Consider the following 225,383-nt stretch of genomic DNA (forward strand, 5'->3'; position numbering starts at 1 on the left):
CAGTGCTTCAAGAACCACCACGCACAGACGTATGCAAGACATGGGTTTCAGCTGTCGCATTCCTTGTGTCAAGCCACTCTTGAACAAGACACAGCGTCAGAAGCATCTCACCTGGGCTAAAGACAAAAAGGACTGGACTGCTGCTGAGTTGTTCTCTGATGAAAGTAAATTTTGCATTTCCTTTGGAAATCAAGGTCCCAGAGTCTGGAGGAAGAGAGATGCACAGAATCCACGTTGCTTGAAGTCCAGTGTAAAGTTTCCACAGTCAGTGATGGTGCCATGTCATCTGCTGGTGTTGGTCCACTGTGTTTTCTGAGGTCCAAGGTCAACGCAGCCGTCTACCAGGAAGTTTTAGAGCACTTCATGCTTCCTGCTGCTGACCAACTTTATGGAGATGCAGATTTCATTTTCCAACAGGACTTGGCAGCTGCACACAGTGCCAAAGCTACCAGTACCTGATTTAAGGACCATGGTATCCCTGTTCTTAATTGGCCAGCAAACCTGAGCAGTGCCACAGACTGATTGACTCCATGCTACGCCGCATTGCTGCAGTAATTCAGGCAAAAGGAGCCCCAACTAAGTATTGAGTGCTGTACATGCTCATACTTTTCAGTTGGCCAACATTTCTAAAAATAATTTTTTTGTATTGGTCTTAAGTAATATTCTAATTTTAGAGATACTGAATTTGGGATTTTCATTAGTTGTCAGTTATAATCATCACAATTAAAAGAAATAAACATCTGAAATATATAAGTCTGTGTGTAATGAATGAATATAATATACAAGTTTCACTTTTTGAATGGAATTACTGAAATAAATCAAGTTTTTGATGATATTCTAATTTTATGACCAGCGTTGACAACTGCCGATTTTGTACAACCACAATAAACAATGGCAACAGAGGAGGTGGCGCTGTTATTAATATATGGAAGAAAACGACGCCAATGAGGATTGTGAAATAGACCAGTAAACGTATTCATTGTGTTCTACTCAACGTTTCAGTCTCGCAGAACCTCAGAGGATCTTAGGTAAACTGCCCCTGGATTTGTTATTGCACCTGCTTATGCGTACACACAAGGCCTAGGGAGACGTTCATCAAGTACGAAACACCGGTACGCAGCATACGTGTGGCAGCCATCCTGCATATCCGTACACGTACTTAGCGTGAAGTATATTTGGCCCTTTATACAGGAACCAGACACTGGGGTTCTTGTAGGTGCTTGGTCAGGCTAAATAGATATACAAAGCAGCCCTAGACAGTGGAGGTTATTTAACTATTACTACGTAGATGTCGTGTGCCATGTCACAAGAAGTGCATTATACAGGATGACGCTGTGTTATTCGGTGCATTTGATGAATTAAAACAACTTAAGAATTGTTCTTTTATTTACAGCAACAATATTAAGAGCAATTAGGTTTAGGTCAGAACACATACAGTCAATTAGGTGGGGGATTAGAACCAGGGATTTCTGGACACCAGTCAGATGCCCTAAACACTAGACCACCTAACTGCCATAACAACTTGTGATCTGTTTGTGAAAAACTGATCTCTGGTCCCTACCATTGTTTACGTGCATCTTCAATTAAACCGTTAGCCAGAAAACCACCACACGTTGTCCTGTGAGGCTGGTGTCCAGGCTATCTAAAACAACCACTGCAATTCTCCCCTATTTTGTATGGTCCTTTAAATCTACAATCCTACAAATCTACTAAATTTTCCAGGGCACCTCGCTTACATCAAGCAGGCAGCACTGGTCCAAAACGAATGTATGCCTTTTAGTCTGCTTCTAACTCTATGCACAGAAAATATACCCAGGAAATAGTCAAATAATCTCAAGGGGAGATAATACATGGATAATATAAATGTCCATAAAGTACATGCATTGCACAGTATCACAGTCTGTAGACCTAATCTTCATTATTGTGAAATAAAGTAACTACTTCTGCATGTTAGGACAAACAATATAGGACGATGTTATGCCCAAACCAAATGGATAAAAATACTTCAATCAGTGCAAATAAACAACAAAAACATGATTCTTGTGAATGTTACAATGCTGAATTGATTAATCATAATGAATAACAATAATAATAGTGCAAATAAATTTGATTAAAACAAATAACAGTAGCTGCCAAAATGAAGGAAAAACATCCTGAGGTAAGTAATTAACATCCCATCATGTTTAGGATGATCTCGTGAGGCCATACCTCCAAATCATGTCACGCCTCCTTGGAGCGCAGCATGGCCTGGTCTAAGATGCTTTATTTAGGCCAATACATAAAATTCTAGGCAGGCCCAGTTACCCATTACTTTGGCTACCATGGCTAGAACGGGATAGCTGCCTCTTCTCACAGTGGCTTTCATTTGGAAGCCACTGTGACAGTGACCCAAAGCAGGATCATGACTATAAAAAAAATGTAGCCCCATGTATCAATTCTTGCTTCCTTTTCATCACATGTACATTCTTAAACCAGTCTAGATATCTAACATTATCTAGATAATGTTAATGGCTGAGTCAGATTCTTCACATAGGAAACAGACAGGCTGAATTATGATTATCTTCTTCACTTGCTCAGTTGATTTAAACTCAGTTATGAAAACACTGGACATCATGATGGAAATCAAGTCAACTACTTGCAAATAATAAAACTGATTTGCAAATATTCCCTCATCTTGTCATGTGATCCTGGTGAATCGTGGACAAATTCAGCTCAATGAACCATGTAGAGCCACTGAATGGACGTAAAAGTGATGTTAGAAGGCATAGCAATGCACATTTCACTTGTGATCCATGGGAAGAGACATCTTTTTGTGATTACCCAGTGTATATTTGGCAAGTTAACTACACAAATGTAACCTGGAATTGAGCCACAGTACAGGAAGAGACAGCCCACTTGAAGACACCTCCCCAGTCTCTTGTTATCATGAATGGCTTTGTCCAAATTTTACATAAAATGGAGTTGACAGTGATTTCGAAAGCTGAGATTGTTGGGGCACATTGGGTTGGAGGTTTAGTACGGAAAACTGCTAAACATGCTGATGTATCACCAACAGTTGCAGAGCTGAGGAATATGTTTCAGATACATACAGACAACATAACAAATGATAATGTTTTAACAGCATAATATTGTAATATGATAATTACTTCTGAAAAATAAAAAATAAGATTAATGGATTACATCTATAGTAAGCAAGTATGTTCGTGAAAAGAATACAGACACTTTTTTGTTTCCTCACGTTCAAATCATCTTTCAAAAATGTGCAGTTAAGTTTGTTTTTGGACCACTATGATGGTCTCAAAAATATTTAAATATTTCCCCCCCTAATCAAAATGTAACTGAAAATAATCAGATTTCATTTCAGAGCTTAGGAAATCCAGATGTTATGTTACCGATTCAATTATGAGGCAGCAAACAAGTAACTGTAATGTTTTTTCAATTGAGAATATAACCTAATCAAATCTGAATAGTGATTAAGTTGATGCTGGCACGTTAGTTTGGGTGAAGAAATCTGCTATGGATAGGTTTCAGAACATTAACCATCTATTACACCTAACATCTAGCAGAAGAATGATGTCACATCCCTCCAATATTTCCTGATAGAATCTATGCCAAGGCGCATTGAAGCTGGCTGCCGAATGCCGTATTCAGACGCTTTACTTTTCCTTTGTTTTGGCAGTTACCTGTATGTCACAATACTGCATGCAGGACATTTCAAGCTTTTGTTTAATAAAGAAAGGCAATAAAAGTGAGACAGGTGTGTTTGGAGTAAATGTGCCTTCCTCTGGAGGATGCTACATCTTCTGAATCATGACCTGAAATTTACCTGTGAAGAAATAAATAACATCAGAAGGCATCTGTATGGCTGGCTGATATTTTCTTTTGTTGAATTAGACTAGAAGTAATGTTAAATAATTAATGGTGCATGATTATGCCTTACAATCATTATAGCTCTGGATACATGTAACATGTTACTCATGAAATAAATGTAACCTTAGTCTCTTTGGGGTATTGTGAGTGTGGTTAAATGTTTAAATAGGTTTCCCAATTCACCAATGATAATGTATTTTCTTACAGGCAGGCATAACAGACACTTCCGCAGTGACAATACTCTTCACTCCCAGGTTGGAAAGCCCTCCTCTAACTAGGCCACATGTGAATGCCAGATACTGCAATGAGAGGGGGTACAACCATTAATGTGGTGTAAATTATAAAGGTATAACTAGTCTACTGCTTAACAAGTGAGTTTCTCAATTATGCTTCTTTACCTTTGGGGCATGCTCCAAATACTGTTTACCGGCAGAGAGCTGAGTGAGTAACCGGAACTTGTTATCCTGCAGCACATAAATGCCCTGAAAAAAAATCCACAGATGCAATAACAGCACATTCTGTCAGAACACTTGAATGCAAATTTTGATTAGCAGTGGCAGTGATTGAAGGCAGTATGAAAGTTGAGCCTTACTTGGTGATTTGTTCTTAGGTTGTCAATTTGCTTTTTGAACACACTGGTCCAGAAGTCTTTGCAGATGAATTTCATGACATCAAGCTCATCTTTAAACCTGGCTGTGTCTTTTGTGAACCTAAAGGAAAAGAGTATGTTCACCGTTGTTCCATTGTCGTTGACAAATTATGTACAATAATATAAACGTTGAAGTTGTGGGTTTGATAATGTAAGTGTGGAGCTGATCTCAGTTGTAAAAATGTATTCCCTTTTTGACGTCAAAAGTAAAGTGTTTTAACAAACCTTTCTATTAGTCCTTGGCCCACACGGAATCCCATATTTTCCAGTTTGGTAATGCATCTCCCATTTTCCTGGAAGATACGGGAATGAAATCACAATTGGTTATTAAACACAAAACATTCGTTGTTTTCCAGTAGTCCACCACACCCAACAAAAAACAGGTCTCACCATTTCCCCATGTTCAGATGATTTGTAAATATACTGTATCACCTCGTTGTGTAAAAACTGAAACAGGGCTTCGTCCGCCATTCTTGGTGATTACCAATACTATCACACTTGGCTAGTATACGAGTGGCACCACCTAATGTTTTCGATATTTCAGTCGTCTTTGATTTAGGGAACTGCTTTCTCAGTTCCTCAATAACGTAGAGCAAAAACACAAGCTAATCGAAAGTGCAAAGTGTCCAAAGGTATGAACCTGCCGGCATGTATACCGACATTGTAGTTACATGTCAATCAAATGATAATACAAAAACCAAAAGAGATGTGAGAACAAGGATTTCATTTAAAACAGCGAAACATCTGACAGAGGTCCTATCGTCTCACCCCCTTACAAGACAAGCCAAAGCAGTCGTCAAGCAGTCGGCCAAACAAATGCCTGCTTTGTAGAGAAAAAGTCTGGCAAAATCTGCTATAATATATGAATTAATCAGCTTGCATTTATTAATTATAAAATTATGAAAAACATTGTTGCAGTGCAGGGCTATATAGGAAACTATCTAGAAATCAATGCAGTAAAGAGCTACCAGAGTGAGTGCTATTTTAGATCCTTTGCGCGTCCCTATGTTGCGCATGCGTTTTATATCGCCCAATCAGTAACCGGCAGGTCGTTTGTGAGCTTTGCGGTGTTTCAACAGTTTATTCAAATTGTTTATGAGGTAGTTTACGCTTCCGCGGCGTAGTTAGTTTATAGCTGGATGTCTTATCATGTACATAAACAGTTAAAGGCGTTGTGCTCTAAACTGACACGGTCACAGTTATGATTCATGAAGTTGAACGAAAATAGATGCATATTTTCTCGAAATTGATGCATATTGCTACTAGACTGATTCATATATGTTATATGGCATTTAGATTTTTTTTTTTTAAAGTGTTACACATAGAAGGTATGACAAAACACCAACACTATGAAGAGAATGCAGGCAAAATTCAAACATACAAGAGGTTAAATCACTGAACTGGAAAAATGTAATACACATTTTCCTGTCCGGATTTGTCTTAGAAGGCTTGCCTGACATGATCAAAACAGCGATAGCGATTGGGGGATATCCAACGCATGCGCAAATTGGGAACGCGCCAAGGATCCAGAATAGCACTCACCGGCTACCAGACACTGAAGAGGAAGCCGAGACGTTGGACTCGTTGAATATTCCAAATAGGGGCGGGGATGCATTTATGTAGTCCCCCCACACCAGGAACATGAATATTTTGTTCGCTTGCTTGTATATTATTCATATTATTATTATTTGTGCTGATGCACAGTTGCTATACCCTCACATGCTTTCCTCACCTAGGACAACTTCAAAGATAAAACCTTTCTACAGGCTGTTGATAACCAAATCAACTATTACCACAGGTTGTTGAACATAGCACTAAACCCATTTCTTGTAGTTTCATTGGCTAAGGGACCATGGGCCAGTGCTGTGGACACAAATGGTAATGGTAAGAAATATAGTGTTTTTGACTTCAACCAACACATTAACCAGCAATGAAAAAATGACACAAAATGACACAAAATTATTGTTTACAGTTACATAACATGTAAAAAACATACATTAAGTATATTTGAATATTATTTCTGTAACTAACCAAATATATTAGAATGTGTTTATTATCTGAAAAACAGTAAAGCCTATCACAGTGGTTTTCTGTATACAGTTAGTTTTAATTGAGCCCAATATCCAGTATCTACCGTACAGTATCTCATAAAGAAAGGGGAAGAACTGCAAGTAGAATAGTCTTGGCACATCATTTCTTTTTACATAGAGGAAAACAAAAATCTACTATCTTTCTACTTCTATATACTAGTCTACACACAGATTATCGTTTTCTTTACAGTACATAATATAATTGTACAGCTCACTGAAACATTTTAGAAAATTATTAATATTTTTAACTCATATTCTGGTTATACAACTACAATATTTGTTTTGTATTTTATTTACAGAAAGTGTCAAAAACTACAGAAAAAGTCACTATACCTAAAGCAGTTACTAGGGGTGTACACACACACAAACAATTGCACAAACACACACAAACACAAACGACCTGAAACCTACACTGAATTGGTCAAACAAAAGCAGAATGCAAATATTTCAATAAAAAATGGCTAGCTTCAGCCGACTGACAGATATCAGCTGCAAAAACTTCTGAAAATCAGAGGACACTGCAAAAATCCATATGTTCAAGGAGTGTATAACATTTACTATTATAAATGTATAAATATACACATTATTTGGTGATGTCATTGTACTACTTCATAACATTGATTCATAGTCTCCAGGTTATAGATGAAATGACAATATCATAATCACATTACATTTCCTGCCCAATATTTCATTTGAAAAACATACCCCTGTGAACAGCCTTTTGTATTTCTACATATCAGGGTGGTAAATATATTAAAATGACAAAACACAGTTCAATACAGTTCAATTACATATTGAAGTAGTTGACGTTATCTCATTTTGTAATTTTCAAGTTTCTACCAGTGTTTATTTCTTTGCTATACATTAATAATAACATGTCTAAAAAGACAATGGTGCTTGAAAAAAATCACATTTCATTTCAATTCAAATGGACAGAATTATTGCGCCAAATGGTTGAGAAAATGTGAGGTTATTTTCAGAGAAAGGTGTGCTCTGTTATTACTAGACCCATATTGTCAGGTCTTTGCAATGATCAAGAGCATTGGAAAACGTAAATGAAAGCTTGCAAATTATTCAAATTATTATCATGATATTAGTATTGCGTTGATCTTGGTATGCCATTATATACAAGCATTAGGTAGTCCCGCTAGTCCTTATTGTTAGGGTGAATAAACACTTAACATAACAAACAAAATAATTTTGTGCAATATATTTGAAAACAGCCATGAACAGTGTTATTTGTAATGAAGATTTTTTTTCATTTAGGAGTGAACAAAATGCTTAACCAAGATTGTTCATTGCTCCTCAGTAACAGAAGAGTATATCATATGCCAAGCATATACTCCTATGAAATAGCAAGAAATACAAGATTAAAAGTGTTTGAAATGAGACGATCCATCCCCACTCATGCGCTAACAGAAGATGAAGAAAGAGGGTGGAGGACAGACTTTTCAGCCAAATGAGAAAAGGCCATGGACATCTGCCAATATTACCCATGGGGCCACAAGAGGAGCCTCTACCTCCTGTGAACACTCTCAGCGTCCCTCACGGAACCCTGGTCTCATAGCAGTCAAACGTTAACATCTGAGAGCAGGGGAGGTAAGCCTATAGGAGAGGCCCTCGTGCCTATATTAGAAATGCCCAATGAAATCTTGCCCACCCATTCTTTCAGGAACAGGTAGGTAGGTTGGTAGGTGTTAGGGTGCTTAGAGCTGGGAGTCAGCTCCACCCAGGCTATTCATCTCGTCAGGCGCATACTTGTCCCCTGCCTGTCCAGCCTCATGGCGGAATCCGGCTGAGATCTCATCGAACGACCGTCCCTTGGTTTCAGGAACTTTGAAGTAGGTGAATATGAAGAAGCCCAGCAACAGCACAGTGAAGATGATAAAGACGTAGGGACCACACAGTTGCTACAGAGAAGACAGAAAAGTAACATTCCTTTCAAATGTTGATCTTAGTACTATTATAAAACAGTAATATATATAATATATGCATATGTATTAAAGAAAAATGCATACCTTCTGTAAAAAAAGCAATACCATGAGTTACATTTTCTTGTCTCCTTACCTCAACGTATTGGAAGGTCATGCCCACTATGAAGTTAGCCGACCAGTTGGAGAATCCAGCCACAGCAAAGGCAGACGGCCGAGGGCCTTGGCTGAAGAGCTCAGCCACAATGAACCAGGGGATGGGTCCAGGGCCAATCTCAAAGAAGGCCACGAAGCTGAAGATGGCCACAATGCTGACGTAGGACATCCATGGCAGCTGGTCCTGAGGAAAAAACATGAGGGCAGTGAAGAAAGCTGTCTAAAGGAGGAGGCTGTCTAATGGAGGAGGCTGGCTAATGGAGGAGGCTGTCTAATGGAGGAGGCTGGCTAAAGGAGGAGGCTGTCTAAAGGAGGAGGCTGGCTAATGGAGGAGGCTGGCTAATGGAGGAGGCTGTCTAAAGGAGGAGGCTGTCTAATGGAGGAGACTGTCTCATGGAGGAGACTGTCTACTGTCTAAATGCCTGTACATGAAAGATGATATATGCATATCTGATACATAAATGGTGATATATGCATATTGAGTTATGTTTTTGATGAAGTTTTTATGACACCATTATACATACCAGAAGTGACATGGCGACAGTCATGAGAACCGCTGAGAAGGCCATTCCGAGTAAGCCAGTAAGGTGAAGGGATCTTCGCCCTGCACGCTCTACAATAAATAGCTATACATAAAACCAAAAGCAAGAGAAGAAGGGCAGTGTTATTGGGGGTTGGTTATAATGATATTGTCTCCATTTGATGATAATTCATTCCAAAACAATAATCTTGACACACTGAGTCTGTTGAGACTGAGACTTGACTACATTTAATGCATGGTATACAGAGTTTCTGTGACTTACGGACACAACAGTGAAGGCTGTATTGACTACTCCAGCTCCAATGGTAGCGTAGACTGGCTGAGAGACCCCTGCCTTCTCAAAGATCCTAGTTGAGTAGTAAAAAACCTGCACACAAAGTTAATGCTTGAGTGGATCATACCCAGCAAACAAAATAAGGTGTCCCCAATACAACACAAAATGGTCCCCTGAAGTCTCCATGATGTTTTCTCTGAAATCTTTCTTTAGTTCCTTGTTAAGTCCCAGTGATATCCCCAATTACATTTTTTTGTTTTATAGATTGTTCTACAGTCACAGGAGATGTGATCTAGTATCCAGTTCTGTCTAGTATCTGGCTTGTTTAACTGTTGTGCTTGGATGCATCTGAATTCCTTGGATGTTGTGCACCCCAAAGTGTTCCACACTCACAGCGTTGATGCCAGACAGCTGCTGAGAGAGCTGGAGCATGATGGCGATGAAGATGGGTTGGCGGTAGATGGGCGAGCGAAACAGCTCTAAGATGGTCACCTTCTTCTCCCTCATCATCTGCCGGCTCTCTTCCTTCATCTCATTAATGTCAGTGCCTACCTCCTCTGTGCCTCGCAACTTCTCAAGCACTGCAGGGAAATACACAACACACTCAGGACTCAACTCTGTTCATCTGGTACCAATGAAACATGAGGTGGAGCCTCCTCCTGAAGAGCTAAGCCTCAAATATGAGGGGAACTATAGACTTTGTGATCAAGTTTGTAGTTATAGTGACAACCAGCTTCATAGGGGGTGATGCGGTGTGCCCAGGGTTACTCTGATAGTCAAGCTACGTGTCCAGTGTTCCCTCTGATGGTCAAGCTACGTGTCCAGTGTGTTCCCTCTGATGGTCAAGCTACATGTCTAGTGTTCCCCCTGATGGTCAAGCTACATGTCCAGTGTTCCCCCTGATGGTCAAGCTACATGTCCAGTGTTCCCTCTGATGGTCAAGCTACATGTCCAGTGTTCCCTCTGATGGTCAAGCTACGTGTCCAGTGTTCCCCCTGATGGTCAAGCTACGTGTCCAGTGTTCCCTCTGATGGTCAAGCTACGTGTCCAGTGTTCCCCCTGATGGTCAAGCTACGTGTCCAGTGTTCCCCCTGATGGTCAAGCTATATGTCCAGTGTTACCACTGATGGTCAAGCTACATGTCCAGTGTTACCACTGACGGTCAAGCTACATGTCCAGTGTTACCACTGACGGTCAAGCTACATGTCCAGTGTTACCACTGATGGTCAAGCTACATTTCCAGTGTTACCACTGAGGGTCAAGCTACGTGTCTCCTCTTTCCTACTTCTGTGAGAAGTACTTTTGGGGGCAATACACCTCAAATTAGGTAGGTCTACATTATATTCACTATGTTAATGCAAGACTTTTGGGACAAAAAATTAATCATTAAGATGGTAACTAAGGAAACTATCACATTCATGATCTAGCCAAATAAGTTACACCATGAAGATAGGTAACCTCATGCTAAAGCCTACTTATTCATAACCACTATGTTGCATCAGTTGAGCTACATGAGAGAATGCTAATGCAAATAGTATATCTGATAATATGGGTCATAAATAGGCAATACAAATCATTTTACCAATAGGTGTGAGGTCGTTCTCCAATTCTGGCCCCAGACAACGCCATGGTGCCCCTGAACGGATCTCTCTCCTCAGGTCACAATCACCTGGACAACGCCATGGTGCCCCTGAACGGAACTCTCTCCTCAGGTCAAAATCACCTGGACAACGTCATGGTGCCCCTGAATGGAACTCTCTCCTCAGGTCACAATCACCTGGACAACGTCATGGTGCCCCTGAACGGAACTCCCTCCTCAGGTCACAATCACCTGGACAACGTCATGGTGCCCCTGAACGGAACTCCCTCCTCAGGTCACAATTACCTGGACAACGTCATGGTGCCCCTGAACGGAACTGTCTCCTCAGGTCGCAATCACCTGAATTTTAACCACCTTTGTTTTTTCTGTGTTCCCTATTTAGTTCATGTGTGAATCTCATTTCAGTTGTGAGGTATTGTTTGTTAAATGTACAACTATACTAACCCTGTGGTTTCCTTGTCATAGAGAGTCTGAAAAGCTTCCTAGTGTCCTGACCTGTGCCTGCCCTTCCTGATCACTGTTTTCTGGATTATCCCTTTGGTACTTCTGCTCCTGTATATTCGGTTCCTGTGTACTGACTGCATGCCCAATGACTACATGCCAGGCTACTCCTTGGTTTTTGGTTGGATTTCCAATAAAACATTCTGCGCTCGGATCCAACCACCTTTCTGTCTCCGAGTCCATTCATTACAGAAGGCTATGTTATTGGGCTAATTTGGGAAGTGGAAATTACATTTCTTAATAATTCTATTTAGTTTGAAGTAGAAAGTCATATAAAAAACTGAGCTTCTACATGCATACGAATTCTCCCAGCAGCAACATATTGTTCCAAAAGTAACACTAGATATTCTACTAATTAGCTGCTAATCTGGATCTTGATTATTTTGGAGCTGAGCAGGAACAAAAGCATTCATACCAGGAGCTCTCATGCTCTCTTGATTGGAATATGTCCTCAACCAGGGGTGTAGCTGTAGCTGGTCAGAGCCTTACCTTCCCTAGCCTTGATCTCTTCGTTGCGGTTAATAAGGAGGAAACGAGGGCTCTCGGGGCAGAAAGGGAGCAGCATGCACTGCAGGGTCGCCGGGATCAAAGTGAAGCCCAGCAGGAAGGGCCACATAGTGGAGTTCCCCATGATTGATTCGATCCCAAACACCTGTAAATTCAAACATTTACCTAGGTTGTAATTACACTGTCAACAAATGTTAAACTACCACAGATATTTAACGTTGTGAGTTTGTGAAGTTATGTGAACTGTATTCTTGTGATTGGTAATTTTGACTAGTTTTCCTTTGAAACATTTTGACTGCCCTCTCTAGTAATCGCTGCCTTGAAAATGAATGTCACTCGACGGACGGTGCCAACCTGTGCCATGAGGATTCCAATGACGATGCCCAGCTGGTGCAGAGTGCCCAGAGCACCCCGGAGAGGGGTGGGAGAGATCTCCCCAACATACATTGGCACAAAGCCAGTGGACAGGCCGGAGTAAAGACCCACAATGAAGCGCCCTATGATCAGTAATTCCCATGACTCTGCCATCTTGGAGAAGCCCATGAAACCCGCTGCAATGAATGCTAGAACGTTTGCAATGAACATTGAGTTCCTCCTGAAAATCATTCAGAGAGCTCAGCTTAAATACATGGCAAACATCATCACTTTCTAAAGGCAAACACATGTGATGTTGAGGGACACTGTACACAAATGAACCAAGGTGACCCATTAATACAAGATGTCCTGCAGAAATATCAACCTAAGATTCATTTACCTGCCCAGGCGGTTGACGAAGAGGCTGACGGAAAAGGAGCCAAAGATGCCTCCGACGGAGAAGATGGCCACGGAGACAGACCACAGGGTGGTTAGGGAAGCGGCTGGGATGGGCTCAGAATACCTGTGGTTCCATGTGTCATTCAAGAACGTCTCGATGACCTAAGGTACAATACAATGTTCATCACTGGAGGTTGATGGAGACATTAGAGGGCTTGTTGCCCTTTTTCCCATCATCCATCTTGTTTTGGAGGATGATCTGCAGAAATTATGGCAAATATTATATGGTAGACAACGATTAGGGCAGAGTTTTACGTCTGAACTCTGAGGTCCCTCAACTGAAGTTTATGCGCTCTGATAACCACAGGAATGTTTACATTGACCATTTGGCATGGAGGTTACTGTCTTGGAAACCTGATCTTTGCTAGGTAGACACACACTTCAATGTATATATCAGATTGTAACCAGCATTACAGTGAGAAGAGACAAGATGAGATTGAGTGAGATGAGCTAGAGTTTGTAAGGTCGAGTATCGAGCCTGTAACATCATGAACAATAGACAATCAAATGCTGTAATAAATAATTGAATTACTCTCTCCCTTGCCGACCGGGAACGCAATCATTATTTCAACCACTATACGAAACGGGTGATTTCTAATAGAGCATGCAGCCCGTTTGAATGCATGATCAACATTGAGGCAACCAATCACAATGTTGAAATTGCAGATTCTGCATACTAACCATTAGATTTGGATCGGTGTCATGTTGATATCCATCCACAGTTTCTGGAATAATATATAATATAGTCTAGTCTAGCCTACGGTTGTGTAATTTTAAAGGATAGCCAAAATCTGTGTGGAAGAGCTCACTTCCAAAACGGTATACAACGGTACTCATCTCCATTTAAAAAAAAAAAAAAATATTTACTAAATAAAAATTGATAAAGATCTATTTCTTTTAATTAAATATGGAAAAGTGCAAAAAAAGAAATGTACCCTTTACAATAAGGTGACCTTAGCTAAGGGCCCATTGAAGAGTTTGTCATTTTATTATGATTTATGTAGTAACTAGTCTGTGTTTACCAAATTATAAGCTTATTATAACCTCTTGCATTTACAAATGTCTCACGTTTGCGTGTGATTCACTGGTGCTCTTTCCAGAAAAGGTCATACACTGCTGTCCAAGCCAAATGTACATATAGCAAACTTTTCAATAATATAACTTCCATATTAACTCTTTCTAGAATATACCAAAACTTCCATGTTCCCACTTGCCTTGTGGTCCAGGATATGGTGGGGAGGACAGGGGAATATCCGACCTGGCTAAACTTTCTTGAAACTCTAGCTGGTTGTAGCAGGTTGGGTGTCTTTGAAATCAATAGTGGTTCTTTGCCGCAAAATGTGTTCTTCTCTTGCACGTGTGCACTAGCCAGGTACCCTATATACCCGGTTGGTATTTGACTATTACTAAGTTTATATAGCTGGCTTGACTAACTATCAATCAAAAACTGTGCTAGTTGTCAGTGTTAGTTGTGTAATTGAGTGACTGTCAGTGACTGGTATAATAAGAGAAAAACTGCTGATGCCAAGTAAAATATTTAAATTGCACCTGATGTGTTCTATTACGTCACCCACGATAGTAAGCTGGTGGATCCCTAGGCGTCTGTCTGTTGGTCGCATGCGGAAACTGGTCCTAGTAGTAAACAATATGTGGAGAACGGTCAGTTCATTATCTCTTTGTAACTCATCTGGCCTCCCCTTTAATCTCTCTGAGTTGACAAATTATACGTAATGAAAGTAAAATTATAACAGAGGTAATCCATGATATTGTTAACCTGGGCCAAAATGCACATCTGCCCCAACCAGGATTGGTGGAAAACCTGAGAACTTGTGGAACTTCACTGAAACTCACAAATAATTGGGGACTTTCTACTCCAGACTGTGGCGGTGACAAGTTTTTCATGACACAGTACCAAAGAGGCTTGGATTCACTACCAGCAGCTACGTCACTGGCCTACATACTACACCTTTAGACTGACCAACAGTAATCTTAATCTACTCTACTATTTACAGGGCTCAAGTGTCCTAATGAAGCTCCAGGATTCGCTGATCGCCTTACTCCTTGCAAATTGCACACACACACATCTAACATAGCTAAGGTTTCCTCTCAAAATTATATTTTCACTAACCTTTAGCAGAGGCACATATCCAGACCAACTTATAATAGTGAGAGTGTATGAATTTTCATCCTTTTTTCATACTGGTTTAGTGGATTAAGATTCAACATGTTTCACTCACCTTTTGCGGAGCATTGATGACCCCTGTGTTGTAGCCGAACTGCAGAGAGCCAATCGCAGCTGTTCCCACTGCCAACATCAGCTGGAACGTCACCCCCTGTCAACACAGGAAAAAGAAACATCCCTTTAGAACAGCTCAGATACTTCAGATCTCATGCTTCGTGGCATTAGCCTTCAAGGAATTGTTATTATTTCATATAGGTACTATTTCAAGGGGGTATATTTAGACTAATATTTCATATGAGAACTGTCTGCCTTGGATACCAAGAAAGTAGGGTTTTCACTTGGTTTCAGTGAAAGTAGGGTCCATGAGTATTTTGTGCAATACATATATGTTACAAAACCACTTCAGAAAATAGCATATACATTTTGTTTGCTTGAGATCCCAGAGTGCATGTTTTACTGTGCCTGAAACATTTTGACTTTAGGACTGATAAACACTAACCTACAAAGGGAGGTTGTTGTGGAAATTTTTTAACTGATGTATACTTGGTCCTATACATGTATAATTGTGCAAGATAATTTTGTCTCTGTCCTTACTCCTTTAAAAGTTCTGATCGTTGTAATTCCCATCACAAGGTCTAGCATGTGTAAACCTCCTAACAGAGCAGGTGAACTCACTGATTCTGCATTCCTTTCATTCATTACCACTTTTGCTGCTGGGCAGGTCTCTCATGGTCAGCACTATCAGACAGATGAGACATTTGGTTGCATCTGAGCAGACAAGAGGTTTCTGTACACTTCAGAATTCACCCTGTGGCCGCCGTCAGCAACTAAATCATCAGTGAAGACAAGTGAGCCAGTTCCAGTTGCACATGCAAATACCCAACACGGTATCTGTTAAATATGGTGGAGGTTGTGTTAAGTGGCGTCCTCTCGTCCTCTGGTACATTTTATTTGTTGTTTCATCTCTCCATGATATCTTTTTATAGAACTCTGCATAATGTTTTAGGCTATCCTGTTTTTTGAAGGTAACTAGTGTTTTTGCGTAATGCCGAATAGGATCAGTTGTTTGGCTGGTGAAGTAGATGGCGGCAACCTAAACTTTAGACACTTCTTTGTTCTTCCTGTTGTCAGACAGCAACAACATACTTCAAAAATTCAGTCGCATACACTTACAATGCAAATAAAAAAAAACGGCCTATAAGAAACAGCTCTGTACCATTGGCACCAGAAATTGTGTTGAACAGGAACAAAATCATCCACACCAGGAGCTCTCCTGCTCTCTCGATTGGAATATGTCCTCAACCAGGGGTGTAGCTGGTCAGAGCCTTACCTTCACTAGCCTTGATTTCTTCGTTCGAAAATATTTCTGTATTGTTTTTTATTAATGTATTAATCATTACTACATTCAGAATAGGTCTATAATCATTAAAAAATGTATACATTTTTGTGTGGCCTCGTCTAAAGTGAGGGCTATTTATACTTTGTTTTGAGAGATTAGTGTAATGTCTCCAAAATATTTCATTGGTGGATATTACAGTACCTGATGCACCTCTAAGAGGTAATCCAACCCTAGAATCACAAATCATGAATCTCCTTTTAGGTTGGTGAAAGCTAATGTTCTATCAGCAGGTAAAACAATGTCTAACCTCCACAGGCCCCCGCTAGATGCTGAAGCAACTGCCCTGTAAACTGTTTACAACAAAGATGATCAGTTTTGTTTAAAGAATGAGAATGTATCTGGACGCCTGGAGCACATCCTGGAGATTTACAGGTGCACCACCATGGTAAATATCTATTAACACTGGCTTACAATGGTGGTCCATTTAGTATAATCCCCTTAAGGACTGAAGAACACGCACACAGGACAGCCTGTCAACATGGTCCAAACTGCTCCGAGCCAAAACTAAGACATAGGTAACAAACACATGAGACCACATTGTAGGTTTTAGTAATCCAGGGACACCATCTGATAGACCGAGCCACACAACACGAAGAGATCCCATCCATAGAAATACAACGATCCTCTGGTTGGCTGATTGTGATATTGTCCAACTTTGTCAATACTGATCAATCGGTACACAGAACACCTTAGCTAGGTTTGTCTCAACCAAGATTCACTCATCGAAGAATGTCAACACTATCTTCAAAATTCACTAATTTGGATTATTTCAGCTTGTGTTAATGCTCCTAAAGATCCCCCCCCCCACCAGGGCTTTATCCTTGGAGGAGTGAAGTCTAAAGAGGAATTCATCTCTTCCAAGTTAACCTGACAATCTGACGTGTTTAGTCAGTTCTTTCTCCCATTTTGCTTTGAAAGACTATATGGTAGTTAGATTGATTGATATGTGTCTTCAAGATGAAATATATGTTTACTTTGATGTTGGCAGATCTATAAAAGTTAGAGGATCTAGTATTTTCAATAGAGGTGAGTTGTTAACATGTAGTACCTGTCAAAAGTTTGGACACGCTTACCTATTCACTTCAATGGTGAAGTGTGTCAAAAAGTTTGATTGCTACTGTACATAGTATCTAATCTGCAGTTATCTGAGTAAGTCATTTCTAGGTAGGTCAGAGTACTCCCTCAGTAATTGACAGCATTATCTAGGCTAGTAACCCAATATAAAGGGATTATGACTATAGGAGAAGTGGTCCATTGGTTTTTATTGTTTGTTTACTACAAGATATTTTTAAAGGTGAAAAGGGCCTTACATTATTTGCCTTTAAATAAACAAATGCTGCATTTTCAGTAAGAATGTTTAGCCTTTTGATATCCACACCAATTGTAGACTTTCATACAGTAACTAAGTGAAGATAGTCCACATGCTATAGTTTCCAATGGGATGCTAGTGAATCCAACTGAGCAGAGACAAGGGAAGGAAGTGGGCAATTCAAAGCACAAGTTAACAAGATTATATACTGGGCTTTATAAAAGGTCCACGCAAAATAATAAAGTGTCCCGCACGCCTTACAAATAGCATCCATTTAAAAAAGGTGTCAAAGGTAAAGTCTAAAACATTTAATCCACTCAGTTTGTAACACTGTACTTCTGGGAACAGGAAACGACTGCATATTAAGATGAAGTCTCTCATCAATAAAAAAAATTCAGAATGTCGGACCAGTTCCATTTCAATCTATAGGTTTTGTTAACTTAATGTTAACATTCTGTTAGATGGAGGTATGGTAGCACTAAGAGTAGCTATCTTTAGACCAAATATTTTAATAATTAATCCTCTTACCCGTAAATGAGGATCAAGGTTTCACATGGCAAATACAAAAATCATTGTCTTCATCCTCCTCCAATGCTCATATAAATTAACAACTCTTGGTGCAACTTTCTTCAGCAAGGATCATCCCGTTGGTGTAGTGTACCTTAGCTGGATGAGTGGAAACTAAAATGTCTATTTACAGGTACTCTACAAAGAGCGTAACTCTAAATTGGCGTCATTTCTATTTTGGAAAAACAATGTCCGCTTTAGGCCATAGTTTCCCAATCCTGGTCCTGGGGACCCAAAGGGTTGCATGTTTTTGTTTTTGCCCTAGCACTCAAACAATATATTATTGCAGAATCGATGTTCCAGACTTGACAGGGAACAAATGTAAAACGTTTTAGAGTATATATGTAAAGTATTGGAACTAGCCACGAAATAATGTACAAAATGTTTGTCACACACTTCAGTGTCAAAATATGTGAATAGTTTAATATTCATATATACGTTATATGTTTAGTTACAAAAATAATGGTCTTGATGGCACAGAGACCATAACGTGAACAAATAGAAAGCCACCACCCCCTTTCAAAATGTTCACCTTTTGTTGTTGGGGCTTTGACGAGGCCACCTTTTTGTCCTTCAGTCACTGTACGGTTGCTTTGGAGGTGTTTTTTGGGTCATAGTCATGTTGAAATGTGAACCATATTCCCATGTTCAACATCCTGGCAGAGGGCTGCAGGTTCTCTTAAAGAATCTGTCTGTATTTTGCACTGTCCATTTTCCCATCTATCCTAACAAGTTCTCCAGTCCTTGCTGAAGAGAAACACCCCAAAAACAGGATGCTGCCACTGTGCTTTACTGAAGAACTGGTATTGTTTGTGTGAAAAGATGTACTGCATTTTCGCCAGACCTATCATTTTGCATTCAGGCAACAGCACCATTTGCTCACTTGGTCTCTGAATCTGTGCATTTGGCAAAGCTCAAACGACTTGAAGTTGCATCTTTTGAGGAGTTTTTTTCTTGCCACTCTCCCATAGAGGCAAGATTTGTGGAGCACTTGTGATAGTGTGGTCACATGAACACAATGACCAGTCTTTGCCATAAAGGCCAGTTGCTCCTTCAAAGTTGCCATTGGCTTCTTGGCCGCATCTCTGATAAGTCTCCTCCTTGGCTGGTCTTCCAGTTTGGAGGAAGGCTTGATCTATGCAAAGTCTTGGTGGTGCCATACACCTTCCAATTCTTATTAACGGTCTTATCTGCTTTAATTTTTTATATCCATACCCTGACTTTTGCCTTTCCACAACTTTATCTTGTGGATCTTTTGAAAGTGCCTTTCTGCCAATAGTGGACATTTTGATTTGAACTGCACTACTAAGCAGTAGAGTCCTGTAAGAACAACTGCTTTCATTCTGAACTAATCAAAATCACTACACTTGATCACAGATAAGGGCCAATTAGCTTGATTTGTGATTTGGAAGGTGACTGATTATACCTCAGCCAGGTTGCAATTGCAATTCTAATACACTTATCCAAATACAGTGTTTTTCTCTTTTAATTTTAATTATTTTTCAGACTTTTTTGTTTTCACATGGTTATTGTGGTTGTGTGTAGGTAAAGTGGGAAAAAGTCAGATATTATTTGAGGCTGTAAGGTAACATTTGGAAATGGGATGGTGACTTTCTGTACCCACTGTAGCTAGCATCAACATAACATCTACATCATTCAAAATGTGCAATGAAACAGGGACACTAAATGTTATTTTATCTTGTCTATTAGCCAGGTCTGTTTGTGGTTTAGTCAAATTCTGTATAATTTGCAGAGATGCTTACAATTCCTCCAATCACAGACAGTAATACACAATATGAAAAAAGAATACAAATGTCAAATAATCAAAGAAAAATCTGCAATCAAGCAGTCAAATGCTTGCTTTCTCTGTCTATGTTTCCACACTCTCTCTCTTTGAAAGGTCCTTGGAGCCTGCAGTGCGTCAGATGGCAGAGTGGTTAGAACATCTGACAAGTAATAGAAAGTTGCTAGATTAACCCTAATTTTTCCCAGGGAACCCGGTGTAGCAGCCCCCCGCACCCCTTGAATGTCGAGGGGTTGAGCTAAAAGCTGAAGTAGAATTGGGGTTGCAAAAACACAATTTAATCCTTTAACCTTCCCAAATCTCCCCCTATGTGTTTGAAGAGGCTGGTGAAGAATGGAGGTAACAAAGTGAGACTTCCTCTCTTCTCACCTCTTTCTCCAAACCTATTGCTTTAGAAGGTAAGAGGGATGGATCCTCCTACCATCTTGTCTGATGGGTTTTGAAAAGGAGATTATAGAGAATACAAGAAAATGTATTTACGATTCTACTAAAGTCTGAGGAAGCAAGCAATTTCAGCTTTTACAATTTTACACAGTGCCTGATTGAGTAACATAGCAAGTGAGCTACCATAACAACCAGATACAACAGCTTGTCACTACAGAAATGTTCAATAGTTGAAAAGATTTGAGAGGGATGGTTGGGATGAGACAAGGGGGGAGCACCAGCTAGACAAGCAGGGTTGAATTTTAGCAGTATGGTTTAGTCATTCTCCAAGTGTCTAGGGGGTAGAGGCAAGGGTTTCTTTGATGAAAGCCAGAAATGTATAACCCTTTGGGGAATAGGTTGTACGCCTATTTCATTATTGTACAAACATTAATTTCCAAACATACCCACAGCACCTTATCAGGTTGAATATGCAACACTTTTTGTGTTTGCATGAGAAAACACCAAAAAGTGTTGAATTGACAGTTTTCAAGGTGTTTCCCTTAACACTGTCACAGTGGTCATTTAAGGGTACTAAAATACTACTGGAGACAGTCTGGTCATACATATGTCCAAGGTGGCACAGGATGGATATTTTCATTTCTCAGAGCAGTAACTAATAAACTAATTAACTCACAAACCATGGGTTTAAAGAGTCAGCACCAATCCTGTTTGCAGAGAGAAAAGTAAATCTTGCCATGGAATGAAGGGACATTTTGTAATCATTTTCCCTCATGCAATTCTGCATATTTTTCCATGTCTTATGTACATCCACACGCAACCAGGATTTAAATCCAGCAGGTCCTTTCCACAAGGTGCAAACGGAGCTTGATAATATCACTTTGTGTATAAATATTGAAGAACCATGTTTATATTGCTTAATCTGAGGATAAAGTTACTCTTTAGGTTAGACACTTTCGATTTTGCCATCACATTAATGATGAATGTGTGCCCAGAAAACTAGTTACACCAGGTACCAAATTTGACAATCCTATTATAAAGCATTAGATTATTAAAACTACCAGACTAAATTATGAAAGTTTTTTTTCAATCAAAATGGGAAGCCGTCAAAAAATAAACACACAAACACAGATGTTTTGACACTTGGTCTACCTCAAGTAAAGAGTTCGCAAAATTAATCACAGACATTTACCTGCTTCAGACATCAGAACCTAGTCTAGGCTGATATGCAACTTTGAGGCTTCGATCCCACAGACAAACTGAATTTCGATTTACCCATATTGAACACACCAGATATTGTTTCTGCGCACGTGTGTAAGTGCAGCCCGGGCTATTCCAACCATACCGTACAAGTTGCAAAGCATCTGATAATACATAGGCCTAACCTATGACGTATATGATGATTTAAACCAAGCAGGACTGTCAACCGAATGTAGACAAAATACAGGTTACCAAGACTGTTGGAATCAACTTATCTTGGATAGCCTGATCAAACATTTTTTTTGGTGTCTCTTAGCCATTACCTTGCCCTCTCCTTCCATGTTTGATCAGTGAAGTGGATTGACAGTTGAAAGCTGTTCTGTCCGGAATACTCGCAGTATATCTGCGTATTTGAGCGGCCTACAATTGGAAGTCTTCTATCTTCTTTTGATCTTCAGTGAGGTAACTAAATCCGCAGGCTTTACTATACCGTCTGAAGTTGGTGTTTGTGTTAAAAATCCACTTTGTTTGATTTTCACAATACGGTCTTTCCTTATCCCTTGTAATACAAACGTTATAGCCTCCCATTGACTTGCTGCTAATGGAGTGGACATAAGCCGGTTATAAAAGTTTAAGTAGCTTGCATGATTGACTGTTCGCAGCTTCCAGGAGTCTGCTTCGGAGGTGTGGAAAAGAGGCTGTATGCAAAAATGGCACTGATTGGCTGTGTATAGCTCAGCTGATGACGCATCCTATTGCATAATATAGTAGGCTACCACAAGTTAGTTCATATTATACAATTACTTTAAAATTATATCTATGTGACGACGGTATTAAATCACAACAAATTACATCGTGGCATGTGCTCACATGACTAAGGTTGAGTTCTTTAAGTACAGATTAGATTAATTTAATGTTCAAACACTGGCCATTTATAAATTAGATCATCATTTTGGGTGTGTAAGCATAATTAAAGTTCAGTTCATGATCAAAGCACCATATTTGCCACAGATATGAACTCTCTCAAAATATTTATGACCATTGTAGGTTTTGCTTTCTGTCAGATATCTTACAGCAATGTCCAATGGACACTGGAACTTATATGTTTCATTAAAATATACATTACATTATTCTGCTTATGCCCACAGTAGTTGTTCATCAACGATTTCTGAATGTACTATTTGTTTTAAATGAGATGTCAGAGAGTTGACAGATTTGGACATTTGGACAGATTTGTGCTCATGAAATACTGGTAATGTCGTTGTAATGTGCATATGAACCAGTAATGTAGCTCTAAAACTAATTTGGATTCTGGTATTTTGTAAAAAAAAAAAAAACGTAATGTTCCATGAATGGTCAGTGCACTAGGTGCAAATATATTTGCTGTTTAGCTGTTACATTAATACAAGACTTTCATTGGAGTACAGAAGTTTAAGAAGTTAACCTGTTGAACATCAGGAAGAAAAGTCAGTCTTCACATGAACCATACATTCATGTGAACCATACATTCACAGAGCTTGGAATTATAACGTCCTAGCTGCCATTTTGCTCATAAATATGTTATTCATAAAATAATATTTCACGAGGTGTAGGAAAACCTAATTCAGTTTCAAACGATTCGATCAACACTTGATCAATAAATAAACCGTAATAACTGGAATAGAAGCCATTGTGAATATCTTGCAACATGATCAACAACTGTGAGGTTTACGAATCAAATATAGAGAAACAAGTACAGATACATATTATTTATTCTAAAGCTAAGAGTATCCGATGAATGACAGAATCGGGGGTCAGAATCGACTGATAACAGTCACTTAAAAAACATGGGACGTCCAGATGATATCCAGAGCACTATGACACAACCCTAATCGTCTGTGGATGCCCTGATGACACACTGTGGTTTGCAATGTTAGCAATAAAGCAAATCCAATCCTTACGACTGTCAGACGTCTGCTTTGGTTGTGTTGTAATCGGTTCACAGAAATGTTGACCCTGCCTCAATTCGTGAAGATACAGATAACCCTCGAAGATACAGATACGGGATTATCTCCTGTCATGATAATAACTCGAAGGGATCTAAAGGGTAATGTTAGCCAAACGCTGACTGAACGACCACCCCGGTTTGTCGCCAGTGTGAGTTAATGGATACAACACATTGTGAACAATTAAGGATAATAAATACAAAGAATAAACCCACATTGACCCCATTAACAACAGCATGGCCGAGTGCTCAGGCAAGGAAATGGCAGTGGTATTGTTTGTTTACGTGTTAGTGAAACTTTGGCAGCAAAATTCTGTGTATGTAGTACGCTAGTAATGTATACTTGAGTCATTTTGTCCTGTAAACCGATTAACTACAAGTATTTGATGGATTACTACAGCTCTGTTTTTCTGGGAGTCTTTTGTGACACAGTGTGTCATTTGATTTCTGGTAATTTCGGCCACTACAGGCCATGATGCTAGAATGGAAACAGGATAGCGGAAAGCACATTGGGTATTTGCAATTCAATACCTGCATGGCGTCATCTTCCTCTAAAAGGACATTCACCACACAGAGGCTGCACTTATTTAGTGATCCCATTATGTATGTTAGTTGTGTGATAGCCAAAGCAACAACAAACCGCTTTTTCATGAAAAGACCAACTTCTAAAAGGCTTCATTTAGAATGAAAGAGCCTGTCTGTTTCATTCTAGGGCAACTAACTGATGTTCACAAGAAATAACATGGTCTGCAGAGTCTTATTAATGACCAGAATAATATATTCCAGGATCATTTGATTATTTCTGTCAGTCAGTTTGCCTGTCTATCATTGTCTTTCACCTGCCCTGAAAGTATGGCATTGTTTTGTTCATTAGAGTACAGAGGGCGCTTATCAGGACAGTTCCTGGCACTAACTTTAATCCCCTTAAATAAAGTTTCTATTTTTAGAAAGCTTGTCATGGTTTGATATTGGCACCTCTGACACCATCATGAGGCTGTGACAGGACAAAGGCCTCAGGACCAGATTTGCTAAGCATTTGCTAAGCATTCATCCAAACAATCATTTTTACACTGGAATAATACAATGAAAATAACTTTAGTGAAACCTATTCTAATGTTATAGCTTTGTGTTTCCTTTTATTCACCCTGAAATACAACTGCAAACCTTTTTCAAGACCAAATGAAGGTTTGACATGCTCCCCTTTCTCTTTCAGGTGTTTTGGGTGGTGGGGGCTTAGGCTTGGGGACAGAGGATGGGTAAAATGACACGTACTCCAGGTGGTCACGTGACCTCCCATCAGTTCCCCAGTTTAATGGGAAGAAACCACCAGGGTGACTCACGCTGACATGACGGCAACTTGATCCCCCTGGTCCACCTGCCTGCTTTGATGGGGCCTACCTGATCCTGCTGCCTTATCCAGCAACCAGCCTTCGTTCTGCTCCCAATCTCCAATCCCAGCCAAGACCACAACACAAACATCCAAACTGGCCAATCCAGAGAACGGAGGAGAGACACAATGCTTTCAGAGACACAGCACAATGAATAATTCATGAAAGTAGGCCTAGCAACTGCATGCAAGGCCGAGGATCTGGCATGATGTTAGGGCCCGGCCTATATAGCTCACTTGGTAAGAGTGTGCAGTTCAATTCCCACAAGGGGAATTTTTATTCTAAATGTTTGCACTGATGGCACTTACCGCTCTAAGTTGATCTGGATAAGAGCGTCGGCTGAATTATATAAATGTTATAGCAGAACACAAATATTGATGTTTGTAGAATTTGAGAGTGTTTTAATTTCTCCAGGCCGATCCCCCATCTTTTCACCAAAAAGAGGCGATATGTGCTTGTAATTTTTACAACCCCAGGGTCTAGTTTAAACCAGCAACCAACAATCATACTGAAGCTACAAAATAACTGTTGGCTGTGTGGGCTAGCCTGCCATCAGTTCTCTGCCCTGTCCCGTCAAGCTTCTGTCCCTGTCCTGTGCCCAGTGTGGAGTTGAATGGTGTCTCCCAGTTCACTGCCTTCAAACAGGAAGATCAAGGCCTGATGTAAGGGTAAACAGGGGCAAAACAGAATCACTAGTGTACCCAAAACAAAAACACCCACATTTACTTTCTCACTCGCTCTTGTCCTAGTCATCAACGCTGGCATTTTGCAAATGAGGATGACACTGTGTAAAAGGCTTGGCACAGCCTGAAAGCAGGATGTCAAATTGAAACCATCACCCCCACAAAGATGGTGACATCATATCGGCTGAGTGTATGCCACTTCATGCCCCTCTTAATGTGCTCCCATGGCAAAAAACTGTAAGCCCCTTATTCGCATTGCCCAATTAGGACAGCCTTGCCTCTCTGTATCCTGTCACTGGGTCAACTAGGAGAATAAGCCGTCATTCTGAATGTGACCAGTCATTCTGTTCAGTGATCAGTCATAGCTAGGGACAAATAGGGGTATTTGGTAGAAGCTGGTAAGTATTGACCAATCTAACCAAAGAGTGGACATTTTAATGAGTCATACCATGTCACGGCCAGTAAAATAACTTGTTACCGCCTTCAGGGATCTATCCACAGCAAAAGTCCAGGAGAGTGTAAGTTCTTAACAAGGCTTACTAAGGTCCTTCAAAGGGTTGCTATAGATGACAAGAACAAAAACATTGTTCTAGTCCCTAAAACACAACCATGGAAAGTTGCTGTGATGGTTCATGAGCAAGAGGGGTCACAGGTTGGGTTGTGGTTACGAATGTCTCTAGAGTGGTAAAATGTGTGACAGCAGTGCAGTATTGAGAGAATTTGGAGTTTTATCCCCTTCTTTTAACACTCCTTGCAGGACATTATCCCAAAAGGATTTTACCTCTTGATGACCAGTGTCTATATACAACAAGTTATTGAACATGTTACCTCTTTGCTCAGGTAGCCTTTGAGAGATAAGTATTTTAGAAGTTTTTTTTATGTTCAGGTGACCAGATTTATAATAGGCCACTGGGTCTGTCAGAAAGCAGTACAAATGAACTCAGCACCACCCATGGTTAGTGGAGTGCCTGTCATGCTGCCTTACCTACTGTCCTGAATTGTCTCAATGCACCAGGCTCATATCTGCAGATTGGCCATCACAAAATTGGGCAGAGGAAAAAAAAAGCTCTTTATGAGTACAATTATTACGAAAAGTATTTAAATATTAAATTATATGTGAAAACTATTTAAATATCGCCGAAGTTGTACCATTGACATTGAATGTTGGAAGCTCAGCAATATAATTCCATGTAGCGGGGCAGCTATGTTTTTGGAACGTAACTTTGGTTACAAAGGCACCAACTTGCACACATAGAGAAAGCTAGAGAAGAGTTTGAAAAGATTCATAGATACAGGGCCATCACATGTTTCATGCAACAGAAAATGTATTAACAGAATTGTGGTTATAAGCAATATGTTAATATATAATGACACACACTAGTTGTCATAGTTTAAAATCCATATTGGAAAAATGTGTGAGATGGATAAATTATTTTGTTTTGCTATAACTCAAATTGCAGCACTGCTTTTAGACTTTTTCCAAATCTAGGACAAAAAACATAAAAAATATATGAGATATAGAGATGTGTGACATTTTTAAAAAGTTTTACATATCAGCCATTGGTTTTAAATAACCAGCAGGCACTCTTACTTTTGGCAACATGCATTTTTTACATACAGGAAGTCTGAAATAATGTATTTGAAGGATGTTGATGAACAAAGAAAGCATTGTTTGAATACAGGTTCAATTAGGTTCAATTTGCTTTCAATGTAAGAATTCTTTGCTCTATTTTGTCTTAAGACGTTTAATGCATACCTTTTGCTCTAGAAATCTTCCATAGACTACAGTTGAGCAACCAAATAGCAAGCTCCTCTTGGCAGTACTGTATGCTGCTGCCATCTTGTGGTGAGTAATACTCATAATGTAAAGCACTGGAAAGACAAACCAACCCAATAGAATACAACAGAAACCTGAAATCAGTTGAAAGGCGCCCGAATAGGTCTTGAACATAGATAAAAGAACACCGGAAACATATTTATATTGAACTGTAAAAAACTTGTTCATGATATCAACTTTCCATACAATGTGAAGACAGCCCCTGGCCAAGCTGGAGCCAAAAGGTTTCCCAGACGCACAGTCCTGCACAGGGATAATCAGTTCTAACACTGTACTTACACTGCTCTTTATCATTTCTGAGGATTAGCAATGTAAAAACATGTTTTGTATGAATAAACATCATACAAGGAAACCAGGAAATAGGTTTGTACAACACTAAGTACATTTGGCTGTGTAAGGTCAAGATGAAGACCTTCAAGAATTTAAGGAAGGGGACATAATTCAGAAGAAACGGAGAAAACATATTGACAAAACCTATAGAGGTGGCACTATGACACTGTATGATACTATAAGATACACACGATACCACAGGATTCGGCTTGATCCATATGACACACATGATACCTAATGAAATTGTTTAATAACATATGACACCGTATGATACATATGACACCAACCCACTCTCTTCCCTTTGCGTACATATAACACGGGTTCACACAATGTCGTGCTATGCATACGCCAAAATCCTTTTTTGCGTGCAGTTGAGACGCAATCTACCATTAATAATAATGGTCAATAAAATCGTTTCATGGACACACACCAACTGAAACCTATTTGACGTCACCATCATCGAGGCACGGATTTCCCGAAGATTGACTAATCTTTTAAAAGCCGTAGATTTACTTTTCTCTTGAAAGAACGTCAAAGGGTAAAGGTGAAACTTTAATATTGCATTTATTCACCATAGTTCTTAATGGGAGGAGATCGCGTCTGCACTGCACGCAAAAAAGGACTTTGGCGTATGCATAGCACGAAATTGTGAAGTGTGAACCCGTGTTATATGTACGCAAAGGGAAGAGAGTGGGTTGGTATGACACACATGATACCACAGAATACTGCATGATGCACGATACGGCATGATACACGATACGGCATGATACACGATACGGCATGATACACGATACGGCATGATACACGATACGGCATGATACACGATACTGCATTATACACGATACGGCATGATACACGATACGTAATGATACAAGATACGTCATGATACACGATACAGCATGATACACGATACGTCATGATACACGATACGGCATGATACACGATACGGCATGATACACGATACGGCATGATACACGATACGGCATGATACACGATACGGCATGATACACATAACATCTGATGCTATATTTTACACATGATAATGTATGGTACCAGTAAGACAGAGCACAGAGTAACTGCCTTCTTCGTCCTGTTATCTTTCTGTTATTCCTCTTCCAGATTATGTAGCAAACAATCAGTAAATAAATTAGCATCCTCCCATTACTGTGACGCCATATCAAATACTCCCTTAGCTTTATCACATGTCAAGGCATCAATACACAGATAAAGAAAACACAATTTCTTCCATGTTCCAAAATATTAAAATTGTGTAAAATCTCATTTTTGAACATAGTTCAAATTGGTTATAACAGCTTGCAAAGTAAGTTCTCAAATACAGATTAATATATCATATCATCCAAAATGCTGTCATGATAATTACGTCTGTCAGAGGAGAGACAAAGATGGATGATATTCTAAACCAATCAAGATGTGAATGAGGACAATATCACCCCAAGACTAGTATGAGTCAGTGCCACTAATAGACTCTTCTAGTGGTAGGTAATATATGCCTCAGCACTGACCCTGACTATCAGCCATGTCCTTTATGCAGTAGTAGCTCATAACATTTCTGTATTACTGGATCTATATCTACATCTATATATACACACGCACACACACATATACACATATATAAATATATACACAGTATCCCACAAAAGTGAGTACACCCCTCACATCTTTGGAAATATTTGATTATATATTTTCATGTGACAACACTGAATAAATGACACATTGCTACAATGTAAAGGGTTGGGGTTACCACGATATGGTCTTGGCCACTGTGATGCAGCTCAGTTTCAGGGTCTTCTTATATCCTAGGCCATCTTTATGTAGAGCAACAATTCTCTTTTTCAGATCCTCAGAGTTCTTTGCCATGAGGTGCCATGTTGAACCTCCAGTGACCAGTATGAGGGAGTGTGAGAGCGATAACACCAAATTTAACATACCTGCTCCCCATTCACACCTGAGACCTTGTAACACTAACGAGTCACATGACACCGGGGAGGGAAAATGGCTAACTGGCCCCAATTTTGACATTTTCACTTAGGGGTGTACTCACTTTTGTTGCCAGCGGTTTAGACAGCAATGGCTGTGTGTTGAGTTATTTTGAGCGGACAGCAAATTTACACTGTTATACAAGCTGTACACTCACTACTTTGCATTGTAGCAAAGTGTCATTTCTTCAGTGTTGTCACATGAAAAGATATAACCAAATATTTACAAAAATGTGAGGAGTGTACTCACTTTTGTGAGATACTGTATAATCCTCTGTACAGCCAGGTCCCACACAGGTCATACAGTAACTAATCTGCTACAACTGGATTAGACAGTGTTCACATGCTTCATTTTAATCATCAGTTCAATGTAGGTACAGTAAAATACTGTAATTAGATTGCAACAAAATTCCAGAATGTACTCCTCCATAGCATGTTATAGCAACTAAGACAGCTTGATGTATGGTATATGTGTTGATGAATGGTATATCTATTCATGTACGATATATGTATCGATGTATGGTATATGTGTTGATGTATGGTATATGTGTTGATGTATGGTATATGTATTAATGTACAGTATTTGTATCGATGTATGGTATATGTAGGCTCCATGTTTGGCTCCATCTTCATGTATAAAAAAAACATAGTGTACACACAATCAAACCTGTCACAATACAATATCCCAACTTCAAGACACAAACTACCAACATTCCGCCCACAATAAAGCTCATCAACATAATGTTATATCATTCTGAAAGATCGCAAATAAATTTAACTTCCATGTAAAACCTCTTGTTTTCTCAAGGTTTTTGTGTGACAAATTGGCAGGAGTTGAAACAAAGACCCAGACACTTACCTGATCTTGTTTTGGGCCCCTGACCAGACTAGTGGCCTCTGTAGAGGCAGGGAGAAGGGTCTTGATCCCCTCAGTGGTGAACATGGTCCTGTGGTCCAGGTTATGGAGGGAGTGGAAGAGGCAAAGGCAGCTGTTTGGTCCTAGTTGGATTTCATGTTGTGTGTTTTTGGATGCATGTGTTTGTGTGTGTATGTTTGTGTTTGTGTGTCAGAGCTCCAAATCAACCCCCACTGCCTCTGTCATCACCTGACACTGTGCAAACAGCCCATTGGACATTACTTTTGAAACATTGAACAAATGACATGACCAGCTTCTTTCAAAGTTATATCAAAACAATAAGCCAGGTAACCTCTTTTGAAGGTGTACTAATGTTTAGTTTTCAATGATTAAATATAGATCACACAAAACAGTTCGTAGTTTATTATAATGGACTGTTTTGACATCGATGACTGATTCTGTTCTATGAGGGGCATTTTTTGCAATGGAAACTCACTCTCTCTCTCTCTGTCTCTCGCACTCTCTTTTCGACTATTTCCCTCTTCCTTCCACAGCTGATGCATGTGATTTGAGTTGATAAATAACAATTCTGTCGTCAAGAACATGAGGAATATATTAGCCTCTTACTTCTATAGGTTGAACACAGCAACCACAGATCCTTCAGTCCCCCAGCCACTTCCTGATCACCTGGCTGCCTAATCATCCTGTTGCTGTCTGCACCTGTGGCAGACACAGTTACCTGCACAGTCGCTTAGTAATGTTGAAACCATTTCTAACTTGAGACTTAAAAATAAGACTGTTTAAATCATAGATGACTTTCCATTGCACCATGCTAAAATGAGCCATGAATGCAGGGTCAGACTTTCAAATTCACTTCTGTAACTAGACTCCCTCGCTCTCCCTTTTTCAATATCTATCTCTCTCTCTCACTCTCACTCCCACACACAAACACACACATACACATACACCTTGTTTTATTATCCTTGTGGGGACCAGAAAGATGATTCCGTTTTCCCTGTTCTGTACCCAAATTATCAACTCTTACCCTAACCATAACAAAAAATATTGGGAATGAATCTGCATATTAAAACCAGGATCTCACACACACACACACGTGCATGTTACTCTGTGAATATAGACCCACACACTACAACCAAAGTCCAATTCTGTGGGAAATGGTGTAAGGTCAATCACTATACATGTGCTACCACTGGGAAAATGACAGGCATTCTTTACTATACCCCTGTCATCACCATTCTACAAGAAAACAAGGGAGGAGCCCTGGGGGTGGGAAGGACCACAGGCTACAAGAGGCTAATCATTGGCTCATTTGAATCACATGGCTGCTTTTGGAATTGTAATTCATACCGTATTTTTTTCCACCTCCAGCTCCTCCTCTCTCCTTGGTCTGTTCTGAGACTGGCAGAGCAAGACCCAGATATGGTGTAGAATAACAGGAAAGAAACGAGAAACCTAAACGGCATGGAGGAAGGCCAGTATTGAAGGTATGGAAATGCGCCTTTGTGTATTTTTGAAAGGCATTTTTTATGCCTTGCTGCTGCCTCTGTTACTCTAAACCAGCCTCTGTCAGCACTGGAGCGTATGCTTTTTGTTAGAGTGTGTGTGCATGATCCTATGTGAATGCGTGTATGTGTGTGTGTTGGTATGTGTGGATTCTCTGCAAGTGTTGTTAGTGTAAGTGAGTGTGTGTGTCTGTGTATGTCATAGTGTTTGTGAAATGATTTCACTGTTTGTGTGCCATAATGTTTGTGAACTGTTGTCACTGTTTGTGTGGGTAATATGCTGTTTGCTGTTTGCTGTCACTTCAATATGCTCTTCCATATTTTGTATAGGTTTTTGCATTTTACTTGCATTTCTCAAGTGTATCAAGGACTGATTTCATTAAAATCGTGGAAATCTTGCCAAATGGTCCCTCAAGTTTTGAAAGTACTGGTTGAGAAGAAAACAAATGCCATCTCTAATATGACTGTCTCATGACAGATTTTTGTATCTGCCTTCACAATAACGTAAATCATACCTGCCGCCCTTCCAACTAGTGCACTGAGCAATGCCGAAAAGGTGGGATCCTATTGGATGTTTGAGTTGAAAAATCAGTGAGTGAAGGCCTGTAGAAGTTGAGCACAGACAGACCGCATTTACCTAGATTAAAAACTTGGACCTGTAACGTGTATAAAATTTCCATTTTAATAATTTAGCTGATGCCCTTACAGCGACGTACAGTACTGAGTGCATACATTTCCGACCTGTACTATCATAAAAGATATTGGATAGCTACTGACAGCAGAGGCACTCAGCGGAACTCACTGAGACTCAATGTGTCGTTAGGAAGTCAGCATGGACAGTCTGCAGTGCCTCCAGTTTCCCCCTCTGGGCAATGCAGCTGGTCTGTAACGGGTGTAGAGGTCTAGGAGCACATGAAAGTGATTACCAGACACCCCCCCACTCCTTTTTACTTTCAGGTGTGACCGCCCTGGGTCCTCCTGCTCCCTCCCTATGGTCCCTTAGCTCTCTGTCTCTCTCAGTTTGCAAAAATATTGCCAAACTCACAGGAAAATTAACCAAGCTCAGAAGTGGGAAAATATCTAAGAAGTAAACATCAAATCAAATTTAGACATTTCAAATTATACTACTGATTAGCTGTTTACAGGTGCAAAAAGTATAAACAATATATAAACAATAAGTGAAAATAAATAGATAAATATTTATGCTTACAATGTTTGTTGCTCCACTGGTTGCCTTTTTCTTGTGGCTATCTTGCTGCTGTGATTGCGCATAGTAGTATTTTGTTTTACAGATGGTCGTTTCCGGGGTTTGATTTGTTTAATTATTTGTGGGTCTGTTTGGTCTGTGGGAAATATGTGTCTAATGAGCTTAATCAGTTGACAGGAAGTGCAGCTCTGTTTCCACCTCATTTTGTGGCCAGTATGCAAGTTTTTCCTCGATAGCAAGGACATGCTCACCGAGTCTACGCATTTCCATGCTTTTGCTTACTTATGGGTCAGTCACAAGGGTTTGGTACTGCCACTGTGTACCCTGATCATGGGAAGGTAGCATTATAATTTGCTCAGATATGTTGTAGGTTATTTAGTTTCTCTGAATTAGTTCTCTTTTGGTTTTCTCATGATTTGGTTGGGTCTAACTGTTTCTGTCCAGGGCACCGTCATGACAACTGGGGGTGTTGTAGGTGCTGCAGGCCCCCTGTTGTAGCCCCAGCACGCCCTGACGAGATTTGGAAATTCCTCATACAGTTTGACTGCTACTGATGCATACGTGTAGTTCATCTGTCCGTCGTCGACAAATCACGTCCCTACTGTTGATGGGCGCATGTTATCTGTCCATCATACTGCAGATTGCATACCGACAAGCGCTCGACCACTTTGAACAACCCCACATCAAAACATCGCCCCAGTGCCATTGATCTGGGGCTGTGTGGTCTGTTTGTGAATAGAGCTCCAAGACCAGCTGATAATGACCGGTTTTACACAACAACCGTTTTATTTAGATAAACTAAATTTACAATTCCATTAACTAAACTGTGATGTTTGTATTGGATACCTTTTTATTGTGTATATAAAGGAACATTTTAATTTCTTCCTGTCACCTTCAGAGATAACATACTCCTTACGGTTATTGAGGTTTAAACATGAATGTGTCGCTCAAATTCATTTTAGACATATGGTGAGGTTAGAGGTCAATGGATTAATTATTTGTAATCCTATTCCCCTAAAATCTTTGAGTATCAGTCTAATATTCTGCTTGTGTGCTCGTCTGAAAATGTTCTCAACAATAGGTCCTTTTGATGCTGCCAATAGGAACATTTCTGAAAAGTCATGTTAGCTAACTGAACTCAATAGCTTTTTTGGTAAAACTTTATTTTGAGAGTCAAAAAAACATTTCTGTAGATGCTCTACATATTACCTACTGTCTATCAGTAACATTTGAACTCACTATCTACTAATCCATAGCCTAATCTTAACCTTTATTCTAACCGTAACCTTTCCCCATTATCCTAGACCTTAGGAAGCAGTTGCTTATCAACAGAAGGTTTGTTGATATTATTACTATATTACTATAGAACATCTACAGATGGGAATTGGGTCTCTCAAAATAAAGTGTAGCAGATAGTTGTATTAAATATTCATATTACAAAAATGTATTAGGGAATTTTGTGTGCCATTATAGGTGGGACAACTCATGTTAGGTTTGATTGTTACCAGCCTGCAAACAATGAAACTGCAGTCATTCTCAATATCCTTAGGATTGATTTGAATAAATGTTACTATAGTCACTTGTTTTATTGAGATCAAGCACACACATGCTGGAGGTGAAAGCATTCCCTGGCCAACAACCACTATTGAGCTTGCAGACCTAGAACAAGGAGCATGTAGAACATCCATCCCAGGCAGCGCTGACACCTGTTTGCTGTGCAAGGGATTGTCAGTGTACTGCTACTAGGATTCAGACGCCTGTCCAGTTGCACGGAGAGGCAGCGACTTTGAAGTGTGCAGGTGACATTGGTAATTGAAATAGGCTTCTTCCCTTGGGACCTGTGGTGAGTGATGCATCTTCAGCCCCACCCATAGTCCAAACATATTTTTTCTACTACTCTCTTTATGCTTCCTGAAGGGCTTTATTGGCATGGAAAATAGGTCTCCATTGCAAAAGCCCACGAGAATAAAAATAAAAATGTTAGGATTTTAACATGACACAAAACATTTTGAAAACGCCTCTGTCGCTAACACCTTCTTCAAAGTGTTTGCAGTGAGGCCTCCTCATTTTCAAACTTGCATGACGTGTGGTGTACATTTCATTTGTTATTGCGTTTGTTAGGTCGAATGTTGATTTTAGACATGAAAATATTGAATGGGCAGTGGATATGAGTCCAGGCAAGGCAACAATTTCCTAAATCCCTTAACAGTCCACCCACACACCATACATTTCTTACCTTGAGTAGTAGCTAATTTGTACATTAATAGACCTGTGGAATAGATTACTTTTAGTCTTCACTACTCCCAATGAGTTTCCTCATTTTAATGTGGCTATTGCACATTTTCTATCCTTAGGCACATTGGTACCACACATGACTAAACCGGTCAGTCCTTTATTGCTTTCATATCAGTGCTTGACTTGGGCCGAAACGGTCCAGAACAGCGTTCTGGTACTTGTAATTTGAGGCAAACAATATTCTAGTAAATTTTTTAGGCAAAAGAGCAATCTGTGACATCTGGGATAGGATACTTAAATGGAACAAGCCTTATTAACACATACATTTTGATGAACATAGTCTAATGTAGTATTTGTCAGTTCATGAACATATCTTAGCCAGAGTCAAGCGTTGTTTCAAGTCTCAACAGTTGAATACCTTCGCCTGAATAAATCCTGTATATGATTAATAGGTGCATTGCGACTGATGGTTTATGAATGATGACCCTCCGAAAGGGGAATGTAATATATGACATTGAAGGGAGGAGCAATTCAGATGAGAATGACAATCACCATCCCTCTTCTTGTTTCACATTAGCCAGAGTACAGGGTGCTGCAGTTGCGCTCTCACCAAGCCTCTCCCTCGCTGCATAGCGCCACAATCAATGAAACCAAGACAACTAAGGGTGTATATCACTCTGCCTTTTCTCACACAAAATACCCTCCTCTGGCTGACAAAGCAGGCAGGTTTATTGGGGGGATCTAAAGGAAATGAGGGTCACAAATCTTCCCCTTCCTGCCTGCCACAGAGAGAGAGGGTTTTCCCCTCACACCACTCGGCCTCCTATAAGGGTCGACACTACCTAACAAAGTCCTGAACCACACCTATTTCACTTGAAATCGGATTGGAAAAATAACCGTAGCCTAAACCCTATCCTTAAATGTAAACCAACATGCTTTTCGACTGTTGCCAGACAAAAGTCAGAAAATCTGTATTGTATATCCTAGCGTAGTCACATAATTAGGTCTCTTAAGCTCTAGCTGAGGTCACTGACATAAGTTAACAATATCTATAGTTTACATGGCCCCTTCTAGTGTCGTGGGCTTCATATTTACACTTATTACATTACTTTATTATATCCACTACAGTCTACAGATATTAATGTTGGGATGCTGCAGCTGTACATGCAGCTATACTTTCATGGCCCCTCATTAACCCATGAAGTGGAGGCGGGCAACCATGAACTTCTGAAGGACAGATGCATCTTCTCCAGGACCTTCTGTGCTTCGTTCGTAATACGATATTGAATTTCAAATAACGCGTGTGAAGGACGTTTGCGATACGATACCACATTTAAAATAAGGTTTGGCTGTGCTGCGTGTCCGTTGTTAGTGGAAGGAGGACACCCCACCGTGTTGGAAACTGCCCTGTGCTGACATAGAGACAGGACTGGAGATGTCAGCACTGACACCATTCACCTGCTCACCCCTTCTCTATCTTTTTGCTGTCAGGGGAAACAAGCCCTTATGTCTCATTGTCCTTGGTAGACTTCTGTTTAAAGCATTCATTAGAAAAAGCCTGCCATGTGTTCATTTCACTCATGTCTATAGCCCTTTTAGGGACAGTTTGACATTTTCTTTGGTCAGTATAAAATGAGGGAGGTTGTGAATCTTGTCTGCTCTGGGTGAGGTTGTTCGTTTCTGGCTCAGGGGTAGGTACTGATTGCGATTCCTCTTTTACCTTGGCCATTTTGAAGGTTTTGCTATTGTTTCTTCATCTGCTTGTATATAAATCCTCTATCAAATTGCTTTGTTAATTCCCTCTGATTCTACCAGTCATGTATCCTGTCTTATTATGCCACAGGACAATATAGTCAACCAGCCATCTGTCCTGTCTTACTATACGACAGGAAAATATAATCAACCAGTCATCTATCATGTCTTATTAAACCCTAGGTTAATATAGTATACCAGTCATCTATCTATCCTCTAACTAAACCATCAGTGAATATAGTCTCTTCCAATAAACTATTAATGCTGACCTCTTACTAAATCCTTAGTGCACCAGTCAACTGTGGATTCTGCATATTTTCCACATAGTGGCTACAGTGGTCGATGGATTGTTTGTTAGATCTTCAATAGATTAACAAGCAATCAAAATATATTATACAAATTATTCAAATCAGCACCAACTGCCTATATATACACAAGATATAGATCTTAAAAAGCTCCTCCTATGTTAGCCTATACACCACAAAGCAATTACTAATTGTATAATTGTTTCAAAGGTAGTATACTAGAATTAATCTTTAATGTAGTATTTTTGTGTAAACTGCAGCAGAAAATGTAAATGTGGATGTTTCATTCTATTCAGTTCACCAGTTTGTCTGTAATTCAAGTCTTTGCCCTATCACCTCTCAGAGTGGTCTGGCAGATTGGGGCTAGAGGTCACGTCTGAGGGGGCTACCACGACCATGTTAACAACACTACGCCTGTGTTTTATGAGACAAGCAAAATATTTTCTGGCTTTTTATTGGTTGCTAGCTATGGGTGCAGCCTTGCAGCTTATTTTCAAACTAAAGACAAATCCTCCCACCCCTTTTCTCTGTGTTACGTATAGGAGTATCCAACGGAGCAGTCGCTGTGGATTGTGGGAAGTGGAGGCAAGGGAGCCATGCAGAATGATGCCCATGGCTCGGCGGCCGCCAGCACCAGCACTACAACTCCCACCACTGTTACTGGTACCCAGGTCACTACTAGTAGCACTGGGAGGCCAACTCTGCCCCACATCTCTGTTTATGCTGGGATCCCAGACAGACAGACTGTCCAGGTATGGTAGTAACGATATCTTGTACAGTTGTGTTCTCAATCCTTTCTAGTATGGTGGGTATGGTTGAACACTTTTCAATATAGAAGACTCTTTGTATTCCCTTGTAGCCGTTGTCAAGTGGATTCCTATTGATGATGTGAATACAGACTGGGGGAATACTATTGTCAAAGGAACTGGAGTTATAAAATAGGATTTCAAATGGATTTGATCCTAACTCCTTTCAGTAGATTAGATCCAGGTGAATTTGCCCGGTCTTTACTGCCATCTATTGGCCAGTTTAAGATGCCAGCCGTTAGTCCATCATAAACTGTCAGAGAGGTTCAGTGTTAACATGTGATGTTCAACAGATTTCATATCAGAGTATGAAGGCCGTTCAATGCTTTTCAGACACTCATCAGACCTGTTCATGTACCAGTGTTAAAAGTGTATAAACATGTCAGTATTGCTCATTATGTTAATACCGTCCACTGCTGTAACATACAGTCGGACTTGAAGGACTACATGAATAATAACTCGGTGGTCCTAATATATGGAGGACTGAAAATCTAGAAGGTCATTGGTCAACCCACTCCATCTCAGTCTATTATTGTGCAACTCCACATGGACTGTCAATCAACTTTAAATGCAATGACATCACTGGTGGCATGGGTTCCCTACTTGAGGTGGGAGGGGCTGGTTGCTCCCAAAGACAGAACAGCTCTCTTATGTGCTAGGCTGGTGATTCTTGGTTATTGAGGATTAGGTTGTTTCAGGATCGCACAGCCTCAGAGATGAATTTTGTATTGCAAGCAGTGGTGTCGTTAGCCCTGGGCATTTGGGGCTATAGCCCCGGACCTTTTATGAATAGCCCCGGATCTCAAATTGACCAAAAAGAATAATAATAAAAAAAAATAGCCCCTGATCTATTCATCTATTATTCTGATCTGGCATTATGACAATGTAGGCGTGTAGGCTGCTAGCGTGTACATCGAAATGTTTTGCATGTACATTCAAAACCCTGTACTTTCTGTGCCGAGCGGGGCGGGGGATGGGCTAAGCCCCGAATTTATTGTGATTCTAGCGACGCCTCTGATTGCAAGTGATGCTGAGTTGGTTCTAAATAAAATTAAAGCGATGTATCTTATCTATGTCCATGAAGAGAAAGAGGCAATCCCATGCATTGTTTGTTTTAGAGTTTACTGCAGTATTCTGAAGAATAAAAAGATCCCCAAAGTATGGTACATAATATTTTTGTATCTGAAAAAAAAATATATAGACTAGATATAAAAGGTCTACAAGCCCCTGTTAAAATGCCAGGTTCTTGTGATGTAAAAGAATGAGACAAAGATAAATCATGTCAGAACTTTTTCCACCTTTAATGTGACCTATAATGTGAACAATTCAATTGAAAAACCAACTGAAATCTTTAAGGGAAAATGTTTTAATAAAAAACTCACAATAACCTGGTTGCATAAGTGTGCACACCCTTAAACTAATACTTTGTTGAAGCACCTTTTGATTTTGTTACAGCACTTTTTGGGTAGGAGTCTATTAGCATGGCACATCTTGAGGTGGCAATATTTGCCCACTCTTCTTTGCAAAAGTGCTCCTAATCTGTCAGTTTTCGAGGACATCTCCTGTGCCAGCCTTCTTCAGATCACCTCACAGATGTTCAACTGGATTCAGGTCTGGGCTCTGGCTGGGCCATTCCAAAACGTTAATCTTTGTCCGTTGAAGCCATGCTTTTGTGGATTTGGATGTGTGCTTTGGGTCATTGTCGTGCTGAAAGGTGAACTTCATCTTCATCTTTCTAACATACGCCTGAAGGTTTTGTGCCAAAATTGCCTGGTATTTGGAACTGTTCATAATTCCCTCCTCCCTGACTAAGGCCTTGGTTCCAGCTGAAGAAAAACAGCCCCAAAGCATGATGCTGCCACCACCATGCTTCACTGTGGGTATGGTGTTCTTTGGGTGATGTACAGTGTTGTTTTTTGCGCCAAACATACCTTTTGGAATTATGACCAAAAAGTTCAACCTTGGTTTCATCAGACTGTAACACATTTTCCCACATGCTTTTGGGAGACTTGTTGTTTGTTTTTGCAAACATCAGCTGGGCTTGGATGTTTTTCTTTGTAAGAAAAGGCTTCCATCATGCCACCCTACCCCATAGCCCATTCATATGGAGAATACAGGAGATTGTTGTCACATGTAGCACACAGCCAATACTTACCAAAAATTCCTGCAGTTCCTTTAATCTTGCTCTAGACCTCCTGGAAGCCACCCTGACCAGTTTTCTTCTCCTTTTCATCAATTTTGGAGGGATGTCCAGTTCTTGGTAATGTCTCTGTTGTACCATATTTTCTCCACTTGATGATGACTCTCTTCACTGTGTTCCATGGTATATCTAATGCTTTGGAAATTATTTTGTACCCTTCTCCTGACTGATATCTTTCAACAATGAGATCCCTCTGATGCTTTGGAAGCGCTCTGCAGGCCATGGCTTTTGCTCTGAGATGCGACTAAGAAAATGTCAGGAAAATCCTACTAGAACAGCTGAACTTCATTTGTAATTAATCAGAGTCACTTTAAATGATGACAGGTGTGTAGTGACTTCTATTTAACATAAGTTTGAGTGTGATTGGTTCATTCTGAACACAGCCACATCCCCAGTTATCAGAGGGTGTGCACAATTATGCAACCAGGTTATTCTAAGGTTTTTATTTTTCATGTTTCCCCCTCGAAGATTTCAGTTTGTTTTTCAATTGAATTGTTCACATTATAGGTCACATTAAAAGTGAAAAATGTTCTGACATGATTTATCTTTGTCTCATTCTTTCACATCACAAAAACCTAGCATTTTAACTGGGCTGTGTAGACTTTTTATAGCCACTGTATCACTGGTGTGTTTTAATAAAAATGAAAAATAGAGTAATTTAGAGTGTACTGTAGTGTAATTATTCTTCTGAATAGTCGAAGTAATCCTGATCTTTTCTATAATTTAAACCACAGCTATGAAAAGGACCGGTTTGCATGCTTTTTCCGATGTATGGTTTTGGTCTAGTGTAAACAGAGGCCCTGGTGACCCAACCATTGTGTGTGTGGAGCCAGACAGGCAGTGATAGAGTAGTTCTGGTCCTCTAGGGGTCAGGGAGGGCTGGGGGGTTTGCTGGAGAATGTGGCTTGGCTGTCAGGCGCCTCTGACAGATGAGTTCTGGGTGACTGGGAGCACTGACCATTGGTGTCAGACACTGCCCTTCTGTCCCCCACACTAGGGCCACTTCTCTCTCTCTATGCTCCTTATCTTCTATGTATATCTGGGCATCTGTCCCTTATCTTCTATACATATCTGGGCATCTCTCCCCTATCTTCTATATCTGTCTGGGCATCTCTTCCTAATCAACTATATCTATCTGGGTGTCTTTCCCTTATCTACTATATATATTTGGGTGTCTGTCCCGTATCTGCTATATCTATCTGGGTGTCTTTCCACTATCTTCTATTTATGTCTGTCTCTATCCCTTATCTCCTATATCTATCTGTGTTTATATCTTATCTCCTTCATCTTTTTGTCCGCTTTTTTTTTCTGTATATCTACTATCTATTTCTCTCTACCTCTATCATCTCCGTCTCAAAAGTATTGGTGTCTTCCTCCACCTCTGTCTGTGCAGGTGATTCAACAGGCTCTTCACCGACAACCCAACACGGCAGCCCAGTACCTGCAGCAGATGTACGCAGCCCAGCAGCAACACCTCATGCTTCAGACAGCAGCGCTCCAACAGCGGCAACAGAGCAACACTCGGCTCCAGAGCCTAGTCGCTGTGCAGCAGGTCTGTCTGACTGGTGTATTGTATGTCAGTGTCTGTCTGACTGGTGTACTGTATGTCAGTGTCTGTCTGACTGGTGTATTGTATGTCAGTCCTGTCTGACTGGTGTATTGTATGTCAGTGTCTGTCTGACTAGTGTATTGTATGTCAGTGCTGTCTGACTGGTGTATTGTATGTCAGTGTCTGTCTGACAGGTGTATTGTATGTCAGTCCTGTCTGACTGGTGTATTGTATGTCAGTGTCTGTCTGACTGGTGTATTGTATGTCAGTGCTGTCTGACTGGTGTATTGTATGTCAGTGTCTGTCTGACAGGTGTATTGTATGTCAGTGCTGTCTGACTGGTGTATTGTATGTCAGTGATGTCTGACTGGTGTATTGTATGTCAGTGCTGTCTGACTGGTGTACTGTATGTCAGTGTCTGTCTGACTTGTGTACTGTATGTCAGTGTCTGTCTGACTGGTGTATTGTATGTCAGTGTCTGTCTGACTTGTGTACTGTATGTCAGTGTCTGTCTGACTGGTGTATTGTATGTCAGTGATGTCTGACTGGTGTATTGTATGTCAGTGTCTGTCTGACTGGTGTATTGTTTGTCAGTGCTGTCTGACTGGTGTATTGTATGTCAGTGTCTGTCTGACTGGTGTATTGTATGTCAGTGTCTGTCTGACTGGTGTATTGTATGTCAGTGTCTGTCTGACTGGTGTATTGTATGTCAGTGTCTGTCTGACTGGTGTATTGTATTTTAGTGTCTGTCTGACTGGTGTATTGTATGTAACTGTCTGTCTGATGTCTGATGCTACAAACAGAATGCAATAAAAAAAAATAACGAAGACAAAAAATCCAGGGTGTTTCTGATATAACTATCAGGTTAAATGTCCTACAATACATTATATTGTGGAACTGAAATCAGGTCAATCTTACCAAAGCAGTGGTTTTGCTGAAGTTGACCTTGTACTACACAATGCTGTCCTGATCCCCAAAGAATGCCTCTGTTTTAGACACATTTTGATACATTTATCTCCAATGTCATGCACTCTGTGATTTATCTTTTACTGTGTATTATGATATGTTTGATCTTGAAAATATGATAGCTGGACGTACAGGGGAAGGGCTGATAAGTGTGGACTCCTCAACTGTGTTTTCATCTTAAATTACATAGACAGCACTGGAACTGATTTGCATTGTGGTTTAATTCTTGTTGTTTAGTTCTTTATAAAACATTGAAAAGTGATGATTGTATCACATATGCCCAGTGAGAGTATTATGGGGAATAAGGTGCATATTAAATTATTAATTACAGGGAAAGACAGTTTAGCCAAACAAACCCATTCAAAACCAAATAATGTGACCGAGACCTTATTTTCAAAATGAGTCAATGCAAAGCCGCTGTTTGAGACTCCCCAAAAAAACATCCACATGCTGCAGCTCTTGCCTCCATGTTTACCCATGATGGAGTTGCTTCCTGTGGGCTGATGTAGGGCTGACACAGGGCGGATGTGTGAATAGAAGGAGATCCCTATTTGCCTCTCTCTCTCTATGAGAATATCCCAGGCTTCCTGATCTCTGACAGTGATGAATGTCTGTATACCAATGGGACTCCAAGGCATGTTTTGGGAAATGAGAGAAAGTCCAAAAACAGGAATATAAAGGTTGGTTAACTCCTATATGATAGCTCTCCCAGTATGTCCAAGTAAAATGCCGGCTGAATTAACTTTAAGGCCTTACCAATGTCTTTGTATCTATCCTGGGGTTCATGTTTTGTTTAGACATCAGAAATGGACCTCAACAGGGTGTCATTGAATGGAAAGTATCTCAATAGGCATGTTTAATAGTTAACTTCAGGAAAGAGATAAATGAATCATACATCTGTCCTCTTGACAATGTGAATCAGTAGGACATGACAGCCTGCAGGTATCATCAGCTATAGCTGCAATGGGGCATGTATTAGCTCCATTACAAATATTGCTAAAAAGTACTCGTGGTTGCTCACTATTAGCGAAGTGAATATTGCTGAATAGTTCCCTCACATAACTTGAAAATGTTCTCCTCTTGGGTCCTGGCTGGTCAACATTACTTACTGCTCAGTCCCTCCCTGGAGGCACATCTTACATTCTGAGGGATGTTAAATTCCATTATAGAAGGTTACACTAGAGGGCTAAGTATCTGTCCATTATTATTTGGCCTGTGTTTGCCCTATGTAGTACCAAATTGCAAATCCTTTTAAATAGTAAAGTGGGTAATGTGGCTTTTCCAAGCCAGAACCACTCATTGAGAAGAAGTCTATTTCCTGTTTCTGTGTCCTGAGTCAACTTGATGTTCAAGTACATTCTCTGAACAGGACAAGTCTATTCTATTACAGTGTGTACTTATAACGGACAACATACATTTCAGTATGTTGCAAGGGGGTACTAAGTATCTGTTGATGGTTTTGGTATTGCTATGTTTCTCAGGCTACCATAGGGGCAGGAAGGCAGAGCTTCAACCAGAATAGGAACCATTCTCAGCAGACAGGTTCCACACAGAACACTGTGAGTAGAACTGATTACGCTTGTCCACTTGGACTGTCCTTGTTTTGTCTCCTTGTGTCCTTGTATCCTAGTGCTAGTTCACATCTTGGTGTATGAACCATGCCCATTTTGCCATGTTTGTTTCTGCATCTCTGTGTATTTCTGCATTTGCTTGTGTCTTTGTGAGGGAACAAGCTTACACAACGCTCATTGAAGAAAAATGTCCTGCACAGTTTTGTTTGATATTGTGTGTAGATATGAATGTACACTGTTACCAATGGCATTCTCTACTAGGGAAATCTGGCCACGGCTCCAACAGCAGCCCCACTAATCAGCAGAGCCCAGATTGTTAGCACCGCCCCCACCTGTATCCCCCAGCAGGCCATGCTCCTGGGAAACTCCCCCAGCCCGATCCTTACTGCCAACCAAGCTCAGATGTACCTGCGGGCTCAGATGGTAAGACAATGACACACAGCTCATATTTGTCATATTTACAGTATGTCATGTACATATCTCTACTAAACTAGATGGGGCCTCTTCATCTGTATCAAAAAGGTTGTGGCTGAAATTGTTTTATTAAAAAAATAAAAATAACATAACCACCAAATCGTACTTAATCTACTTCATGCTTTCCAGATTGTCCAATATTTCCTTTATGTCACCAGCATAGATATAGAACTGAGGCACATCAAAGGGCTATTTAAGATGAAGACAAGACTCAAGACTTGAGTCTAAGTCATGTTTTTTACTGCCAGAATTGCAAAAGGTCATCATATGACTTTTGACCTTCTGCCATAATGGGCATTATTTTTCATAGTAACCATTTCCCTTGTGAAAATATCAAGCAACGTGATGTCTTATCCATCTTAGATCAGAGTTTTGCCATGGAAGAAAATGCTGTAGTCGTGTAGTTCAGGGATGGTGTGATCCAGTTGAATTGCATCATTGGAAATATGCATTGCTTTAGTATTTTAGCAACATTACCCCACCCACCTAAGATGCCCTGAGCTGGTTCTGATTTGGTGCAGTGTTAGCAATAATATACCGTATGTTTTGTCCTTCGCCCCCCAGCTCATCTTCACCCCAACTGCTGCTGTTCCCATTGTACAGTCAGAAGCCTTGACACAATCAGCCACCCACCAACAGTCTGTTAGTCCACAGGTAATGTTCACCACACATGTGCACTCACAACCTGATTAACAACACTTCCACAGAAATAGGTGCCCCAATTACCACACCACACACAGTCACCACACAGACAGTTAACACTATGGGAGAAATCACAGTTGGTCCTCGTTCTGTGCAGAGAGGAAATGTGTAAACAAATGTGCTTACATTAAATAGGACTCATCTCCACAATAAGGCATTTGGAAGCCTGAAATAAATGTGAGAATTAAACGTTTTATAATTAAAATGTTTTATAAATCTGGGTGTGCGTTTCTTTTCTGCTGTAACAACATCCAATTCAAAGAGTGCAATGTCAGTTGTCACATGGTTTTCGGGTTAGGGAGCTGAGAGAATACACTTGAGAATCCTTGGTGGGAGGAGGGGTATCAAAGAGGGGGCTTTTCCAAGCAACTTACAAATTGGCATTGTCCCTGGTCACTTATTGGTTTCTGGGTCCCTGATGAGAAGTGGATCAAGGAGTCAAGGAGAAGACAGACTTATTCCCAACTGGGTTTCTCCATATGTTATCTTCTTTAATCTCCTGTTCCCTGCCGGTGCAGAACCTTGCCAGCGGTAGCCAGCAGGGGACTCCCTCCTCTCAGCTCCAGGGCATGTGTCTCAAACCGATGTCTGCAGAGGACCAGCTCAGGAGTCCCAACCAGGTGCCACCAAGAGCCAGGCTGGGGCTCCTTGAGGCCCATTCAGAGGGAGGGCCGGAGGGCGAGGGCCGTTTGGAGCTGAGTGGCCACATGGTGAGCGTAAGCAGCAGTGTGACAGCCGTCAGCAGTAACCACTTCATCAGCCCAGGTAGGTTCCACTCAAAACAACCTGGTCAAGGATTCCATGGCCAAACACATGTGGTTGACATGACATTAAAAGTATAGGTTTAATAGTAATTGTCATATGGGTGGTTGACGTGACATGGCCTTTTTGAGGGTCAAACGCTAATAAATACAATTTCAATTAGCCCCAAAAAAATGTAATACTGTTCAGAACATACTGAACATTCATGCAATTCATCACTTACTTCATGTTCAACCAAACATGAAAAACCTCATATGTGACTGTCCCAAGCATGTTTCACAGTTTAAACTTGAATAAAACTAAGGAAAAAAAATGCAACTCTCCTCAATTAAGTACATAATGATAACACAGATCTATTTGTGAGTTCCAGACATAATATTTTGAATCAGCTCCAATCAAAAGGATTTTGTCCCAGAAATGGATATCACATGGTGTGACACTATTCTGTGATATTTAAATGGCCAGTTGTTTGTTAACCCTTGGGGAGGAGGGGTTCTTGTTCAATCAGGAAGTACTGAAAACACCTCAGTAGGACATAAAAGGGTTACGATGTGAGTTACGATGTGAGTTTTCTCATGTCATTTTTTTCAATAAATCTAATCTATTAGACACTCCCCCTTCAGTATCCTTTCCAAGTGTGACCCTTTGCACATAAAAATTTAAAAGATAAAGGGCTTTTTTTTGTGGTAATTATTACTTTTAAATCAATGTTAACATTCTGGCAGTGTGTATGCTGCATGGATTGTAGCGCATAACCACAAAGCCCAATATTGTGCTAAGTGCAAGAAACCTCATGATATGACACTATATCATATTGTGTAAGAGGTGTTGCTATGATCCATTTGTCACACAATATGATATAAACTGTATTTTCCTACACACAGAATTATTATTAATTTGAACTAACAATGTATTCTTGTATTTTATCCAAGATTAATTATGTTTTGTTCTTTTTACACTTTTTTTTGGTCTATCATCACATAAAAACAAGCGAACTAGACTGAACCATAGTTTTATAGCCAGGCCGGCCTTGAACGCCTTGCTAATCCGAATGTAACCTATTGTTTTACCTTAGCGCATCATTTGTCATACAGTACTTACTCATTACTAACCTAACCTTGTTTATATGACTGATTTTACTTAGGGGTAATGATGAGTAATTAATACGTACCAGTAGTTTATATTCAACAGATTTAACTGTAAACAATTACTTGTGATACTATTTTTTATTAGTGTGTTCCTCACTAGAAATATGGTTCTACTCTAGTCCTATGTCCGATAACCATGTACAATACAATGTTTAGTGGCACAATGTTTCACACCTTTTTGTGACTGTTCTTAAACTGGTTTTGTTTGAATGTTAAATGCATATAATACATGTTTTTGCATTGTCAAATTGTAGTGTGGTGTGGAGTGACACAATATTATTTGGTTTGACATTAAGAATTGAGAGAGAAAAAGGCTTTGTTAGTGATAAATCATAAATCTCTCAATGGAACACATGTAAAACAGTATCAGCAAGAGACATACAAATTAGATTTATAACAGGGTTTGTCGTAATGAATCTAAATTGTATTGAAAGATTGAGAGCAGATGTCTGACTTTGCACAATGATTAAGAATAATAATACAAAATGTAAGGAATTTTCACAAGAAAATGCTGCATCTCAAGATAGTAATGATAAAGAATTATGATTAAGTGAGTTCCTTAAGAAAGGTAAATCCCATGTTCATCTTACATGCAGTAATTTTAGGCTCTAATAATACAAATTGGTGAAGAAATTCAGATTCCATTACAAAATCTTAAAGGCCACATATATTTTTGGATATCTAAGAGTTAGTAATAACACATCTCAATAATTTTCATGCCTAATATTTGAAGTATATATTTTTTCAGGCTTATATGTTAACGACCCGTGTAAACCTGAATGTTGGTGGATGACATTGTCATGAACATGATACCTGTGCTGTAATTTGTCAAGATGAACACATTTGGATAAGTGCAACGAGTGACAACTTAAAAATCCATTTTTTTTTTTTTTTTATTATAGAGACATTACATTTCATAAGTAAAGTAGTTAGGGCATGTGTAAATAGCTGTATTTCAAAAAAATTTAAAATGGTAGTACAGTAAGGTTTGAAAATATTTGTATACTGACACAATTTTCATAATTTGGGCTCTGTACGCCATCACAATGGATTTGAAATTAAACAACCAAGATGCAATTGAAGTGCAATTGAAATTTTGTGTTGCTGAGCTCATCAGTGCGTTCTTTTTTTCTCAGAATGTACCAAACTGTTGATTTGGCTGCTCCTAATGTTTCTGCTATCTCTCTGATGGATTTTTTTTGCAGCCTAAGGATGGCCTGTTTCACTTCTATTGAGAGCTCCTTTGACTGCATGTTGTGGGTTCACAGCAAGAGCTTCCAAATGTGAATGCCACACCTGGAATCAACTCCAGAACTTTAACCTGCTTAATTGATGAAGAAATAACGAAGGAATAGCCCACACCTGTCCATCCAACAGCTATTGAGTCAGTTGTCCAATTACTTTTGGTCCATTGAAAAAGAGGAGGCTGCATATTAAAGAGCTGTAAACCCTTCCTAAACCCTTCCTCCAATTTGGATGTGAATACCCTTAAACTAAAGCAGAGAGAGTGCACTTTAAGCCTATATCCATTATTTAACATTATTTAACTTGAATATATTAAGGTAAACTGCCAAAATAACAAAACTTGTGTCAGTGTCAAATTATTTCAAATTATATACATTGTAAATGTAAAATGTCTGGCCAAAAAGAGCGGAGGTCCAAAATCCTGTTTTCAGGGGGAAATGGACTGGTTGAAGTTGCCTTTATCCTTGAAAAACAGATGTTTCAGATTGAATCTGGAGACTCTGCACAGGGTTATCAAGTGTTACCCCCATTCCTTCCAATTTGTAGCTGGTCTCATCGCAGCAACTACGAGCGGGGTCAGGGGAGGTGAAGATCAGCATGTGTTCTCTCAAACATGAATCACCAAGCCATACCGCTTGGTATCACACTATGTGTTTAACAAGAAAGTCTGCAAAATCAACATATCTGGTTTGACTGTTGACCTCCCTCAGCATGGAAGCGCCAACCCGCCACAAGGAGGTTCTAGTGTCAGATGAGACAAGGAAAGCCCTGCCTGTCCCACCCTCTGGCTGTTCCTGATGTTGTGGGGTCAATTATAAACCGCTTATTGGGGCTGCCGGGTAACACCGCTGTGACTTACTGTAAGATCAAACAATGATGTAGTGGTGCCTCAAACTCAAGGATGTTTTTTTTTTAAATGGTTGAATAGTTCTTTTTGTATTACAGTTAAGTTATATTTCCATAGCACATCAGGGTTGCAGAGGGTCATCAGTATTGCATATTCAAGAGAAGGCTTTACAGACCATCTCTTTATTATAGAGACTACCCAATCCTCATGGACCCATTAACAGAGGAAATATATTGTTATTAGAGGACTAAAGGCTCCATGCATTTAAATATTTACGCATTAGTTATTTTTTCCATGTTCAAATGAACATTAAATCAATAAATATTAATGAGGCAGTGGTGTGGCACAAATACATATAAATCACAAATATTCATATTCTATCAATTTGATACATATCAAGTATATATTTACAGTATCTTGATTTGTTTGACCCAGAGGGATGAAATTTGGCACACATGCACAGGTAAATTAGGCTTGCAAACACTTGTGACATCTTAAACATAATTTGCAGAACTTTGTCTTGGAGAATGATACATAATTTACAAAAACACACTGATTGGCCCAGGAGGGTGGTTCATAATTCATGGGAAAGACATTTATGGGTTGCCTTGTTATATTACGCAGAATTATTTGGATATTTACTATAGTTATAGACTCCTCAACATCCACCTCTACTTCCTGTGTGAATTATGTAACAGTCAGTGAAGTTGTGTGTATTATGTGTAGTCAGTAATCCAAGTCTGTCCATCTATTTATTAACACATTTATAAAGAAATGTGAACATTGTTGTAAGTTGGATGAGAAGGAGAGACTCCACTAAATGTTTTCCTCATGAGGATCTCATTAGCTGGGAAGGGATCTCCCAAACAGCGTCTTACACAGTCAGCTCCTTCCTGCGGCACTAGAGCTTTAAGCCAACGTAAGCAGAACCAGACTGTTCCTGTAGTGAACCTAAAGGTGAAGAGTATAAGGCTGCAGCAGAGGCCATGTCTGAAGGCGTATTCTACAGGTCTGAGCCTAATGAGCAACTACCAGATGGGGGCTGGCTAGGGGTGATCCCATTCAATGTAGTACATCCTCCTGTATCACCATTTGTGCACAGGAAACCCTTCCCCCTGTCTCAAGGCCCCAAATCAATAGGTTAATAGGTCAAAGGCAGGAAGTTCTGTTTCTGATTAGATTGCATGCCATGAGAGGTTGTGGCACTGTTTTGCTGAAACTTGTTTGGTAGTTGTTTTTATTAGGTTATTTTAAAAGGGTGGGTTCAGGCACAGAATGTTGTGTGCTGGGTTAAAAAAAATATATATTGATATGTATAAAAACTAAAAGTAAACTGCAATCTGGACAGAATGTTTCATCACTGAATTGAATGCAAAAGTCATATTGCACAAGAACGCTGCTACAGAAATGTTGCTCCTCATATCCTGTAGAAGCATCCTCTATCACATTCATGTGTGCCTGGATGAATGACTGGAACAGTTTCACCAGCATTTTATTTAATTAATGAGCATACTTTCTGGTTGAGAAGGCAGTTGGATGGTAATGTTTTATTTTATTCAGAGTTTTGTTTGAATTTGGGTTTTGCTTTCCTAAATGTCTTTATTCCCACATAATATAACAGACTTCAGTGCTGGCAATATAGTGATGTGATGTGGTGGCGATGTTTTCAAAAAAGGGCACCTAGTCTTTAAGTATTATCCTACTAATGGCAATCAATGGCTCCATTCCACAGATTATTATTATATCCAGTTCTCATGGTCTGTGTTTGTCATCAGGACACATGTTTGGATCCTAAACACTTCTGTTGTGTGGCAGACACTCATTCCAGGCTTGACTGATGGACACTATACAAGGACATGCCAAGGACTGTCTGTGTATTTGTGGATGTTTTTGATGTGCTATCCACTTTAAGCAGTGGGCTGCTGCATTTTATTTGTCAATCGTTGAAAGGAACGTTGATTATTTTAGTTTTAAGCAAATGCTAATAATGATGTGTGTGTTGTTTTCACAGCGTACGCTCAAATCCAGACACACCAGCTTCTTCAACAGCATAAACAGCAGCAGTTTGTGTTCCAGCAGCAGAACCAGTCCAGGCAGCTTCCTTTGAGGGGCCATACCCCAGCGCTGCACACAGCCTCCATCCAAAGCTGCTCTCAGGGCCAGACGCTACAGAGCCTGGCTATCCATCCAAAGCCCATGCAGGACAGTGTCCCTGTGCTGTCCAAACCCCTGGTCTCTGGCCCTGTTCCCAACCAGCAGGCCACTATCTTCCACTCCACTGTCAGCCCCCAGATCCTTAACCACAACAGGCCATCAGTGATCCCCCAGAGCCTGGCTGCCCATCTGCCCAATGCCAAGCTAGTGCCGCTGGCTGCGGTGAACCTCCAGATTCAGCCGACGGCATTAACTGTGGCCTCTCAGCTGGTTCAGGATGGTGCTGTAAAGCTGCCCACATCTGAGGTAGTCACAAAGAACAGCCCCAGTCTTCTCGTACAGCAGCGGACAGCCCCTCCTACTGTCGAGGCCATCACTTCTGAACATTGCCCATCGGACCCTAGCAACACCGCCACATCCACTGGAGGTAGATATTATAAGGTTGCATCCAAGTCATTGTACTTTTGAACTGCCAGACACTGGCTGTTAAATTTGATACATTACTGTGTTGTCCCATCCACTTGCCCATCAACCAACCCAAGAGGTCCCTTACTCATGTCAATATCTGTAAGCTGGAGCAGCCTGCGCAAAATGTCCGTGTTCACTACAGTGCCTTCCTCAAGTGGAAGACTAAATATGTCAAGCCCCAGTCCATTGTTCTGCCCTGCCTCCTGGCCTAAAGTGCGAGCTTTATCCATAATTAAGGGAAAAGAGCTGAGCTTTGTTATTCCCCTAATGGGATGTGGGGAGAAAGGTGCCCTCCATATCTGGCAGGTGTGTCAAACTGAGGCCAATCAAATCAGACATGAATCATGTAATTAAGGAGGCTGGTACTCAGCAGATCCTGAAGAGTGTTTCCACTTCAACTGGACTGCTCCAAATGATATCAGAACAATCAGGCTGTAAGGCCACAAACAATAGCTATTAGGGGATCATTATTGCAAACTTGATCTAACCAGTCCAGTGATGCATAATTCCAGTGTCAGAAAAACTAACTATGACAAGTCATACAAGCATTTGAGGAACAGAGGCCTCTACACCCCTTGCTCTGGCAAAACGCTACACAGTGGATGTTACATGACGTGATATAGAGAACGGCAGTGTATTCACTAGATTCTATGAGGGGCATGAGACGATTTTATTTGGCCCACTTAGGTGTCATTGAAAAAAGTTTCACTTATTTTGATATTTTGTGTTTTCATCACAAACCAGACCATTAACCAAAGTCAAGTCAAATAATTTTTATTGTCAAATGCACAAAACAACATAGTGTCCTTCTGAGCAGGGAAATTCATATGACATGGCACGAGACATCTACGCAGTAGCATTAAGTAAAATAGAAAGCAAACATTTTTTAAATATACATAATGTAATTATGCGATTACAAAGAGTGTAGAAAAGGGGTCTATGGACAAAATGAAAGAAATATTAAATATTATGAACATAAATGTATAGTGCCTATGAATGGTAAATTAAATATAAATTAATGTCAATTGTGTAAAACTGAAGAGAAAGCGTTATTGACTTGTCAAGGAATGCCCTCTGTTAGGGAAAATGAAAAACAATTTGTATCCGAGTAGTCTCTAAAGCCAGACGGCCACATCCGGAATCTATCTCTGAATGGTTACAGTTAAGACCAATATCAGAGTGGTTGAACTGTGACAAGTTATACTCCATGTGTTGTAATGAGTTGAATAGTATCAGGTTGTTTATGGAGCTAACAAGAGAAGGATAAAAAATTGGAACCAGTGTCATGTGGGACGGGCTGAACAGAATGGTAAGCAATAGATCTAATTATTATTCAAATATTATTTTAAATGTTTGTATTGCCACAGTAAAAACCTGATAATAAGCAAGTTTTGCAGTTTTCAATGTGTAAACCCTCGAATGTCTAAAACGATATCAAATGGATGTAGAGTCAATAATAAACCGTTACATTTGCAGGCCCTTTTCTAGATTTGTACTGACTATAAAATACGTGTGGCCCTCTTGAATTTCTCAGATTTCACATGTACTCAGATTTCAAAGCCACAAAGCTAGATTCCACAGCAAAGTCACAATTGGAAACAATTTAATTGTTTAATTACAATTGAACAGTTTTATTACTTTCTGGTTTTAATTTATGATTACCCTAGTCGAAAAAAAAATTGTTAAAAGTGTGATTAACGATGTATGTTTACAGTCCCATTTTAAAAAGACAAATTGCATAAATATCAAGTTTGACTTAATCTAAATTAGTCAACCGTGCAGCATAATATCTCCGTTTGAGTTATCAGGTAATTCTCTATTTCCCATTGTAATACATTAGTATATTCAATGCACAAGCTTTAACTTCCATCTTGCCAATGTATTTCTGAAATAATGTTGTAAAACTAGATTGTACTAGAAAGCAGTAGGAGGGAAATATAGATTCAACCAATCAGAGAAGGAGTCCGTTTGAGACACTATCCGCCATTGGATTACATTCTAAGTTGCTCAGGCTTTATTTCCTTTTCAGTTCCCGGATACAAAGGGGATTTAAGTGTATAGTAGCTGCTGCAGGGGTAATATTAACGGAACAAACTGAAGAAAAGAACAAGAAGTGTGAATGTGATTGCATTGCTTGTGTAACATCTACTCATGTAACGGGTGCGTATTTCCAAGGAATCTTTGTAAATTTTATAGCACATGATTGTTGCTTCATATTGCCTTGGCGGAGAGTATATGAAAGGAAGGGTTGTTCGAAGCAGTGGAACAAAGGGGTGTGCTTTCGATCCGTATTGACCATTGTTGGGATCGCTTGAATCATAGCGCCTATGTTTGTAATTTCTGTTGTAGTGTGTTTCTCAAGTTTTTGTTAAAAAGTGGCCAAATTAAATTTTTAACCAAATGTTGATGAAAGCTTTGCATTTTCAAAAATCGAAATAGAGTTAATAAACAGCGTTCGGAATGGTTATTAATACAGGACAATTATTTTGATTGCCTGTTTTGTTGACGTTTGTTGAATTTAGTGTTTTGTAGAATGAACTGCCTGATACCGACGTTTCCCTTTTATTTACTCACAAATACGTAATTTTTATGCCTAGCAGGTCAGGAAAACGCTGAGCGGCTGAATGCGCAACCAGGTGCAGGCTCGTTTCCAGTCATGACCTCAGGGAATGGGAACAATGCGCCCACGGTGACAGGCAGCACCCCCCAGAATGGCGAGAACAAACCGCCCCAGGCCATTGTGAAACCCCAGATCCTCACCCACGTTATAGAGGGATTCGTGATCCAGGAGGGAGCGGAGCCTTTTCCTGTATGTACAATACTGAAAAGCTTTCCCACTATGGGCACGTGGCTGCCCTGAAGCACAGTCTCAATCTCATGATAAGCTTTTTCCGTGTCAACTGAACCGTAAAGACAGTGTGGCCATTATTTCGGTTGGAGAGCACGTCCCTCTAGTGGACAAAATAAGACATCATATCATTCGGCTTTGTAAAGCAAGCTTGTGTGATGTCTGCCCTTTCAGGTGGAACGTCCGCTATCGTTACTGATCGAGAACCTGAGGAAACACAAACAGCAGACACAGTTTGATTCAGAGAAGACCACTACCTCCTCCAACAGCACCACTGACTCTGATATGGAGGACCTCTCCCAGCAAGGTAAAAGACCAGGCAAGGAATAATTTCCCGGTTACACAGTATGCAGCCCATTCTGGATTGTGTCAATGGTTATCAGTTTAATTTCCCAATTTTGCTTGAATTTAAGCATTAATGCTTCTGTAAATTTGGCACTTTCTCCTTGAAACAGGCGGTAGAACTATTTAGCCATGGCAATCACTCAATGCCTGTCATGTTACTGCCCACCTTATTAATTATAATTTCAACCTGCTGTTGCTTTGCAGAACTGAAGCAGCAGCAAGAGAAGCCCACTCTGACGTGTGAACTGTGTGGCAGAGTGGACTTTGCGTCTAACTTCAAACGATCCAAAAGGTTCTGCTCCACAGTGTGTGCTAAACGGTAAGGCATTGTGTAAAGTGCTATAGGACTATCTGTGTTGTATTTATTATGCACCAAATGGACTGCAATAGGGAGAGTATTTGCACCTGTCCGATTTCATTTTCTGTTAAGTACCTTTATCAGAGCTGTTGTCTAATGAACACCTACACTTTGAAAATGAAAAGGACATATTCTGCTACAGTAATTACAGTATTAGTACATATGCTTAAATGCAGAAATAAATCAATGTCTTACTCTAAAATGTTGCCTGCAATTTGTTACTCTGCTTCGTCCGTGTTAATCCACAATTTGATAACATGAATGGCTTGTTCGGCCCATGAAATACTTAACTATCCAAACTACTAAATGATCAATTGTTGTTGTTTTTCCTGTCTAATTGTGTGCAGGTACAATGTGGGGTGTACAAAGCGAATGGGCCTCTTTCCCAATCGACAAACCACAATGGAAAAACTGAAGAAGCAGAGAACATCCATCGGGAACCACCAGAACTTGCGCTCAGAAACTAAAAAACAGGTGAAAATGCAATGTACACCGATTATATAGTATGTGACTTTAAAAAAAAAATATATATTTCCATTAAGGCCTTATTTCTGTTAATTTTTTTTTCAGAGTGTAACAACTGGCCAACAGCCTGGTAGTGGATTGAGAGTGTCCAGCCACCCCTCTCACCCTGGCCATGGGGAGTCCAGCCAGTGTTCCGACATGTCCAGCTATGAGGGTCCACCTTCGCCCCCCCTGTCTGCGGCCAGCTCCGGTGCCCCCAGGTCCCAGGTGAGCCGAGGACCGGAGCAACAACAGCCCCTCTCCCAGCACTTCCTGCCCAGCGACCCCGCCAAGTGGAACGTCGAGGATGTCTACGAGTTCATCTGCTCCCTGCCAGGTGGGTACGGCCACCTTGGAAAATTCTGAACGATGTTTAAATAGGAGCAGCACGGTTCATCAACCTTATTACTGGTGATATGCTTTTGTTTTAGCAGAGTAGTGATACCTAAACACACTTGAAAGTGTTTTGCTTAGTTCATAAAGTCCGGGGATTAGTGAACTGACCACTTTCATAAACAGCCAAGTTACACTGGAGGAATATTTAGAAAGTTGCCTGAAGTCTGGTGGTTGTAATTTTTTTAATTACTATTATTATTACTAGTTATAAAGCTAACTGGCGAGTTAACTGGTCACCTTTTTCTTCCCAGGTTGCCTGGAGATTGCAGAGGAGTTCCGCTCACAGGAGATTGATGGCCAGTCCCTGCTGCTGCTGAAAGAGGACCACCTCATGGGCACAATGAACATTAAACTTGGGCCTGCGCTCAAGATCTTTGCCCAGATCAGTATGCTGAGAGACTCATAGCCGCTCCTTTCAGTGGCCACTCTGCACTGCACGAAAAGACATGGACCCTTGAACCCTGAACACTGACCATGTGTAAGCCTGCCACTCTGGCTGGTCGGTGCCAGAATCCTAGGATATTGCTGTTGGAGTTTAGAGCTTTGATTCTGTGGACTGTCCCCTATGCTGTGCAACAGTTGTTAGCTCCTGTGTTGTACTGTGCACAAGTAGCTCCCCCAGCCAGACTCAAGTGTACAGCAAGGTGGTGGTTCAGATAGGACATAACTAGTAGTTAAGTGAGTTTCTAAGAACTGTCAGGTAGTTCCGTGTGGATAACTCTTCCATAGATAATATATTTTTGGTTCTTGACTGGAAATTGGCATTTTTGTCTCGCCTATTACTGTGTTTTGAGTTTAGTTAGAAACACCATCCATTGCACAGGACTATACTCAAAATGTTACAGTTCATGCCTTGAATGGGTGGGATGTGATACTCAAGTATTTTTTTTTTAACATAAATTCCCAAAAGTATCCTAACAAACATTTTTATTGTTTTTGTAAAGAAAATGTTTCTTGTATTGCTTTTAAAAAGAAATTGGGTGTTTTGAGGATTGTCAGTCTGCACCTAATTGATTGTTCTGTGTCAAGATTCATCCTACTTCTCTGAAGGCCCAACTAGCATCTGTTGGGTCTCTGCCTCTGGGAATGTAGGCTCAAGTCATTTAGCTGATGCTCTTATCCAGAGCAACTTACAGTAGAGTGCATACATCTCATCATTCTGGAAATAAACATACTGTTATGAAGTCAGTGGAAAAATATTTTCTGTAATTACAAGTTTTCTGTGTTCTTGTGTGATGTACTACTAGTGGTCTGATTGGTTGGGAACAAGGTGGAGGGATGTTCCCATTCATTTGTGGGTGGAAAACTTCAGTGAAATTTTAATAGATTCTTGTGGGTCTGAATCTCTTCGGGAATTCCTTTTTTTGTATGTTTTGTCAGTATTGAATTAACTAAAGGGAGAGTTCACACAAAAAGCAGATCTTAATAGATGGAAATCACTGAATTTTTGTTTTGTTTTTGGCCATCACTGCACACTGCAACATGTTTAGCTGGCTTTATAGACTTGAGGCCTGTGGTAACACTCGAACCAAAGCGTCATTGGCATAATGTTTGTATCTGATGTTTAGTAATAGAAGCTCATCCTGAATTCTTCCAAGTTCTAAACTTGTAGGTTGAATATTTATGGCACCTCTCTTATACCAGATTTTGTACTTCTAAAAATAAAACCTTTCCAAGGTGTGTGATTTTCTGTACAATTGTCTGCAGGTTTATGAATTGTCATTGATTTAGAATTTGCAGTAGCTACTGATTTAAGCCCATATAGGAACAACTTCCGTGTAAATGGATTGTATTGAAATACATTTTGAGCAGGATCTCCTACACTGTAATATCAGTTAATGACAGCTGAAAGAATGAGCTATTCAGCAGGATGGTACTATTAAAAAAGACAATCACATATGCTGCGCTATTGTATATGACTGACTGCTGTGAAACCTACTAGAAGCTGGTATGGTGAGGAAAAAAATACATTATAGCAAGATAGATTTTCATCTTTGTTCTTATATTGATGAAAATTGATGATAGAAAAGTGAAATAACTGATGTATTTTAGAACTGTTGGCAATTGTCCCTTTCAGCAGCCTGTACAAACAGCAAATGTGCGGATCTCACAGGCATGAAAATTGGAAGCCACAGTTGCTGTTCACAAACAACCAACACAATGACCATAATTCATCTTCCCATATAAAAAATACCCCAAACATATTTTCGGCTGTTCAGGTTTCTCCATCCACACGGGACTCCCTCTACCTCCTTTAAAATTACACTTTGGAGTCTGTCCATGTGTTCATAACTCGATGAACCTTGTGTGGTATTTACCATGTGCGACAGGGAAATAACCAATTGAAAACACCTATAAATAATAATTACTAATGGAATTATTACTTCAATCATACATAGACCCTGACTTCCATATGTTGACCTTTAACAACACCTACTGAATTTGTTTTTCACTCTTTAGTCATTTAGCAAATGTTCTTATCCAGAGCAACTTACAGTTAGTGGATTAGCTTAAGATAACTAGGTAAGACAACCTATCACAACTCCATCAAGGATACTGTGTATCCCTTTGGCAACATATGTATCAGCAAATGTAATGCATGTTGGAAAAAATCAAGGTTCAATGCATTAAAAAACATTTTTCCTTTGTGTTGTACAAGAACTTTCAAATGTTTTTATCTGTGTTATTTTCTTGATACTTGCTGGTTAAAAATACAATATAAAATGTAGAGCTCTTTTTACTACACAATTCTTTTCAAGAAAATAATACACTGCTCAAATAAATTAAGGGAACACTAAAATCACACATCAGATCTCGATGAACAAAATATATTAAAGATCAAAATCTTTACTGTACTTTGTGTAATTCCTTGAGAACAAAATGATGTAAAAACGGTCTATGGAAACCAAAATCACCAAACGATTGAGGGCTGGATTCAAACTCACACCTTAAATCAAAGTAAACAATTGAAATCACAGGTGTGATTTTAATCACGGCAACTCATAATGTGACTCAGTAGTGTGTGTATGGCCCCCATGTGCCTGTATGCACTCATGACAACGTCTGGGCATGCTCCTGATGAGACGGTGGATGGTGTCCTGGGGGATCTCCTCCCAGACCTGGATCAGGGAATCAGTGAGCTCCAGGACAGTCTGTGGTGCTACTTGGCGGTGTCGGATGCACCAATACATAATGTCTCAGAGGTTCTCAATTGGATTCAGGTCTGGGGAACGTGAGGGCCAGTCAATGGCATTAATGCCTTCATCATACAGGAACTGCCTATACACTCTGGCCACATGAGGCCATGCATTGTCCTACATCAGGAGGAACCCAGGGCCCACTGCACCAGCATAAGGTCTGACGATGGATCTGAGGTTTGCATCCCGGTACCCAACAGCAGTCAGGGTACTGTTGGCTAGCACGTGGAGGTCTGTGCGACCCTCCAAGGATATGCCTCCCCAGACCATCACTGACCCACCTCCAAACCAGTCATGCAGGATGATGTTGCAGGTAACATTCCCCACAGCATCTCCAGACTCTTTCACGTCTGTCACAAGAGCTCAATTTGATGAGAACAGGGTGCGCCATTGATGGACCTGCCAATTCTGGTGTTCTCTGGCGAATGACAATTGAGCTGCAGAGTGCTGGGCTGTGAGCACAGGTCCCAGTAGAGGACATCGGCCCCTCATGCCACCCTCGTGGAGTCTATTCCTGACAGTTTGGTCAGAAACATGCACACCAGTAACCCGCTGGAGGTCATTTTGTAGGGCTCTGGCAGTGCTCCTCCTGTTCCTCCTTACACAAAGGAGCAGATACCGGTCCTCCTACCGGGTTGAATCCCTTCTACGGCCCTGTCCAGCTCTCCTCATGTAACGGCTCGTCTCTTGGTATCTCCTCCATGCTCTTGAGACTGTACTGAGAAACACAGCAAACCTTCTTGCAACAGTATGGATGTGCCATCCTGGAGGAGCTGGACTACCTGTGCAACCTGAATGGGCTGCAGGTACCGCCTCATGCTACCAGTAGTGACAAGGAAACAAAACTAGAGATGAATGAGTCAGGAAGGATAAGGAGAGAGCAATTGTCTGTGGCCACCACCTGCAAAACCATTACTTTTTTAGGGTTATCTTGCTGTTACCTCTTCAGTACACCTGTTGTCACTTTCATTTGCACCAAAACAGGTGACATTGATTCACAATCGCTTACGCTTCTTAATTGGCCAGATTGATTTCCCTGAAGCTTAATTGAATTGGGTTATACTGTGATGATACTGGGAAGGTGTTCCGGTCCCGTCCCACCGGGAGGAGACCCCGGGGAAGACCTAGGACACGCTGGAGGGACTATGTCTCCCGGCTGGCCTGGGAACGCCTCGGTGTCCCCCCGGAAGAGCTAGAGGAAGTGTCTGGGGAGAGGGAAGTCTGGGCATCCCTGCTTAGACTGCTGCCCCCGCGACCCGGCCCCGGATAAGATGATGGATGGATGGATGGATGTGATGATACTGTGTTCCATTAATTTCTTCATTTAATTTACTTAATGACAAGATTTAAGTGGTATTTTTATTGTATTGGCCACCCTGCTCTTTTCCCTTTTTTCAAAACATACTCAATTTGTCACTATCAAAGTGAAGTTTGGTTTATAACAAGCCCAAAGTTAGAGAAGGGCAAAGGTATAAAAATTTTCAGTTACAATATATCACTCTAAAGAATAATGTCCAACATTATATTGTTAATACTATTGTTTTTGGTCTTCTAAAATTTCAGGACACAAAAAATAGCAAGTAAGCTAATAATGCAGCAAAAACATTCTCAGTAACAATTACATAAATCATTTTTCATTTTAATTTACCAGACACAAACCTCACCATAATGCCATCAGACTTCTGATACCAATGCAAGGTGAAATGGGGCTGAAAAACTGTGAACTGCTTAAAAATAAACTGTATGTGTTCTACACAGAAGCAGAGAAGCACAGAGGCCATGGGGCAAGCGCCCAAGGACCCACACACCAAGTGTCCCTGCAAGGTGCTCCCTGTTCCAGGATTATTATAATTTTTTAACTAAATGAGATTTTGTTGCATGACTTCAAAATCTAGAATTGGTCTGAGTTGGTGTTGTATATTTCATAATGTTATATGCTTAGTCACTCGATCATCAGATTTTAGATTTGGCAAAATTCTAATTCATGTGCAAAATGTTATAAAGCGAGAGTCACCACTGTGCAGCTGTCTAACAGTGACAGTGCTTACTTTTTCTTCCTGTTTTCACCCTGGGAATCCGGGTTCATACCGGTTCATTCCTGGCCATTAGGTTCAAACAAGTGCAGGCATTATCAGAGACCATAGCCGAAGGGAGTGAACAGCCCTATCTGGACTGGTTTAATGACGCAGGCAGGCACAGGGAAACCTTATTTCTACTCTGGCGGTTATCAATTTCTGAGCAGCTGTTACTGTGTCGCTAAATTAAAAAGACCACTTCAATCTCCAGGAAAGAAGATACTGTACAGGGCTGCTGAAAACTAACAAAAGTAGTGATGTCTGGTTTGGACCGGCTCAGTATTTTTGTGGCAAATTCAGTCAATATTACACTATGTTTGCATTGAGGACAATGTGAAATGTGATAATCACAGTTATTAAGTAAAACAAGAATTTCTCAACGGGATGCTTAACAGCTGAACTGAAGAGTGCTTGTTCAACTGAACAAGTAACAAAGAAGTGGGACCTGTAGAAGTGGGACCTACGTGCGATCTGTGGTTTACAGATGGATTTCTTAAACACTGTACTAACCCGAGATTACATTGAACTGGTGATAACACCCACCAGAGGGCAATGTTATCTTGACAAATGTTGTTTGCCGTAAGGTCTATGACATAAACCTAATATCTATGTTGGTTTCAGAGTGGCCAATGATGGTTGCAATTAAGATAAGCTGTGCAGGTTGATTCAACCGATAGTAGTTCATCTTATGGCCATGTTTCAGTGCTCCTAATGTGATCAATTTATGATAAAATGCCTGCACCTGCAGTTGTTTATTTCTTCCCTTTATTGTGAAACATGTTTGGGCAGAATTTCCTGTTGTCCTCCAGCCCTGACAATAATGCAATAAAATCCTATCAATATCATGCAAAAAAAGTATCTTTATCTCTTAAAATCTCAAATTCAAAGAGAAAATTAGCTTCACTGTCCTTGCACTCATAACGGAAGTTGACCACCGCCTGAGAACCAAAAACAGGCAGAAGTGTACACTGATCTAAAGAAATCATTAAATCATCATCCCACGTTCTAAAACCGGGGTACTCAACTCTTACCCTACGATGGCGTTTCCCAAGGCTGGTCCTGGGGACCCCAAGGTGTCAAGTGTGTATATTGTAGGGTAACATTTGAATCAAGTGTGTATATTGTAGGGCAACATTTGAATCAGGTGTGAGAGTGGTAGGGCTATTTAGTAACATTAGTTTGAGATAAGTTGATACCATGAATATTGCTAACATGATTAACTGTACTCACTGATCTTTTCTATATGGAGGTATTGGTCCTCCATATAACCTCCGATTCCAGCACAGAGATTCCCAATCAGCTCCGAACACCAGCATTATATAGAAATATATTTTTTCCAAGGGAACATTGTACATGTTACACAATATTAGAATGAGTGTACATAATACAACACGTAGCATGAATAAATCCTTACAATAGGTAAAGTCATATGTGGTTGCAAAGAAACGGCATGGGATGTAATGAATATGGCATAGGCTTACAATGGTACCATGTTTGATATTTCGAATGATATTGTGTCAGTTACCATGTGTGATATATTGATAGAAACAATGTCTGTTTAAAACAGTTCTTCTGCCATGGTGGCCTTCATCAGTCTGGGCCTTTGGAAACTAACAGGCTGAAAGACCAAGCAAACATGTTTTTGCAGCTGGGGGGTTGTGTGCAGGGCCGCTGGTGAGCCCCCAACCACTAGAAAAGAGGGGCCCCAAATCAGATTTTACTTAGCACCCCCACAAGGCTAGAGCAGACACTAGTGTGCAAATAACCTGGGTGTATGCTCAGTATAATGTAAGCAACTTAACATTATCAAGTACTAACCCTAAGGAGACCCCATTAAATGGCATATGGAGACATTTTATGATTTCATGTGTGAGCAAGAGGCTTGATGTCCAGAGCTAAGAAGTTGGCGCTCCTCTGTGGAAGTGGCATTCATTTTATGAACTTGCATCCAGTGTTACATTTCTTTAGGATTGCAAACATGAATGGCCATTTTACTAAATCAGGATCAAGTGATTTAACAGCAAAATCCAAATTAAGTAAACTTAGAGAGTGTATCCTATATCAAAGAGATGTCAATATGACACAACCTCTTTTGAATGAACTGTTTAAGACAGACACCAAATAAACTTACTTTCACATTTCCAAATAAAAATTATGAACATATTTAATATAAATGTGCATACATTTGAATAAATGAAGCCAATTATAATAACTTGAACCATTAGTCTCTCTTTTTTGTACAGCCCTGTGTCATAAAAGTATCACTGCGTAAAATGATAATAAAAACAGGATTCAACGATATGCAAATAAGTTATCCCCACACTTAATTGAAAATGTAGAAAGACAACATATCAAATGAAAAATACAAATGCCCATTTTGAATTTGATGCCAGCAACAAGTTGGGACTGGGCATGTTTACCATTGTGTTGCGTCACGTCTTCTTTTCACAAAAGCGTTTGAGACCGGAGTAGACCAATTGCTGTAGTTTTAAAATTGAAATGTTTTCCATTCTTTCTTGATATAGGATTTCAGCTGCTCAACAGTAAGGGGCCTTGTTTGTCATATTTTTCATTTCAAAATGCGGCAAATATTTTTAATGGGTGACAGGTCTGGATTGCAGGCAGGCCAATAGCCCCCGGACTCTTTCACTAAGTAGCCATGCTGTAGTAATACGTGCAAAATGTAGTTTGGCATTGTTATGCTGAAATAAGCAAGGCCTTCCTTGAAAAATACATTGTCTGTATAGCAGCATATGTTGCTCCAATATGTTGTTCTATATATGTTGTTGTATATATGTTGCTGTATATATTGTTCAGCATTAAATGTGCAAGTTACCCATGCCATACTCACTAATATACCCCCATACCATCACAGATGCTGGCTTTTGGGCACAGATTAGAAGTCGGATGTTCCTTCTCTTTATTTGTCAGACCACAGGACAGTTTTCCACTTCGCCTCAATCCATCTTAAATGAGCTTGGGCCCAGAGAAGGCGACAACATTTCTGTTGCATGACAGATTTCTTTGTTGCATGACAGATTTTTAACCTGCATTTGTGGATGCAGCGACATACTATGTCCACAGACAGTGGTTGTCGGAAGTGTTCCTGAGCCCATGCAGTGATGTCCACTACAGAATCATGTCTGTTTTTAATGCAGTGACGCCTGAGGGCCTGAAGATCATAGCCATCCAATATTGGTTTTCAGTCTTGTTCCTTGAATACAGAGATTTCTCCAGATTCTCCGAATCTTTTAATGATATTACGTACCATAGATGATGAGATCCCCAAACTCTTCTCAATTTTACGTTGAGGAAAGTTATTCTTAAATTGTTAAACTATTTGCCTATTCAGTCTTTCACAGAGCTGTGAACCCTTCCCAATTTTTACTTCTGAAAGACTTCTCTTTTTATACCCAATCATGTTACTGACTTGTTGCTGATTAACCTAATTAGTTGTGTGATATTCCAACAGGTTTAGTTTCTTTAGCATTACACAACTTTTCCAGTCTTTTGTTACATCTGTCCCAACTTTTTAGAAACGTACAGCTGGCATCAAATTCAAAGTGGGCATATATTTTTCAAGAAACAACAACATTTCTCAATTTCAACATTTGTTATGTTGTCTTTGTAAAATTTCTTATTGAATAAAGGGTTTAAATGATTTGCACATCATTGCATTCTGTTTTTCTTTACATTTTATGCTGCGTCCCACCTTTTTTGGTTGCAGGCTTGCACTAAAATACACTTTACTGCGCTATGCAGCTTTCAGATAAGCTTGTACAACTTGTGAAGTGTTAGCCAATGCAACCACATTTAGACAAGTTATATTTAGAAAATATAAGACAAATTGAATAAAATTTAAAATGCATAAATAGCTAGTCAGTGGTGGCACACATTGGATAAACCAAAAAGCCTAGTTTTTAAACAAATTGGACACATTCAAATATATAGCAGCATAATGGTTTACATTTGACTTAAGTCAAATTGGTTCAAAGCAGATTTAATGTCAAACTTTAGAAAATATATTCACAGTCTTGTTTCATAAACATTATCCTAGCATGAGGCATGCCAACAGTAAACACTAACAGTATTTACTGTACAGTACAGTAGCAGCAATACCAAGGCAGGGAGTAATGTAAACATGCCATAGCACAGTTTACAAAATGTATTTGCTTAATAATACTCTTATACCAACACGATTCTAACTCTGAAAAGTTAAAGTGTACTCGTGAGGAGGGATAAACAAGTAGTAGTTGTAGGTGTTAATAGAAGACTTTTCTGTGAGTTAATGAACAAAACTGGATATATACTGCAATGAAAGTTTTAATTAACAGAGCCCCTATTAACAGAAGAGGCCTGTACATGAAGTACATATCGTACAGAAGAAAAGGTAAAGCAATATAAGACGCAAATGAAATACACATATTCAATCAATAGCACATGTCATTTAGATCGGAGTCCAGTGCTTGTGCTGCTACTCTTACAAAGGTTATCAAAAAATTGAATAAATAATTAAATATATATATATATAACAGTAAGAAAATAATGGTAGTCCTTATATACATACAGCGTACATTACCTGATATTTCTAATTTTTCCCCAAAAAAATTGCAGTTACTGATTGGTTGGATTGCATTAAAAACAGAATTTTTTGTAAATACCAAAGAATACAAAATAATAACTTTTTTGGAATCTACTGTACATTAATAGGTTTTTGAAACAAACTTCCACTTTTATTTATATTGTATTAACATAATTGCTGTTGTCGGAATGCAAGAAGAAGACTTGAAGCCAGTGTACATTACATTATATTCAACTGAAGACAAAATACAGGACATTCTCTCAGTGAATGATGTATTACATAGCAAAAATATAAATGTTGAACATAGAAAACCTCATACGGTAAACAGAACTACTGTAAATCATTGTCTTAATTCTTTGTTTTTAAAGTGCATTGGGTGTACTGGCCCACTTTTTCACCAAAATGATGGCACTTTCAGTGTTCATCTCATTTTCTTAAGAGATGGTGTCTCAAAAAGATCAAAGGGCATGATGTTTGTACTGTTCAACTTACCTGGTAAGGGCTAAAGAAATAAGTAATAAAAGCAAATGGATTCCTTGAGTTCAGAGGAGTCCTTGTTTGGTGTTTTCACTCTTTTTCACTCTCAGCACTGACTATATGAAGTCTCTACGGTGTTCATGATGCATCTTGCTATTATTTTGCCTTTCTTGACTTGACTCAAGATTCATTATTCTCTTCCGGAAAACAGCCTTATATTGCTCCTCCTACAAACAACAGAGTTTACAGTTTATTACAGAGGTTTGCAGGTTTTCCATGAGGATAGAGATTTGTCCGTGTTTGTTAAACTTTATGGGTGTGCTGGATGAATGAGTGGATGGTGAAATTGGTGGATTGATAAAGGTGTGAACGGATTATTAGATGAATGGGTGGATTGATAAAGGTGTGAATGGATTATTAGATGAATGGGTGGATGGATAAAGGGGTGAATGGATTATTAGATGAATGGGTGGATGGATAAAGGGGTGAACGGATGATTAGATAAATGGGTGGATGGATAAAGGGGTGAACGGATGATTAGATAAATGGGTGGCTGGATAAAGGGGTGAACGGATGATTAGATAAATGGGTGGCTGGATAAAGGGGTGAACGGATGATTAGATAAATGGGTGTATTGATAAAGGGGTGAATGGATGATTAGATAAATGGGTGTATTGATAAAGGGGTGAATTTTATGATTAGATAAATGGGCGTATTGATAAAGGGGTGAATGGATGATTAGATAAATGGGTGAATGGATAATAAATGGATGAATTGATGGAATGATAAATGGATAAACAGATTCATGAAAAAATGGGTGGATGGCTAATTGGATAAATGTGTAGATGAGTAATTGGATTCATGGGTGGATTGATGATTGGATGAATAAATTGATGAATGGGTGGATGGATGGATAAATGTTTGGATGCATAAATGAATGGATAAATAGGTGGGCAGGTAAGTTGGTAGATCGGTTCAGCTTTTCCAAAAAACAATTATAAGCAAAAGCTTTAATATTAATTAGACTTAACATTTCTATGGGTTTGACTTAGCTTGAAGAAGTGAGTTTTCTTACTTTAACTTGCTGAGGTGTGAGAGGAGCACGTCGCCTGCTCCTCTTTGGCTTTGCGCAGTAGCTTTCCAAATGCTGCAGGTCACAGGGCTTCAAGCAACATTGTTCCACAATCCCCTTTCCTTTGACCCTAGTCCCACTTCCTCTAAGACGAGGACTATTCCCTTGGTTGTACCGAAGCCCGTTCGGTGCTATATCAAGAAAAGAAAAAAAGATCATGAAACACCATGCTGTCTTAGAGAGTTACATCTCAACCTGTTTAAGTAATAGCATACTGCTGTTCGGTAAAAATGAATAAAAATAAATTAAAAAATAATAATATACCTATATACACACACACACACACATACAGTGGGGAGAACAAGTATTTGATGCACTGCCGATTTTGCAATGTTTTCCTACTTACAAAGCATGTATAGGTCTGTAATTTTTACCATAGGTACACTTCAACTGTGAGAGACAGAATCTAAAACAAAAATCCAGAAAATCACATTGTAATACTTTTAAGTAATTAATTAGCATTGTATTGCATGACATAAGTATTTGATCACCTACCAACCAGTAAGAATTCCGGCTCTCACAAACCTGTTAGTTTTTCTTTAAGAAGTCCTCCTGTTCTCCACTCATTACCTGTATTAACTGCACCTGTTTGAACTCATTACCTGTATAAAAGACACTTGTCCACACACTCAATCAAACAGACTCCAACCTCTCCACAATGGCCAAGACCAGAAAGCTGTGTAAGGACATCAGCGATAAAATTGTAGACTTGCACAAGGCTGGGATGGGCTACAGGACAATAGGCAAGCAGCTTGGTGAGAAGGCAACAACTGTTGGCTCAATATTTGGAAATGGAAGAAGTTCAAGATGATGGTTAATCTCCCTCGGTCTGGGGCTCCATGCAAGATCTCACCTCGCGGGGCAACAATGATCATGAGGAAGGTGAGGGATCAGCCCAGAACTACACGGCAGGACCTCGTCAATGACCTGAAGAGAGCTGGGACCACAGTCTCAAAGAAAACCATTAGTAACACACTACGCCGTCATGGATTAAAATCCTGCAGCGCACGCAAGGTCCCCCTGTTTAAGCCAGCGCATGTCCAGGCCCGTCTGAAGTTTGCCAAAGACCATCTGGATGATCCAGAGGAGGAATGGGAGATGGTCATGTGGTCTGATTAGACAAAAATAGAGGTTTTTGGTCTAAACTTCACTCGCCATGTTTGGAGGAAGAAGAAGGATGAGTACAACCCCAAGAACACCATCCCAACCGTGAAGCATGGAGGTGAAAACATTCTTTGGGGATGCTTTTCTGCAAAGGGGACAGGACAACTGCACCGTATTGAGGGGAGGATGGATGGGGCCATGTATCGCAAGATCTAGGCCAACAACCTCCTTCCCTCAGTAAGAGCATTGAAGATGGGTCGTGGCTGGGTCTTCCAACATGACAACAACCCGAAACACACAGTCAGGGCAACTAAGGAGTGGCTCCATAAGAAGCATCTCAAGGTCCTGGAGTGGCCTAACCAGTCTCCAGACCTGAACCCAATATAAACTCTTTGGAGGGAGCTGAAAGTCCTTATTGCCCAGCGACAGCCCCGAAACCTGAAGGATCTGGAGAAGGTCTGTGTGGAGGAGTGAGCCAAAATCCCTGCTGCAGTGTGTGCAAAGCTGGTCAAGAACTACAGGAAATGTATGATCTCTGTAATTGCAAACAAAGGTTTCTGTACCAAATAGTAAGTTCTGCTTTTCTGATGTATCAAATACTTATGTCATGCAATAAAATGCTAATTAATTACTTAAAATCATACAATGTGATTTTCTGGATTTTCGTTTTAGATTCCGTCTCTCGCAGTTGAAGTGTACCTATGATAAAAATTACAGACCTCTACATGGTTTGTAAGTGAGAAACACTGCCGATTTAGCAGGTTATCAAATACTTGTTCTCCCCACTATATATATATATATATATATATATATATATATATATATATATATATATATACACACACACACACTTTTCCCATCACATAAAAATACAAATATTCTGTAACATTTTTTAATTCAAACTGTGATAATGATAACGCCGGTAACAATCACTTATGGTGGAAAAATCTTTCTGTAACACTTTTTGAGAAATAAAACATGGTTTCAGGCCGCGAAAGTGGCCTTGATAGAATAAGGGCAAAGGTGGTTATAGTTGGACAGTTCTGATGGAGTGGACCCCTCTGCCCCATCAACAAATGTCTGTTGATTTATTTGCAGCTAAGCACCTTTCCATAGTCTTATACAGAACGTATACCTGCTTAGGGCTTTGTGACACATATTATATCACCATTACTGTAAATTCAAAATAAGGTACAGTATATTAAAAAGCCCCTTGACTTAAAAACCTATAAGGGTTCCCTCTCTGACTTTGGATTCTGGCCGTTCTCAAATTGTAGAACTGACTCCAGTACCAACACACAAGATCGACAACTGGGTTCCCATACCTCGATAAATACCTCGGTCTCCACAAACAAACTCTAAGTGGGCCACAAGTTCCGATCCACAGCGTGCTCTGGCCTCTGCATGCTCCGGTTGAGCTGCCAGGCACAGGATAGAGTACAGGACACAGGCGCTCCAGCAGCACTAGACCGGAGAATACATTTTAGTCATCAACATCTAGCACCACTCACCTGATTGGACACAAACGGTCTTGTCCAACCGGCCACTACATTATAAACAACATCAGTTGACATCACATGACATGTTATCCGCTACATTATTAATATCACATTTATTTCACATAACATGCTTTACATACATTGCCAGCAACACCATGCTCACAATCACCTTTTGTGCTTTTAGGTGTTTTTGAAGGCACATCTTTGATCATACATTACCACAACAATTGGGGCAAAGCTGTATCTGAATGCTGGTATAAAACCTGAAATGTATGAATATTAGGTATTGTATAATGAATCCAATGTTCCCGGTAAAAAAAAAAATAGCCAAGAATTTAGAGCATTAGACCAATCACCAAAAGGTGTCTTGTTTGAGTCTCAGATTTTTAAGTCGGTTTCGCCTGTAGGTCACTTTGGATACAAGTGTCCACAAAATGACTAAAACATATAACTTAAGTAGATAAGCAAGTAAATTCATCACTTTCTATAGATATTTACTAAGATATTATTCAACCAATGCAATTCAAGTAGGCAAAAAGCATGCACAAACGCTGTCAAAACAACTAAAAACCAATACACCACAATGGTTTAAAAAGGCTTATCAAGCCAAGAGCACAGAGGTTACCCCGCATTAACCTTGATACTTGTTTTAGTACAATGAGTTTCAAAATACAGAATCATGATTCAACTACGATAGAAGCATGGATGATAGGAGCCTTGAGATACAACCACTTCCTCCCACGCCATTTCTATTCCTCTGGCCCTGGCAAGGCTACTCTGCCCTCTACAAAGATACAGTAGAAAGTAGAAAATCTGATACTACACAACTGAGACGCATCATTGCACTTCTGTTACTTCTGTCATTTTTTCACACATTATAAGGAAGCACTACACATTTTTTACACAGAAAAAGTGTCAATAGTGTCTACAATGAAAATGTGCACAGTTCCAAAGCAGAATGAAGCCACTGGTTAGTTGACGGTTGAGGTGCAGAAGATGGTAGATTGACTGATAATGGAAAACCGAGTGAAGGGCCTCCAGGTCATAATGACATTCATTATGTAGATTGAACAACGTAATGCGTCACACCAAAGAACAACTCATAGCCATAGTATATCAGCCATATACCACACCCTATCGTGCATTAGTGCTTACATATTCCACAAGCATAAGCAGAATTCAAGATTCAAACCAACCAGATTATTACTTGGTTTTCAGCAAAAAATATAATAAAACCTCATTTATGAAGGTCAACAACCATCTGACTTTTTTTCATTTGAAAGATCTTTACCTTTCCATTTGGTTAAAGATTAAGTTCTTTAAAACTGTAAGATGTACTTACAAATACCTGAATGTTACAGAATTACCTTTGTTTGATTACATTTTATTGATGAGAATCCTTAGGGGTGCCAAGAATTTGGTCAGAAAAGAATACTACCAGGTAAAATAAAAATGGAGCAATTGAATTAGTGAGAAACATAATTTCCCTGTATTTTAATTGCATTTAGATCATCACCTTTGTGGAACATTTCCTAAAAACATGTATTATATCTTATACAAACTTTGGCCAAAGTAACTGAGTTCAAGTGCTTCCTATAGCCATTGAAGAGCTTTCTGTACCTCTATATTGTCTCCCACTAAACAAGCTTCAGTTTGGCCCACTCTCCCTGTGCAAACTATTTCAATTGTCCAAGATTTGAAAGGTGCCTCCCAGCTGCTGTTTCCAGATCTCACCTGTTCCAGGTTTTCAATAGCATTTGGATCTGGACTCATTGCACATCCAGAGTTTTATCGTGAACCATTCATGAGTGTTTATTTAAGTGCCTGTGGTCATTGTCCTGCCGGAAGGGCCATGAACCTCGACAGAGGCCCGGCTTTGACACTGCGCTCCAAAATGCCTGGGTTCTCTCTTTATTTCTTCGATGCCATGCATATGTTCATGGCACTCAGTATTAGACGTAGAAAAGCAACGAAACATAGAGATGTGCGTTACCAGGAAGCTCTAACTAGGACTCATCTTTTCACATATTCTTCCAGAAGGACGGTGGCATGTTCAGCTGTGTCTTAGCCAATTGCACTCAGGATTTCTTATGTCTCTGTCTCTCTCAACAGTAGGTCCCCCTGGGTCTCCTGCAATACAAGCCCCAATCATTGATTTGGCAACAGGTGCAAGTTGAAACCGTAGTACCTTGTGTCTGAAGGTCATCTTAAATCAGAGTGGCCCCCGATAGTTGTTTTTTCCACCATTCAAACAATTTCCGATAAATGTGACGTGTAGCCCTGAGATTGTCGATGCTTTATTCTTGTGTCTGAACTCAACAGAGAATTCTCTAGGTATATTTTCTCCATGCTCATTGCAGTGCACAGTGACACAAAACAAGAGACTAAATCCTTTTCTCTACACAGATTAAATTGGTGATATTCATAGTGCTGGCATTATAATTACAAATTAAAGACAAAATACTCTGCTTTAAATTTTAATATTTCCACATCTAGTATTTAATTATAACTACTTCCAGAAAGTGCCAATAATAGTGTCCTGGACATATTAGTCATTTTTTGTTTTGGTTTTGCTCAGCAGCAAACTAAATAAACACACACCAAAAGATATTTGAATTTCAGGAAGAAACCTTGCATTATTTCGTGAAAGAGTGCCAATATTTTTGGCCACAACAAAGTTAGTCCTAAAATTTAATGATATGTCCATCTTAAAACAATTTCACGTATTAGTAAAAAAAAAAAAGAAGCAAATTAAGGTCAAAGACTAGTAGGTCACGGTCTGGAGAAAAAAAACACTCCAAACGATTTCACAAGTTCTTAAAACAACAAAAGCTAAATGAACAATATTTCTGAATATGGAAAGGCATTCAGAAAAATACAAACTCTTCAGCCTCCAAATGCATGGGGGGAAAATGTCATTCCACATAAATATCAACCACAGAATCATCCTGCTAAACCTTACCTGTCACCATGCAGTTTGATATGCATGCAACTAAAATACCACATTTCAGTGTCAGTAGATTCCCACTTGCAAGAAATGCATTCAGAGTGCAATTAAGTGTCCCAAACTACGACAGTGGACTGCACTTTTACAGCTGTTTCCAAAATGCTATTATTTTGGTACTGCGCATAAGAGCACAAATATCACACTGCAGAATGGGAAACTTCAACCTTTTTCAATTTCTGTGAAAACACATTGGTCACCAGAGAATAGCAGTTTAATCCAAACCTTTCCTTGGGCTGGTTTCCCAAACAGATTAACGTCACTTGGAGTATTTGACTAAAAAGGCATGCTCAGCAAATAATCTCAACACAATCTCCTATAAAAGTTCAGAGTAGAAAGAAATGCCTAGATAAATTAAACAGACGCGCAGAGTTCTCTCCAGTCTCACTTAAATACCTTCAGGGTGCATCCACTTGCAGACGACCGGCGTAGTGAGGGTTTACTGTGCATCCTGAGTGTCTGTTTAGGCTTAGAGGCAGTAAGGCCTTGGGGCTGCCTTCTTATACCAACAACCAAAAAGAGGGAAGGACCTGGAGCTCAGTAGTTCCCTCCCTCCATAAAATGCCTTGCTGGCTGAAGGGGAAATGGCACATTCCACTGAATTTGGAGTTCACATCAATAACCAATGTCTGTCATGCCAACTCCCTATCTGTTATTGTCATGACAAATAAAAGCACCAACGGATCTGGGACAAGGGAAATAGAAAAGGTATTACAGGCTGTCAAATATTGTACCATAGGATGACGATGGCCAGTGTACAGCATAATTTAGATTATTATAGACACCAATTTTACACTATTCGTTAATTGGCTCTCCTCTGTTTCAAATGCTTTGAAAAGGTACTACCTGAACTTAAGAAACACTAACTGCCCTACCTAAGTTGATTAAAAGTCCAATAGAAGGTGCTGGCCTTAAGGGCCAAATCAGGGTTACAAAGAGAGGAAATAGGCTTTCATAACATTTCCTTTTCATTTATATTCCTCACTGCCATCATTTTGGATATGGAAGTTCCTCTTTATCTGCCTTTAAACTGTGCATCTCAGGATTGTCACATATCAACATGGTTCTTGAAATGTTACAACACTTCCTGAGGGGTATAATAGAAAGCAGGCTAGCATGTTAAGCAGTTAACCTGCCAACTCATAATGTACTGGAATAAAAACAATTGAAACAAACTAGAGGGGCATGGTAAGTTGAATCAACCAAAAACACAGCAAAATTGAGCTGACTTACTGAAGCAGAGAATCTGGTTTCTGAAAGTTTATCGAAGCTCATTAATTCATTGGACCTCCTTTGTAGTATACCACTAGTGTTGTAAATCCCAATCTCCACCATCAAATGACAACCTGGGACACAACATAACACATTGTTTGCAGGGACAGAAATATTGACTTCATAGCTTGTGGGCAGCCATACAAATACTAAACTGACAACACTGTACTGTACCTTCGTCATTACTGCATACTGTCTAGGAAAAAGGGTAAACAGATAGCCTGTGTCATTCTGAAGATATGTCACTTGTTAGGAAATACACATCTTGTGTGTGACACACAAAACAAAAACAAGAACAAAACAATGCCTTCATACAGACATTGGTTGCTTTATTGCACAAGGTCGACAGTTATGAGAATGAACAAAACATTATGCAGCCTTCAATATCTCTAGTTCCTTTGCTGCCATTTGGGGTTTTGTGCTTTCACTAATAAATTATGTAACAAGTTGAGTCTAATTTTTTACTAACTTATGGTGGCATCAGATAATCAAATAAAGTATTTCTGCACTTAAAGTAATTAAAGATTTATTTAAAGGGATAGTTCACCCAAATAAAATGGCACATCTGTATGATCACCTTACATATATATCACCTCGACAGGCTTTTGTTGGGTTTTACAATACATTTAAAACACTTTTTGAAATGTATTGTAAAGCTCATTTGGATATGTTGCCCAAAATATGCTAATACAGGTCTCTAGACTTGGATCAGATTTGTGCCAGAAATAGGAATTGGAAGCATTTAGAACAGATGTCAAACCGGTTCCACGAAGGGCCGAGTGTATGCCGGTTGTAGTTTTTTTTTGTTCAGTTGGTGCCCAACAGAGACCAAATAGAACCAGTGAAAGAAGATCTTAATTAATTGGTGACCAAATTAACTAAACAAGCATAAGGTGAGAGCGAAAACCTGCAGACACTCGACCCTCCATGGAACCGGTTAGACATCTCTAATTTAGAAATAGTGCCAGGGAAACTACACCAAGGCATGGATTCCTTGTATACTTTGTCCATTGACTCCTTACAAGGTAAGGACATCAATAAATATTTTTAATATGGGTGAACTATCCTTTTAATGGGTTATTTCTCAGGCAAAATATCTGAGCACATAAGATAATGGATCACACCGGCAAGATAAAGAGCAGACAGGTGTATGGGTTTCCACATTATTATTTACCAGTTTAACTTACATCTGTGAAAGCCCTAAGAAATAAATTCACCCCAGTTTGGAGAATGTCAACTTGGTGGGCGTAAATTGTTAAGAGCAGCCTCCCTCTCTCTCAGTTTGGCCCGGATGCGGTTGATTCTCTCCTTGCGTGCAGACTGCTCAAAGTCAAAGCCGTGGAACTGTATTTGGGTGGAGGAGAGAGACTGTATGACTGGGCACTCAGCCACCTTGTCAGTGGCACAAACCTGAATGTCCATGCTTTCCTCTGCATTGCCGGCCTCTGGTGGAACCGATGTATCAATCAAAGCATCAGTCATATCCGAGGAAAGGCCTCCCACATCTGGCTCTTCCCCATGGGTGGCTTGGCCCTTTTCCCCAACCTCTTTTTCATTCTTACTTTGGTCTTCTGCCTTAACTTGTTGTCGTTTGACACTTTTGAAATTGTGACCACTCTCTTCATCACGATTCTCCTCCTGATCATCATCATCATCATCTACCTCACTGGTAATCCCATCTCCGGACAATAACTCTACACTTGAGCAAGGTTGCTGATCGCTTGTATTTGAATCAATCAGAGACTTGTGTTCCTGGGTCATGAACTCCTCCTGTTCAAGACATCTGCCCGGTATCGCCATTGATAACTTGTTGGCATTCAATAACTTTCGTACCACTTGATTCTGTGGTGGAGGAAGAAAAAAAAAGGTCAGGGTTTTATCAGCCATAAAAACTCCTAAAGTATTTTCGGCCTGCCTAATAATAAAGGGCACAAATTGCATTAAACACTGATTTTTTTTTATAAAAACAAGAATCCATTGATTCATGACATGATTTTGTACTTGATCTGTAACACTGACAAACCACATTAGAAAATAAATCACTAAAGTGCATTATAATTACCATACATATATTCAAACAATGTAGGCTACTGCCAGTACACAATCAAACCTGCCTTTAAAATCTATCACAGCCTTGAAATAGGAACAGCAATTTAAGTACTTCACAGATATGTGGTGTAAAGAACATTTTCTTGGCAGACTCGTTTGAAGCTGTGCAAGAAATTATTAATAGTTTTTTCAGGTCAAATTTGCAGGTATCAGACCAAATTAAATCCTTGTTCGCGGTCTCCTGCTATCAGGGATTGGCAACTACATGGCCATAGCTCGACCACCCAGTGTAGTTGGTGGTGGGACACATAATTGCACAAATTATTGCATCATCAAATGATTAACGCGCATTCTTTACGAGCTGCCAGACATGCAAGAAGCTGACATTAGGTGAACGTATCACGACTAGTTACTATACCATTCTTGATTTCATGTTTAATCAGTGACACTTCGCATTCAATTTAATGTCCTTATCTTAATATGGCAACATGACACATTCTTCTACCGTACTGCTATGATGAATTCACTGACAGAGGCTCCTCCCTTAGCAGCCAATCACTGTGGGCATAGTAAGTAAGCTTGTTCGTGGAACACATCATCATCCGTAGCAACGGGGTCAACGACGCCGATTCTGTTAGCTTAAGACTTCTCCCCGTTCCTTAGTAAAAGCCGGTCTTAGCAGGATTGTGAATAGGTTTTAAGAGGAAACTCTTAGCTAGGAACTTTTAGTGCCTTTTAGTAGGGTTGAGAACAAATAGTCGAATTGTCAACATTTCGGCAAGGATGGCATTTATTGACAAGTTTATCACATTTTCAAATGTTACAAAAAAATATTCTGTACTACCAACTGACTCACTTGGCAGCAGTAATGACTGGTTATTTCTTACAGACTAAACAAATCTGGCTAGCGCCCAAGTACAGGAAATGATCACGGCTAGTGAAAGCATACCTGTGCATCCTGGCAACATCTGTATTGGCTGAAAGGGTTTTCCCGGCTGCGGGCCTGATCTATTAAGCCAAATCGTCTACTCCCGGAGCACGTGGACATGCAAATTTTTCTGAACAAAAATAAATTATCATAATAATATTGCCTAATGATTTTTAACATTTCTGTTAAGATCCTGCATCTTGCGATTCATTACATTTATATAATTTATTCCTATTACGCTTCCTTCCAAGGATATTGTTGTATACACTGGATTTTATCAGTAGGTTTGTTTGATTTAATGCAGACTGTAACGTAACTCTGTTAGGCTATATATAAAGTATAATTTTGTTTGGAAATTAAATTGCTGGCTAGATGGTCTAATACATTTTGTATTTTGCTGTTTCGGCCAGAAAACACTGACACAAAGACGTTAGCTAATGTAAGCCAATTCATACACATCTCTTCGCCAATTAATTTGTTTGATTTAATGCTGACTGTAAAGTAACTCTATTAGTCTATATATTAAGTATAGTCTAATTTGGAAAGTATAGTTTTAAGGGACTGTATATAAAAAAAATAGCTGGCTAGATGGTCTAATATATTTTGTTGTTATGGCCAGAAAACATTGACAAAAAGACATTAGCTAATGTAAGGCAATTCATACGTATCTGCGCAAATGTATGACAATGTGCATCTTTTGACAATGTTTAATGTTCATTTGTAACAATAATTTGAAAAAAATCACTTGTTATAAAATACTAATGAATTGAAAGGCCTATGCACTAGGTTATTTGCTGCTGTTATAGCATTTCTGAATCTCTCCTGAGAAAAAGTATATCTAGCCTAATTGTTTATACAAAAACGTTAATGAAGTTGTTAACTACGTTTTTAAACAAAACGTTGAATTTATTGCATTAAATATTACAATTTACATTCTTTTTCTTTCATTTAGTACCTCTCTTTTTGGCACGAGTGGGTGGGGTCAACTATTCGATGACAAAAGCTGAGGAATTATCAATAGTGAAAATATTAGTCATGCACATCCCTACTGTTTAGGAATCCTCCAAGTGGTAAGATAAAATGTTTTGTGAACACGGCCCCAGTTCAAGTCACGTTTTTCCCCAGTTTTCATTTAAATGTAAGCAGTTCAAGTCAGGTAAATAACCTGAAATTATACAACGATATGCAGTAAACAGACAGAGTTTCAAAAAAGGTTTAGGTCACCAAAAAACAAACCAGTAAAGGAACCAGGCAAGTCTAGTTCAGCTGGCACAGAATTAAAAGTGATAAATGTTGTGCCCTCACTGGATTCAAATCCGGGTCTCCCACATGAGAGGCTGTGTCTTCAACCACTACGCCAGTGATATACATTCACCCAGTCACTAGACACCATTAAGCCCTCACGGGCCAGTGATTGTCTTTGTCTACTGGCCCGACGTTAGGGTTTACCGGCACTGGGCCAGCGGGCCATTGTTAATGTTGAACCTTGCTGTGGGCATGCGTCGGACGGCATTTGTTCTGCGCAACAGACCCGGAGGAGCTTCACAGCTGTGAATTTTGCTCTTTACCATCTCAAATTGCTGTAGATGATCTTATGGGCAATCAGGTCTATGTACATAAATAACATCAAATTTGTGATCAGACTGAGAATATCAAGAGTCAAAGAAAGCTCAAGGAAATCCATCATTAAAAATGTGTTTTGGTGTTAAAAATTAATAATACATTAAGCAATAATCAGCCCGCCCCCCCACACACACACACTTTGTCAATGTCATTTTGTGATTGTGTGATATGTTCTGAAATAAGCACAAGAATGTGCATTGTGAAACAGAGTGATGTGGTCTGATAAATCTCATGTTTAGGGAACAGGAGCTCCAAGTCCAGGAGCTCAAGGTCTACTTACAACCATGTTCTCGGTTGGCCGATACTTAGTAATAAAATGTTTGCAGTTAACATACATTTGTCTTTACACTATTGCTTGTCTATTATTTTTCTGTAATATAAAATGTTTTGTGTAGACTCCAGAAAGACAAGCTGCAGCTTTAATCAGTAACAACTGGGCATTGCAATAATATACATAGACAGTTGCTGCAAAAAAATTCTATAATATATTATGATACTGCTGCTAAAAAATGCAATACCATAGAGATTTATAGCATACTTAAATATGGCATTAGCCTATAATAGTATGGCATAGCTGATAGGATACCCACTTGCTTTGTGATTACAGCTTCTTCTGCAGAGAGACACTGTTCAACTGCCTGCTGTCGCTCAAGGTCCCCCGGAGAGATTCTGGACAACTCCACCTGGACTTGGTGGGTCAGACCAAAGCTCTGCAGCAATTCTTTTTCACCTTGATGCTTTTTAGGAAAATGTGTGAGAGATGCAGAGTGGGATGGAGCAGGTGAGGACAAAAGAATGGGAAAGTTTACCTCACAGAGAGATCTTTAAACAATGCATTTTCAGTTTCACAATTCTCACATAAGAATGCACTTCAAGAGTAATGAATACAGGATTGGGGCAGTATCAAGAGATGGTAGAACCTTACTTTCATTGGTCTCTTTCTGGCAGGAGAAAGGTAAATCATTTCTGCCTGTGTGGTCTGTGGAGGCTCCTCAAAGGGCAATGATTTTTTCAGGTCAGGGCCATGCTGCCTCTTTCCTCTGACAGTTTTTGCCTTTGTGAATGACAGGAAGATCCTCCCATGGTGGATAATGATGGTGTCCTGGGGGGGGGATGGGGGATGGCCTTGAGGAAGGGGGGCGTCCTGAGTGCGAGTACCCTGCCGCAGGTTCTGTCTGGAGGGCAGGAACTCTGTAAGGACCTTGAAGGCAGTGTAGCTGGAGGAGACGAACGGCATCAAGAAGGGACCCTGGGCTTCCTTGGACACCAGAGATGCCAGGTTCTGCTTGACTGTGTTTTCTGTGGGGCTGACGGGTGAAGATCTCTCTCTGAGGACCACTGGAGAGATCCATGTGGCCAAAAGCGAGGACCCTCTTGTTGCTCTGTTACCTTGAGAGCAGGGCACCCCCATCCTTCTCAATACGCTGTTTGGCAGGGTGTGAATGAGGGTGGTTTTCACCTCTGCTTCTTTAGGGATGTAGATCTCAAAGTTCTGCAGAATGACTATATCGTGCATCTTTCCACATTTACTTCCACAGCTAGCTGAAAACTATTGCAAAGACAATTTACACATATGTTGCATATAACGTTGCATTCTCAATGTGTGAGTTCACAATTCAAAAGTAGCAGTTACAGACTGAGTGTCATCTGTGTTCGGATTTAGGTGCAGGAAGTCCACAATACTGTCAGGCTACTATTTTTCTAAAAGGTGCAGAAACTGTAGCAGCGAATATATATAGACAGGTGACAATTTAAAGGAAAAACCAGAATAACTTAGTGGAGAAAAATAACAAATGCAGATGCTTCCTTTCAGGCGTACTACATCATGCTCTGTGACAAGTCAAAATGAAAATGCTTAGCAGGCCCAGTTGACCTTGATTGTGGATCAAGATGGCAAGAGGGAAGGATCTTTGGGAAAAAAATGACTTTGAAAAAGGGTTCATTATTGGGCCTCTTCCAGGACGAAAATGCCCCCATTCGCAGGTCACGAAGGGTCACTAAATGGTTTGATGAGTATGAAAGTGATGTGAATCACATGCTTCAGACTTTGCAGTCACCAAATCTCAACCCAATTGAAACCTACGGTGGATTGTTTTGGACAGCGTCCACCACCACATCGTCAAAACACCAAATGAGGGAATCTTTTGGAAGAATTGTGCTCCATCACTCCAGTAGAGTTTCAGAGACTCAAAGAACTTCAGACTTGTTTAATCTATGCCAAGGTGCATTGAAGCTGTTCTGGCAGCTGGTGGGGGACCAAATCTTTACAGAGACACTACAGCTCCGGAACAAATTGAGACCACTGCACCTTTTCCTTTCCTTTCCAAAAAAGTTGAAAAGGAAAGTTTTGAGCGAGGAACTGAAGAGTTCAATTTTGCAGGAGATGTATGTTGGTTTTTCCTTGAATTTGTCCCCTTGTGTAAGAACTTTTATAAGGTAAACAATATATATCCAAGTTATTGCACTTCACTGCAGACCAACACAGACACTTGCAGCAAAAAGCTACACACATATCAAAGCTTGTGAAGGAGCAGATAATTTGTAAGAAAAGTAAATGTGTATTGTTACGTCTAGAATTGTTAAATACTAAATGTAATATCATATTTTGTGTTGACACGTTTAAGTCACAATGAGTATATTAAAAAGCGCATGGTAAGTGAGGGAATTGGTTAAATCAATAACATATGATATTGTACATTTGAGTGGAGCATTATATTTAAATCTAACTGATCTATTGAAGCAGACAGAATAGGTTAATTTTGAAAACGATTGATGCTTACCTGTGTTGATTTTTACCATCACATACGTCCTATAGGATAGGGACGCTGGCAATCATAAGAAATAACGAAACGTCGTTCTTCGTAAACCGCTCGGGTTTCCTAGAGTGTATATGTAAATAACAAAACAATGAAGTAGATTACAACGTTGATTAAACTGGTTAAGGATTGGATACCAAAATAATATTTAGCGAGCATTTGGGAAATCTTGTCTCACTCATGTATTTAAAGTAATGTATAGAATTATATTGCGATCGACACAAACGTTTAAAAACGTTTCGTATCATGATCTGATCATTTGGCCCTCCTTACTAATCACAATGAAAGTGAAAGGATTATAATATTTGTCATGAGTAGGTAACAAAAAAAAATTAAGCGACGCACAAGCTACACGAGTACAGTACTTGGTTAACGTTAGCTAGCTAGGACTAGGTTGACGTAGCTAGCTAACAATAACATACTAACATTGCCAGGAGGTTATAGCGCTTGCCACTTGTTTTGTAAACTACATTTACTTGAAAGTGAGTTTACCTTGAAATTAGAATATAATGGTTAAGAAAGCATGAAGCCCACTCGAACCCAGATTTAAACACCATTGCCTATTTCTTACAACCAGAATACAAGCATTCCGTGCATTGTGCCAGCAACACTTACGATGGCGTCACAATCATATGGTAATGAGGAAACCTTAAAAATAAATGCGGCCATGTCAATTGCAGAGGAACGTGTATAATTCATTCTTGAGATTGTAAATTGTTTTCTAGCGAATGTAAAGACTCATTAATTTTATAAATAGTTATTTTAAAACGTCTTTTAAGAACAATATTAAAACATACAGACCGGTACAGACAGATTTGTTCACCGTTTTCTCTATAACAAAAAACGACACTATGGTGAAATGGAACATGGCATTCTAGAAAGACTCAATAGTGTAGAATCCATATAAAGCCCAAGCTTAGTCATGAATGTATGTGTGGTAAACACTTTATTACAAATAAGAAATGTAAATAATGTATACACTGCCATCAAAACAGCACCGACCTGCTGAGGTATGGACTCTATATGACTCCTGAAGGTGTCCGGTGGTATCTGGCACCAAGACATTAGCAGCAGATCCTTCAAATCCTGTAAGTTGTGAAGTTGAGCCACAGTGGATCAGACTTGTAGATCCAACACATCCCACAGATGCTCAATCGGATTGACATCTGGGGAATTTGGAGGCCAGAGCAACACCTTGAACATATCATCATGTTCTTCAAACCATTCCCGAACAATGTATGCAGTGTGTGCTGAAAGAGGCCACTGCCATCAGGGAATACCATTGCCAAGAAGGGGTGTACCTGGTCTGAAACAACATTTATGTAGGTCAGGTGGCCCATTGACATCCACATGAATGCCTGGACCCAGGGTTTCCCAGCAGAACATTGCCCAGTGCATCACACTCCCTCCACTTGCTCGTGGTCTTCCCACACTGCATCCTGGTCAATCTGCATCCTGGTCAATCCCCCAGGTAAATGACGCACACATACATGGCTGTGTGGTGTAAAAGAAAACAAGACTCATTGGACCAGGCTATTCTCTTCCTCTGCTCACCAACACTGGTGACTGGGAGCACCCCAGCAGCCTTGACGTTTCAGAGATGCTCTGACCCAGTTGTTGAGCCATAACAATTTGGCTCTTGTCAAAGTTGCACAAGTCTTTACTCCCGCCCATTTCTCCTGCATCCAACACATTAACTACGATAACTAATTGTTAGCTTACCATTTCATCTATCCAGATCTTGACATGGGAGCAGTGGCGGTCGCTACCATTGGGCAAGGTAAGCAGCCACCTATGGCCCCAGAAGGCCTAGGGCCCCGTCAAAATTACAACTGAAATCCTTTTTTTTCCTTTCTTATATTTGTCTTATTGGTATGTAGGATTGTGGCCAAAACTGGTACTGCAATCACTTTAAAAATACTGTAGAACGGTGTATCCCCCCCCCCCCCCCCCCTTAGGCTTCTGTCTCAATTACGTTTCAAATTGCCATAATGGGCGTGCTAATGTTGTTTTCCTCAGCATCTCAGCATAAGGACAGAGAAACGGGCTCTGATAATGCATTGCTAATGTTAGCATACGTCCATATGAGCTAACGTAACGTTACTTTGCACGAACATGCATAACTTTGTTCAACTGTCATGAATATATGAAATGTCCATTGACATCAAGTACAAGTTAGTCAAACATAGATTAATCTTACCGGTCCAGGAGAAAATTAGCAACGTTAGCGTCTGTCTTCAAATTCTTCTCTGTTTTCAGCCGTCTCCATCTTTCAAAGGCATCTCCTATACAAATTCTTGTTTTATTTCAGACGTATTTCGGAATTAAAACAAGGTCTTTTAGATTTCGTAACGTTAGACATTATTTATCCGACTAGAGTTAGAGCAGAGCTGGCAACCCGGATCCTGAAACACTACTGACTTCGTGATTGGTAGATAGGTGGAGGGTGGCGCATCAGGCCAAAACACAACATGACAACGTCAACATCAGTGGAGGGCTGCAACTCTCACTTTTAAATGACAATATCCTGGCCAGACTACTGTTGTCAGTGATATAAGTATTTGAAATGAACATGATTTCTTAATGTCTAGTGACACATCAGGGCCATTTTATGATTAATTGAAATAGATTTCTTACATGCGGTTCCTTTAACATCTGATCATGTTACAAAAATTATACTCAAATTAAATCATGCCTTGTAATACATTATTTGAGACCGAATGCCCTCTCTTACCCAAATTATCTGTCCCATATTGTTTTTCACAGCAGCAGCCCAAAAGACGTCAGGTAGCTCATGCTGCATGTCCACAATATATACAGTGGATAGAACAAGTATTTGATACACTGCCGATTCTGCAGGTTTTCCTACTTACAAAGCATGTAGAAGTCTGTAATTTTTATCATATTTAGTCTTCAACTGTGAGTGACGGAATAAAAAAAATCATGATTTTTAAGTAATTAATTTGCATTTTATTGCATGACATAAGTATTTGATACATCAGAAAAGCAGAACTTAATTTGGTACAGAAACCTTTGTTTGCAATTACAGAGATAATACGTTTCCTGTAGTTCATGGCCAGGTTTGCACACACTGCAGCAGGGATTTTGGCCCACTCCTCCATACAGAAACCCTCCAGATCCTTTAGGTTTCGGGGCTGTCGCTGGGCAATACGGACTATCAGCTCCCTCCAAAGATTTTCTATTGGGTTAAAAAATCCAGAAAATCACATTGGATGATTTTTAAATAATTAATTTGCATTTTATTGCATGACTTAAGTATTTCATCACCTACCAACCAGGAATAAGTTCTGCTTTTCTGATGTATCAAATACTTATGTCATGTAATAAAATGCAAATTAATTTTTCTTTTAGATTCCGTCTCTCACAGTTGAAGTGTACCTATGATAAAAATTACAGACCTCTACATGCTTTGTAAGTAGGAAAACCTGCAAAATCGGCAGTGTATCAAATACTTGTTCTCCCCACTGTGGCGGCTGCAAAACAAAGACCATTTAATGGATTTCATTGCCTGTTTGAAAAAATAAAGCTGTGCAGATGTAAATGAACAAGACTAGGCTTGCCTAGTTCAGCCGAACAACCAATTACAAGGGGACTCAGCGATTTGTAAGGGAACGTTTTGAATGATCTTTTTCAAGGAATGAAAGTGGAGCATTCAAAGGAGTTTGAAGAGGAAACTGAAAAAATTGATTGAAAAATTGGAGGCTCAGGTGGCAAAAGAGAAAACTGAAACCGAGCAATAAGAGGTTCCATGGTGCCAAGAAAGAAAGTTCATCCAAATCACCCCAAGACAGTCAATTCTTTGTTGGGCCATCAAAAAGTGAACTCATCCCTGATTGAAGATATTCAAAGATAAAATGCAGAGAAAGTGGTCATTGGAAATAGTTAGGAAGTACAAGGTCCAAAAGTATGCCCTGACTGTTATTGGCTACTCTAAAAAGAGAAATTGCTTACCAATACAATGAAGAACTTGCATAGGTTTCTCTATAACCATCTTGGCTGCATGTGATATACCTCCTTCTGCCGTCTCAAACCCGTTTGGGTGGTAGTTTCCTCTTCCGCTGACTGTGACACGTCTATGCAAAAAACATGACAACTGGCAATTTATGGCAAATGCCTTGCAGAACCACGGGTTGCTGTCTTAAAGACATTTTGAGGAAATGTCTGAAGCAACCATGTGTGAACCCAAAGCCAAGGTCTATGCTTATGGTGACTGCAGGAATTATAACAAGGTCTTTTAGATTTCGTAACGTTAGACATTATTTATCCGACTAGAGTTAGGGTAGGTTAGAGCAGAGTTGGCAACTCGGATCCTGAAACACTACTGACTTTGTGATAGGTAGATAGGTGGAGGGTGGCGCATCAGGCCAAAACACAACATGACAACATCAACATCAGTGGAGGGCTGCAACTCTCACTTTTAAATGACAATATCCTGGCCAGACTACTGTTGTCAGTGATATAAGTATTTGAAATTAACATGATTTCTTAATGTCTAGTGACACATCAGGGCCATTTTATGATTATTTGAAATAGATTTCTTACATACGGTTGCTTTAACATCTGATCATGTTCCAAAAATTATACTCAAATTAAATCATGCCTTGTAATACATTATTTGAGACCGAATGCCCTCTCTTACCCAAATTATCTGTCCCATATTGTTTTTCACAGCAGCAGCCCAAAAGATGTCAGGTAGCTTATGCTGCATGTCCACAATATATACAGTGGGGAGAACAAGTATTTGATACACTGCTGATTTTGCAGGTTTTCCTACTTACAAAGCATGTAGAAGTCTGTAATTTTTTATCATATTTAGTCTTCAAGTGTGAGTGACGGAATAAAAAAAATCATGATTTTTAAGTAATTAATTTGGATTTTATTGCATGACATAAGTATTTGATACATCAGAAAAGCAGTACTGACAAAAGGGACATTTATTCTACCTCTCAATGGATCTCTACAAGTATGGCTTCAAAGAAATAACGTGGAATTCCTTTGAGGCTAGCCATGGGAAGGGGGCGCCAGACAGCGTGGGTGGAGCCCTCAAGAGGTCAGCAGACTGGATTGTGGCCCATAGAGGGGACGTCCCTGATGTCCAGAGCTTAATGACAAATTGAAAAGCCTCTGTTGAGCTGTTCTTCGTCCCAGAAAACAATATTGAATTAAAGCTTGAGGTAATAGTTAAAGCTACAGACCGTAGGCGCCCCCTAGTTCATCTGCCCCGGTATGTTTTGATTATTGTTTTAGTCAGGAGGGGGGACAGGGACTTGAATTTGATTGGAATTTTATACTCTGCGACAGCCAATCAGATTCATTTGTAAAAAAATGAGGGCCAAATAGTATTGTTTGAAAGTTTGACCACATATCTTCATTTTTAGACTTTATTTAGAAAAGAAAGCGGAACAATAGTATATTTTATATGGACAAATATTTTTCATTATTAGCAAAAGACTTACCAATTAACCTAAATATATTGTTGACAAATGGACTAAATATTTTTCTTTCAGAAAATCTACATTTTATAATCATTATTTAATGAAAATGTATTTACTCTACTTTGAATTTGTCCATGACAGGGTGGACATATTTTGCGGTTTGCTTGTACAATGTCTGCTTGCAGGTAGATTATTAAATGCTGGAGCTTGACCAACACGCATTTCTAAAAGCATAAGGTCTACTTAATTTTTTTTATGATGGTGACAGAGCTACTGATCACAAAATAGAGATGTTTACCCTCCCCTGGCTCCCCAACAAAGCTCTGGCAGTGTAGTGACACAGAATATGATGTCTGTTCTAGGTCTATGTGGCCTTCCCAGCTCACAGATAAGTGAAGGATGTAGCATAGTGAGAAAAGGAAGGTATATGAATGCACTAGATTGATCATGATTAAGAAACTGTACATAAAGTGACTAAGTGCTAACTTATAAGGCAGTGTGTACCATACACATTATTTTTTAACTAATTGATTTACTCTACGGATAGGGGCAGCAATGACATGTCTTTGGAAGTGGCAGTTCCATTGAACAATAAAGAAAAAAGGCAGGCTATGGGGGCCAAGGGTTATTGATGCATGTGGGGAGCGAAGGCTGGCCCGTGTGGTCCGATCCAACAGACAAGCTACTGTAGCTCAAATGCTGAAAAAGTGAATGCTGGTACTGATAGAAAAGTGTCAGAACACACAGTGCATTGCAGTTTGTTACGTATGGGGCTGCGTAGCCACAGACCAGTCAGGGTGCCCATGCTGACCCCTGTCCACTGCCGAAAGCACTTACAATGGGCACTTGAGCAAGTGAGTCAGACCTGGACCATGGAGTCAGAAGAAGGTGCCCTGGTCTGATGAATCACGTTTCCTTTTACATCATGTGGATGGCTGGGTGCATGTGCGTTGCTTACCTGGACACCGGGCACCAGGATGCACTATGGGAAGGAGGCAAGCCGGCGGAGGCAGTGTGATGCTTTCGATAATGTTCTGCTGGAAAACCTTGGGTCCTGCCGTTCATGGGGATGTTAATTTGACACGCACCACATACCTGAGCATTGTTGAAGACCATATGCACCCTCTCACGGCAATGGTACTCCCTGATGGCATTGGCCCTGCCACAAAGTAAAAACGGTTCAGGAATTGTTTGAGGAACGCAAGAGTTCAAGGTGTTGACTTGGCCTCCAAATCCCCCAGATCTGACTCCAATCGAGCATCTGTGGGATGTGCTGGAAAAACAGCTCCGATCCATAGAGGCCCCACCTCAACACTTACAGGACTTAAAGGATCTTGGTGCCAGATACAACAGCACACCTTCAGAGGTTTAGTGGGGTCCATGCCTCGAGGGGCAGGGCTGTTTTGGCGGCAAGAGGGGGACCTACATAATATCAGGCATGTGGCATAATGTTATAGTTGATCAGTGTATATTACACAGGTTAGAGATGTGTTGAACTATTTGTATTTTTTGTTTAACAAAACTTTCCCGTAGTATTACAGTCAACATTTACCTGCATTATTGTAGCCTCTTCAATCGCTATTACCCGTACTAGCACTAGTAAATTAACTAAACGCTACTGTTAACTCAAGTCCGAAATTGTAATCTGTTATAAACGAAAGGTTAGAGTGAAAACAACCATGAATGTACATTAGTTATCTGTCTTAACTAAGACTAGACGTACTGTCATGTTATCACCGTTGATTGGCTAATGTGTTACTGCTTGGTAGTACTGTACATCCATACTAGATCGCCGATTAGAAGCTGCCAATTGCAAATAGTCGATTTTTTTTTGTTTGAGTGAAGATATTGAGTGAAGCTTATTCACTCAATTACCTGAAGATTCAATAAGATACGATAGATGTTTGGATATGAAACCACTGGGTTCTACACTCGGTGGGGTCGTTTATCCAGGAAATCTCCGGCAGGGGGCAGCAGGGAAGCTCCTCAGTATCCAAAATATTTAAATATCTACCTCTGTAGCAGGAAAACTAAGCAGTTCATGGACATATTTTGTTTAATATAAGGCACAATTAAAATAAATAGTTCCGGGTGTTCAATAATTTGGATCCTTTTTTGTTATTTCTTGAATGCGCGCAAATTACTTACCATGGGTTACGAAATAAGCGTGTCCTCCAGTTTGTAAACAGCTGGTGAACACATCGATAATGAATAGGTGTAGCTCCACCTTTTTGGCCATTACTGTTAATTTACACGTGGGATAAAGATGCGCTGTAGCCATTTACGTTTACCATGGAGCATGAAAAGGTAAGACTACAAATTATATGCTATAAGAGGTAGAATAAGCCCAATGCAGCAGTGGTTCTGCTAATGACACAGGTCAATGCACAGCGTCAAAATAAGTCTTTCTAAAAAAAAATTGCTTGAGAAATCCAGAGGTACCTGCCCTCTAACTCTGTCCTGGTCGAATTGCTTCCCATGCTCAGTTTCATTCTATTATTTGCTAACCCCGTCCACTTTTATCTGGTTCTCTCGATTTACTTGCCTTATTTCCTTGTCTGCTTTCCTAGCTTCATAAATACATGGACAGGCCATGCTATAGCTGGAAATACCATACCCTCTCCTACATCATTGCTTACATAACCTTCCTAGTGGACTAGTTAATCAATATGATGACAAACAAATAGGCCTAAACTGCATATCAGCATAACCGTGTATTAGAAGTAGGCAACTGTTCATCAAGATTACTGGTTCTTTTACTCAGACCTCCCACTTACCTAACACATCCAAAGAGAAAATGCATGGATTTATAAAATCGAGGTCTATCAAAACCATATTTAAAGAGATGTGGCTGTTTTCAAAACACTTGTGGATTAAGTTGCCCAAGTATACTCAAAACCTGGATACACAAATGGGATTGATGGGAAAACACTTCCTTTCCGTTTCTTTGAATGCACCAGAATCCCAAATTACTGCAATTTACTGTATTATTATTTTTATTTACAGTATTTTGATTTGTAAACAGAAAAACACATATGCATACCAAACCAAATGTATATATTAAATAAGCCCACTATAAATAAATTACTTTCAAGGGAGTCATCAAGAATCTGCATGCTGTTTGTGGATAGAATTATGTTCCATCTTTGCAGAAACTATAGAAAACCTAGGAGCATAAGTGGGAAAGGCAGAAATACAAAAACACAAACATTTTACAAATATTTTCTAAAAAGATGCTTAGCCAAGGTATCAACATATTTTCAGTGCCCTGGTCTGCTACAAAAAGCCCTCGCCATAAATCTTATTCCTGAAATTGTTGCCTTTTGGAATGTCCTTGCAAGGAATAGACCTTAAATAATGTGAATATTAATCTAAAAAAATCTGCGTACTACAAGCCTGGAGTTTTGCAATACATATTGGAATTTGGAAAGGGACTTAATCCTCTTCAGCTTAGCCCATGTTCTTCCTAATCATGGCGAGAGCAGCCTCCTTCTCCTTCAAGAGCTCTTTCAGTCGTTTGATTTTCTCATATCGCTTGATTTCTTCAGGGTCCATGGGTGCTGCAGAGCAGAAGTAATTCATTGGGATCTCTCCAGCTGTACTACTTCCATGCTTAGTAACAGTTGAAGGAAACTGCACTTCCACAGATGGTGACTCTTTATCTTCTATTTGAAACTTTATGGACTTCCTACCCTTTTGTTTCACTGGTTTAAATGAACCAGGATCCTCATGTGAAGTGGATAATGAGCACATTGCTTTTTCTGGCACTAGTGTTCCAATCACCCCACATGGACACGCTGTGCATCTTCTCCCTTTTCCCCTTCTTCTAGAGTTTGTCTTAATATTATTTGCTGTGCTACAGCAGAGCCCAGGCAGAGAATCCATAGCTTCAATGTTTGTTTCTGTGTGGATAGATGGAACCGGTGTGTTTGAGCTTCTTTTTGAAATATGAACTGGATGGTGATCTGTTAGAGGTTTGGAAGAGACCTCTTTGATTGTGTTGGAAATTAATTCACTGACCGTTGGTTCCTCATAGCCAAATATCTGTTCAGCATCAGATAACATGTCCAACTGGGGACTCATACTGGTGAGGTGCTGCCTCTCCAGCTGTGGAGCTGGATTAGTTAGGACATCCATGTCTTGCTGTGGAGTTGGATTGGTTAGGACATCCATGTCTTGCTGTGGAGTTGGATTGGTTAGGACATCCATGTCTTGCTGAGGAGTTGGATTGATTAGGACATCCATGTCTTGCTGAGTAGTTGGATTGATTAGGACATCCATGTCTTGCTGAGGAGCTGGATTGGTTAGGACATCCATGTCTTGCTGAGGAGCTGGATTGGTTAGGACATCCATGTCTTGCTGAGGAGTTGGGTTGGTTAGGACATCCATGTCTTGCTGAGGAGTTGGGTTGGTTAGGACCTGCAGGTCTAGCTGAGGAGTTGGACTGATGAGGATCTGCATGTCCAGCTGAGGAGTTGGACTAGAGTGGAGCTGCATGTCCAACTGAGGACAATTAAGGGACTTTCCTAAATTTTCAGATGCTTTTTCAACTTTTTCTATTTTCTGTATTTTAGCATCTTTTACAAAACTATCATTGTTCTTAGTTGCATGAAGCTGTGAAAGAACAAGGTATTTTAATTCAGTAACATCTTGGAAAATGTAGTTCAAATGAATTATTAAACATTATTGACTTTGTCTAATTTTAGAATTTGAAAACAAACATTACAAAGATGTAGAAAAGTAAAACGGTTACCTCTGTTTCCTTATGTTCCCTTTTTTTTACCACGATTTTGGATCCCTGTAACAGTTTGCGAATAGCCTCTATGGTACGTTTGTTTGTTGTTCCAATCCAAGGAAACACCTTGGGGATAGCCAAAGGTTTAGCATCAACCCTCTCCAAACATATTTTCACATCGGATTTGATCCCAAACATCTGTTTCAGCAGGCGATCACAGGTTTTCAGGGAGTCCTGGTTCAACATGGATCTTCGCTGCTCGTGGATGAAGTCTGATGAGCTCTGAAATTGGAAAATTAAGATATAAAAAAATCACTGGGCCATGATGAGTTCACCTTACAAGCTAACCTATTGATACTTTTTTCATCTGAGTAGTGAGTGGTCTTACTTTTTCTTTGAGTGCCTCCATTTCTAGCTGAAGAGAGGTATTTCCAGGAATATTTTCTTGTGTGGCAGCACTGTTGTTTCGAATTCCCTGGTCAGTGGCATCACTCTGGACATTCACCATTTCTTGGTTAGAGCCACTGGGCTGACTGCTTCCCCTTTCCAAGCTGGTGGCATCACCTTTAATATTCTTTAGTCCTGTAGCAATTATGTTTTGCTGATGGGAGATTAATTCTTGAACTGCTGCAGTCCTTTGACAGCCTGCAATTTCTTGTGCCTTGCCAACGCTCCGACACCTTTCTGCTGAAACAACGGATACTTTGTTCTGACTGTCCTCTACCAGGTTATTCAAATTACATTGGAACACTTCTTGTTCGGTTTCTAAGTCATCTAGCATATGAGTCACTACTTTGTCCTCCCCTACTTTAGAGACTTTTTTGGGTGGAAGGTATGATACAAATATTACATTGGAGTCTTCATCCTCATCAACTTCAGACCGTGTAAAAGATTGCTCTGTTATGTCCTTTGTTGATACTGCCTGGCATGTGAGATCATCCTGGGGGTCATCGTCACATAAGTCAATTATGTCATCTGGTATGACAATGTGATTTGGGTCTCGTCTGGTTGCACTAGACAATTGTGATCCAAATGAGGAGGTTGGTGGTATGGAGGGTGGTAAGATTTTCTGGTTGAATCCAAGACTTTCAGTTGTATGTGTGGAGGAATCACCCACATTTCTACTGCCCTCCAAAGGTTCTGAGGGTCGGTTACAAAGCTCAGGAGTTTTTTTGGCCACAAAATACACCTTCCCATTGTACATCACCAAGGCATTGTCCTTCGCTTGGCCAATTTTTGTCTCACTCTCTTGGGTAGACAAAGACATTTTTGGTGGGTTTTCACCAGTTTTTTGGGCGTTTTCCATTTTTGCCAGAGTTTTCAGAATTTCTGAGGTCACTGAAGTGGATTTCACAGGAACAAGGCATGGAGCAGGTGAGCCATCCGCCTCCTCAATCACCCACTTAATAGGAGTGACTGGTGGTCTGCTATCCTTGGAAGTCGTTGAACACTGTGTTGAGCATGTAGAAACCGTCTGGCCAGATGACCCTTGGATACGGCTGAGGGAGAGGACTGCCTTCTGTGATGTTGAACACAGTGGAGTACCACCTTGTTTCATGGTTTGGACAGGGGACACATAAAGAACCATTGGTGATTTTGAGACACAGGTCATTGATGAAGTAAATATCTGTCTTTTTATAGCTGGGGGGAGTGCAGATGCTGGGAGGGTTTTGACTTGAGCATTAGGGGGAATTTGAAGATACTGTCCATTTGGAAGCACTGGGGATTTCACAGTGACTGGCAGCTGTTTTTTAAGTGTTACGCCTAATGTCTTCTTGCAGGTCAGCTCAGGTGACGTCAAGGGTCCTGTTTGTTGGGTTAACTTTGATGTTACTATAGGAGTGTGGATGCGCACAGAAGGATATATTCCGGTTGTCAGACTGGGAGGTTTTGGGGAGGTACTAAGGATTTGAGGAGTTGGCGATTTATTCCTAAATTGTCCTCTAGCTGTGGACCCCGAAGTAGGTGTATTACCCTTTGACATTGATGACAGATTTAAGGTCAAATCTCCTTGATGTTCAGTGCCCTTTATGGTATTTGTTGGTAATCGAACAAACTGCCCATTCACTTTTTGGACAGGGATCAGTTTCATAACATTTCTCCCATCAGTTCCCACAGCTGGCATGGCTTGGTAAAAGACACCTGTCCCACTAAAGAAAAGGAAAATAATACATATTAACATTCCGTCTTGGCTGGAATCATTGTTGTTAAGTTATAATCAACATGTCAACACGGTAATGCTGTTATTTTACTATGTCTGGGGTAAATCCAAAAGTGAGTGTGGGTTCAGGAGCAGTTAATGGTGATCCTGGAGTAATTAGGGTTGAGTGCATTTCTTAAGGGCAAACAGATTTGTTTCCCACATTATTAATTTGGGGATTCAAACTAGAAACCTTATGGTTACTGGTACAATTTCTTTAATTTATAGGATACCTGTTGCTATCTTCTTTAAATGGAGCTAATATCACAAGCCCATACAGTCAGAATGTTGTGGACATTAGTACAAAAGAGAAATTATCAGGCTAAACTGGGTCTACAGTGCAACAATTTTACTTGCATATGCAACTACAAATTTTTAACATAGAATATGTATGATGTATTGGCTTGTGTGAGTGTCGATTTCAACCTCAAAACTCCAGCTAAGATGCTGTTTCATACTACTCAGCGCAATTGAAATGAATGGCTCGCTGTTGAAATTAAGCTCTCCCGTTAAGCACACTTCATTGACAAGTCCCAGTTAATATTTTGTCATGTAATGTAGTCTGTGAAATATAGCATGTGAAAAAATTCTGTAGAAAATGCAGTTCACATTTTCCACTGCTAAATCTAAATCAAAGCTGACAACATCAGCCAATGCAAGCCACCTACTATCTAATCAACACATTGTTGAAATGATCCCAAACATGTTTAACTAATATTGGCTTAAAATCTAAACGTAACAAAGTCTGGCAAATAAATTTTCAGCAATTTGCATGCCCTGTCTTTAGTGCAGGCATTTGATCATCAGCTGATAGGCTACTTGAACTCGCACAACCATAACTGGTGCTAATTTAACTGTAGTCTCTATAGCAACTATAGAAGTTCGCAAACCCAGCCAAAAATAGACAATACATAATATTCCAAAATTGCAGCTCATGGTTGGAAATAATACGTAATTCACACCTTCATCAAGAAATCCATTTAAAATGTATTATTTATCAGTTACGGGCAATAACTACCTATTCCTAATCTCAAGAGTGCCACATTCTTTGGGGAGAACCGACAGCTAGTGATTACTATACATTTTATTCTGCTTAGACTACTTTTTAATTTGGGAGTGATTTGTATAGTTTGCCTGTAATTGCTGAATTTTTTTTTATCCGTAGAGAACAATAACCAGAGTATGAGCTGAGCTACACATCATAAATTCTCTCAGACCAGTTCATGTGCACTGCTCCAGGTGCTTAACGTTGTTTTTGCTCCATTTTCACAGGAAAAAAAGTCCTCTCCATATCGCTTCAATTGTTTTGTTAAAAGTGTAACGTAACATACTCAATTTACTGTTGTTCATTTCAAAGCTATTATTTACAATGCTTTGAGTTGTGCCCAATTTGCACAAAAAGAGAGCGATCACCACAAAAAGAGAGCGATCACCAATTTCAGATAGCTGTTGTGTTTTACTACACTGCTCAAAAAAAGTAAGGGAACACTTAAATCACACATCGGATCTCAATGAACGAAATATATTAAAGATCAAAATCTTTACATTGTGTAATTCGTTGAGAAATAAATTACCAACCGAAGAGGGCTGGATTCAAACTCACACCGAAAATCTAAGTAAACAATTGAAATCACAAGCTGTTCCAACTTGTTCCATCACAGCAACTCATTAATGTGACTCAGTAGTGTGTGTATGGCCCCCACATGCCTGTATGCACTCCTGACAACGTCTGGGCATGCTCCTGTTGAGACGGCAGATGGTTTCGTGGGGGATCTCATCCCAGACCTGGATCAGGGCATCACTGAGCTACTGGACAGTCTGTGGCGCTACTTGGCGGCGCCAGCTGGACTGATACATAACGTCCCAAAGGTTCCCAATTGGATTCTGGTCTGGGGAACATGAGGCCCGGTCAATGGCATCAATGCCTTTGTCATCCAGGAACTGCCTACACACTCTGGCCACATGAGACTGGCAATGTCCTGCACCAGGAAGAACCCAGGACCCACTGGACCAGTGTAAGGTCTGACGATGGCTCTGATGATTTCATCTTGGTACCTAAGAGCAGTCAGGGTAGCTATGCGCCCTCCGAGGATATGCCTCCCTAGACCATCACTGACCCACCGCCAACCCGGTCATGCTGGATGATGTAGCAGGCAGCATAACATTAACCATGGTGTAGAATTGTATGAATGTTTATGCTTATGTTTAGATTACAACAGAACAACTGTTTCTTCATATACAGGACAATCAGCGGCAGTAATCAGGAATTGGGCTTACAGTATTGTTGTGTATTCTGGATTGCAACGTCTATAGAGTACAACTGGGAGTTTGTAAGATCGAGTTTGTCATATCATGAACAATAGACTATCAAATGCTGCAATAAATAATTACTCTCTCCCTTGTCTGAACTTCTTAGCTATCTGCTAACTGGCTAACCAAAGGAGTTCTTGGTTTTGAATACAGATGGACTGTGAGTCGTAATATAACAACATATAACAAACCGTTGTCAAGATCTCAAGAGCATTTGGTAGTCGAACAAGACCTAGTTAGTCCCTGACTAGGCCAGAAATAATACCATGCAACTCTCTAGGGGTGGATACATTTGAGAGAAGACCTAGTTCCTCCCTAACTAGGCCAGAAATAATACCATGCAACTCTCTAGGGGTGGATACATTTGAGAGAAGCAATAAACTGCATTTCGTTGACACTGCTATTGTGTTTTAGGCGATTATACAATTACTTTTTCTTTTCCAAGCCTGGTTCAGCCGACCTGCAATTAAAAGTGATAAATGTTGTTGCCCTCACTGAATTCGAACCTGGGCCTCCCATGTGAGTGGCTGTGTCTTTAACCACTACACCACGGTGCTATACGTTGGCCCACTGTTAGTATAGAAAAAAAAAAGTGAGATATGCGCTCCACCAATTAAATAAAACAAGTAGTCAGTAACACTTCGGCAAGAGATCTTTCAAGTCACTTATCTGAGGAAATTTCATTTCATACCTGTTCTGACCTGTGGGTGCATGCACTTCCATGTGCATGATATGTGCCTCATTAGCTAAGGATAGGCCTATTTGATGTGTTGATTCTTCATAATAACTTTATAATTCATTATAACAGCTCCCCGTTATGTTGTGTGCATCATGTATTGTGCAGATTGACAATGTTATTTTGGCCCTCGCAAATGATATTCTATTTGTCTTTTGTCATTTTCAATAGGAAAGCGTTTACAATTAGCCTACAATATATACACAATTATAATTTGAAAATCAAAATAGATGCTTGTATAATAATATATATCCTATTCATATTTTCTACAGTTTGCAGTTTGTTAACAGGTTTTTCTGCAGGCATCTCTCTTAGCTGCATGTCTTCTAGGATAAATATAATTGGTTTGTTTGAGCTGAACATTGTTTCAACTGCTTATTTTCCGCGGTAATAGAATGGACAGGTATTTGCATATAGCGGGAAGTGGAGAAATGAACAGAAGCTTTTTTTGTAGGCTATTAAGTGTAGTGGTTAGACTATCAATCAAATGTATTTATAAAGCCCTTTACATCAGCAGTTGTCACAAAGTACTTTTACAGACTAGTACTGTTGTAAAGGAATTGGAAAAGTTGTTTATTCTTTATCATAACAATACAAACCCAACTCATGACCACATTTAAATTAAATAATAAATTTTATAAAATTGACAATATTATTTTATTCACCCTAGTAGAGCTTCATTGACAATACATTGCAGAGGATGTTTAGAGTCATAGTACAATGTGAGATGAGATATGCGCTCCATAACAAGCAGTCAGGGAAACTTCAGCGACTTGCAGAGCTTTTTCAAGTCACTCCTGAGGATTATCCCGATTTACGATTATCCCGATTATGGAATTTCTCCACGATTTCATAATCGTGAGCATTGCGATTAGTACTAAAACCATCTATTGTCCCATCCCTATTAGCGACATAAACATTTTAGCTTGCATATCATTAATTATCTTTTTATTTTGTTTCGTTGTGAAATGAGGTTACAGAAGTAAAATAAAAGAGGAGACCTGTTTTTTTTGAGGCTATGGAATTTTAAGCTTAATTCAGGTTAGAAGAGGCTGAACAAAGGTTCGTTTCAATTCACTTGCTATGGGGACGCACTAGCGTTCCAGCTCAGCCAGCGTTCTTTTGCCGTTTTTGAGGCTAGGGTGAATTTTTAAGCGTTATATAGTCCTGCCTAATAATACACTAAAAAGGAACACAATGCTAACTAGCTTACACCACAGTAAACTACTTACCCTCGTAGTTGTGCAGATAACTCGATATGTAGAGTTTGAATCCCTTGTTCCGCTTGCTTGGACATCACTAATGCTTATTTTAGGCAGGTCTTGGAGACATCTACTAAAAACTGAAATTTTGGGCGACGCGGCCTTAAGTAAACCGGAAACTGATATGCCGACATCTGGCTAAAGCGAACTTCGTCCATATGCTTGTGCACAGAGCCTATTAGGTGAGTATACAATATAGCCTACTTCCGGTTTTGAAGTGAACTCATGAGTTATGATAAGATGCGTTCTTTTATCATACTCTACTTCAAAACCATGATCTAAGCAAATAGCTGTGGTTTGTATTATATTATGTCTTAAGATAATTCAAGTGTTTAAACGAATAGTATTTATTTCTGTGTTTTCTTTATAAAAACACATCGTAATTATAGCAGTGATAGCAACTGGAAACATTTCGCTTCTAAAATGAAACCTGTTATGTTAGGAGCTGTAACGCCAGAAACATTGTTAACATTATGTGCAATATAAAACATTATGTGCAATAGGTTTTTTTCTGGATTCTTTTTCTGTCTCTCACTGTTCAGATAAACCTACCATTAAAATTATAGACTAATAATTTCTTTGTCAGTGGACAATCGTACAAAATCAGCAGGGGATCAAAAATAATTCCCTCACGGAATGTAGATATTCCATTAAAATCATATGATGATATAGCTTCACATTAAATTAAATACAAGTCGTTTTTATGGCATGCTTTCCTTCACACACGTTTTTGTTTACAGTGGGGCAAAAAAGTCAGCCACCAATTGTGCAAGTTCTCCCTCTTAAAAAGATGAGAGAGGCCTGTAATTTTTATCATAGCTACACTTCAACTATGAGAGACAAAATGAGGAGAAAAAAATCCAGAAAATCATGTTGCAGGATTTTTTATGAATTTATTGGTAAATTCCTCAGTAAAATAAGTATTTGGTCACCTACAAACAAGCAAGATTTCTGTCTCTCACAGACCTGTAACTAACTTGTTTAAGAGGCTACTCTGTCCTCCACTCGTTATCAGTATAAAAGACACCTGTCCACAACCTCAAACAGTCACACTCCAAACTCCACTATGGCCAAGACCAAAGAGCTGTCAAAGGACACCAGAAACAAAATTGTAGACCTGCACCAGGCTGGGAAGACTGAATCTGCAATAGGTAAGCAGCTTGGTGTGAAGAAATTCACTGTGGGAGCAATTATAAGAAAATGGAAGACATACAAGACCACTGATAATCTCCCTCCATCCGGGAGAATTCACCCCGTGGGGTCAAAATTATCACAAGAACGGTGAGCAAAAATCCCAGAACCACACGGGGGGACCTAGTGAATGACCTGCAGAGAGCTGGGACCAAAGTCACAAAGGCTACCATCAGTAACACACCACGCCGCCAGGGACGAAAAACCTGCAGTGCCAGACGTGTCCCCCTGCTTAAGCCAGTACATGTCCAGGCCCGTCTGAGGTTTGCTAGAGAGCATTTGGATGGTCCAGAAGAGGATTGCGAGACTGTCATATGGTCAGATGAAACCAAAATATAACTTTTTAGTAAAAACTCAACTCATCGTGTTTGGAGAAGAAAGAATGCTGAGTTGCATCCAAAGAATACCATATCTACTACGAAGCATGGGGCTGGAAACATCATGCTTTGGGGCTGTTTTTCTGCAAAGGGACCCGGACGACTGATCCGTGTAAAGGAAAGAATGAATGGGGCCATGTATTGTGAGATTTTGAGTGAAAACCTCCTTCCATCAGCAAGGGCATTGAAGATGAAATGTGGCTGGGTCTTTCAGCATGACAATGATGCCAAACACACCGCCCAGGCAACGAAGGAGTGGCTTCGTAAGAAGCATTTCAAGGTCCTGGAGTGGCCTAGCCAGTCATCAGATCTCAACCCCATAGAAAATCTTTGGAGGGAGTTGAAGGTCTGTGTTGTCCAGCGACAGCCCCTAAACATCACTGCTCTAGAGATCTGCATGGAGGAATGGGCCAAAATACCAGCAACAGTGTGTGAAAACCTTGTAAAGACTTACAGAAAACGTTAATCCTCTGTCATTGCCAACAAAGGGTATATAACAAAGTATTGAGATTAACATTGACCAAATACTTATTTTCCACCATAATTTACCAATAAATTCATAATAAATCCTACAATGTGATCTTCTGGATTTTATTTTCTGTGTACCTATAATGAAAATTACAGGCCTCTCTCATCTTTTTAAGTGGGAGAACTTGCACAATTGGTGGCTGACAAAATACTTTTTTGCCCCACTGTACATTCATTCAGTCAGAGTTGTAAAAGGAGGACATTTGGGATGAGGGCGGCCCTGGTAGTGGGATGAGGGCATGGGTAGCAGAGAATGCCTATTTTGATAGTACAATGTTTGACCTTCTGAAATTTTATTTGTGGTCCTTATACTGCCACCTTAGAATTATGTAGAAGCTGCAGTACTAATCATTTTTGGGGCTTAACCTTTTACATTGAAATGACCAAATGCAAATGTGTTGTCTTTACAATATCAGAAATACACATTACATTTTGGAACACTGAGGCTGCCCCATAGTTTCTCCATGGAATACTGCTATGTGGTCTAGTCTACTTCATCAAATATCTTAATGTAAATTTTCGTCAGACACCATTTTGAATCAGGGTGATCTCTTTTTAATCAAATATAAAAAGGCAACTCCTTTTGCAGGGATCAAGTATCCCTCGGAAATCTGGGGCCATATTCACAAAACATTTTCTTTAGGGTTGCATGATACCATGACACCACTACAAGTACTTATATTTGGGTACTTGCCCATACAGCGTACAGATACAACAAATGTTTTCTCCCCTATAAACATGCTATGGACCAGGTTTCCACAATTCTCTAATATTTTCACATGATGAAAAAGTCAGTTATTGTCACCTACACTCACCTAAAGGATTATTAGGAACACCATACTAATACTGTGTTTGACCCCATTTCGCCTTCAGAACTGCCTTAATTCTACGTGGCATTGATTGAAATGTTGGCCCATATTGATAGGATAGCATCAGAAACAATGCTCAGGTAGGCCGTGGCATTTAAACGATGCCCAATTGGCACTAAGGGGCCTAAAGTGTGCCAAGAAAACATACCTCACACCATTACACCACCACCACCAGCCTGCACAGTGGTAACAAAGCTTGATGGATCCATGTTCTCATTCTGTTTACGCCAAATTCTGACTCTACCATCTGAATGTCTCAACAGAAATCGAGACTCATCAGACCAGGCAACATTGAACAGTGAGCTCGTGCAAATTGTAGCCTCTTTTTCCTATTTGTAGTGGAGATGAGTGGTACCCGGTGGGGCCTTCTGCTGTTATAGCCCATCTGACTCAAGGTTGTGCGTGTTGTGGCTTCACAAATGCTTTGCTGCATACCTCGGTTGTAACGAGTGGTTATTTCAGTCAAAGTTGCTCTTCTATCATCTTGAATCAGTCGGCCCATTCTCCTCTGACCTCTAGCATCAACAAGGCATTTTCACCCACAGGACTGCCGCATACTGGATGTTTTTCCTTTTTCACACCATTCTTTGTAAACCCTAGAAATGGTTGTGCGTGAAAATCCCAGTAACTGAGCAGATTGTGAAATACTCAGACCGGCCCGTCTGGCACTAACAACCATGACCATGCTCAAAATTGCTTAAATCGCCTTTCTTTCCCATTCTGACATTCAGTTTGGAGTTCAGGAGATTGTCTTGACCAGGACCACACCCCTAAATGCATTGAAGCAACTGCTATGTGATTGGTTGATTAGATAATTGCATTAATGAGAAATTGAACAGGTGTTCCTAATAATCCTTTAGGTGAGTGTATGTTGATAGTTTTTCTTTACTAACTAGCGTTGTTGTGCCATGAAATTAAGTAGCTTTGTCAGTGTAAAGTTCTTCAGTCTCGATAGCAATTGCTAAATTCTTATGACATTTCCAAGTAGTAAGATACTAGTAGGCCTAGAACCAATAAAGTCTGCCATGATGGATTTTTCCCTACAATGAAAACCCTAATGTATTTCTTACTCAAATGTTTCTACTAAGTGTAACTCAAAGTTAGATAAATGTTCCCAATAACCTAAAACGTTTATGTTTTACTGACTTTTACTCAATTTTTATAAGTTTAAAATGAAAATGTTCCCAGCATCCTCTGCTTCAAGTTGATATTTTGGAAAGGTTTTATTATCCTTTTTTTGCATGTACTTTGACTGATTAATTAATCTTAGCTACACAAACATCATACACATACATTTGTCTAGAGTAATCCAATCATTTAGTCAAACATATATTTTGCACCCACTACTGAAATGATTGTAACAATTACATAAAATATCCATCTTTGTGTCAGATGTTCTGGTTCCAATAGGAATTATGCATTCATTTGCAAGCCAATGCCTGGTGGGTTGTTTTGCGAAGGTCCCAGGATTTCCAGAAGTCTTTTTTTTTTTGCAAATCTGGGAATTTCCTTAAAGTTATGAATGTTTTTTAAACAAGTCTTTCTAGCCACTGTGCTAGGATTTCAGTATGACATTTCACAGCATATTTTGACGGCATCTGAAATGAACAGTCCATGAGCTCATGGTGGGGGGCTTACAAAACTTCAAAATAAGGATTTATGAATATGTTAAGTATTCACAGTTTAATATTTTATAACTGTTGGCAAGGTATTGACAAAAGGAATAAATGTATTCAATAATCATGTCTCAGGCATTAACAAATACAGGCATGGGTGGTACTCTAGAGTTAATTTAAAGGGCAATGCATATTGGGAAATAATTTTCTTCTATATTTTTATGTACAGTTAACTTAACTTAAAAATCTTAACTATTAAGTTCCAATAAATTATAATTACTTACTTAAGAAAATTAAGTTAGTTGACTAAAATATTTTGATATAATCAGTTTCAAGACAAAAGTCTTATTCTTATGACCTGTAAATCCAATTGACTTGTTCTTTGGCATACAGGTGTCTTATACATGCTTCCCTAAAATTGTTTCAGGAATAAGCGAACTTGCAAAATGGTGGACAATATGGCTGATTACTGAACAATATATGCATGCACAATGTGCAAGTGTGCAATTGTTTATTGGAACAATAGTCTATGCATCCAGATACCACTCCCATATAAGGCCATTTGCATTTGTTTGTTGATATCTCAAAATATGGAAAAATTGCAGCTGACAGAATTCTATCCATTTTCATCACAAGCTAATGCTATTACAAGCTTTTGGAACAATTTTTCTCCTAAAACTTACATTGGATTTACTCGCCAGTATATTTCAAGACTCTAGGCCATACTTCTAAACAGGGCTGACAATTAGTTGCTATTTAGTTGCTATGTCAAAATTTCACAAAGTTAGCCCTTTATGCTAACTAATGACCACTAGCGTAAACTATTATTAGGCTGTATCTTTTGAACCATTCGAGCTACAGACACGAAACCAACTTTGTTTCACCAGTTTAGCTATACCCACTTCAAATTATGAAATGTTTATCAATTTTACTTAAGCTAATTAGCGGAAATTAACTATTAAGCTGTATCTTTTTACACTGTTTGAGCGAGACCTGTCATTGGTAACACTTCTATGAGCTTTAACAATCTCATGTATGCTAATTGCCTTCACCAACAGTATCTCTTGAACCTTAAAAAATACAGACTCCAAACCATTCAATAGGTAAACACTTTTGAACTATAAATACTTTTTTAAACAGCTAGCAAGCACACCACATTTTCTTCAGGATACTGCTCTAGTTTCATGTTGCTTTTTTATATTGTTTGTTTGCCAACATCTTACTTTTGGTTAATTACTTACATCCACTGACTTCACCATTTGGGGTTTACTCTACAGATGCCCTGTTTATTCTTCCTGTATTTTTATTTTTTTTACTTTTCTATGGTGTGTACTATATTTTTATTCCTGTTGTATTTATTTTCTTTAAACCATAGATTGTCTTTTTCATACAGTTTCTACGGTGTTCTACTTCCTGTTGTTTTTATTCTGTTTGATTGTTTCATTAATTTTTTACTCTCTATTGTACAGTTTCTACAGTGTTCAACTTCCTGTCTTTTTTGCAGGACCACGTAAGCGGAGACGGCCAAGAAGAGCGAATGTCTCTTACTAGTGAGTGAGTGACAACCCTTTGTAAAATAGCGCAGTGGTTAGAGAAGCGGCCCTGCAAACGATAGGTCCCACGTTCGCATGTCGTCCGTCAAAACCAATTAGGCACTAGGATTTATTCTGGATAGACAAAAGCTTCACTGGCTACAACCTTCAGCGGCTATGTTATAGTAAGCCTACAATAAAACTATTTACAATTATACAATATTGTGACTATTTCTGGTGGATTTAAGTATACAGTACGCATCCGTGCATGCTTTTTTAAAGGCTTTACCAAAACCCCTTGGGCTGTAAAAGAGGAGTTTACTTTGTGAAAAAGTCAGTTATCGTCACCTAAATTGAGTTATTGTATCAGTGTCATTCACAAATGAAAGAAAAACCAATGTTTTTTGCCGTGAAGTGAAATAGCTTTGGCAGTGTCATCAATTGCTCAATTCTTAAGACTATTCCAAGTATTAAGTTAGTAGATACTAGTAAGCCTATTACTTGCTAAAAAGATTTTAAAACGGCTAGTGGAAAAAGCCATTCATTTCATAGATGCTATTTGTGGTGGAGGTAAAGTTAATAAGAAACGTTAGTCAATTTAAAACAATGCTTAATTGTGTCTAGCGAAATATTCAAACTTAGTGTGATGGTAATGCATGACAAAATGATCTAATGTTGAGATGCTATACTGACTCTTGTAGTGGTTAAAGACAGTCTCTCACGTGGGAGACCCGGGTTCGAGTCCACACAGGGAACAACATATCACTTTTAATTGCGGGCAGGCTGAATTAGGCTTGCCTGGTTCCTTTTCTGGTTATTATTTCATTGTTTAATAAATATCTGCTTCCCTTCATGCTCTATGCTTGTAATGTGCCTCATAAATCTACCCATATAGTGTGATCCAGACGAATACACTTCATAAAAAGATCTTTCCCTCAATGTATACCTGACACGGTCTCATTCTGTTACCTTTTGCTCAAAACACCTTTCCCTCGCATACATACACTTGCAACAATAATCCACAGACATAGCACTGCCTTACCACTCTTTCACTCTCAATGCTTGTCTGTCTATTGTCTTAGGCAGTAATCTGTGGCTCAGAGGTCTATATGACTACACACACGTGGACATGTCACTTACCTGAATATTTTCTTATATATACCATATTGACACTATGGCAGTACTTTGTATATACTCAATATGCTTATATGCTGTCTTTCTCTTTGACACATACACAGGCACACCCACATCTTAGACAGTGGACTCTCTGAGGTCTGTATAGGTCTATGACTATGCTAAGATATACAGTGTACCATAGCACCATTTTCCTATACTCCACATATTGGAGGACCCCATCCATTATCGCTATGCAACTATATTTATTTCTGAGTTCACATTTTAGGGAATGGACATTGTGACCATTGATGTGTAAACTACAAATCAATCGTTTTAGTGGTTAAGCTGACAATCCTTTTAAATATGTACCGTATCAACATCAGGAAAGTAAAAATAAACTGTATGCACGTGTAAGCTTACCTGAGACCAGCGCCTTGAGATGCCGTTGTTTTACCTTGATTATTGTATGACACCTGCTTCAAGTTACTCATCGTTATCCAAGGTAGATAAATTTCTAACGTTATCTTGTCTAACCAAACCACTCAAAGTCCGCAGTATGAAGCAGTGAAAGCATATGTCTCTTTGCTGCCTTTTACATTATATCAAGCCTATTAATAAAACCGAAAAGCAGCATTCTCCCTTTGTTTTCTTTTAAATCAAGCATATTCATGGCTAATCCAAATGTCTGGTAACACCGTTGGCTAGCTAGCTAATGTCTTGTAACGTGGTTATACATCGGTAAGATAGCTACCTAACGTTAGCCTAGGTTGGACCATCTAACGTTTGTTTATTAGAGTAACGCTAGCTAGCTACGTTGCATTCGCCCTGTACGTGTAATTTGCTGGCCAACTACCGTTAACTCACCTAACATAAATACCATCCGTCATAGGCAGTAATTTCTGTTGGAATATACTGTAATTTCACTTGCCAAAACTAACTCTTATAAGCAAGCTAGTTGGCTTGTCTTCTACCAATTTCCGTACATTTCTTTCTTTTGCGTTACACTTTCGAGAAACGTTACCAGGGTGAACGTTCAAGAATGGAATTCTATGTAATAGCTTGCTACTTATTTCAAGTTCGTCAATAGATTCAGAATACCTCTAAGCGGAATATAGTAGGCGCCACTGAGACACGTATCAGCATTAAACAGTAGAAATCAATACGTAATCAATGCTTTGGTCTATTTCTCTCATGTTCTTCTAACCCAGAGAGTAAACAGAACAGAACAAAACATTCATAACGTTGGCAAAACGTTGCCACTCTTGAATCTACAATACAATAATAAAACGTCACGTCCGGGGAAAATAAGACACTTCCGATGTAATTTGGGGACATCTTCAGGCTGGTTGAGTACTCTGTGCAGAAACAACTAGTTTAGTTTCCTATATGCACGCAGAACTGGGACTTAATTCCAAGAGACAAACACAGGGTAACATCAGCAAGGTTTAGAGACTGGAAATACATTATCACACACTAGCTTGTGCTTCAAAATGTTTACTTGTATTCTATCTTGAGCTCACACAGGGTAAAGAAAAGACAAGCTCTCAGTGAAGTGCATTACTTTTAGTACCGCTGCATAAAAAAATACCACTTGAATGACTTATTTGGTACCTATACAGGCTCAGTGCTGCCATCATGGTAAAGACTGATATTAATTATTGACCGAAATAGTATGGAAAATGTAACTGAGGTTCTTCTCCATTTTAGACCATTCATTTCTTCCATATGAGATTGTTTTATGTATTTCAAATAAGGTCTGTGCTTTGTATAAGCTTGCCCCGACACTGCATTTTGAAAATCGTGTAAACATCTCTATGACAAGCTGACCTTTTATCAATAACTTTGCCTTTATTTAGCCTAAAATATTAGCTCATGAGACGATAAAGTGACTTATGTCTGCAGATTTACAAGCTTTTACATCATCACAAAATGCAGTGTTTTTCAATATTCTCCCAGCAACGTTTGTCTCTTATGTAATAATCGGTTTGTTAAGCTAACATTAACAAATTACAGTTGCTAAAATACCTAACTATAGCATTTTGTAGTTTCTAATTTAAAATAATGTTGCATAGTTATTTATGTAATTACATTTGCTCAATAAAAATACTCAACTAGCGACCTAGTTAACCGTTACTTAAAGTAAATTATCCATCCATCATCTTCCGCTTATCCAGGGCCAGGTCGCGGGGGCAGCAGTCTAAGCAGAGATGCCCAGACTTCCCTCTCCCCAGACACTTCCTCCAGCTCTTCCGGGGGGACACCGAGGCGTTCCCAGGCCAGCTGGGAGACATAGTCCCTCCAGCGTGTCCTAGGTCTTCCCCGGGGTCTCCTCCCGGTGGGACGGGACTGGAACACCTTCCCAGGAAGGCGTTCCGGAGGCATCCGAAACAGATGCCCAAGCCACCTCAGCTGACCCCTCTCGATGTGGAGGAGCAGCGGCTCTACTCTGAGCTCCTCCCGGGTGACCGAGCTTCTCACCCTATCTCTAAGGGATCGCCCAGCCACCCTGCAGAGAAAGCTCATTTCGGCCGCCTGTATCCGGGATCTTGTCCTTTCGGTCATGACCCAAAGCTCATGACCATAGGTGAGAGTAGGAACGTAGATTGACGGGTAAATCGAGAGCTTCGCCTTGCGGCTCAGCTCTTTCTTCACCACGACAGACCGATACATCGACCGCAATACTGCAGAAGCTGCACCGATCCGTTCCATCCTTCCCTCACTCGTGAACAAGACCCCTAGATACTTAAACTCCTCCACTTGAGGCAGGCACTCTCCACCAACCTGAAGTGGGCAAGCCACCCTTTTCAGACTGAGGACCATGGCCTCGGATTTGGAGGTACTGATTCTCATCCCCACCGCATCACACTCGGCTGCAAACCGTCCCAGTGCATGCTGAAGGTCCTGGCTTGAAGGGGCCAACACGACAACATCATCCGCAAAAAGCAGAGACGAAATCGTGTGGTCCCCAAACCTGACACCCTCCGGCCCCTGGCTGCGCCTAGAAATTCTGTCCATAAAAATTATGAACAGAACCGGCGACAAACCTGCCGCAGTCCAACATGCACTGGGAACAAGTCTGACTTACTGCCGGCAATGCGGACCAAGCTCCTGCTTCAGTCGTACAGGGACCTGACAGCCCTTAGTAAAGGACCCAGGACCCCATATTCCCGAAGCACTCTCCACAGGATGCCGCGAGGGACACAGTCGAATGCCTTCTCCAAATCCACAAAACACATGTGGATTGGTTGGGCAAACTCCCATGAACCCTCCAACACCCCGTAGAGGGTATAGAGCTGGTCCAGTGTTCCACGGCCCGGACGAAAACCACACTGTTCCTCCTGAATCCGAGGTTCTACTATCGGCCGTATTCTCCTCTCCAGTACCCTGGCATAGACTTTCCTGGGGAGGCTGAGAAGTGTGATCCCCCTATAGTTGGAACACACCCTCTGGTCCCCCTTCTTAAAAAGAGGGACCACCACCCCGGTCTGCCATCCCAGAGGCACTGTCCCCGACCGCTATGCGATGTTGCACAGGCGTGTCAACCAAGACAGCCCCACAACATCCAGAGACTTGAGGTACTCAGGGCGGATCTCATCCACCCCCGGTGCCTTGCCACCGAGGAGTTTCTTGACCACCTCTGTGACTTCAGCCCGGGTGATGGACGAGTCCACCTCTGAGTCCTCATCCTCTGCTTCCTCAGTGGAAGACGTGACGGCGGGATTGAGGAGATCCTTGAAGTACTCCTTCCACCGCCTGACGATATCCCCAGTTGAGGTCAACAGCTGCCCACCTCTACTGTAAACAGCGTTGGTAGGGCACTTTCCCTCTCCTGAGGCGCCGGACGGTTTGCCAGAATAGTCCTTCTCCATGGCCTCACCGAACTCCTCCCAGGCCCGAGTTTTTGCCTCCACAACCACCCGGGCTGTAGTCTGCTTGGCCTGTCAGTACCCGTCAGCTGCCTCAGGAGTCCCACAAGCCAACCAGGCCTGATAGGACTCCTCCTTCAGCTTGATGGCATCCCTTACTTCCGGTGTCCACCACCGGGTTCGGGGATTGCCGCCTCGACAGGCACCGGAGACCTTACGGCCACAGCTCCGAGCGGCTGCTTCGACAATGGCGGTGGAGAACATGGTCCACTCGGACTCAATATCTCCAACCTCCCTCGGGATCCAGTCGAAGCTCTGCCGGAGGTGGGAGTTAAAGATCTCTCTGACAGGAGACTCGGCCAGACGTTCCCAGCAGACCCTTACAGTACGCTTGGGCCTGCCGAGTCTGTCCAGCTTCCTCCCCCGCCATCGGGGTTTTGAACTGTTTGCTAAAGTAAATCACTTGAGGACAAATACTAATTTTCAAGTGCATCAATCCCAAAGGCATTCAAATGGAAGAGAAGACAATACATAGAACAACATGAAAAATATAAAATATATAGTATGTATAAATACAAATAGACAACTTTCAAGTAAAATATATACAGTGGGTCAAATGTGCAGATAGGAATAGGGAAATTAACAGGTACAACTGTCTATCCGATTGTTTATTTCATTTTTGAAAGTGTAAAGTGAAATGAACATGTCAACCATAAGGGTCTTTTGCAACTCGTTCCTGTCATTGGCAGCAGCAAACTGAAATTAGTATCGACTAAAGAGTAGGCTTTAGGAGTAACCAGAGATATATCTTCCGGAACGCAGATTACTATTAGAGTAGGAGCTTTAAATAGTGAGATAAGGTAAATAGGGCATTTACTTGAAAGTTGGTACCAGTAGTGGAGGATTGGCAGGTTGGTCATTTTAACAGCGTATTTAAACCATGTAGACTTTCACCTGTTATTTCTGTCAGTTTCAACACTTGTTGTACCAACTAAGAATAACAGCACTTTCAGAGTTGTGTCCCCCATTTCATGTGAGCATTAGTATTGGGACATTTGGCTAGGTGTTTCTAACTGATCAGGTGTTTCCTATTGCATTGAATGATCATTCACACATAAAAGAGCTATGAATGAACAGTCTGTTTCCTTCTTTGCTTTTGCCTTTGGAGTCTGTTTCATGGCAAGAATAATCCAACATGAAGACTAGGTAGTTGTCTATGAAAACAGTAAAATAAGTATCAACGAAATCACCAACAACCTCCACAATGCTGGGGTGACAGTGTCTCAATCTCCTGTTCGCTGAATACTTTAGCAGCAGAATTACAAAGATAACGCTTCAAGATGAAAACTCTGATCTGCACCAAAAACAAAAAAGCCTGATAAGACTGTGCTAAAAGGTACATAGATCAGCCAGTACACATTTGGAAGACCGTTTTACGGATTGGAAGTTGAAAGCGTGGAGAAAAAAAGGATCCAAAAATGATTGAAGGCATACCAACTCATATGTGAAACATGGTGTCATGGTATTGGCATGCATGGCTACTTCTGGAATGGGCTAAATCATCTTTATTGATTATGTAAGGAATGATGGCTGCAGCAGAATTAATTCAGAATTGCACAGGAGCATCTTGGCAGCTAATGTACAAGGAAATACCACTGACTCATAAAATGGCTCTTCGTAATGCAACAGGACAATGACCCAAAACACACTGCCAATGCAGCCAAGGAGTTCAAGTGAAATAAGTGGACGGTTTTAGACTGGCCAAATAAATCTCAGGATTTATTTTATATTGAACATGAATTTCACTTGCCAAAGAGAAATATGAAGTCAGAAACTCTCCAAAACAAGCAACAACTCAAAATGGCTAAAGTAAAGGTTTGGAAAAGCATCTCAAAGGAAGGTAAGCATTTACTGAGGTCAATAGGTAGCAGACTAGGATTTGGATTTGCGACTGAATACTAGCTGTTATACGTTTTACATTCGCTTTAAGTTCAATTATTCCAATAGTTATCCTCCCATGAAATGGGGGATGGAATGCTGGAAGTACTAACTGTATTTCAATGATAGCTTCATGGAAAATAAGTTGTCTATTTACATAGACATTTGTTTCATAAAGTTGAACGATAACTAGCTTTAGGTAGCTCGAAAAATTTGTGGCCTTGTTTTGTTGAACTGAAAGGGTATTTAGTATTTTCCACCCAACCAGCTGTTACCAATGGGCACCTATGGTAGCTAGTTTTGCTAAATATTTTAAGAACAGAAGAAATTATTGGCCATTATCTCCCTGGCAGACATGTCCAACTAAAATCACATATAAAGATGTGCTCAAAAGTTTGCGTACCCTTGGAGAATTAATAGGAGTAATATACACTCACCCAAAGGATTATTAGGAACACCATACTAATACTGTGTTTGACCCTCTTTCGCCTTCAGAACTGCCTTAATTCCACGTGGCATTGATTCAACAAGGTGCTGAAAGCATTCTTTAGAAATGTTGGCCCATATTGATAGGATAGCATCTTGCAGTTGATGGAGATTTGTGGGATGCACATCCAGGGCACGAAGCTCCCGTTCCACCACATCCCAAAGATGCTCTATTGGGTTGAGATCTGGTGACTGTGGGGGCCATTTCAGTACAGTGAACTCATTGTCATGTTCAAGAAACCAATGTGAAATGATTTGAGCTTTGTGACATGGTGCATTATCCTGCTGGAAGTAGCCATCAGAGGATGGGTACATGGTGGTCATAAAAGGATGGACATGGTCAGAAACAATGCTCAGGTAGGCCGTGGCATTTAAACGATGCCCAATTGGCACTTAGGGGCCTAAAGTGTGCCAAGAAAACCTCCGCCACACCATTACACCACCACCACCAGCCTGCACAGTGGTAACAAGGCATGATGGATCCATGTTCTTATTCTGTTTACGCCAAATTCTGACTCTACCATCTGAATGTCTCAACAGAAATCAAGACTCATCAGACCAGGCAACATTCTTCCAGTCTTCAACTGTCCAATTTTGGTGAGCTTGTGCAAATTGTAGCCTCTTTTTCCTATTTGTAGTGTAGATGAGTGGTACCTGGTGGGGTCTTCTGCTGTTGTAGCCCATCCGCCTCAAGGTTGTGCATGTTGTGGCTTCACAAATGCTTTGCTGCATTCCTCGGTTGTGACAAGTGGTTATTTCAGTCAAAGTTGCTCTTCTATCAGCTTGAATCAGTCGGCCCATTCTCCTCTGACCTCTAGCATCAACAAGGCATCAACCGGCCCGTCTGGCACCAACAACCATGCCACTCTCAAAATTGCTTAAATCACCTTTCTTTCCCATTCTGACATTCAGTTTGGAGTTCAGGAGATTGTCTTGACCACGACCACACCCCTAAATGCATTGAAGCAACTGCCATGTGATTGGTTGATTAGATAATTGCATTAATGAGAAATTGAACAGGTGTTCCTAATAATCCTTTAGGTGAGTGTATGTACCAATTGTAAAGAAAACATGAGTGAGCAGGCAAAACACATCTTTTATTTCTTATGGGATTCACACTCAACTGTAGGTCATAACAGAATAGCACAATCATAAAACAAAACATGGCAACAAAGAACAAAATGAACTGACCTGTGTTCAAAAGTCTGCATGCCCTTAGTTCTTAATACTGTGCATAAATGACAGCGTGCAGTTTTTTGTAATAGTTGTCTATGAGGCCCTGAATTCTTGCAGGTGGTATAGCTGCCCATTCGTCTCTGCAAAATGCCTCCATGTCATGCAAAGTCTTTGGTCGTCTTGCATTACCCGCACGTTTGAGATTCCCCCCCCTGATATTAAGGTCAGGAGACTGTGATGGCCACTCCAGAACCTTCACCTTTTTCTGCTGTAACCACTGGAGTGTCAACTTGGCCTTGTGCTTAGTGTCATTGTTGTGCTGGAAAGTCCAAGAGCGTCCCATGCACAGCTTTCGTGCAGAAGAATGCATATTGTCTCCCAATATTTTCTGATAACATGCTGCATTCATCTTGCCATCAATTTTCACAAAATTCCCCATGACTTTAAAGCTCCCGAAAACATCAGTGAGCCACCACCCTGCTTCACAGTGGGGATGGTACTCTGTTCACTGTAGGCCTTGTTGACGCCTCTCCAAACATAGTACTTATGGTTATGACCATAAAGCTCTATTTTGGCCTTTACAGTGTGCCAGAGGCTATGTAACCAGGCTTTTTTGTGGCATTGGCGCAGTAAAGGCTTCTTTCTGGCAACTCGACCATGCAGCTAATTTTTGTTATCATCCTATTGTGCTCCTTAAAACAACCACACCATCTTTTTCCAAATCAGCCTGTATTTCTCCTGAGGTTACCTGTGGGTTTTTCTTTGTATCCCGAACAATTCTTCTGGCCGTTTTGGCTGAACATTTTCTTTGTCTATCTGACCTTGGCTTGGTATCAAGAGATCCCCGAATTTTCCACTTCTTAATAAGTGATTGAACAGACTGGCATTTGCAAGACTTTGGATATCTATTTATATCCTTTTCCATCTTTATAAAGTTCCATTACCTTGTTACGCAGGTCTTTTGACAGTTCTTTTCTGCTCCCCATAGCTGAGTATCTAGCCTGCTCAATGCATCCACATGAGAGCCAACAAACCCATTGACTCTTTATACATAGACACTAATTGCAATTTAATAAGCCACAGCTGTGGGAAATTCATATTTAATTGCCATTTTAACCTGTGTGTCTGTATCAAGGCCAAACATTCAAGGGTATGTAAACCTTTGATCAGGGCCATTTGGGTGATTTCTGTTATCATTATGATTTAAAAAGGAGCCAAACAACTATGTGATAATAAATGGCTTCATATGATCGCTCTCCTTCGCATGATCAGTCATATTTTCAAAATCTGTGCCAGGATTTCACACTTTCTGCCAGGGTATGGAAACATATCTCTTACAACTGTATATCTCCGGTATCACAGGTATATCTCCAAAGATAATTGGTCCATACGTTCTGTTCAAGGATTGCTACAAAAGTTTTGAGTGGATCTGGAAAACACAAACTTTCCTAATCATAAAACATTGGCTGCTCTTACAGTTGAGTAGAGAAGAGGTGAAAACATTTGTCAAATTACTGCTTTTTGTAAATTTTTCCAATAGTTTATACACAAATATTTTAAAAGATTATATGCCAATGGGGTTTATACTAAAAGTGCATTCATGTTATATTTTCCTTAGCTGTGTTACATTACTGCCTGCCTTGCATGCTTTATTATAGAGACACCACAAAGTGTTTCGTCCATTTGCTTTCATCCATCACAAAAACTGTACTCTGTTGCAAAATCACTAATGACCTCAGTGACTCCTTTGAGCAGTTTCTATCCTGTTCTGTAACTAAGTTCAGAATGTGTCTGGTTGGTTTAATATATCATCACCAGTGCAATTAATTTGACCATGCATAAGGAAGTACTACATGCAAGATGTTTTATTTTTACCCACACCAATTACTGCGCTTTTATGAGACTTTCAAAAAAGCTCCCTGGTCTTTATAATTTGATTTGTGATAATCTCTGAAACACTTGTGTAATTTGCTCATGTCTGTGATTTCCATTCTGTCTAGCTGTACACTGCTGAAATACTTGTTTTGAACATTGCAAAAAGGGAATCCAGAGCCTATGCTTGGCTGTTTCTGCTACTGTATATATGCATCTATGTTGTAGCTCCATCAAATTAAAGATGTTGTCCATGATTCTTGGAAAAGCAACGCTGTCAAGCCAAATGTCAAGTTGTGTATGTACTGATCTATGCCCCATGTCAAAGCCATTTCAAAACTTCAAAATTCATAGCTAACTGAGGTATGATAGTGATATATAGTGTATATTTGTATATATATGTGTGTGTGTGTGTGTGTGTGTGTGTGTGTGTGTGTGTGTGTGTGTGTGTGTGTGTGTGTGTGTGTGTGTGTGTGTGTGTGTGTGTGTGTGTGTGTGTGTGTGTGTGTGTGTGTGTGTGTGTGTGTGTGTGTGTGTGTGTGTGTGTGTGTGTGTGTGTGTGAAATGTGTAGACTTTGTGAGATTTTAAAACAAAAAACAACAGTCCTAGTGTATAATTTCAAGTAATAGCTTCGCCTATTTTACTACACTGTCACAACTTTTCAAAAATAAAGTATGCTATTTAGGAATGACAACACAATGTAATTATATTATTTAATGAATTATATAGAATTTAATAAGACTAAAAATGAATTCAGATTGCTATATTCATCTCAAAATGAATTAGACATGAAATATTTACTTACAGCAGGGGGAAAATTTTCACGTGCATCAATATGTTGATTTATATACAGTAGCATACAAATGAATACATTCTATAATTGTTTTTTTTTAAGGGGGGGGACATTTTGGGGTGCTTCTGTGGTCAAAGTGTGAATCTATATTTCAGGCTTTCAACACTCCTGAGCCCCCTTAGTTGACAGCGCGTTCCTGGCTGCCATGTTTCACTGTGTGCAAACTTAGATTAGTTGACAAACAGTTGGCTAACAAAACTTGTTGCATTACTGTCCATATAAAAGTTATATTAAAACAATTTAAATCATGGGTCCCCATTATATAGACCGGCAGGAGACAAATATGTGTCTTATTTACCTATGATTTCATGAATTATGCCCATAGTATTAATACACAGCTGACAAGTTTAACAATAAAAGCTGTGCCATAATTATTTATTTTGCTTTCTCTTTACTACCCTCTTAACATTAAGGCAATCATCTCTTTAAGAATATGCAGTGACCAGTGCAAATGTGAATTCCAAACCTTCACCACAATACCAGGAATTAGACACAATTGTCCAATATACCTCCATGTGAAAAGGTTATTTTATTTTTCCAGTATGGAGTCCAGGATTTTCTCACACATATAGAGGCTCCGAGGAACATGAAAGAAACCTAAGAGAATGTCAGATTGCATGTTAATGTAATCACAATTTCAATGGTAATCCGTTTCCTTCATTTTATGGAAGGAAAACATGTTATTTAAGTCCACCAAGTTAAATCATCAGTGTTTTTAAATAATCCAGTTTATTTGTAATAGACACTGCTCAAAAAATAAGAGAACACGTAATCATCACAGTATAACACCAAGTCAATTAAACTTCAGGGATGTCAATCTGTCCAGTTAGGAATCATAAGCGATTGTGAATCAATGTCACCTGTTTAGGTGCAAATGAAAGTGACAACCGGTGCACTGGAGGGGCAACAGCAAGACAACACCCAAAAAAGGGAATGGTTTTGCAGGTGGTGGCCACAGAAAATTGCCCTCTCCTTATCCTTCCTCACTGATTCTTCTCTAGTTTTGTGTTTTGCTAGTGTCCTTGTCAATACTGGTAGCATGTGGCGGCACCTGCAGCCCATTCAGTTTGAAGAGGAAGTCCAGCTCCTCCAGGAGCTGGACAGGGCCGTAGAAAGGCATCAACCCAGCAGCAGGACCGGTATCTGCTCCTTTGTGCAAGGAGGAACAGGAGGAGCACTGCCAGAGCCCTACAAAATGAACCCCAGCAGGCTACTGTGGATGTTTCTGACCACACTGTCAGAAACAGACTCCATGAGGGAGGCATAAGGGCCCGACGTCCTCTACTGGTGCTCACAGCCAAGCACCATGCAGCTCAATTGGCATTTGTCAGAGAACACCAGAATTGGCAGCTCCACCATTGACGCCCCGCTTTCTTCACAGATGAGCTGGTTCACACTGAGCACATGTGACAGAAGTGAAAGAGTCTGGAGACGCCATGGTGAACGTTATGCTGCCTGCAACATCATCTAGCATGACCCATGTGGCAATGGGTCAGTGATGGTCTGGGGAGGCATATCCTTTGAGGGTTGCACAGACCTCCACGTGCTAGCCAACAGTACCCTGATTGCTATTAGGTACCAGGCTGAAATCCTCAGACTCATCTTCAGACCTTACACTGGTGCAGTGGGCCCTGGGTTCCTCCTGGTGCAGGACAATGCCCAGCCTCAAGTGGCCAGTGTGTGTAGGCAGTTCCTGGATGACAAAGGCAATGATGCCATTGACTGGCCCTCATTTCCCAGACCTGAAACCAATTGAGAACCTCTGGGACATTATATACCTGTGCATTCGACGCCGCTAAGTACTACCACAGACTATCCAGGAGATCACTGATGCCCTGATCCAAGTCTGGGAGGAGATTCCCCAGGACACCATCCTCCGTCTCATCAGGAGCATGCCCAGACATTGTTGGGAGTGCATACAGGCACATGGGGGCCATACACACTACGGAGTCACATTATGAGTTGCCGTGATGAAATTCACGCAAGTAGGAACTGCCTGTGATTTCAATTGTTTACTTTGATTTTCGGTGTGAGTTTGAATCCAGCCCTCAATCGGTTGGTGATTTTGGTTTCCATAGATCGTTGTTACATCATTTTGATCTTAATAAATTACACAATGTACAGTAAAGATTTTAATCTTTAATATATTTTGTTCACCGAGACCCGAAGTCTGATTTAAGTGTTCTCTTAATTTTTTTTAGCAGTGTATAATTGAGTAGGTTATGTGAAAATATAGATTAAAAGGCAAAATATGCAAATATTACAGCATATTTTAGCATATGAAAAAAATACATTTCTACATGGTGTCTAAAATATCAGGAGGTACATTTATTTCTTGTGATCAGTTTCTGACTAGCACTTTACGCAAGGCAATTGAAAAAAAATATTCACTCACCTTTGAAAGGCCCTCCTTTAAAATCCAGAGTCACTTTCCCTTCTTGGGTCAAATATCCAAACCACTCGCCATTCTCAGCATCAGAAAACTGTATAAACACAACAGTAGCAAATTTCAGGATTTAACTCTCTGTAGAGAGTTAAATGAACTAGAGGATACCATTTTTATTTCTGCACATACTTTGAAGGAAATTTGTATCTACAATAGATTAAATATGTACAGCTCCGGAAAAAACGTATGAGACCACTGCACCTTTTTATTTCCTTTCCAAAGATTTACTAATTCCCTACAAGGTTTACACAACTGGATTGTTCAACATGAACCTGTTTTTTTTTAAATTCTGTTAAGGTATTGTGGAAAACTATAACTTGGTCACTCAGTAACATTTACTTTTATAAGCAACTCCAATGTATTAGGCCTTGTGTTTTTGTTATTCATCTGAAAAAAAGTGAATTCCTCTCCCAATTTCTAGTGTAAAGCCGCCTGTAGCAGGATTTCCTTTAGGGTACCTGTGCTAAACTGCATCACATTTCTTTTAATCTGAAAAACGAGCCAGTCTTTGCTGATTTCAAGCATACCTATACCATGATGCATCCACCACATGCTTGCTAATGACGAGGCAGTTACTCAGTGACGTGTTCTGTTGGATTTGTCTCAAACATGAAACTTTGCATCGTGGCCAAAAAGTGTATTCCTTCAAAGTGTTTTTTTGTTGCAATACTTTAGTGCCATGTTTTGTAATATTTTTATTGTGTGTATGTATATGTATATGTATATGTATATGTGTTATTCTTTTCACACTGTAATTATTTTACTACAATGTGGTTAAACCAGCCTAATTTGTACCCAATAAAGCACTTGAACCCTGTTGCTGTTTTAAAGTCATCAATGGCCCCACCGTCACATCCATGAGTTTCCATCCTGTCTCGCAGCTTAGTTCAGAAGGATGACTGTATCTTTGTAGTTTCATACATTATCCGCATCACAATCACTTGCTTTCCTTAAAGATAAACTAAATGTTTGATATAATATTGTTATTTATCACTGCCATGCTTTATGAAGCTTTCAAAAAAGTGCCCTGAAATTATTCAGTACTTGATACTCTAATAGGTACTCTAATACTGTAGGTACAGTAATAATAAGAAAAACTAAGAAATCACAGTCATAATTCACAATCATGAAAACAGCTAATTAAAAACATTGGAATCAGCCTCAAAGTCCTTCATCAATGATTTAAAAAATATGAGGAGGGACATGTTCTTCCAATTTAAAACTATTTTGTAAGGCATTCCAAGCTGAAAGTACATGATCTAAATCCGTTCTGACGTTTGGGATTGTTAGCAAAATAAAGTCATGTGAACAGAGACAGTACCCAACAATAAAAAAAAAAATGTTTGCATGGTGTATAAGTGCTTTGAGTTTCAAATAAATCTCAATGCTCCATTTTAAAAGCTATCAGTTGGTTATTCCTGGACTAATTTTGTTTTTTGTAAACAAAGGGGTTGTTTACTTACATAGCAACTGTAGAACATAATGTTCTCGTGAGATCAATCACAAAAACATTTCAACACTAAAACAAATGTTTTATCCCTTGCTATAACACAACAAAACGTAATCCAAGTACAAGAAGGAATGGATATTTACTCATTCTACTACAGTGTATGTGCATTGTTGACACTAAGGCTAGCATTGGCTCAAGAAACTACCTTGAGCATACCAGATACAGAGACCACAAATTCCAGAGAGTCTGGAAGTAGATAAAGGGCGTCATTTCCAGATGCCAATCAATCCCTCAAATTGTGGAGATTTAGGTTTGAATTTAGAGCCCCATTAGCTGCTTAATAGGAGCAGATTCTCTTCCTTGTGTCCAAATAAAATATATATCATGACAAAATGCAGCGCATCAATAACCAGTACAGTGCGAAGACAAAACTACATACATTTAAAATGTCAATACATAATAGACAAGATCAATGTAGAGACATCTTCATGAGTGTAAGATGATAATACACTGCAATGCAGTGCTCTTCTTCCCAACTCATTGTTCTGTAAACACTGCTTTACTGAAACTGTTTTGTCTTAGCAAACAACTGCAGTGACATTGGAAATGTGCATGATAAAAATAAAATCTGTTTCCCTACAACTCCTGAACTTCCTGAACACATAATATGAAATGCTCCAGTTTGGTTGTAGACCCCATCAAAGTACTGGAACTGCACTTATGATGGTGGTAAATGACCTTTTAACAGCATTAGATTAAGGTTCTGCGTCTGTTCTTGTGCTTCTTGACCATAGTACTGTCTTCACCACCATTTCTCATTCCCCTATTTGAGATTGGAGATCCCTATTGGTCTACACAGATATGTTCTTGCCTAGTTTAGATCCTATCAGAAAGACATCAGTTTGTATGTGTAGATGGTTTGTCCTTAGACAAATCAAAGGTACGCTGACTCCATACCACAACGGCAAAAACATATTTTGGCTGAACAACATGGATTCCGAGTTCAACTCTGTCATTATCGGCATTCATTTTACAGGCATTTGTAGTTGGTTGCCAGGCAACTTAGGTTCAATATGCACTGCTAGAGAGATATTCTACAATGGAAAAACAAGAGTATTGTTTGGCCATGCTCTAATGTTAGTAAATGTTATTGAACACTGCAGGCACTGTAAGTAATCCTAACAGAATGGGTGCTGCTTTACTACTTATTGAATCTACTGTAGCAGTAGCTGACCTGAAATTGCTGTATTTTTCTAAGAAAAGGAAGTTCAAAAACAGTTTGTTGTCAGACATGCTATCCCTTTTACAACCATGCAAACTGCCCAGTGGCAAAAGAAATGCCCAGTGGCAGCAACAAAATATGAAATCACTTATAAATTGCGTATAACACAACACAATGTGGAGAAAGTGAAGGGGTCTGAATACCATTTCCAAAGCCACTCTATCTACCCGAACTAATCTTTAAATGCTAACCAATGAATGCAGCAATCTCCTTGAATCTTTTCTTCAGTTGAGGCTCTTGATCCTGTAATCTCATGTAAACAATTACGTGATGGTATGAAAGCGGCAATCTCCTTGAATCAAAAATGTATTCTGTCTTGCTAATGAAGGAACTGCATTTTTTTTATTCTGTTCATTTACTTATTTAATTATTCTTTATTATTTAGTATAGCCATTTCTATATTTATGTACTCAGTTTTTGCCTCAACCTGTGTGTCAGGTCATATGCTATCATTGGAATGTTAATGTGTTACAGATGTGTATCTCGGGATAAAGGACCAAAGGTTATGCCTTAATTACCCTAGTTTGACCCATGAGTTGTGGACATTTTCTTTTCTTTTTTCTCAGCCTCTCTGCATGCACCTTTGCTCTTTTAACCTCAAATCTCTGGAGAACTGCTATCTTTGATAGGTCAAATGCAATTGTCTTTATTTACTAAATCCAGTTCCACCACTAATAGACCCTAAGTATGAATGCATCAATTACACTTTCCATTTAGATCATGGAGTCTTCCACTGTCTAGTTCGTGCTGGAGATCACTCACATGGCTGAAGGTATAGTCATAGACCTGAGCGAATCGCTCCAACAGGGCTGGTTCTCTGTACTGGCTGTAGGCCATCAGGTATGCAATGAGAGCTTCGCAGTGTGGCCACCACAGTTTCATACTCCACTCCAACTGTGAATACAAAGAACACATATCTGTTATCTTTAGCCTACCTATTTATTGTCAATATATAAAAAGCTTTGAAAGGGTTGGAAAACCATCAGCTAGCATATCTTACATATTACTACCATACCAGTCATTCAACGACATGTGATGGCTGTAATGTTAAGCTGCTCAGTGACTCATTCTATTGTTGATTGAACAATGTAAATAGTTGTAGCAAGCGCCAGGGACATCATGCACCAAAAAACCTCTAAGGGGTCAAATTCGATGTGATGTTTGACAGGGACTGGTCAAAGAATTTTGCATTTTTCAAACACCTGAAACAGCTTTATGATCATGGCAACATTTTACATATTTCTGCATGGCTTATATTAGCATAGCTCTTCAACCGTCTTTTTTATTATTATTATTACTACTGATGGATATTGGTACTCTGGAATAATAGTCAACCTATTTTGATATTGTCTATTTAAGGAGGTAGTCTCAATAGTCTACATAGCTCATTAACGTTCAGTGTTTCTGCTCTACACTTCAACAACAGACCTCAGAAAGAACCACTTAAAAGGTAAATATAAGGGAGCAATATTCTAGTCTGTGTGCCCCATCAAAATACAGTGAACAAATCACATTATAAAAAATTATGATAAACTATGGCCTTAAATATTAAATAAAGTACTGTAATTAATTTAACATCTGAACATTTCAAATCCGGGTATTATGTCTCTGGCAGGCGCTATAGTGTACATACCTGTGTAGGGCAGTAACCATCCACATCCAGGAAGTAGAAGAGCCCCCCGTGTTCTGTGTCCCAGCCTGTCAGAAAAGGGACTTCCATGAACTTGTCCACTGCTGTCCTTTGGAGCTCCTGGTCCCCATTTTTCACACCGTATTGTAGGAGGAACCAGCCTGCCTCTAGGGCATGGCCTATGGCAACAAGTATGACAACATCTTAGATTCCCAAATCTGAGGTATTTAGTCTTTGCAAGAACAGTTTCTAATTTTAATACAATATATCAAGTACAAACAACATATAGGGCTAACAGCGTAATACCCTGTTATTCAGTGCATACCACTAAGATAAATTACTTGACATAAGTATTGTGGAGATTTTCTAATACAGATTTATTGGAAAAGTCTTTGAATTTAGTACAATGGGTATCACCTGGGTTCTGTAATCGACCCTGGCATCCAGGTAGTTCTTTTCCTTCCACGGAGACACTTTCCAAAATGGCTGTACCACCTCTCTGTACAAAGATTGTCAAAAACTAGTAAACATCCATATTACATTTCTTACTTTCTTCAGTTCCAAATGTTTATTGGGTATTTGGAGAGCGTCTATATCCATCTCTAGTCGTATTATCAACAAACTGTTTAGAGTTAGTTTAGATTACTGAAAAGTATTTTCAGTGCTGTTGAATTCATGCCGAACTGTGCTTACTGAGCTTGCCTGATGCAATGGTTCCAAAATATTTTTCCTAAAAGTGCAAAAATTGTTCTTACACTTCAAATTGGCTCAATCAAAGATGCAAAGTACAACCCCATTTCCAAAAAGGTTGGGACGCTGCTTCCAATATTGGTTTTCAGCCTTGTCCCTTGCATTCTGAGATTTCTCCGGATTTTCTGAATCTTTTAATTATATTATGTACCGTAGATGAGATCCCCAAACTCTTTGTAATTTTATGTTGAGAAACTGAGAATTTTATGTTGAGAAACTGAGAATCTGCCTCACAGTCTTTCACAGAGTGGTGAATCCCTCCCCATCCTCACTTCTGACAGACCCGTCCTCTCTGGAATGATCTTTTAATACCCAATCATGTTACTGACCTGTTGCCAGTTGTCTTAATTAGTTGTGTGATATTTCACCAGCCTTTGTTTTTTAGCATTACACAACGTTTCCAATAATTTGTTGCCTCCAACTTTTCTTTAAATGTGTTGCAGGCATCAAATTCAAAATGGGCATACATTTTTCAAGAAACAATAAATGTCTTAGTTTTAACATTTAATATGTTGTCTTTGTACTACTTTTCTATTGAATATAGGGTTTAAATGATTTGCACATCATTGCATTTTTATTTCCATTTTATGTTGCGTCCCAAATTTTTGGAAAATGGGGCTCTCTAAAAAAAAAAAGAATCGTTAAAGCCAGGTCTGGTTGTTTGTTAGCTGTGGGCTTACAGTTTAGTACCTGAAGGTGTTGCAGGATCTGCTTGACGCACCAGCTGCCCACCTCCTGATATTTATCCACCTGTTCCCCACTGCGGCCCTCTGTGAGCTGCTGCACCAGACACAGCAGCATCATGGGAACAGCCATGCTACAGACCGGAGTGTCTCCAGGGAGCTGTGGCCTGCCCAGGCCAGATGAATCCACTCGAACCCAGTGGACCAGCTGGTCCATCATCTGTGCCGCTTCCACCTAGACGTTTTTTAGAAGTAATTTAGCAGCCACTTATCCAGAGCAACTTACAGCTAGAGCATGAATTTCAAGATAACTTGGAGGAACAACCAGGCAACTCAGTAGTACAAAGTAAACCTTACTCAGTTAAGTCAGTACTGGTAAGAAAGAGAACAACTAATAATAAAACAAATTAAATGCATTACTACACAAAGGCAACAGTGATGCGAGGGAAGCACAGTTCGTCAGGCAACATCCCAAAGTTGGTTGTTCTGATGAAAATGCTACATTTATGCTACAGAACAGTATTGACCCCATCATCGAAAATGGAGGGGCCTTAGCATTTGGTCAATCTCAAATGCCTGACTGTGGGACAAACATACACAAATACATATCCACCCGACATTCCTCTGAAAATAGCTAACTCAAAGACGCCAATGGTGCTGACTGACCATCTTTTTTTTAAACATAAACCTATCATGTAACTAGAAATTGACTTTGCCCTTGTCAGTCTCAATTCAACAACCAATCATCCTTTTTCCAGACATTGAAAGATTGAGGTATCTGGACATCAACATTCTCTTTGATCTAGGCTAATACTAAACTAGGGGACAGTGCCCTCCTGACCTCCCATCTCAGGTGGAATCAAGAAATCCCAAATGGAGTGAACCACCTCCCTTTGTGAAAATAATCTCTCTTATCATTGTAAAACTACTAGGATCCCACCAACCCCAGGCAGACCAATACACTGGTACACCAAAGAATCACTCCTAAATAACTTGAGGAAGTAATGCACAGTAATCATTCCTGATTTGTGCAGGCAGATTACAGACATGAGTATGAAACCAGCAGTGAGGTTGTTATAGATTATATTTTGATGTCATGCTAAACAAAAGGGCTTGCCAAGCAGATGTGATATTAGTAATAAAACCAGACTGAAGCTGATTTGGCTGTGATTAACATGTTATGTAGTATTGCTTCGCTAGGTCCAGGCTTAGGGACCAGAGTACCGATTTCAATTAAGCTCTCAGAGTACTGATTTCAAACTGAGTTTCAATCTAGCTCTTTAATCAGGGTTTCTAACCCATGTCCCCTAGCTTGAAGTTGACAAACACTGATTTAAACAGGCTGTTATACCTGCATGTCATTGTCTCCTGTAACCCGAGCCAGCTCATCCATGGCCATGACATAGAAACATTCACTGAAGATTGTCCTCTGCACTTTCAGGGCTTTACCGTCTCTGGTCAAACAAAAGGCACACTTCCAAGGACTTCCACTATTGGAAACACGTGCAAAACTCCGCAAGAATGCCCCTCCTAGGAAAATAATGAAAAAAATATCAACAATGATAACAGCAAAAAAAACATCTAATTTTGAGAGTCCCTAACACTTAACCTTATCCTAACCATAACCTTAACCCTTACCCTAAATCTTGTAAATCTAATCTTAACCCTAACCTTGGCAAGCCAATGCTTATCATTTTAGTTTGTTGAACATTTGTTGATAGTATTACTATTTGTAGAATATCCACAGATGGAAATAGGGATGTTGTTCAAAAATACCTGTAGAGAAAACAAATGGCTACTTATCTTTGGTTTTTAAGCAGCTAAGTAAAAATTGTGTGTAAATGACGAAGATGATTACTCACTGTTAAAAAAAAAACATAAGTTGTAGTCTAAACCCTATTAATTGGTCAAAACAGACATTTTTTGTGTAGCTTAAGTACGGCTTTCACTCAGGTTGTAACAGAGTCCACTTTGCATCAGTTAAATGAGACAGAATTCCGGGACGTCAGGCATTAATCAACTAAATCACTAGCAGAAAACATTTCACCATCTGTTCTCTATGGAAAAAGCTAGGATCTGTATTTTGATACTTAAGGCTAGGTTGTGACTTTTTGTAACATTGCCAATATCATACAACAACCTGATTTATATAATTTTTTAACAAATTGCGCAAAAGCACCAACATATTTAGCAGACACTCTAATCCAGAGCAACTTGCATGAGTGAGTGCATATATTTTCATAGTTTTTGCTAAGAAGAGCGAATCTAACTGACTGACTGACTGACAGACAGTCAGTTATCGTCACCTTTCTTGATAGTTACTGTATCAGTGTCATTCACGAATGAAAGAAAAAAGTACTTTGTTATGCCATGAAAGAAAAAAATACGTTCTTATGCCATGAAATGAAATAGCTTTGGCAGACTTGCTAGCAATTGCTCAATTTCTATGACTATTCCAGTAAGTTAGTAGATACTGGTCAAGCCTATTACTGGCTAATAAGCTGTTCAAACGGCCAGTGGCAAAAGCTTACAGTTCATAGATGCTATTTGTGGTGGAGGTAAACTTAGTAAGAAACATTAGTCAGTTTAACTGTATCAATATAATTTACGAATGGCCAATTAGCTGTTAAAATGGCCAGTGGTGAAAGAGGATTTGTTCATGGACGTGAGGCTATACTGACACCACTTTAAGAGCAGATTTCTGTGGTGTAGTGGTTAGTGACACAGCCTTTCACATGGGCAACCTGGGTTTGAATCTCAAGATGGCAATACTTTCTATTGTGGTCCAGCTGAACTAGGCTTGCCTGGTTTCTTGTTCTCATAGTATCCTAAAGTCAACAAGTGTCTTTGTTCTTCTCATGTTGTGGAATAATTTTTTTAATGCAAGACGCTTACCCATCGTACCACCTTAGTGTATTTTAAGGTTGTATATCAACATGTTTTAACACTCTGAATGGAGTTGATAAAGTCACTGCCTCACATTTAGCTGGTTAGAGACCTGCTCGCAGATTTGCCCAGGGGTCCTACAGAGGGTGGTGCAATTGTCTGGGTTGAATGGTTTGAAGTGGAATCTGTTCAACACCATCTCGTCATGCCCCAGGATTGCTTTTGGCAGCTTGTAAGCTCAATTGACTGGGAAGGCAATAGAATGAGTTCCTCCAGCATGTAGGAATTCCGGTATAAACTTCATGGTTGAGCATAACAACCAGAATGACTTATATTTTTCTCAAAAGGATAAGTGACAAATTTATTGGCACAACTAATTTCAATACTCAGATTTATGGACCGCCCTGTTAAGTTCAAATCACAGTTTTTAAAGGATAGTCCGCAGTTAATTAATTGATATATGCTCACAGTCATTGTCACTGGTAGACCAACCCGTGGCCAGGTTTCAGCCTCCCGGGACAGAAGGCAACCAAGTTTCTGGCTAAAGTATGTGATAGTGAGTAAAGTTAAAGGCCCTTTGACAACTGAAGGCAAAAATAACCACATTACTTTAAAGATCCAACAATATTTTACAGTAAGTATTAGGTACTTTTCTGCATTACATCCTTTTTCCAATGCTAAATCCAACACTGGTGTGAGTAGCCAAAGAGTTCTATTGACATGTTTTCCTACAAATATTGTCAGATTATTATTATTATTACAGAAATGGAGCTTGTTAAAGACACACCCGTCCAAAACCACATACCAGATTTGGCAGCTTGCAAAATCTCAGGCTTGTGGAAACGCTCCATTGTCCTGTATAGTCTGCAATACATCCACACCTACAAAGACAAATGTATCCAAGTGAAAATGTGAAATTACATTGCATAAAAGATTGTTTAGTATTGTAAGTATTACTATAAATGTATTAATCATTAATATGTAGTGGTTATTAAAAATTGGTTATTAAAGTAGCAATTTGTAGAAATAAAGCACAATAAATAGATTTTCAGTGGTACACCAATGGTGGTCATATTGATACAGGGATCATAGTTAATAATAGCAAACAAGATGTAAGTATATTTTACTTCAATACCAGCACTAATACCTTACTTTTATGCAAGGCTGTGCAGAAAGTGGACCAATGTATCTATTTTGCACAAGACTATTGGATTGCATTAAAATGTTTGAATAAACAATGGCAGCAGTGCAAACATTGACACATTAAATGAATATAAGCAACAACAAATAATTAAAATGTGTCATATTTGTTAACCTATGTTTCAAAAGCATATTTTTTACTCAATCTCATTTTTTATTCAGTTAGCACTATGTAGACTATGATTTCTATGAACTAATCTTAGATGTGTGGTTCTCTATTTTGTTTACACCAAAGTTTTATAAAACTGCAATTGATAATCGGAATTGCAACATTTGGCCCAAAATAAATCACAGTTCAATATTTCATCCAAATCGTGCAGCTCTAGCTGGCACCATGGTTGTCAGTAAGTACTGTGTAAGTACAATGAGACATTTTCTTCCATCATGCTAATCCAACCAGCTGATGATAAATTGGGCTAATCAGCATCACTTCAGTTGATCTCAGATCAGGGAAAATGACCTTTCAACTTGATTTGGAATGTGATGGGTAAATTCTGAACACAGTTACAAGACCCTCTATAAAGGGTGTGCACAGTTATTCAACCAAGACATTGACAATTTTTCTGAGAAATTATCCATTGTTTTTCATTTCAATGTTATTTACAAAATCTTATTTCAGATAAAGCACTGACATGATTTGTCTTAATATCAGCGTTTAGAAAAACAGAAGCTACAATATCAATAAGGATGTGTAGATTTGAAATCCACTGTAAATACTGTATGTCCTAAAATCTAACAATATAAAATTGCTAAGTGATTTGTGGCATCTCCACCTTCCATATTAACATAGAGCAAATAGCAAATTAAGGGAAGAAGAAAGGCATAGACTTGAGTTGACTGAACCACTGTCATGTGCCCTGCCCTGTAAATCTTCAGTAAACCCAATCAATCCACTCATCGCCATCCCTGAACATGGGAGCAAAGAAAGTGAAACCAAAAAGCAAATACTGTCCTTTGTTACTCCATTACAATACTGTAACATTATGATTATCCTCACAGGGTAGGTACACATGCCGATACAATCAATCAAGCACTATACCCATCTGAATCTACTATGATATGCACAGCCCTTTGGGTTTGAGCTGTAAGAAAATCACTGAACATTGTGAATGAGTTTACCTGTCTTCCCTGTAACCAAACATATTTCAGGTCGTCATAGATTTTTCCGTCTTTCCCAATACAGTTGAAAAACCCACTGGAAACAAAAGATAGAAGACATGCAGTATTTTAAAATTGCCAATTTATCTAAGATACATTTAGTTTTTTTATTAAATTATTAAATGATGAAAATGCAGATAGACCGAGAAGGCTTTTGGCAATCACCTTAGTCTGAGTGTCAAGCATTTACTAATGTCATAGAGATACTAAAGACATAATTCCGTTTAACACCAGATTTATTTGGGAGGTTTTCTAAATGTCATTATAATCTCTCTCTAAACATCAGAATCAACTTTAAACACTATATAGCCAATTTTATCTGTGTTAAGAAACAGTGATTCAAGAGAGGAATGTGTGTGCATCACTGAGAAACACTACCAACCTAGCATGGTAACCGATAGTTACTACACTGCTCAAAAAAATTAAGGGAACACAAAATCATCACAGTATAACACAAAGTCAATTAAACTTCAGGGATATCAATCTGTCTGGTTAGGAAGCATAAGCAATTGTGAATCAATGTCACTTGTTTCCAGGTGCACTGGAGAGGCAACAGCAAGACAACCTACAAAAAGGGAATGGTTTTGCAGTTGATGGCCACAGACAATTGCACTCTCCTTATCCCTCCTGGCTGATTCTTCTCCAGTTTTGTATTTTTCTAATGTCCTTGTCACTACTGGTAGCATGAGGCAATACCTGCAGCCCATTCAGGTTGCACAGGAAGTCCAGCTCCTCCAGGATGGCACATCCATATGTGCCATTGCAAGAAGGTTTGCCGTGTCTTCCAGTAGTCTCAAGAGCATGGAGGAGATACCAGGAGACGGAATGTTACACGAGGAGAACTGGACAGGGCCGTAGAAGTTTCAAGTTCAAGTTTCAAGGTTTATTTGTCAAATGCACCAAACAACACATCTTGCACAATGAAATTATTTTGACATGCACCCGTAGTGAGAGTTTTATGTAAGCAAAAATATAGCCAGACAAAAATAAAGCAACAATATACATAACTGTACACTAGCAGCAGTTTAAAAAATGAGTACTGTAAACTAGAAACAACCTGGGTAGTACTATTGAACATTACTGATATGGCAAGTGTGGTAGTAATACATTTGGTATATTATTGAAAATTATAGATACATATGAGTGTTATAAGCTTATGAATGGTGGCATAGCAGACTACAACTATGTAGTGAGAATTGAGAATAAAAAACATATACACAGCATAAATATAGCAAGAAGATAAAGCAATAATATAACACTGTACACTAGCAGCAGTTTAAAACGAGTACTGTAAACTAGCAGCAATATTGGTAGTGGTATTGAAATTATAGATATGGGAAGTATGGCAATAATATACATAACAATGGCCTGGGGGAAAAAACTGCATGCTCCGATGCTCCGGTAGCATCTACCAGATGGCAGCAGTGTAAACAGACCATAGTCTGGGTGGCTATGATCTGTGATGGTGTTTTGTGCTTTCCTCAGGCATCGTGTATGGTAGATTCCTTACACGGCAGGGACATTGCAGCCCATAACGAGCTCCGCAGACATTACCACTCTCTGGAGGGACTTGCGGTCTGCAGCAGAGCAGCTGTAGTACCAGGCAGTAATGCAGCCTGAGAGAACGCTTTCAATGGTGCACCTGTAGAAGTTAGTGAGAGTTTTTACAGACATGCCAAATTTCTTGAGTCTCCTCAGGAAGTATACAGGTGCTGGTCATAAAATTTGAAAATCATCAAAAAGTTTATTTCAGTAATTCCATTCAAAAAGTGAAACTTGTATATTATATTCATTCATTACACACAGACTGATATATTTCAAATGTTTACTTATTTTAATTGTGATGATTATAACTGACAACTAATGAAAATCCCAAATTCAGTATCTCAGAGAATTAGAATATTACTTAAGACCAATACAAAAAAAATATTTTTAGAAATGTTGGCCAACTGAAAAGTATGAACATGAAAAGTATGAGCATGTACAGCACTCAATACTTAGTTGGGGCTCCTTTTGCCTGAATTACTGCAGCGTAGCATGGAGTCGATCAGTCTGTGGCACTGCTCAGGTGTTATGAGAGCCCAGGTTGCTCTGATAGTGGCCTTCAGCTCTTCTGCATTGTTGGGTCTGGCGTATAGCATCTTCCTCTTCACAATACCCCATAGATTTTCTATAGGGTTAAGGTCAGGCAAGTTTGCTGGCCAATTAAGAACAGGGATACCATGGTCCTTAAACCAGGTACTGGTAGCTTTGGCACTGTGTGCAGGTGCCAAGTCCTGTTGGAAAATGAAATCTGCATCTCCATAAAGTTGGTCAGCAGCAGGAAGCATGAAGTGCTCTAAAACTTCCTGGTAGACGGCTGCGTTGAACTTGGACCTCAGAAAACACAGTGGACCAACACGAGCAGATGACATGGCACCATCACTGACTGTGGAAACTTTACACTGGACTTCAAGCGACGTGGATTATGTGCCTCTCCTCTCTTCCTCCAGACTCTGGGACCTGGATTTCCAAAGGAAATGAAAAATGTACTTTCATCAGAGAACATAACTCAGCAGCAATCCAGTCCTTTTTGTCTTTAGCCCAGGCGAGACGCTTCTGACGCTGTGTCTTGTTCAAGAGTGGCTTGACACAAGGAATGCGACAGCTGAAACCCATGTCTTGCGTACGTCTGTGCGTGGTGGTTCTTGAAGCACTGAATCCAGCTGCAGTCCACTCTTTGTGAATCTCCCCCACATTTTTGAATGGGTTTTGTTTCACAATCCTCTCCAGGGTGCGGTTATCCCTACTGCTTATACACTTTTTTCTACCACATCTTTTCCTTCCCTTCACCTCTCTATTAAAGTGCTTGGACACAGAGCTCTGTGAACAGCCAGCCTCTTTAGCAATTACCTTTTGTGTCTTGCCCTCCTTGTGCAATGTATCAATGGTTGTCTTTTGGACAGCTGTCAAGTCAGCAGTCTTCCCCATGATTGTGTAGCCTACAGAACTAGACCGAGAGACCATTTAAAGGCCTTTGCAGGTGTTTTGGGTTAATTAGCTGATTAGAGTGTGGCACCAGGTGTCTTCAATATTGAACCTTTTCACAATATTCTAATTTTCTGAGATACTGAATTTGGGGTTTTCATTAGTTGTCAGTTATAATCATCAAAATTTAAAGAAATAAACACTTGAAATATATCAGTCTGTGTGGAATGAATGTATACATTATATAAATGTCACTTTTTGAATAGAATTACTGAAATAAATCAACTTTTTGATGATATTCTAATTTTATGACCAGCACCTGTAGTCATTTTTGGGGAATTTTCACAGCAGAGTTTGCTTGTCTGGACCAGGTAACACACCGAAAAACTTGAATTCGGAGATGCGCTCCACTTCAGCTCCATCGATGTGAATGGGGGCTTCCTGAAGTCCACGATCATCTCCTTAGTCTTGCCGATGTTGAGAGAGGTTGTTGTCCTGGTACAATGTAGCCAGGTTCTTTACCTGGTCTCTGTAAGCAGTCTCATCATTTTTGGAGATGAGACCCAGGATGGTAGTGTCCTCCAAATTTGAGGATGATGTTGGAGCTGTGTATGGCCACGCAGTCATGCGTTATCAGGGATTACAGGAGGGGACTGAGTATGCAGCCCTGGGGGGCTCCAGTGCTCAGGGACAGTGCAGGGCATCAACCCAGCAGCAGGACCGGTATCTGCTACTTTGTGCAAGAAGGAACAGGAAGAGCACTGCCAGAGCCCTACAAAATGACCTCCAGCTGGCTACTGGTGTGCATATTTCTGACCAAACTGTCAGAAATAGACTCCATGAGGGTGGAATGAGGGCCCAACATCCTCCAGTGGGACCTGTGCTCACAGTCCAGCACCGTGCAGCTCACCTGCCAGAGTTGTTACTGGCTGTAATTGTTGTCAAAATGAGAATGCAGTGTTGACTTTGGCTGGTCAAGCTGCCAATCTAGAAACTTCCTGGTTCCTAAATATCTACTGAACGTAGAGTCAATCATTAATAATTAAACTCCACTCCTCAAAAAAATGAAGGGAACACATAATCATCTGAGTTTTACAGCATACTTTTGTCTGCATTTGTCAGAGAACACCAGAATTGGCAGCTCCACCATTGAAGCCCCGCTTTCTTCACAGATGAGCTGGTTCACACTGGGCACATGTGACAGAAGTGAAAGAGTCTGGAGACGCCATGGTGAACGTTATGCTGCCTGCAACATCATCTAGCATGACCCATGTGGCAATGGGTCAGTGATGGTCTGGGGAGGTATATCCTTGGAGGGTTGCACGGCCTCCACGTGCTAGCCAACAGTACCCTGACTGCTATTAGGTACCAGGCTGAAATCCTCAGACTCATCGTCAGACCTTACGCTGGTGCAGTGGGCCCTGGGTTCCTCCTGATGTAGGACAATGCATGGCCTCATGTGGCCAGAGTGTATAGGCAGTTCCTGTATGATGAAGGCATTGATGCCACTGACTGGCCCTCACGTTCCCCAGACCTGAATCCAATTGAGAACCTCTGGGATGTTATGTATCATGCATCCGATGCCACCAAGTAGCGCCACCTACTGTCCAGGAGCTCACTAATGTCCTGATCCAGATCTGGGAGGAGATCCCCCAGGACACCATCCGCCGTCTCATCAGGAGCATTCCTAGACATTGTCGGGAGTGCATACAGGCACATGGGGGCCATACACACTATAGAGTCACATTATGAGTTGCCGTGATGTAAATCACACAGGTTGGAACAGCCTATGATTTCAATTGATAACTTAGATTTTTGGTGTGAGTTTGAATCTAGTCCTAAATCGGTTTGGGATTTTGGTTTCCACTGACAGTTGTTAGGTCACGAATTACACAATGTACAGTAAAGATTTTGATCTTTAATATATTTATTTCATTGAGACCCGATGTGTGATTTAAGTGTTCCCTTAATTTTTTAAAGAATTTTTGAGAAGTGTATATTCACTTTAAATCTGATTGCGCTAGTAAGACAGTTTTCACAACTGGAAATCCTACTCCAGTATATTTACATTAAACATGCAGTCCGTGATTTATGGCCACTGGTTGTAAAAGTGGCGCTGTCAAGCTAAAAAAAGGTCCCTGAAAATGGTGTACACGTTTGTGCCAATTTGTGACCAATGTCCAAACTTGGAATTGAATTAATAACTGATACTTCTAGATTATGTACACAGACAAAATATTATACACCCAGCCAGAAAAAGTTTTCATTTGTTTTTTGTTAATATAAAAAATTCCAGCCTGCATTTTTAAGTAAAAGGGTTATACAGACCCATATGCACTGGTGCCCTGTTAATGGATGGACGAACCAACTAAATTATGGGACGCCTCACTTATTCAAACGCCGGAACAGCAGGTCAGAAAAAAGCACATTTACGATTTGATTCTAACAATGTTCTCCCGCAAAAACTTGTCTGTTTCACTTCAATAACTAGCACAATATCTTATCATCAAATTATTCATAAGAATTCATTTCTCCATTTAGGAATTTTAGAATCGCTTCAAACAACATCGGTTTCGTTTAGACTTGCCCCAGCTCACCGTTTTGATAACCACGTAAACCTCCTCAGGACAAAGGGATATTTCGCAATATTTGCTACGCTTAGTTTTACAAAAAATAATTGCTTACATTTAGCTAATATTTATAAAAGTATATTGATAAAACGTATCATATACATATTTACACGGTTATCAAAATGGCAAAGTGGTGTAAGCCTACACAGAACTTATTTGAAGTGGATCTAAAAATTCCCTATGGAAGAAATGAATGGTGTAAGAATTCAAAGAGGAGCTTTTCCAATTTTCCAGCAAATTATTATGGTGATTACGACACGTCGACTATTTCATAGTTCATGGGTTTGGTGTAGTTCTGTAACAACTACCCACTAGTTCAGACTGGTCCCATGGTAATACGCAAACAATTCTAGAGAAGTCTTGAGAATTATTTACGTAATGTTTGAATGTTATGTGGATCACAGTAAGAGTAATAGTGCATTTTTGGTAGGGAGCGTCACTCCAATGATCACAATTTCGAATCCAGCCAGTGGCGATTTTATTTTCTAAACATGACATAAACCTTACAAGCGTAAAGGTAACAACCGCTAATAACTAATAGACCTATATTATTTTTTTAAACCAACCGAAATCCTAACATTTTTAGGTCAATAAAATTTTTTTGTAACTTCAGAATGCCACTTTAAATATCGCAAAATACAACAGTATTGTTTTCACAGCTAAAAATAACAGGCCTACAATAAACATGTCAAGTACTTCGCTAGTGCGTCCGGTCGAATAGCGCCGTATATTCACAATACATCACTGCGCCTTATTCGCTTCGAACGCTGCTCAGTAGTGATGGCCATTCGAGGCTTCATTACCGTTCTTCTAACAGCAGGATATTGTGCTAGCAGCGTTAACTATTTCAAAATAAAAGCCATCATTGAAATATATAAGGCAATATAGTTAACAATCTAGTTTGTACATTTTATGTTTAATGTCTGTTCCAATGTTATTCTTGGCTGTTCGGTTTCACAGACTAGATTATATTGCCTTATACATTTTAATTATGGCTTTTATTGTGATAAAGAAAATCTGAGTGCTGCCAGCATAATATCGCGCTGCTAAAATAACGCTAATGAAACCTCGAATGGCCATCACTACTGCTCAGTCTCTGGGATTGAAATAACCTGCTTTCAAACAATGAGGTGGATGACCGATACAATTATTTTACCCATATTGTGTGTCATGAGAATATTTGAGCCAGAAATCCAACACTCTGTCCAGCTCAGTGCGCATCCGTTGCCGATATTGAAGTAACTTCTCCGTAGACATCGCTCCTTACCAAAAGCTAGAATGAAAATACAGCCGGATTACAATACATAGGTCTATGCTATTACTAAAATAATATACAGTAACTCTAATATACTGTATGTGAATCTCGTTAAGATATCCTAAAACCTTGCAGAAACACGTAACTGTACATTATATAGTACCTCATATGCTACCTGAGGTTACGATGTAGACTATAGCAAAAAAAAAAGTAGGCAATGTAACTAAACTCAGGTACTGAGGAATATAAAATAACTCATCATGCAACAACAAAAAAATCCTACCTATCCTCTAGAGTTGACTATTTTAAATACCTTTTTCGCAAACGTAGTTTTAGGTTTCACTTTTACAGCGGAGGCTCATTCGATAACTGCAGGTATGTCTTCTTGAAGGATAATGCAACCTCATATCACGGGTTTACAGACAAAACCTGACAGTTACTTGAAGAAGATTTTGTTTGGTCACCGCTTGCTTCGAAGGTCATGTGCTTTCCTAGAGTGGTCATGTGAGAACTAGGGCACGTTCCTAAGATTAGATGGAGGAGAAGGCGGAAGTAGTGTGGTAACGTGTAATGAACGGGGATAATGCATACTAGATCTGAAAGAGATTTAAATTGCACAATGATTCTCTACACTATTCACTGATAGTTTTCAATCTCAAATTGAGTAATCAGGTAATGACAGAGCACGGGATTTCGTTGTTTTTTTGCAAGAGAGCAGGGGTGGTGCTTTTCGCTATATGACCGGTGCGCTTTCTGCTGAACAACAGACATTTAGCATTTTAGGCTGTTTTTTATATGCACCCAACATAAATTCTAGTCAGTAAATGTTGAGAAACAATACCATTGCACTATTAATGCAGATTATGGAAATGTTCTTATGTTACTATGCTAGCATTCTAGATAATGCCTCTTTAAATAGGAAGCTAAGTGACTTTTGGTCAAAACAAAACAAAAACAAAAAAACACTTATCAGTTATACATCATATATCAGTTGTCCCTGACATCAATACATATTCACGAGGCTAGCTATCCAATATAAACAGATCATGCCAACACCCATCATCTAAAACTTATACAAAATATAAATTTAATGAGATGCATTCACAAACCAAAGAGCGGATGGCGAAGTAGTCAATCCCGATATTAGGACGGAGACACAAGCAATCTGAATTTATGATCTGCTGCTTAGGCGAGGCTACGCAATAACTAATCGGGAAAAAACTGTTATGACAACTGTGGGCGAACAATAGTGAACGACAGAGGCCTCTAGTGGCAGTTTTAGCTTGGACAGTGCCATTAAGGTTTTCAACATTAATTGTAGTCAACTAGATTCGATTAAAAAAATTCTCAGATTATGTTATTCGGGTCATCTGGAGGGATCCGTCATAAAGTTAGAAGTCCCATCCACTAGTTTAAATACAATGGTGGTAGTCCTCAATTGCAATGTCATGCTAAAGCTGCCTTTTGGCCACTAGAGGTGTCTGATTCTTAATAAATGATTGTTTTAAATTTTACCTGAGCCTTTTTTTATACCTAGCACTTCACTGTGGGCAATGGGTAAAAGGTGAGACAGTTAATTGAGGAAAATACTTTACTGGTAGACACAGAATGTACAAACAATCAATGGTAGCAATCAAATAATTGACCAAATTATCAGCCGGTTTATCCAATTCATTAGATGAAAGACAAGTCTACTCATTTTCATCTTCCTGCCTTGGGCAGCCATGTGGGTGTTCCTGATTAAATCTCTGAAGCACCATCAATCCGCATGTTCTGCAGATCGTTGTGATGAAGTTCTGGCATCATGAACCCTGCACAGTGGTCCAGCAAAAATGTAAGTGTATTGCTCTCTTTCATCTACAATCCCTTGAAGGAAGATGGAGTAGAAGGACTTTCTGTTCATGTAGTCCTCTCTTATGGGGATGTGGCTCCCATCTACTGCACCAATGACATCACTGAGGCCACAGAGGTGGTAAAACTCCACAGCAGATGCTGCTTTCTCACAATCATTTGGCCAGGAGATGAAGGTTGGTCCCACTGGGCAGGAGATGAAGGTTGGTCCCATTGGCCAGGAGATGAAGGTTGGTCCCATTGGCCAGGAGATGAAGGTTGGTCCCATTGTGAAGATGATGTTGAGCAGTTCTAGGATGATCCTGTGTGCTGATGACTGTGACATCTCAAACTTGTCTGACATCTCCCTAAAGCTGTTCTGGTTGGCCATGTACCACAGGAACTTCAACTTTGTTACATGGACTGGTGGTGTGCCATGAGTGTGTTCAGAGAAAAACAGTATGTAACTAAAGAATATCAGGCATTTAAATATTACTGTCTTAACTACTATTACTGTATCGTTTCTTCTAATTAACCTAAGCAGCTCTGGTTAGACAAAGTTTGTTCAGGATGAGATGAAGTTTTCTTAACTTCTATGAAATCGTAAGCACATTTATTAAAACTGACATTATACATATGCCATTTAGCAAACTGGTATTATAAATTATCTAATATTCTGAAGAGCACTCGCCCGTCCAGGTTACAGGTTAGGCTACCCGTTATGGAATGGCCGATTAAAAAGCGGTCAAAAATAATTTCTACACAATGAAATACAATGAAAGACATTGTATATATTCCGAAAGGGCAAGCACAGCAAAGGGTTTAATGGCGGTGTCCATTTGTTTTCAAATTTTTGACACTGGAACGCAATCCACTTGGGTTAACTCAGGTTGATGTCATTCCCAGTTCCGAGTTCCAACTTCCGAGGTAAATGGAACGCGGCATAACCTGATGGATTCGTGCACACACAGCTTCTAAGGATCAGTTTAAAACAAGTTTTTAAAAAGGATCAGAAGAGAGGCATGGCTGTTTTTGTAGATGTTCCGATTTCCAACTCCGAGTACCAACGTGCTGTTACACCCCTTTCGCACATAGTCAGACTACTTCTTAACGGTAACGAGTAATGTAACACCTTCGTTTTTTTTTGTTTAAGTATAATCCCTCAGAGTTGGTGACTCAAGTCGTAGAGTGGGACTCAAGTCGCACTTGTCACCAATAAATTGACTTGACTTGCGATCTGTTCAAAGGACTTAAGACTTGACTTGGACTTGTAGTCATTGGACTAGGCATTGAATAGCTAAAACTAAAGAAAAAACCTGCCTTCAGGTTTTGTTCGGGTCTGGTAGCTCAAGCAATTACATTTTGAAAGTTAGGTAACGTTATTAGCGATAGTGCATCTGTTCCATTCGTAATAGCATTTGGCGACAAAGATTTTTTACATTCAGTGAGAAGCCAAATGATAGTTCGCTGTTAAGAATTGGGTCCTGTTTCTAATCTTTGCCAGCAAATTAGTTACAGTAGCTAATATCTAGCCAACACATTAAACCATACAGAACACAAAGAGCTGTTAGTTAATGGCCATTCTATGTAAAATAGTCAGACAATTTGGCTAATGCCAAATAGAACAGTAGATAGAATAGTCCGGCCCTAAGTATTATTGTACTAGATTATAAACTGCTGATTTAAAATGGCCCTTAAAATAATCGTCATCCCCAAAAGGTGCACCTTAAATTGAAAGGACTTGCTTTGGACTAATAGAATATAACTATAACCTATAGTGCTTAAAATACTTGAGACTTGACTTGGACTTGCATGCAGTGACTTGAGACTTGACTTAGACTTAAAGACATGTCTGTAATCCCTTACTAGTTTGTTTTTGCCGGACCACGTAAGCGGAGCCGGCCAAGAAGAGCGAATGTCTCTTACTGAGTGTGTGAGTGAGTAGTGGCAAGCCATACATTTCATAAATGCTATTTGTGGTGGAGGTAAACTTAATAAGAAACGTTAGTCAGTTTAACACAATGCTTAATGGTGTCTAGCGAAATATTCAAAGGACACAGCCACTCACCTGGGAGACCCAGGTTCGAATCCAGTGACGGCAACAGTGTTCATCACTTTCAATTGCTGTCCAGCTGAACTAGGCATTTCTGGTTCAAATAAATAACATGTTACTTAATTTCCCTCAGTGTAACCAAGGTAGCTTTATGTAGCGTTTATTTTCTCCAGTAGCAAGTGGCAAAGGTGGCAGTGCCAGCACTCCCTGCTAAAGTTCATCATACACCTACCGTAGCCACATGCACAGCTCCCATTAATTTAAAATCAATATTTAGCATCGATAAGGGATTTGTGCAGGGGTAACCCCGAACTGCGTGATTCAGGCTCGGGAAGCAGTTTACTATTTTGACTATCATTATTGCCTTTGCATATTACTGCATGTTACCAATCACCGAGGCTGCTATTATGTTTTGCTGGAAAACTTTTGCCTTTTTCACAATCAAACTTCAATCCCAAATCATCCTCTGTTGGACAACCAAAGTTGATCGCAAATGAACATCTAAGTACATGTTCTGTTTCTAAACGTGATTATTCTGAATAATTGCAAATCAGACTTAGTAATTATTCACCTCTGAATAAAGTCACAAAGCTATTGTATTATGCACATTATTGCAAAGAGATTTCAAATTGAAATGCCTAACATTTTCTTTTTTGAGAAGATATGTTTATCAGTGTACTGCCATGTGCAGTGCAATGTTTTTGTTCTTCATTGTTCACTGCAATTGATCTATCTAGTATTGAAGTCTGTACATATAGGCTTTTGAATAAGCATGGCCTGAAAATGTGGAGGCACTTGCAATACAAAATAATGTACAGATTTAAGAACTAAACACAAATATTGTTTCTCATTATGGTATATGATTACTTGAGATAATAGGATTGGTCACTCTTGCTGTATAATGATTAATAATGTTATATGCTGGTGACTGACACTGACTATATACCAGACTACAGTGTATGATACACTGCCGAATTTGCAGGTTTTCCTACTTACAAAGCATGTAGAGGTCTGTAATTTCTACCATAGGTACACTGCAACTGTGAGAGACGGAATCTAAACCAAAAATCCATTTCACTTTCAAAACTACAGCAATTAGTCTCTTCAGTTCCCAAATGCTTACAGAGTATTGTTAAAAGAAGAGGTGATACAACACAGTGGTAAACATGCCCAGTCCAAACTTTTTTGAAACATGCTGCTGGCATCAAATTCAAAATTGGCATGTATTTTTCCATAAACAATAACATTTCTGTTTCAACATTTGATATGTTATCTTTGTAATATTTTCAATTAAATACAAGGGTGAATGTTTACATATCATTACATTCTGTTTTTATTTGCATTTCTATGGATTGTCCCAACGTTTTTGGAAACAGCGTTGTATTATAAGGTGCCATTGGTTTCATGTAGGGATATATATACAGTGGGGAGAACAAGTATTTGATACACTGCCAATTTTGCTGATTTTCCTACTTACAAAGCATACAGAGGTCTGTAATGTTTTATCATAGGTACACTTCAACTGTGAGAGACGGAATCTAAAACAAAAATCCTGAAAATCACATTGTATGATTTTTAAATAATTAATTAGCATTTTATTGCATGACATAAGTATTTGATCACCTACCAACCAGTAAGAATTCCAGCTCTCACAGACCTGTTAGTTTTTCTTTAAGAAGCCCTCCTGTTCTCCACTCATTACCTGTATTAACGGCACCTGTTTGAACTCGTTACCTGTCCACACACTCAATCAAACAGACCCCAACCTCTCCACAATGGCCAAGACCAGAGAGCTGTGTAAGGACATCAGGGATAAAATTGTAGACCGGCACAAGGCTGGGATGGGCTACAGGATAATAGGCCAGTAGCTTGGTGAGAAGGCAACAACTGTTGGCACAATTATTAGAAAATGGAAGAAGTTCAAAATGATGGTCAGTCTCCCTTGGTCTGGGGCTCCATGCAAGATCTCACCTGGTGGGGCATCAATGATCATGATGAAGGTGAGGGATCAGCCCAGAACTGCATGGCAGGACCTGGTCAATGACCTGAAGAGAGCTGGGACCACAGTCTCAAAGAAAATCATTAGTAACACACTACTCCGTCATGGATTAAAATCCTGCAGCGCACGCAAGGTCCCCCTGCTCAAGCCAGCGCATGTCCAGGCCTGTCTGAAGTTTGCCAATGACCATCTGGATGATCCAGAGGAGGAATGGGTCTGATGGTCATGTGGTCTGATGAGACAAAAATTGAGCTTTTTGGTCTAAACTCCACTAGCCGTGTTTGGAGGAAGAAGAAGGATGAGTACAATCCCAAGAACACCATCCCAACCGTGAAGCATGGAGGTGGAAACATCATTCTTTGGGGACGCTTTTCTGCAAAGGGGACAGGACGACTGCACCGTATTGAGGGGAGGATGGATGGGGCCATGTATCGCAAGATCTTGGCCAACAACCTCCTTACCTCAGTAAGAGCATTGAAGATGGGTCATAGCTGGGTCTTCCAACATGACAATGACCCGAAACACACAGCCAGGGCAACTAAGGAGTGGCTCCGTAAGAAGCATCTCAAGGTCCTGGAGTGGCCTAGCCAGTCTCCAGACCTGAACCCAATAGAAAATCTTTGGAGGGAGCTGAAAGTCTGTATTGCTCAGCGACAGCCCCGAAACCTAAAGGATCTGGAGAAAGTCTGTACGGAGGAGTGGGCCAAAATCCCTGCTGCAGTGTATGCAAACTTGGTCAAGAACTACAGGAAATGTTTGATCTCTTTAATTGCAAACAGGTTTCTGTACCAATAAAAAAGTTCTGCTTTTCTGATGTATCAAATACTTATGTCATGCAATAAATGTAAGTGGGAAAACCTACAAAAACGGCAGTGTATCAAATACTTGTTCTCCCCACTGTATGTAATTATACAATATCCCATTAAATGTGTGGCCTCTGGGCATAAGTGGCAACACATTTAATGGGATATGAAGATAGAATCACAGGACTTATCTTAAAGTAACTATGTAACTTAACGCCTTACTTTCTACACCAAGAAACCAAGTTATTTTATGGGAACTGTCACTACTAACTGTAATTAGATACTTTTAAAAACATTCCCCAACACTCTTAATTTGTGACTTGCTTTTTGCTAAACAGAGAGTGGCTGTGGATGTTGATATGTTGCTTATATGAGTAATGTATGTTTAACAACTACATTTACTACTGAGTTATGTGTGTTATAATTTAAACATCCTTTTAGATATGGCTACATCCGGAAGTAGAACGTTTTTACCAAGCTAAATAAGAGGCTCTAAATGTAACTTTACAAGCTTCTGCACTCATCTTCTTTTATAGTTTGTCAGCTAGTTAATATCAAATCACATAAAAATACATGCTATGAAGCCAACACATGCAAAACTCCTGGACAAAAACATTAAGTATTCATTGTTTGCTTTCAAAAAGCATAACTAACTACAAAACATAACACAAAACTGTAATAATACGTTTCATTTATGCCCAGACTTTATTACTAGTTATGAAGCCAGTTCTTTATTAGCCATGACTAATGTGGTAGAACGTTTGCCATCAGGAATAAACATTACTTTAAAGCCAGGCCTTGGGACCCAGAGTACTGCTGGTTTTCATTCTGGTCCTCTAAGGTCTAATTAGAGATTGAGACCAGGGATACCAGGCATATGGAATTAACTACCTGGTAATCAGTTCCCAACCATTACCCAAGATTTTTCCAAGTGAAAACCACTGTATGTCTGATTACAAGATCACATTAATTCAATGCGTATGCATCTGAAATGATCATAAAAAAAATATTTTGAGAGATTGAGACAATAATCTCTCTGGAAAATTGCACTGTATGATTTTCTTTCACAGAACTCTAGTTGATTTCCAAAACCCCATTTTCTTCTTTATCTGAGATAGAGACTACAATACTGACAATGGCTATTTTGAGCTCCACAGCAAAAGGACAATAAAAATATATTATATGAATCCTCAAACTCAAAGTACAATATCTGCATGTGACAATAGAGTATCTATAAGTGCATCTTTTTTATACCTCCATTCTAAATTACCTTTTTATATCCACAGTTGACTGAATAGGTTCCAACCCTTTTGACTGATTAATCTACAGCAATATTGTTTCTTCATTTCATCACAGCCAATTCACTGAGAACATTTGTCATTGTATAAGGTAGTGGTATCTTTACATTTCTTATCATTGGTTGCTTTTTGGGGTTTTAGACTGTGTCTCTAAGCATTTTATGACAACTGTTGATGTAAAAAGGCTTTATAAAACAAATGTAACTGATTAATGATTGATTTGTCTATATATGTCCCTGGTTTAAAATATGTTTCTGAATCTGCACTCAAACGCAACATTGTCAATACGTGGGATAATGAAAGTAAAAGGCAGCTGAGAGAAGTTGGCTTTAAGCCACTACTGATTCATGTCTCTTCCCAGGGGATGTAAATGACAAAAGGGTGATTTGCATCGATCAGTTTGTCCAGAGCAAGTCTCTGCAATGATCTCAAGAGTTTGTGGTCTTGTGGAATGCCTGGATCTTCTTCAGGTTCTGCCGGACTCTGACAAACTCCATCAGCTGAGCCTCCTCCCGTACCCTCTCCCCCTCCTGCTTCTCCCTCTATGGAGACAGCACCAGTATAGCTTATCAATTCAAATCTTAAATTGTAGCATTTTACCTACAGATAGAGACAAGATGTGTGTCATCAGCTTTACATTATGAAATCTCTTAGATGTGAATTGGAAACAAAACACTGTTATATTTATTAGTCTTACCACATTATTTTTAAGGTATGACTAGGTAGGACTCTAAAAAATGTATACTACTGTTCAAAGGTTGAGGTCACAATGAAAATGTTTTCATCTTTTTATGTAGTCTTTTTATCTTTGTCTTGTTGTAGGAGGAAATTGACTGCAATCAAACGCTGTTCACAGGGGCATTGCAAAAGTTATAGCCTTCCTTCTTCAAGATCCCTTTTACCGTGTACAAATCTCCCACTTTACCACCACCAAAGCACCCCCAGACCATCACATTGCCTTCACCATGCTTTGTTTTTATTGGCCAGTCTGAGATATGACTTTTTCTTTGCAACTGTGCTAACACAAATGCAAAAGGGTTTTCTAATGATCAATTAGCCTTTTAAAATTATTAACTTGGATTTGCAAACACAACATGCCATTGGAACTCAGGAGATATGGTTGCTGATTATGGTTGCTGATTATGATAATTTACTGTACAATGTTAACAATGTCTACACTGTATTTCTGATCAATCTGAAGCTATTATAATGGGCAAAACATTTTTGCTTTTCTTTTCAAAAACAAGGACCACAAACCTTTGAACGATAGTATATATGCAAATGCAAATACAAAACATTTAACATATTTTGTACTGTGTTTACGTGTAACCAATACCTAGCCTACTGAGAAGAAAATACTTAAGGCATCCTGACAGAGCACAGCCTTTGAACCGGTTGGAGCTGTCACCTTTGGATGGAGTTGCAAGGGTACATCACTAAACTACTACCCAAATCAGGTAATAAATGGAAAATGTAAGTTTGGACTACCTTGTTTAAGGCTGCTATCTTCCATAAACAAGATTCGGATGTGCTACTAAAGCTTTTCCTACTCACCTCTGTGTTTTTCTTCTGTCGTTTCAGAAGCTCCTCCTCCAAGGGAGTCCTGGCTTGTGCACCCTCTGCTTTCCGTGTCTGCTCTTTCCTACGCCTCTCAAGCACCTGCTGCAGCTCGGGCTTACTGCACAGTCCCTTACCCCTGTAGCCACACAGGAGAGGGGGAGGGAGAGATGGAAAGTGACAGGAGAGGAAGAAAGGAGCATATTATATATGCTGCTGAATATGCTGAATTCTGCTGAGAATATATTCTCACAATGACAGACATATCTTGTTCCCATCCCTAATGTGAATAGAACAGTGTAACTACTTAATATCATTAAGATGTCCCAATAATTCTCATTAATTTAGTCTATTAGCTAAGTCACCTTGATCATCTGGCAAGAAAGAACAATGGCAGGCTTAAAACGTTGGAAAATATGGAGAGCAGGAAGAATAATTCATCACTAAACTTGCTTTGGTTTAAATATATGTAGCAATTTATTTTGACTAATGGCAATTAAGGTTTCACTAGCACAAATCGCTCACACCAATGGCACAGTGATTGATTCAAGCTTTACATTATTTGATATCAAGATGTATGCTGTGGGGTCAGGTCAGCCATTGTTTAAGTCAATATCATTTTACTCTGGATCAGGCTCCCAATGCCCGAAAGAGAAACAACAGCGTAGAGAGAGGGTATACTATTGCAGTTTCTGTGATAGTCTGTCATTCATATTTGATGAACTACCCACAGGGAAATGATACTTGAGTTGAATGTACTGTGGCTGCGTTTTCCAGAGGTTACCAAATACCACCATTGACCACCGAGACACTCAATTATTGTTATAAAACTTTTTGATATTTATAAATCTCTCACCATCCTCAGTTTAAGTAGAACAGACCACACCTCCATTCTATTGCTTCATGCTTGCAGTCTGAAGCAAAAATAGGAATTATTTGCGTAATTATGCCCATGCTTCTTTGCAGCGACTCAGGATAGTCGATGTCAAGATGTCTTCTGACGCACATTCAATGGAGTTATGGTTCTTATCATGCTACTGGCTCACCTGTAAGTCTAGACCGGAATCCTTCTCTACCTGAGGAAACACACTCTCAGGACTACATTGATTGAGCTTTTCAGTCATTATTTAACAGACAACCAGCTGCGTTGTAGACTATGACTCAATAATGGCAGCGAAGCAAAACATTTTCCAGGAAAAAACATTGGGATGCCTACAAGGGCCTACTCATCCCTAACAGCAGACTTTCCTTCCCCATGGATGACTTGCGCAAGTCTTTCCAGTGTGTTAACTCATTTAAGAGTTCTGACTTCTAGTCATATCCTCAGGGTATGCCCAAACTCGCTGACTAGAGTATTCTCAACGACCTCAAGATCAATCAACCATCATTTTATTTTCCAACAAAGAAAAGGTAACAGAACTAAACAACTATCCCCCATTGCACTTAGTCATAGTTTTAGAGAGGCTAATCAAATATAATTTGACATCCACCCTACCTGACTCCCTGGGCACACTACAACTCACATATGGCCCAAACAGATTCACGGATGAAGCAATAGCCACTGTACTTCACATCGCCCTTTCCCACCTGGACAGAAAGAAAGCAAACACCTAATTTATATATTCAATACAAGATTTTACTTTTTACAACAGTATTATCAGTAACTAGAAATACAAGCATTTCCCTACACCCTGCCACATGTAACGTAGAAATTGTGCACAAATATTGCATTGTAAAAGCCTAGTATTTCATAGTGCATTTTTTATGGACCACATACAATGCTTTTGGAAATTACTTTATTCAGTACTTTGTTCTTTACTTTGTAGCAGTGCCTTTGGTTGTGATCACATCTTCAAATCTTCTTCAGAATGTCTCAACATGCTTTGCCCACCTGGACTTGGGTATTTTCTTTCGTTCTTCCTTGTTGATCCTCTCAAGCCCTGTCAGACTGGATGGGGAGCGTCAATGAACTGTGATCTTCAGGTCTCCACACAGATGTTCAGTTGGATTCAAGTCCAACTGAACATCTGTTCATTCCCAGTCCTGCTCATTCCCAGTCCCTGCCATTGAGCGTCATCTCCATAGTATGATCCCACCACCACGCTTAACCGCAGGAATGATATTAGCAAGGTGATGAGGGAATATTTTTCCTCTTGCTCTAGTCCTTCAGGTGACATGTCATGTCTTTTTCTTAGGAGTGGTTTCCGTCTAGCTACACCATCAATCAGGCTTTTATGATAGAGTCCTGCAGAGATGGTTGTCCTTCTGTCAGTTTCTCCCAACTTTATAGAAAAACTCTGAAGCTTTGTTAAATTGGCTATTGGGGTCTTATTCACCTCTCTGACCAAGGCCCTTCTTGCCCAGTAACTTAATTTGGCCTGATGGCTAGCTGTAGGAAGAGGAACTTTCAATGCTTTAGACATTTATGTTATAACCTATTCCAGATTTATGCCTCAACAAAATTCAAATCTCAAAGGTCAATAGAGAGTTCCTGGGATGTGAAAGTGGTGCTGTTTGTGCCAGAAATGTACTGTGAAAATATGTGCCAAATTATGCACCACCTCAAAACCACTCGCTTTCAAACTTGACATTTTGTCTGAGGTATGATAGTGATTCTGTTTATAGATTTAAGCACATAAATAAAATATGACAGATTCAGCCCAAAATGAGCATATTCAATAAATATTTAGTAAATTGCAAAAATCACAGACTGCATCTTAAAGTTAAACATATACATCAGGACAGAATATATCAATAAGCTTTGTTTCACTACTGTGCCCTGATGTGTTTGTATGTAATTATAAAAGGCTTATACATACTCCCTACTTTTTATGGGCTAGAAGCAGTTCCTTGTGCAACTCCTGGTGTGTCCTGGATGTTTTGATTGGGTTGACATGTGGCCCAAAAGTCTCCTCAGCTGAGCTGCTGGGTATGAACTCTGCTTTGATGCTATTATCTGCAAAATATAGTACAGACAGTGTCAACATCATTCACTTTTGACTAAATAACAAACATATGTGCTCTTTTAAAGCATTGTTACATGCAGCAAATGGAGTATTTCAGTACATACAAATCTACAGTACAGTAGTAAGATTGTGCACAGGACAGATGTAGGGTTGTGCAAAGGAAAGATGTAGGGTTGTGCAAAGGACAGAAGTACAGTTTTGCAAACTGCAAAATACAATCTGAGTAGACATAAAGCTTTGACTTTGTATAGTACAAACATAAAATAAAAACATTTAGGAAAAAAATATTGGAAAAACTGACCTCTGTCATTGTTGTGGTGGATGTGTGAATGGGCATTGTGGTTCCGCGTCACGGATCTGAGGCCCAGGTTGGGGGTTCTTGGGAGGGCCGGGGGGTGAGGTGGTGTGTTGTGGCTATTGCCAAGAAACATGGCGTTGTTGGACATCTTGGCCATGGCCTGGGGGCTGTGGTGCATATCAGTGGCTTTGAGGGGGTGGTGGGAGTCAGAGCTCACAGCGTGCGGTGTGGCTAGGCAAAAGGCTCTTAGGGAGGGCATAGGCTTGAGGGAGGACAACACCTGAGATTTGGCACGGAGCCACAGCTCCTGCTGCATGCTGAGACCAAGCGGGAGGTCCATTGTTGAACAAGTAGGGTGATGATGGTCAGGTGCAGAGGAGAGACAGATTGAAATGAGAGTGGGAGAAGTGATGGGCTATCTTTACAGTGGAGATCTATAATTCATTTGATCTGGTGGGCAAATACATTTCCAATTCAAATAGATGATTAAGAGAGAAGGAAAAGTGATGGATATGACTACAATATTGGAATCCAACTGATCAGAAAAGAAGAGTGCAAATGGGAGGCTAATATCCCATTTAAGACCAAAGAAACCTAAGGATTTGCATATCCATTTACTCTATTTAACTATTTGTCAATACTTCTTCTCAGTGTTGTCATAATGATCTGCCAATGTCAACAACAATGAAATCAATTCAAACACAGTTAACGTCCATTGTACATCTATGATACAAAGCATTCTACAATATTAAGTTTTCAAATCAGCACATTTTTGTATAGAAAATGTTGGAAACCATTTAAATACACCTTAGCAACACTGTAATCACTCATTAAATGTTTTTTTCTGAACAAGAAGTTATGATAAAGTATTATACACAAATGTTAAAACCCAGCATTTTACGGGTTGAACATAACTACTTTGGGTGAAGTGGAGTTTTTGTAAAAAAATTTAAATACAGATTCCAACACCTAAATAGATCACATTTATTCAGAATATTGTCTGTCATAATTTTAAGGTATTCTTTAGGCACTTCAGATTTTTGTCACATTTGGTAACATCAGTGCTCCAGGTGGGAATGTGCACAGCCCCTAGACTCCATTGTGAAATGCAGGGTTGAGTTAAATCCAATAACACACATTCTTCTCATTCATCGTGGTGCAATACTGCTTTTCCCACACACGCAGTGCAACCATTATAATACATACAATTATCCAACAACAATGAACCAGAATTTGTTTGCGTCTATCCAGGAAGTTATAAAACCTAGAAAGAGGCAGAATTGTTCATTCCTACTTACCTGAACTGTGCCAGTGCTTCATGAAGTTGTAGTCTGAAAACAGACTAAAAGTAAAGAGTAACCATCCCCTCTAACAGACAGCGATACTGTCACCTGAGAACAGTGTACATGCTACTCTCATTTCCAGCAGTTCTCAATCTGCACATTCCTATTGTCGACACAGGAGGGCAGGGTTTCACTAATGTGGGTCAATCCTTTGACTGCAATAAAATAGAAACATTTGTATATCCTGCTGGAAATTCCAGCTTCAGGCAACGCTGGCCACCAGCTTGAGGTAGGTCTTGAGACATGGTAGCTGATGTGTTGCTGGCAGAGTGGTGTAGTAAACTACATGTAGTACAACTAGTAATTGAACTACAAATTTCAGTAGTTTGGTGAAAGCTGAACTATACACAAACATTGGTAATGTTTTAGTAGCTAGCCATGTACAAAAAAGTTGTTAATCCTATGCCACTTGTTTTTTTTAAGTGCAATAGACCAAACAAATGTAGCTATTGTAGCAGGCCAAATCTGTATGATGGCAAATCTTTGGTAACTTAATTGAATTTTGTTTTTGTCATAAAAAATGTTTATGGACCAAGGCTATTTCATGACATTTTTCTTAAGACAAGTTCAGTAAAAAAAAAAGCTCAGATGTGTTTTTGTACAATAGCCAGTCTAATTTGCACATCTAAACTGTGTGGGTTTAATAAGATCACACCTTCTGTTAACATCTGGCTCTATAGCTGTTGGTTTCACAGTTGTTTAAAGAAATGTAATAACCTAATTTATGATAATTGTCCAAGTAGCTTTGAAGTACTTTTTCAAACTAGCTTTAGTTAAGTAAACTATTTTCTTAAGGGTAGCTTGTAGTGTAGTATACTGTAACAACTTCGAGTGAATTAGTTTGTATCTTACTAAACTATATTTTTAGAGTAGCTTCCCCAACACTGGTTGCTGGTTGGACAAGTTAAAACCAGCTCAGACCATCTACCAGTTCAAGCTGATAACACCAGCGATTTGTCCATGCAATTTTGTTCTAGCCCTGCACTGAAACCTGGCTGAATGTCTACATAACTAATTTAATCAGTTTAGTCATTTCAGGGCAACAGAAAGTGTTTTGTCTGGTGGTTTGCCAGGAGAGGGTTTGACACATTGGTCTCAACCTGACATGCAAGATTACCAAAGTTTTACAGCACTCCAAATGTATACACACAGAAAATAGCCACAGGGAGAGATCACAGGGAACAGAAATTATTTAAGGTGGTTAGGAGATTTATAAACATAACAGGAGAAATATAGGGAAAGAAATCTATAAAGAAAAACTCAAATGCTGATGTGCTGTGGAAGGCAAGGCCACTTTGCCTTGGGCTTCCCACAGTTGCTGTCATGGAGGTGTTGGTACAGTCATAGCTCTTCACCTTTCCAGGTTCTTGCATTGCTATGGCAGCGCAGCAACACAGGTGCCGAGCTCCAGCGTTGCACTTACGCTTCCAGCAGTCTGCCCCCAGGTGATGAGGGCAGGCAGCAACACATCCACCATGCTCACACTTAACATGCTCACCTCAGGAGCGCATGTTTAGCCCCCACCTGTACCCCTTGTTCAGCCCCAGCGGAACGGCCATACACAACTTCCTGACGACACAACACTGGTAGGTCCTGATCAGTGATGGTGAGGAGACAACCTACAGGGACCTGGCAGTGTGGTGCCAGGAAAACGATCTTCCAGTCTAAATCAGCTGAATAAAGGAGCGGACTGTGGATTACAGGAAAGGATGAGAACACTCATTTAGCATAAACACTGAAGTGGAGAGGGTAGATAATTCCTTGGGTTATTCCCAAAGTGATTGCATTCCAAGACAACTGGCTTCCAGCTGAAGCTCTCCGACCTCCGGTCTTCTGGAAATCCCTCCCCCTACGGCTCTTAAGATGAACCCACTGTTATTTGCTTCATGTGTGTCAACGAAATTACAATTTAAATCTAATAAAGAGGGCAAAATCTTTTTTATTTTTTTTATTTAATTGCAACATGAATAATCATACATTTTAGTAAGAAATCAATGGTGTCAATAAATGTGTTATAGAGTAGCCTCATTTGATCATCGGCTTACAAGACAACTTTCAAAACAAATGTATTACAGCAAGATGTCAAAGGAGGATCTGGAAAAACTACTTTGAAAAAAGTAGGACAGATTACAGCAAATCAGACATAAATATGGTGAAAACCAGAGCAAAATGTTAAAACAACTTTTGATTGCAAGATCCCTTAGTGAACTTTTCAAACCAAGGTGGAATTTAAACATGACCCTTTAAGACTTAGACATTGAAAGTCAGAGAAACAAAAGTACAATCCTACTGTTACATCACACCTTCAGTGTCACTATTACAGACTAAAAGGAGCTAAAGTACACTTATTATTTTTTTGTACCCTGAGCATCACAGCAGTTCTTCATGCCAAATCAAAATCTAGTCTATTGCCACTAGAATTATTTTGTTGAAAGTAATCTAGACAACATTTCAATCCCCATGACATGAGTGGAATGGGAGATATATTAGACAAAAACATTTGGCACAATTTCCCCTGGGAATGATGAAGACAGAAGAAATGAGGACCTTGGAGAACAAGGAATATGATAGAAAATTACACAACAGACAAGGTCTCCCCACGTGCTTCTCTATGCACTCAACACCAAATCGGTCCTCTACCATTGCACCCCATGGTCCCATATCACAAGGGCATTAGTCCAATTGTGAATATTGTACTGTTTTCACTGGTGTAAGACCCAGCTCATTGCATCCCACTCTTTCCCTCCGTCAGAAATGGATGACGATACATGAGGTGTGAGTGACTTGGTTAAGGAATGCATCTTTTAATCTGTAATCTCCATTTTTCACAGGACAATAGGAAACAGGATGGACAAAACTGCATGTCAAATGGAAAAAGGAAGAAACCTACGGTTACCTTTTATTCAGTCACTTTATCACTGAAAACATTTAACAATCACACCTTGAACAGGGCAAAGCGAAACATTAAGCCTCCCATTTGCTACGCTTCCCAGGTCCTATAAATTGCATCTCAAACGCGGGCCAGATTTTTCCCTTTTCATAACACTGAACTGAATGATTGAGATGGTCTAAAATACAAACAGCAGAACTCAATATTGGCTTGGCTACAAGTTGTGTCCTCATACTAGCATTGCGTGCCAATGTTCGTATTGTTCCATTCTGCCTGACTAACTGGTTGTGATAGTTAGCAACGCAAATGGACAAAAACTACCAATAAACTGGGATTGAATGGAAGACTATGCATCGTGGAATGTGGCTTCAATGAGCAACACATAATTGTCTAGCGGTCAATACCTTTTATGGCCCGAGGTAGCGGATACAGCAGCAACCTAAGCCGCCCGGCGTGGTATTTTCTGCATGGCCAGCGTCAGGAGAGATGGCACCAAACCCAGTGTTCTACTGAGAAATGTTTGTCTAAAACCCCTGTTTCCGGAGGGCAGGGAGAGTTCCAACTCCCATCTGGCCCTGTGCAGACTGAGCGATGAACAATGGTTTTGGATTAAAGTAGTAAGTGAAGAAGTCTAAATGTAATTTGTACAACCTGGGAGAAAGGGCTTCCGGTAGGATTGATTTTTCCATTAGCCTTGTTTAAGGCATTGTGATTGTAGACAAAGGTATAGATAAACATATACGGTTTTCAATATTGACAACATCTGAAAACATTTGACACAGACAACATTTTTAATCACTCACAGATGAACTGGTCAATTTCCCATCACTTTGGTAAGGTATAACCAGTGGATACTTCCCTTTCTTTTTTTAAACCAGGGGACCTGCTTGTGGACGACACTCATATGCAAAACATTTCACATAATCCCATACAAAACTAAAAGCATTTTTTTTAAATGACTATTATCATGAAAAAATATTTTTATATACAACCTCTCAGTTGTAGTGTGCCATGGTGTTCTGCCAGATATCTATTGATACCCTATTTGAACACAATGTTAGAAGCTAGTTCACAAACTATTATACTGAATATGTACTGTACAAACTACTATTTCCCTCATACTCCCAACCTGCTCCAATTTAAAATAGTTCAGTTGAGTGGAGTTAAAAAGCATGACATTTTCTGGAAGGGAACAAAAATGTATGATATGCCAAAATAGTCAACTTTGTACACCCACCCAATAAACCAATGAATACACTGATGAATAAACAAATGGTAATTTAGTCTGCGTTAATAAAAATGTTTAATAAAGCTACAGCTGTGTTTGCATTAAACATGATCAAAGCTGTTAAGTCAGTTCTTTGAACAAGGCCAAATGTGTGCAAACTGAGTGCATATCTCAAATGTTTTGAGTCATTTACTATCTATACTACAGAAAATGACAGTGTCCTACACAAAAAAAAATTATGTTCTAAACTATACTAAAGAGGATAACAGTGACTCACACTGTATATTCCAATGTACACATCACCACAGACAGCGTATCTCCTTACAGTGCTCAAGGGGTTGGGTTCTAGATGACAACATGTGAGTTGAGCAAACAAAGACTTGATGTTAATTGCATGAATTGACAGTCAGATGCAAAGCATTGCCAATATGGTGTGCTTGACACATTAAAGATACTGACTGGTCACATGCAAGGCTAATGCAAAATAATTTTCCAGCTAAATCAGAAGATTGGGCAACCATTGTTCCAGAAACCCTGTCCTCTAGTAAGCCCTGTATTTGTTGGTTCTGCAATCATACAAACTAAAAACACATACACAGACAAAAGGGTCTTGATCACCAGTTGCCCCCCACCCACCAACATTTCAGTCACATTACACCATACTACAGGAAGAACAGAGCTCAACTCCAGTGACACAGCAGCCAGTTCCTCAACTAGTCTCAGCACAAGCCACCTGGTCCCAACCATAATACAGTAAGAGCCTTCTAGATATATCCAGACACTATTTGTGGGGAAGATTCATGTTTTCCTGGTTCTAACTCAGTGCACAGGCAGTATTACAGGGGTTTCAGGAGAAACATTGCAGAGTCAAATCAAATGAGTGAAAGGCTTTTTACAAGGTTTTCAATTGCTGTGGTAGCCTTACCTCTAGTCTGTTTGGCTTACAATCCAGTCCTTGTTCTACAACATGTACCAAGAGTCTGGCCTTCATCTAATAAACGTCACTACTATTGACCTTGAGTAAAACAGGAGTTGATGCTGATTGGATAACCTACCTTCTTTTGAATTATAATTACACAAGTACTAAAACTATTATCATCCTCTCTCCAAAGAACACATTGCTACCTGATTGTTAAGCAACCATTTTATTTGCCCAGACGAAACCAGCTGGTCAAAATGCAGCAATTCAAACCGCAAAATATCAGCTTTCATTCCCATCATTAATATACAAAAACTCATAGAAAGTAGCTGAACACTTGTATTTGACTTTGACCAATTATAATTCAATTTCTGGATTCACAAGTTATGGAAAACAATGTTATTCCAAACAACCAATAACCAACTATTCTACTATCCAGTTGCATATTCATGGGCGGGATTGCCAGAAGGCCAGTCTCTTTGGCGAAGGCAAGGAGGGTCAAGGACTCGACTGTTAGCCTCAAAGACTTGTACTCAGCCTGCGTATGTGACACCCTGCACAGACGTTTTGGCTGTTGTGAGAAATGGTAAACATTTTGTGAAAACCAGAGCCAAACCAGCAGACATATTAGTAAATTATTAGAGGGCCAATTGCCTCTGGTAAGGAGGATTAAAGGTAGTATGCAGTCAGCCAGTAGTCAGACTGGTCAGATCTGGTGGGGGTTTTCATGGCTCAAGTCAGGGAACCACTTTGGGTGTAAATAAGATTGTCAGAAATTCACAGTGCCCATACAAAACACACTTATAAACAACCACCACCATGCATGCAAGAATATCCATCCCCAAAATTAAACCCATAAAACACCACCCAGATAAACATAAAAAATAGAGTGCTATTTTAGGCATTAAACACTGAACTATTCCTCTACATTAAAATGGGATCAACCGTCTGAAAAAAAAAAAAAAAAAAAAAAAAAAAAAAGTGTGCACATAATATTTTCTCACAGCATAGGGAATGCAGCTCTGGTCGTGTGGGTTTCTCTCAAAGCAGCCACAGTGGCACTTGTTTATATTTTATAAAGCGCTTACAAGCTCCTACCGAAAATGACATGGATAAAGCACAACCACTGCTGGTACCATGTAACACAATGGGTTGGATAAGACCTCTTTAAAACCCACATTCACAATGTAGAGTCACTGGAATAAACGGTAATTACTTATGTTAAGTGGACAAATGTTCCAGTATTTAAATAATTTTCAGTTAACCCAAAAATAGATGCATTTTTGTTCACATTCTTAGTTGCATCAAAAAGTTGTTTTCATTAACAACTACTTTAGTGTGGCACAAAACCACAGTCATGATTTAGGAATGATTAAATACATGAGACACAGGCCATGCTTCTCCAGGATGGATCCAATTCAATGCAGCAGTCAGTGTCAGACAGGACCAAACAAACACTTGTCCACTCAGCATTATAAGAACGGAGGAATCTGTATCTGCACAACTCTGAATGTATAATTTAAAAGGTCAAAGCAATGGGTCATCAACAGAATATCACTGTTACTTTTTCATGAACAGGGGCTAAGCGAAAGGAGCTCTAGACAGACTACCAGAGCCTTGCATATCATTACCATGTTTCAAATGAAGGAGAGTGGGATACTGAAGAAACCGGGACAATGGTGGAGCAGTAGGAAGATAAGGTGGTCATTTGAAGGCAGACTGGAGGTTTTTGAAGGCAGCTTGCCTCTGCTTTTTCTCCTCTGCCTGCCTCTTCTTCTCCTCCTGCTCCTGCCGGATCTCTGCCTCAAACTGACTGCTTGCATTGACAGCGGCTACCTGGCAAAGGAGGAAAAAAATGGCAATTAAGTTTTCCAGCTTTATCGTTACAGTTTATGGTGGTCTACCAGTCTAATCAATTAATATTTTAAGTCAATTCAATAACATATTGTATTTTTTCTTGCTTATTGAAAAGCATAGACAAATGAAACTGTATAGATGCAAAATGCTGTGCAAAAGCTGTGAGAAAGAGACACAGAAACAGAAGTGGGACCTCCGGCTCAGAAACAGAAGATAAACTCACTTTGGCTTCAAAGAAGGTCTTGGCTCCTTTTACTCCCTCAGTGGACACATCAATCTCAGAGAGCCGGGCCAGAACACTGAGACCACTGTCCTCTGCTAGCTCACCAGCTGCTGCCTTCCTGAAGATCAGGAGGAACTGGAAGGACAGAGGACCATCAGTGGAGTCAGGCAAGAATCCATATGTATCCACAATTCTTTTTTTTCCCTTTTTTTTTTATCCCTGTACAACCAGCAAATGGATCGCACACAATGAAAAAACAGCTTGCACCACTCTATTATCTCTGACAAATACAGCTGTTTTGAGTTAGAGCTGGAAGGCTGATTGCTCATGCCACGTGGTGTCAGTCTTGTCTCACCTCTCTGAAGCTCAGCTTGTTGTCCAGGTCCTCATCCACCTCCTTGATCATGTTCTTCAGACCCAAATGGGTTTGTGGTGCCCCCAGCTTCTCCATCATCAACTTCAGCTCCATCAGGTCTATGTATCCGTCCTTCCCTGCATCGTACCTGAATGGGCGCAGACAGCAAGACCAATGGGTTAGCCTTACGACAGATAGGGTGGCTTAAGTTAATGCAGTGCATGTTAAAGGACTTTACTTATTTGAAGCATGTGGAAATGTAAATCAATGGTCTCAAATAAGCATTCATGGATTCATGGAACAGAATGCTATGGGTGACCTCTAAGTGGGAGTATTGCATTACATTAACGGACAGCATTCTTCTGAGTAGGCATTTTTACAGTTCCTCCGCAATTCCCAATTTTTCCACACTGTTAAATAAGCTACATGATAACGTCATCCATGCGTGATTTGCCAGACTGTTAAAGGGGCATATGGTGTTCAAACAACAAGAACGTTTTCACCTAGTATCTACTGGCTATTACAGTACATAACTATGGTACATGGGAAAGAACTGCAATATCTTTGTCAATATTTCTGGGAAAATAAGGTTTAATAAACAACTTAAAGCAGCGGTTTGACTTTCCCCCAGAATTTCTTTTTACAATAGTATATTCCCTTCTAATTAATTTATGAAGAAAAGTCAATTCGAGTCAGTAAATTAAATTCTCAGACAGACTTATTAAAACAATGTCTAAACAGTGTTGGGGTAAAGAAATTAGATTAATCTTAATATCATAACTGCAATGTATACAAAACACTGCTGACCTACAAACTAGTATACCAATCAAACATCCTCAAACATGTTTTCAAAGACCTAACATGTTTTCAAAGACCTATCATTGTGCACAGGCCAGCTACTTTACTTCGAACAGTTAAATACAAAAAACATCAATCATTATTCCCGTTTTCATGTGGTGCCAAAGTCAAGATTTAATCATAGCAAATCACAAACGACCCCAAAGCTTATCACATTTCTTGAAAAGTAAACTATTGCAAAAATAAAAATAAGAGCAAGTCTCTCTCATAGTTAAGACCTCTGGCCCACTCCGCAGTTAGATTATGTAGTCAGAAATTTACAGCAAGCAGGATGAAGATGGTGTGGTGATGGTGTCCATCTTAGTCATGCAAATCTATATAAAGGAAACTAGTCAACCCACAAATAGGCCAGCCAATAAATGTGAACGCATCAAAGAAAGCACCTAAGGTTCTAACCTACCCAGTTGATGCTCCATTTTTCATGGCACACGTTGCTCTAGATTGCTTTGTTAATATAAAAATTAAGTTTAGAAGATGTACACCACAACAAGCTCCTTTAAAGATTCTTAGTAGTTTGCCTCAATGTATTGTATTATAAGTACTCTCCCTTTAAAAAGCAGTCAGATTGGTTACAGGGGTATTTTACTGCTGTAGTTGACATTAATGAGGAACTTGCAGTGTGTAATTCTGTTGTAACTGAGTGAGGAGAGGAACTTTTTAGTAGGAAGGATGGTAATGTATAATAAACAACTGACACTGTACATTACCAGGTCAGCCCCAATTTGGATGGGAGCAGCAGCAGTGCACAGTACTGGCTTTAAGTTGCCTGGGGTAGTCATCTGTGGAAACCCACTGTAAGCCACACACCTGTCAGACAATACCGTATTGGGTGAAATTTAGTATTTGAACAGTACTACGTATACTGCAGACTCCCTTGTCCAGTTGTCCTTTTATGGGGTTTAGGTTTGTTCAAAGGCCATTCATTTCCTGACTGTTATAAGTAACATATTGCCATGAGCATCATTAAGCCACGGTCTGAACTGCAGGCCCTTTGAAAGCACAGTCTGTCAAACTACATCAGTGCACACATGAAGACCAAGGACGTAATAATTGCTCCATCTGTACTGTATGATGTTATGACCTCCAAACATAAAAGAAGGTCCGTTTTAAAAATGACTGAAGTTTGAGCGAACAGCAGTGTTTCTTGTAGTATGTTTTCAGCAACAGTGGCAATATTAGGGTTGAAATGGGTATGGCAGATTGAGCATTGTTTGATTATTCCTTTTTGTTGCGGTTTATTCTGAAACTCAAATTGTTAGGCCACAATGTAGGATGTCATTTCATTGCTCCTTCAAGAACATAATTAGATCAAAAGCCACAGAATATTCGGATCAATGCAAAAGAATACAGTGCAGAAGTGTTTTGAGGACCACTCAACCAGAGGAAAATTTGTAAACATACTGAAGGAAGAATAAAGAGTAAAGTCGTCTCATTCTCCTATCCCTCCTCTCTACCCACTGTGCTTCTTACATCCCAGTTTCACTCATGGCAAAAATCTGACCCATCTTCATGGCGTAGGAAACAATATGCACATTCTGTTGTTCCATTAATTGAGTTGCGTGGTCAAAGCTAAACAGGAGACCCACTGCCTGTACTCCACAATACATTTGTGTAGGCAAACTACAGGTTTTTACACTGCTTATCCTCAACTCTGAAAACCCTTAAAGCTGAACAAGATTCTTAAGGTTCCATACATGTCCATGCCTGTCCTCCCTGTACAAAGGCTGCATCTAGCAAATTCTACACAAGTCAAAAGATATGGGCTTAGATTATGCTAAACATAGTCACATTTAATGTGAGTGTAGGTTGGCTCTTCTTACTATGTCGTTTTCTTGAAGAACAAAAAGGTAGAGTGAATTGGTTGCTTGACAAATCTATTTAGTGAAACTAGAGTACTTTCCAACTCCCCAAAGGAAATGGACATCCGTATGTCAGCATGAAGTACCCTATGAACTGTAGCCAAAGCTTTCATGACAAGGAAATCACTCAGACTTCATTGAATAACATTTTGCTTTAAATACATTTTGTACTCTTGCCAGTACAAGCTGAAGGAACCCCAGTAAGACAAATACTATATGCTGATGTTAACAGCAATGAACAGCAGCAATAAATATAAACTTCAACTTGAATCTTAGGCCGTGGCACAAATTGAGGAAGCCAAAACTAATGAGACGTGTCTGAAAAGTTCAGGAAGGAACAAGCTAGTTTGTTCATAACCAAAGAGGAAGTACAAATAGACCCACTTCCTGAATCGCAATGGTTTTGGGCAAAAGTTGATGCATGCGGTAAGAATAGCCATATTTGGTCATAACAAGCTCCCCGCTCATCAGCACTTGCAAATGTCAAAGGTTTAGCCAACTCCACCCTTAGCTTTAGCTTCCAGAGGTACACAAATGACTACAAGCTTACTTGGTACTATGCTAGAGTTGACGGCTTGAGTAGAATTCTTAAACCACCCTATCATACATACGCTTCTTAGTGATCCAAAATCCACTAATGACATTAACAACATTTTTGGGGAGTTTGGACATCTAAGTGAATGTCAACCCAAAACAAAGCAATGAAATATGTAACTCCAGACTAGGCTACATAGTGAAGTATAACAGCATACACATTTCAACTGCATGCTAAATTGGGTCAATAGGCAATAAGGCACCATGCTACCTGAACTCAGCAGAGAGATGTGGTAGACAGTGGGCCCACATCTTGCTGACAAATAACCAACACCCAAAAGTTTCATAAGCATCGGAGCCTACTTACAGTAATCATACGATTTTCTGTAATTCATCATGATTAACCAAGAGTTTTTCCATTTTCTCTGCCCTGAAGGTTTTTCCCCATTGAGTCTTTTCCACCCATTAAGTAATGCAATCATCTACAGGCATGTTATGATTTGACTGTAATGGTCAGAAAGAAAATAAATCTGTTTTATAATGTTCATCAGCATTTTCCCAAAACAAGTCACTGACATACAGCTAGCTATTCACACTCCCAACATATGCATTAAAACAAATTATTTTTAACAAATGTTCTTCAAGTTGATGCAACATCAGGAGGGTTCAGAAATGTTGTTCAATTCCCAAACAGTTGACTAAATTCAAATGGTGGATGCCTTCAAATATTGGTGTCCATTGTAGAACAAGTCCACTAGCCATCTCTATGCAATGGATTTACTCAACAAGGGCATTTTTTAAAACAAGATGTTTTAGTTTTTTTGTTTTAAAGTTCTGAATTCAAATCTGTATCCTTTACGTCATTACTGGCTGAAGCCCACCTTCACATGATTCTTGTACTTCCGGCCACAGAGCTGTGAGGTCGTAAGAGGCTGGGTCAGGGTCATGGGAAATGGAGGAGCACAGTTTGGCTCCGGCCTTCGCTCCACTCTTAGAGCAGCATCTGTGAGCTGAACAAGTGGTTCTCAGTCAGCCACTAGCACAGCATGAGTGAAATGGAGCTGAAAAAACCCACTGAGAAGTGAAATGGCTTTTTTGGTCAGAAGTAAAACAATTACTTCTTGTAGTTTCCCAAATAGCCTATTATGGAATGTGTGTACAGTCATATGGAATACACCACTTTGGTAGCAAATAATTTCTTGCCATTAAGTGGCTACTTGTGCATTTATGAGTCAATTAAAACCTGAGAGTTCCCAACATGGAATTACTCAACTTAATATAAAAAAAATATAAATTGTATTTTTGTATGCTTATTCTTAAGGTGTAACAGAATCAAAAACGTATTGAAAAAGGCCTGTGACCATAATTAAATTTTTTATTCCATTGTCATAATTGGTAGACCCCCCCTCCCCCTTCCTCTGGCAGTCAGTCACTCTTTTCCGTTCTCTGCCACCAACAACTAGAATAAATTGCATAAGACTCACTTTCGTCACACCACACTCCTTTAAAAATCCAACCAGGCTGCCATCTTATGCATCTGCTGAACACAACAGTTAACACGTAATGCAATTTGTTATTTTGTCCTCCCAAAATGAACCCTACAACAAGTACCGACAAGGACTGCTGGCCAAATGTACAGGACCTAACCAAAATATACAACCCCCCTGTCAAAATTCAATAGGGAGAGTCAATGGATAAGACTAGTGGCAAATGTTGCACATGCACCAAATGGCCCGCACAAGCAAGACCTCACAAATGGCGTGTAGAGTTCAACCCAAGGCCAGTCCTTCAGTACTGTGCATTCCTAGACATACACAGAACACAACCAGTGTTGGCCAGGGCCTTTGCAAATCTTCCACTGAGCAAGCTTCAAATCAATAGTGCTACTGGTCAGAAGTCCGGTTTCGGTTTCTGCAAGCTAACAAATTAACCTTCATTCACAATGGACGCCTTTTCTCATGCATATCTTTACATGTCTAAATCAAAAAACCAAAAGGCCACAGAAAAGTGTGAGAAATTATAGCAAGGTGGAAACTAGTGACATTTCTACCATGGCACTGACTTATCCAACAAGTTTTTCCCACAATTGAAATGGTAATTGAAATGGTAGCCTTGTCTTAAATAGGCTGGTGTAGATCAAATTATCAGATTTGCATATTCTGAAGTGCGATTTCAGCACACAACACAGGCTGCGGGCATTCAATGCATGTGGTTTTCTGTGCAGCATTGGACCTCTGCTTGCGCAACAATAAACGTTCTTGCTCGTGTTCTATCTGTGCAGGACATTAAATAAATCAGACACCAAGCTATACAGGAAATGTGTAATATTTGAATGAAATTGAAACGTTAACAATGTTTGCATATTAAATTGCATGTACCACATTAAGTTACAATGGCTGACTAACAGTGAAATTATAAAAGGCTCAGTCACCATTATTCTATGCTGAAAAGTAGTAAAGAGGAAATACAAATACCACAAGAAAAGATTAAAAGATACCACTTACCATAAAACACACTGTGTACAGGACTATTTACAGAGCTAATGAGAGACTGTAGATAATGCAGTCGTCTGGTTATGTGGAGAATCAATGTAAATATTATAGGGTGCATGTCTGGAGTCAGTGTGCATAAGTCTGGACTCAGCCCCCAAAAGACTCAGCCCCCCAAAAGACTCAGCCCCCCAAAAGACTCAGCCCCCCAAAAGACTCAGCCCCCCAAAAGACTCAGCCCCCCCCTTTAACGACAGACACTCCAAATCACAGCTGGAAATCATATGATTTCAGGGCACAGGAAGTGCATATAGGTGAAGTGTTTGGGTAATATGGTGGGAATGGCTTATTCCTCTCTTGTACAGCCACTACAGTCTCATCAGGAGATTAGGGACCAGGTGACTAATTATGTTGATGTTAAGCACACCGATTGGATCAGCTGTGAGAGTGGTTATCTTTAGCATGGTGCTGTGTATGAAAGTGTAAGTAACGCTGGCTTGTGGGGCACTGTGGTATTTTGGATGGTCAGGGCATGACTCTGGACATTGTCGATTGATTGCATCCTCTGAGGCCAACCACCTCCTTCAAGTATGGGAACGCTGTTAGTGTATGAGAGGGGAAAAAAATTATGTTATGCAGAAGTGTAATTTCAAGGTATGAGAAAGATGTAAAGACTGATTTGTACACATTTAAATCCTATAAAACCAAATGCAATCAAAATGGTGTTAAACTATATGTAGAGCATTCTCATATAGCCGGTCCTCTTGTCCAGGTGGTAGAGGACACCGCGGCAGCACAATAAAAACTGCAGCTCTGTCGGGGCTTTGTGATTGGATTGGTTCCAGGGTGTCTGGAATGCCAGGGTTGATGTGTGCCAAGACCAGACTTCCAACACAGTACAGATGTGAGTGGCACCAGGATGACAGGCATTTAGACAGGCTGCCTTTGTTTTCTAAATCACTGGAACTACAGCAGCAGAGGCTTCATTAGCTTTCAATAGGAGGCATTCGCAAAAAGTTTATTTTGATAGGGTTTCCTTTTTGACATTTGTTTTACATGTAATCAATCAAACTCTGCATTAAATTTTTTACTAGAATTTTACTAGAATGCTTTAGTCAATTAAGCATGTAATGAAGAAGCCTACCTCCCAGCAGAAAACCTGCCTATGCTTCGACAAGTTAAAATTAGATTTGGGTTACGTTCTTACATTTTTCAGTTTCAGAGTTTAGTTAAGGTACCAAACCATACATTGTCGTAAATCATCTAGTAACATAAAGGTTTCAATTATCATGTTAGCTACATGTAGTCTTGGGTGTTAGCCTAGGAAAGGGGGATGAAAGTAACCAGTATTAACTAAGGACATAGTAGTCAGTTTGAAACATGTTGGTATTATGGGGCGGGTAAGAGGGATGTTGAAATTGTAAGAGAAAACATCTGCAAGCCGATAAACACATTGATATAACATCTGGCCCTACAGCAGCCCGTGAATATTAACCTGTTTAATTATCTAACTTGTAGAGCCTTCCAAGGGGCACAATGACGTGATCCTAGTCACTGCCTTATATTACAGCCAAGTGCTTGGGACCAGGAGTTAAAATCTTGGTCAAAGAACACCTACAAAACTCTGGGTTTCAAAAAGGGACTATGCAAATTTGCTCAGCAGATCCAGTCACTTAGCCTGATCAGGGAGCCCAATATGCCAGGGTCCCGCTGAAATCAACCAGGGCAATAAGTCACAAGAAAATAACCAATTATGTTGATTTGGAAGAAGCAAAAATCTAACAAAAATAAGACAGCTGAGTGACCACTAACAATGGCAGTACTGTCCTCAGATGTAAAGCAGGCAGGAGTAGAAATTCAGTGGGACCGTTCTAGCCATTGAGAAAGCAGGTGTGAACAGACAACTACATAGTTTTCCTCAAAGTTGCCAAAATGCCACTCATGTCCACATGAGTACAAAGCAGCATTACAAAACAATTAGAGCAAATATTCCTCACAATTTAACACTCAGGTCTAAATACAATAGAATCCCCATTTAGTCTCATCTCCAGGATAGATGTTGGGTAGAGTAAATCCTCTTGCTTCATTGCTTCCTCTCTGGAAGAGGGATTTTGATTAAAAAGCAGTATAAAAGACACAAAAACAGCATTAGGAAGACGACAGAATAGAACTAATCTCAGGGAGTTGGGAGGGACCCCACTTAAATGTGGGGGATAAAGACCATAAGCTCCGTATGTTTCATATGGGGCCACAGCAGGGGATACAGTACAAGACTATTAGACGAATAAGATGGGAACCACAGCTACACTTGTCAAGTCCTACAGCACAAAATGAAATGGTGATCCGATGCTAATGGAATGGATCATTAACAAAGAAGCTTCCCGCTGGGTTTTGTTGACCGTCATCTGTTGTTCATCTGTCTCAAATTGTGGATTTATAAGAGTTTGCCTTTGTGGTTCATTGCACAGAGATGTTCTTTAGTTTGACCAAATTGTACTATTTCTGAGACACTACAGATAGTGAAGTATCCATAGTCTGCAATGCTACACCTAATCCTTTGTTTCATTCAATATCTCACGTTACAAAATCGCTAAGACCTGCTCCTTCAAAAAAAGAATGACTCATCCTACAGTGCCTTTACTGTATATTGGGCCAGCATTCTGACACATCTACCCAGAACATCCATAGTTACAGAACATTAGCTTCTATGGTCTGCCACCTGGTATTCTAACCCGGCTTTACATCTGCATGCTTTTTGCAATACAGAAAGGGGGCTTAATACAATCTATCAATTCAGCAACTAGCTCAGTCTCCTCCATAATCCCTACCAGATATGTGTACAGAACAGCAGCTTAGGGTGTATAAAGGGAAATCATGGAAAAGTATATGGCTGTGGTGCCAGATCTGGCTATTCTTTGACCGATACAGCGGTAAAGAGCCTGAAGCTCCAGCACGTGATCACGTTGAGAACAGATCACGTTCTTAGCACATGTTCAGTCATTGTCCATATACTCCTTACGTAGCGAGGTTTTGCTCATTCACCGTCCCTACACTTCCTCTTATGTATATTCTTATGCATCCCTTCAAAAGCCACTCCTAGTTGGACAGTGGGCACGTTAGGGCTTGTTCACATAAGCAGAGGGAATAAAGTGCTAAACAGACATATCTTGGTTTGCAAAATCATTTCCATAGCGTTCAAATTTACACCGGCATGTTCGCAAGATTGTGGCAGTCATTTGCAAAAAATGTTTTACTAAATCTAGCAATATGAGTGCACACTGCACAGAAACAGGCTACAGTTCGAATGAAATTCTTCACACTTGCAGAACTCCGTGGGAGGCTGTACCGAAAAGGTAGCGCACGCTACCTCGCTAACTGCAAGGTTACACAACTAAATAACCTAGTGTTGCGAATGTTGGAAAAGTAAGCCTAATGTAAACAAGACCTTAGTTTTGTATGGCCTGGTTTGTCAGTCTCTTTGCCAATGATTGCAATGAGAAGTGTTTGGGTAATATGAGAACATTTGTCTCCTGTCTGGTATGTATAGAAACTACTTAGAAAATCTGCCACCTTCCAAATCTACAGTCTTGATGAGCAAAACAGCTTCCGATATTTGACTATTATCTTACTATTCATTGACCATTCTATTAATTGACCAAATATTTCTCAAACAATCACATTAGCCTCCTATGAACACTACAACTATCTGTAAGGTCCCTCAGCTGAGTAGTGAATTTCAGGGACATTCAAAATCACAAAAACCAAGGATGTTTGCAAAGAATGGCAAATATTAGCCGATGGGCAAAAATAAAAAAATTCAGAAGAGGAAGGAATCTGCACAGGGATTGAATCATGAGCCCATTAGTCATTTTTAAATCGAGTTAAATGGTTGTGAGGACTAAATGGAGGACAGAGCAACACATTGTAGTTACTCCACAATACTAAACAAAACCAAGAGAAAAACTGTTTTAAATTAATTCTGTTTTCAACAAGCCACTAAAGTAATACTGCAAAGAATGTGACAAAACAATTAACTTCCTGTCCTGAATACTAAGCATAATGTTAGGCAGAAATCCAATAGAAAGTACCATTCACATTTCAAGCATGGTTGTCTCATGGGTATGCCTGTCATGGGCCAGAATGTTAGGTGTGTGTGTGTGTGTGTGTGTGTGTGTGTGTGTGTGTGTGTGTGTGTGTGTGTGTATGGAAGTAAATGTAAGGGCAAAATCCAAGAGAAAAACCTGTTTAAATATCTCAGAATGGAAAGCAAATTGACATTCCAGCAGGACAATAACCTAACAATAACCTAATAACCTGTCGAGGTGCATTGTCAGGATCCATATAGACCCACTTATGCGATTCCTGGGTCACAGGAAAGGTTGACATGAGACCCTACGTAACCACACACCCTGGAAACTGCTGGCCATTTGCTGCAAATTCCAGATTCAATGATTCATAGTTCACTCTGACCTAAAAGGTCCAGACAACAACCTTGTCTCTAGTAGTCCCTTATCAAAACATTTAACACCGATAACCAGCCGTGTCCTTGAGAGACTGTGACTGATCTAAAAAATCTTTATCTAAAAATATCTCAAAACCTAATCTAAACCATGTCTTTGACTCCAGCAATTATGAGAATCTAAAAAGGGTTTGAAACACCTAGGCTACCTGCAAGGTAGTGAGTCTGCCATAATCAGCCCCAGGACAGACATTTGTAATGCATGTTCCATGCAAATAAAGATAGTTTAGAAAAGCATTTTAACACATCTAATTTTATACGGCATCCAAAAATGTGACACTCAAGAGCATGCGGACTCAATAACAGCAAAAAAGCCAAGGGAGAGAAAAATGCCAGTGCACATAGATTTGATGTTTAAAATTCTTTATATTTCAACAAGTCTTTTTAAGTACCTTCCAGAAACAGCTTACGCATGTGTGTAACTCCTCCCAGATTTTTATCAAAGGCTTTTAGTCAGAAACAAACAGGGGAATGCAGCCAAATGGTGTTGCCAGAGCTTGAAACATGTGGCTGAAAGTTCCCCACTGCATTGTACCTGGCAACGCCTTTCAGTGACAGCATACTCATCAAGGAAGAGTAACGACAGGTGGACAAAGTTTATTGATAACAGAAAATACTACGTCAATAATTAGCACAGTGGGTCTCATGCTATTCAATATACAGCTCTGGAAAGAATTAAGAGACCACCGCACCTTTTTCTTTCCTTTCCAAAAAAGCTGAAATGGAAAGTTGAGTGAGGAACAGAATTGTTCAATTTGCAGTGGTCTCTTAAGTTTAACCTTTCTGTTCCTCACTCAAAACCTTCCTTTTTGACATTTTTGCAAAGGAAAGAAAAAGGTGCAGTTTTCAAAATAATTCCAGAGCTGTATTGTTACAGTGTCCCTTGTATTACAACATCCTCAAAATAATTACTTTATGCTCTGAGATACTGACCAACCTTTAGGTATAGAAACAAAGCTGGAGGACTGTAGTACTAGAGGTCCTTTTATAGCTTGATGCAAGCAAGTGGTGTCTGAAATACAGAATCACACTGGTGCTGCTTCATTATGACTCACTAGATCAGGGCTGCCCAACCCCATTCCAGGTTCTCTCTGACTCCAGTGGTGACTAACCTGATTTAGAGTTTGATCCAGCAAACGATTAGAATCAGGTGTGCTAGTTAAGATTAGGAGAGAACATACAAGACAGAAGCTCACCAGGAAATGGGTTGGGCTTCCCTGCTCTTAACCACAGATAGGACATAGCAGCAGCTTCCAGACCTGAAAAATCCTGTCAATTGTGGCACTGCTTATACACATGCGCGCAATTTAGGCTATGCTGCCCAGCAGCCAATTCTCCCAAACTACCTAGTCTTTGTAAAGGCCAATCTATCATGGGTTGGCAAAGTGGGAAACATCACTTGAACAAGAGACTCTGGGCACCAATCCCAGGATGGTTCTGACCAAAATCCCTCAAAACCACCCAACTCCCTTTCAGCACAAGTCTTGGTTGGACATGGGGTGGGGGGGTCCAATTGGTGTTAGTCAGACATAACTTCTGCAGTCACAACACTTCCCAGCGCAAGGGACCTTGTGTTGGCAGTTGGGTGGATACAATGCAGGAAAGCATGAGTAACCTTTTATCGTAAAAGCAAGAGTATGATACTGTAGAAATATGCAGCATTGGCTTGTTACAGTGTGACAAGGCAGTATTACATTCCTAAGACATGGGCTAACGTTCTCTCTGGCATGTGAATAACGTTACATGAACATCACTGACACACAATGTTAGACAATGTTGTACAGTTGTTTTAATGGTTCAGCACCTCAATTTACTGATATGTTCAGTCCTTTTGATAACAGTGATTTAGACAATCAAGAAATGTGCCAATTAATTGAAAATGTAGTGCCTTTAGCAGTGATCAAAGTTTTGAGCCTTCCTGGGTATGCCAGCTTTGCACACTTTGATTTGGGCAGCTTCTTCCATTCTTCCTTGTAGATCCTCAAGCAGTAAGATTGGATGGGGAGCATCTGTAAACTGCAATTATCAGGACTCTCCACAGATGTTTAATTGGGTTCAAGTACACATTTAGGCTGGGACACTCCAGGACATTGACTTGTCCCAAAGCCACTCCAGCGTTGTGCTGGCTATCTGCTTTAGGTAGTCGTCATGCAGACAGATGAATCTTCACCCCAATCTGACATCCTCAGTGCACTGAATCAGGACCTATATATGCCTTTTGTTCATCCTTCTCTTTATCCTGACCAATCTTCTAGTCCCACCGCGCTTCACCATAGGGACGAAATTTGTTGGGGTTACATAGTTAAAATTAAATGTAATCAATTATAAACGCAGTCTAGAACACCAAAATGTGGAGAAGGTGATGGGGTCTGAATACTTTCCGAAGGCACTCTAGTTTTACACAATCCTATGATGCAACATGCAATGCAGAGATGTGGAAACGGGTTGCAAAATGTAATGTCCAAACACAGGCTATAGATTATTTCAGGGTCTGCAAAATAATACTTCTAATAACAGAAATCATGTTCCTTTAACCCAGTTAATCAATAGAGAATTGCCATCCAAATAAATGATTAATAAATGACCATTTGCATATTGCAGTTATATTAGATTTTTTTTTAAATCTAATTGACTGTGATTAGATAATTGATCAATGAATGCTGTCCAGGTTTAAAAGTAAAAATCAGAGTTGTTCATCGCCGAACTATTGTTTAATAGGCAGTGGTTGACAACCACAATAAAGTTGCAAACATTTGTCCAAAAATTTGCTATATGCAATTATTGAATTCAACAACTGATTAGTAATGTTTCGCTGGTAAATAAATGCGTTAAAATGACGGTCGAAATTGCCCAAGTTGTTGTTTCTTACAATAAAATATTTAGACAAAATAAATTGACACGAATATTGAGTCGTGACTGAGATAAAGGTTAACTTCGGGTGCCGATGCAAGCCCAGTTGAGAACAACAGTTCTATACCTTGGTTTACAAGACAGCCGACTACCCTGGGCTGAATACAGACGTGCAATGGGAATTGCCACTTCTCCAGTTCATTGGTCAGTTACTATCATGCCATTCCTTGCGCTTTAACTATATTGGTGTACAAACTGATTTCAATTCATGTCGTGACTCACCCCTACTTCCGACTAGTCTTGAATATGGCGATGTGTCATTGTGTGATACGAGTCTATATTAACTTCCAACATGCTGCAAAATCACAACGTTTGGAATTCTGTCACAGGCTGTTAGAGAAGGATACATAGGCCTACAATGAATATTGATATTTTCTTAAGCATGAACTCACTCTTTGAACATTCTTTCCATATCTTTGATTTGCTTCCTGGAGAATTCCTTGAACTCGGTGTAGGGATTGAAGACCTTCATGCTCGGCTGCTGGTGTTCACCCACTCCCTCGTTTAACTCCCCGCGCCGCATAAGCTTAGCTCCCAACTCCGAGTCTGCGTTTGCAGTGGCCGCCTTCTCCTCCGCTGCTCCGTTCTCATGTCCCTGATCAGCCTCATCTATGGCTACCGGTACCTCTACACCTTCTTCTATCTGAAGCCGACGGCTAAGCTTCGACGACAGTTCGTCTGTGGCCATTTTAATGTTTATTTCAAAAGCTGCTCTATTTAACAAAAAAAACTAATAGACGGTGAGAACGCGTACACCACGGCAATATCTGCGGTCCATAGACATGCGTCTATGCTCTGTATGTTAACTTCTGTGTAGACTGGAAAAATGAAGGGTTGGAATGCTAATTATTAGGGAAAATATAAGAATCCCCTTCCAGCTAGTATGGTCAGCGCGACTGTACAGCAAGGCGTACGAATATATCCACTGCACGGTCAGCTACGTAGACTTTCAATCCCGTCACCACGCCTTTTAAAGGGACGCACCATGAAACGAGTTCATTGACAGTATCCAACGTCACGAATCCGTGCAAAACAGATTTCACGGATGTGTCAAACGCTCTATCACAGACGGACATGAAGCTAGATACCCTACCGGATGTAGTTATAATGTTTTTCCGAAGGATTGGAGAGGAAAGTTAGTTAATATTGAGTCACTAAACTTGCCTTTCCTAACAAAACGTCAAAGAACGCGCCGATTTTGTCCAATAGGATCTTTTTAGCCCGTATTTGGCATTTCCTAGTTTCTGCCCACTCAGCTTTACTAGCCCTCGTTTGGAAAGAAATCTTATTGGAAATCTGGCTTTATATATGTTTTTGTCATAACAATGTTTATTTCATCATATTGCAGTAGTATTATAACGATGTGTCTACACATATAATTCCAGACCTTAATTTTAAAACGGATCAGTGTTGGTCCTGGAGGCCCAAACACTTGTGTTTTTCAATCTCATGGGATTAATCGGGCAAAGGAGATTTAATGTACAGGCAGGCAAAATCTGGTGAAAAGATCTATTCGTGAAATGGACAGCAGAATTGGGCTGCCTGTATGAGCTCACCTGAATGCAGGATATAGGGTGGCTTGGGGTTAAACGCCTCCTTGGGTTAAACGCCCCCTGTAATTGTCCACCAAACCACCAAATTACTGCTAATTTTATTTCCACACATTCCTTGGTTTCCACTATTCTTGTTCATCTAGAAAATGTTCTTGAATCATCTCTGAGCAAGTAATTCCACTTTTCTTTTTTTACATAAATTGACCATATTTGTTGTCATTTAGAAAACGTTGTCATGTGATGTAATAAAGGTAGACCTCTAAACTTATTTTTGACATGTCAATAGGAAGGCCTTAGGCTAAGTAATCCTTTTTTATAGCAATCGTGTTTTTGTTGTGATTATGTTTGGGGCAAAATTCACCTATTTTATCCCTGAGAATATATTGGTAAAATATGACAAAATTATAAAAAAAAAATGCTGAAATATAAAAAAGTTCAAGATATAGCCTAATATAAGTAGTTTTTAGTTTAATAGTTTACTAAGCATATTAACATCTAATATAATAAGCCTGGCACTGATATTGAATGCTCAATATTATTGATTTAATGTTTTTAACTTAATAATTCTTTACAGTTAACAAAACATATTTAAAAATAGTCAAGTTATTTTAAACTGTAATAATTTTTATACATATATTTTTTATTTTGGATATTGGAATGTGCAATATATGTGTACGGTCGGCATACAGTACAGCTCTAGCCCACAAACACTTCAACAAGATGACTCAGAGTTCCAAGATTCCAGCTCCCACAAATGCACCATTCCTCCCCTCTCAAAATCACTGGAATTCTAAACACCTGTTCCTCATCACCCCTTCTGTATATAGGCCAGGTCCATACACCTTTCTGTGTGAGGTATTGTTTGTAGGTGTACAATGTACTAAGACCAGTCCAAAGTTGTGTGATAGCTTTATAACAGTTATTGACCCTAGCCTGTCCTTTCTTTTTTGAGTTAGCCAAATCCTAGTGTGTCTTTCTGTGTACCAACCTCTGCTTGTATTCCTGACCACGTTTGTTGCCCATCTCTGGATGGTATATTAAAACCTCATCCGCTCACTCTGCAATTGGGACCAAACCTCTGCCCCTGAGTCGTATTCTTACAATATGGTAAAATTGGTTTTGTTAACTCACTTAAATACTGCAATCAAGATTGAATTATTTTCAATGGTATAGATTACATTGCCAGAATAATTTGGCACCTAAATATGGAAAAAATCTTAATTAGAGGTAAAAAAAATAAAAAAATCAACAGGGCATTTTACCCCATTGGGAGGGGCATTTTCCCTGATAGTGGGGTAAAATGTCCCATTTACATAGTTTGGCATTTGATTAAGTTGAAATAAAATATAATTATTCTGCCCAATAACTATGTTCTTCTCCCAAATGTACTTGTCTGACTCTAGTCAATATGTTGATGTAAAAATCTGACCAAGCATTGCTTTTTTTGAGTTAGAAAATACCAATTTACCTTATGGGGGGCATTTTCACCCAAGTTACCCTACTATACAGAAGGGTAGATTTTAGACCCTTGTGAAACATTGTGGTAGAATTATGAGGTATTGCAAAAGGCAACAATACAATTATGAAATACTGGGAAGGATGTGCTGACTTGTTGACATCGAAGACTTGGAGTTGAGACTGGGTTTACTAGTAGATACCGTACAATTCAATGACAGTTAGGTGTCTGTAAATAGTTGTCATTTTTGTGATAAGCCAATAACACACTGCCGGAGTCACTTGAGAGACATTTGAGAATCTAGTGACTATATTCAAGGTGTGACTGTATGTTTATCAAAAATAGCAATGTAATTTTTCCATCAGTTGTTTTTGAGGTTGTTTTTTTCCATCACTCACAGCCAAAGTTATTAACGTTTATTATTCATGCTGTTACATAGACAAGCTGGTGTCTCCTGAACACGCAGGAGGAAAAACAATGGAAATCATACACTCACCCAAAGGATTATTAGGAACACCATACTAATACTGTGTTTGACCTCCTTTCGCCTTCAGAACTGCCTTCATTCTACGTGTCAATGATTCAACAAGGTGCTGAAAGAATTCTTTAGAAATGTTGGCCCATATTGCTAGGATAGCATCTTGCAGTTGATGGAGATTTGTGGGATGCACATCCAGGGCACGAAGCTCCCGTTCCACCACATCCCAAAGATGCTCTATTGGTTTGAGATCTGGTGACTGTGGGGGCCATTTCAGTACAGTGAACTCATTGTCATGTTCAAGAAACCAATTTGAAATGATTCGAACTTTGTGACATGGTGCATTATCCTGCTGGAAGTAGCCATCAGAGGATGGGTACATGGTGGTCATAAAGGGATGGACCTCAGAAACAATGCTCAGGTAGGCCGTGGCATTTAAACGATGCCCAATTGGCACTTAGGGGCCTAAAGTGTGCCAAGAAAATATCCCCCAAACCATTACACCAACACCACCAGCCTGCACAGTGGTAACAAGGCATGATGGATCCATGTTCTCATTCTGTTTACGCCAAAATCGAGACTCATCAGACCAGGCAACATTCTTCTAGTCTTCAACTGTCCAATTTTTGTGAGCTTGTGCAAATTGTAGCCTCTTTTTCCTATTTGTAGTGGAGATGAGTGGTACCCGGTGGGGTCTTCTGCTGTTGTAGCCCATCCACCTCAAGGTTGTGCATGTTGTGGCTTCACAAATGCTTTGCTGCATACCTCGGTTGTAACGAGTGGTTATTTCAGTCAAAGTTGCTCTTCTATCAGCTTGAATCAGTCGGCCCATTCTCCTCTGACCTCTAGCATCAACAAGGCATTTTCGCCCACAGGACTGCCGTATACTGGATGTTTTTCCCTTTTCACACCATTCTTTGTAAACCCCTAGAAATGGTTGTGCATGAAAATCCCAGTAACTGATCAGATTGTGAAATACTCAGACCGGCCCGTCTGGCACCAACAACCATGCCACGCTCAAAATTGCTTAAATCACCTTTCTTTCCCATTCTGACATTCAGTTTGGAGTTCAGGAGATTGTCTTGACCAAGAACACACCCCTAAATGCATTGAAGCAACTGCCATGTGATTGGCTGATTAGATAATTGCATTAATGAGAAATTGAACAGGTGTTCCTAATAATCCTTTAGGTGAGTATATGTCCTCATTTGCCTGTGCAAGCCAAGCTCCTTGAAGGTGCTGGATAAAACTAGGTTGCTCAAATCACTTTTGCTCATGTTGTCATTTGTCAATCGCTTGGACTGGATGTAGCCCAGGATTCAACAGTTTAAGTTAGTAAAACATTTTTAGTTATGATTGTATGTTTTTGTATTTTGTAATGTCATTACTAATACAATGTCAGCTAGCATCTTCATATAGACCCTGTCTGTTTACCTCTTTGTTTAAAATGTTTGTTGTTTAGCAGACACTCATATCCCCTTTGCTGATGTCAGCTGTCACATCATCAATGATTTGGGTCATGGGCACTTTTTCATTCATTCTTTCCTCTATCCATCACTTGGTATAGGTTTCATCTGTCCAAAGGTGTTACTTTCAGAAATCTACATGTTCTTTTCGGATCTTTTGGTTTTACCAAACTGTAATCTAGCTGCTCTGTACTTACTAGTGGTTTGTATGCTGTGGTGTATTCTTTGATGTTCTGCTGATGTATTCTTCTGCTTACAGTAGTCTTTGACAAATGCCAACCTCCTGGAGTGCATTTCCAATCTGTTGGACTGTTGTTAGGTTTTTTTCTTCATATTGACAGTATTCTTCCAACAACCTCCAAATAAAAGCTCTCAGTCAACACTTTAACCCCATAGACACTGTATACATATGTAACAGTGCTGTAATATACTTATGGAGTTCATTGTGTACAAAACAGCTCTTCTGGCTGTCGTGTTTTTTCTCCTCGTTAGAACACTGCAGCCCTCCTGAAACGTTAGATGCCTGAGTGAGGTGAGCCTCCAACCCTCAGCACAAGGCAGGTCAAAATGTGATCATAGTGAATGTATGTACTTGTAGTGTTTGAATTGCATTGACATTGTTTGGTCACAATAGTTCCCTTGTAATGTAATTTCACAAACCATGGGTTAACTCTCTCTCTCTCCTCTAATTAGGCTGAAGATGTCTATGCCCTGTTGATTAACACTTTGACCATAGGCACAGAGAAGAGGAATCCCCTTCTCAGTTAATAAACTGGCCAGTTTCTGGGGAGGATCATATACATTTCTCAATCTGTACTTAATTAAAGCCATTTGCTTTCCTTTGATACATACAAGCTTCAGTAATTTTTTTTGACAAAGGAACAAAAGTTACATAAATGTCCATCTGAAGAAAAAAGTGACAAACTAATTCTAGCCCATCTAAACTAACAGAATACGGCATCCTACTGAACGTCATTATGATTAGTGATGATATGTCTTAAATAGAGTGAGGTCACTTTCACACTGTGAGATACAGTGGGGAGAACAAGAATTTGATACACTGCCGATTTTGCAGGTTTTCCCACTTACAAACCATGTAGAAGTCTGTCATTTTTATCATAGGTACTCTTCAACTGTGACTAAATCCAGAAAATCCAGAAAATCACATTGTATGATTTTTAAGTAATTAATTTGCATTTTATTGCATGACATAAGTATTTGATACATCAGAAAAGCAGAACTTAATATTTGGTACAGAAACCTTTGTTTGCAATTACAGAGATCATACATTTCCTGTAGTTCTTGACCAGGTTTGCACACACTGCAGCAGGGATTTTGGCCCACTCCTCCATACAGACCTTCTCCAGATCCTTTACAGACTTTCAGCTCCCTCCAAAGATTTTCTATTGGGTTCAGGTCTGGAGACTGGCTAGGCCACTCCAGGACCTTGAGATGCTTCTAACGGAGTCACTCCTTAGTTGCCCTGGCTGTGTGTTTCGGGTCGTTGTCATGCTGGAAGACCCAGCCACGACCCATCTTCAATGCTCTTACTGAGGGAAGGAGGTTGTTGGCCAAGATCTCGCGATACATGGCCCCATCCATCCTCCCCTCAATACAGTGCAGTCGTCCTGTCCCCTTTGTAGAAAAGCATCCCCAAAGAATGATGTTTCCACCTCCATGCTTCACAGTTGGGATGGTGTTCTTGGGGTTGTACTCATCCTTCTTCCTCCAAAAACGATGAGTGGAGTTTAGACCAGAAAGCTCTATTTTTGTCTCATCAGACCACATGACCTTCTCCCATTCCTCCTCTGGATCATCCAGATAGTCATTGGCAAACTTCAGACGGGCCTTAGATTCCATCTCTCACAGTTGAAGTGTACCTATGATAAAAATTGCTTTACTGTATTTTTGTAAGAGCTTGGACATTAGAATGTGATGTGACTTTCAAATGAGATTTGGATTTCTTACTAGCTAGAAGATTACATATGGCCTTTTTTGTTTTAGGTCCTGTGTAGTTGGTAGAGGTTTTTGCAAAAGACACCAGACTTGTGGGTTGGATTTCCACAGGGGACACAAATGTACAGAAAGTACAGAGGTTACTTTCCTATACAAGTGTACTTACAAGGGTATAAAATGTAAATTATTAGTACACAGAAAAACATCACCAGTGTAAAATCATGGTACATTTCTGTCTTTCAGACTTAGAAGTGGTTGTTCTGTGAAATACTTTAATAAAAATGTAACTGTATAATACTTTCGCCTTCTGTGTGTACTTTTTGTAAACAGAAAGAAAAGGCTTCATCATTCTAATGCTGGGAAAACCTACCCATACAGATTCAAGACCTACAACACTGGAATGCACCATATGAATGTCCTCACTCCTGCACACTGTACTCCGACAGGCTTAGTGTTTCTTTACATTCTCAGCAGCTTGATTCTGTATGTATATATTATGTAATTGACATGTTGTTTGCAATAAAGAACTAGGAATGTGATTAATGAAATTTGAGATGTTAAAAAGGTAACCGAGTAAACATCAGGGCCATTTCACACAGGCTCTGGGGGGCCTCTCCTGTAGCCCTGGGGTCCAAACCTCAATATATATGCTTACATACAGAGATATGAAAACTAAAAATGAATCACAAACCAATTTTCTTAATAATTTGATTGATTTCAGCCTTAACGTAACAAAAGTTAAATTTTAATAAGGATGTGTGAACTTGTTATGCATTGTACATGATAAAAATCTTGCAGAAATACCTAAGGTAATGGAGGGCATTGTAAAAATTTAAAAGTTACACAATGTAGTTGCACAACGCCAAATAGCTGTTTATGTGCTCTCATAAGGGTTTGACTGAGGAGGAGCAGTAATTACTGAGCTCAACACATACACACACTGTAATTACAACAACTCAATATAGGGCTTTGGACAATTTGTGGAAATCAAAGGCATACCAATTGCCTGAGAGTGAAATACTAAGAACAGTGAGAGATGAATACTCATAGGCATTGATCACCTCTAAGCACACATACACACACTGACGATTAATGAATTGTCTGTCTTCCTACAGTGGTTATGGAAAACGATAGTCTTGAGGCTTAATGTGCAGGAAAGGTATGGTGAAGGAAATAATGGAGGGAGAATGGGAACAAAGGAGAACCAGAAATAGGGGCAATAACATTCCCTTTTCATCCTTGTGCAGTACCCGCAGTTCAGGCAAACATGTCGGTTGTTAGTGCAGCCTGAAATAGTAGCTGAAATGGACGCTTTGGCCATGATACAGCACAGCGACAACAAATAAATACAGTCTAAGCTTAGGTGGGCGGGTTCATTTCAAATAATAAACACTAGGTTCTTATTTTACGAGAGTAAAAGGAAGTTAGAACAAGTTGACTATTAGATAAAAATTAAAGTTTCTGTACTTGGCACAGAACTGAAGAGACAAGATGAGGAAGTTAATACTCATTGTAAATCTAGGGTGCTAACGGTCTGTAGATCATAGAACACTTATAGAACCATGAACACAGGTCAGCTAGTAGAGCCCAGAGTCCAAACTAAACATGGAGAAGCTGCGTTTAGCACTTATGTTTTACAAAACTGGAATAAACTACCAGAAGATCTTAGACGTGCCCCAAATGTATACATTTTTAAATCCAGGTTAAAAACACTCCTCTTCTCACGTGCCTATGACTGAGCACTTAACCACACTGTTTAGCCTCATAGCTTCCTATGTTTTTATCCCATTTGTATCTTTATATGTTTTCTTATTGTATTTTTTATTATTATGATGTATTAATTTGCTTTTGATGTTTGCATTTGAGTATCTGTTTTCATGTTATTGTACTTTCATATATTTGTCTTTGTAAAGCACAGTGAATTGCTTCGATGTATGAATTGTGATATATAAATAAACTTGCTTGCTCTCTTGCTTGCTAGTGTGACAGAGACATGTTGGATGGAACAGTATCCAAATCATTAAACTCAGGGCCTCTCCACACTGGCTCTGGGGGTCCTCAACACATTCAAAATGCAGTGCTTTCACATGTCTGGAATGTGGCAATACAGGCAAGTGAAAAACAAACACAAAATCAGTTGATAGACTATTCATTTGTCAGTTTTTGGTTTCCAGTTAAAGGACGGGATCACCTTGTCATTGGCCTCAGTACAGATACTACTGTCAGTTGATGTCTTTTGTCCACTCTTCTTCTGAACTCTCTTCACACTCACTGCCTGTAGAGGACAGAGAAGACGAGAGGACAGGGAGGTGAGGAGTATAGTGAAATAGATCAGAGGAGAGGGAAGAATGAGGGGGGAGGATAGGAAGAAATCAAGGAGTAGAGAAGGGGGGGGTGAATAGTGAGAAGAGCACACTTCAGCACAAAAATCCAGAGGCCCCCTTATAAATAGCTAATACTACCAGTGTTTGTGAGTGTTTGTGTGTGCGTACATGCAAGGGTGTATTGATTTGTTTATTGGGCAAATGACCAGTTCTGTCCATTCTAACTTGAATCAGCATAGCTTGTCTTAGCATGGGCAAATGACCTGGAAAAGATGTCAGTGTTTATTTGAATCTGTTCTATTTGGAATGAATTACATGATTCATACAGTACCTGGGATTTAACCATACCCAATGTACAGTGTCTTAATACAGCAGTTGTTTTGAGTCACTCCCACGGACCCTTCTTATAGGTTTATACTATGTCTATTATACAGACATGATTTAAAACCTGAAAATATTAACATCAATGAATGCAGAAAAGGGTAGTTACCTAAGTTTTTTAACGTGTCTCAACCTTGCAGCTCTTTGCAGGCCTGGTTCAATCTACTGTACATCAAGGTGAATACAGGTCCAAAAAAAATGTCCCCTGGGTTTCAATGTTTCATCAACACCCCCTCCTACTTCCTATACCTTATGGTTCTTTACTGCCTTGCTGTTCTGGGTGTGAAGTAAGGCCTTGTGGAGCAGGGAGCTCTCCTGGCTCTCTGCCTCCAGTTTGTTCTTCAGGATATCCAGTCTGGCCTGGTGTTCTTGGTCTGCCGCCTGGCTTTCCCTGGGCGTGGGAAGGAAGGGGAGGAGAATTTAACTTAATAAAATGTGACCTCAGTAAGGGCTTGTTTCTGTTATGCTACATTTTCTGAGACATCAAAGAATATGTCAGAAGTAGCGTGTGCCTCATTTTTGATACAGCCCCTCCCCCCCGGAGTTGAAGTGTGAAGACAATTGTGTCAGAACTGTATCGGTTTTCTGCGAAGTGCTTACACATATCGCTCAACTTTCCCACGACTGACAGCCACAACCCTGTCATTGACTCTAATGAAAATGTACACCACAGGGGAATTTCAAGGCCCTGTAGTTCCTGTGATTCCCTACCGGAGAGCAGTCATTTCCCTGTGCTCCTGCTGCAGTAGGTTCTCCAAGCGCTCGGCGTGGCTTTGCTGTAGTGCTACGCGGCTCAGGAGCAGATCCAGGTCCGTGTGACGCAACGAGCCCAGACGGGCCCTCTCCTCCTGGGATAGGTGTTGCAGAGGCATGCACCCCTCCAGCTGACCCTCGCTCAACTCCAGAGCCTTACACAGTGCCCTAGCAAGATCCAGATACTGAGAGCAATGCGGGGTCAAACAAGAGAATTATAAAACAGGTTATAACCTGTCATTGAGTTTTGATAATAACCTACACCTCTCCCCTAAGAGCATCCTTCCACTCACCGTCCTCTCACTGAGGTCCAGAGCATCTGATAGGTCCAGCCTGGAACTGTGGTCCAGGGTTTCCCCCCGAAACTCTCCAGGGTGTGGCCAACCATTCTAGAATGATATTATTATTATGTATCATACACTGGAAAACATCACACTTATGACCACACACCAGATATCATAACCATAATTATTCAGATTCATTTCTCAACAGAATGAGTATTAGGTTCATTAAAGTAAACAAAAGAAAGCTTTTAAAAGAGTTTTGATACGGGAAAAATAAAAAAACATAGTTGGCACGAGTTCAGTTAGTCCCTCTCTGGTTCATTCAGTTTTCTTCCATTTCGTGCCTAATGAACACAATCCCGGAGTATGCTGATGCTGGCTAATAGATGGGTATGTTCGTACTGGTGATGTGGCCAGGTCCTTGAGCAGACTTTTGTCAGGCTCACTATCTTCTTGTAGGGACTCATTCTGTTTTTATTTGCACAGTTTCCCAACTTTTTTGGACACAGGGTTGTATTATTTTACCTTTCAAAAATGATGATGATCATTACTACTCCATTCTGACTGTTTGTAAAGATGGGCATCTATGCTATTCCACTCACCTTGGTTTGTGGTGTTATGTCAGGCTGCCTTGGGTTTGCCCTCTTGTCCTTCATCTCTCTCTCTGCCGTAAGCCTCTTCTCCAGGTCCACCTGACAAAGCCTGGCAGGGCACCACCCATCAATTTCAATTGTCAGAATGGGAATTGGTAACCTTCCTCTTCCTGACGTCTCCTAACCCACTCCTATCTCAGACCAGTCTTGCGTGGCCATACATGTTTATTAGGAGTGCTGCGTGTTAAGCTCAGCCCAAGAAAGGCATTTGATTTGCGTGTTCACCGATAAATATTACATTTTACAGAATACAACAGTACTAACTATATCATTCTAAAATATTCCTTACACCCTCCCACCCAGATTCTTGAGAAGGAATTGGTCACTTTAAAGACTCAATTCACATACATTGTGGTCAAATGTATGCGCTAGAGTAAGAATTTATACTTCTTATAAATGTTGTTCGGTCATTCTTTATTATCTAGCAATAATTCATACAAACCAATATTTAGTTTCCAACAAAGGGAAGCCTGTTCTTTAAGAGACAAATCTCAGACTTACCTTAATTCATCCCTGACTTTCTGAAGCTCCTCCCCTTTCTGCTCTATGAGTTGAGACATCAGCATTAGCTTTTGAGTGAGCATGCTTAATTGGACCCTCTGATCAACCACCAGAGCTTTAAGCTGCTCTAACTCCATCTTCTGTTTCTCACTTAGCTCCCCTGCCAACACACAGACACACAAACACAGTAGGCATTGTGTAACACAAAAACAGGCAGGCACATATGTAGAAACACAGAGAGTTTCAGAAGCTATAGTGTACCTGTCAGGTCTGTTATCCTGGAATTGGCTGAAGCCAGGTCACGACTTAAAGCTTCGATGATGTCACCCTGGCTATGCATTTCCAGCTGAGACTGGGCCAAGTCAGCCCTGAGGAGAGGAGAACAATACTATTAGAGGCATTTTACTGATTTGGCCCAGATAACCAGACTTTCTATGTCACCACTCATTCCACTGAAATAAACATTGAGCGAGACATTGTCATTAGACCTCAGTAGCCCAAGGGAATATCTACTGGACATACGTGTCCCACGTCACCTCTGAAGGCAGACAGAACCTTGCATTCAAATATGGTATTTGCCAAATGAATCAATCACAATCCAAACTGTTGATGTAATGCACAGATTTAATGTGAGAGGTCCCTGCATTTAGTTGAAAGAAACTATAACAAGATAACCTTGAAGTGGTATTAGCCTCCGAGGCCTGTGGGGCCTGCAGAGCCCGGGCCTCCAGAGGACTGGGACTTCTTACAGACGTTCTACTCTTCAACTCCAACGCTGTGGAGAGTTACAAGACATAATGATTCCTAAGAGGTTAAAACAAGTTAGCAACGAATACATCTGCAGGGCTTTACACATCTTAATGTGTCCTCCACACAGCCTAAAACTCCAGGCAACCCTCACCTCTCAGCTGTCCAATCAGCGTGTCCCTCTCCTGCTTCAGTTCCTGAGCTGTCCGTGTGCTCTGGACCAAGCTCTTCTCCAGTGCAACGATGGTGTGGGCGTGCTGACGCACCTGCTCCCTGTACTCGACCTCCCTGACCCTGTAGCGCTCCCTTTCCTCCTCTGACCCTCTCTCCAATGCTTTCTGCACCTCACTCTGCCACTTCTCTTCCCTCCTGCCCGTCTCCTCCAGCATGGCGTGCCAGCTGGCCTCCTGGGTCTGAACCTCCTGCTGCAGTGTAGTCTGGGAAATAAGAAAAATGCATAGAGGGGAGGAGGATTGTAGCATCTATTTCTCGGATCGAATCCTAGTTCATTTGCTAGTTCAGGTTCAGTGTTCTGCTGGTAGATTCATCTACATGTAGCTTCATCATTTGATAGTTCTATTAGTTGCCTGCACTCATTTTGAAAGAGTTAAATAAAGCAGTAAATTACAAATAAAACAGACTGATATTGAACTCAGCATTCACTCTGTATTCTGTAGACAGGGGTGCCATATAGAGGGGAAACGTTAGGACAATTCCAAGGGCCCATGACTGACAGGGGCCCCAAGAAATTGGTAACAGCTGCGCAGAGGGGGCCCAATTTTATTTTTTTGTCATGGGGCCCAAAATTCCTTGTGGCGCCCCTTTCTGTATACATAGGCTAGAGTAGGGAAATTAAAAACCTGGGCTTGTCTAACTGTTTCCAACTCTCCCTTCTTCTCCTCCAACTCTCCTTTCATCTCCTCCAACTCTCCCTTCTTCTCCTCCAACTCCTTCTCCAAATCATGCTGTTTAACAACCATCTACATGGAAAGAGGAGATGAGACAGTCATATACCTGCACTTTGAAAACAGAGATGGAGTTTGTGTATGTATGTGTGAGAGCCAACCTGCTTTTTATGCTGCTCCAGCTCCTCTCTGGTAATTCTTAGATGCACCTGCAGCTCTGTGGAATTTGCTTCTCTCTCTTGGAGGTTCTCAAGGTGTACCTACACCAAAGAAAACAAAATAGGAGTATTAACATAAGATCAGGCATGAAATGTAAGACTGAGTGCAGGGATAACCATACTGTCTAAAATGTTGTGTATAAACATGGGTTTGGGGACTAATATATACTTTCTCCATATGTAGTTTGCAATGCAATTATGCTTATGAAGATCTAACCCTGTTCTGTGTAGAAAGGTGATCCTTCACCTTCGACCTTTGTGGGAGCCTTAGTCCAGATTTGATTGAGGTGGTGCATTTGTGACAGTTGTTCTTTTGTTAAAAGCTATTTTTCACATGCAATATCAGTCAATCAATTGTACCCATTAGCCCGGCTAACCAGCTATCTTAACACAAGGCCTAATCATTTCTACAACAATTGGGGTTCCCTTTACCGTTTAATTATATATCATAGGATAAAGGCCCCACCAAAATGTGACACCTGGAATTTAAAAAATAAATAAAAAGGCTTTTAGGAAGAACGTTCTGTAACATTTAGATGAAAGACACAGAATTCTGGATTAACATAAACTGTAATCCAGAATAGTATCTTCAAAATCTACAAAATATTGAAAAAATGTCATCAGTAACTTGAGACACTGCCTGGGTTTAGGGAGCAGTATAGGTCTATGTACAGTATAGGACAAGGTCACACTGACCTTCACCAACATTGACGAGGCAACTTTGCGAGGTATCCATTTGACCTACTTTCAGGTGTTGAAGCTCCACTTTGTTCCTCTGATGCTCATTGACCATTGTTGTAATGCCATTCAGGACTCCTGTGGGATACAAAAGGACATCAGACCATATTTAGCCCATTTGGACCGGAGTAGTAATCAAGGTCCCAGACCAGAGGTGTGAGAACCATTGCCCTGGTAGGAAGTTAAAAATGGGGAATATCAGTCAGTATGATTCATTATGTAGGAAAATATTATTTAAAACATTAACTGCAGATGTCTACTGATTGTTGCTTATTTTTATGCCCCTTTAAAGACATAAACAAACAAACAAAACAAAATATGAACAGACACTTTCGAAGTCACCTTCAGTGGTATGGGAAACATCTATCCCAGATTTAAGCAGGGCCTGGGTTGCACTCTGAAGCAACATCAGATGGGTAGCCATTATGGAGAGGACTGAAGCCTGGACCCAGGCCAGAGCTGGAGACACACTCTCTTCCTGTAATGAGGTCATGGCCTTCTTCAGGGCATCTGCAGAGCACAGCTCCTGTAATGAAATGTGAGTGGACAATGGATATACCAGCTGACCAACTGTATCTTATTTGGTCAAGGGTATGAGTGTGTTTTTGTGTGTGTGTGATTTAGGGTGTTTAGGTGAAAGTATGAAAAAACCTTTACAATTGCAATACCTGACAAGTTTCCAGCCTACTCTTCAGTTTTTCTGAGTCCTCTGCTGCCATCTTGTGTTCAGCCAGGGCCTCAAGCAGTCCTCTTTCTGACTCCTCCAACTTATTCTTAAGCCTCTCTTTCTCTCCTAGAAACTCTGCCAGCTGCTGTAGCACCTACAACAAGCATATTTCACAGACAGCGAGTAAATTAAGGATGAACATCTTCCTTTGATTGACCACTGCAATCCATCATGACAAAATGCTGTTTACTGAAATGTATTTTTATTTAGGTTTTTCGTTCTCAGTCAGTGTATTTACTGGTTTAAAATGAATTTTATCCCAACACTGCAAACCATCATAATATGTAGCTCTCCAGGACCTTTAATATACATTTAAATTATGAATCAGTCGTTTCTATTCTGTCAGCTGAGAGGCCCCACTAACCTGCTGGTCTGACAAGGCCGCACAGGAAGTGGAATCACTGGACTCTGGGGATAACATCAGCAGCAGCTGGTCACGAAAGTGCTTAACCTGAGATAAAACACTATCTTACTTCATTGCTTCTTCCCAATTCAGTTCATGACAAGCTAACATCTCATTAAATCACACTTTCATTTCTATGAGTATAATTCAAGTAATTTATGTATTTTTTGGAAAACAGAATTAGAAAGACACTACTATAACCTCTTCCTACCTGTGCTTGCACCAGCTCAAGCTCAGCTTTGCTCCTCTCTTGTTGTGAGTGCCTCTGTGTCTCATACTCCGCCAACATAGAAGCTTGTTCCTAGAGCACACCATCATAGTGAACCTAGAGCCTTGGAGCTATAGTGAGTTTTACAAAAACGATTCCAAAAGATGTAACTACAGCATGTCATCCCAATGATGTTATATGTTTATGATAAATGTTCCTCTAAAGGTGACAAATTCTCCCTTTAGAATTTACAGGAATTGTATGGGTTCTAACCAGAACCTTGGTGGTATCTTCTCACCACAAATAACCAATTTGGAAAAATATTTCGAAGAATGTTCAAAACCTAAATCCTAAGCACCTCAAATTGACAATGTTGCTAAACATAAAACCATGACATGAAATTCTAACCTCAAACTTCATCTTCAGTCTGTTATATAATAAGTCCTTCTCTGTTGTTTGGTGCTCCAGGAGCCTCTGCTTCTCCCTCAAAGTATCTTCCAGCTTCTCAATGCTCTGCAGGTGACAAAAGAGAACCACAGGGAAAATATAATGCAAAAGGGAGAGGCATTCTTACTCTATTTACTTTCAGGATTCAAACATGGTCAGAGAAATAGTTTTCTACCTTCTTCAGGGTCATTGCCTCATTAGCATGGTTGAGCAACTCTTCCTGGTGCTTCTTGCTCATTGTGGAGATCTGGAGAGAAAAGAAAAACTGAATCGGGTCTCAAAGGGCAAGCAGTTGATAGAAAACCATGAGTAAGATATTTGTATGTTGCTTAATAAGTAATTTTTCCTTAATTACATATTCAAATAATTTCTCTGTTTAAATAATGGTGCCTCTCCAAAATTCTGGTTTTGACAATAAATAATCTCTGCAATCATTGTTAAAGGGCACAGACATTAATAGTAATCTATTGCACAGTATAACATTTTTAATTATTTAATTAAATTACTTTAAAGAGAAAGGAAAATTAAGGAAATAGACCAATTATATGAAAAGATTGAGAAATATACTATAAAACAAGTGGCACCTTGGTAGCAGTAGATCCTAGTTGAATGTCCTTGCGTCGAATTTCCTGTCGGAGTCTGTCCACCTCAGATGCCAGTTTCAGAGCCTGCTTCTCCCTCGAAGCTAGGTCTCTCTGTAAGCTTGTTATCAGACCTGAAACGATATCAGTTTGTAAGACTGACACTGAAATGCATTGACACCAGCATGCACACGAACAATACACCCACGCTCGCACACTCAAACACACACACACACACCTGTGGAATTGCGGTTCTCCCTCTTTAGTCTTTCCATCTGACCTCTGATGTTGGAGATCTTCAAGTCTCGCTCAGTGACAGATTGCCTAATTACCTCACTGGAGCACTTCTGCAGTTCTATCATCTAAACAAAGAATGAGTTACAATCAGGCTAAACAGATCCCAGGCAAATGGGCCCACAGCACAGGAAACCCAACCGACAACGACTTCGCAGTAGTCCAGGCTGGAGATAAGTGACTGGATTAGGACCTGTGCAGCTTCTCGTGTGAGACTGTCCTCTATCAATGTTTTAGACCATGAAACGGTAGGAGCAAGTTACCACTTCGATGTTGGCAGAGAATGACAGTCTTATCTAAGGTCATGCAAAGGTTATTTGTAGTCGGTTGTCCATTACATCAAGTAAAAGTTGAGTCAACCACTTCATATTACAAAATAGATGCCAGTGTTTTTCCTGCATTCAAAACTCAAAGGCGACCGCCTTCCCAAAATATTGCTTTGCCTCTGTGTGTCGAGATGTTAAAACACGATTTTGCACTCATACATACAATACAAGCAAAATATTGCAGCGAATGTGAGTGTAGGAGGAAACCTTTTCCATATCGGAAGTGTTATCAGATTGGGAGCTTGTTCAATGTGGAAATCTTGGGCTTAGGCGGGCGGGTCGATTTACAAATAGGGTAGTATAGACAAAAAATTACGTTTGAGCATTTTTTGTGGAATCTGCAGGAGATTGGTTACCAGGACAAAATGTTAGTCTGGAGCACCTGATAAACCATTTCCATTTCCTTATATTAAGAAAACCTTATAGAACTTGTAAATAAGCATTCAAATGTAACGTAATAAACATATTTTTCAGAGTCATGGATAATGAACTTGACATGGATTAAAAAGTCCATTATGTTCTTTAGGAATGTAGAGAAGTAAAATTTGTCAAGAATATAAACAGTAAAATACTCTCAAAGTATTTTTTACTTTGTTACTTCACAGTTTGTGTAAGTCAGTGTGTCTGGGCCAACAATGAATGGGTATCACAGTGTGCAGTAACTACCTGTTCCTTCACCAACTCGATCTGCTCCCTCTTGTCGTTAATGTCCCTCTCCATATTGAGCAACCTGTGTTTGATGTCATGGTCGGTCTGCTGACTCATTGTCAGCTGATGTCTCAAAGCTGACACCTCGTCTCTCAGCCCTGCAATCACCCCGTCCTTCCTCTGGGACTCACTCTCAAACACAACCAGCCTGCGGACCTGGTCTTCCTGACGCAGCAGCCTCTCCTCCTAGCCAGAGTCCACGAAAGCAAGAGAGTTGCTAGGGGGTGCATATTATTATGCTGTTTAAAGAGTTATTCAAAGTTTTGGTATTGTAAAGTTTAAAAGGAATACGGGGTAAGGGCTCAATAAAAAGGAATCAGATATTCACGAGGATAACACAAGGCAAGACATGGGTGCGCTTCTACACTGGCATTTTATAAAGGCCTAGGTGGTTACAAAATCACACCAAACAACAAAACAAGACCACTGAGAAGACAAATTCTCACTTTCTCCTGTAACAGGTGCTGCAGGGCCTGAGAACTTTGAGATGCCATCGCATCTGTCCTCTGAATGGGCCCTCTTCCTATAGGTCCAGTCCAAATCCCTGCAAAACACAGTCTCATGTACAAGGAATACCTCTGCACAGGGGTGGCCCTAGGCATAAGTGTTGCTTAGGGCCCCCGCCTGCTAGGGGGCCCCAGAATACTAGTGAGCCCCGGACCACTAGGGCCCCCCAAAAGCCTAGGGCCGGCACTGCCTCTGCACACACCTTAACCTATTGAAACCACATGTACGTTTTGTGCGCAATGACACAACACAATTGAACATTAGCCCCCTTATCTACGTACGTGAGCTGGTCACATGCTGTTTGGAGAGGTTGCTTTGACCAGTCCATTTGGCCCCCACGGTGGCCGCTCGTTGTCGATCAGGGGGGCGAGGGGTAATGGAAGAGCCTCTCGACACCCAAGCAATAGGGACAGAAGGACTGCCAGGTAGGAGAGGGAGCTGAGAGAAGGGGGAGGAGGGATACGAGGTGAGGGGGGGCTCCTCGATCAGCTGATGGGAGTTCTGACTGGCAGTCCGGTTATGTATGGGAGGGGGGCGGAGCTGAAAGAAAGACATAGACCCAATCGTCAGCTGTAGGTTGACACATTCAACAACAATGAGACGTTGCAGCTCACCTGCAGATTAGCACCACAGGCCAGGCTAATAACGATAACCTTAGAAGTATGGCCTGCTCCCCAGTGTACATTACAGACTACATCAATCATACCATAGGTGGGCTGTCAATAGCTAGCTGGTAGATGGAGCCGCCACAGCCAAAGCTCAGTTCATCACCGGGGGTAAGACGCACAGCTGCATTGTGGATGCAACAGTCGTTGACGTAGGTACCATGGGAGGTGTTGAGGTCACTGAGGACAAAGCAGCGCTCCGATTTGCTCCACACAATACGGGCATGATGCTCTTCAACTCCTTCATTCTGTCAAACATGAGCATAAGCCGGCAACTATAAAATTTACCAGGCAGTTGCAGAAGATTTCATAATAGCAATGAAAAAAGCCATGCAGTGCATGCATTCCATTACCAAAATGCTGTATAAACATAATTTTTCATACATGCAACTTCATTGTTATACAAAACATTGCACTTCTTCTCTTGGCTGATTGTATGGTCAGCAGCCTATTATTTTTTTAAATAAATAACATAATAATAGCAAATTTAGTATAGATAGATATTGGGAGTTCGAGAGACAAAATAGGAACTTACCAGTAAACATAAATCACAATCCCTATGTCTTCCTACTGTTGTGGTTTCGGCCTGAAGTTTAAATACCCACCCCGTAGCTTTTAGGTAACCCCTCATCTGCCGCTTTAGAAAATATATAATATTAGCAAATTCTTCGCTCCCAGTCATACTATGCTTATATAAATTGTTTAACGATATTTACATACATTTTGCAACATATTTTATATTATCTTTAAGAAATTAGTAAATACAGTATTCTTCAGTCGGTTTAACGACAAAGGTTCAGTTGTTTATACGATTAATTAGTTGCAGTAGTAGTTGTATTTCTATACGCAATGTTTACTTGAAATTCCAAAACATTTAACAGCCGTGAAGAAACGATACGAAAAAAACACATGAATTGTATAAACACAACTAGACTTCCGAATGTATATCAGCACCATGGAAACACTTGACTCCGCCCTTGGTTTTAACCATGTGTTGTATCTGATATGTGACTTGTCACTACAACTTATGACCAAGTAGTAAAACGAAAGACTGGTGAAGTGGAATATAATTTCTGCAGTAAATTATACTGAAATGGTTGACAAAGATAATTATTTTAAAGTTATAAATATCCAGAAACTGTCGTCATCTAAAATAAATAAATCATCGAAATGTATTTACATCTGTTGGAGAAAGAGTATTGTTTTTGGACCCCTAATCAGTAGGATTTACATGAATCTAATGGGATTTACATTGCTCCTCAAACAATCCTGTAGGATTTTCAAATCTGACAGAATTTCATAGAAATGTCAAATAGATGGATTTCAGAAGCTCCAGCGAATTTCTTTAATGCACAACGAAGCAACTGAATGTGAGAGCATGATAAACATTTTTAGGGAGTTGGTTAAAATGAGCCTTATGACGAAGCAACAACAATCATTGGTTGCTATTATGACCAGGATAATGCTTTTGGCCTATTAGACATTTCAGTTAAGTAGTTCTGAAAACAAACCAATCCGAAGTTCACTTTCAGTAGTGGGGTGACAATGACTCTGCTGTCCCAGAATTGTTGAGACACTGACCACTGGGCCTAACATGGCCTACCTAAAAGAATGCTTTGGCATGCCTGTAAACTCCATGGGCAATGCAAAATATGCAGACTACCTACAAACCTGCTCCTGTTGAATCGATAGCACATTATGTGCATGGATGTGCAGGGTATAAAGCCTTACCAGACATGATGAATAGGTGAAACACAGCTTAACATACATGTCATACTAACTCTCAGATTGTGCCTGGGATGTTGTTACATCCCCAGCATAGTGAACACATCTTTAAACGGGCAACACTCATCCTCAACTGTGACGTGTCAGGGAGACAGCCTTCTCAACGCAATTCACATGTGGAGATGACAGTATGTCTCATGAGTCCTTCAAGATGACGGTTGCAAATTGGTATTTTACACATTTGCTGCATTAAGTCGGTGAGGGCCCGCTTTTTGAAAAATGGGTTCTCGTAATTTTCTTACAATAATTCAAATCACTGTTGGTAGGGAGAGGGTCAGCAATTGTCTGGCTGAGTTAGTGGGGGTGCCACTACACAGAGTGTCTAGGGAATGAAACCGAGACCCAGGTTTCCCTCTCATGATACATGAAAGATCACCTGTTTTTCACATACATTTTATTCATGACCCATATAAAGACAGGGGCTCTCACACACCTGTAGTACACAACCATGACAGGGTGACGAAAGTCAAGAAAATACAGAAACCCAATGAGTCATCAAAAGAACACTCCTTATACCCTATAAACATAGAAGGTTATCAGAGAGTCTTTTAAGGGTTCTTCACACTGAAACTATAGGAGAAATCCCATAAGTTCTTCCGAGGTACCAAACCTGACCTGATGAATAATTTTGCTGCAAGTTCTTAGAGTTGAATTTCACTCTGCAACACTGTATGGAACATTGATCGTGTTGGGTTATAAAAATAGATTTTCCTCAAAAATATTATGCTTCATTTTATCTCTGAAACCAAATGGATGAAAAAAATTCTGAGGTGTGGAATCATCATTACATTGCTCTCCCACGTTAAAGCAATTTGACAGAACTTTGTGTAATAATGGTTATCTATGGTCTTCAAATGTTCTTTCACACTAATTTATGGTGGTACCCCCATATAAATATTCTGATATTTTAAAGTTGACCTTTTCGAACATCCCCAGACAGTGGGTTAACCAACATAAACAGAAATAGTCCAAAGTCACTAATTAGGTAAAAAAAAAATATATATTTATAACCTGATGCCTATTTATTATGTAACTACCAAGCAAACTATATTAAATCAGTTCTGCATCAATCAGTTCTGCCACGTTTGGAATGTGTGGTTAAATTGACTGAAATAGCATGAGTCATAATCCCCATAAAACCTGGCAGCAAAACTAGAAAAGCAGCTATTTATGTTCTCATACCATTTATGTCTTCATTTTTAGATCCACTTCAAATAAGGTCTGTGTTTCATGTAGCCTTTTTGATAACTTTTTACATTTTAATAACTGTAAATATTAAATAAGTAAATACGTTGTTTTGTAAATAGGTCAATAAGCAGAACATAGCCATTGTTTAATTCTCTGTATGGTTAGTATAATTAATTTTTGTGGTGGATTTACAAGTGGTGGCCCGTGTTATGGAAGAATCATGAATCATGATCATCTGCAGTGAACCATAACAACAGCATGTGCTTTCAGATTATATTCCTATGTTTTTTTTTAATCCGCTGACCCATTTATAAAAAGTGATTACATCTTCCTCAGCTACTAGACCTCAGGTTTGTGTGGCTCCTTGCTTTTCCACAAAGACTGGTGACACCAAGCCCTAACATTTATCTCCCTCTCTATCACATTGGGCACATTACAAGGAAAAAAACATGCATGCCTATAATAATGAGAGAGTTCAAACAAAACATGCACCATGACACCCATTTCAACTAGGCTTCCGATTTATTGTAAAGAATGGTTAGTGCATCAACATTGTTAACTACTGTTTTGGCCATCTGTATATATATGAATAAACTATACAGACAGACTATTTGCCCAAAATATAGGCCTATCTGTGTAAGGTGAGTATAAATGAATGCTTGCAGGACCCAGAGGTTTTGCAAGGTGAGCCATCAAACTCAACAAGATCCACCCTTTAGTTGCTGGTCATCACCTGAAATTTTAAAAAAGAGACAAAATTACTTGCCAACATCAAATAGTTTAGGAATTACTTTGTATATTTGTCTTGACAAGAAGTCTCTCCACATTTAAATTTTCACACAAGCATAGCACTGGCATTCCCAAATTATTTCTTTATGCATTTACAACTAGCTTGTTTTGGACGCCAGTTAAAATGCCCCATACATTATTTCAATCTGAGATATATGATTTATGTATATTGTAACAATAAACTGGCGACTGTGTAGCTAGAAAATAAAATGTGTATTGTGAGATGGGATGGGATGGGATGTTGGGTGTGCCCTTACATTGTTGATCCAGGAAATGTAGGCACTGACACGGGTAAAGACGGATGGCTTCTTGGGGTAGTTGCAGCCCATGCTGGAACCAAAGCTCACCACACCGTGAACGTCCCAGGAGCCATCAGAGTTCTGGCAGTTCAGAGGTCCACCAGAATCTCCCTGCAGGGAATCAGATTAAGACAAGTAGCAAATATCAAGGAGGCCATTTTGGATCATCTATCATTAAATTAGGGGGACCCCAGAGTATTTAAATAAAAAATGACTATAACTGCATCAGACAATCCAAAACATAATAAGGTGTTGTTCTGAAATTTACATTTCATTGCTTTATCTTTATTTAACATTTCAGGATAGTGAAATACCAAACATGTCCAAGCTGGTGTGACTCACATTGCAGCTAGCCAGATTTCCATCCCCACCAGCGCAGACCATGCTGCTGGTCACAAGGCTACCCCACCAGTCGGGCTTGGAGCAGTTAGCATGGCTGACCACGGGCAGGAGGGCCTGCTGCAGGACATCAGCAAGGGGGCCTCCAGCTGAGAAGATAAACAAAGACCGTTTTTACAATAGAACAGTTTAGATGAACTATACTTGTTGGAGGATTTGCATCTGAATTAATTAAAAATATAGTCTAAACAGGTGAAAATTTGCAATGTCAACCGTCTCCTTCCGAGGTAGCATGGGACACTTTCCCCACAGATACTCCCCATGGTTACTAAGGTCTGAACATGAATGCGTCAATTTTTGACACATGAGTGGTGACGTCAGAGGTCAAAGGATGTTTAAGGTTGTGGAGAAATAGCAAAGATTGAGCTCAACCTTCAGTTCATGAAAATAAATATATAATGAACTAAATGAGGTAGGTAGCCCTGTTGCCCCAAATCAACAGATAATATTTTGACATGTGAAGGCACTTGGTGCTCATGTCTTTAAATTATCACAGCAATTAGTTAGCTCAAATTGTTCTCATTGCAAGTGTAAATCCAAAAACGTATTTACATATTATGTAAAAGTTATTTCAATTAAATGGATGTCACTACATTTGTTGTAGCCTGAGTGCCCAAAGTAAAATGTCTGAGTGCCTTTCTTGATTCTCATTAACTGTAAATAGTACATTGCAGGACATGTGGGTTGTAAATATTATGTTGAAATATATGTTGACTAATTATTAATCATTTACAAATAATATCTAGTATGTTAAAATAAATTGTAAGTAATGAAAATTGCTAGGTAAAACAAGTCGATCATGATTAAGGGTTATCAGGACTTACTCCATAGGCGTCCCCAGCCAGTGACATAGCAGGGAGAATTGTGAGGCAGGACAATGTTGGAATCTGGTAAACAGGCAGCCATAATGGAGTCAGAGAAGGTGACAGGACTCTGAAGCTTGATCAGGGCAATGTCGTTACTGCAGAAAATGATAAATCACAGGTCATTACACAGTCAATACAGTGGACGAAATATTAAAGGACAATATTTTTGTATTTAGGGAACAGAAATGCTCATATCAAAGCCAATTCAAATATCAATTATTGAGTAACCCATTTCACTTCATGTGCATAATTCTGGAGGTTCAGGGCAAGCATAAAACATTGGAACAAAGGTTCCAAAACAACTAAATAAGTAATTTATTCAAGCTGCAAAGCTAGAGATTATGTTTTTAAAAACACAGTTATGTTTCTACAACATCTACAGACCTGTACCATGATACTGAAAGCTTTTCAGCTTGTAAACAGCTTTTTTGTTTGCCCTGGAACTCCAAAAAGATGTGCAGGAATATAAGATAAGTTACTGAAAACATTTTTGATATTTCAAAAATACTCTTCACACTTCTATAACATGGCATTCATAAAAATGTTCATGCAGAAAATAGGGAAAGCCCAACCGAATTCTGTAGGAATCCCAGCTCTCATGGACGATGATCTTGGCAGGAGTAAGAGCAATGGAGCCCGGTTCATTGTTGTTATTCAGGTTGTGTTTGCCCAGGTAAACCCTGTAGGTGTTGCGGCTGCTACAAGGCCACAAGAGAATGCCCACAGAAAATGTCTGGTCATTAAGCTGATGATACAAGGGCATTTTGTTTTAGGCAAGATCAACAAGGTACGTTCCAGAACCTTTTAAACATTGTGCACATCTAATTAGTCCTTAGAAATCATTCACATACAAGCAGAACTTTGTATAAAACTATGTGCACATGCTTTTAAAGATATATTCCTTCTGTGTGGGGAAAGATTTGAGAACATATCTAAATGTTTGTTTTTATGTAAGCAAGGAGACTGTTCATGGTCAGAACGATAATTTATGTGTGTTAGCTTGTTAGCTTTGTGGTACACCAAATAGCAAAAATCTGAATTTTACATGCATGAAAACAAAGGTTAGAATAAATGTGGCTAACATTCAATTCAATAATTTTATTATAACTATTGCTGGAAAGATTGATTTAAATAATGTATACTCAACACATGTTCATACAGTAGTGAGTGCATAGCTGGTTGCCTATGGGTATTGAAACAACCAACCTGGCATTTCAAGTGCAATGCTCTTGCCAACTAAACAACACAGGGAAATTGCCAATAAATACACAACTTAACAAAATGTTCACTGTCGATACAGGAGCTCTGTTGGTGGTGATGGGATAACATATTTTATATTTGAGTGTTAGACATATTTGTTATACCTAATGCAGTGAGCAGCAGTCATGACCCACTGGCTGGAAATCAAAGTGGCGCCACAGGTATGGTAGAAGTTGCTACCAGATTTGTACTGGAGAGATGCCTATAGAGATTAAAAAGCAAAGAAAGAGATGATACATTAAAAATAAATATAATTGATTGAGATCCAGTACAGTGAGTTTGAAGACAAATCCTATTTTATTCCTTTAGGATCCTCTGTGCTTGTTAATTGTGAAGGAGTAATAAAATTTCATTAAACTGGTAGATACCTGCCAAGGCCAGCTTTTCTCACGGACATCCTCTCCTCCAACCACCCTGGTGACAATAGGGGGGAAGGTAGGTAGCCCACATCCATAGGCTGAGACAATGATAAAAACACATAATATATGTGTATATTGCATGTGGTTTATATGAAAATAATACAATTCTGCTAAAATACAATTCTTGTATATATATATATATATATATATATATATATATATAATACCTAATGTATTCCACCTAAAATGTAGTATTTCTCAGAGAAAATTAACAGGTAATACATAATGTATGTATAATGAATGTCCTAAGAAGTGTATTATACCTTATATGAAAATCAAGACACATTAGGAAAATACTGTCATAGGTACAGCAAAATGAAATATTGGGGAATTATAGCTTACCACCAGCAACAAACAAAGCCAAAATCACTAACTTCATTATGACTGTTTCAGTGAAGTTAGCATTCCCTGCTCCCTTATATAGCTGAAGAACATGCTAACATGTTAGATAACAACATTTCCAAAACCACACACAAAAAGGAAAATGTTAACCTTCAACTCGCAAATAAACATCTCAAAATAAATGTGTTATCTTTTCAAATGTGCTATCAATGATGTGAAATTTACAGGTGTTCCAGAATAACTCAGTTTACTTTAGTTGACTCCTGAGTTGAAATCCTGAACAGAAAGGCTCAGGGCCTGACAAGATTCCAAGAGCCCCTGCCACGCCAGAGGACCCTCCAAGAGATCCGGCCACGCCAGACGAGTCTCCCAGCGCCGAGCCTACCCAAACAGCAGCTGGTGCACTCTAAAGGGCGTGGTCCGATGCTAATAGTAATAATAAGAAATATGTCAAAGATTGAACCAGAGGTGTCTTTGCTACGGAAGTCTCACTATCATCTTCATATTAATGCATTGAACTTGTTGCCTGTGATGGGTGGGGCAGTGGTCCACACAGCAAATTACCATTTAAATTATGTGGTTGTCCACAGTTACTTCAACCAAGCATTTCTTGTAAACTTTTTATATATAGCTGTGGAATAGTATAGAAAAATACTTTGGACATGTTGCATAACACCTTAGGAATCAGTTGACATCCCAGTTAAGCGTCCCAAAATACAAGTTATCCTCTTAACAGTTTTATAACATTCTCAGGAATTAACCAGATTACCCTCATTCACTTTTAAAGGCATCACTGACAGCACATGGCCCTGGTGACCCATTCATTTTCAATGTAGCCTAGGCAGGGAGTGGAATTGAATTCAGGTGGCAGGGTCAGCGGTGCTTGTACATGTGGTGCCAGGCTCAAATGGGACAGAGAAAATATAAATATCTGAGATTAATCAAGCATAGTCTGGTAATAACGTGAATATATCATCAAATATGAAATACAATTTTATGACATTACTAACACAACAAAATGCTATTCTGTGTTCTATCGTGACTGTTTACTGTGACTGTATACTGTTTCACTTCATTGTATTTAGGCCATCATTTGTCGGTTTAACTACATTTTATGAGATATAATGCTTTGAGAAGATGTGAGAAAAGTTTGTCACTTCACATATGTAATCCTAACCTCTTTGTAAGTTAATATTACACTTCAAGGATAGTGGAAATGTTGGCAGAGGGCAATTTTATCAGTGAGGCTTGGGGCAACCAGATAGTTTCCCAGAAACTGTTACATTATTGTCATAATTGTGCTACGTCATACTTAACACGGGACTGTGATGTATAAAGTCATCCCGGGAATGAGCACACATTTTGAGGATAGAAACATGATTCAGTTTGTGGTCCTTGCTTCTTTGTTGGCTGTTGGTAAGGTTTGAATTATGTAATTTCCTTATAAGGAACACTGTAGTATAATCTATTTCTGTTGCATCTTTATTGAGACAGCATGTATAAAGTGGCATTGATATTGAAAACATTTACAAATGTTTATTTATTGGTGACAAAATGTAGTTGCCCGTGTGTCTTAACAGTGTATTAGCGGTTTAGCTAACAGCAGTATACAGAGGCTATACATGACAGTTTTGATTGTGTTTGCGTCCTGCAGTTTACGGCTGTGGCCAGCCCACCTTCCCCCCCGTGGTGGCACGAGTGGTGGGAGGAGAGGACGTCAGGCCCCACAGCTGGCCCTGGCAGGTAGCTCGGCTATCTGAAATATTATTCTTATATCGTTGAGATTGAAGCCTCACCTGAATAAATAGGTAACGTGTATTTTCCTTGTGTTTCAGATCTCTCTTCAGTATGACAGAAATGGTGAGTGGAGACACACTTGTGGTGGAACTCTCATCTCCAGCGAGTGGGTCCTCACTGCTGCTCACTGCATTAGGTAAAGGAGAGGACAGTAAAAACAATGTTTAAGAGAAGGGGAAATGAGGCATAGTCACGTTGTGTAGGTGACAACAGGCCTCAATTCTGATATTCAGACCTAAATAATAATGTATTGCTTAAGTTAATTCTTGTTAAAACCTTTTCAACAAATATGATGTCAGATAATCAAAGTTTGACAGATGTTAGGGTGAATTGGGTATTCAGTGTTAGTCTCTCTTACAATTTCCTGTATATGTATCCCATTGTCTTCATGAGCAGTAGCAAGACATACAGAGTGTACCTGGGAAAGCACAGCCTGGCTCAGAATGAGGAGGTTTCTCTGGCTGTTGGCGTTGCCAAGATCATTGTCCACGAAAAATGGAGCTCTTTCTTTATCCGGTAGGACAAATGTTAACTTAGTTTTACAGTGGAATATGCTGTAGCTTAATCAGATACATGGAAGGGTGACTAATAAAACACTGCAATTTTTTTTTAGTACCGACAAAAACTGTTGCTAAAGATACATTTTCACTAGTTGGATTTGCAACTCAAGCATAACAACATAGCACTTGTTTATCATGACATATGCCATGCCATGTGTCTCTTCTGCAGTAATGACATTGCTCTGATCAAGCTGGAGACTCCTGTCACCTTCACTGACTCCATCATGGCTGCCTGTCTTCCTGGGGCTGGTTTTATCCTGCCTCACAATGAGTCCTGCTATGTCACAGGCTGGGGGCGCACTGTCAGTAAGTGACTGCACTTTTTGGACCATCCTCTCAATAGTAACTATTTATAAAATGGTAATACTTGTTTATAGGTTTATAAAGTGATAATAATTACTTCACGTGTTATAATTATTTTAAATCCATTATGAAACCTTAATTATCTGTTTGATTGCATTTGTAGAAACATTCAGAATGACTTTCAGTCATGTTCATGGTTTTTCGCACTGATTCCCGGCGGCTACGATAACTATGGCATAACAAACACTTGTTTTGGAAGCAAATTTGAGTATTCATTCTTTGTCATTGCATGGCCTGCCCATAAAACTAAGTTACTAAGTTAAGTAGATTTTTGAGTTCTAGGTGGATGTGCATCATCTCTGTATAAACATTAAGGGTCAAAACCTCACCATGCATACTACTTTATTTTTAATGTTCGTACTATGCCAATGGCAGAACTTATTTAAAATTATCACTATGTTGTTTGCCAAAACCAAACATATCAACTTTGTAGCTGACATGGCATTTGGATACCTTTCAGATTTAGAATTATGTATAGATAAAGCATGACTTGAGAAACACACAGATGTGGAACTAATACATCAATTGTTAAGTTTATAATGATAGGTCTACTTCAATTGGAATGAAAGGCTTCATTAAGGTATTTATGTAAAATTTGTGAATTATGTAACATTTCATATATTTTAGTAATCTAAATAAATATAGCTAGCTAAAAGACTACAATTTGGACTGAACTATCTGGCCCAATCTATCTGAGACTTCATTTGAAAATACACAATATGATTTCAAATATCATAACAAGAGGATGTGGTCACATTAACCATTGTCCATTGTTCAGTTGGTGTGCACAGCTTGATTTCATTAGACTTTTCTTTGTGCTAATGCATGAAATTTAATTTGATAGGTTGACTAAAACATTTTAAGCATTTTTTCCATGGATTGTGTCTAAAATGCAAGTGTTTCTATTAAAATATATTTAATTATACTTAATTTTGTGGAAATTAATATTTTCAACATTAACTTAAAACATCAGATGTCTTCTGGTCATGAATACTGTTTTTATGCTAGTAGTACAATAAAAATCTTACATATGTCTCCTTCAAATAAAAGTTTAATTAGTGACAATAATAGTACAAGTACTCATAAAAGCTACTTGGTAGATAGATAACTTGTAGTTACTTCTGCCTGTCTAGAAAAGTACCTAAAATGTCAAGAGTTTGTTTGCTAATCCAAAAAAGCTCACAAAAAATATTTTAAATGAAACTCTTTCATCTATTAAGCTAACCTAGGTCTACCAAATCTATCCATTTAAAAGTGATACATGTTGACAGTACATTAGTTACATGAGAGAAGTGATCCAATACTTCTGTTTCCCTTGTTTAGTGAATGCATTGGGAGTGTGAAGACTAAAACATAATTAAACATAATTAAATAATTATGTTTAAGGATACCTCTTTCACTGTTTCACCAACCTAACATTATGGTTATTATCTTTTACTTCAGTTTAATTTTCATTCAAAGTGATGTGTGTTGATCAAATCTGGTAAGGGTTAGTTTCTTAGGAAAGGTCTGATTGAATAATGTCCGGTATGTACATTTTGCCAGGACATCCTGGTATTGAATGTGTTTTGACACATCGTGGCAACATTTGTGTTCTTAGGGCAGAGCAAAGCTGTTATTTAACTATGTTATTTAACAAAAGAGATATAATAGATGAACAGTTAATAACTGGGAGGAAAATATTGTCCCAACATTTAGCAAGCATTTCATTTTACCAATGCAATAAATAATTGTTATTCAGGATTTATAATGGATTTATAACTAATTTAATAACACTTAATAAAGTAATCCCTTTCATAAAGCTTTTAAAAATGTTTCTGTGTTATAAAGTGTTACCAACTCATCATGCTAATTCAAATGTAACTTCTGGTAGTTGATGAAGATAGACACTGACTTATTGAAATTCATCAAGTCATGAGTCAAGTTTAAATCCCCATTTCTTAATTGTGGTGAATATTCAAATTATATCTACTTAAATGACTGACTAATGAGAAGACCTTTAGCTGAGGTAACAAGCTTTCCTTTCCAGCCGGAGGTGCCCTCCCTGACATTCTGCAGCAAGCCCTCCTGCCCGTTGTTGACCATGCTACCTGCTCCCAGAAAGACTGGTGGGGTTCCCAGGTGAAGGACACCATGGTGTGTGCTGGAGGAGATGGTATTGTGTCTGGATGCAATGTAAGTTCCACAGCTCACATTTGCAACAGTTGGGCAACAAAAATGTTGACAGTGCCCATAATACTATGTGATTCTTCGAAGACACGAAAATAGCACATCATTTCAAAAGTGATTAAGCCATCCAATCTGAAGAAAGGGCTACAAATGTCCCCAGGGTTCATGTTTCAGACCCTTGAGTCACCAGCAAAATATATGGCTACATATTTAGGTATAAGATTATTTTCATTGCAATCATTTAGGTGACTTCAAAATGAGTTGCAAAATGAGTATAAAACTAATCAGAATTGGATCATCCATAAGCAAACTGGTTGTTATAGTCAATGACACATTTTCAAAATGTTGCTTAACCGACATGTGTTCTGATCCATAAAAGCATTATGATTGTATTTGTGTTCTTGAAAACTAATTCTCAGATCCAGATTCCTTGTGGAGAAGAAATTAACTGCCATGGACATGGTGTGACATTTGGCCAGAGCAAGGGGTTTGGGTAGCCAGGTGTGTGGAAGAAATAGTATTTAACTTGTTTGAATTCTTGGTTTTGACACAGGGTGACTCTGGTGGCCCACTGAACTGCCAGAACGCCGATGGTGCATGGGAGGTCCATGGAATTGTGAGCTTCGGCTCTGGTTTGAGCTGCAACTTCCCCAAGAAGCCTACTGTTTTCACCCAAGTCAGCTCTTACATAGACTGGATAAACACTGTAAGTGCATCCAGCTACCATGTCCACATTACAACCCTGACTAGAAATCTTTGTACACAACAATTAGTCCACATTACATGTTTTTGCCCACAATCATTTAACAGTAAAAGATGCCTTGGTACAAATGTGATATTTGCGGCAAAAAAAAAATACAGCACAAATAAATCCTGAGGAAGGTCTATCTAATGTTTTTTCCTGATATTCTCCACAGGCCATGATGAACAACTAATGCAACCAGGCTACTTTTTGGGAGTCCACTGGCATCATGCGGAGGTTTTGCATGTAAATAAAGCATAAATAAAGGTTGCATGGTTGCTTGATTATCTTTCTTCATTTTCTTTATTTTTGTGTTATCATATATGGAAAATACAAAATTTGATGACCAATACTGTCCCTGTATACATGTGACAACAATATCCCAAGTATTGTACAAATCTGGTTGCATGGTGAGATTAGAAGGATGCCACTACTCAAGAAAGCCCACACTGAATTCCATTTGAATTATGACAAACGCAAAAAATTCTGCAACTATGTAGCAACATGTTGTCTGACAAAACCAAAAGGAAAACATTCCCACCTATTTGCCAATTTTTACATTTGGCACCACCCAACAAAGCATATCACCCAAAAAACACCATCCCTAGCATGAAGCATGGTGATGGGAGCATCATTACAGTGGCTTGGGAATTCAGTCTGTGAAATATCTAGGTTGGTTTATTGGCTGAGAATAATTACGCCTAGGGTGTGTGGATGCTTGTCCAATAGGATGGAAGATGACTGGTACATTGGGCCGGTTGTGATACGATGGAGACAGAAAGTGTTGAAAATGATGTTCATGAGGTCCCCAACATTTTCTAGACAACAGATTTGGTCCACATGAACACATTAGCTAGTTGCTACAAGACGATCACAATGAAGACTGATGCTAGATGGGCAAAGGGCTACAATTTAAATATAAATCCAATATCGGGGCTCTCCGGGTCTCAGCCTACTACTGAGAGTGTGAACAGGAAGAAACCATTTTAAATGTTGTTTTGCATAATGCTGCATAAAACTCCCTATGGAATGTACTTGTACTATTACCCACGTTTTGAAGGAATTAACAACCCTGTTTCGAACAAAGTTGGGATGCTGTGTAAAGTGCAAATACAAACAGAATACAATGATGTGCAAATAATTTATTTAATGGAAAACAGTACAAAGACAACATATCAAATGTTGAACCAGAGAAATGTTATTGCATCACCTCTTCTTTGAACAATACTCTGTAAGCATTTGGGAACTGAGCAGACCAATTCCTGTAGTTTTGAAAGTGAAATGTATTCCCATTCTTGCTTGATATAGGATTTCAGCCGCTCAACAATTCAGGGTCTCCTTTGTCGTATTTCTCGTTTCATAATGCGCCAATGGGTGACAGGTCTGGACTGCAGGCAGGCCAGTTTAGCACTCTGACTCTTTTACTACGGAGCCATGCTGTTGTAATACGTACAGAATGTGGTTTGGCATTGTCTTGCTGAAATAAGCAAGGCCTTCAATGAAAAAGACTTAGTCTGGATGGCAGCATATGTTGCTCCAAAACCTGTATATATTGTTCAGCATTAATGGTGCTTTCACAGATGTGCAAGTCACGCATACCATGACCACTAATGCCCCCCCCCCATACCATCACGGATGCTGGCTTTTGAATTGTGCACTGATAAGAAGCCAGATTATCCCTCTCATTAATTCTGGAGGATGTAGCCTCCATGACTCCGAAAAATAATTTCACATTTTGATTTGTCAGAACACAAGGGCAGTTTTCCACTTTTCCTCAAGTAAATCTTTAATTAGCTTGGGCTCAGAGAAGGCAGTGGCGGTCCTGGATCTTGTTTATACATGGTTTCTTCTTTGCATGGTACAGTTTAAACTTGCATTTGCGGATGCAGCAACATACTGTGTTCACAGAAAATGGTTTTTGGAAGTGTTCCTGAGCCCATGCAGTGATGTCCACTTCAGAATCCTGTCTGTTTTTAATGCAGTGCTGCCAGAGGGCCTGAATATCATGACCATCCAGTGTTGGTTTTTGGCCTTGTCCCTTCAATACATAGATTTCTCTGGATTCTTGGAATCTTTTAATCAATCAATCAATCAAATGTATTTATAAAGCCCTTTTTACATCAGCAGATGTCACAAAGTGCTTTTACAAAACACCTGGCCTTAAACTCCAAGGAGCAAACAACAGTAGTGTTGAATTTCAGGCTAGGAAAAACTAACAGGGCCGAAATTTAGGAAGAAACCTATAGAGGACTCAGAGGGGTGACCAGTCCTCTTCTGGCTGTGCCAGGTGGACATATTAAGATTACAATTGTAATAATTAATAAATGCATGTGGGCTGAGTCTAGAGTCTATTTAAACGTAGTCCAGGTCGGAAGCATGACCAGATGGACAAGGAAGGGACAACACGGGGGATGGGTCAGCACAGTGGCAGCTGAAATTGTCAGGCATCGTCTCGATCTGCAACACAACCAGGAGGACTCTGGACAGGGACAGCAACAGGTCCCCCAAGCTAGGTACTCCACAGATGTGGGCCAGGACCTCATGCCCTCCTAAGTTCAAAATGGGAGGAGACTGAGAAAATTCAAAAAATGCATTCCTCATATCAACAAGGATTTATAGTGGAGGAGGAGAACTTAGTGAAGAAGAACTGACCCTACTCCCCCAGCACAATAATATAGCAGCGTAAGACCTTGGGACTGAGACTGGGGGGTCTGGCGACACTGTGGCCCTATCTGGGGGAGGCCCCGGACAGGGCCCAACAGGCAGAAAATCAATCCACCCACATTGCCAAGTATCAACCAAAGGACACCCACCATGATATTATGTCCCATACATGATGAGATCCCCAAACTCTTTGGAATTCTACATTGAGAAATTGTATTCTTAAATTGTTGCACTATTTGCCGGTGCAGTCTTTCACAGAATGGTGAACCCCTCCCCATCTTTATTCTGACAGACCCATCCTCTCTGGAATTATCTTTTTATATCATGTTACTGACTGTTGCCAATTGACCTAATTAGTTTTTCCACCAGGTAGTTTTTGAGCATTACACAACTTAACCAGTGTTTTGTTATCTCTGAACCAACGTTTTTTAAATGTGTTGCTGGCATCAAAATAGGCATACATTTTTCAAGAAACAATTAAATATCTCAGTTTCAACATTTGATATGCAGTCTTTGTACTATTGTCTATTGAACATAGGGTTTAAATTATTTTCACATCATTGCATTGTTTCTATTTACATTTTACAAAGCGTCCCAACTTTTTTGCAAACTGACATTCGTATTTCTCGTTTCATAATGTGACAAAGGTTATCAATGGGTGACAGGTCTGGACTGCAGGCAGGCCAGTTTAGCACTGACTCTTTTACTACAGAGCCATGCTGTTGTAAAACGTACAGAATGAGGTTTGGCATTGTCTTGCTGAAATAAGCAAGGCCTTCAATGAAAAAGTCATAGTCTAGATGGCAGCATATGTTGCTCATTTTTTGACATTTGACCAAATCACAAACATTAATTATATATAGCCCAAAAATACATACACCTACAGTTTTTTGACAGCCAACTACCAGAGCTGCAAATATTGTCTAGCCACAGCACTCTGCACTGTGGGATATTAAAGCACACACAGTGGAGCAGACAAACTCAGCTGAATAAAGGAGGAAATTCCTGCTCTGTTATTAAAGGGCAAAAATTATAATGCTGTTTTCTTGTATATTACAATGTCCATGACAGCATGTAGCCTCAAGGACATTGCCTTTTGACAGCATGTAGTCTCCTGAAGTCAATTCAAACCATGCTACAAACACATTCCCTTTACTGTTTAATAAATAACTTTCTGTTGTCGTACAACTTTGCCTATAGGCTTGTCTGCAGAAGTCAGCAGTAAATACTCTATTAAACAATACTGTGGTCTATCAACAATGACAAACACAGTTTTATGGAACATTTTGAAAGTCAAATAGTTCAACAAGTAGTTTACACAGAGAATGACCTTAAGACCACTGAAGATTACATTCTCATGCTTCGTTTCCTCAATCAGCATTTTGTCTTCCTAAAACAGCACAAAAAGATCTTTGACTTGGCTAAACAGCACCTACATTATCTCAACAAAATCCATCATAGCAATTGGTATGGTTAATGATTTCCCAGACACACGTTTGTTTGGTTTCTAAAAACCATTATGAAGTCCCAGGAACATGTTACAATAAAATTATTTGATCAGAATATATATTTTATTTTATTTCTCAGGATATTGAAATTCTGAACTTCTCTTGAAGTCAACATATGTATTAGACAGACCTCATCTTATACAATCATTTTACAATACAATGGAAATGTTTTTTTAGGCATACACATCCATCATTCAGTTCATGGTACAAATTATGTTAGGTAATAGGATATGACAAAAGTTATAAATGCTATTTTTAAGTGCCATAATCTGTTAATGAATCTGTTAATGGAAGAACTTTGAGCATGGTTTTCTATTATAAAACAGTGTGTTTTGAATATTTTCCACTTATTTTTGGTGGTGACATTACTGATGGATATGCAAAAACAAAGGAAGATATTTAACATTTGTCAATTCACAAAAGTATTTGAAATGTATTTTGAAGTTCAACAAAGAACCTAATAGATTATTTGAACATATGCAAAAAAGTACAATATCAATGATTTTGTAACATTTCTCTCAATATTATTATATAAATAATCTGTAAGTGCCTTAATCAGATCCACAATCAATTCCAGATACTTTTGGACAATCTGGATGCACAAAAACATGATACTACCAGTCTATGGACCTGACTGGGAGTTATGCCACAAATGATAGGTTGAAAGGTTGGCATTTGGAAATGAGCTAAACTAAAGCATAAACCACTGACACACCATATGACCATAGACTGCTTACAGGTTAAAGTATAAGAATAAAACATGGTGGTAAGAAGCCACAGAATGTCCCACACAGGCAGAGGTGCATAGAGCCCTGTATAGGAATGACAACTACAAATTATTTCAACAGTACAGTATAAACAAACTTTCTTCAGAGCAGTCAAAATGCATCTAAAACTAAACATGCAAACTAGTCATTCAGGAATTAAATGTTTCTTCAAAAGTCCTGTGTTCTGTAAGCACATGACATTTAAGTAACTGTTCACTTATGTGAAGAAGGCCAATGTGTACAGTTAGGGTACTGCATAGTTGCTGAACAGCTTAACCCATGAGCCATCAAATCAGAAGAAAATTATTAGTACAAAAAGAACATTCCGGAATTCCAAATACTGCACGGATCCTGTTATTTCCATAGTCCCATAAGCATGAAACAACAATACTAGAGAGATACAGTAAAAGGCACCACGGTCTTATTGCTCTAGTTAACAAAAATGGGATGAAACACCCGATAACAGAAGTTCATTTTCTTAATATTCAGTGCCACCAGTCAAAGAGCCAGTGTTGCATAGTTCAACAATGACGAGTAAGAGAGCAGTGGGTCCCCTTAACACAGCTGCTCAGAGAAAGGTCCTTGTGTTGTACTTGAGCCAAGGAAACATGCACGTCTACACTACTGCCAGGGCCCAACCCCACTTCACTATGGCTACAGGGCAAAGGCTTTTAGCAATCCATGAGTCAGTCTCAGTCTGTCTTTATTTCTAGACAAGCAACACCGGAAACAATCTGCATCACAGAGTATGGTGGCCTTTAATTCAGTCAACGGATATAACACCTCTCCCATAATGCAAGGAGCACATTAGTAATAAAACTGATACCTCCACACACCATGGCTGACATGAGAAATAATCTCAGGAACAGCATAGAAATGATAATTGACCTGAAATACCCATTAGTCATAAAGTAATAGCAGGCCATCTAAGACATTAAAGCAGGGCACTTTTCCTAAACAGACTAACCCTTAGAACAAGCTTCAATGTCCCTACACGCTTTACTGTCCCTGGAATCACGTTCAAGTCGTCCCTAACCACCGTCAATATTAGTGTTAACCCAAAGTTTCAGTCAAATCCCACAGCAACACATACAGAAGTTCACTGCTCACTGATCTTCAGGTCAGCCAGTCATTTAGCCACAGATACACGACAAGGGCATCTTCATCATCCACCACAGCACTGCCAGGCCTCACAGCTGGGGCACCTTGTCCTCATACATTGGTGGCGGAGTGAGAGGCTCAATACTGATCCCTTCCGGCGGCAGGGAGTTTTCTGTGCTGTTCATATGGTGCTTCTCCGATTTAATCCTCCGGATCTTAAGCGGAAGGAGCTTGAGGCCCGTGCGCGCAGCCCAGCGGTTAGGTGGAACAGCTGCAGCAGCAGCAGAGGAAGCGGGGTTGGTTGAATCAGGAGCTGTGAAGTCACATCCTTCCATGTCTATTTGCACCCCGTCCACCAGGTCATCATATGAGGGCAGCTGGGAGGCGCTGTGACGCAGGTTGCTCTGGCGTATGGGGTACTGACCGCTGCCTACCGCCTCCTCGTAGCTGGGCACGTTGTACCTCTGGGCCTGCTCCTCAGCCCTGTCGACACACACACACACACACACACAAATTACTGCGTTTACAGAATGTATGTTTATTTTTACCAGTGAAGCATGTTAAGAATGCATTCTTATTGTCTTCAACAGTATAGAGTTAAATACAGGTTTTACATGGCTTTACAGCAAAAGGTGCCCAAATGTAAAAGGGTTACGTTTTACACCTCGGGCAATGAACTGAAAAGTTTCAAAATTAGGACTGCAGTTAATTCAAGGAAGCACTAAAACATGGGTATGCAAAGTTAACAGCAAAGGACCATATAATGTTGGTAACCTGTTGTAAAAAGCAATTGGTTGATAAACTTTGACATTATTATTTTAGTTTGGCATTCATTTTCGCATTATAAATTCACAATTTTCCTTTATTTAACTGCTGTCGGCTCCTAGATTTTTAACATCATGTTGCACAACCAGGGGTGTTTATTGGATGTTGTCATCAAGGCTTCTCGATGATCATTACAAAACATAGAATCTTGGAATTTTCACATTTATTATTGATTGCGGAGATTAAGAAACTTACAACCTTTGAACCTAATAGGGTGTGTTGTTGCAGGCTTTGACTCCAGCCATGTACAGATGACTCAACACATGCCCACAAAATTTAACTAGTGGTTTGATCAGCAGAATGACTTTGCTTGGTCAAGATCAAATGCCTGCATCCACACACCCTAGATGGTTGAAGCTGAAGTTTCTTCATCATTGATGATTATATCTGGGCATTGGAACGGATCTCCCGATTCGATTTCCATTAACACGTCACCAATTCAGTTTGGATTCGATTTTGATTTAATTTGGATGTAGTGATAATCACAATAAAAATATTAGTCAAAAAAGAGAGATTATCTGAATATGAAGGCTATGAATGGCACAGGGAATCCTCCGGCTTGCATAACATGGTAGATTACTAAAGATGAATGTTAAACATTGACAGCTAGGCCTATTACATAGAATTGCTTTTTATTTAACAAATATAAATGGCTTCTGGTTTTTTTACAAAATATTAATAATAGAAAATACCTCATTCATAAATGACCATGAAATAATGACAAATTAGCCAAGGTTCTGACTCAGTGCAAGTTGTAACAACTAGGAATAAAAATCATTTGTGATAGATGTTACAGAACCCAGCTTCCAACCGTTTGAAGGACCAAAACAGTTATTCAAATGAACAATAGAATTGAATCTGTCATTCAATCTTTTTAACAAAACCTCAGTGTATGTTCTCATATAAACAGGTCTGTATCATCACAACTAACGATCAATTAACTGTATTAATTAATGTACCCGGCATCCAATTATCAGTTATATACATACAGCTGTTGAAAAAAGAAAAGTCAGATTAATCAGACTTTTCTTGTATCCTAATAATGGGTATCAATCTTTATTGGCCAACCTCTAATCGGGAATCTACGACTTGAAAACGTATGCCAAATCAAACTTTAACAACCAACTGCTTTTTTTTTTTTAACAAAGAACTTTTACTGGAAGGATTTTACTGCACTTTACTTTATTGTACTGGGGGAGTTACCAAATAAGCATTAACATTAAGAAAATTGCTACATTCCTATAGACATTTACAAGGAAAATAGACAGGTAAAACAGCTGATGCCATATAATGCTGTGGATGAGGTTCAGAGTGAGAAATGTGTGTCCAACATATTCAGACCCCACATCACCATACTGAAAGCATTTCAGTTTCTGAAATGACTTATTTAGGTGTTGTGGGAGCACGTAGTGTTTTTATTCCTTCCAGAGCTTACTGCACACCGAGGATGGTAAATCCCTGGTTGTGGCAAGTTCTGCAAGTCAAACTGCGAAAAAGAGAAATGCTTAACCTTCCATAACATACTATGCACACTGGAAATAGAGATTTGCTCTGGACACTACACGCGCTGATGCTCAGAGCTCTCTGTACACGGAAAGGTCCTAAACTAATGACCCGATTATCCAGCACTACACAGAACCGGTCTTTAATTCACTCATTAACTAATCAGCATCTGCAGTACTCACGTCTCGGCATCCTCCACACTAGCAGTTATGTTGCCCGCCCCCGGAGTCTGCCCTTCTAAGAGTGCCTGCCGCTCCCTCTGCTTGTTCCTCATCCCTAGGCACAGGGACAGCAACAGCATGGCCACCCCAGCCCCGGCCAGAACAAAGGCAACTGATGAAGCCTTCCCCCGGTTGTCCGGTTTTGAGTTCCCTCCTCCGGTGCCACTGCTGCTGTTCCCGGCCATGTCGGCGGGCACCACGCTCCACACGATCATGACAATGCCCAGGGCCACCAGCCCCACCCCCAGGGCACACAGGGCATATTGGGAGCCTGAGTTCCCAGGACTGTTGTTGTGGCTGTTGACAACAGTGGGGTTCGGGGACATCACGCTGGAGTACAATTCACCCAAAACGTAGGCCCTGCTAGTGTTCAGCTAGGACAGTTAATTGCTTCACACCTAGGGTCAAGACAGAGAAGACAGAGTTAGTGAGAACACAGACATAAAAAAAGAAAAGCATACAGTAAAAAAAGCCTTAGAATACAAAGTTAAATAAAACGGAAAATTGGAAAGGAGACTACACACATTTAAGTCTGATAGAGAACCATTGCACCCATAACATTATAGTAATATTTCAAAAATCTAAATAATCTGGGGGAAAAAACATTATACACCCCACAGTCAGAATGTAGAGTTAAAATGCTGGGTGTTAAATTAAAGCAAATATAACTGCCAGTAGCATTTGTCTCCTGAGAATTCTAGCACCTACTTGAAAGAGATCCACAATAACTCTAAAAACGTCCTTACACAGGTTTAAGGGCAGATGTTTTTATGGCAAGCATTAAGCACTCCCATAAACAGGAAAGTGTTGCACAATGCCTACTTGTTCAGAAGAATTATGATATGGACCGTCAATTTCACAGTGCATTACAAAGCATGAAAAGCAGTCGTTTTCCTAACTGTAACAAGGCTATACCACTACTAAAACCAAAACATTATCCAAGTGAGAAGCTACAATAGGTCTGAGGTGAAATAATGTAGTGCCATGCTACTTTCTTGATTTAACCCTTTATTTTAGGAACGGATAAAGCAAAACATTATATTATATTTTCAGATCATTAGGTGCCCAACATAACAATATATGGTGTTTGGGACACAGTCACTGGAGGTATTTTGCTTGTTTGTCTAAATCCTGTGAAACACAACCTAAAAACAACAGAACCCCCATTTTCTACACAATGGTTGTTTTATCAGTTGTTATGCTGATCAATGGAAAGCCTTTCACCTTTGTAAAAAACTGAACATGTAGCAAAACAATATGGATTATCCCCAAAATATTGTTACATAATCCTGGATTTAACAATATGAGTAGTAGTTGGGATAAACACCACACTTGAACGGACAAAGCTATGACTCCAAGAAATTACCATTGATAACTTAAGTTATCGGTTTCTGTCAACACGGGTAAAAATGCCCGTCCCAGCTTTTCTGAAACGTGTTACTGACATCAAATTCAGAGTGGACATACATTTTTCAAGAAACAATAACATTTCTCAGTTTAAACATGTTATATGCTGTCTTTGTACTATTTTCTATTTAATATAGGTTTTTAAATGATTTGCACATCATTGCATTGTATTTTACTTTACATTTTACACGGCGTTCCATTTTTTGGAAACGGGGTTGTAGATGTAGAAGATGAAGTAGGACACATTCTCATTAGAAATGCAGTCTCTCACTTTACCTGTCAACGGTTGTGAAATCACAATAAGACATGCTTCAGCTGGTAAAGCATACTCAACGTATTTTGTATGCAGACTGCAGCTCCAATGTCAAATAACATTTCCTCGGGCAAAAACTGCGGATTTCACCATCCGAAGAGACTTATTTGCTGAAATACTTGTTTTATGACGTCTACTCTGGTGTTTCAGCAAAAGTAAGGCATGAAGTTGTTTTAAGAGAGGTAAAATTAAATGAATAATAAATTAGAGCTGAAACAGTTAAGTTATTTTCGATCTAACAAAACCCCCTATTGCCGAATTCATTGTCCTAACGCGTTACATTTTACAACAGTAGCTAACTACTAGCTAGCCTACCTAGTTACTGTTGTTGCCCCCCCAATTAAAACCATAACGTTAAACCAATAATCTCGTTCAAAGGGAGACAACTGGGGTATGTACTGGTGATCGCACAATTGCGTGCTCCGAAAACCAATAAACTTAGTAAGCTAACTCATATTCTTGTCCAAAACTACTGTCTACGCTAAGCAGGACTATCCTCTACAGCGGAATCTAACTACTAAAATGAAAGGGCTGGGTTAGTAAAAATGATCACAATATGATGTAATAATGGGTGGTATTTTGACTCCCTTACCTTTGCATTGTTGACTGACAAAGATCGCTTGAAACGAGGTTTTCATAAATCTACCGATATATTCTCAACTATAGTTGTTTCTCGAACGCGATCCAGTCAATTAACGACCGTAGTTTGTAGACCGTGTGTCTTTAAATTCGCGAATCAGATGCCACATTTCAAACCAGGAACTTTCTCAGACAACTCTTTAACCCTTCCACTCATAGTATTGCTTGTTGTGAGAGATGGTCACGCACATATATTAAGCAATAAGTGTAGCGATGTTGGGGAATAATGAATTGCATGCAATTTAAGTAAACTTTCCATTACCTTGACATCAGCAACATTAAAGAAACACTCCCGGGTCACGAAAATGAGGAAATTGTCAAAATAAGAGACCAACGTATTACTTCAAAACTGACATAAATGGAGTTTATTAATTGTTTAAGAAAATGTACCTCTCAAAACATTGACAACAATTCAAATATGATCATATTTAAGAGTAATTTCAATAAAAAGTGGGTTTTAAAACACGTTCCAAGGGAAGAATTCTGACAATGCCAATGACTGAATATGGAATACATATTGCCTCATAGCTCATAAACTATTGAATATTCCACAGAGAAAGCAAATCTAGGAAATGTTCAGGACAGTGTGTAGAGTAAGACAAACCTGTCTAATCATGGGGAATGGTGTGCTACATCTAGCAACACTATTTCCACACCCTATTTTTCCATAATGTACCTCAATGGATATGAAATACATATTGACCCATACAAAAAAAACTATTCTATACGCAGCAGTGAATGTATTGTAGGAAATGTTCACGAGAGTCTATAGAGTGATTATATGCAAAGAAATCAAGGGGCACTGTGTATTTGCTATTTTTGCTGGCATTTTACTCCACCCATTCTTTTGGCAACAATGTAACTCAATGGATATGAAATACATATTGCCCTGTACTGAAAAAACTGTTCTATACGCCGCAGTGAATGTATTGTAGGAAATGTTCAGGAGAGAGGATAGAGTGATTATATGCAAAAAAATCAAGGGGCACTGTGTATTTGCAATTGTTGTAGGTTTAATATGCAAATCACACCTCTCATGGCCATCTGCCCCATGGCTATAAAAGAGGGTCTCACACTCTGCTCAGTCTCCCGACATACCTTTCTTCACAAGAAAAGCAGTCAGAGACCGGTCAGGGCATGAACCCTATGGGCGACGCTCCACTCATAGAACTGGAGTTACAAAAGTAACTATCGTTCTACTTCATGAAGCTTTGCCCTAAATTGCTTTAGGGCAAAGCAAGTGAGCCCAAGATGTACTCCCATCCTGTCACCAACCTCACCAACGAGACAAGTGTCCAACAGGACGGCTCAGGCACGGAATACAAACCGAGCCGCTTCCATCCCGCTCAACAACTGGCACATACGTTTGCCCACTGATAAACAGCCTTAAATGAATGCACACACGGCACCAACCCATCCAGTACCTCCTCAATCAGTAAAAACTGAATTGGAGTGTCCGAGGCCAGCCCAAAAAACACGACGAGACCCGGACTCAACGCACAAGCAGACGCTCACACACAATGCGAGCGTCCAACCAAAAAGCCACACAGGCAAACTGGAGCACCGGACGGCAGCCATGTCATGCAAGTAAAACCAGACAAAAGGCTAAGGCGTCCCCCAAGACGCAGCAGCGCAAATGTCCTCCACGCCCCTGAACAGGGCGGCCGAGGCCGCCACCCCACACGTAATGTGTGCCCCAAACCCCCTAGGCGAAGGCGTGCCAAGTGACACGTAGGCCAGATCAATCACCTCACACAACCAGCGAGACAGACACTGGGGCCTCCGTGACACACAAAGAGCTGGTCGTGCACTGCACATACTGTGCCAAAGCGCGCACTGGGCACAGACGATGCAACCTCTACTCCCTCGCTCCCGCATGGGGAGGGGGAGAAAATGCCCATAATACCATCTTCATGGAACGAAACAACAACTTGATCACCTTAGGCAGAAAGGCCGGGTGAGGGAGCAACACAGCCCTGCTGCCATCGCGACAACCAGGCTGCGTTGAACAGCGCACAAAGGTCAGAGCCAACATGAGTGCCGTCTTAAGGGACAGCATTCTCAACACTATCTGACCAATAGGTTTGAACGGCACGTCGCACAGCGCCTCCAGAACCAAAGCCTAATCCCACTGACCCGGCCAGGAAACGTTTCACCAAGGGATGACTAAATATAGACACCCCATTGAACCCTTCATGACACGCCGAGATCGCACACGCGTACACCTTAAGCGTGCCAGGGGATCTTTGCTGATCAAACAGATGTTGCAGTAACGACTGGACACTGCGCACGTCACAACAAGGGTGGTCAACTCCCCTCCAACGGCCAGCATAGCTAGCCAACGTGGAGGCCGCCTTTGTACCCTGAATGGTTGCAACGACCTCCTCGGTCAGTCCTCACCGCAGCAGCCAGGCCCTCTCAGGAGTCAGGCCCATAACGGCTGGCCCAACACAGGGATTGCCCCGATCGAGCCCAACACAGATCCACCTGTGCCTTCCTGAAACGTCTCCAGACCTCAACTACAATGTCGGGATGAAGAAAACACTCGTCATCCCGGGTACCCCCCCGAGACACCAAGTCTGCGCCCATGTTCAGCTCTCCGGGAATGTGAAGAGCCCGCAGAGACCTGATGTGCACTTCCGCCCATTCCCAGATCTGCACCGCCAACAGGTGGAGGGGTAGAGACCTGACCCCGCCCTGCTGGTTTACGTTTGTCTGACCACACCGACACGTCCCGACCCCGCAGGGTCGGCGCGAAGTGCAGCAGCACGCGCCTGATCATGTCCAACTCCAGCCAGTTGATGTGGCACTCCGACGGAGACCACACCCCTTTGACTGAGTACGACTGGCATGTCCCGCCCCAGCCCGTCAGGCACGCGTCCGTTAAGACCGGGACCCGAACTGACCCTCTGTCCATGGGAACCCCACATTGCAGACTGCATGGGTCCCTCCAGGACGCAAAGTCCGACTCCAGAGACCTCGGGACTTTGATCAACCGCCGCCGGTGATGCACAGGATCCAACCGGAGACGTGCGAACCAGCGCTGTAGGCCCCGCATGCGCAGCAGACTCAGCGGAACCACCGCGTGGGCTGATGACATCAAGCCCAGTAGCGACATGACCGAGAACACTTGACACTGTGCTCAACGGGCGGACGTGGTCCTGGGCCCGCAGAGTTGCCTTTCTCCGCGTTTCGGCCACGTGAGCCCTCATAGACACTGTGGATAACTGGAGCCCCAGAAACACCACTAGTTGATTGGGCTGAGGAGTGCTCTTTTTCCAATTCACCGTGAAACCCAAGCGAGTGAGCTGAGCCACCAATCTGGATGTGTGAACCCAGGCCTGTTCCGCCAAGTGCACCAGAACCAAAAGGTCGTCCAGGTAGGCCAGAACTCTGGAATAAGGACACTGCCTCCTACTCTAGAAGGTCCGCAATCTACCCCTGCAGGGCAGCGACCTTCACTGGAGACACCATTACCGTTTCCACGACCCCTGAGAACGGGGTAGGCGGGCAGTGAAACTGCAGCACATAACCCTTCCTCAGTGGCTTGTCCAACCAGCCCGACAGTGTGCATAGACGACGCCACTGAGTAGCACAGAGAGAGCGGTCGAGCACGCAGCTGGTGAGCTGTGACCAGCCATTGACTGTACACTTCCACAGCCCCGACCACGGGGGCGATGTCCGCAAACAGCCACCCTGTCCAAGGTGGGGCCAACCCGAAAAGGAGAGGAAGACGCATGCGCCACCTGGGCCGGGCTCTCCATCTCCGTATTGGTTACAGCCGTAACCATGGAGATTGAGGCTCCAGCAGGTGGCGCAGTCAAGTACTACTGGCCTAATACCTTAGGGGGGCGAAAGGAAAACTCCTCCTGGCCCCCAACAGAACCCTGCTCAGGCTCCCACACACGCCAGCCACCCCGGCGGTTGCAGTAGGGGGAGACCACCGCCCCCAGTCAGAGACAGTACATTCACTGCAGTGTATAAAATAGTTTTTTCTGTATGAGTCAATATGTATTTCATATCCACTGAGTTACATTATGGCCAATGGGGTGGGTGGAGTAAAATGCCAGCAACAATTGCAAATACACAGTCCCCCTTGATTTCTTTTGCATATAATCAAGCTATAGAGTTTCCTAAAAATGTCCTCAAATACATTCACTGCAGCATATAGAATAGTTTATTCTGTATGAGTCAGTATGTATTTCATATCCATTGAGTTACATTGTGGCCAAAAGGATGGGTGAAGTAAAATGCCAGCAACAATTGCAAATACACAGTGCCCCTTGATTTAATATTTTTTTGCATATAATTACTATATCCACTCTCCTGAACATTTCGTACAATACATTTTTACAATATACACTAAGCAAAGTGGCAAAATCGATACATTTTATATTATTAAAATCGCGTTTTATAGCTAACTTTTATTTTGAAGGCAAAATCCGAAAACCGGACTTCTTATTGTTGCTACGGAATCTCTAATGTTCCCAGCATGACGCTACTACGTATAGTAGTGAAATTCTCAGTCTGCCTTCAAAACAAAAGCCCCCCCATCTAAAGTAATGCGAATGGATACAACATTAAATTATGACACGTGTACTACATAATTCTGAACAATATTTAAATCATGAAATTCCAATCAGGATGTATTGAACTGCATAATTGCATTGACAGCATACTGATATAAACTTAGTATTGGACTCTAAGCCAAAGATTGTGTTATAAAGGTATAATCGTAAACAGTGAGACCCAGAAAATACAACTGTAAAGAATTTGAACAAATGTTAACATCTTAGCTACTCTTTTTTCTGTGTACCGGGTTATTCTGACTGCACTTGGCCACCAGTCCGTGTTCGACCTCTACACGATACATGGACTTGTTGCTGTTAGTGATTACACCGGCCTGACTTTTGTCATTTGCAAACTTGAGTAGCTGAACAGTAGCATTATTGCAGAAACAGCCATTGGTGAAGGCGCTCTAATGCTGATGTACATCTTCATGAGTTGCTTCTTGTTGGTCAGGAAATCAGTGATCCACTGATGAACCAGACATGATTCCAGGTGAAGCTGGATATGTACTTTTGGGAGTTAGATGTTTCAGCAGTTCTGGGATGATGGTGTTGAACACAGCTAAAATCTATGAATATTCTTGCATACGTCTTAGGGTTGTCAAGGTTTTGGAGAATATAGCATTTTCCATCGACCTGTTGGCTCTGTATGCAAACTGTACAATTATTTAACAAGGATACTGATGTAGGGCTTATCCTTACTTTATTTAAATGCAGAATTTACCCCAACCCTAGTGGCCACAGACCTTCCAAGGTTGAATCAATTTTTTGTCACTAGAGGGCACTCTAGACTTGTCCCTGTATTTGACACTCCCACAACACACTTCAGTCATTTAGGCATTAATTATTTACCTAAGTCTGCTTCAAGGCCACTAGTTGAAAATCATTCAAATAAAGAATTGACCACAACGATAGTGAATCCTTAAAGGCATTCAGAGAATTCCTGACTTGATGTTGTACCTAGTGTTAGGTCACCAGAGGGCACTCTAGACAACATTTTAGTTTTTACTTTTACTATACATTTCCAGACACTTTTCTAAGACCTTCATAGCCATTACTTCATCATCCATGCCCCTCAAAAATGTAAGATGGCAAGCTATGAAATCTGGTGTCAAAGAGGACAGCCATTACTGTCTTCTAAGAAACGAAACAAAAACACTAAAATGTAACAAACAAATCTTTGGCAGCATTTATTGAGTTTTTTCATATAAGAAACAAAAAGTGTATTGTTGTTCTGTGGTTTATAGATCTTTAAATTATTCATTCAAATAGGGAGGTTTTTGATACATTTTAATCAACAATTACCCTTATTATACAGCAGCACTAGTCAGAACCAAAATGGTATGTGTGTCCAGGGTAAAAATAAAAACCCAACGATATCAATATAATAAATACAGACATGAATACAATAAAAGTAAGAAGGCAATTGATATTTTGTGAGACGACTAGAAGAAATGTCAAAGAGATTTGAAGAAAATTTTGAAGGCAAGCGAACTTACGTTTTAGAACTTGATTGAAAAGGAAAGGGTCAACCCATTCATATGCTTTGTTTGGGCAGAACTCCAAAAGTTGCTCACAAATTATAATAAATATAGCTAGCAGCACACATGACAAGCTCCAACCGCAATGTGGTTTCAGGTCTGAACTACTGCTCTTTCAGCGAAAAAGTATCATATTTCTCTACTGTCCTATCTAAAAAACATAAAATGCCTCATGAAACTATATCTTTAAAAAATACATTTCGATTATAGGGTACTACCTTGAAATCTGATTTATGAAGGGAGCTCCAGTCAAACCTGTTTTTTAAATACATATTTGTCCAAACTTCAAACAAAGATTTGATGACATCTACAGGTGTGGCACCTAGAGGCTAAAGTCAAGTAATTCATAAGTAGTTTAGGCTAGTTAGCTGCTGGTTTGAGCTACAGGGCTTCCCTTCCCGGGAACGCGTTCAGGAGGCATCTGGAACAGATGCCCATGCCACCTCAGCTGACCCCTCTCGATGTGGAGGAGCAGTGGCTCTACTCTGAGCTCCTCCCGGTGACCGAGCTTCTCACCCTCTCTCTAAGGGATTGCCCAGCCACCCTGCGGAGAAAGCTCATTTCGGCCGCCTGTATCCGGGACCCAAAGCTCATGACCATAGGTGAGAGTAAGAACGTAGATTGCCCTGTAAATCGAGAGCTTCGCCTTGCGGCTCAGCTCTTTCTTCACCACGACAGACCAATACATTGACCGCATTACTGCAGAAGCTGCACCGATCCATCTGTCAATCTCCCGTTTCATCCTTCCCTCACTCGTGAACAAGACCCCTAGATACTTAAACTCCTCCACATGAGGCAATAACTCTCCACCAACCTGAAGTGGGCAAGCCACCCATTTCCGACTGAGGACCATGGCCTCGGATTTGGAGGTATTGATTTTCATCCCAACTGCTTCACACTCGGCTGCAAACCGTCCCAGTGCATGCTGAAGATCCTGGTTTGAAGGGGCCAACACGACAACATCATCCGCAAAGAGCAGAGACGAAATCGTGTGGTCCCCAAACCTGACAAAGGGCAGCCCTGCCGGAGTCCAACATGCACTGGGAACATGTCTGACTTACTGCCGGCAATGCGAACCAAGCTCCTGCTTCGGTCGTACAGGGACCTGACAGCCCTTAGCAAAGGACCCAGGACCCCATATTCCCGAAGCACCCTCCACAGGATGCCGCGAGGGACACAGTCGAACGCCTTCTCCAAATCCACAAAACACATGTGGACTGGTTGGGCAAACTCCCATGAACCCTCCATCACCCTGTAGAGGGTATAGAGCTGGTCCAGTGTTCCACGGCCCGGACGAAAACCACACTGTTCCTCCTGAATCCGAGGTTCTACTATCGGCTGTATTCTCCTCTCCAGTACCCTGGCATAGACTTTCCTGGGGAGGCTGAAAAGTGTGATCCCCCTGTAGTTGGAACACACTCTCCGGTCCCCCTTCTTAAAAAGAGGGACCACCACCCCGGTCTGCCATCCCAGAGGCACAGTCCCCGACTGCCACGCGATGCTGCAGAGGCGTGTCAACCAAGACAGCCCCACAACATCCAGAAACTTGAGGTACTCAGGGCGGATCTCATCCACCCCCGGTGCCTTGCCACCGAGGAGTTTCTTGACTACCTCAGTGACTTCAGCCCAGGTGATGGACAAGTCCACCTCTGAGCCCTCAGCCTCTGCTTCCTCAATGGAAGATGTGACGGCGGGATTGAGGAGATCCTTGAAGTACTCCTTCCACCGCTCGACGACATCCCCAGGTGAGGTCAACAGCTGCCCACCTCCACTGTAAACAGCATTGGTAGGGCACTGTTTCCCTCTCCTGAGGCACCGGACGGTTTGCCAGAATCTCTTTGAGGCCAGCTGATAGTCCTTCTCCATGGCCTCACCGAACTCCTCCCAGGCCCAAGTTTTTGCCTCCAGAACCACCCGGGCTGCAGTCCGCTTGGCTTGCCGGTACCCGTCAGCTGCCTCAGGAGTCCCACAAGCCAACCAGGCCTGATAGGACTCCTTCAGCTTGACGGCATCCCTTGTGGCATCCCTTGTGGTGTCCACCACCGGGTTCGGGGATTGCCGCCTCGACAGGCACCAGAGACCTTACGGCCACAGCTCCGAGCGGCCGCTTCGACAATGGCGGTGGAGAACATGGTCCACTCGGACTCAATATCTCCAGCCTCCCTCAGGATCCAGTCGAAGCTCTGCCGGAGGTGGGAGTTAAAGATCTCTCTGACAGGAGACTCGGCCAGACGTTCCCAGCAGACCCTTACAGTACGCTTGGGTCTGCCGAGTCTGTCCAGCATCCTCCCCCGCCCTCGGATCCAACTCACCACCAGGTGGTGATCAGTTGACAGCTCCGCCCTTCTCTTTACCCGAGTGTCCAAGACATACGGCCGCAGGTCAGATGAAACGACAACAAAGTCGATCATCGACCTACGGCCTAGGGTGTCCTGGTGCCATGTGCACTGATGGACACCCTTATGCTTGAACATGGTGTTCATTATGGACAAACTGTGACTAGCACAGAAGTCCAATAACTGAACACCGCTCGGGTTCAGATCAGGGGGGCCGTTCCTCCCAATCACGGCCCTCCAGGTGTCACTGTCGTCGCCCACGTGGGCGTTGAAGTCCCCCAGTAGAACGATGGAATCCCCAGTCTGAGCACTTTCCAGCACCCCTTCCAGAGACTCCAAGAAGGTCGGGTACTCTGCACTGCCGTTCGGCCTGTAGGCACAAACAACAGTGAGAGACCTATCCCCGACCCATAGGCGCAGGGAAACAACCCTCTCGTTCACTGGGGTAAACTCCAACACATGGCGGCAGAGCTGGGGGGCTATAAGCAAACCCACACCAGCCCGCCGCCTCTCACCATGGGCAACTCCAGAGTGGTGAAGAGTCCATCCTCTCTCAAGGAGTGTGGTTCCAGAGCCCAAGCCGTGCGTAGAAGTGATCCCGACTATCTCTAGTCAGAACCTCTCAACCTCACGCACAATCTTAGGCTCCTTTCCCGCCTGCGAGGTGACATTCCACGTCCCTAGAACTAGTTTCCATGTCCAGAGATCGGGTTGTCGAGGCCCCCGCCTTCGACTTCCGCCCGATCCTCTACGCACCGACCCCTTATGGTCCCTCCTGCAGGTGGTGAGCCCACGGGAAGGTGGCCCCATGTCGCTCCTTCGGGCTGAGCCTGGCCGGAACCCGTGGGGAAAGGCCCGGCCACCAGGCGCTCGCATACGAGCCCCAACCCCGGGCCTGGCTCCAGGGTGGGGCCCCGGCTGCGCCATACCGAGCGATGTCACGGTCCTCAAAATGGTTTCCATCATGTCATATATTACTAAAATTAATATCATCATGTCAAGTTGTAAAATCACTTAAACAAACTATTTATTTAGGAGTTACATGTAACATGTTGAACTAGTTAAAATCTGAGTTTATCAGTCAGCCATGACAAGGTACAGAGTCTGAAAGCATGAAAGGATTGCTACATTCAAGTAAAATATTCTCAAATCTGATGCTGCAGTGTTTACTTTGAGTAAATTGAAATGAAATACAGTATTTACAATGAGCAATAATATAACCATAACAAGCAACAATTTCAAAAATGTTACTTAGTTACAATTGAAGAAATGCAGATTGGTAGCCTACTGAAGGAGGCAGAAAATCTGTGTTTTACCATGGGGTGGCCAACATTAAACCCCATGAGGCCCAGACATTTTGAAGTGTGGCCAGCACAGAGTTCAGTGAGGGGCCAGATGTATACAAGATAGTCTCATTTGCACAATGGTGGATAACAAGAAAAACAGTATTGATGAATACAGAGGTTGGCCAGAGAAATGAACCGTGAGGAACACCAATTGAAACAATTGTTTA

General features: G+C 40.1%; 13 protein-coding genes across 25 annotated transcripts; 2 read left to right on the plus strand and 11 right to left on the minus strand.

The window, feature by feature from the left end:
• Positions 1 to 1,368: 1,368 nt before the first annotated feature.
• Positions 1,369 to 5,514, minus strand: trappc6b (trafficking protein particle complex 6b). The gene is made up of 6 exons (XM_010875612.4): positions 4,910 to 5,514; positions 4,745 to 4,812; positions 4,463 to 4,580; positions 4,269 to 4,352; positions 4,076 to 4,169; positions 1,369 to 3,826 (listed from the first exon to the last, which is right to left on the minus strand). Exons 1-6 carry the CDS (start codon positions 4,988 to 4,990, stop codon positions 3,795 to 3,797), a joined length of 477 nt encoding a protein of 158 aa, XP_010873914.1. The 5' UTR covers positions 4,991 to 5,514; the 3' UTR covers positions 1,369 to 3,794.
• A 954-nt stretch (positions 5,515 to 6,468) lies between these two features.
• LOC105013819 (solute carrier family 2, facilitated glucose transporter member 1) lies at positions 6,469 to 22,468 on the minus strand. Of its 2 annotated transcripts, none has more exons than XM_010875611.3 (10): positions 22,101 to 22,468; positions 15,170 to 15,265; positions 12,874 to 13,034; positions 12,474 to 12,714; positions 12,102 to 12,264; positions 9,905 to 10,092; positions 9,500 to 9,604; positions 9,221 to 9,322; positions 8,677 to 8,880; positions 6,469 to 8,519 (listed from the first exon to the last, which is right to left on the minus strand). In XM_010875611.3, the coding sequence occupies exons 1-10, from the start codon at positions 22,116 to 22,118 to the stop codon at positions 8,316 to 8,318; spliced, it is 1,482 nt and encodes a 493-aa protein (XP_010873913.1). In that variant the 5' UTR covers positions 22,119 to 22,468; the 3' UTR covers positions 6,469 to 8,315. The 2 variants fall into 2 exon arrangements, with proteins under 2 accessions (XP_010873913.1, XP_034151874.1); XM_034295983.1 differs by lacking the exon at positions 22,101 to 22,468 and adding an exon at positions 21,770 to 21,810.
• A 9,782-nt stretch (positions 22,469 to 32,250) lies between these two features.
• On the plus strand, positions 32,251 to 58,911 carry phc2a (polyhomeotic homolog 2a (Drosophila)). Of its 2 annotated transcripts, XM_010875610.4 has the most exons (14): positions 32,251 to 32,357; positions 38,417 to 38,626; positions 42,274 to 42,432; positions 44,877 to 44,954; positions 45,228 to 45,389; positions 46,005 to 46,094; positions 46,661 to 46,907; positions 52,156 to 52,725; positions 55,367 to 55,575; positions 55,789 to 55,921; positions 56,164 to 56,278; positions 56,665 to 56,791; positions 56,888 to 57,158; positions 57,469 to 58,911. In XM_010875610.4, the coding sequence occupies exons 2-14, from the start codon at positions 38,471 to 38,473 to the stop codon at positions 57,621 to 57,623; spliced, it is 2,472 nt and encodes an 823-aa protein (XP_010873912.1). In that variant the 5' UTR covers positions 32,251 to 32,357; positions 38,417 to 38,470; the 3' UTR covers positions 57,624 to 58,911. The 2 variants fall into 2 exon arrangements, with proteins under 2 accessions (XP_010873912.1, XP_012991979.1); XM_013136525.3 differs by lacking the exons at positions 32,251 to 32,357; positions 38,417 to 38,626; positions 42,274 to 42,432; ... (3 more) ...; positions 46,661 to 46,907; positions 52,156 to 52,725 and adding an exon at positions 54,651 to 54,926.
• A 7,637-nt stretch (positions 58,912 to 66,548) lies between these two features.
• igf3 (insulin-like growth factor 3) lies at positions 66,549 to 75,781 on the minus strand. 2 transcript variants are annotated; one of them, XM_020051932.2, is made up of 4 exons: positions 74,684 to 75,781; positions 71,122 to 71,248; positions 68,624 to 68,811; positions 66,549 to 67,775 (listed from the first exon to the last, which is right to left on the minus strand). In XM_020051932.2, the coding sequence occupies exons 1-4, from the start codon at positions 74,735 to 74,737 to the stop codon at positions 67,665 to 67,667; spliced, it is 480 nt and encodes a 159-aa protein (XP_019907491.2). In that variant the 5' UTR covers positions 74,738 to 75,781; the 3' UTR covers positions 66,549 to 67,664. The 2 variants fall into 2 exon arrangements, with proteins under 2 accessions (XP_019907491.2, XP_010873911.2); XM_010875609.3 differs by having other exon boundaries at positions 71,110 to 71,248.
• Positions 75,782 to 75,871: 90 nt separating this feature from the next.
• Positions 75,872 to 90,662, minus strand: si:dkeyp-110g5.4 (uncharacterized protein LOC561637 homolog). 3 transcript variants are annotated; one of them, XM_020051931.2, is made up of 5 exons: positions 90,580 to 90,662; positions 82,940 to 83,038; positions 81,085 to 81,708; positions 80,750 to 80,896; positions 75,872 to 77,401 (listed from the first exon to the last, which is right to left on the minus strand). In XM_020051931.2, exons 3-5 carry the CDS (start codon positions 81,673 to 81,675, stop codon positions 76,793 to 76,795), a joined length of 1,347 nt encoding a protein of 448 aa, XP_019907490.2. In that variant the 5' UTR covers positions 81,676 to 81,708; positions 82,940 to 83,038; positions 90,580 to 90,662; the 3' UTR covers positions 75,872 to 76,792. The 3 variants fall into 3 exon arrangements, with proteins under 3 accessions (XP_019907490.2, XP_034151811.1, XP_010873910.2); XM_034295920.1 differs by lacking the exon at positions 90,580 to 90,662 and adding an exon at positions 83,978 to 84,116; XM_010875608.3 differs by lacking the exon at positions 90,580 to 90,662 and adding an exon at positions 83,468 to 83,582.
• Positions 90,663 to 91,415: 753 nt separating this feature from the next.
• Positions 91,416 to 107,948, minus strand: lrif1 (ligand dependent nuclear receptor interacting factor 1). Of its 3 annotated transcripts, XM_034295919.1 has the most exons (5): positions 107,324 to 107,948; positions 93,555 to 95,316; positions 93,185 to 93,448; positions 92,605 to 93,045; positions 91,416 to 92,568 (listed from the first exon to the last, which is right to left on the minus strand). In XM_034295919.1, the coding sequence occupies exons 1-5, from the start codon at positions 107,392 to 107,394 to the stop codon at positions 91,882 to 91,884; spliced, it is 3,225 nt and encodes a 1,074-aa protein (XP_034151810.1). In that variant the 5' UTR covers positions 107,395 to 107,948; the 3' UTR covers positions 91,416 to 91,881. The 3 variants fall into 3 exon arrangements, with proteins under 3 accessions (XP_034151810.1, XP_019907489.2, XP_010873909.2); XM_020051930.2 differs by having other exon boundaries at positions 91,416 to 93,045; positions 107,768 to 107,948; XM_010875607.3 differs by having other exon boundaries at positions 91,416 to 93,045; positions 107,324 to 107,947.
• A 9,046-nt stretch (positions 107,949 to 116,994) lies between these two features.
• Positions 116,995 to 138,645, minus strand: renbp (renin binding protein). Of its 3 annotated transcripts, XM_020051334.2 has the most exons (12): positions 138,542 to 138,645; positions 137,746 to 137,956; positions 137,334 to 137,450; positions 130,542 to 130,617; positions 129,028 to 129,103; positions 126,688 to 126,866; positions 125,344 to 125,571; positions 124,321 to 124,402; positions 123,907 to 124,082; positions 123,036 to 123,167; positions 119,491 to 119,578; positions 116,995 to 117,692 (listed from the first exon to the last, which is right to left on the minus strand). In XM_020051334.2, exons 3-12 carry the CDS (start codon positions 137,432 to 137,434, stop codon positions 117,625 to 117,627), a joined length of 1,206 nt encoding a protein of 401 aa, XP_019906893.1. In that variant the 5' UTR covers positions 137,435 to 137,450; positions 137,746 to 137,956; positions 138,542 to 138,645; the 3' UTR covers positions 116,995 to 117,624. The 3 variants fall into 3 exon arrangements, with proteins under 3 accessions (XP_019906893.1, XP_010873908.1, XP_010873907.1); XM_010875606.3 differs by lacking the exon at positions 137,746 to 137,956 and having other exon boundaries at positions 138,542 to 138,639; XM_010875605.4 differs by lacking the exon at positions 138,542 to 138,645 and having other exon boundaries at positions 137,746 to 138,419.
• Positions 138,646 to 145,688: 7,043 nt separating this feature from the next.
• si:ch211-218o21.4 (actin-associated protein FAM107A) lies at positions 145,689 to 150,104 on the minus strand. The gene is made up of 3 exons (XM_020051596.2): positions 149,799 to 150,104; positions 146,970 to 147,111; positions 145,689 to 145,957 (listed from the first exon to the last, which is right to left on the minus strand). Exons 1-3 carry the CDS (start codon positions 149,960 to 149,962, stop codon positions 145,844 to 145,846), a joined length of 420 nt encoding a protein of 139 aa, XP_019907155.1. The 5' UTR covers positions 149,963 to 150,104; the 3' UTR covers positions 145,689 to 145,843.
• Positions 150,105 to 154,652: 4,548 nt separating this feature from the next.
• efhd2 (EF-hand domain family, member D2) lies at positions 154,653 to 172,908 on the minus strand. The gene is made up of 4 exons (XM_010875604.3): positions 172,613 to 172,908; positions 159,052 to 159,199; positions 158,697 to 158,831; positions 154,653 to 158,452 (listed from the first exon to the last, which is right to left on the minus strand). Exons 1-4 carry the CDS (start codon positions 172,906 to 172,908, stop codon positions 158,321 to 158,323), a joined length of 711 nt encoding a protein of 236 aa, XP_010873906.1. The 3' UTR covers positions 154,653 to 158,320.
• A 6,119-nt stretch (positions 172,909 to 179,027) lies between these two features.
• fhad1 (forkhead-associated (FHA) phosphopeptide binding domain 1) lies at positions 179,028 to 192,364 on the minus strand. 3 transcript variants are annotated; one of them, XM_020051494.2, is made up of 26 exons: positions 192,035 to 192,364; positions 191,541 to 191,747; positions 191,116 to 191,374; positions 190,774 to 190,871; positions 190,286 to 190,513; positions 189,238 to 189,361; positions 189,003 to 189,133; positions 188,594 to 188,665; positions 188,380 to 188,484; positions 187,975 to 188,064; positions 187,725 to 187,811; positions 187,302 to 187,454; positions 186,976 to 187,159; positions 186,641 to 186,711; positions 185,839 to 185,937; positions 185,633 to 185,752; positions 184,927 to 185,209; positions 184,701 to 184,800; positions 184,287 to 184,393; positions 184,026 to 184,185; positions 183,474 to 183,573; positions 182,881 to 182,976; positions 182,546 to 182,772; positions 182,084 to 182,225; positions 181,321 to 181,404; positions 179,028 to 179,218 (listed from the first exon to the last, which is right to left on the minus strand). In XM_020051494.2, exons 1-26 carry the CDS (start codon positions 192,179 to 192,181, stop codon positions 179,174 to 179,176), a joined length of 3,519 nt encoding a protein of 1,172 aa, XP_019907053.2. In that variant the 5' UTR covers positions 192,182 to 192,364; the 3' UTR covers positions 179,028 to 179,173. The 3 variants fall into 3 exon arrangements, with proteins under 3 accessions (XP_019907053.2, XP_034151643.1, XP_019907054.2); XM_034295752.1 differs by lacking the exon at positions 179,028 to 179,218 and adding an exon at positions 180,980 to 181,220; XM_020051495.2 differs by lacking the exon at positions 179,028 to 179,218 and having other exon boundaries at positions 180,980 to 181,404.
• Positions 192,365 to 194,975: 2,611 nt separating this feature from the next.
• Positions 194,976 to 198,926, minus strand: ela2 (elastase 2). The gene is made up of 8 exons (XM_010875602.3): positions 198,847 to 198,926; positions 198,454 to 198,542; positions 198,190 to 198,287; positions 197,398 to 197,523; positions 196,784 to 196,920; positions 195,903 to 196,048; positions 195,519 to 195,671; positions 194,976 to 195,205 (listed from the first exon to the last, which is right to left on the minus strand). The coding sequence occupies exons 1-8, from the start codon at positions 198,881 to 198,883 to the stop codon at positions 195,188 to 195,190; spliced, it is 804 nt and encodes a 267-aa protein (XP_010873904.1). The 5' UTR covers positions 198,884 to 198,926; the 3' UTR covers positions 194,976 to 195,187.
• A 1,257-nt stretch (positions 198,927 to 200,183) lies between these two features.
• LOC105013810 (chymotrypsin-like elastase family member 2A) lies at positions 200,184 to 204,762 on the plus strand. Its single transcript, XM_010875601.3, has 8 exons — positions 200,184 to 200,262; positions 200,501 to 200,589; positions 200,682 to 200,779; positions 201,040 to 201,159; positions 201,373 to 201,509; positions 203,596 to 203,741; positions 204,289 to 204,441; positions 204,653 to 204,762. Exons 1-8 carry the CDS (start codon positions 200,196 to 200,198, stop codon positions 204,668 to 204,670), a joined length of 828 nt encoding a protein of 275 aa, XP_010873903.3. The 5' UTR covers positions 200,184 to 200,195; the 3' UTR covers positions 204,671 to 204,762.
• Positions 204,763 to 208,170: 3,408 nt separating this feature from the next.
• tmem51a (transmembrane protein 51a) lies at positions 208,171 to 215,653 on the minus strand. Of its 2 annotated transcripts, none has more exons than XM_010875600.4 (3): positions 214,750 to 215,295; positions 213,028 to 213,464; positions 208,171 to 211,000 (listed from the first exon to the last, which is right to left on the minus strand). In XM_010875600.4, the coding sequence occupies exons 2-3, from the start codon at positions 213,390 to 213,392 to the stop codon at positions 210,607 to 210,609; spliced, it is 759 nt and encodes a 252-aa protein (XP_010873902.2). In that variant the 5' UTR covers positions 213,393 to 213,464; positions 214,750 to 215,295; the 3' UTR covers positions 208,171 to 210,606. The 2 variants fall into 2 exon arrangements, with proteins under 2 accessions (XP_010873902.2, XP_010873901.2); XM_010875599.3 differs by lacking the exon at positions 214,750 to 215,295 and adding an exon at positions 215,379 to 215,653 and having other exon boundaries at positions 208,172 to 211,000.
• Between the last annotated feature and the right edge of the window lie 9,730 nt (positions 215,654 to 225,383).

Source organism: Esox lucius, chromosome 12 (genome assembly GCF_011004845.1).
Source record: "Esox lucius isolate fEsoLuc1 chromosome 12, fEsoLuc1.pri, whole genome shotgun sequence".
NCBI classification, from domain to species: Eukaryota; Metazoa; Chordata; class Actinopteri; order Esociformes; family Esocidae; genus Esox; species Esox lucius.

Coding starts and splice junctions, on each gene's coding strand:
- trappc6b (XM_010875612.4), bottom strand. CDS start 4,990: ATGGCGGACGAAGCCCTGTTTCAGTTTTTACACAACGAGGTGATACAG. Junction 4,813..4,909: donor CATCTGAACATGGGGAAATG/GTGAGACCTGTT, acceptor CGTATCTTCCAG/GAAAATGGGAGATGCATTAC. Junction 4,581..4,744: donor GGCCAAGGACTAATAGAAAG/GTTTGTTAAAAC, acceptor CTTTTCCTTTAG/GTTCACAAAAGACACAGCCA.
- LOC105013819 (XM_010875611.3), bottom strand. Junction 13,035..15,169: donor TCATCAATGCTCCGCAAAAG/GTGAGTGAAACA, acceptor ATTGTACCTTAG/GTCATCGAGACGTTCTTGAA. Junction 9,605..9,904: donor AGCTGTCTGGCATCAACGCT/GTGAGTGTGGAA, acceptor CTTTGTGTGCAG/GTTTTTTACTACTCAACTAG.
- phc2a (XM_010875610.4), top strand. CDS start 38,471: ATGCAGAATGATGCCCATGGCTCGGCGGCCGCCAGCACCAGCACTACA. Junction 46,095..46,660: donor AACAGTCTGTTAGTCCACAG/GTAATGTTCACC, acceptor CTGCCGGTGCAG/AACCTTGCCAGCGGTAGCCA. Junction 56,279..56,664: donor TCCACAGTGTGTGCTAAACG/GTAAGGCATTGT, acceptor AATTGTGTGCAG/GTACAATGTGGGGTGTACAA.
- igf3 (XM_010875609.3), bottom strand. CDS start 74,737: ATGCACAGTAAACCCTCACTACGCCGGTCGTCTGCAAGTGGATGCACC. Junction 68,812..71,109: donor AGACCGAGGTATTTATCGAG/GTATGGGAACCC, acceptor TTCTTGATATAG/CACCGAACGGGCTTCGGTAC. Junction 67,776..68,623: donor TCACACCTCAGCAAGTTAAA/GTAAGAAAACTC, acceptor TGTTGTTTGTAG/GAGGAGCAATATAAGGCTGT.
- si:dkeyp-110g5.4 (XM_020051931.2), bottom strand. CDS start 81,675: ATGCACGATATAGTCATTCTGCAGAACTTTGAGATCTACATCCCTAAA. Junction 80,897..81,084: donor CCAGAAAGAGACCAATGAAA/GTAAGGTTCTAC, acceptor TTTCCTAAAAAG/CATCAAGGTGAAAAAGAATT. Junction 77,402..80,749: donor AAGCTGTAATCACAAAGCAA/GTGGGTATCCTA, acceptor CCTCCACCACAG/AATCAAGTGGTACGAAAGTT.
- lrif1 (XM_010875607.3), bottom strand. CDS start 107,394: ATGAGTAACTTGAAGCAGGTGTCATACAATAATCAAGGTAAAACAACG. Junction 95,317..107,323: donor TCTCAAGGCGCTGGTCTCAG/GTAAGCTTACAC, acceptor CCTTTTCTTTAG/TGGGACAGGTGTCTTTTACC. Junction 93,046..93,184: donor GGGAACATAAGGAAACAGAG/GTAACCGTTTTA, acceptor GTTCTTTCACAG/CTTCATGCAACTAAGAACAA.
- renbp (XM_020051334.2), bottom strand. CDS start 137,434: ATGTCTACGGAGAAGTTACTTCAATATCGGCAACGGATGCGCACTGAG. Junction 125,572..126,687: donor CAGGAGACAATGACATGCAG/GTATAACAGCCT, acceptor AAAAACGTCTAG/GTGGAAGCGGCACAGATGAT. Junction 119,579..123,035: donor ATGACTATACCTTCAGCCAT/GTGAGTGATCTC, acceptor GTGTTTATACAG/TTTTCTGATGCTGAGAATGG.
- si:ch211-218o21.4 (XM_020051596.2), bottom strand. CDS start 149,962: ATGATGTTGACACTGTCTGTACTATATTTTGCAGATAATAGCATCAAA. Junction 147,112..149,798: donor CTGCTTCTAGCCCATAAAAA/GTAGGGAGTATG, acceptor GTGTGGCTACAG/GGGTAAGGGACTGTGCAGTA. Junction 145,958..146,969: donor GACAGAAGAAAAACACAGAG/GTGAGTAGGAAA, acceptor CTGTCTCCATAG/AGGGAGAAGCAGGAGGGGGA.
- efhd2 (XM_010875604.3), bottom strand. CDS start 172,908: ATGGCCACAGACGAACTGTCGTCGAAGCTTAGCCGTCGGCTTCAGATA. Junction 159,200..172,612: donor ATGGAAAGAATGTTCAAAGA/GTGAGTTCATGC, acceptor GCGCCCATTCAG/GTACGATGCAGGGAAGGACG. Junction 158,832..159,051: donor ACAAGCTGAGCTTCAGAGAG/GTGAGACAAGAC, acceptor CTGTCCTTCCAG/TTCCTCCTGATCTTCAGGAA.
- fhad1 (XM_020051494.2), bottom strand. CDS start 192,181: ATGACTGGGAGCGAAGAATTTGCTAATATTATATATTTTCTAAAGCGG. Junction 190,872..191,115: donor ACAGCATGTGACCAGCTCAC/GTACGTAGATAA, acceptor TGTGTTTTGCAG/GGATTTGGACTGGACCTATA. Junction 185,753..185,838: donor TGGAGCAGCATAAAAAGCAG/GTTGGCTCTCAC, acceptor CTTTCCATGTAG/ATGGTTGTTAAACAGCATGA.
- ela2 (XM_010875602.3), bottom strand. CDS start 198,883: ATGAAGTTAGTGATTTTGGCTTTGTTTGTTGCTGGTG. Junction 197,524..198,189: donor ACTGCTGCTCACTGCATTAG/GTATAACAAATA, acceptor GTGGCCTTGTAG/CAGCCGCAACACCTACAGGG. Junction 195,672..195,902: donor GAAATCTGGCTAGCTGCAAT/GTGAGTCACACC, acceptor GATTCCCTGCAG/GGAGATTCTGGTGGACCTCT.
- LOC105013810 (XM_010875601.3), top strand. CDS start 200,196: ATGAGCACACATTTTGAGGATAGAAACATGATTCAGTTTGTGGTCCTT. Junction 200,590..200,681: donor CCCACAGCTGGCCCTGGCAG/GTAGCTCGGCTA, acceptor CTTGTGTTTCAG/ATCTCTCTTCAGTATGACAG. Junction 203,742..204,288: donor GTATTGTGTCTGGATGCAAT/GTAAGTTCCACA, acceptor GTTTTGACACAG/GGTGACTCTGGTGGCCCACT.
- tmem51a (XM_010875600.4), bottom strand. CDS start 213,392: ATGTCCCCGAACCCCACTGTTGTCAACAGCCACAACAACAGTCCTGGG. Junction 211,001..213,027: donor AGTGTGGAGGATGCCGAGAC/GTGAGTACTGCA, acceptor GTGTGTCGACAG/GGCTGAGGAGCAGGCCCAGA.